At 34.6% G+C, this 243,793-nt stretch overlaps 6 protein-coding genes across 16 annotated transcripts; 4 read left to right on the forward strand and 2 right to left on the reverse strand.

The window, feature by feature from the left end:
- Nucleotides 1-45,013: 45,013 nt before the first annotated feature.
- LOC111055546 (aquaporin AQPcic) lies at nucleotides 45,014-99,121 on the forward strand. 2 transcript variants are annotated; one of them, XM_039433138.1, is made up of 6 exons: nucleotides 45,014-45,525; nucleotides 76,386-76,585; nucleotides 91,190-91,333; nucleotides 92,776-92,985; nucleotides 95,896-95,976; nucleotides 98,410-99,121. In XM_039433138.1, exons 1-6 carry the CDS (start codon nucleotides 45,522-45,524, stop codon nucleotides 98,515-98,517), a joined length of 747 nt encoding a protein of 248 aa, XP_039289072.1. In that variant the 5' UTR covers nucleotides 45,014-45,521; the 3' UTR covers nucleotides 98,518-99,121. The 2 variants fall into 2 exon arrangements, with proteins under 2 accessions (XP_039289072.1, XP_039289071.1); XM_039433137.1 differs by lacking the exon at nucleotides 45,014-45,525 and adding an exon at nucleotides 58,272-58,673.
- A 4,343-nt stretch (nucleotides 99,122-103,464) lies between these two features.
- On the forward strand, nucleotides 103,465-156,733 carry LOC111062476 (spectrin alpha chain-like). Of its 8 annotated transcripts, none has more exons than XM_039433139.1 (29): nucleotides 103,465-103,618; nucleotides 104,760-104,921; nucleotides 106,229-106,324; nucleotides 106,927-107,062; nucleotides 109,089-109,219; nucleotides 110,710-113,472; nucleotides 114,318-114,509; nucleotides 116,828-117,064; nucleotides 118,934-119,215; nucleotides 121,162-121,206; nucleotides 125,414-125,562; nucleotides 126,872-127,067; nucleotides 128,303-128,551; nucleotides 132,082-132,231; nucleotides 133,856-134,111; nucleotides 135,876-136,071; nucleotides 137,579-137,765; nucleotides 137,949-138,079; nucleotides 138,952-139,156; nucleotides 140,391-140,595; nucleotides 141,587-141,707; nucleotides 142,587-142,956; nucleotides 146,357-146,469; nucleotides 147,625-147,648; nucleotides 148,508-148,562; nucleotides 149,008-149,215; nucleotides 150,816-150,986; nucleotides 152,648-152,814; nucleotides 154,860-156,646. In XM_039433139.1, exons 2-29 carry the CDS (start codon nucleotides 104,772-104,774, stop codon nucleotides 154,986-154,988), a joined length of 7,314 nt encoding a protein of 2,437 aa, XP_039289073.1. In that variant the 5' UTR covers nucleotides 103,465-103,618; nucleotides 104,760-104,771; the 3' UTR covers nucleotides 154,989-156,646. The 8 variants fall into 8 exon arrangements, with proteins under 8 accessions (XP_039289073.1, XP_039289074.1, XP_039289076.1 ...); XM_039433140.1 differs by lacking the exon at nucleotides 142,587-142,956 and adding an exon at nucleotides 144,767-145,136; XM_039433142.1 differs by lacking the exons at nucleotides 142,587-142,956; nucleotides 147,625-147,648 and adding an exon at nucleotides 144,767-145,136 and having other exon boundaries at nucleotides 154,860-156,733.
- A 4,290-nt stretch (nucleotides 156,734-161,023) lies between these two features.
- Nucleotides 161,024-175,433, reverse strand: LOC111055549 (sorting nexin-12). The gene is made up of 4 exons (XM_022342767.2): nucleotides 175,141-175,433; nucleotides 167,658-167,753; nucleotides 166,475-166,599; nucleotides 161,024-163,722 (listed from the first exon to the last, which is right to left on the reverse strand). The coding sequence occupies exons 1-4, from the start codon at nucleotides 175,303-175,305 to the stop codon at nucleotides 163,617-163,619; spliced, it is 492 nt and encodes a 163-aa protein (XP_022198459.1). The 5' UTR covers nucleotides 175,306-175,433; the 3' UTR covers nucleotides 161,024-163,616.
- A 219-nt stretch (nucleotides 175,434-175,652) lies between these two features.
- On the forward strand, nucleotides 175,653-190,450 carry LOC111055544 (membrane-bound transcription factor site-2 protease-like). Its single transcript, XM_039433148.1, has 6 exons — nucleotides 175,653-175,994; nucleotides 180,903-181,187; nucleotides 182,694-182,797; nucleotides 184,766-185,006; nucleotides 187,554-187,734; nucleotides 189,014-190,450. Exons 1-6 carry the CDS (start codon nucleotides 175,917-175,919, stop codon nucleotides 189,619-189,621), a joined length of 1,497 nt encoding a protein of 498 aa, XP_039289082.1. The 5' UTR covers nucleotides 175,653-175,916; the 3' UTR covers nucleotides 189,622-190,450.
- Nucleotides 190,451-191,543: 1,093 nt separating this feature from the next.
- On the reverse strand, nucleotides 191,544-197,681 carry LOC111055547 (LYR motif-containing protein 2). Its single transcript, XM_022342765.2, has 3 exons — nucleotides 197,400-197,681; nucleotides 195,576-195,716; nucleotides 191,544-191,733 (listed from the first exon to the last, which is right to left on the reverse strand). Exons 1-3 carry the CDS (start codon nucleotides 197,427-197,429, stop codon nucleotides 191,647-191,649), a joined length of 258 nt encoding a protein of 85 aa, XP_022198457.2. The 5' UTR covers nucleotides 197,430-197,681; the 3' UTR covers nucleotides 191,544-191,646.
- Nucleotides 197,682-197,710: 29 nt separating this feature from the next.
- LOC111055543 (molybdenum cofactor biosynthesis protein 1) lies at nucleotides 197,711-241,958 on the forward strand. 3 transcript variants are annotated; one of them, XM_039433151.1, is made up of 8 exons: nucleotides 197,711-198,598; nucleotides 201,157-201,289; nucleotides 202,832-202,999; nucleotides 213,259-213,491; nucleotides 225,264-225,488; nucleotides 228,405-228,550; nucleotides 236,885-236,970; nucleotides 239,328-239,736. In XM_039433151.1, the coding sequence occupies exons 1-8, from the start codon at nucleotides 198,488-198,490 to the stop codon at nucleotides 239,381-239,383; spliced, it is 1,158 nt and encodes a 385-aa protein (XP_039289085.1). In that variant the 5' UTR covers nucleotides 197,711-198,487; the 3' UTR covers nucleotides 239,384-239,736. The 3 variants fall into 3 exon arrangements, with proteins under 3 accessions (XP_039289085.1, XP_039289084.1, XP_039289083.1); XM_039433150.1 differs by lacking the exons at nucleotides 197,711-198,598; nucleotides 201,157-201,289; nucleotides 202,832-202,999; ... (2 more) ...; nucleotides 228,405-228,550; nucleotides 239,328-239,736 and adding exons at nucleotides 230,212-230,374; nucleotides 240,426-241,958; XM_039433149.1 differs by lacking the exons at nucleotides 197,711-198,598; nucleotides 201,157-201,289; nucleotides 202,832-202,999; ... (2 more) ...; nucleotides 228,405-228,550; nucleotides 239,328-239,736 and adding exons at nucleotides 233,547-233,691; nucleotides 240,426-241,958.
- Nucleotides 241,959-243,793: the final 1,835 nt, after the last annotated feature.

Genomic DNA, 243,793 nt, shown 5'->3' on the forward strand with positions numbered 1-243,793 from the left:
ACTCGGCAGTGTTCAAACACAGTCACGTTAATTCCCGAAGAAAAGAGTTTGCAAATCATTAATCAGTTACGCTCAACTCAACGAGGAAATTGAATTCATTCACACAGCCAAGCATGACAATAACCTTGTGGAATCGTGGGTTATGTGGTTGTTATGTGGTTATCCAGTGTGGATAATAGCTACTTTTTCTCTTAGAATGATAGATAATTATTGTACAATGTTTCTACCACAATATTAAGTATGAGCTAAGGAGAAATATATCTCATTATCTCCTTAAAAATCATAATGTGGCAGTGGTTACATCTTGCTGGTTGCATCTTGCAGATGAACAGACATATTCAGGATATTGATAAATATCTGGCTGCATCTACATTTTTTAAAATAGTTGATCTTTCAGATGAGCAGACATATTCAGGATATGGATAAATAAATATCTGGCTGCATCTATATTTTTCAGAAAATTAACGTCTACTCACGGTAACGATCACCCCATCGCAATATATCTTTTTCAGTTTGCCAATCCACAGTTAATCTGTAATGTGAAAGGTACAAAAAATGTAATTAAAAAAAAATAATTTTCAATTTATTTCGAACACGATCACCTAAACAACCCCTATAAAATAGTTGCAGTGAATTATAAGACTTATGCCCCGTTTCACCAACCTTGATCAAAACTGTTTTATAAGTATCATGGGGTGTTTCTATATTTACTATATTACAGCATTTGATTTGAATTTTCGTTCAATAATAATTATTAATTCATTAGCATTTGAATAATTGCAATATCTCAGTAATTTCCATCCATCAAAATCAGATGTAGCCAATAGCAAGCCAGCAAACATGTTGGCCAACTTCTGAAAAGTACAGCTACAAGAGTTGACCAGCATGTTCAGATTTGACCGACGGAGTTTTGATCAATCCCGAGGTTGGTGGAACAGTTGAATGATTGAACGAGTGATCAAATTTTGACTATGGTCTAATTGACCATGGCTAGGCTATATTTGATCAAGGTTGGTGAAACCGGGCATTAATCGCAAAAGCCACGGAATATTTTGTTGAGAATACATATTCAATCACATGTGATATAAATCATATAAGAACTCTCTTGATTCATTCTTTGCTATTAATCTGGGTTTACACCAAAGTTATTTACTAAATGTTTATTTTTCCGTCCTTATAGATTATGTTAGATTAAACGGAGCTTGACAAACAGATATGCACATCATGTGTATAAGTTAATAGCAAAGAATGAATCAAGTGAGTTCTTATGTGACTTATATCACAATATCGGGGCACCGAGCTTCGCTCATTATTTATTTATTGAAACAGAACTCAATTCTTTAAAATGATTAGGGAAGGACTAACAGGCACAGCCCAAACCTGTTTCTTCCCCGAATTTTGATTTTTACACTATAAATATTCCAAAAAGTAGGTAATGTTCCATACACTTGAATTCAGGTCAAATTTTCAGTCCAAATTTATTTGAAAAGATAAAAGTTCTAATTTAGATTGTTTACAAACCAAATTGAATAACAAAATAACACTCACTAATCACTTAGAACTGTAAAATAATGATTAACTTCGAATATTATACACTCTCATGTCAACAAATCAGATTATTTTCATCGAGTCAATTAAAATTTCTAGATTTCTCGCGAGATACGGTAAGCTAATTGATTACACAGCTGATCTCCCACACAGGCACACGCATCTTCTGTTATCGACAGACGACGAAATTTTCATCTGTTTTTCCAAGGATGAATTATCCTTTTCATGTTCTTCAGCGAGTTTTCCCAGGGATGAGATCTAGTGCAATCGAATTTTTATATCATAAACCTACTATGTTCCAAATTTCGTGAAAATCGTTAGAGCCGTTTCCGAGATCCGTTGAACATAAATAACCATATAAATATCCAGATAACCATATATAGAAATATATACAGAAATTGTTTGCTTTATATAATAGGATGTGATTGAATATATATTCTCAACAATATATAATCAACTAAAAAGTAGAAGAAAATAGTGTGGATTTTCCAGGCACAAACAGAAAGTTTCTCACTCAATAGATGCACTCCAATCTAGCTTTAAATTATTCCTTATTGCATACTAATTCTTATTGTGCAATGTTATCAAATCAAGAGAATCACAGATACAGAAACTCATCACGATGTAGTTTACGGTAAATTGCTTTTCAATGTTCAACGCCGTTACAAACAATTTAGATGAAATTCCATCCATATAAAGTTCCAGATTTAAAAACGTGAGTGTTACTGGTTTTAAATATGTTCAGTTATCACGACGCAGTTAATTTGACTTGCTATTCATTAATCGAAACGCGATCCGTAAGAATCCCACTAAACACTGTTACAAAGTATATAATCAACTTATCATAGTGGCTGTATTTCTTCAGTTGGAAGCGAGATTTAATCAATTCGATCTGATGTACATAAAAGATGAAATCACCGTCTCTGATAAACATGGTCAACGAGTAATTGAATACGTTTATTCCGTAATACTTTCAATTGAGTGATCACGACTATACAACTAATGCTTGAGAACATGATTCGGCTTACCATTGCCTCGAAAACGTATTCTTCAATGGAGCTAGGAGTGTTGAATATTCAAAAATGCTGTCAAAATGTTTCAAGGTTTATTTTGGCAGTGGATTTCGTATATTATCGTTTTTTGCTTCGTTGATGGAATTACAATTTCGGGTTCAGTATTTTTTTCTGCACGAACTTGTTTTGGTAACATGTGTGTTTGATGGCTATCTGTGAGTTGCTCAAAATGCTTGAACTTTGCAAACTGTAAATGAATCTGTGATGATGACTCAAATTACTTGTCTCATAAATAACTCTGAATGTATTATTTGGAAACAATTTTTTTACTTCATATTCATTAGCAAAATACGTAATAGTAACTGAAATGACCAACTCTAAACTCTTTCAATGAAAACTTCAGCTTTGAAGTAACTACGGAATCGAAACAAGAAAAGCTCCAAGGCGAAAATAGAATACATGGGATGTAATACATAGATATCAACAAAGACATCAAATGTATTATATGATACATCGATATAATAAATAATCATATCTCATGAAGACTAGAAATACAGTATATTCTAGAATCTATGATAAAGTACAAAATTTAACTATAATGATAGTTAGTGAAGAATTGGAAAGTCGCACATAACCTTTATTTGGACAATTTATTTTATGAAATTGGGATGAAAAGAGGTTTTGGACTGTAGTATGTTTCTTTGTCCTTAAGTTGATTGTAAATGATAAATAAATAAATAATAACAAAAAATAGATAGAATATTCAAGAATACACATTGTCTTTTTGCTGACATCTTCATTAAAACAGCGTAGCGTTAAATGGTCTCACACCAATTGAAGGATCAATAATAAATAACGCCACATGATTATTATCCTATACTATCAAACGAGCAACTTCTGTTAATATGTTCATATGTTGAGATAGATGTTTGGATGTTTACATGTCTATATGTATGAATTTCACCGGATCTCGAAAACGGCTCTAAAGATTCGATTGCACTCTTAATAGTGAGGTCCACGTTATAATGACAGCATTTGGTCAACTTTGGTTTTGCTATCCTTGTCTATTATTCGACAAAGCCGTTGGTACTATCCTTTTCTAGGTCCGCAACGATGTCAATTATGTTTTTTACAAGTGTAGAAATATAATTAATTAATGCAAAGAATCGGCATCGCTATTCTTCTATCTTTATCCACTGCCATTATAATGTGGACCTCACACTATAGGTCTCATCCCTGAGGAAACTAGCTGAAGGACATTGAGAGGATAATTATTATTCATCATTGGAAAAACAGCTGATAATAATTATTTCGTCGTCTGTTGGTGATGGAAATGAGTGAGCGAGTTCATGTGTGTGGGACTGTGTCAAAATTATGACTCAGCTGTTGAACTTTTGTAATCATTCAATCAGGTACTTGTGTCGGTTGCAAAAAAGCCGGGTTATTTTCAATCCTGATTAATTCCAGTAGATCCATCTTTTTGAAATGGTTTTCTCTGATTTGGTTCACGTGAAGTTAATCAGGATTATAATTCAACCGGCTTTTGTGCAACTGGGCGGTGAGGGAAATTTTTGCATTCCTATGGGAATAAATATCAATTTACTGTGATTAGATAGAACATTTCTGTATGAAAGTTATTATAATTTCTTCTTGCGTAATAATTTTTTATGCTTTTGTACTCCAGAGCGAAGCTCGGTCCCCGATATTTCAATATAGTTCACAAACTTTGGATACTGGATTGCGATAGGTTTAGGCTGATCAATATGCAATTAAAACTATTTCCTTCCCTCCAACTTTGAAAAATACCATCATGACCTCTGCACCTCTCCTAGAGCAGAACAAAATGCTCTTTTGTTTAACAGTGTTGTCAGCAAGTGTAAATTAAAGCCGGGCGACCTATACATAAGCGCCCAAAATAAAGGTCAAACGAAATAGATTGCTTTCGATACACTCAACACAAACACTTTACGACACCATTTTACAGCCAAACTATACTATACATCTCCTAAATGAGAGTTTATCTCAGATCTCAACCTATAGAGTACAAAGAGGGGAGATATTGGATCCAGAGACATATTGGAGAGGTGGAACATATAGGCATGAAAGTGTGCGTTAATTAACTTTGGATAAACTCTATTGGATGCTGATAGGTTCAGCAGAATTACATAGTTTTGAACGTATCCTTTATCGGTTTCCAAATTTTAGGCCCCGAGATGAATAACCAAGGCGGGAGTGAGACAGAAATCTCTGTAGATCAGATCAATCTCTCACACTTTCATGATCTAGATGAGTGATTGAGGACAACAGATCATGAAACAAACCAGGGATTCCCTCTCTGTGGAATTGAGCACATTCTATTTGAGGTGGGACTTATGTCAACATGTTGTTAGTCATGCATTTATATTTATCTGGGGTTTCCTCTTTTATTGGGTCAGTGACATACATTTGTATGAAAAACGAATGAAATCTTTATTATGTGAAGGTGAACTTCATTCTCACTACTTGCAATAATATAACAACTTGCAGTTATAATTTCAAATATATTATATCAATATTTATCATCTCCTTAATTCAAATATAATCATCTGAATTAAATATAATCATATACATATTATCATCTCGATCAAAAAATATAGAACTGCTTTATATTATGTTTAAAAGTTTGTATATTTGCACGATAATCATGATCTTGTATTTGCTGGTCTTGTATTGATAGAAATTTTTTATATCTCATCGGCCAAAACTCCTGATTTGAGTGATCTTCAGCAGTGAAGTACAATAATTTTGCAACTACCGCTTATTTTCAGATTATGGGCTTTTCTTCAGTGGGTTTTCTTCATTAAATGAGTTTTGACATTATTGAGTCAGCCTTCAACATAATTAAAGTAAAATGCATAATCATTATTTATATTGTGAGTCAAACTCATCTAAGTGATCAAATTCTATTCACAGGTCCAAGTACGAGCGAGGTCCAACGTGAAAAAAGATTTCTCTCCCTTCCTTTCTATGATGTTATCATTGAATGGTTTGTGGAATTGCCTGATATGTGAATGGAATTTCAAAAATGAATTTATGATTCAATTTCTGAATTTTAAACTCACTACACTGTTCTGTCATTTTATTAGGTACTCAAACATGAGTAAAAAGGTACAAATTTTCTTTCGCAAAAATTATAATATTAGTATTAACACTATTATTGTGTAAGAATGTTTAATGGAATGCATTCAAATTTGTAAAAAATACATTTATTATAAATATAATGCATTGCAATATAAATTATAATACAATCAATATAACTTTTAGTTGACCTGAACATATATAGGCCTCTGATATTACTGCCAATTCAAATCGTGAGTATCAGAAAATACTAAAGTGCGAGATAAATTACTTTTAACACGGCTCTTTCTCGAAGACGATACTCTATCCTCCACTAATCACTCCCACTACCTAGCAGCATTCTCCTTCTTTTGTGTCTGAGTGAGAGAGCTTTGTAACGCGACGCGGCAACACTCCCTCCATCTATTGCTGGCAATGTTCCAAGTGTGTACTGGTCAGCTGGTATATTGGTTTGTGTATGTTACAGAGATATTTTCATGACAAGAACATGAAGCAAAATGACACAGCGCATCCAATTGTGTGCAGGATGTCCATCTCTGTCTATGCTACAAACTGTGGAGGAAGAAAAAGGTTTCTCCTCTTCATGTTAATAGTTATCTGTATATCTAGAGTGGAAAGTACAACTTTTTCAATACAATTGAAGCCGAGGGCAACAATTTTCCCGAGGGAGAAAACGTATTTTTTGCTTGTGATGTACACAACATTTTTCCTCCATCTACATTTTTTTTATAGAAACTGCAAATAATATCATTTTAATAACTTACATATTGGTGACAATGTTTCCTAACAACATAACCTAAAATCTGAAACCTAAAAACCGGTCGTCTGATTGGCACTGCCGATTGCGCTATCTATCGGCAAAAGTTGTAACAATTATATCAGATGGGCGTCTACCAAAAATGGCTGACTCCAGATCACGCGGTTCAGATTTGAATTGCAGATCAAAAATATTTGTTGGCTGGTATTTTGAATAGAATAAAATATTTTTAAAATTGTATAAATTTTTATTGTCTACTAATATTAAGAATATAATATCATTTATTTATTTATTTATTTATTTATTTAATTACAATATGGGCGCATACAGGGCAAGCCCCAAAAATTGCTCCCCAATCAAAACAATAGAAAATACATCAATTTCTTAAAAATATATAATTTAACACAATAAATAGAATATACTCCTGAAAATAATAAAAATAACAAAAAAGCAAACTACAAAACTGAAGAAAGTTATAAAACTAAGCGTGATAAACTAAAAAAAAAATAACTAATAAACTGAAAACTAATAAAATAAAATAAAAATAATAAAATGATAATCAAAATCTGAATAATATAATGCGAATTTAGATAAAATTAATTGAAAAAAGAGATGCAAAAATAAAATCATTACTAATAAGAGGAAATTTATATAAATTTTATGAGAGATGAAGATGCTGATGATGATGATGATGATGCTGGAGATGATTCTGACAATGAAGATGATGATGATGACTATGGAGACCAGGGTGAAGAGAAAAGAAGATTCAAAAAAAAAGATAATAACCTACATAGAATTACCGGCGGAAAGATGGTGGGTATAGGGCTGCACAAGCTTTCTTGAACTGCAAAGTTGACAAATGAAATGGATCAAGATGAGCTCCACAAAGATTAAAAAGACACATCATACGATTAACTGGAGAATTATAGTGATTATTGGTTCTGCACTGAGGAAGCTGGAACCTAAAAGCAAGTTCTGCGAATAAATCCTATTTGCTGGCACGCCTTGGAGCATAAATTTCTCAAATGAAAATGAAACTTAAGCTCAGAATCAAAATACACTCCAAGGTCCTTAAATTGATCAACACGCTTGACTACTAGATTATTGATAGTATAAACAGGAACCTGGGGATCTCTCTGCCTTGTGAAAGTTACAGTAGCGCATTTATCAATGTTGATCTTCAGCTGGTTTTCACTGCACCAGTAAAATAAGCAATCCACATCACTCTGAAGCATTCGACAATCATCCTCCGACTCAATCACCTTGTAGATTTTTACATCATCGGCATAGAGAAGGCAAGAAGAATGCTTTAGGACTCCAGGCAAATCATTTATGAATAGCAGGAAGAGTAGAGGACCCAGATTAGAACCCTGCGGAACGCCTGACGAACTAGTATAGAATTTAGACTGGTTACCACCAAAAGAAACAGATTGAACTCGGTCAGACAGATACGAGGAGATAAGCCCAACACTTGGAATGGAAAATCCAAAGAGTGACAATTTATTGCACAACACCTTGTGGCTCAGAGTGTCAAAAGCTTTAGAAAAATCAGTGTACACAGTATCAACACGCAAACCCCTATCAAGATAGGCTGATACCTCACTTCGGAAATGCAACAAATTGGTGACAGTAGATCTCCCAGGCAAAAACCCATGCTGATGTTCAGTCAGTAATGGTTTAACATGACCAAAGATTTTCTTATAAATACATACAAACATATATTTCATGAGTTGATCAAATTTCTGGTTGTGGTATTGAATTCAGTTGACTCAATGACAGACACCTCTATTATGCTTTCTTATCTGAGCTTAGACCTTCTAACCTATTACAATATAAGTTTTAAAATAGAGATGCTTCCCATGTTATTTAAATGGAGTCACTTTTACTCCCTAGGGAGTTTTTCTGTTTTTTACTACCGAGAGCGAAAAAGTGACACTTTAGTATTATGTTTCAGGGAGTAAAGTAAGTACTTTAGACAGTAGGTGGAGGAAAAAGTAATTTATCTCGCACTTTAGTGGTTGAACTGGAGTAAAACTTTTAAAGCTATTAAAACGTCTGGAATGCGTTGAAACGAAGGGAATCTGATGCTTGTGTGGTGCCCGTTGATAACTGCCGATAAGACCAGTTTGAGTGAGATCCAGCCAGACAGTGTGGTGCCCTGTTCGCTGTATATATTCTATTGGCTTTCATCTGGCTTTTATTTCTACTAAAAAGTGCAGCATACATGGATATACAAATTACATTACCAAAGAGATAGAATGAGATTTCATCTCACTATCTCCATCATTTGGTAGAGAGTTAGTGGGGAGGATATTTTTAATATTGTTTCCGAAGAATGGACATTGATATGTCCAAAGCTACGCCAATTTATGTAGATGCATGACAATATAATTATCTATAGTTATTATATTACAAATTGCTTTTTCATATCATACAATTCAATAATATTATTTTGTTGATCTATATTATGTAAATTCATCTTTAATTTTGCTGTATTGTAAGCTATTGTATATAAGTGTATAAGCCAGTATATATTGTAATCTACATAAATAAAGTACTCAATCAATCAATCAATCATCATCATCTAACGTACAAGGATTAGGTTAATGCCTGTTCCGACTTACAAACAGCTTATTAATATCTATATTTCAATTACAAAATTACGCTATAATATATACAAGTAGTGTATTTATTGCCATCTCTTCCATGGCCTACCAATATCTTTCCCTGCCGGTTTATAATTCAATATCTGTAGTGGAAGCCTTTCTGCCGGCATTCTTTCCATATGGTCTTTCCACTGCTTCCGATATTGTGTGACTTTTTCCAACAAGCTGTAAATTCCTAGCTCTGCTCGTATATCAATCGTTTCTGATGTGGTCCCTTCTATCGCAGCCCTTGGTTCTCCGGAGGAATCGCATCTCCGCCGCCTGCACTCTACTCTCTAGGGGTTTAGTTGTAACCCACGACCCACTTCCGTAGAGGAGGACTGGAGCAGCCATTGTTCTATAAAATTTCATTATAGTTTCTCTCCGTGCTTGCTTCCCCAAGGTTCTGCTAATATTGCCACATACCACTTGAAATTTTCCTATCTTCCAATCAATCAATCATTCATCATGAAACTTATAATATATCATGAGATTTATACCACACACTACTACTCTTTTATACAGTATGGCTTGAAATAAAATACTGATACCGAATATTTTGCTTTTACAGAAGTGCATACATTATTTTCTATCCATGGACTTTCGGCTATGGAAATTTAGTGACTGCGAAATATTCAAGCTATTTACTCTAGTAACTTATGTATGCTTAAACAAGTTGAACAAGTTTTGTTTCAATAGTTTCCATCCTATACACTATTGTATATTATCAAATGAAAAAATAAACTATGATCAAATTAATAAATTATTATTTTCAGGTAATTCCTTAGAACCTGAGAAGATGAGGTCCGTTTGTATTATGATCTACGTCCAAGTATTTGGTGTAGTACCTCGAGATGCAAATACTCAATTGGAATTTCATTTAGGAAAGCAGTAAATTTCAAACATAAAAGTATTCTGGGAACCAAAGCGAAATTTCACTTTCCTATCTCTCCACCTTATCCTCCAAATAAAGTACTCAATCAATCACCTTGGATGCATATTATATGCATGGTGAGAGGCAGTAAAATACAGTAAATGAATATTATTAAACCCAAAGTATGCCATTATCGAGAGCAAAATTCAGTCTTTGTAGCCCACCATGGAAACTAGTCGTTGATTTTTATTACTACCTTGGAAGGTGGAAGTATTTCCATGGAAATTGATAATTTTTCTCATATTTCAAAGGTTCTGGAGTGAGGTGTAACTAGTAACAAATTTTCTCAATCTCAGCTAATCGTTTCAAAAATATCTAAAAAATTGATCAACATTTCAAAAATTTGTTATGAAGAACGGTTGCAAATATATAACTGTTGTGACTGTTGACTGTAATATTTCGCCCTTCAATGAGGCAGAAACTACATTTGTATGATCTCTTATATAAAATCTATCCTTCGATTCCTTGTTCAATGTTGTCATGGAGATCATAGCACACTCATACATTGATAGATATGGGGATGAGGATCAAGAAAATGCTCTATATATGGGCTCTAGAATCATCTACACTTGTGATAATTATCCAATCCATCCGTTAAACTATCAAACAGGCTCATTATTATGAAGTTCTTCTTCTCCCAATCTCCTTATTATAATAGAAATATCCATATCATATGTTATTATAATCTAGAGAGAGTACCTCTTCGAAACAGTTGTTAACTGGCAACTAAATTAATAATTTTGACAGTAGGTTGGCATTAAGTTGAGATGACTTCATTAGGTTGGCACCAAGTTGAAGAACGAATCAAAATGCATTTATCGAGAACAAATTGATTGGGCACTGCTGTTTCAATCAGAGCTATTCCTGGGAGATAGTTCTTATTTTTCATAAAACAAACTTTTATGACGGGAGTTGCTTCTATCAAGTGATCCCATTCTATCAAGACTAATTTAATTTTGTTTGTATATCCGATCGCGATAACTGCTCAAACAATTTCGATGGAATTATAATAATTCAGTATGGTATATGGAAGGTATTTTCAAAACTTCAGAAGTGTCCGTTGTGGAATCTGTTTGCAAAGAATGAGGAAATTTGGCCAAAATTTAACTTGGGCGGAAGAAAGGGGTCATTTATTAAAACGGCCAAATAGCTGTTGTTCCTTTTCTCAATATTCTACAAAATTCGCTGCAATTGGACTGCTATTCTAAAGAGCACTTCCAACACATCAATGATTAATCGAATGATTTGACTCGATAGTTTTCATGCCAAGTTGTGGCCTAATCTCAAAAATGATTATAACAATGTTGGTAGAATTTAGATTATAAATGGTTCACAAAAATAATCTTATCTTTCAACCCCGAAGCGAAGCACGGGTGCCCTGCTAGTTATGAATAATTTGACCTTCCAAACCACAGCCTACTATAGATATATATCTAAAGTAAGCCATGTTCCAAACCCTCAAGGTTTGTTCATATTTTAGGCCGTGTTCATATTTTACAGCTGGCTATACGTCAGCTTATGAATTTTGTGGATGAGATATTTTGATTTTCCACAGACGCACTCGCTCACTCACTCCCATTATAAACAGACGACGAAAGCCTCAGCTGTTTTTCCAAGGATGAATTATCCTTTCAATGTCGTTCAGCGAGTTTTCCTAGGGATGAGACTAGTGAAATCGAATTTTTATATCATAAACCTACTTTGTTCCAAATTTCGTGAGGATCGTTAAGCCGTTTTCGATATCCGGTGAAATACAAACTTAAACACTTAAACATCCGGTGAAACATATAAACAGAAATTGCTCGATTGATAGTATAGGATAATAAACGAACATCCCAATTAAATTCTGTAAATCACCCCCGAAGACTTCTGCTACTGCAAATATTGACAATAGCATTTAAGTAAATGCAATTTTTCAGTAATTTCCATCCCATTCGATTGTTTATAACATTCCTCATCCACAACTGTTGATGGGTTATATCTGATTATTGTTGATTTTTAATGTGTTTTTATATTATCTACTTTGTAAAGAGAGGAAGGCCCAGAACAGAATATAATTAGAGTAGGCATCTCATACTGTTACATACTGTTACAGAAGTGCCACACAGTAAGTCATTGACTTGACAGGTCAACACAGACAAGCTAGAATTGATGTGTATTATTTCGATTATATATGGATATATTGATTGCGGGTATGACAGGTATACACAGATATATTGAGCACCTTGAATGTGTATAAATCGTGTCATATATAGTTATATAGAGCAGAGAGGACCGGTTACAGTGGGCGAGTTGCAGCACAGAAAAGGTCACGTGGCTAGGATGCCGGTTTCATTAAGAAACCCTTGACTCTCTTAGCGGCTCTTGACAGCCGGAGTAAGCGGACGGCCCAACCCATTCAACTACACACATCACTCATACTGTTACACATGTACACATATACATGAACTTATCAATACAAACAAATGTTATAATATGAGACAAAATATATTCCAATGAGATGTTTCGGATCCATCCCTCAGCCCAGTGGTTGTCAAAGTGTGGGGCGCGACCCCCAAGGGGGGCGCGATGAATGCTCAGGGGGGGCGCAAAACATAGTTGGAAAATGTTTTAAATTCTCTTCTAAAATTATTACGATAAGCAATCTTTCTATTTTCAAAATTACATTTGTGTAACTTTTACTCATAAAATATTTATATCAACCGTATTGTCAAATTCAAATTATCAATCAATAAGTGCTCCAAGAACATCATAGAAAAAGAAAACCTCATTGATCTCCAAGGTGACTTTGCGCTTAAAATGAAGTTTGAAGAATATTCTCTTACATCCTTCTGGATTAGTGTGCAAAAAGAAACACCCAATTTTGAGTAAAAAGGTATTGAAGATATAGACTCCATTTGCTACAGTTTATCCGTGTGAAACTGGGGTTTCTGCTCTAGCTGCCATGAAAAGTGAATATAGACCAAGACTGGATGTGACCCAGGAACTTGGAGTAGCGTTTTCGGAGCTGACACCTCGTTTCAACAAACTCTGTGCGAAAAAAACAAGCTCATCCTTCACACTGACGCTCTTTGTATTGTTAATTTCTATGAGAAACAAAAATAAAAATAATGTACTAGTAGCTGTAGTACATGAATAAATTATAATTTATTGTTTGTATAGAATTTGTTGTTTTATTATGATTGAAACTATTGCAACATTTGGTTATGTATAGAATGTGCAAAACTCAACTAAATAAATATTGAGTGTAAAATATGTAGGTATATATGTATATGTACCACGTTCTATGTCTACCACGTCTATGCTTATTTATTTATTTATTTATTTATACGTGGATACAATAACAAATCATATAAATATGATCGGGAAGGAACAACAGGCTTGGCCCAAAACTATTCCATTCCCAAATTTTGATTACATGTCCAAAAAATAGGTTATGTTTGTTCTGTAAGAAGTTCAAGGTCAACTTTCGTCCAAAAATAAATATGAGATGCAAAATTTAATTTTAGAAAAATTAAAACACCAAATTATAGTTAAATATTACACTTAATTATCACTGCACATTGTATTAATTAAGTTATTTTATGAATTTTGAAGCCAAAAATACACACAAATTCTCACTAAGAACAGCTGAACATAAAAGCTTATACATGTAGGGGGTCCGGCTTACAGCTGAATTATGCAGGGGGGGCTTGAAGTAAAAATTTTGAGAACCACTGCTTAGCCCATAGCCTTTGGCGATACTCTACCGTACCACAGAGTTCTCTGTGACCCTACTCACTTTTAACATAGGCCTCAGCAATGAGTTAAAGTACAGGATAAAATTCATTCCAATGAGATGTTTCGATTCCATCCCTTAGCCATTAGCGATACTCTACCGAGCCACAGAGAATTCTCTCTTCTCTTTGACCATACTCATTTTTAGCATAGCTTCAGGCCTCAGTAATATAAGTAATACATTACAACTAGTCTCACAGCTGGCGCACAAGTCCGACTTTGCTGGCTATGGCAAAGATTTATTATAATTTACATTTTGTCTTATGTATCTTGTATTTTGGCGAAATAAAATATTCTATTCTATCCATTAATGTGTACTGTCAAGGATTGAATAAACGGGTTTCCTTCTATATTGTGTGGTACTGTATAGCAGCAAAGAAGGAAGAATACTCTCTAGAGGAAGGATATTCGTTTGTCTCTGGTAGGATTCAATGTGTTATTCGTGGATTTGGTCCATGATGAATGGAATAGCTTGAGATTGTGATAAAATAATTTCTTACTAATTCATTGAAACGTCGAGGAGTTTTGTATTTGTACTTCATAATAAAATTACTCATTGAAACATCGTGGAGCTAGTTGTGTTTGTACTCCTTAATAAAAGTCCATAGTAAACATGAGTAACAATGCTTTTCAGATGAATTAGTTGCAAAAGCTTGAAGAAATAGGTATCCTTCTATATTGTGTGGCTCTGTATAGCAGCAGAGAGGGAAGAATACTCTCTAGTGGAAGGATATTCGTTTGTCTCTGGTAGCATTTAATGTGTTATTGGTGGATTTGGTCCTTATTGAATGGCAAAACTTGAGACTGTAATAAAATCATTTCTTACTAATTCATTGAAACGTCGAGGAGCTTTGTGTTTGTACTTCATAATAAAAGACGATAGTAAACATGAGTAACAACGTTTCTCAGATGAATGAGTTGTTGTAATAATTTGAAGTGTTTTGATTAGGAAAATGAGTGAATATAATCACTACCTCCGTAAACAAATATTTAGTGCAAGACAGGTGGTTGATGGTAACATCAGCACAGGTAGGGCAATAGAACACTAGCTGATATAGATCAGCTGAAATCAACAATTTTTTTTTGTGTAGAAGCCCTTGCCCTACATGTGCTGATGTTACCAGAATGCACTATGGCTTTGTTTACGGAGAAAGTGATACAATAGGGAAATAATGAGTGCTTCAACTAAAAATTGGGGACAATAGGAGTTTTGTACTTGGTCTTGGTCTTGAGTTTTGGACTTGAGTTTCATACTTTTGCATTCACTGATTTTATAATTGAAATTAATATTGGAAACGTCCTCAACAGCATAGACAATGAATGAAATGTCATGGTTCCACCATAAATTGTAATGGCTGTCAAATTCTCCTGGGTACTCGATTCGCTTGAACTCACAATAACTATTGTGAGAATATCAAAGCAATAAACGAAGAGAAGATCAATAAAACTTATATTTTATGCAATCATAATATTTTTTTGGGAAAAATGAGAATAGCAGAATATTAATCATTCTCCATCAATAACTAATCATTAATCTTTCGATATCCTATACTATTAAACGAGCAACTTCTGTTTATATGTTTATATGTTTGTATTACAACGAATCTCGGCTCTTAAAACGGCTCTAACGATTCTCACGAAATTCAGAACATAGAAGGTTTATAATATAATGATTCGATTGCATTAGGTTTCATCCCTGGGAAAACTCGCTGAAGGACATTGAAGGATAATTATTATTTATCCTTGGAAAAACAGCTGATAATAATTATTTCGTCGTCTGTTGGTGATGGAAGTGAGTGAGCGAGTTCATGTGTGTGGGACTGTGTCAAAATCATGAATCAGCTGAAGAACTTTTGTAATCATTCAATCAGGTACTAATCAGTGCCGGTTGCAAAAAAGCCAGGTTATTTTCAATTCTGATTAATTCCAGTAGAGGCTTTTGTGCAGCTGGGCCTTTGTGAGGAAAATTTTTCCATTCCTCTGGGAATTAATCTCAATTTACTGTGATTAGATAAAATGTTATGAATTTTATTAAAATTTCTTCTTTGGTAATAAATTTTTCATGCTGTTGTTCTCCAGAGCGAAGCTCGGTCCCCGATATTTAATCATTAATCATTCGATATTAATCATCAAGAAGCAACAGGTGGTATGTGGAAATTTTCAAAAGATCATGGTGAGGGGTTGGTTCAAGAAGAATTAGAAATTGAGACATCTCTTGAAAGACTTTCAACTGCAGCAGTTTTCTGTAGAAATGAGGCGTTACTTGGAACCATGATTGTTGCCGACGATTCACTCAAATCATATCATTATAATGCACTCAACGTGTCTGACGAATAAGAGCTGGTACCAATTATTTGTATCTGGAAAACCCCAGGTTGCGTAACGACTTTTTCACTGAAATCGAGGAAAATAGAGCGATTAGTGCTGTCGAGTTACGAGGAAATTGCTTACAGCGAATACCAGGTAAGGCAACAATGGGGGAACTACATGATACAACTTTTTGTTGCACCTTAATTGTCGGCTATCATCAACATGTGAGCATTCATTATTATTGCAAGTCAGATCAGGTTCAGTTTATGTAGGAGTTTTATGTGTCTTCGAAATCAGGACTTCTTTAGAAAAAACTAATTCATAAATGGGACACAGTATTTCCACACTCACTTGAATATTGGGTAGCTCGATACTCTGTTTGGGACTATTTTTACGTAACTTTGAGTCCTGATCATTGAGTTCTGGTGAGAAATCAATACAAGTATATTCTCGATCATGAAGAGATTGATTGATTGATTGATTGATTTATCACATGCCAGGTCTTGAAAACCTTATTGCATTTATAACATTACAATAATAAATTAAAAATATTATTCTAAATATACAAAAGAAGAAATAATAAGTAAACTCAGTTAAAAATAATTGAAAAATATAAAACTAAGACAAGAAAAAGTGTAACCTCATTACAATTGAAAAATATCAACATATGATGAAGAAGGAAGAACATTATTGTAAGAGAAGATGAATTACAAATATGAGGTCGCTATTCCATATATTTTTGACATCTATTGTATCTCATAACGTTGAAGAGTGTAATTGCTTTGAAGTTATACATGGATACAAAAAATTGCAATTAAAGCATGAAATTTCATCTTCAAAATGAAGATAGCTCCATCATCTACATCACAATTGACGAATAAAACTTCATAGCGTTATAGAAACTGTTTGTGGTATTTGAAACTTATTCCTCAATACGAGAAATATACATCTGGGAATGGAACAAATTGAAATACATTTTGAAAAACTAATGGATAAATCACAATTCATGTCAATAAGAGTCTTTCCATTCGAAAGCATCTAAAGGTGCGAGCAGACTTTAGCGCCATTTCACTTCTCATCAGCTAATGCTAAGTTTATTCTCAATCAATCAATTTCATTCAAATCACACAATACAATATACTTGAGAGAAATCAAAACACAGAAAAAATCAATTTCTAATAAAATACAAAAACAGGCTTCATGGCGGGGTGTGCTGAAAAGAAAGAAAGAAAGGAGGAAAATACCTAGCCAACTATGGTTTCCTATGTAATAGACAGGTAGAGGATGTCTATTGTAGATAGAGGATGTCTATGTAATAGACAGAATAAAATGAAGTGTGATGAGGAGAAGAAAAGGGAAGTATTGGAGAAGAAAGTAGGAAAAAAGGAGAAAAAAATGTGGAAAAATTGTAAGCGAGTCCACTTTCAACAAATGTATCTAAAAGAATTGCCTTGCAAACAGTAGTTTGAGCAGAAATCCCGAGATTCATACGTCAATATGGAAGAAAAAGTTACTGTATATCCATGTTATTGTATCTGTATTTGTACAGAAACAGTAAGATACAGATATGATGAGCATGGTATCAGCTGATGAGAATCGAAATGCGCGTGTTTGTGGCTCTCAAATCTGTACGCACCTTTATATACAAGAAAACCACATCATTCACAAACGATTGTGTTACGCTCAAGTCTGTACGCACCACATCATTCACAAACAATTGTCCTTTGTGAACAGCTCAAGTACTTACTCTCGATAACGATAAAAATTGTTGTGTAGTTGAGAAGTTGATATTGTGGTAATTATTCATATTGAATGAAAAAGACTGAGAAATTGTCAAAAAACCACTGATTTATTGATAATTAGTCAATCTCTGAGGACAGTGGTCATCAGAGATTGACAATGGTGTAATAACCGAAACCGGTCTTTCTAATTATCAATAAATCAGTGGTTTTTTGACAATTTCTCAGTCTTTTTCATTCAACGATAAAAATTATTGTGTTGATTCAAATATATTACATTGGAGACAGACCTTCAATGGCAACATTCAACACTACAGTGATCAATCCAACCAAAGAGTGTTGTCGTTTTTCTATTGCAGTCACGTATATGTTGCTAGCCATTTGTAAGTAGGATCAGCTCTGATCCTCTGATACTCCATCAAGCACCGATCATCACTTTCCCACGCAAAGTAGCAAACCGCGCTGTGCATTTTTTAAGACACGCGCTTCTTGTGTTTTTGGTACGGACTGTACCGGCCATTATGTTCGACCTTGACCGTGAGATTTTCAATCTAATTAGTTCCAAGCGAAGGGTCCCGGGTCCTGGCGTCCTGGCTCACTTCTTATTCGATGCTCGGTTATCACGTACTTGTTGGTATGGCTAACTTTGCTAGTCGAAAGCCTTGATTCAAAGTTTGTAGGAGAAGTTTTCTAGCATGGTTAGCTCACTGGTCAGGCTATGATGATAATTTCCAAACACGAATAATAATATTCAATTATCAGATAATCTCATAGAACGCCCTTATGCTCTTGGAGCATAAAAATGTGTTATAAGAGGGTAAAAGTTCCTCAATTTTGTTAAGGACGCCCCCGCATGCCTTTTGAATGTGAACAACTACAGTGAGGTCCACGTTATAATGGCAGTGTTTGTTTAGCAATGGTATTGCTATCCTTGTCCATCATTCAACAAAGCGGATAGCGCTATCTCTTTCTCGCTTTGCTCTGTTGCCAGATTGTCTTTTAGCAATGTAGAATTAATAGAAATAACAAAATATTTAATCTTAATTATGGAAATTTTTCATGGAATTATTGAAAAATATAAGTTCTTGCTTTATAAAATATAATTGATTATTTTAAACGAGAATTAACATCAATAAACCTGTATCAGCTACCGTCTATAGAAGGCATTGACAAGACGGAGGATCGTTAACGTTGATCTCCAGCTTTCTCCACTGCCATTATAACGTGGACCTCACTAAAGGCAATTTATTAAAAAATTTGTTTGTTTTTTTTTGTTTGTTTACGAACTGAAGAATGAATGACATTGTTATCAGCTTGTTATCTTCAATCAAGGTTCATTTATTGGATCTTTGGTGAGAAGTATATTCACCACCTCTCAGCCTATGATCATTATAATAATATAATCTATGGACTTATCTAACCTATAATCTTCAATCCAACATCTTCAATTGTATTGGAGGAGGAGATGGTGATATCAGATCTATCAATACAGTTATAAGAGACGTTCTATACAGATTCCTATATGATCTTTGGTGAGGGGTTGATGAGTTTCTGTAGTTATCATCTATGTACTTATGTACTATCAGTTAATATCAGTGTCTATCAGTAATGTACTTATCATATGCTTTCTTCCTCAAGACTCTTATGTGATCTTTAATTGGATTCCTCTAGGAATTTTATTTATTTCTCTATTCCATTCATGGATAATCACAAATCAGTATACTATACAATAATATGACTTGGTGAAGACAACAGGCATAGCACAAAGCTGCATTTCTCCCAAATTCTATGAATGAAAGTTTCGAAAAAAGAATTTCATAAGGAAAGGGATCAATGCAGACTGGTCATTCAATCACCTAGGCTCAACACCCTATTTAAAACTTACAACAACCTACAACTTACAATTTACAATTTAAAACTTACAACTTACAACTTACAACTTACAACTCACAACTCACAACTCACAATTGTACAACTCACAACTTACAACTGACAACTTACAACTTACAACTTACAACTTAGAACTTATAACTTACAACTCACAACTCACAAACGTACAACTCACAACTTACAACTTACAACCTACAACTTACAACTTACAACTTAGAACTTATAACTTACAACTCACAACTCACAATTGTACAACTCACAACTTACAACTTAGAACTTATAACTCACAACTCACAAACGTACAATTCATAACTTATAACTCACAACTTACAAACTTACAACTCACAACTTACAACTTGCAACGTACAACTTACAACTCACAACTTACAACTTACAACTTACATCTCACAACTCACAACTCACAACTCACAACTTACAACTTACAACTTACAACTCACAACTTACAACTTACAACTCACAACTCACAATTCACAAACCTACAACTCACAACTTACAACTCATAATTCACAACTTACAACTCACAACTTACAACTTACAACTTACATCTCACAACTCACAAACGTACAACTCACAACTCTCAACTTACATCCCACAACTTACAAACTTACAACTTACAACTCACAACTCATAAACTTACAACTACACAACTCCCTAACTATACAACCTTCGAGTGATTAGTGATTAGGTAGGATAAGAAATTAACGATGTTTCATGATGTACCAAGGTTGGCAGAATGGACAATTTTTCGAACAATGATGATTAATCATGTGATTGAACCCTGATCGCAATCTGATTTCAATCGATAAAATATATCGAGAGAACCAGTCTGACAGCGGCAGAACAGCAAGTTGCGCAAGCGGGTTGATTGAGTGCAGTCTGTGAGTGAACCTCCAGCAAGGCACAAGGCCAACCCCATTGATACTCCTCTATAAAATATAGCCAGTATGTTGGTATTCTATGAGATGTCATCTTATCTTTGGCATCGAAGATGAATGTGTGTGTGTGAGTGAGCGTGTGCATGCGTGAGTGCAGCCCATGTGAGAGTGTGAATATGTGAGAAGTTTTTACGGTTTGAAAAGAGAAGACTTCTAAAGGTGCGTACAGATTTACGCGCCGCGAACATGAGCATTTCACTTTTAATCAGTTGATGCCAAGCTTTTTATAAATGGATCTTATCGTTTCTGTGAAAATACAGATATAGGTAGCTGATTAAAAGTGAATTGCTCATGTTCGCGGCGCGTATACCTGTACGCACCTTTAGAAGAGAAGAAGATAAAGTAAATAAAGAAATGAATCTTCGTGATTTGGAGGTTCTCCCATCACCTCCAGTGTGTTCTATGATTATGAGGTGGGTTCTCCGAAACAATCAGCCGTTTTGGCTGTGAATTTTTTGTCATTTGGAGCATTAATATTATAAGATTCATGTGTTTAACAAAACACAACTTACGTTCTAGCGTTAAAAATTATCAGTAACAGTAAAATAACATGATGAATCATATACAGACTGAAGAGTTTTACAATAGTATTGAGCAAAGAAATATGATGTAATATTTAACATATTTATTAGAACAGTCACAAACACGATATTTGGAAAGAGAAACAGGCAATTGCCCAAAACTTCTTCAATTCCTTGATTTTGGCACATAAATAGTCCAAAGTGAGGTTAAGTTTAAAATATGCCAATATTGAGGTATAACTGTAATGTTTTCACAGAAAGGGTGGAGTTTGGACCTTTGGATGTACATTCTCAGGAAGGATATCGAAGATTCGGAGGGGTAGATGGGAAGGAGACATCGAAGATGGAGACATCGAAGATACCTTTCCCTTCAGCACTCGACCGTGAATAAAAAAGGTTGGAAATGAATCGTAGATAACGAGACAGGTGGAGAAAAGTGACAAAAACTAAGAAAAATATGAGATGTAAAATATTATGTAGAAGGAGTTAAGGTTAGGTCAGAGGAGTAGAAAAGCAGTATTTATTTATTTTTTACAATTAACAATACACACATCAAATACTTGATTAGAAAAGGTTCTACAGGTCTAGCCCAAAAATGCTCCCTTTCCAAATTTTGATAGTAGTAAGCCAATGCCTAGAAGGTAGGTATGTTGCTTCACTTTGAATCAAATTCCGTAAATTGAGTAGAGGAGGAGTACCCAAGTAATTAGAAGAGCAAGAGGAGGGAAGTAGAAGAGCGGGTGATGAGGAGAGTTAGTAGAGAAGATGGGAAGAAGCCAGGAAGAGAAAAAATATTTGTTTATCAAAGACATGAATATAATGCTCAGGGGGAGAAAGGGATTAAAAATAAGGAAGTGCAACTCAAGATGAGCATCTGTCTCAGGGAATATAGAAGATAGAGGATGAACAAGAAAACAATTTTGTGATAGGCCTACGCATGATTCAAGAAATTCGATGATGAAATTCATGATTTGAGAAACCTTTGAACCTTGTAGTGTTGACGAGAATGAAATTAAATCAACTAAACACAATGAGAAATCAAATCCCTATCAAACTTTTGAATCTAGGGGTCCAGTTTGAAGAAAATTCAGGAAACCCGTAATCCATAATACAGGAAACGCTGGCTGTGAGATCTGCACACACATATAACGACTTTGAGGTAATGAATTGGGGATGTCTCTAATGTACATGGCTCCTGTATTCTCATGAATCAGGCCTCAGCTCCTCAATTGGAATCGAAAACTTTAATGTAATCATCATATATGAACACAGGAACAGGTTTTTGATCAGACTTAACTCATCATTCCCATTCAATGAGAGAATATATCATTCCACTAAATCTTCCTCTACGCATTAGTTTTGGGCTTTAAGCCTGTTCTTCCTTTCCCAATCATTCATAGTTGAGAATGATATTATAACTATCAATGTATAAATGAATAAATAAAAAAGGATTTCTAGTAAATCAATACGTTGTAGACAGTTTGACCTGTAATAAATTATGGTTAATCTAATAGGGTAGAGGCTTGAAAACTCTAGAGATCATCTAGGCTTCGAAGAAGTTTAAGAAGCAGTTGTGTAGTGGAGATTAATATGGAAAAGAAGGAGAAGAAAGGAAAAAGAGAGGAGAACAAATAAAAGAGGAATAAAAAGAGCACGAGAAGAAGAAGAAGAAGAGAAGAAGAAGAAGAAGAAGAAGAAGAAGAAGAAGAAGAAGAGAAGAAGAAGAAGAAGAAGAAGAAGAAGAAGAAGAAGAAGAAGACGAAGACGAAGAAGAAAAATAAGAAGATAGGCACATTAATGCTCAATTCATCCACAAGATAAATGTTCCAATAGCACACAGTATAGCGCAAGATTGGAGTGTTCTATTGAAGTGCTGTAACTTATCTTGTTGGACATTCGTGGACCAGTTTCTTTTTTATAGACCTTAATCTATTCAGAAGTGGTCAGCGTATGCTAATTTGAGCGCATTCGTTTATTTGAACTTGAGAAAAGAAAGCAAATCAACTAAGTAAATATATCACCTTTTTCGTGTAGGACATTTTTTATTTTCAAAGCACACTTTTCAAGCGTATTGTTGCCGTCTGTTATTACGTAAAAAATAAGCATGTCACTGCGTTCACAGAAATTGGTCCTTTTCGAATAGATTACAACATAAAACTGTGCATAATTTTCGGAGAATTGCATCTGAATACCTTTTGAAAACTAACAAAATGGATTTTTCCACTTTACATTTTTTGAAATGTCTTTTCTGTTCAATTATTCAGATAAATCATCTGTATTCATTCTGTATGAATTTATCATTATTTGCAAGTGATTGAGACTTGAAAATAAATTCAAATCGTGCACTGTTTTGTACAATAATATAATTTGGAAGATGAAAATCCGTTTGTATATTCGAAATGAGTATAATTTGTAGGCTCCATTTATCTTTAAACCCAAATGTTACTCTTATTCCAGTCATATGGTCGTTTTTCAGGAAACAATCCCAAAAGACTTTTTCTCAACTGTTCTATATGTATTTTAGGGTGCTGAACTCGTATCAGAAATTTTCTAACACGCCAGAGGGTAGCTTCACCCCCCAAAACCCCCAAAAACCTCTAAAATTTCGAACTTTTTCTAATTTTTTTCATTTAATCTCGAAAACTTCCAGTTTTTGCAGAAAAATCATTCTTTACAGAATTAAAGATAATAAAATATCCAATGAATTGAGTGGTCGCGCAGGATTCTACCATTGCATGTGCTACGAATTTTCCACGATTTGTGAAAACTTGGATTTAGTGCCACTTTGAAAGCAATGAGATGGAGATGATAGCAAGGTACCTAGAATACAAGCTAGAATATCTACCAGTTCCGGAGCTACGAATTTTCAAAAAAGGGGTATTTTTTAAGGGGTTCTCAAAATTATGCAAACCTACCACTTCTACCCTATACAACTTGGATATTTTTCCAGTATAGATAATAAACCACACATCACGTGAAATAAAAATTAATTCTGAACAGGATTCCTTGAGAATTTTCGAATTTAGTGTTGGTGGGAGGGGTAATACAGCCAAAAATATAAAATCATGTCCTACAGCCAAAATACAATTTTTTCAGTATAATACCTTTTCAAGGCCTTCCTGACAAAAAATACATATTCAGGCTGAAATCATCTCACGAGGGTTTTTTTCTATGAGAATCACCCGTTAGAAACAATCGATTTCAGTATTTCCTAGTGGGGGATTCGTCATAAGGATAGGCTACATCAAGGATCAAAACTTTAAACAATTATAACTTTTGACAGAATGATCAGATCTCCTCGTACTGCAGCTCATTCTTTTCAGCTCGTCAAGGCGGTTCGAAATCATGTATCATAACTGATATTTGATGAAAAAATAAAAAATTGCTCCTTTAGTGTATTTTAGCTTATATTTAAATACACAGAAAAATGGCCAAATTTTATATTCAAGACTGTGTATCTCGGTAACCCTAAATCATAAAAAATGGTACTTGGTCTTAATTTGAAGAACAGAATCTACTCCTTAATGTGAGGTAAATGAATTTTGAAAAAATATAATCGTAAGGAGTTAAATGGAAAAATTAAAAAAAGTTCGAAATTTTAGGGGGTTTTGGGGGTGGAGCCGCCCTCTGGCGTGTTAGCAAATTTCAGATTCGAATTCAGCGCCCCAAAATTCATATAGAACTGTCGAGAAAAATTCGTTTAGTGCTGTTTCCTGAAAAACGACCATTTGACTGCATTATATCCAAGCTAACAAATGCAATGAACAGACTTATTAAGGTCGGATGACTTTTATAATCAATCAATTATTGTTAATAGTCTATTCAAATGCTATTTCACATTTTCTGTTTATTTATCTTCTTGTTTGTTCCGAAAAGGTGCTCTCATTTATGATTTCGGAAATTTTTTGGTAAACTAATTAATTATTGTTAATTTTCTATATGTTATTTCGGATTTTCTTTTAATTCATTTTCTTGTTTGTTCTGGAAAGGTGCTCTCAATTATAACGTCGGAGATGATTTTTTTAACTTATTCATTAATTCCCATTTTTATCGCTCAATGCCGTGAATAAAAACACTATCATAGTCTGTCCTTGAAAGCTGTAAACAAAACGCATGCCTTTACTCAGTAGCATACTATAACATGAATTACATAGGCAATGTAATATATGATAATTAAGCTCTATTGTTAAGTAATCTGCACTCTGCTTGTTTTGTGATAACACATTCAAGTGTGAGAACAACAGCTCGTTAAATGGGAAATATCAGTGGTAGAACGTTTGAATTTAAATTTTTACGCAAATATAGTAAGCAGCGTAAGCTCCATACGGCATACGGCGAAATAAAGATTCTAATGGTAGAAGCGTATTTTGTGATATAATATAATGCTTGGTGAATATTCATTCAATCCTATACTATTGAACGAGCAATTTCTGTTTATATGCTTATATGTTTAGATGTTTATATGTTTGTATGTCTCGAAAACGGCTCTAACGATTCTCATGAAATTTGGAAGAAAGTAGGTTTATGATATAAAAATTCGATTGCACTAGGTCTCAACCCTGGGATAACTTGCTGAAGGACATTAGAAGGATAAATACGTCCTTGGAAAAACAGCTAAAAATATTAAAATTTAACATGCCTTTGTGAGAGAAATTTTTGCATTCCTCTGGGAATTAATCTCAATCCACTGTGATTATATAGAACCTTCCTGTATGAACTATAAAAATATATTATAATTCCTTCTTTCGTAATAAAGTTTATATGCATTTGTACTCCAGAGCGAAGCTCGGTGCCCCGATATTAATTTTATTTGGACGCACTCTACCGAAGTTAATCCAAATAGTTCAATTTCAATCATTACCGAAGTTAATCCAAATAGCTCAATTTTAATCATTTTATTGATTCTTCAATTTGTATGCACAATTTTTTATTCAATTTGATTTTGAATTCCAACCTAGAAACTATAATCTCAATTTTTCAACCATTTTGTAAGGGCCACTTCAGTAATACTGGACTAAAGTAAGAAAAATAGAAAAGTAAATGAAGAAAATTATTGAAAAATATTGGACTGACTATCCAAATTACTAAATCCCACAAATGGATGGTGATTTTACTATAGTAGTGCTTGAACTCAATTTGGCCGCAGATTGAAATTATAAACATTATTTGAGGACGGCTCTATAAGGTCCTGAGCATATTTTATTAAATAAGAGCCTTTTTCCGTACCTCAGATAGTGAATTTCCTCCTATTAACTAGAAAAACATAACTGTTACTGTTAACTCTTAAAAATAATGATGTTTATACTTTTAAAATCTATTAACGTTACTTGTTTTCTATCCGATCTTCTGTATTAAGTAATATTCGAGCTTTCAAGATGTATATACTCCTCTATATTCTATATGCAATCAATCATATTTTACTTATCCTTCTTCATCCATTTTTGGAAGAGCCTCGTTCGTCAAACATCGTAGCCACTCAAAATATAATATGCAAACTCTGAGAAGCTCTCCTCTTAACCTAAACATTTCTTCCAAATCAGTCACTGATCCCACATCTCCTCACTCAAAATAACACGGAAATAAAACCTAATGTGCCACGAGTGTTGACAAATTACATAATCCAACTAAAAGATGACCAGTCTCATCAAAACAGTCAAGGTCAAACATAACCAGGAGAGCTCAGAAACAACAATAATTTTATCAATTCCAACACCCTGCCTTATCTTGTATTCTTTGCTGTTGAACTTTGTCGAGATGAATACTAATTCTTTTTTGAAGAGGTGAATCTGGACAGCCGGACACAACTGAGCATATCAATTGCGCACCGATCATCCTTCACCTTCAAATATTTTATCGTGGCATCTTGTTGTTCCTGCTTCTTAGCACATTCATTGTCAAGAAAAGAGCTCGAAAATAATGTGAAGTGTGTATGCAAGACCACGTGGAGCTTCCTGTTTTTAAAAAAATTACAAATTACTATAAAATTTCTATATATAGTCTATACTGCCATGATTATAGTCTATATACAGAGTGTTTACTAACTCCATACCAATACTCTAGGGTGAAAAATATATATAAATATCATATTTAAATTGTCCGAAAGTCGTCAGTTACTCACACAGCGGCCATCTTGGTTTTTTCATTTTTTCCCAAATAATGGTTGAACATAAGAAATTGAAACTTTGTACGATCATTTATAAAAACTAGACAAAGCTACAAAAAAATTATGATAATTTTTCAAATAAATAAAACAAAATGACGGCCATTTGAAATTTTGTTTCTTAAATAACTCAGAAACTGTTGGTTTTACAAAAACATTACAAGAATAACTTTTTTTAGTAAATTTAATTACCTATCGATTGGTACCAGATTTTTTTAAAATTGGTTTGTAAACACTCTGTATAGTCTATACCAATATTATAAAACGTATTCCATTCATTTCATGAGTGAAGAATAAAATCCATTGAAGACATTGCTGAACAAAACATTTTTTGAGAGTTCTAAAATCATTCAATTCTTGGATTTTTATTGATCAAATCAAATAAAATTTATTCAATTCCCCAGTTTGAAATCCATAAAGCTTGATGATTTTTTGCATGATTGCTTAGTTGCTTTTCTTGTCTTTAAAGGAGTATGATGAAAGATAATGATTGGAATCTTTGTTGTATCATATAACGCCAAGCCGACAAATTGGTATGATTAATTATTGAATGCAATCATCTTAAATCCAAATCTTAAATTATTGGAATCTCTTATTTGAACATTTAAAGCTGTCATAAGCCCCGCACTCACATCAATGTTGTTCGTACGATATTTTGCCGTCCTTATGAATTCTATCAGATTAAACGGAACTTGACAAACATCCTCTGTTTGAAATCATCTGTTTAATCTGATAGGATTTATAAGGACGACAAAATATTGTACGAGCAAAAATCGATATGTGTGTGTGCGGGCTATACCGTGAACAATATTCATTATCATATCATAGTTTTCATAACACATATTGATAGAATATTCCTTTCTCTGTAAGTAAGATATACCAGTAATTTATCCTTCAATTTAAGTATAAGTTTGAACTGTCAAATTGTTTGGATTCAATGTTTTGATTAACCTTTTGGTATTTTGGAAGATCATAAGTATTCAAATGACCGAGCTTGACAACCTGCGCTGGAATTTATATCAACGTAAACTCTTGATAAACTGGATTTCATATCAACGTAAACTCTTGATAAACTGAATTTCATTGCAGATCATTCAGGTACTTTATCCAGCTGCTCAATTGTATTGAGCAATATTAGTGTCCATTATCATTGAAGCCTTTGTCAACGATGACTCACTTCAGGCAGGTATGCTTCAGCCAAAATACAATGGAACCAAGTTTAATCGTGACATATCACTCTGCTGAACTCTTTTATCTCTCCTTTGCATGTGCTCTACAATGTTATTGAGTCTCTCTTAACAAATTGCATCAACAAACGAGCAAGAGAATTCTTCTCATTTCATCCTTCTTCACCAGTTTTCTTCTTCTTCTTCTTCTTCTTCTTCTTCTTCTTCTTCTTCTTCTTCTTCTCTTCTTCTTCTTCTTCTTCTTCTTCTTCTCTTCTTCTTCTTCTTCTTCTTCTCTTCTTCTTCTTCTTCTTCTCTTCTTCTTCTTCTTCTTCTTCTTCTTCTTCTTCTTCTTCTTCTTCTCCTCCTTCTTCGTCTTCGTCAACTTGAGACAAAGCTTCACTTCGGCCAGTTGTGCAATGATGGTAATAAATATGTAAGGCGAACTTATTTCAATAGTGCTAAGGTCTTGGCGATGCTGAGGCTATTACCAAACAATGATAATGATAATGTGGGGCCACCTACGTCACATCGACAGGCCACAATTATTCACTCAAATAATATTATAAGCTCAAGTATAAACATAATACGATTGATATCTCCATGACTGTCTTATAATCATAATTAAATAATATTGTACACTTAATCGCCAGTTGAATAATAAATTCCTTCATTATCTCAATCATTCTCAAGTTTCTGTTTTTTTTTTTCAATATATTTGACACTTTCCTTCACCCCAATTCAATTTTCCTTCTTCTGCAACGAGGAATCACATTTTTCTTCTCTTTCCTGTTCCCTATCTTGTATTAACCTATCACATCTTCGGAGTGATCCGTGGTTTAGTGGATAGAGTGCTTGCTTAGCAGCATAGAGATCCTGGGTTCAAACCCTCTCATAGTCAGAAGTTTTTCAACCAGATCACTCCCGTGCTATCGGATGGGCACGTTCTGTCGGTCCCGGCTGAAGTATGACAGTCGTAAGGCCCATTGACGGCTCAAATTATATATTCAGGCGGTGGGACCAACAAAAGCCATAAGAATTTTTTACTTTTTTACCACATCTTCTATTCTCCTACTATTTATTCCCTCCATCATTTCATTCATTATAATAGGCTAATCTTCCACCCTCATTACATTTAGCAAAGCAAAGTCTTTTTATCCTCTCTCTGTTTGTAATTTGTTTGGTAGAGAGTTAGTGGATATTTTTAATATTCTTTTCAGAAGAATGGACATTGATATGTCCAAAGCTCCGCCAATTTATGTAGATGCATAACAATATAATTATCTATAGTTATTATATTACAATTACTTTTCATATCATATACAGTTCAATATTATTTTCTTAGTCTATATTATGTAAATTCATCTATAATTTTGCTGTATTGTAAGCTATTGTATATGAGTGTATAAGCCAGTATATATTGTAATCTACATAAATAAAGTACTCAATCAATCAATCAATCAATTTCTCATAATTCTCCTCATCCTCCTTCTATTCTCTCTTCCACTACTCCTTCTCCTACTATTTCCCCTCTTTCCCCAATGTCACCTATTTACACTCTTTCACCTCTATCCTCTACTTTCTCCTTCTCCTTCTCCTTTACCTCCTCAACTTCTCGTCTTTCTCTTCTTCTTTCATTATTTTTCATTCCCTCGTCATCAGTCCTCGCTTCTGCTCAATAATCTTTTTTCTTTATTTACCCAGTTTTCTCTGTTACACCTATCACGTTAATTCTTTCAAGCCACCTTTCTAACATCAATTATCTTCCATTTTTTTCCATTACTTTTTCGGACGTCAATACTTCAACTTTTTTCACAACTAATTTTCTATCAATGAATCTTTGTAATCAATGAATGTCGTTCAATGAATATCGTTTTTTTAGTTTATGCTTTTTGTCTATGAATAATGTAATCCTTTATCGACTATGCTTCAAACTTATAGTTCTTTCTTCCTTGTTCAGCACTTGTACTCCCCTACTGCTTTCTCTATCAACTCGATTCACAGACAGCCTGTCTCTGCCCTTTGTGGGGAGTAACCTATAGGTGCGAGTAGTGGTACTCTAGAAACCTCGAATAGGTTAGAGCGGCCTTGACGCGCCACACAAAATGAGATTGACAAATTAGTTGTCGTGTCGGCAGAAAGGAAAGGTGAGGCAGAGCAGAATGGCGGCTTCAGAAAGAAATGAATGAGTGGGTGTTGAAAAAGAGGCGAATAAGGAGGTGAAGATGGAGGAGAAGGTGGAAGAGAGGAAGTGAGGGGTGGTGAGGGGGAGAGGAGAAGCTGGTGAAGCAGAAGAAGAAGGAGGTGGAGAAGCAGAATGAGAAGGAGGAGGAGAAGGTAGTGGAGGAAGAGGAGGAAAAGGTGGAAGAGGTGGTGAAGGAGGAATAGGAAGAGGAGGTGGAGGAGGAGAAGGTGGAAGAGAGGAAGTGAGGGGTGGTGAGGGGTGAGAGGAGAAGCTGGTGAAGCAGAAGAAGGAGGAGGTGGAGAAGCAGAATGAGAAGGAGGACGAGAAGGTGGAGGAGAAGGAGTAGGAGGAGAAGGAGAAGAAGAAGGAGAAGGAGAAATAGTAGAAGAAGAAGAATAAGAAGTAGAAGAAGGAGAAGAAAAGGAAGAAGAAGAAGAAAAAGAAAAATGAGAAGAAGAAGAAAGAGAAGTAGCAGAAGAAGATGAATCATTAGAAGATGGAGAAGGAGAAGGAGTAGGAGAAGTAGAAAAAGAAGGAGAATGAGCAGGAAAAGAAGGAGAAGGTGAAGGAGAAGGAGTAGGAGATGGAGAAGAAGAAGGAAAAGGAGGAGTAGAAAAAGAAGGAGAAGAGAAGAAGAAGAAGAAGAAGAAGAAGAAGAAGAAGAAGAAAAAGAAGAAGAAGAAGAAGAAGAAGAAGAAAAAAGGAAGAAGAAGAAGAAGAATATGAAGAAGAAGAAGAAGAAGAAGAAGAAGAAGAAGAAGAAGAAGAAGAATATGAAGAAGGATGAATTTTAGAATTTTAGTTTCTAAAGGAGTAGGTGGTAAAAGATGAGAATAATAGAAGGAAAACAATATTAGGCACTGTACTGGCGGCTGTATATTTCAAAACCAAATACTGTAATGGAATAGCAGAGGTCAAGCATTGCTAGGGGTGTCTCACTGTCTTTCAACGATGCTGAATGAAATCATCACTTCATGCCTGATGATAGAGCCACAGCATCACAACTAATAATAAGGTACAAGTATTTCAAAACCTGTTGTTTAAACAATATTCCATGGTTATATTGTTTTCAGTATTTTCCACCATTAGTGCAGGCAATAAATACAGAATTGATATAAACTTAATAAAGTGAGTAAAATTTAATATAGAATCACGTTAAGTTTGTCAACTTGTGCAAGCCAGAGATTAAAGCATGTTACATTCTATACTCCCTGGTGCTAGCAAGTGTGTAACGAGTAAGAAGATCTTCTCTATGATACACAAAAAGCCAAGGGTCTCTTCACACTATTAGTGAGGTCCACGTTATAATGGCAGTGAAGAAAGATAGGGGAACAACGTTTTTAACAACGAGTTTTTAAGCTTACTAAACTTTTTTTGCCAGACTGCACAGAAAGCAGCTGTTTTCCAGTCCCTGAAAGACGTTGTTTGCAGACGACTCTCGAATGACGTCAGAACAGGTTTCTTTCTGGCTAAGGCCGGAAAGAGTACCCTTTCCGACCGCTAACATGGAACTAAGAAAGGTGAAAGAGAAATGGTCTTTACCATACCTGTAGTGTGGCGAAAAATATCGTACGCGACTCTCTCAGAAAGGCGTTTACAGTATTCGGATAACATATTCCCGGGCTCGGCAAGCCTCGCCTGGGAAACTATCCTCATACCGTAAACACTAACTTTCTGTGCTTGTAGCATAATATACTATTTTTGAACATGTAATAGTTGTTATCTGAAATTTTGGATTGATATTGTAAGTTGTTAATAATGCATTGTTTTTTTTTTGGTCAATAACAAATTATTCGAACGTTGCCGATCGTCTGTCTTGTCAATTCCTTCTATAGACGGTAGCTGACACATTGATGTTATTATATTAACTGTTAATTCACGTTTAAAATAATAAATTATATTTTATTAAGCAAGAAATTATATTATTCAACAATTTTATAATGAATTCACATATTTAGATGAAATACTTTGTTAATTAATTATTAATTCTACATTGTTGAAAGACGATCTGGCAACAGAGCAAAGCGAGGAAGAGATAGCGCTATCCGCTTTGTTGAATGGAAGAGGAGGATAGCAATACCATTGCTAATCAAACACTGCCATTATAACGAGGACCTCACTATAGCTATGCCGAAATACGTCCTATCTGCCATGTTAAGTCCAAGCTACGAATGTGAACGGAACAGATTCGTAGCTTGGATTTAACATTGTATTGGGAGACAGGACGTATTTCAGCGCAGCGTAACGTAGCTGTGTGAAGAGACCCTTTAACTTATGTATTTCGTTTGCTTTCCTAGGATGTCGAAAATATCAAAAACCAGTACAAATTTCCAGCTGGAGACTCTGGTGTTTATTGGGATTAATCTCAAAACTACCTCAGTTCAAGCTTCAAATACAAAATTCATTCATTTCTTGTGTTCCACTCCCTAGTTTCATATGTAAATACATTGGAAGTTGCATTTGTTCAAATGCTAATGAATGAATAATTATTATTAAACGAAAATTATCATTTACAGCATCCAATTGGGATTTTCGTTTAATAATTATTATTATTCCTAGTTTCCGATTGAAATGTTTCAAATCCTATTGACTAGTTCGGCTAAGGACTAGCGAGAATGTTCTATTTATTTATTGATTTATACATTGATACATAGGTTACAATATCATTCTCAACTATGAATGATTGGGAAAGGAACAACAGGCTTAAAGCCCAAAACTGTAAAATTCCGCAAATTTATATAGAAATTGTCCAAAAACAGGTTATGTTTACACTTCACGATTTTTGTCCAATTTTTCCGGAGCGTTTCAGAATACTGTATTCCTTAATAATGTCTCCGATCGACAAGTTTTCAGTGTTTTTGTATGCATTTAATTTGATTTTACTTGAAAATCTCGACCAAAATTGATCAAGTTCGTTACACAAACTCAGCAGAGGGAGTTAGAAAGGTTTTTCAAAATCCTCGAACTACACCAGAGGTCGCATTCTTATAACCTGTCGCTGTTTGTTGTGTGTCCAAGCACCATGAGGCTGAAAAATTCAACTGACTAGCATACTGGTTGCTATTGTGTTCTCAATACTATAAACTCTAATATAATAGAAATAAAAATATAAATCTGAATACCCTTTTATTATTTCAAATAATATTACTAGGTAGTCCTGTGCTCCGCAAGGGTCTGATAAAAAACTTGACAAACTCAAACTTGACTACTGAGATCTTGAATTTAGAATAGAATCGGTAAATCATCCTCGGTAAATTTAGAATTAATATGCAAAATTTCAAGTTAATGAGTCCAGTACTTCAGACGTGATGATGCGTCATTCCTGAATTTCCTGCCCAAGGAAGGCAAAATCTATTTCAAATACAATCAATAAAACTACTAGGTTTGAGAAGATAACAAATTTCGGGAGTGCGTCAGCCACTAAAGGTGGCACTCAATAAAGGTCCTATACCTTGTGAAAGTGACCACGGCTTGTTCATAAGCTGTTTTCATAAATTATTGTCTGACATTAGTTATTGTTTTCATTTGATGATCTCTTCTGTGATAAAACATTTATATCGATTTATTCAAAAACGTGTTTCAATATACGGTAACTAATTTTACACTTATTTTAAACGGCAGACCTTTAGTGAGTGACATACACCCCAAATTTCAAGTCTAGTTTGGTGTGCGTGTATAAGTACAATGTCGTACGTGTATAAGCCAATTCTTTACTTTATTATACATAGATTATATATGAACTAGTAGTTCTGTGAACAGTAGACCTCACGCAGTATTCTCATCCACAAGTACCTGATTGAAACTAGACCTTATGGAAATACAGCAATAGACTGGCTTCTCCACAAATCTGTGTAATCACTTGTCAGCTGATTTATATGATGAATAATTCTATAGTCTGATTTTTACTCTAATATTGGCGTATGAAGAAGGCTCCTTTTTTCCTCTTATATTATCCTTGAAATGCAAAATTTCCAAAAACCTTGTATATACGTCGACGCGCAATTAAAAAAGGAACATACCTGTCAAATTTCATGAAAATCTATTACCGCGTTTCGCCGTAAATGCGCAACATATGAACATTAAAATATTTCAACATTCAAACATTAAGAGAAATGCCAAACCGTCGACTTGAATCTTAGACCTCACTTCGCTCGGTCAATTATAAAGTAAATATATTTGTTACAAACGATATATATTTGTCAATAAACCAATATTGGAATGTTGACGCCCCCTCCCTTTTCGTAATAAATTATTCAATGTGATTGTATTAGAAGATGCAATCATGTGCGATGCATTTTGGAAGGCTGGTTGAACAAGGTCTGCCAACAGCCAACCATATCAAGCCCCAATCTATATTGAAACAATCCATCAAGCAGACATAATAGCGGCCTAAGCACGAGTGTCAGACGAAGGTTATAAACTTAAATCACTTATCAAGTAGTGGCATAGTAGTAGTAGCCTGGTGAATGTGGAGATTGTTTCATAAGAGCAATGATCTCAGCTCTATTCCCATTCTATTAGCATCAAGACAGCGCACAGCGCAGGCGCCCAAAGGCATTCAGGCTCGTTTTATTTACATTTTATCGTTAATAGACTGGCGGCATTTAACACATTAGTTTTCGGTAGTTGCCGGCTTTGATAAGTGCCGCCTTTTAACTTTGAAATCTAACCGCAACTGTCCTTGTATTGGTAACAACAGAGAAATGATTTTTGAAAAATCTGAATAATTGATTGAAATTATTTACTCATCTAATGAAATCAGGCTATTGCTAAAGATGCACGACAATAAGTGAAGATTATTGAAGTAAATTAAGATGAAAACAAACTACAATGATGAAATAACAGTGGCAAATTATAGACTCATGTTTCAGGTGAGTTGGGACCTTCCCGCATGGGACTCCTCACCAACAAAAGCCATACGAATTTTCTTACTTTAGCCTTAATTTTATTGATACTCTCAGTGGAAATTAGTAGGACATCGGCGTCCACTTAGTCCTTGCAAACCTTGGATCTTTATGGCCAATGTTTTTCATAACATTAGGAAGATACTGTTGCCGTTATCATGCTGATACTATCAGAAACTTTTATGCCCTATTTTTCGTTCTTTCTCTCATACAACTCTATCAATTAATCAAACAATTAGCCTCACAGGCTATCTGGATTCTGTAAAATCTGGCAGCACTGTACTCCATAAGAGCAATGCTACAACCTAATAAGGTTTGCACAGACTATAGCCAGTGTTATTATTATTCTGTTCAGATCAATATTCTTTTATTGATTATCATTCCTATTCTAAATCAGCTTTCTCAATTTACTTGTTTTGAATGAAGAATTTTCAATTTTAATTTGAATTAGAAGCAGGTACTGTATATGAAAATTAATTGACTTGAAATATGAAGCCAAAATTGATGAAACTACTGTGAAAATATTGCCCTCTCTTGTAGAGAAGAACTCAAGTGAACTAGAATTTCCAATCACTCTTTCAAATTGATCCTCGGGAAAAATGAAAACCAATCAGTAGTTTAATATCAGACACGGTAGCAAGACATTTATGAGCAAATTAGTAGACACCATCAGTCATAAATATCGATGAAATGAGAAGTTACTAACTCGCGAATAAATAATCTTCTCACTTGCAAACCTGTTATGTCATACAGGCAGCAGGCATTGGCGCTGCGGTGAGATATTATACTTTATAGCCTACATATGACGACTATGACGACGAGTTTGCACTGATGAGATAGATATTGCATTATGAGGTGACAGACAACTAATAGCATTACACAACTGCCGCACGTATCACATCGTAAATATCACTCTCTAGAAAGCAGAGACAAAGAAGAAGAGGTTGAGGAGAAGAAGGATAAAGAAGAAGAAGATGGTGATGGAGAAAGGAGGAGAGAATGGGAAAAGGGAAGAAAAAGAAGATGGAGAAAGAAGAGAGAGGAAGAAGGAGAAGAATGAAGGCCGTACCCAGAAAAAAAATTCGGTGGAGAGGGGGGTTGTGATACAAGGCGGGTTCCGGAGGGCCCAATAAAACCTTTTAAAAATTGTCAAATAACCAGACCATTATGTTTTTATTGACAAAACGAAGCTTTGATGGGTTTGCCGCTTGTCTAAGATAGACAACACAAATGGACAAAATTGTGATGTGTGTAACGTACTTTTTACTAGAAATTGTTTTTGATTTTGAACTCTTCTTTACCTATGAAAATAATTAAATAATAGCCTACTTGAGATTTTTAGTTCCTATGTACATGAAAATTTTTATTTTTGGGAAAATTTCGGGGGGGGGTCCAACCCCTGTGACCCACCCCCTTGATACGGCCTGGAGAAGAATGATGGGGAGGGGAGAAAGAAGAAGAAAAGGAGAGAGAAAATGGAGAGGAATTAATGTGAAGGATGAGTTAGTGAAGGGAAAAATTCACTTATGAGGGTGGGAACATGGTGGAACGGAAAATGCAGCTCCAAGTAAGTCATTGCGAGTGTTGAGTTATTTGTGCAACTAGTGCGCAAAGTGAAAGAAACAGGCGAGGGCGGAATGGTTTCTTGAGTGCAGCAGAGGAACTTTGCGCACGTATTTCACATTAAGTTTTTCCTACAGTTACCATTGAATATGAAAAGTGGGTAATTATGGGTAAAATTGCCTGAAATCCATCAAATGTAAATCTGTGTAATTTTATTATTAATAAATAAAATAGAATGTAGTATGTGTGTTTGAATGGCGAGGCGGCTGTGTGCTGTGGCTGTTATTCACTGTTGTCCACCCCTTCAAGATTCTTATAACGTGCACCACCACACTATACCACAGTTACCAACTTAATTTTGATTTTGCTTCACTGGTGCTCCATATAACCTACTAACTATTTTGCGTTGCCATTTTGCAAATCTGGAGTGCAGGAAAAATTTTTCCCGCACTAGAGCGGAAAAGTGATTCTTTGAGTTCTGTAATCAGTGCAGCAATGGCCACTTTCAACGTAACTGTAGGAAAATAATTACTGTATGTGAGTACTGTATTTAAATGAGTAAAAACATATGTTTTATATAGTAGCACTATGTGCGTCACTCCATTACTTTTACCACTCTGAATCTTACCTTCAACGCTCCACCATCTTTCCACCTTTTTGTCCTCTCAACATGAGCGACGAACATCAGGGGTGATGAAAAGTATGACTCCAGAGACGATAATTGAGAGTGTGATACAAAATAGATGTAGTAAGACAATGGTTGAGAAGGGCGAAGAAGGTAACAAAGCAAGAACGAAACGAACGAAACTGAAAAATCACAGTATCAAAACTAATGAATGAGAGCCGAGAGAAAAATAGAGGCAGAGGAAGAAAAATAAAACTGTGATGAAGAAGGAAAACTGATGACGGCTATGGTCCACATATTTGCGAATTTGCAACATATGAGTGACTGGGCAAAGTGCTAATAAAAACCAGAACATTTGTACCGCTTCGTTCCGCTTCATGACCGTGATATTTATTTGTGTTGATTGGAGATGATTTATAATCTGTTATCGAGAATGTCACAGCCGATAAAAACATTCGAATAAACACCACATTATATTATCAGGAGCAAGTGAAGGTGAACGACTCGTGTTACTTATTAATCGAATGGCGGCCTGCCTACGTCCGAATTAATGTGCACGATAATCAGAGGCGACTTGTAGCACAGAGAAGCTTATGCTATAGTTTATCTAGTATGGTTGTAGTTTCATTGATGGTAATGTTATTATCAAGTAAAGTTTAGAAGAGTTTACAAGAAAAGCTTACTTTCCTCCAGTTTTTTATTGTGAAGTATGAACTTTACATAATATAGTTTACAAGTAAGCCACCTGTAACTCTGTTTAGTAATAGTTTATGGTTGAATTTGTACTTTATTGAGATCGCAAAAATTTTGCTTCAAAGTTCACTTGCCTCTAGTTTTTTACTTGTTTATTGTCCTCCTCCACCTACTTCAAGTAGTTCAACTAATGCTTATTAATATCTCTCCTACTTTTTCCTCTTCTTCTTGTTCTTCCTCTTCTTCTTCTTGTTCTTGTTCTTCTTGTTGTTGCTGTTCTTCTTCTTCTTCTTCTTCTTCTTCTTCTTCTTCTTCTTCTTATTCTTCTTCTTCTTCTTCTTCTTCTTCTTCTTCTTCTTCTTCTTCTTCTTCTTCTTCTTCTTCTCCTTCTTCTCCTTTCCCTTTCTCTCTCTTTCTCCTCTTCATTCTCCACTTCCTTCTCCTCTGCAATCCACATCCTCCAAATCCTTCTCTTAAAACTTTATTTCCGCCTCATCCTCCTTCTCCTCCCATTACCCTTTCTCCAAAATTCCGTCTCTCTCTCCTTCTCTTCATCCCCCAATTCCCCCTCCGTTCCGTTCTTATTTTTCTTTGAAGTCAGATTTCTATTGATATTGGTATTCATGGAGGAATCTCTATGATACCACTATGATAGTTAATTGGAGAGATATTTCAAAATTTTGGCACTTAAAACGAGAAAACTAACGGAAACCTGGAGCTAGGAATGTTGTGTTAAAATAAGCTCTGATAGTTCATGCTGACTCCAGTCCCACTAGTTGGCTATTTTTCTAGCTATATCACCTAACAGAGCTATACCATATAGAAAAGACAGGTCAAGGAGATATCCCATGGTATAGATAGTTCATATTCCATATTTCATGCCGATTTTTGTTGACTGAGACCGATTACTGTCGACTACTGTCTGTTATTACTGTTTTGGCGGCCGGGTGAGGGTGTAAGAACGGCAGAGTATGAGAGACTACCAGCATCACATAGCTTCACGAAAAAGAACTTGAAGGACTATCAGCTTGATTAAAATTGAAAATTGGTACATGAATGCCCTATACCATGGGAAATCTTCTTGTACTATCTTTTCTCTTTTGCTATACAGTTCTCACAATCTCACTCACAGTACACAGATATGAATTGAGTTGTAGGGAATAGATTCTACAAAAGTTCCATCTCGAAAAAGGACTTGAACATAATCGTAACGTAGTGTCCTCAGATAATATAGAATACATTCTATTCTCATCTAACATATATTTGTGAGCTAAATAGCTCACACATACATTACAACATGCTTTCTTAAATTCTAAACTCTCTGAGTGTCATCAATCACTCATTGAACTGGACAGTGAAAATTATAAATTTTTGTAGTTCTGTGTTGTTGATGGAACATCAAGAATTGTTAATCGTTTGAACAAAACTTTCAACCCATATTGAAAATGCAACTATCAAAATAAAGACATCACACAGAAATAAACCACTAAAGAACTGGATCACCATCGGACTAATAAGAGCTATTCAAACCAGAAATAAAATGCACAAAAAACTACAGAAGCAACCACATAATAACGAAATGAAACAATGCTACACTCGCTATAGAAACGTCCTAAACAAATTACTGAAAGAAACCAAGATTAGGTATTACAGAAATAAATTGGAGCAAAGTAGAGGTAACTCCAGGAAGACATGGAATACCATAAATGAAATACTTGATGTAGAAAAGAAAAATTCAAAGACTGATATTGATCCTGAAATTTTAAATAAACATTTTTCGTCTATCGGGAGAGTACTCGCAGAAGAACTGAATAAAGAAAATAAAAACATCCCTCCTCCAACTAGTCAAAATTCCCGTTTTTCACGAATAGGTTCCCAAATTCCTTTTTCCTTTTCCGACAAATGAGGAGAAATTATCAAAACAATTAAAGACCTCAAATCCAGCTCAGCACCAGGAATTAATAACATGAATAATAGCTGTCTAAAATCATTGCCCACTAATTGCTAAACTTTAAAAATTATAATTAATAAATGCTTTGAAGAAGGTTTCTTTCCGGAGGAGTTCAAGGTGGCTAAAGTCATACCTTTACATAAATCGGGAGATGTTGACGATCCCAATAACTACCGCCCAATAAGCTTGCTAAGTGGATTTTCAAAGATCATGGAAAAGCTTATTAAAAAGCGGCTAGTACAATACATGGTTGTGAGTAAGGTGATTCCCTAACCAGTTTGGATTTCAAGAAGGAAAAACACAGAAGACGCTATTTCGTTATTAGTAAAAACTTTAACTGAAAATTTTAGTAATAATAAAAAATCTATTGCAATTTTTATTGACTTGAAAAAAGCATTCGATACTGTCCCACACACCAAACTGTTGGAAAAGCTCAATAGAATTGGAATTCGAGGTTTGCCCTTGAAACTTTTTACAAGCTACCTTGAAGGTCGCTCTCAAATATTATCAATTGAAAATAAATCCAGTACTGAAAATCTTTTAGATTACGGCTTACCGCAGGGGACTGTACTCTCACCAATTTTATTCATACTATACATTAATGACCTCCTGAATCTCGACTTGCAAAATGGTCAAACAATCTCATTTGCCGACGACACCACTTTAGTTTTTTCGGGTGATAACTGGGAGAGTACTAAAATATCAGCTGAGAAGGGTATTTCCAGGGTCAAGAACTGGCTTGACTATCATACCCTGACTCTGAATCATAAAAAATCTTCATTCATGACCTTCACACCAAATGCTGCTACTCAACCTGTAAACCGAATAAACTTGAAAATTCATAATATCAAATGTAATAAAATAGGTTTGAATGATTGTGACTGTCCTAAACTAGAGGACTCTAAAACCGTTAAATACCTGGGAATAATTGTGACCGTCATCTGAGATGGGATTCCCAGATCCAATCTCTATGTCACAAGGTCAAGTATCTAACAAATAAATTTTACAAAATGAGCCAGTTGAAAATGCAACAAATTACTAGAATGGCCTACTTTGCTTACGCACAATCTGTGTTGCAATATGGAATTAGGGTATGGGGGGGTGCTGCTGAATGTCATATAAACAAGATCTTCAATGTTCAAAAACATATAATAAAAGTGGCACTAAGCAAACCAAGGCTGTATCCTACTAGAGTTCTCTTCCAGGAATCTAACATACTTACAATCAAACAACTCTACTTGAAAAATTTAATTCATATTTATTAAAAAACAAAAATCTTTTCAATATCCGAATTACTCCATATAACACGCGCCAAACTTACAGGAGATCTGACTTACCTGAAACTAATCTAACAGTATGTAGAATGCAATTTCCGTATAGATGTGACAAACTAGTAAATATTATACCACAAGACTTCATATCAGACAATCAAAATTTCTATAAGAGAAAAGAAATCTTATCATGGATCAAAACATCACCTGACGTTTTCAGTAATCAAAGGCAGTAGCTTATAACAAATTCTAAATTTACGTTTCTCCACTCACCTCTTCTCATCACCAGTTGACTTGTGCATTCACTGTGCTTCTTCTCTTTCTCAGGTCTTCCCTCTTATATTGTAAAAAAAAAAAAACTGTTCTTCATTTCACTCTGTATTTCAAATTTATTTTACCATTAGGCTATTCTTAGTCATTTATTATATTCTATTTATAAATATTTTTTCTTTTCTACGTTTCTCAATCTTTATATTCTCTTACTCATGCTCGCGAACAGACGAAAGTCTTGCGAGCTACACATTCTTTTGTACTCTTTATTTATTTTGTATTTTTGTGTATTTAAACTATGTAAAATGTGCAAAGAATGAATAAATTGAATTGAATTGAAATCGTTAGAGCCGTTTTCGAGATCCGTTGAACATAACCAAATATAGAAATACAGAAATTGCTCGCTTATTATAATAAGATTCAGCTCACACATATATTACAACATGCTTTCTTACATTATAAACTCTCTGAGTGTCGTCAATCACTCATTGAACTGAACAGTAAACATTATAAATTTTGGTAATTATGTGTTGTTGATAGAACATCGAGAATTGTTCATAGTTTGAAACTTCAAAGGACCTGGAAATCAATCAGGTACGACTGAAGAACTTCTTTCAAATTTGTGAACTTTCGCTAAAGTTTTGGCTACCAAGAACTGGCTTGACTATCATACCCTGACTCTGAATCATAAAAAATCTTCATTCATGACTTCACACCAAATGCTGCTACTCAACCTGTAAACCGAATAAACTTGAAAATTCATAATATCAAATGTAATAAAATAGGTTTGAATGATTGTGACTGTCCTAAACTAGAGGACTCTAAAACCGTTAAATACCTGGGAATAATTGTTGACCGTCATCTGAGATGGGATTCCCAGATCCAATCTCTATGTCACAAGGTCAAGTATCTAACAAATAAATTTTACAAAATGAGCCAGTTGAAAATGCAACAAATTACTAGAATGGCCTACTTTGCTTACGCACAATCTGTGTTGCAATATGGAATTAGGGTATGGGGGGGTGCTGCTGAATGTCATATAAACAAGATCTTCAATGTTCAAAAACATATAATAAAAGTGGCACTAGCAAACCAAGGCTGTATCCTACTAGAGTTCTCTTCCAGGAATCTAACATACTTACAATCAAACAACTCTACTTGAAAAATTTAATTTCATATTTATTAAAAAACAAAAATCTTTTCAATATCCGAATTACTCCATATAACACGCGCCAAACTTACAGGAGATCTGACTTACCTGAAACTAATCTAACAGTATGTAGAATGCAATTTCCGTATAGATGTGACAAACTAGTAAATATTATACCACAAGACTTCATATCAGACAATCAAAATTTCTATAAGAGAAAAGAAATCTTATCATGGATCAAAACATCACCTGACGTTTTCAGTAATCAAAGGCAGTAGCTTATAACAAATTCTAAATTTACGTTTCTCCACTCACCTCTTCTCATCACCAGTTGACTTGTGCATTCACTGTGCTTCTTCTCTTTCTCAGGTCTTCCCTCTTATATTGTAAAAAAAAAAAAACTGTTCTTCATTTCACTCTGTATTTCAAATTTATTTTACCATTAGGCTATTCTTAGTCATTTATTATATTCTATTTTATAAATATTTTTTCTTTTCTACGTTTCTCAATCTTTATATTCTCTTACTCATGCTCGCGAACAGACGAAAGTCTTGCGAGCTACACATTCTTTTGTACTCTTTATTTATTTGTATTTTTGTGTATTTAAACTATGTAAATGTGCAAAGAATGAATAAATTGAATTGAATTGAAATCGTAGAGCCGTTTTCGAGATCCGTTGAACATAACCAAATATAGAAATACAGAAATTGCTCGCTTATTATAATAAGATTCAGCTCACACATATATTAAACATGCTTCTACATTATAAACTCTCTGAGTGTCGTCAACACTCATTGAACTGAACAGTAAACATTATAAATTTTGGTAATTATGTGTGTTGATAGAACATCGGAATGTTCATAGTTTGAAACTTCAAAGGACCTGGAAATCAATCAGGTACGACTGAAGAACTTCTTTCAAATTTGTGAACTTTCGCTAAAGTTTTGGCTACCAAGAACTGTGAGAACCGACAAAGAACATTCCTTGTTTCCTCATTCATTGAAAAGCGGCATTTTAATCTGAAACCAAGAGGAATTTTGCTAGAATAAAATAATAACTTCTGACACTGTGTTACTAGTAAATATTTGAAAAAACACTTACTTTTGTTGGAGTATTGAGGAATGCATTTCACTCCTGAAGAGGAGCTTTATCATCCAGACACCAGGGGCGCTTGCCCTTATGGGTTGGACTGTGTGGCCAAAATGTGGGAGATTATTACATTCGATTTCAAGTTTATTTGATCATTTATTAAATTTGATTTGTCATTTTTTGAAACTGAACTACAACAAAATTATTATAAAGTGTTTCATCATGGAAAGCAACTTCAATAAAATAATGTTCATTCATACATGAAATCCTCCACTATCGCAGTCTTGGAACCTTATTTACTTAATGTTACGATGTAGTAGATTAGACAAGTCACTTTGGTTTCATGAAAATCTTTGCACAAAAGCCAGTTTAATTTTCACCGTGATTAAATGCAGAGAGAAAAACCTCCTTGAATGAAAAAGACTAAGAAATTGTCAAAAAACCACTGATCTAAAAAAAAGAAAAACCTCCTTTTCAAAAGAGTCTTCTATGATTGGTTCTATTCGCATTTGAGCAGTCAAGATTGAGTCAAAGTCAAGGTAATCGGTTCAAGAGAATGCCTGGAAGCCTGTTGATGTTTCACCCATCCGAGAACGTTCATTTCAGGAAACCAACATAACGTTCCAAAAAAATTCTAGGAAACCCAGTTTTCAGGTATTGGGAATTTTCCACAACTTCGTGACCTCGCTATCAGTTGCAACGCTGTACAACAGCGTATCACCGAGCAGCTCTGTGCTTAATAAGACACACACACGCGGTACCTTATCACTGTTCACATGCACTGCAAGTTCTAGGGTACGACCTGTTTTGCGGGGGGTTAACCGTTTCAGGTCGCACGCGGTCCAACCTCTCGGCAAACTATTATTGCTTTCAATCGTACATCTGTCGTCTGTCGGTCGGCTTCAAAACGCACATTCGCTCGCGTTTGCACTACTCACGATATCGCTCCCCCATCGAAAATCCACCACCACATCGTTAACAGTATCGTGCCTTCATCATTATTTGTGCTTAATTAATACAATACAAACTGCACGCCGGTTATCTGTGATATAAAAAATCAAAGACTTTTAAAAAAACAGTTTCTCTATCACCTGGAGTATCTCTAAATTTTCCGAGTTTGATATATTATATATTTCAAAGCTTTAAATTGAATTGACTGATTCAACGTTTTTAATATTGTAGAAAGACTTTGTTAAGATTAAGTTTGACTCTTTGATTTTTTGAAGTTGTGATATTTTTGTGACCACCACGGCTGCTAAGGAAGAGTCATCTCCCTCACCTTTTAAAATGGGTAAGTAGTTTTTCTTATGTTTCAATCATTTTTGGAAAATATAATATTACATAGAATTAGTGCGTCTTCCACTTTAGGACACCTCTATTGAATTCCCTACAGTGCTCGAATAAGTTCTTTATTCATTTATTCAATAAGTACATTATCAAAATGATAGGGAGAGGAAAAATAAGGTAACCTTGTGCTATTCCTCTCCCAAATTTAGATATGAGATATTCTTGTTCGTGATATTCTCTATTGGTTTGGAAATTATTGGGATTGTAACTTTCTTCTGTAAATGCGAGATTTAAAGCGTTGGAGGCGTTTTGTGAATTATCATTTTTTCCACCAACTTCCAAGTATGCCGATGTAATTGAACCTTTTAGTCCCAGATTGAATATTGTATAGACATTTTGCTTGATTTTGAAAGATTAATCACTTCAATTCGTGTGGAATAAATTTATTTATTTATTCATTCATTTATAATTTTTAGAAAGAAGCACTGATCGGGAGAAAAAAGCTAAGGATACTCCTTGTACTATTTTTCTCCCAGATTTTGATAACATTTTAAAAGTTCGGAATAGGGTTATGATTTCACTTTTCTAAAATTTAGTCCATTTTTACTCAAAAACAACTAGAACTAAGAATTTTAAATTTTGACGGTTAGAACAGATAACAGAACAAAAATATCACACTCAAATCACCATTATTTAGAAATTTTTTTAATAATTTTACAAAATTTAGACCCAGAAAAAACTCAACTCACTATTTAGTGATAAACTAATTGATTCGCAATTAGCGTTTTTGTGTTGATTATTTCATATATAATCAACAGATTATTCGAATCAACAGATTTGACAAATAATTTTCATTCGATTACTTGTTGAATTTGTGTATTCCTGATACGATATGATAGATAATAAAATGATATATATATATATATATATTAATAAATTGAGGCTCCATAGATTTTCAAAGGTTCTATTGTTTTTTCCCATGTGATACTCATTTCTATATTGGATTATTTAAAATTCATATTATGCCTTTGAGTTGATTTTTCTAAACTTTACATGTACATAAGGTACAACCAATATTTCAGAATAATTTCAGTGAGGGAATCCAATAATTTTTGTACATCGTTAAAGGATTTACATGAAATTCATGGGTGCGCATGAGTTATGGCTTATGGGCGGCCGCAGTGTGAAAAACGAAGTTGAAAAGCTGCAATGTTTTACAGTTCCTCTTTTAATTGGAAATTTATGGAACTGCAACACAAAAATAATATCCTCAATCGATTTCCAAATCAAATAAACAGTGATACTTATACTTAAATGCTCACTTCTCTCCTGCTTTATTTGTATAGCCAGTGGGCTTCACCCCCTGGACCCCCGGCGGAATCTGCCAATAATAAGAGTTACAGGCTCGCTTCGCTCGCCTACATATTCAGGTTTGCTTCAATCACCTATAGATTTGAAATTATCGAGCTTAGTGTTACGGAAATCTGTTCGACTGGAGTAATATTGTACCCTACTTGGAGCATAGAAAGATTTCTGATAATTAAAATTATTGTATCTCAGTTAGTTAATTCATTTTTCAATTTGAAATAGGAATTACGTGAAGAACGTTTTGAATATGAATGAATATTTTACAGTATAACCAAGTCCTTGACCACTTGAAAATCTGGGGAAACGCAAAGAAAAACTGGAAGAACGTGATTGAAAGAATAAGACGTTGATGTTGTCAATACCACTATATTTGTTCAAAATTAAATTCACATTACAGAACCAGGTTTCATGGTAACACCTACCACATCTTCAGCTGAACTGAAAAAATATATTTTGAACTGAGATAAATTTTGAACTGAATATTTTTGAACAAATATAGTGGATTTGACAACATCAACGTCTTATCCTTTCAATTATGGAGAAATACCACAACATCTCATACCATACTATCAAATTACTGGGAAAACGTATTTATCATCTACAGCGTGATCTGTTTTTATATCCAAAACCCTCTTTACCAAGCTTCTTCTAATTTATCGAGTTTAAAGTTTTCCAGTTCAGATATTCTAGGAACAACACCTCATTACACAAAATTTCTAGACCTCTGTACTAAAATTTAATGTCAATAAGTTCTTGTCAGAAACGTTTGTTCAGCTACCCTACTTCGATTGATTACCAACAACACATTATTATTTTATTTTCATTCTCCTTCTGCTAATACGTATTTGAAATGTATTTATTTATTTATACATTGATAGATACAATATCATTCTCAACTATGAATTATTAGGAAAGGAACTTGACCTTCTGGTAGTCGCGCCTCACACAATCACACGAGCAGTCGCGTGTTGTACTTTTTACAACATCCAATTTTCCAAGTGTTATGTACTCTGTTTACTGTCAAAACATATTAATTAATTGTATAATTACTTTTTCCATCTTTTTGGATTATTTTACGCCTTATGAACATTTCGATGATTACCATTTCATAGCCCAATAAGGTACACCAAGCAAAGCCATCAATTCTGTGTTATTGGTTCGTTCACAGTCCCCGTATACAGTCTTTCCCTATCTTATGCACAGTGCGACTTATGGACTGTCGCGACTAAATGGCACCTAAAGATTGAACCATTGCTCGGTTGATTCTGCAACTCAGTGGAGTGATGGGAAGAAAGTTTTGGAATGCATAGGAGACTCATTCACTGACACCATCCCATTCAATAGTTTTGTGCAGCAAAAAACTGACTCTGTTGTACTTTCTACAACAGCGCGACTGCCGGAAGGTTAAAGCCCAAAAATGTTCCTTTCCCAAATGCATAGAAATTGTCCAAAAATAAGTTATGTTAAACTTCATAAGATTTTTTTCGAATTTTGAGTCCAAAATATAAATCATAGATGTAATATTTGTTGACAATTCGAAATATCCATGATAACCATATCCTTATAAATTTATTTGACGATCTGACTCACTATCAAAAATTATTGATACTGTATCTATACACGTTGAGTAGAGAGTAAAGTATTTCTCTAGATTAACAGTACCTACTCAGCGGTACCATAGAGTGAAGATACCTATAAATTAGTAAATTAGTATAGTAAGAATAAATTATACCTATAAATTAGATGTATTGTGGATTTCTTGTATTCACAGTATTATTGAGTATTCTAGCGGTACTCAATGATGTATATCTTTGGGTGCATCTTGTGATATTTAATAATAGCAACTGCAATAACTAGTGTAATATTATTTGGTCATTAGGTACTTCGTGTATCAGTTGTTCAAATCTGTTACTATAAAGTAACTTTATCATGTCATTTCAACGCTCTAAGAACAATCAACTTTTCAAGAAAGGTTCAAGATCTATTGATTCAAAGTGCCAATATATTAAGATTGGTTTAAAATGTTTCATTTTGTGGAAATTTCCTGGCGGAAATAGGCCCAGAGTAAATAAAATAAGGATCAGTTATTTTTAGGACTCTTCTGAACTCGCACTGGCAAAGAACGAGTGACATTCAGATTTCAGCTATTTTAAATGGTTTTAAGGTCTTTGTAGCTCGTTTCTAAGGTCATTCATGAAAATTAATATGATAAACCTTTGCATTTTACTAGTTGGTAGTAATGATGTAGAACACATCTATTATAGTGAAACCTTGTTACAACAATATATCTTTTTAAGATAGTGAAGACACATTATTGTTACGAGAGTGTTTATTGCCAAAATTGAGCTGTCTCCTTTCAAAAAATTTCAAAACATGTTCCCACTCTCTTAATTGGCAAGTCTTCCCGACAATTGTATATCATTACGTTTATTTTGACAAGGTTAAATATCCAAAAAGATCATGTTGCCTAATTTGAAATCTGTCTCATTTGACTGGCACCAACACTCTAATCTGTAGCTTACCGCCGTAGAGCAGCTGAACTCTATTATGCTAGTCATGTCTTCAATGTGTAATTACCATCAGAGTTTTATGAGCTGAAAAGTATTGCATAAAACAATCGAACGATCGTTTTATTAGCACTATTTAGAACGGAATAGGCGAAACACAGCTTTCACTCATGTATGTACACATTGTTAATTGTACATTATCTATTTCTGCACATAATATATAGACTACGTCATTATTTACATCTATCTATATGGAAGAGGAATAGCTACGATCTGTTCATTCATCACAACATGATAATAAGCTCGAGCAATAAATTAGAAATCAGTTGCAGATTTTAGCGATCTCAAAGCGCTCGCAAACATTACACATTCACCCAGAGGCTCAAATGCAACCTAAACAAAATTAATAATTTGGTATTCCACTCCAGCTGGACTAGAATTGTTTCAATCCTGTATATATTATATTATATTCATCTTGTGGAGGATGTGGATTGTGGAGGAGAAGGGGGTGTAGAATGAGGAAGAGGAGGCCAAAGAGAGACAATAGAAAAGGAGAAGGAGTAGTAGGGGAGGAAGCACCAGGAAAGGAAGGATGAAATGGAGTGGGAGGGGCAGAATGAGGAAGAGAACAATATGATGGAGGAGGAGAAGGAGGGGGAAGGAAAGGAGAAGCAGTAGGAGGATCATAAGAAGAAGTAGAAGATGAATACGAGATAGAAAGGGAGGAATCTGAAGAAGAAGAAGAAGAAGAAAAACAGGTACAGTACACATTACAAATAAATTTGCTGTACACTGTATGTTAACGGATAGGAGATGAGCACCCAACAAAATTAATCAAATAATGTTGAAATAAATGAGCTGGACTACTTCAATGTGTACATGAATGATTCTCAATAATTAGGGTCATGTAGTGACTATGCTCATATAGTTACTGCGCTTCCACATGTTTATTTTTGACCTCTATATGCATTTTTGAAATCCATATTAGAGTTTTATAGTTTGTTCTGATCTCGCAGCTGCATTTTATATCTTCCCAAAAAAGGTAACTTTATAGAATTCCTATGATAATGCTGAATTGGTCTTTAACAAAGAAAAAAATAATTTTACTCACTAGAAGGTACACTACTACTACTTGCACTTATGATGAATACTTGTACACATATCATATTTTATCTGAGTATTATTTTATTTTACTGTAGGCTGAAGATGATATGAGAATATTATTAGAGCCTGATGCAAATAGCTTAATAGTAGCTAGGACCAAATGACAGAGCTGCTCTCCTATTCTCTACACGCTGACAATTTATATAAATCAGATTATAAAACAATGAGTATCATAGTTGTTCATATACAAACTGTAGACTCTATCCTCAGTGTATGGACTCTACGATGAGACTGAAAAGATGAGAATAAGAATAAAATCTATAAGTATTTTATCTATCAAGCAGAGATGTATTGTGGATTTCTTGTATTCACAGTATTATTGAGTATTCTAGCGGTACTCAATGATGTATATCTTTGGGTGCATCTTGTGATATTTAATAATAGCAACTGCAATAACTAGTGTAATATTATTTGGTCATTAGGTACTTCGTGTATCAGTTGTTCAAATCTGTTACTATAAAGTAACTTTATCATGTCATTTCAACGCTCTAAGAACAATCAACTTTTCAAGAAAGGTTCAAGATCTATTGATTCGAAGTGCCTATATATTAAGATTGGTTAAAAGTGTTTCAGTTTGTGGAAATTTCCTGGCGGGAATAGGCCCAGAGTAAATAAAATAAGGATCAGTTATTTTTAGGACTCTTCTGAACTCGCACTGGCAAAGAACGAGTGACATTCAGATTTCAGCTATTTTAAATGGTTTTAAGGTCTTTGTAGCTCGTTTCTAAGGTCATTCATGAAAATTAATATGATAAACCTTTTGCACTTCACTAGTTGGTAGTAATGATGTAGAACACATCTATTATAGTGAAACCTTGTTACAACAATATATCTTTTTAAGATAGTGAAGACACATTATTGTTACGAGAGTGTTTATTGCCAAAATTGAGCTGTCTCCTTTCAAAAAATTTCAAAACATGTTCCCACTCTCTTAATTGGCAAGTCTTCCCGACAATTGTATATCATTACGTTTATTTTGACAAGGTTAAATATCCAAAAAGATCATGTTGCCTAATTTGAAATCTGTCTCATTTGACTGGCACCAACACTCTAATCTGTAGCTTACCGCCGTAGAGCAGCTGAACTCTATTATGCTAGTCATGTCTTCAATGTGTAATTACCATCAGAGTTTTATGAGCTGAAAAGTATTGCATAAAACAATCGAACGATCGTTTTATTAGCACTATTTAGAACGGAATAGGCGAACACAGCTTTCACTCATGTATGTACACATTGTTAATTGTACATTATCTATTTCTGCACATAATATATAGACTACGTCATTATTTACATCTATCTATATGGAAGAGGAATAGCTACGATCTGTTCATTCATCACAACATGATAATAAGCTCGAGCAATAAATTAGAAATCAGTTGCAGATTTTAGCGATCTCAAAGCGCTCGCAACATTACACATTCACCAGAGGCTCAAATGCAACCTAAACAAAATTAATAATTTGGTATTCCACTCCAGCTGGACTAGAATTGTTTCAATCCTGTATATATTATATTATATTCATCTTGTGGAGGATGTGGATTGTGGAGGAGAAGGGGGTGTAGAATGAGGAAGAGGAGGCCAAAGAGAGACAATAGAAAAGGAGAAGGAGTAGTAGGGGAGGAAGCACCAGGAAAGGAAGGATGAAATGGAGTGGGAGGGGCAGAATGAGGAAGAGAACAATATGATGGAGGAGGAGAAGGAGGGGAAGGAAAGGAGAAGCAGTAGGAGGATCATAAGAAGAAGTAGAAGATGAATACGAGATAGAAAGGGAGGAATCTGAAGAAGAAGAAGAAGAAGAAAACAGGTACAGTACACATTACAAATAAATTTGCTGTACACTGTATGTTAACGGATAGGAGATGAGCACCCAACAAAATTAATCAAATAATGTTTGAAATAAATGAGCTGGACTACTTCAATGTGTACATGAATGATTCTCAATAATTAGGGTCATGTAGTGACTGCTCATATAGTTACTGCGCTTCCACATGTTTATTTTTGACCTCTATATGCATTTTTGAAATCCATATTAGAGTTTTATAGTTTGTTCTGAACTCGCACTGTCAAAGAACGAGTGACATTCAGATTTAAGCTATTTTAAATGGTTTTAAGGTCTTTGTAGCTCGTTTCTAAGGTCATTCATGAAAATTAATATGATAAACCTTTTGCACTTCACTAGTTGGTAGTAATGATGTAGAACACATCTATTATAGTGAAACCTTGTTACAACAATATATCTTTTTAAGATAGTGAAGACACATTATTGTTACGAGAGTGTTTATTGCCAAAATTGAGCTGTCTCCTTTCAAAAAATTTCAGAACATGTTCCCACTCTCTTAATTGGTAAGTCTTCCCGACAATTGTATATCATTATGTATGTTTTGACAAGGTTAAATATCCAAAAAGATCATGTTGCCTGTTGCCTAATTCGTTTGAAATCTGTCTCATTTGACTGGCACAAACACTCTAATCTGTAGCTTACCGCCGTAGAGCAGCTGAACTCTATTATGCTAGTCATGTCTTCAATGTGTAATTACCATCAGAGTTTTATGAGCTGAAAAGTATTGCATAAAACAATCGAACGATCGTTTTATTAGCACTATTTAGAACGGAATAGGCGAAACACAGCTTTCACTCATGTATGTACACATTGTTAATTGTACATTATCTATTTCTGCACATAATAATATAGACTACGTCATTATGTACATCTATCTATAAGAAAGCGAAATAGCTACGTAATTCATTTTCTCATTGATCACATGATAATAAGCTCAGGCAATAAATTATAAATCAGGAGCATATTTTTAGTTAGATCTCAAAGCACTCGCAAACATTACTCATTCACCCAGAGGCTCAAATACAACCTAAACAAAATTAATAATTTGGTGATCCACTTCAGCTGGACTAGAATTGTTTTAATCCTGTAAATATTATATTATATTCATCTTGTGGAGGATGTGGATTGTGGAGGAGAATGGGGTGTAGAATGAGGAAGAGGAGGCCAAAGAGAGACAATAGAAAAGGAGAAGGAGTAGTAGGGGAGGAAGCACCAGGAAAAGAAGGATGAAATGGAGTGGGAGGGGCAGAATGAGGAGGAGAACAATATGATGAAGGAGGAGAAGGAGGAGGAATGAAAGGAGAAGCAGTAGGAGGATCATAAGAAGAAGTAGAAGATGAATAAGAGATAGAAAGGGAGGAATCTGAAGAAGAAGAAGAAGAAGAAGAAGAAGAAGAAGAAGAAGAAAAACAGGTACAGTACACATTACATATAAATTTACTGTACACTGTATGTGAACAGATAGGAGATGAGCACCTAACGAAATTAATCAAATATTGAAATAAATGAGCTGGACTACTTCAATGTTTACGTGAATGATTCTCAATAATTAGGGTCATGTAGTGACTATGCTCATATAGTTACTGCGCTTCCACATGTTTATTTTTGACCTCTATATGCATTTTTGAAATCCATATTAGGGTTTTATAGTTCGTTCTGATCTCGCAGCTGCATTTTATATCTTACCAAAAAAGGTAACTTTATGGAATTCCTATGATAATGCTGAATTGGTCTTTAACGAAGAAAAAAATAATTTTACTCACTAGAAGGTACACTACTACTACTTGCACTTATGATGAAAATTTGTAACGAAGGATTGAATTTATAGTTTATATTTATTTATTCATTTTCTCAGTCGTACAATTATTTTTACAGTTATATGAGGAGGCACAACAGGCTTATGCCCAAAACTGTCCCTTTTCAAATTTATACTGCATTTCAACTCAAAATCTAGGTTAAGCTACTATCACTCATCAAAATAACAAATAATTCACACTTGAAAAAACAAACGCATCATCATTTACAAATAGATATACTATGAATTCGATTCAGAATGATATACTATTTTTGCTACAATATGTGTTAATATACTATGTACTATTCTACACTAAAAGCTTCTAGTTACCATTTTGGACTTTCTGAAGTAAACGTGTTTTCTAGAAAAAAAATAGAAATAAACGAAAATAAGTTTCTCTTGCTGAATTTTTCTTCTCGTGAGATCAGCTGGATGATTCCACACACATGCACTCGTTCACTCTCTTCCATTACGGTATCGACAGACGACAAAATTTCCAGCTGTTTTTCCAAGAACGTATTTATCCTTTTAATGTTCTTCGGCGAGTTATCCCAGGGTTGAGACCTAGTGCAATCGAATTCTCATATAATAAACCTACTTTGTTTCAAATTTCGTGAGAATCGTTAGAGCCGTTTTCGAGATCCGGTCACATACTTTATATATAAACATATAAACAGAAATTGCTCGTTTAATAGCATAGGATTTGGCATTACCTAAAAAACTCTTTTTGTTACAGTAGGTGATACATGATGAGATTTTCTCAAGTTCAACATTGATTTGTGATTAATAGCAGTTGATTCAAATTAGTTGATCCCGGTTAACCAACCGAGATTGATTGTCATTGTAAGTATTGTCAGGAAAGTCTTTTCAAATTACAATTATGATTAAACACTCATTTTTACCAACGCCAATCAACGTTGATCTTTGATTACACGTGAGCTTGATAATATTGTTGATCGCAGATCGAAATTTAATCGATGTTTGTGCAACCGGCTGTTCTCATTATATTCCTGTAATCTCCAGCACTAGTATCAAACTTTCTACACAGATCTTCCACCAATTATACTTCATTCTTGATTACGCTGTATTCATCTGGCTGAATTTAATTCGAAACTATTATTCATGCCAGACTTTATTTAGCTCTATGCACATGACGGTTACAACATCTCAATGCCTGAATATTACTTATTACATACACATACACAAGCTGTGGAACAATAATGACTGGAGTTTGATAGCAGAATACAGTGTCACTGGTTCAATCTACATATCTTTCCATAACGAATGACAGCATCATGCTCTTGGATTAATAACATTTCATGTTCGTAAGAAAGATGAACGTGGTTGCACATACATTGATAATAATTGGTTATTCCAAAGCATATTAATCGGATACCATGTGCCGTTTCAAGTAAGACACCGTACTGTAAGTCTAGTTACACACACACAACTTCGATTTTTCTCTGTCCTGATAAATTATATTAGATTCAGATGATGTTTGACAAGTTCCGTTTAATCTGTTAGAATCCATAAGGACTGGAGAAAAATCCAAAAATCGATTTGTCTGTAACTGGCTAAAATGAAAATCGCAATCGAAAGTCAAGTGGATTTGTTACATATAGTTTTGAAAATTACTTACATTGTCAGAACGTGGAAGATTCTTCCTATTGAGGTTCAGAAATGCTACCACAGATTTTAAAAATTATGGAAGGATAGTTTTGGTTTTTCCAAGATCATATATCTTGAGTAGGCCTACCGTTACTACAGAATAGAATAAAAACAAATTGAACCCAGTTGATGCAATAATACATTCTATCATTAATTTCATCTGTGAAGAATGTCCCTGAGTTTTATATCCCTAGGTTCTATCATTACATCTCTTCAACGCAAATGCTTTTAAATTTGTCTGGATTTCATTGTATAGATTATCCATTCCAAAATCATGTATCTTGAGTAGGCCTACCTTTACTAGAATAGAATGAAAAACAAATTGAAACCGGTTGATGCAATAATTCATTTCATCTGTGAAGATTGTCCCTGAGTTTTATAAATTTTATAAACTTTTAAATTTGTCTGGATTTCATTGTATAGATTATCCATTCCAAAATCATATATCTTGAGTAGGCCTACCTTTACTAGAATAGAATGAAAAACAAATCGAAACCGGTTGATGCAATAATTCATTTCATCTGTGAAGATTGTCCCTGAGTTTTATAAATTTTATAAACTTTTAAATTTGTCTGGATTTCATTGTATAGATTATCCATTCCAAAATCATGTATCTTGAGTAGGCCTACCTTTACTAGAATAGAATGAAAAACAAATTGAAACCGGTTGATGCAATAATTCATTTCATCTGTGAAGATTGTCCCTGAGTTTTATAATTTTATAAACTTTTAAATTTGTCTGGATTTCATTGTATAGATTATCCATTCCAAAATCATATATCTTGAGTAGGCCTACCTTTACTAGAATAGAATGAAAAACAAATCGAAACCGGTTGATGCAATAATTCATTTCATCTGTGAAGATTGTCCCTGAGTTTTATAAATTTTATAAACTTTTAAATTTGTCTGGATTTCATTGTATAGATTATCCATTCCAAAATCATATATCTTGAGTAGGCCTACCTCTACTAGAGTAGGATGAAAAACAAATCGAAACCGGTTGATGCAATAATTCATTTCATCTGTGAAGATTGTCCCTGAGTTTTATATCCCTAGGTTTTATCATTTCATCTCTTCAAAGCAAACGCTTCCAAATTGCTGTTGATTCCATTGGATTATCTATACAAATGCAAAATGCATTTGTTATTCAGTATCAATGGAATTCTTTGAAATAAATTTCCAATTCTCTTGAATTGTTTTTCAATTGTTGAAATAATTCGGGTGCAGTGCTGTTGAATACTTGAATGGAGCCTCTGTGCTGTTTATACGGAGCGTTTAAGGCTGTGCAAAGGCTAAAAATAAACTTTCTACTCGTGATATTTTTTCAGTTTTTGATTTGTATATCATCAAGCTATCAAAATGAAAAAGTTTTCTCAGGAAAATATTTTTTTTCCGATCATTACTTTTTGAGATATGAAGTTTGAATTTTTGGGACAGAACATTTAAAATTTGGTATAAGATAGATCCATGAGATTCAGAGGATGGATTCTTCATGGTATTGTTGATCTAGTAGAACAAACATTTTCTGAAAATATCAATTTTTGAAAAAGTTATTCAATTTACCAAAAATAACTAACTAAAAGTTATTTTTGGTTATTCTTAGTAAATTGAATAACTATCTTAAAAATTGATATTTTCCAAAAAATTTTGTTTTACTAGATCAACAATGCCAAGAAGAATCTATCCTCTAAATCTCATGGATTTATCTCTTACCAAATTTGAAATGTTCTGTCTCAAAAAATGTAATCTTCAGGCGCTCATATCTCAAAAAGTAATGATCAGAAAAGAAAGTTTTTCCTGACAAAACGTTTTCATTTTGATAGCTTGATGATATACAAATCGAAAAACTTTGAAAAATATCACAAGTAGAAAGTTTACTTTTAGCCTTTGCACAGTCTTTATACTTACAGGTCTTTCAATAATGGGAATATCAATTAAGTGTACTTTCATCCAGATGCACAATTCAATATTTTTAGTAATTTCTTGGGGAAATGAATGCATCTGTCTTAGAATCTTGAATCTTTTATCTGTAGGAAATTCGTGTCTTTTTACTCAGAATTGGGGGTGTTGAAACAGTTCACAAGAACGAAAAATTTGTAGTCTTAGTTATTTGCTTTGTTAGCTTACAGTACAATATCTCGTCGAAAGAACGTTTTCGCGGACATCTCATGCCCGTTGAAGTGTACACGACAGTCAGCTATAGTTCAACATATCTCATTATTGAAATAAGGAAAAGTTAAATATTCGTAAAATACTGATCCATGAAAATACAAAATCCAGTATTGTAAATCTGTTGAAATAACACCAAATTCATCAGAAAAGACGCATTGTTTTCATTGATGCAATTTAACGTGTTTCAGCGCGTATCGTAGGCGGAGTGTATGCAGTAGAAAATGAATTCGTTACATTTTGAAATCGCTTCTCAAAAGATTGGCACAGATTTGCATACAGAAGTGAGCGCGGCGGCGTATTTCAAGCGAACTTAAAAAGTACAAATAATAAATTCAACTAGCGCAACTCGACGCTGAGCGACGTACTCGCTATTTGCTTTTGACATTCAAATGAGTGAGCAGTGAATGAATTCTCTCCCTCGGTGTTGTTCTTAGCTCCTCTGTTTAGTCGGTAGTTTTGTTCTACCTGCGGTGCCAGTGTTCTAAATTGGAGTTGCAAGTGAGAGTTGGTTGACAAATTCACGAAAAAATATGTGCATTAGTTAGTTACATTTTGTCAGTTGGGTTTCTGAAGAATAATTGAAATTGAAATCAATTCGAATGAGAGCCGAAACATTGGAAATGGAGGATCTGAATTCAGGTAATGGTTTCAAAACATCATATCTGGGAAACTTGTTCGATTCTTATTACCTTATTATTTTCATATTTTCTAATTTTAAGCATCTTTGAATTAAATTCAATAATTATGTTCAAATTCTGAACTCTCTCATTAAACTTGATTTCGTGATGCATATTCTGTGTAAAATAAGTTGAGACGCTCGAATTGTCTCGACATTGACGAACATAATCATTAATTGAAAAATCTGGTGTGGCGCACTCACACAACTTTCCTTGCCGTTATGAAAATTTATCACTTGACGCTAGTGTTCCCGCGCATCTCAAGTCTACTATTCAAAGATCTAAACCAGCTGGTGATAGGACAATAAGGCTGGAGACACACAAAGTTTGCTATCTCTTCATAGTGAATGATTTAATAGAATCACCAGTTGCCAATAGTTTGTAATTGAAATAATAACATTTTCTCGAACTTCGAGCTTATTTTCAATTTTAGGTGAAAATGTTACTGAACATTAATTGAAGAAATTTTCATGCTCAATCTTTTCCAATTGGTATATATTGTTCAAATTGTATCTGAAGCCTGATAATTGGGAATCTAAAATCAAACTTTGCATAGATGGGGCGGAGCTCCTGAAATTTTACAGATATGAGACTTGTGGCAGTTGATAGAGCTTATCAATGACTATTTTAAATATGAATTTGATCAAAATCGTTGGAGCCGTTTTCGAGAAAATCGCGAAAAACCCTGTTTTTGACAACATTTTCGCCATTTATGCCGTCATCTTGAATAGCATTCGATCGAAATTGTTCGTGTCGGATCCTTATAGTGTAAGGACCTTAAGTTCCAAATTTCAAGTTATTACACACACACACACACCACACACAACACACACACACACACACACACACAACACACACACACACACACACACACACACACACACACACAACACACACACACACACACACACACACACACCACACACACACACACCACACACACACACACACACACACACACACACACACACAACACACACACACACACACACCACACACACACACACACACACACACACACACCACACACACACACACACACACACACACACACACAACCACACACACACACCACACACACACCACACACACCACACACACCACACACACACACACACACCACACACACACACACACACACACACACACACACATACAGACCAATACCCAAAAACTAATTTTTTGGACTCAGGGGACCTTGAAACGTATAGAAATTTTGAAATTGAGATACCTTGATTTTTTTCGGAAAGCAATACTTTCCTTACCTATGATAATAGGGCAAGGAAAGTAAAAATAACTATAGGTCGGATAAAAATGATTCAGACACCAATAGAAAGGAGACATTCTCCCCGTTAATTTGATATAAAAATTATACGCAGTACGACACCCCATGATTCTGAGAGAAGTGATATTCAAAAGAAAAACAAATCTTCGCGATGTTTCCAATTTTATCATAAAATTTAAATTCTCTTCAAATCCTTCAACCCTGAAACTTTTTTTAGCACTACTAGGATATCGTGGATGATATTCTACATCCAATTCTGACGTTGAATTGGAAATTTTAGAAAGTTGCAATTTTACACGAATTGGCAACTCTGTAATTTTTTCGGATGGAGGGCCAAGTCTCAACTTATTTTACACAGACTATAGTCTGGTAGTCTACTACTCGAGGTTAGAGTACAGTAGTATTGGAATAAATAATATTGTGTAGTTTATTTCCATCTTATAAATAGTATGAATGCAGTGATATGCTATAAATTCTTCTCATCAACGAAAAAAAATTGTGGGAGAGGATGTATGAATAAGATAACCTTCATTCATATGAATAAACTACGTGACTTTTTCATCTCTCGAATTTCAACCCTTTAATTCTCAAGATTATTTTTTCATGAATTATTAGCTCATTGAACCCCTTTATTGGAGCTCTGATATTTTATATGTAGTATGAGTTGTTTAATAAGCAGGAGCTATAAATTATTAATATGAGAAATATCTAAATAGAACAAGTATGTTCATAAATGAAATGTACCAGTAGCTTCATGAATACTCTGTACAGAATAGGATTATATTTCAATATTATAACTAAGCAGCAGGCTTGCTTTGTTAACCTGTGTATCCAAATTCAATTTCCCAACAATATACGAGTAGTTCATTTAACGCTGGAAAGTCCACGGTCCCTGAGAACATCAATTTCGAGCTTAGTTAGGTGCCATGTGCAGAATCCTTCGAGCAGACATTTACTCAGCTCAACTCAAGTAACAAATTTGAGTAACTTCTCCCAAAAATGAAAAACTGTCATAAAATCCACGGGTACCAACAATAAAAGCACTGAAACTCATTTATTTTGGGCGAAGAATATCTGGAATATCCTAGGCCTTACATGAACATGTGAACCGTACATGAAAAAAATAATTAGTGATCTGATAAAGCTAAGAGAACAGAGGAAATTTTTATTATGGATGTATTTTTGAAGTTTCTCAAAATGCTTCCAACTAGCTCTTCTTCCTTCTTCGGTTCAACTTGTGAATCAAATTTGAACTTAATTGATTGAAAATTGGATTTAAATTTTATTAATAAAGTTGTCTACAAAACCCTGGAAAGAAAAACGCAAGAACAGTGGAAACTTATGGGCTTCAGGTGTAGCTAAAGATCATCTGCAAAATCCTCCCAGCATACTGTAACAAATCTTCAGCTGAACGAGCTGAATCTGCATTCCAAATTTGAACTTTATTATCTAAGTAACGAAAATAATGACTCAATAGAAAGTTTTCCAGATACTTCTATTTCTGGCTTAATTTCTTATGAACTTGAAAATTGCATTTATGAAAGTAATACATTACACGAAAAACATTATGTATACAAATAGTCCATAAATTTTCATTCCCAAGTATAGGCCTACAATCTTCAAGAATAATTCGTAAATAATCGCGATACGGGCCCTGCTTCTGATTGATAAAGAAAGTATGGAATTCTATACTCTATGGATTGATAGCAAGTAACATATTGCTCCGTCAATTTCAAGTCTTCAAATTGTTATTTTCTCAAGTCAATAATAATATTATATTAGATTATATTATATTCAATATATAAGATTCGCGAACAAATTGATCATTGAGTTATGCAGTTTTTAGAATGATGATACCGGTATACTGCCGCGAAAACCTTACTACATAAAATCCATCAGGTTTGTCACAGGATAATAATTACTTTCTTCGTAGAACTGGAAGCCTGAGTCAATGAACTAATCATGATAAAGATATACTTTAAACTCCATTTTATGATAGAAAATATCCCATAACCAATAATCCATAAACTCATAAAGACCACCAAAGACTACCTAAGTCTCAACACAACACTAGAAGATACCTTGTACCCCCTGCTAATTTACAATAATCCATTAACTTTCCATCTCGAGTGATACACTACATGAGAGTTTGATGGTTATGAGAAACCCATAATTTAATTACTGAATCATGTAAGCTAATTGACTTTTCACCTGATGAGACAGGTAGGTGAATGGTACTTGGCCTTCATTAAAACAGAAACTTGAATCTCCTTACCAATCAAGCTACTTCTGCTTGTAGTCATTAATTATTAGCTTTTAGCAGCTATTAGTTTAGCTGTAGTTAGTAAAACGCTAGTAAGAGGACTTGAAGATGCAAGACCTCTATTGCTTCTTATGTTGTATACATATATACTTTTTGCTTCTCATTTCTCCAATGAGGAATGTATGTGAATATGAAAGGCGGTATTGCAATTGGTAACAAAACATGTTATTTAACTAAGTCTGTGAAAAGATATTCTTCTAAGCGATATCGCAATGATATTGCTAAGTAGAAAACGAAATTTTGAGATTTAATTAATAGAGCTAATTATCCAACTCTTCCGATTTTTTGCTGGAAACTTAATCTTTGGTTGACTGGAAAGTTAATCTGGCCGTCAACTCTGCTAGAGTAGCTAGGCGCACACCAGTTAGTCAAGACAAGACAAAACATGATCAGACACGTTCAGTCACAATACTTCACATAGCTGCATGTGACGCAACTCACACTGATTAGTGATTGCAATTAGACATGACTCCATAAGCAACTATGTGAAGTATTGTGTCTGATCATGTCTTGTCTTGTCTTGACTAACTGGTGTGCGCCTAGCCTAAGGCGTTTCACCCTTCAGTCTGCTAGTGCTACCTGGTCGCGGGTTCGAATCCAGCCGAATCCCATCAAATAGGCATGGACGTTTGATCATCTCATTTATTCACTTTCGCACTTCCCATCACCTATGCACAAGCAAAAAGCTCATGTGGACATCATCCGCAATTTAAAAAATATTCTCTATTAATGTAGGTTATTAGTCTGGAAGGTTCAAGAAGTTTATTATTTATTTATTGAGAATACATTACATGAAAAAAGTACAAAAGAGGTTTACAGCTAAACGTTAATAGAAGTAAGCATCTGAAGGAGAACTTTGAAATAATATTGATTAAATAATAACTGGACTCCATTATTGCAAAGCTATTGTTGACAAGTAGTACGTTGTAAACCGATTTCTGGCATATATTAACTGAACTAGACCTCAATAAAGAGAAGTATTATCAGAAGAGTGTACAATAGTGCGACATTTCAAGGAATCTCCTGAAGATTATCGGATATGCATACTGGTGTTATGAAAGAAGGTGTCTCGAGGTCACTTCCGTGATGGACAATTGTTATCAACACTTCTGCCATAAGTCAAAATAAGTCGCATTTTAACTCAATTGATAACAGGTACTTAACTTATCAACTTGGTTCTGTGCCAAAAGTGTCACAGACCTTGAATTTTGGCCAATTGATCATAACAGTGTCTTCCGTGAACGTTAATTGTGATTAGGTCCGATGGAGACGTGCAAATCTAATTCTGAATCAGGATTCGCCAATAAATAATAATTATAGAAATTGCTGGCACTCGATGACGGCGAAGTTGTGGGATTTACGAATTTGCGGCTCGTTTTATAAATTCAGGGTCGTCGGATGAGGGAGACATCCTCATTTTTTCTGACATTGAAATCAACAACAAAATCCTCTGTTTTCACTACCTTGGATTTTCATAATCAAGTGACATTTATATGAATGAGATTAATTTATATCCATTTTTGTATAATTTAGTGCTTGTCTGTTTGTTAGGTAATACAGATTTCCAAATATCTATTGTATACAGATGGAAATAGCTGAGATATTGCAATTATTCAACGCTGTTTAAACTGTTGTCAATATTTGCAGTAGCAGAAGTCTTCGGGGTGATTTACAGCATTTAATCTGGATTCTCGTTTAATAACTATTATCCATTGTATCTCACTTGTAGATAGCTAGGGCATACCTAGATTACCTGACGCTGAAATTTGCGATTTTAAAAAACCCTCCTCTTCTTCTCACTCTGACCAATGACGGAAATGTAGCTCTAGAAACGACTCTGTATCATAGCAGTGTGAACACTGATGAAAGCCCTTCAATCTCCAAACCTAGCTCCGCAGTGCAGGCTGGTTGCTTGGCTGAATCGGACTAGGCGCTGAGACAGCAAATAATAGCAGCGTTGGTGGGAATGCGAGCGGCCGCAGTAACACCTCCCACCCAGCAATGGTCGGCGTAGTTACGCCTAGCGGACAGACGAAAGAACAAACCAGTCGGTTATTTGATCCCTCCAGCCAGGCTCAGCCAAGCAGCCGAGACAATAGAACAATGGAGTGACGGTCTTATTCGCGTTCGTCAGCAGTTTTCTTTCTCACGACTATTTTTATTTTTGTGTGTCAATAATAACTCCAGTCACCAGTAAAAAGTTTCCAGAAACGTGGTGTACTACCATATTAATGACTTTTCATGATGATTTTTAATTATTTAAAAACATTGTTGACATTCTGAGCCTTTAGGCTAAACTTGGGGTCGCTGAGAACGAATCTGCAATCAGAATTTCCCTATCACCAAAAATAACGAAAAAAATCCAGCTGTTGATCTTCCGGCAACCGTTAACAGTCATCCTGCAATGCGGCCGAAACACTTCCAAGCCAGACACCCATCTCGAATGACAACAACGCCAAGCTGTAAGAAACCATCCTGCACTGCGGCGCTAGGTCAAGAGCTCAGCATGATTCAGGGGTGTTTCCTGATGGTTGTTAGTATGGTAGTTTCTGTACAGAACATCAGTAGCCTGAATAAATATTTTCCTTGAAGAACCAAGAATGTGCTTGTAAAAACAAAATATTCATTTCAGCAAAACGATCATGTCATTAATATCCGATTCTTTTGGTATGGTAACTTGCTACCTACCTTGCCTTGCTCCTAGAGTTGAAAGCAGAGAGAAGTCAGAGGGAATAGTTGAAGTTGCATTGAGTTAATTATATTACACTAGCACGTAACCCGTGCTCCGCAAGGGTCTATCTTAATACTTGACCGATTGGAATCTTGAAGAGTTTTAAATAGACCTAGAACCTATCTCGGTTAATTAAGAATCTAGATGAAAAATTTCAAGTTAATCAGTCCAGTAGTTTAGACGTGATGATGCGTCAAACATAATTTCCTAGCCCGTACGTGTATAAGTAATAGTAAGCCAGTTCTTTCCTTTATTATGGTATATATAAGTTCTTCTACTTGGTGGTAACCTGATAATGTGACAGAGCTCAAATCTTGTTTAGAAACCGTACTCAACTTTATGTCAACCTGTCTAAATTGGACTAGTTATTAATTTAGTTGAAAATAAATTATGTTGAATAATTGTACTATGTCCCATGAATAAAAATTTGAACATTAATTCTGAAAAAATTAGAAGGGGAATTGAAATTTGGGCTTCGAGGTGCTTGAGATTGATATTTTTAGAATCTATGTGCAAAATTTGGAGATCTAAATCATTCCCGTTTTTCCGGTATGCAATCCTTAAGTTGACATGTTTTGATCCGAACAAACAAGCAAACACAACCCTACTTTCTCTTATTATATAGAAGATAGAAGATGCATCATTGCATCATTGTTTTCTTATACAATCAAGAAAACTCTCAACTGATTGATTCTGATTAATTCCATAGAGACAGCAAATCAATGGGAAGCTCAGGCGTTATTCATTAGGGATGCTAATAGTTGAAAGTGAATTTACTTGCAGGATTTTTCATAGCTCTACTTTTCAGTGTTGTCATATTTTGGGCATGGCATTCAATGATTACAACACAACTTGTAAATAAAAAGAGTTCATTGTTTTTCCTGGCGTGTGTTACGACCTTGATTTCATTTCGAACCGCTCCACAAATCAGGAACGACGACCTGGCTCATGGGTCATCACGTGACCTTGGGCGCCAACATTTCAAATTGAATAACGGCAAAATCATTTCAACTCTCCTGCTGCACTTGTTCCCCGCGCTGCGCAGGTCCTTCTGCGCATGCCATTCAACCAGGATTAAAACACAGCAACAGGTTCTATGTCAGTAGGTCTGGGTCAGAGCTGCATGGAAAAGCGATCAGCAACAATATTAATTAGACTGTGCTAATAATTTTCTGATAGCAACAGAATAAATGTAGGGTGGTCGATGATAATAATAATTCTTGGAAGAATGAAGCCAAGTTGAAAGGTATAAATTATAGAGAGTAGTCGAAATTCCAGAAATCTGTGAGGAAAGCTATAAACAAAATTTATAGCACACCTCATGATAATTTATTGTAATGAGTCTTACAAACATCGACAATTGCTCGGAAGATGATTATGATTAGTAAGCCACCTTACAGCACAGAAAAAATGATAATTAAAAATAAGTTTTCAATCCCTCTTTGTACCAAATTCTATTTGACAAGAAAAATCTATATTTTGTTACTGCAGTATTGAAAGGACTCTTTATCTCTCACAACAGGCACAGTCATATCAAATAAGATTACAATTTTTTCAAATAGATTAATGTCACTCTCAGATATGTTACATATTAACTCATTAATGTCTCAAATATTCTCGTGTATCTACTAATCAAATTCGGCAATAGATTTGAACAGAAATTACCACTTGTAGCACATAACTGAATAATTATAAATAATCATTATAATTTTAAAGTCAACTAATTATGACGGAGGGTTTCTATATCAGCGTTACGCACTATGTAAGAAATCAATCCCATTCTCATTTTCTCGTTACAACAGTAGAGGACTTGTAATTTTCTATTCCTGTGTTACCTTCACTATTTCTTTGTTACCTAAATGGACAAAATATCTTTTTCCTCCACCTACTGTCTAAAGTACTTACTTTACTCCCTGAAACATAATACTAAAGTGTCACTTTTTCGCTCTCGGTAGTAAAAACAGAAAAACTCCCTAGGGAGGAAAAGTGACTCCATTTAAATAACATTGGAAGCATCTCTATTTTAAAACTTATATTGTAATAGGTTAGAAGGTCTAAGCTCAGATGAGAAAGCATAATAGAGGTGTCTGTCATTGAGTCAACTGAATTCAATACCACAACCAGAAATTTGATCAACTCATGAAATATATGTTTGTCTGATATTATATTCTTAATATTAGTAGACAATAAAAATTTATACAATTTTTGAAATATTTTATTCTATTCAAAATACCAGCCAACAAATATTTTTGATCTCCAATTCAAATCTGAACCGCGTGATCTGGAGTCAGCCATTTTTGGTAGCCTGCCCAGCTGATATAATTGTTACAACTTTGCCCGATAGATAGCGCAATCGGCAGTGCCAATCAGACGACCGGTTTTTAGGTTTTAGATTTTAGGTTATGTTGTTAGGAAACATTGTCACCAATACGTAAGTTATTAGAATAATTTAATTTGCAGTTTCTATGAAAAAATGTAGATGGAGGAAAAATGTTGTGTACATCACGACCGAAAAATACTTTTTCTCCCTCAGGAAAATTGTTGCCCTCGGCTTCGCCTCGGGCTTCAAACTTTTTTCCACAGGGAGAAAAAGTCGTACTTTTCACTCTAGATATACAAATAACTATTTTGGAGTTCTAATTTTTGAGTTGCTCATACATCGTATGTTCCAATTATTGAAAAATATTTCCTCCAAAAATAATCATCCATGCCAAATTCACGAATAGGCTACATCAATTCTTTTCAATTAAGTAATGCCTTGAATTTGTTCATAAACTATTTCGAATGCAGCTTAATGAGAACATTGCTCTATTTGAGTATATCAGCTCTCACTTTTGCGTAAGCGTGAAGTCAATTAGATACGTATTCATTATTTTCAATTGCATCTTTGGTTCAGAGTTGGGATCAGGGTCTTGTTATTGAGGTAGATGAAGTAAGGAAACAAACCTAGTCTAGGTCAAGAATTGAATGAACTTGGACCTTGAGAAAGCTGTAAACAACTGCAATCAGAGGAATTATGTTGGTGATTCTTTCGCCGCTGAACTACAGTCGTATGTATGTAGTATTATTCATCTGTATTTTTTATCAGAAAGTCGTTGATACAAGGATTATGCGTATGTAGTTGTGATGCAACCATCATCATCATAAATGCAGACAGAGAATGAATGAATACAAACTCTCATCCGACATCATAACGTTTTACGATTGAACGTAATTGGTTTTTTCTCATAACAAAACTCCACAAAATACAGTACATTATGCAGAGCAATGTTGGTCCTTTTCTAATCATGTATTTGATTTGTGCATTGGTTAATGTGAATGAATAAATGAATATTGTATATTTTTGGATACTACAGGTCCATAACACCTATCAGTGTTGAACGAGAATTATATTTCAATAAATACAAAAACATGATCGATCTATTCTGCTACATTTTAATCATATACCTTATTTTATTATGACTTATAATGAAGGTGTTATTCAACTATGAACAAGGAATCATCCAACTACATAATATGACATGGAGACCACAGGCTGAGATGAATGTTATTCTAATAATAAGTATTTTGATTTATTTTTGTTTTGATAACGTTGTTGTATTGCTTTTTAATCAGTTAAACAAACTAGAATTCGTCAACCACATTTTTTAACTATTATATAATTTATTGAAAGTTATTAGATAGTTGATTAGTATAGTAGTTGACAATCAATGATTGTACAATAAATTGAAATTAGAGAGTTTTTTATTTCCACTCAAATTAATAGGTTGTATCCGAGTCTCCGAGTGCCCAATTTTACGTTGGGTTCATGAGGAATGAGGTGATCAGGGACTGAATGGAGGTGGAATCTGGTATAATAAAAATCATAGAAGACAAGATACTTGATATTTGATAAATACATCTTATATTGCCAGGTCTTAGAAGACATATGGCAAACACTGGTAATAATAAGCAAAATAATAACACTTCTATGATAACAAATTAATTACAATAACAGTTCATAATAAAACAAGAGGTTGTTGTTTGTATGGTCATGCCAGAAGAGCTAGTGCCAGTAAGTGAATTAGAATAGTGACAGATTGGAGTCCACTGGGGCGGAAAAGGAGAGGAAGACTGAGAAGGTCTTGGAGGGATGGAGTTGATGAGGCTAAGGTAATGAGAAATTTGAGAGATGGTGATATGGTGAATGGGAGGACAAACAAGCATGTAGGACTCGTCTGAGAGAAGGAAAACAGTAAAGTACTGTAAAATCCTAAAATATATGTATATCTTTAAAAAATCAATGGGATCTAATATAAACATCACCTATTTTTGGACAATTTCTATCTAAATTTGGGGAAAGGAACAGTTTTGGGCTTTAAGCCTGTTGTTCCTTTCCCAATCATTTCATTTATTCATAGACAATAGATACAATGCAGGTGAAAACAACAGGCATTCGCCCAAAACTGGTTCAAACTTTAATTTGGAATACACAGTCTAGAGGTTATGTGAATGATAACTTGATTCACACACTATTTTGAGTCCAAAAAATGTATGTACTACAATAATTTTAAATTTATCAGATTAATTAGTTTCAAAATACAAATCCAAACAAAAGTCTTCCTCCACAAAAAATATTTAAAATTTCACTAAGTAAAATTCTAACACAAGACAGCTTTTCAAAAGTTGATCATAGTTGATAATGATATTGTATGTATCAATGTACAAATAAATGAATATGTTTTGGAAATCGAAGTCCTTTCATGTAGGTAATCATAATAAATGAACATGACACAAATTGAGATCATGAGTATTGATCAATTCATTGGAATTATGTTGAACAAAAAATGAGAGCACTTCTTACAAATCTATTACAACTTGGAAAATAAAGTGGAAAATTGTTTCGAAGAAGTGGCATTTACTAGAAGGCAAATAATGCCTTGTTCATGACCCTTGCCAAATTTGGGACTCTATCAGTGTATCTATGTGTAAAGTGTATAATAGAATTACTCGCATTATGACTGCAGTGCGTGAGTCAGTATCACCTCACGGCTGACCGTGACCCCCCTCTCTAACCTGCCCCCTGACACCCCCCCATCACCGCTCAGTGAACTTCGCGGCTTCTTTGAAAGCAAGTAGTCTGGAAATCGTGAGAGATACAGATATTATAGGCCGGTTTTGCCTGGTCTGTCTCATGATGATAGATAGCATGCAATTACTGCTACTATACATGCTCTTTCACTTGCTATAGACGATAAGGAGAGGAATTGGAATAGATGAGGTGGAGAAGAAAAGAAGAGAGAGAGAGAAAGTAATAAAAAGATACAGTAAGAGAAGAGTAGGATGGTGGAGACCGGGAAGAAGAGGTGAGGAGAATTTTAAGAAGAGCTGTTTCAAAGTTACTGTTAATTACAATAATTGTTGAGATATAGATAGAGGGAGAGAGAGAGAGTGATTTGATTAGAGTTTTCTTTCTATATTTATGTATGTTACAATATAAGAGAGATTATATTAGATTTCTTTATTTATGTTTGTTACAATATTTACTGGCTTATACACTAATTTACATTAAATGACGGTAATGCTAATTATTCAACGAATTTTACAAAGTATAAACAATTAATCAATGAGAATAAAGATTGAATGCAATTAGAATAACGATAATATAATAATGTGATGTAACTTCATAAATCGGCGGTGTTTCAACAAATAATTGTCGATTCTCTAAGAAGGATATAAAATATCCTTCCCATTGACACATGACCGAGAGAGAGAGAGAGAAAGGGGAGGAAGAGATGTATTGACAAGAAAGAGGGAAGAAAAAGAAGGGTTATGTGAAGAGGGTGGCGGGAAGTAATGGAAATTCAAAAAACGAAAAACAAGAAATGAGAATAGAGAGTGATGATAGATTAAGTGAGACTAAATGGGAAGTATAAAATATATAAAATAGAAGGTAGAAGGAGAGACTCAAGAATAAGTGGTAGGAAAGGAATGATAAATACATCGAATAGGTTCTAAGTATGACGAAGGAAAAGTATTAATAAGATTGAGAAAGAGGAAAAATTATATAATGAAGAATATTGTTTAAGTACGAGGAAGAGAAATTCAGAAAACTATTAATAAGATTGAGAAAGAAGGAAAAATTCTATAATGAAAAATATTGATGAAATTTCAAAATTCATAAAATTGATTAATTCATTAAATTGATGATTACAGGAGAATTGAATTGGATTGAATAATTATTGCCTTAATTAAGGGCGGAGTTAGGGCTCTAGTTCCTCTGCTACACAACCTTATGAAGTTGAAAAGATATGGAGAAACGAGAAAATGAAAGTGGAAGGAATTGATAATCGAAGAAGAGGTGAAATCATCACTACAAAAGAAAGATAATGGGAGTACATTGAACATTTTACTTATAGTTGATAATTGGCTAAAACATATGGATCAATAGAATATTCTCTTAGGGAGGAGAAAATGAAAAATATCAATAACTAGAACAGAATAAAAACTTTAGGGAAAGAGATTGGAGAACACAATGGAAGGAAATAAGGAATCAATATGAGGAAGTGGATCAGGAGGAACAAGTGTAGAGAATGAGATGGAAAAAGAGGAGAAGGTGGAGTTTAAGAGGATAAAACTAGAATAAAATTTATTCTTTCTTTATTCATTTATACAATAAGTACATTATCAAAATGATAGGGAGAGAAAAAATAAGGTAACCTTGTGCTATTCCTCTCCCAAATTTAGATAACAAAGTCCGGAATAGGTCAAATCTTGTAGTTCTTCAATTCACTAAATTTTCAATCCTCAAGTATTTTCACAAAGTAGATTTTCAAATTTAGATGCTTCAAAACTAAACATAGAAGAAATATTTCACATTATTATAACTAAAATAGGAAATATTCACATATTGAAAATATAATTTTTAAGAATTACCGAAAAACAAACTTAATTCTAAAAGCACAGCTTTATCTTTTTAATTCTAAATTGGTACAATGTTGAATAGAACCGTTATTATTAAAGCACAAAGTAACAAGAATAATAGGAGGATAGAATAGAACAAAATAGAAAAGAATGAGAAGATGATAGAAGGAAATAACAACATGGGAGAAGAGAGTAAGAACATGTTAAAGAATAAGAAAATGGTTGAATAAGTAGAAGAGGAGAAGAAGATGAACTGCACCGAGTCCACTGCCCCGACCCTATCCACCAACCAATGAGGTGGAGGACGACTTCATTTCACTAACACACACTCGCACACTGCGATACCTTCTATCCATCGTTTAATGGTAATCATTCCATTTCTGCTTTATTCCATTCTTGGCGTGATTCGTTTGTAGTTCACCGCGCTTAGCACAACAAATTCATGTTAAACTACATGCTGTTATACTGAAAAGTCAGGAGATCACCACTTTAAAATTTATTGAAATATATCATTGTAGATTTTGTTTCTCGTTGCAATTACTTTCAACACTCGTTCTGACCTCTCATTTTACTTCAATGTCATTACCCCTTTCTTCTCAGTCCCTTCTTCATCGTAGTAAGTCTATAAATTCAGCCACAAAGTTTTGATCTCTTCCATGAAAAATAATTTCGTGGTGTCATCCGTTAACGAAACCCGTTAACAAAATATATTGCCTTTTACTCTTACTCCAATGCCATTATCTCTTTCTTTTCAGTCCCTTCATCGTACAAATATATCTTTGGCCACAAAGTGTTGGTCTTTTTCATGAAAAATCTGTTCGATCATTCCAAAAAGCTTCAATGGTTCTATGTGATAAGTGGAGAACCTCTAATTGAATATTATTAATTTATTTATACATAGACATATACATACAATATAATTCTCAACTCATGAATGATTGGGGAAGGAACAACAGGCTTAAAGCCCAAAACTGTTCCTTTCCCAAATTTAGATAGAAATTGTCCAAAAATAGGTTATGTTTACACTTCATTATTTCATTATAATTGAAGCTCATAGCTCATAAACTCATAAAATAATTGAGATATAATAAAGAAAATCTATAAGAATTATGATTTTTTTGCATCTAGCCGTCATACAAAACATAAATTATAGGAATAGAATGGAATATAATGTTGAGAAATATCATTAAATGAAGAATTTGTGATGACACTATCATTTTATTATTAGGGAATGCAGGAAGAAATAGGCTGTTGAATAGTTAGAATCATTAGTGAATTAGTTATACATTCCGTTAACATTGAAACACGTAAGATAGAAATAAAATCACTAAGATTTGATTTCTTTTGACTCACAATAAACGATAAGCTTCAGAAAATATTTTCCATTTATCTCAATAAAATACTCACTCTTTTAATCATTTTCGTAGTATATCAATAATATTTTCCACTAGCAGGTAACCAGTGCTCTGCAAGGGCCTAATTAAAAACTTGGCAATCTGAAAACTTGACCCAATGAAATCTTGAAGGATTTGAAATAGACCTATAACCATGCTCGGTGAATTAAGAATCTATATTATTCCTTGTAGTGATCCACCAATTCTCACTGGATTACCAGGTCAGCTCTGCGAAAATCATATCATCAAATTTGTGCTACTGAAATGAAGTTTGCTCATTTATTCATATGCGTGCTCTGCAGGGCCCTAATTAGAAACTTGTCATAATGAAATCTTGAAGGATTTGAAATAAACCTATAATCATCCTCGGTACATTAAGAACCAATATGAAAAATTTCAAGTTAATCAGTTGAGTAGTTCAGACACTGATGTCTGATGTCACTCGTGAATTTTCTATCCCGAACGTGTAAAAGCCAATTCTTTCCTTTATTAAATAATAAATTAGTCATCAGTCAATGAGAGCGTCAGTGATCGAACGCCATAATCAAATTAATGCTTGTAAGGCATCGGTGGAATTTGTTTCACGCGAGGGAAATATATTTTAGTTTTGCTCAAGGCATTTCTTTCACACCAGACTCCACTGCTTGAACGATTTTCCATTTTATTTTCCAAACATACTATTACTGCCATTATGGAAAAATCCAAGATTTTCTAAAGTATGACACACCCATTTTTAAACTCCATTATCCGGATCCGTGATATCCCACTTCAGATCTATTGATTCTGATTGATCTTTCTGCTCCAATACAGTATTACTATCATACAAGCAATAATTGGCCTACTTCCCAATTACATAACGTTTGGAACTTTTTTCAATGACTGATAAGTGAATTCCACAGCTTTTTGAAAAAATAAGATTTTCGGATTATCTATTGTCCTACTATACACCTACGCACTGTAATCTGGGGAGACTAATCTTACAGTTCAAAATTTGAACAGTTTAACTTTATAGCTTCAACACGAGTAGCGATATTGATTTACTCGGAAACACCGTTTTATTGGTTGTCTCCAAAAGTCTTAATTTCAAGTGCCATAAAACTTGAAGAATCATTATCACTGAAGTCTATTAATAGGCTAAGCCTTTTTCTACATTTCAGCGAATGAGGATTTAAAAGTCATGAAAGAGCTTCGCCAAAAAAGGGAACAGAAGAGGAATTTTTCCTAATATTTAAAATCTGAGTTTTATACCACAACTAGTGAACTGGAACATATTATTTCTATGGTGATAGTTACTATTGATAGTTCCAGTGCACACTTGTAAAGCGTAGGCTATCCGGCTTGACCATGTTCAATAATGTCTCGGTCGAGCTTGGTGAAACCGGGCGAAAGACACTATTCACTTACTAGAAAAGCACAGTATTTGTATCCTTTTAAAGATATGGGGACACAACCTATTATATTTTGATGACTTTGATTTTAATTCTGGAAGGTACACTAAAGAAGGTTTTATTCTATGGATAAAAAGGTTTTTAATGATCATTAAATGCATTATTTTTATTTTATTCGATTTCTAATTCATCTGAATTCAAAATTTCTTGTTCAATGAAACACATTGAACTTTCAGAGCCTAGATCTAACATCCAATCATTCAAACTTTGAAATGAAATGAAAATTATTTTTCACTGGGAAAGCCTTATACCACCCCACCTTTGCAACTTTAGTGTGATTCATAACCACAAGACAGTAGGATTTACCCCAACAAAGTGTTGATGCTGTTTGATAGCGAGTAGGTCTCTGGTTTCCATAAAATAATAATGACAATATTATTGTTCTTTCAATAATTTGTACAATATTGAATGATCAATGGTTGCATGTTTACTCAACAGTTTCTACAATATTAAATGAATAAATAGTTGCAAGTTTTCTCAATAATTCCTACAATATTAAATGAATAAATAGTTGCGTGCTTTCTCAATGATTTGTACAACATGAAATAATGGAATCCTATTATATTAAGCGAGCAATTTCTGTATTTTTATATTTTATAATATTATCTGGTTATTTATGTTCAACGGATCTCGAAAACGGCTCTAACGATTTTCAAGAAATTTGGAACATAGTAGGTTTATAATATAAAAATTAGATTGCACTATGTCTCATCCTTTGGAAAACTCGCTGAACGACATTAAAAGGATAATTCATCCTTGGCTGAAACAGCTGTGGATAGTAAAAAAGTGAGTGAGCGAGTGAGTATGTGAAAAATCAAAATATCGCATCCGCGAAATTCATAAGATGACATATAGCCAGCTGTGAAATATAATACCCGATCATTTTAGAGAATTGTGTTCTCTTTATCTTCTTCTTCTATATATATAAAAGCGAAATGGCACTCACTCACTGACTGACTGACTCACTCACTCACACACTCACTCACTCACTCACTCGCATAACTAAAAATCTACCGGACCAAAAACGTTCAAATTTGGTAGGTATGTTCAGTTGGCCCTTTAGAGGCGCACTAAGAAATCTTTTGGCAATATTTTATATCTAAGGGTTGTTTTTAAGGGTTTAAAGTTCGTCTTTTAGCATGTATATTCTTCTTCTCCCAATCTCTTAATTATAATTGAAATTTCCATATCATATGTTACTATAGAACTATAATCTAGATAGAGTACCTCTTCGAAACAGTTGTTAACTGGCAACTAAATCAATAATTTTGTCAGGTTGGCATTAAGTTGAGTTGACTTTGTTAGGTTGGCACCAAGTTGAAGATTTAAATGCATTTATCGCGGAAAAATTGATTGGGCACTGCTACTTCAATCAGAGCTATTCCTGGAAATATTATATCGCCTGATATGGCGAGCGAAGCGTGCCCGCCGATCTAATTTTTTTGAAGGGTGTCCAGGGGGCAGAGCCTCCTGGCTAGACGGATATGGCGAGCGAAGCGAGCCTGACGGCTAGTCAATAAATAAAAATAACGAGCGAAGTTCGGTGCCCCGATATTAAATAATTAATTAAGGATGTGTGTGTGTGTCCAGGTGCCAAACAGGTGATCGGACTGGACGACATCACGGACTCGCGAACAATCTGGCGCTGCCTGACAGCTGAGTTCACAGGCAGCCTTTTGCTGGTGCTGATTGGCTGTGGATCCATCACAGGCTGGGGGGACAACGGCTATGCCCCCTCCATTGTGCACATCGCACTCACGTTCGGATTCATCATTGCCACCCTTGTACAGGTATGTCAACCTGTATTCATTCATTGTTGAGAAATTAATTTAACTCAAAAATTAATGAACGTTATCTATTCCTTGGTTCTGAAATAGCCAGTCTTTTACCATGGAATGAAAATTCTTCCAAAGTTCTACTTCTACCAGCATGTGGGATAGTGTTGAAAAGTTTTGCACCTTCAACACTATATGGTACACAATACAACACATAGTTTTCACGATCAAATGATAGTAAACATGAATCAGGTATGTCACCCTGTATTCATTCATTCATGTTCAGAAATAAATTTAATTCAAAAAAATATTAAAGGTGAATAGAAACGACTTGAAATTTTGTCATCAGCACTAATATATTTCAATGGTTGATATCATTTTTCTCCACAAATCAATCAATTCATTTACTTCACAAACAAACAATACAAAATAACAAAGAAAGATATAAAAATGTGTAATAAAAGTGGTCAACCCTAGGCATAAGCCCGATTGGGGTGTACTATTCCTGATAAAACAACTACCGGTAAGGGCCCGTTTCTGAGCTCGGGATTTAGTTAAGTTCTAGACTTTAAACAGCTGGAGTCAGAAAATTGGGTTTCCGAAACGGGGCATAATCGCAGTCCACGTTTAAATTAAATGTAGAAAAACTAGAAAATTGAACACAAAATAAAATAAAGAGAAAATAGTGTAAAGTCTTAGCTATTTTGAATTATTTGGGAATGTTTCATTTCATCGAGGCAAAACGTTCCCAATTTTATAGAAATGAGAATAAAGGTTATCATAAAAAATGCGACTACGCCCCGTTTCGGAAAGCCAATTTTCTGACTCCAGCTGTTTAAAGTCTAGAACTTAGCTGAATCCCGAGCTCGGAAATCGGCCCTTAAAATACTCAGAGGAGTGAGTTCATTAATCAGTGGTTGTGACAATATGAATCGGGAAGCGGTTGGCTCCGTGCGGTTGCGCTGATAAGCTATTGCTTAGATAATATAAGTTGATTCATTTTCCTACTGTAAGGGTGGCCCCTTGAAAAGTCACATTGAAGGCTGACACTGAATACCATTCAAGAGTTTTATAATCGCTTCTCTGTGGTTCGGAAATCCCCTAAATCTGTAGGTCCACTCATCATCATCCTCCGCTTCTCATTCAACATCCTCCTTCATCATCTTCTTCTTCTTCTTCTTCTTCTTCTTCTTCTTCTTCTTCTTCTTCTTCTTCTTCTTCGTCTTCTTCTTCTTCTTCTTCTTCTTCTTCTTCCTTTTCTTCTTCTTCTTCGTTTCATACTAAATATACTAAATTCAGTGAAATCGACAGTTCAACATCGCGTGTGTTTGTTCTTCCTCTGCATCAAACCGTGAGAAACTTTTCTATTCTTATCAATAATATTGAGAATGAGATTGGAATGACATTAATTTGAATCAAAACTGAAAATAAAATCTTGAATCAATTAATGACTTCAATGTAAATTTCCATCCATCAACGCATCAATCAATGGTCGATATATTCATTTATCACAATGTTGACAGGAGCTTAATAATCAACAATATTTTGAGTTGTCGCTACTCTCTTCCATATAGGCTACTCATGGCAATAAATTGAGAATTGAAACTTTTAATTGTACGGTAAGCATTTCTCTCTCGTACATTTGACCCAGAGAACATACTCTTTCTTCATTAACAAGTAGAAATTTCAATATTAAAAGGAAAATTTCAAAACAGAAGTAGAAGATTACAATCAAAATAAATGTACCTTACATAGAAAATTCTAACGGAATCATAACGTTTTCATTTTCTAACTCACCAGCAGTATTTCTTTATGAGCGTATACAAGTACTTTGAACAAGGCGCGTCGACGTATACAAAAGGTTTTTTGAAATTTTGCATTTTAAGGATAATACAATAGGAAAAGGAGTCTCCTTCGAACACGAATATTACCGTAATAATCAGACTATTTTCTCTTGACCTTTCTCTGCTTTCAACTCGAGCTGACCTGTTGCCAGTATGTCTTGAAGGAAACTAGCTTCTGATGTTAGCATTTTTGATACACCAACCCCAACAGCCATTAGTCGTTTTCACATCGATATCTCGCCGACGCGACAGGACAGGACAGAATTTACTCTGATGGATAGTATGGACAGCGGAGGCTGTGGTTTATAACTGCCCGAGGTCAACTGTTCACAGAACTACTAGTTATAAGTTAATTCTGTCCATTCTTCTCATCAAGGCGCTACAGCAAGGTGTTGATAAAAGTGTTAAATGTCAATTAATACATAATAAGCTTTAAACAAAATGGGAAATTAAAACTTTGAAAACTGAACAAAATTAAAGAGTTCTCTCTCGCGACAGGACAGGACAGAATTTACTCTGATGGATAGTATGGACAGCGGAGGCTGTGGTTTATAACTGCCCGAGGTCAACTGTTCACAGAACTACTAGTAATAAGTTAATTCTGTTCATTCTTCTCATCAAGGCACTACAGCAAGGTGTTAATAAAAGTGTTGAATGTCAATTAATACATAAGCTTTAAACAAAAAGTTTTAAAAAACTTTGAAAACCGAACAAAATTGAAGAGTTTTCTCTCACATCTCTCAATGAGAATTAGCAATACATTAGGTAGTATATGCTAGGCTAGGCCTCTACTATGTTACCATCTTTCAAAATGGTAATTGTACACTTTTCTTATCGAGGTTAACAGCTTCTCCAACACAATTAAAGTATTTCAAGAGTTGAGAAACCTCATTCCTAACAGTCAAGAATGAACAGAATTTTCAACCGACTGTAAATTCAGAGCTGGGTCGATTCCCCCATTTAATAAAGCCTTCTCCATGCATTCACTCTTTCGAGGTTTTTCGAATGTTGTCTCTACGCAAAACAATACATTCTCAATGACAATGCAACTATAAAACATTTACAGCTTTTTGCTGCAGTGTAGGGCAAAATGGATGTAGACACACTAGTAGAGATGGCATTCTATGTCGATAATTCTTGGCCAAACAAAGCCTTTTACTCTTACTCAACTTTGGTGAATTGAGAGCGTTGTACTTTCAAAGTTTCATTTTATTTGATGTTTGATCTTTATAGATGGAGAAGACATTTTGAAAAAGAGCAAAACTATGATTACTTTTGTCTAATAGAGTAGCCTTGCTGGGGGAAAGAGAGTATAAATCCTTGTAAATCCTTGAGTAAGAGAGTAAAATCCTTGGTGTAATTAGAATCCTAGATTATAAGTAAGAATGAATAATCAATAAATAATTATAAATGGTACAAATATATTCAGAATGGAAATTACTTGGTTAGTGATGTGGTTGAGGCTCTAGCTTAATGTAATAGGCCTACATTGATACGAGTGATAATACTCGTATTAGTAGGATAATAAATAGTTTTGTAAGATTTAGGCCATGTCGTAGATAAGACAAAGGATTCAAGCGAATTTGTTTCACAATACTGTACCATTGCTGTTTTGTCTATGACAATATGTGCAAGAATGTTACACTGTACATAGTGTGTATCAAAATTGATTTAATAATTGTAGGTTATAAGTAAAAGTATGAATATATTCATTGAGATGAGAATAATAATAGAGTGGACATGACTTTATTAAGGCCTTGGAAAGTTCAATCCTATCTCATCTCAATCCTTATAATATGAGGTTCTATAGACAATAAAATATTATTGATGATATCATGTTATCGATAAAGTGAGTAATAATAATCATATTATCAATATGCTAATGGAATTTATCTGAATTATTAATTAATAATTACCGTATCATAATCATAAATAACAATCCTCCATTTGAAGTCAATTCAATCTGTTTTCCACGAAGTAATACCTACTCTTTTTTTGAGAAATTACATGCGTTATTGCACGCAATCAATAGTTCATTTATTTATTTATTCACAATGGAGACATTTTTGAAATATTAATGTATTCAATGAAATCATTGTAGTCATAACAAGCTATAATTTAATTTGATTGGATAATTCTCATTATAGTTATTCATAAATAATCTACTATTGAATCCCATATATTTTCCATTGTGGAATAATAACAGGCTCAATTAGAACTTTTTCTCAAATATCCTAATAGGTATCGTAGGTCTCATATAGAATAGCAAATAGTGTTGTAATTTATATTTCTTATCTGAGTCTCTAGACTGTGTAATTAGATAAGTAGGCCTTACTCACACCTCTTGTACATTAATTTGACAAATATTTGTAGATACTTAGGCTGCTCGTCCCATTCTAGTTCCAGAACTAGGAAACTTATTACAACAGTAATCTGGAAACTCAATAAGATTTTTTTTTTAAATCAAGAGTTTCATGACCGGAATTCGCTCCCGTCTTCTAACAGTCTTCTTACTATATTTTGTATTTGTCTATTGATAAAAGGCTAAACTGACCTGCCGCGCAGTTTAAAAACACTTTCAAAATTTCAACTTGTTCTTGTGATATATGTGAATCATCGTTGATACAGTCTGACCATTTAACTTGATTTAATATGATATTTTATTTGTTATCTAAGCTTGAGTTATTTATTGTAGTTTCTACACTATTGTTACCTGTATAGATTAGGTACTCTTTCCCCGCGCACGGATTAGCAGTCCATGCGGGGAAATAATTATTCCATGATTATTCTATTTTATTTTGTAAAGTGTTTTATATCGGAATAAAGAAATTGAAATTGAAACTCTTTCAGAATTTTCTCTAAAATTTCACAATATTTTTTATTTTCTTTATCAGCCTATATATTGAAGAGGTAAGAAATCAATTATTTCTCTAGTTCTCTAGACATTCTCTAGTTTTTTACAGGTAGAGAATTCCATAGGAAATTTCTATTCCATAATAATAAGTTTTATTTCGACAAAAAACAACAAAACTTACAGACTTCTTCAACGGTATACAATACAACATAGCATCATTATTGCGCATACAGTACAAAGTGGAGATAAAATAAAATAAACAATACTAATGACAACTTTGTAAAAAAAGGAGGTAGAGAGTTTGAAAAAAGTTTCAATTTGATTTCAGACTTAATGAGTTGAGATCTAAGGAGCTACAATCTAAAACGTCTGCTGCATTTGAGCAGTATAATTTACAGATCACTATAACTATATACACACACTATAACTTACAGATCGGTCCATGTATTTAGTATAGGAATACTCATCACCAATCACAATAGGGATTCTCACGACTCCCCTATCACTGCTATATAGATTAGGATTTTTCACATCAGAATATTGTAATGCATCACTTTCTCTCTCATATAAAAAATTTCAACTAAATATTCGCATGATTGAAAAGATTAACATCACAAACTACGTAGATAAACTTAGGCCAACTTATTCTGAGAACGCTGTTAGAGAGAAAAGTATGCAAAATTGTTCTATGATACGAACTTTTCAAGAGAACTTTCTCATTCTTCTTAATAATTGTTCCACAGTCTGTAGGCTATAAATTCATGTTTTTCACTTTGTACATTTTTTTAGATTGAATATTCAAATTAGAAAAAGTGGAATATCCCCTAAGAGGCGTCTGCAGCCTTCTGAGTTCCTGATTAGTAGTACCGTAAGTAAACGGTGATTAGATTTAATAACATTTATTCCTAGGGATAAATGTTGAATGTATTTAGACTCAACGAATTCACATTAAGAATACTGGAAGGTATAATAATTGGATAAAGAGCTTGTAGAAGACCCCGGCTACAATATCTGAAGCAAGTTACCAAAGATGTAGGGATCCAGAGCTACATCCAACTGAAAATTACAGCTCTGGATAGAAAACGATGGATAGCTGCCTACCAATCGAATGATTGAAGCTAAACAAGAAGATTCCTAAGAAAATCACTAGAAGACAGAAGTGAGAATAAAATCATTTGAGTGCAATATGCGAGTCTCTAAATCTCTCTGGCACTCTCTTAATCTCTACGCTAAATCTCTGGGAATACGAATCAATCAAATTGACTAGCATCCATTTGTCGGAAGAATCACTGTTATTTTTTCAATATTTCCTCAACTGTTCTAATTTATTCGATTAAATACGATGAAAGTATCATCATCAGTATTCAAAAAGAAACTCAATAGACTCAACTCAAGAATGATCTCAAAATATTTTTATTGATTTATTCGCAGGCTTTCACTCATTTGAAAAAATGAAATTTTGCAATCATCCATATTCTCGATCATTCATATTATTTATTTAACGAAAATTACAAATTTATATCATAAGTTTCCCCATTCTATGACAGGATTCGTTCCCCCCCCCTACCGCTAAGTCCATGGACGCAATCTACTTCTACCCCCTCTATAAAACAAAAATCTGATCCTTTTTTCCTCCCCCCACCACAGGGGGGGGGGAGTTGGTTTTAAAGCGGCGCGTCCAAACCCCCTCCTGTGGGTACCCTTGCATTTTATGATGATATGAATTTTGGAACGAATCACGAATCACCTAATCGAAATTGTTGATAAAACAATCTTGCAAATAATATTTTGGGGAATGATAGCTCATTCTTTTTTGGATCATAGCATGAAACAATCGTGCAGAAATAAGAGCTTCAAGTCAAATAGGAATAACTCACTTGATATAAATATTATTATATCAGCCAATATTTTTGAATTAACTAAGCCAATATTCGGGAGAATGATAGCTCATTCTTCTTTGGATCATAGCATGAAACAATTATGTAGAAATAAGAGCTTCAAAGATGAATTGGAATAATTTACTTGATTTATATTATTATTGATAAACGAAACTTGGAAACCCCTGAAGTGGAAGAGTTCCATTTCCATAGCATGAAGCACTCCTCTAGAAATCAAAACATGATAGTTCACACCCATTATTTTTCTTTTAGAGAAAATTGCCATCTTGTTTGAAATGTTCTACTAAACATGCAATTTGAAATTGTGGCCGCATGGTACACTTCGAGAACTATTATTTTCGTGAACCTACTTCGCAAGAATCCCTTTAGAGCTAGTTTTGCAAGTTTATTCGACACGACATGCGAATCTGAATTGACGTTCAAAAATGCGAACCGATACTTGGAAGCAATCGCACGGAACGAGTTCATTATGTGATTAGAAATAATAGCAATATATTATTCATAAAAATAAAAACTAAAGGGAAAATTGTAGTAACTCCACTGCAATTTAGAACGCAGTAATTTGTGAATCCGGGAAAATTGCAGGAAATATTGCATGAAAAGCTCAAGAAGAGCTTGAATTTTCACGCGTTTTCCTTTTTATCTAACTTGGCTCAGGATTAATATGAAAAACACACTTTTAATCATTGAAATGAAACAGATTACATAGAAGGTTAACAAGATTTCACCAACATAATATTCGCAGAGAAATCGTCATTTTTTCATCTTTCATATCAGCATCAATTCAGGTAAAAGAGTAAAAAAGTAGTTAGATCCGGGTTTAATAAGCAGAAGCCGGCCGAAAATGGCAAAGCAATATTTCTTATGCAAATTAATAATGTTGTTTGCATCTTTCCAATACATTCGTTCCCATACTGAAGATGGTATTTTCTAATCTTCAAAAGCAATTTTATGTTTATTTTAAAAAAAGTTGGAAATTTTCTTGAAAAGAAGTGATGATTAAAATTTAAGAACAAGAGGTCCAATAATCAGATATAGTGATATGTTTCAATGTGCAACAGCTATAGGTGTTTTCTCTTGATACGTATTGACGCAAATCAACTTCAAAGTAACAAAAAAATAGTATAAAATTAGTATTTCTCAGCAGGGATGACCAACTTCCCTAAAAAAATGCATCCTTGCAAAAAAAGGTCTTCAGTCGTTATACCGTTTGCACGGCTGTACAAAGGCTAAAAATAAACGTTCTACTGGTGATATTTTTCAAAGTTTCTCAATTTGTATATAATCAAGCCATCAAAATAAAATAGTTTTCACAGGAAAACATTTTTTCCGATCATTACTTTTCGAGATATGAGCGCCTAAAGTTTAAATTTTTGGGACATAACATTTCAAATTCGCTAAGAGATAAATCCATGAGATTGAGAGGATAAATTCTTCACGGTAGGCTATTGTTGATTGAATAGAACAAAAATCTTTTAAAAATTTCAATTTTTGAGAAAGTTATTCAATTTACCAAAAATAACTCAAGTAAAAGTTATTTTTGGTTATTTTTAGTGAATTGAATAACTTTCTCAAAAATTGAAATTTTTAAAAGATTTTTGTTTTATTCAATCAACAATACCGTGAAGAATTTATCATTTAAATCTCATGGATTTATCTCTTACCGAATTTGAAATGTTCTGTCCCAAAAATTTAAACTTTAGGCGCTCATATCTCGAAAATTAATGATCGGGAAAATATGATTTCCTGAGAAAACTATTTTATTTTGATAGCTTCATTATATACAAATCGAGAAACTTTGAAAAATATCACCAGTAGAAAGTTTATTTTTAGCCTTTTGCACAGCCTTAAACACTATACACAGTTGACTACTGACCTCCCTGAACCCCCCTCAAGAACTTTGAACTTCCCCTCCAAGAATAATTCTAAGAAGTCTGTGTCCTTGCCACCCCCTGTGGGTACCCCTGAGTTTCTATAAGACAGAGTTGTCTGGATAGTTCTAATCCAATCTTATCCAACTTACATCCAAACTTATATTAGAAATTTGTTGTTAGTTATCCATCTTGTTTCCACTATTATTATTACTATTAAATTTTGTAAAACTTTAAAGTGAAAAAACACTCACATTCCTTGATGTACCACACCAATGTGAGTGTTTTTTCACTTTAAAGTTTCACAAAATTTAATAGTAATTATATTAGAATCTTATCCAATATCATTTTGAAATATTATTCTTATGTAAGTTATAGGCATGCATTCCAAATATATTTAGGGAAAATAATTCAAAATGTGTTTATTCGATTGCAATAATGATGTATGCATTCTACTGTATTTTCTCCTCCAGACTACTCTACTCTTCCATATTGACTATTGAAATTTCAATAGCTGTTATGATAATGAAATTGTAGATAATTTACTCAGTTTGAATGTCAATAAGTAGCCTATCCACAATAAATAACACAGCCTTGACACTTCCTAATATAAAATCAAATGCACAGCATCCGAAGAAAACAATATTCTTGTTCAACTCTTCACAAGTTAAACAACTTTAATCGAACGAAATGATTACCGTGACATCGAACGCCGGCACAGGCACCGGTTTACGTTTACTGATTCGATCAAACACCAAGCATCAAGGTTTCGCCTTGAAATTGAAAACAAAACTTTGATCACCGGTTAAAATTGAGTATCAATGCGAATCAAGATCCTTAAAAAGCATTTTCATTTGCTTATCGGAGCAGCAAATTCGTCATTACATAATTTTAGAATACAAGTCCAGTCTCATGAACGAAATAAGCATAAAGCTCAAGAGCTGGATGGATTAAGAATTAGGATCAAGTTCAAATACGAATAAGGGTTAGCTGATTGAAGCAAGTTCAATGGTCATGTTTTTGTTGCAAGTCTTATCAGTTCTGGAAAGTTGTTCATCATTCAGCATTTTAATAATTTAATAAATCAATCAAGGTTGATTTTCTATCGTGGACTGTCATAAGATGCAGCCAATAGCCTTTGTATATAATTTGATTTTTTTTTATATCTACTAATAATTTGGCTAGGACAAATAGGCTAAATAATAACTGATAGTCTAATAACTGATCACTAGGTCGAAGTCCTTTGAGTTTTTAATAAACTTCCAGAAATGTAAATTTTTTTAAAAAATACCCCAATTTCAGCTTTCAGACAGTCCGCAATCCGGAAACCTCAAAAACAAGGTTCTGAAAGTAGGAGCATATTTAGTAATCTAATCAATCTACAATATATTCAATATGCAAATATATAGTTGAAATATCTACAAGAAAAGCCATATTAATTAGATTATGATCATAAAAGCCAAAATCTCCACCTCTCAATGATGCTGATTATCTCTATCATTATCAGGTAGATATAGGTGAGATCGTCAAAAGGAAATTATTCCTTCAATAAGAAAGTCCAAAAGGAAACATTCAGAAGATCCTCAAAAAGGAAATATTCTTTTAATAAACAGTCTAAATTTTCGTAAATTATTAAATTCAACTTTTGAATAGGCCTACTGCTCAACATCCATTTATAAGCATTCTATTTGAAAACGGATGCATTAGAATTTGTAAATATGCAAAATGCATATATTTTATTCTGAAATATGAATTGAGTTTAATTGCAGAAATGTCAATTATTGTATTCATAGCTGCTTACTGGCAATTTTCTTCTGAAAATTCATTAAACGTTCTCAGTCTTAGTTTTCGTTCTCGTTCTAAAGATTCACAGTCTTGAAAATCCTCAATAATTGTGAGCACTAAACCAGAAACTCATTACTTTTCTTTATATGCTGGCTGAAAGTGATGGCTACGGCAACACATACTTTTTTAATAATTACAGACTTCAAATAATTGAATGTAAATTCTATTCAAGAAGTTCAACCTGATGGAATAAGATCTTCCAACCATGAAGCTACTTTGAATTTATGAGCTCGTTGTCTCTAAAAAATGTTTATTCGCTCACTCAACTGCTCAACTCCATTCTATTTCCAACAACAGACCAATCATTCAAGATCTTCATTACAAAAATTATGAATGATAGGTGTCTACTACCTAGTTACTACCTGAGACAAGCATAAGCAGTCTAAAAAACTCACAACACAAAGGTTTATAAATAAAATAATTGTTAGATTTTTCTAAAAGCCATTATAAATCAAATTAATAGGATTTGATAAAACTCTGTAATGATTTATAAATAAAATATATCTATTATGAACAAATATAAGTTAAGGATTATTAAAATAGAAGAACAGCATATGTGTCTTAATAGAAAAATGTACAGTATAGTAGGTAATATCTTAGGCAAGTCTATGATATGGATTCAATCACCCCTAAGCCAGATATTTTTCTTGAACTTGCAAGCGCGTGGCTTGTCGATTTTTATCAAGCATATTCAAGCAAAAAAGTAGGTACTTAGAAGTTCCCTAAGTAGACTAACGGTTGGACTTCCACACACTAGGAAAAAATAGAGGGCATTCAATGTACGTAAAAGCTCATGCTTTCAATGTAAATTTATGAAAATCAAAACTTTTTTCAAAGTATATACCCTGTTCACTTGTAACTAAGTACAGGCACGTGCCATGGCAATTTAATATCACCTAGTCTAATATTCTTGTCGTAGTGATGCATTTAAAAGTTTTAAACCAATTCCTATTTTTCGATAGCAAAATGAATTAATAATTTATCTGAATTATGCTCTATGATCATCATTTTTTAACAACTGGAATTCATGTTATTATTGATAATTCAGGTTTCTGTAGGATAAGTTGTAAGTAAATTAGGTTTAAGTTATTATTTTGTAGCCAAGTTATGATCCTTGTGATCATCTGTTTACCCAAAATCTAATAATAGGAAATAGATTCAATGAGTAAACATATTTTGTTAAAAATTTAATCAATTCATTAGAATGTCCTATATCAATAATCAGGTGCTTGTCTTATCCTCTGAAGGTCAATATACAATAATTATACTCCATCAATGTCAAGGTCCTCTACTGAGATGCATTATCTTACTCAAAACAAACATGCAGGATAGGAGGCTGCGTTGTTAGACCTAAAGCCTAACAAGCAGTATAGTTTGAATGCAAATAGAAATACTTTTCCTATTCTCTACAAATAATTTAAACGTAAATTATTACGGTAGGCCTACCGTACGTTAGTAGAGTTTGTTGAGTTATTCAATTTTCATTCATGATATTGAAACGTATAGGGGTAAAGGTCAATAATATTGATAGGTAGCCTACTTTAACACCATTTTGCAGATGGACATTCTATACGCATGCGCTATTATTTATAAGAGTATCACGATTTTACCTATACTGAGAGTCACTTTGAACTTTCAGCATTGGTTGAATGGAAATCATGTAGTAATGTTATTGAGGAATACTGACAGTTTAAAGTGAACCTCACTATAGTTATATAGATTTCCATTTAGGAATTGACATATATATACTAGTTTAGTGTGGCTCATGTAATAACTGCCGCTTTGATAAATCTATCGTTAACTTACACGTTACCTACACGCTTAATCTACGATTTTATCACTGCATGACTACTTGTATATAGAACGCTTTTATCGATTTGAACTCACATATTATCAGATCAAGAAGTACCTATATTATCTTCTGGTAATATCGATTTCGTGTGATATTATGGATCACTATGGAAGCAAAGGCGCAGTTAATCGGCGAATAAACAGATAATCGGTCGTATTTCACACGTACAATCTAATAATTTTATGCGGGTGAATTGCGGCAGCAAAATCTTAAACCGAACATCAGCAGGCGGACTAATCCAGTAATCCTTATATGTGTAGTGCAGTGCCAGTGAAGGAACATTATAGCAGCTATAATATCTATACAGTAAGGTTCTGAAAACTAGAAACTGATACCTTTCAAGTTTTACAGATAGATATGAACCAGATAATGGATAAAAGGCGTGTATAATGATTTTTAAGGAGCGCACGTTGTCTAAATAGTGGGCTTTGGTCGATTGTGCGCACTGGATGATTGGAAAAAGAAATAAGGTACCTGATGGATTAAGATACTACCTCACTTTACTGGAAATTTTGAAAAAATATTTACAGAAAATTTTTTGAAAATGTTTTTCCTTATTTGGTGCACTGTTGTAACACGGACAGTAGGCCTACGGTAGCCTACTTGAACGTTTTTCAGACTTTCAGTTCGGAATAGTATTTTTTGTTAAATATAAATAATAGTTATATTTGTTGAATATAATAGTATTATAATATAGGATTAAGTTTCTTGTATGGTCGATACTATAGCCATCTAGTCTAAAGACTGATGAGCAATTTTTTTCTATCCTAGTTAAATTTTTTTTCTACTTGATAAATTAAATAGTGAATTTCTCTTTAGAAACTTTTACTGCTATTGTTCAATTAATGATGCAGTTTCAATTAATTTACAGTTTTATTGATATTTGAATATCGAATTGAAGATTCGATTTTTTATTGAGAAAATGTAATATCACAATGTGTACTTATTGATTGCACTATTATAGAAGCTAGATTCACTCAATCACTGCTCCGTTCTTTCACCGGACACTACTTGAACAAGCACTACACTAGTTCAAACGGTTTCCTCCTTTTGAGCCTCATCCGCACCAACCCTCATTGTCAACCCTCATTGGATCGCCTCGACGTTGTCATGTTGGTGCAGTCGCCCCTCGTGCCTCACCGCATGCCTCTGGGTCTCAGTGGACACCAGGTCGACGTGCAGGTCTCTATGAAGATCCCTGTTCCTGACATACCAAGGAACATCCACAATTTTCCTCAGCACCTTGTTTTGGAATCGTTGTATGACATTGATGTTGCTGTCTTTGTCACACCCCAAAAGTTATATATCATACGTCCATACTGCCTTCAACCAATACCTACTATTACTTCAATATAGTAGGTATTACATAATTATGTTTGTACAAAAAAAAACTTTGTTTTGGATTATAAGGTTGGAGTACGGTACTTGTTATTGTGATTGATGCCACATGAACTTTCTGCTTGTGCGTGGGTAATGGAAAGTGCGCTGATGAATTTATGAGATGGTCCATGCTATCTCAAAATATCCTTCCTCCAATAGATACAAATTTTTCATCACCTTTGTTCATATTTGTGAGCCTATAGCTTGTCAGTCCTATCAACACTGTTATAAGTTCTAAATTGTAAGAGATGATTTTTCCATCATGAAATAAAACACATTATTTTCTAGTTAAAAATGGCTACCTATTATAGTGACTAGACTACATATTGTTACCTACTATTTTTTAGAAGAAAATTCCTATTGAATAGTTTTGAACTGTTCATCTATTGATAAATTATATATTATAAAACGATGTAATACATTTTCAATACATTTGCGACTCCCACCAGCGGTCAAACACATTCCTTTTGCTAGTGGTGCCTGAAACAATTTTTAGTTTTTTAGTTCTGGGTAGTTAATTTCATTTTATTTTCTTGTAATAAGTGTTTGAGTTATCAAACCTTTGATTAGTTACGTTGTTAAATTTTGGCAATAAAGAATTGAATTGAATTGAAAAAAATCAAATCACATTTTTTATTTCAAAGATTGTTATTTCTCTAAATTTTTCATTCAAATTCATATATATTATTCTTATTATTTTATTGTATTCATTTTTCTATTATTTCTGCTGCGCATTATGCTCACATGTGCTCTGAGCTTTTGTGAATACAAGAATTTAAATTATACTTATGACATGAGCAACAAATTTATCGGTCTTCTCGTATTCTAAAATCTTATTTGAATATACTTAATTTAATGTTCTCAAATTATCATAGTATTTCTTTTATTCATTTTTTTCTTCTTCTCATATTCTAATATCTCATTTGAATATTCTTAATTTTAATGTTATCAAATGATCATAGTATTTCTATTATTCATTTTCTTCGTCTTACCATATTCTAAAATCTTATTTGTATATTCTTAATTTTAATGTTATCAAATAATCATAGTATTTCTATTATTCAATTTGTTTCAGTCACTGGGCCATGTGAGTGGCTGCCACATCAACCCTGCAGTCACGTGCGGTCTTTTCGTCTCAGGTCACATTTCACTGCTCAAAGGTTTCTTCTACATCATTGTCCAGTGCATTGGAGCTGTTGCTGGATCCGCCATCCTCAAGGTACCTCTGTAAACTGTAATGGTTGAGTTAAAGGTCTACGCCATATCTTTGGACCTTTTTCTAATAGAATTCACAACCCAAGCTTTACATCTATTCATTTTTTCAAGATCATACTGTATATATTGATCTGGATAATTGTATAAACAACTAAATTTGAAATGTATATTTTTGTTGAACTTATTATTTCTTTATATAATAGTAGGAATTAATCTATAAACTATAATCGTCAATATTTGATCACATTTTTGATAAAATTGGCCCAATTGATTATTTTTAACAAGAATGAACAGCTAATATTACATCAAATAAATATACCGATATCAGCTACTTTTCTATTAAAAGCAGTGGCACCGCTGTTCTCCTATCTTTCTCCACTGCCATTAGAACGTGGACCTTTCTATAATTATATCTCCTGTTATCAACTACCGCCTATGAATTCAATCGCCCCTCTGTAAAATATCTAAATATAACATGAAAATTATAGAACTTTTCTGCAATTAGTTATTCCAACAATATTTTTTGTAATATGATTTGATAATGAATGTGATCAACTCAATGAAAAGCTTTACCGTATCATAAAGCTTAAAGCGAAACTCTTGAAATCATATTATATTATAGATATTTTTTATTTATTATACTGTAATACAGGATTTTATATGAACGGTCGGTTTTAAACTTGAATTTTAAAAAACTTTTGAAGTGAAAATGCACTTACTTTTGTAGTGACGATCGTTTCGACCTGTTGTTGGTCATCATCAGACTGACAGTTTTTTAAAATTCAAGTTTAATTTCAACAGTGAAAAAGTATGGATATACAACAGAGTAATTACTCCGTGTCGGTTTTATATGAAATCACACATTCTGCATGTGGGATTTTAGTGTTCCTTTTCTTGTTGTTTGCTCCCATAGTTCCTTTTTTATAGGAGTTTTCACTTTTTATCTAGGTACTGCTGTATATCTCCTGTTAACTGTGTTTTTGAGTATTTTGCCTTCATTATTGTTTTATTTATCTGATATTCAAATATTGTATACTGTCTATACATTTTTGCTTGTATCTGTTTTTCCACCGTTATTATTTTCTTGTATAATAGGTATTGGTTTTGTACCGTTGGAAGTTGAATAAATAAATAATCTAGAGTTACCGGTATACTGTATCACATTTTTGAAATCGATGATTGTTATTGAATCTCATTTATGAACATTGTTCTCTCAAAGAGCTAGGTATTTCATTTTCTCTTCAAGCTATAAATAAAATAATTGAAAATACTGTTTTCTATTGATTAAGTTATAGGACAGGGTTTTATACTGCCGTACTTGTTTTTTGTTCAATGAACTAATGTAATATTACATTTTTAATATTGTAGATTGTTGGATCTCATTTTTGAACCTTGTTCTCTCAAAGAACTATTTCAACCTCTTGTGTTTTATTTGTTTGAACGCAGTTTATAACACCAGCGGCAGTGCGAGGCAACCTGGGTTCGACCACCCTGAACCCCGAGCTGGAGGCGGAGCAAGGGGTGCTGGTGGAGGCGGTCATCACCTTTGTGCTGGTGCTGGTCATTCAGGCGGTCTGCGATGAGAGGAGGACCGACCTCAAGAACGCCGCACCTCTGGCCGTCGGATTGGCTATCACCACTTGTCATCTGTCTGCGGTACCTATTGAATCATTCATTTGTAAATTATTTATTGAATTACATTGGCATACAGAGTGTCATTCATGCAGAAAGTAATAGAGTGGTCTATAATATGCTATGAGGCTGGGGGTTAGGTGCTATCAGTGAGTTAAGGCTGTTCGCTACACCTTTTTATTTTTATTTAAATTGGATAATCTTTTTCAATATAACTGTTAAGATCATTATAAGAGTGAGAAAAAGTGGCAACTGAAATTTTCAAGTGGTCTAATAAGCGAGTTAGTTTTTTAGTTTGGGAAGATCAATTTTTTGAATTTTCAAGAGAAGTTCTAATAATATAGTCGAAATCTTTTTTGATCTGGAAAGAAAATGGGATCTGGAAAGTCAGCACTTCAACAACCCATAACTCGCTTATTAGACCACTTGAAAATTTCAGTTGCCACTTTTTCTCACTCTTATAATGATCTTAACAATTATATTGAAAAAGATTATCCCATTTAAATAATGAAAAAAGTTTACCGAACAGCCTTAAATGAGGGTTGTAGTCTAGGATGATCAGGCTAAAATAGGCTTGTAAGTGAGCTGCATCTAGGTGAAACAGGCTGAAAAAAACTTGTTACTGGTGATATTTTTCAAAGTTTTTTTATTTGTATACTATCAAGCTATCAAAATGAAAAAGTAATTATTATTTAACGAAAATCCTAAATAAATGCTGTAAATCACCCCGAAGACTTCTGCTTCTGCTGACATTGACAACAGGGTTAACAGCTAGATGGAAATTCGATGAGAACTACTATACAAAAATTGAATAGAACTACTATCCTACATTTTTGGATAGTAGTTCTCATCAAATTTCTATCTAGCTGTTAACCCTGTTGTCAATGTCTGCAGTACTGCAGCAGAAGTCTTCGGGGTGATTTACAGCATTTATTTAGGATTTTCGTTATATAATAATTATATATTAATTAGCATTTGAATAAATTCATTCTCTATTTAATTCCATCTGTAAAATGAAAAAGTTTTTTCAGGAAAATTCTATTCCAATTATTACTTTTTGAGATATGAGCGCCTTAAGTTTAAGTTTTTGGGACAGATAGTTTCAAATTCGGTAAGAAATAAAGTTTGAGTTTTTCTTCGTCTAAATGCTGTTGTCTGAGTTCACCTTCATAGTATCAGCATGTCAGTTCCCAGAAAAGTCTTGACTCATGCGAGTACCTAAAAACCTATCTGGTGAGTTGCGAACAATAATATTCGCAACCACCAAAAATACATGCAAATGATCAGTAACACAAGTACATAAAAATCGTATTATTAAGGAATGAGAAGTGAGAACTGAGAAGTATGTAAAGATTGTATTGAAAATGGATTATAAACACAATATTCTCACAGATTTCTCACAAGCCATACATCAGTAAAGCCTCATTTTGTAATCAGTTTACTGATCATATGAATGTATCAATATTTTACTTAAAATTCACGTGAAACGGATAAATATTTCTCAGCCAAAACATACGAGTAGCACATTTTCTATATCAGCTTTCCAATAGGTTTGTTTGAGAGTATCCATTATTTTCCTCTATTTTGGAATTGAGTATTTGAATTTTTATCTTTTGGACCATTCAGCAATCATTGATAACTTGAATAAAACAAATTATTTCTTATATTATAAAGCTAAAAACTCATATTTTCACTGGATTTTAAACCTCCTTCTCTGATGTTTTCAAGTTATTAAAAGTTGCATGACTTCTATAGAAAAACAAAAGACCAGAGGAAAACTCAGGGGAAAATTGAATTAATCGTTGAGTTCATAATATTGTATTGAGTTTAACTTGCTGGTATAGTAATAATTTTTCACAGTAGTTAAATAAACAATATAATAATATTATGTTATAGCACCAATTTGGAAAAATCCAATAATCAACAATTATTAAATGTTATAATATTTTATGTTTTTTTTGGAAATTGAATAAAATTCAATTTAGAGAAGCATTAAATGTCTAGGTGCAGAATGAATTATTTGTACCTCAGCAATAATTGTGCATTCTTGATGCTTGAATATGCATTAACTAGATTAAGAGATGAGAAGAAAATGTATTAAGCATTATCATGATATTATTTATTTTTAGAGCATATTTATTTGAATTGACGTAATTCCAATCTCCCAAATATAGAATATCACGAATAATAGAGCTTCAATGGTGTCATTTTCCAAGTACCATTTCCGTACTGAACCGCACAGTATGGTGTAGCCGCTAGCCTAGAGCAAATTCGAAACAGTAAAATGTGTGTAGATGTGATGAGTTGACAATAGTATGGGGGTACATATCGCACTTATGATGTGTATGCAGTGAAACCCAGAGTATACAACACCTCCTGTCTGGATGCCCATGGTTTTCATTCCATTGAGGTCTGAGTGAACGTCTACATGCTGCTGAGGATGAAGCCTGCTAGTGGCTGAAACATTAATCTGAGGCTATAAAGGTGTAGAATAGGGACAACTTTCAATAATTATTCAACTTATTTTGGCCTATGTATGAATAAGAATAAAAATTAGTAATAACAGTTAGGCTTAACTCACACTTACACGACTCAGGTCGAGAAGAAACTCGACTCTAGTCGAGAGCATGTGGTGACACTCAGATCAGTCGATTCTAGTCTCCGCGACTGTCACCATTTGAAAGCACAATCATGCTCTCGACTAGAAACGAGTCTCTTCTCGACCTGAGTCGCGTAGGTGTGAGTTGAGCCTTAGTTGAATAAAACTCGACGTATGAATCATTGAAAAAAATAGAATTATGACCAATAAGTTAGTTCTACTTATATTTATTGAAAACATTGTGACTAATATCTTATTTGCTGAAAAACTATCGATTCATATATAAATTCAAACGTGTTTCATTTATATATTATTTTATTTTTGTAATATTCCAGATAAAATACACTGGAGCCAGCATGAATCCTGCAAGAACATTTGGACCAGCTGTTCTCACTGGTATTTGGGCCAATCACTGGGTCAGTATACTGTTTTATTGAGACCTACACCTGCTTGCACAAAATCTGTTAATTTTAATCTTGATTGAATACCACGAGAAGCAATCCAAGAAACCTTCTCAGAAAATCCTTATCTGATTGGTTCTTGTGGAATTATACGTGATTGAAATTCAACAGGTTTTTTTTACAACCGGGCCCTACAGTAGAAATATTAGTTATGTTAAAAACTTTGAAGTTAATTTTAAAATTAATTCCTATTAAACTTCTTAATACCTTCTAGGTATTGTCATTATTTTATACTGAGGTCATTTGAAGGTCCGCTGATCACTGCTCCCTGTACCTATGAGAAATCATAAATATCTTTATTTTATTACTTTTTACATTTTCCTCTTCTATTTACTCTTTTCTTTAACATTTTTTTCTTAAGATTTAGAAGTATAAATTACATTTCCATGAGTACCTACTTGTAGATGATATGTTATTATCGTCACTACTCTTGTATATGAAATCTTAAATATGTTTTATTTGTTATTATTACTTCTATCTCATTTCTATTCACTTTTTCCTTGATATCTTTTTTATATGGATTTATAACTATAATTTACAGTACCAGTACCATAAGTTTTGGAATGATGATATGTTATTAATGAGTTTCAGTTTTTCAAGTAAAATGTGGTTACTTCTGTACTATAAAAATAATCAGGTCAATGCAGCCTCGAAATTGATTAAACGCAGTAGATTTATATCCAATATGTCACCTAGAGCTCCCCCCTACACACAGACGTATAGTCTTGTAGGGGTATTCTTGTAATAATTAATACTACTAAAATTGATTGTAAAGTTCATTTCGGAGAGTAGAAAATTAATTCGATTTTGATTTTTTGATTTGTGGGCTATCTTCTGAATCAGAAGTTCTGATTAAACTGCATTCAAATGACTTACCGGTATCCATTTAATTTACTTATCCACCTAATTACCGTTACTTGAGTTTCACATGAGCTTCCATTTACTGAGCTACCGTACTTATAGTTATTTGAGCTCCCTTCCAGAGCAAAAGCTCCCTCTCATGATATATATTTTTTAATACTTGAGAAAAGTTTTCTTTGCAGAAACATGATTTTGTTTTCAATATCCTCTGGGTATTGTAGCGTATACAGAAATGGCAGTAAATTGTATTCGCTTTAATGCATGCGCAAGTAGATCACAGAAAAGGGACATCAGTCTTTCTAAGGTATTCAATAATCATGATGAAAAAAATCGAGAACACCGTACATTTTCCTCATCAGTTTTTCTGTAATAAGACATTTTGTGTTTTTGTATATATAGTTTAACTCTCATGAATGGATCAGCATGTTCAAATTAAAATATTATTGAACATAGCCTATGTAAAATTCTCCGATGAATGCAATGGAAATGATAAATACATTAGTGTCTTAATCGGAAGTTGATAATATACCTATTCCACATAATAGTTTGCTGAAAATTCAACTCTCCAATACTGGAAATAATAATTTGCTGAAAATTCAACTCTCCAATTCAAAGCTGGAAAGGTTCAACTTGATTATTCGAGTGATGAATGAGTATTTTCAAACACAAGATTTTGTTGATGATTCAATTCCATGAGCAAATTAATCTTTAATGACTCTTTAGTTCCTACTCATCTATCGTATTTCACTACCCATGACGAACTGCTAGTCGATAATTTTTTTTTGAACTATTTTTGACGACACTACAGTCAATTGACTGTAAAAATAGTCAAATTTGACTGTAGTATCGTCAAAAATAGTTCAAAACCCCAATAATATTAAATGCAAATTAGTGAAACGATATATAGATCTTAGAAAAATCAAGAGGTCAAAAAATATTTTAGAAGCCATATAAAGATAAGTTATTTCTGCTCTTCTATGCCTATCATACTCCCTTTTAAATAAATATTGAAAATATTTAATTTGTGCTTCAAATCAAATCAAAATTGTTTATTGTCATTACAAAACAAATTGTATAACAAGGTCAGGTACATTCACAATTTATAAGATTCTTCATTCACCAATACATGAATAAGTATGGTAACGTTTTTTAACACACTAACAATAATAATAGTAATTACAAATCAACAATGATAATAATAAAAACAGGACAACAACAATAATATTCTATATGTCTATAGATGCGTTATCAAGTGTCAAACATTCTACAAACTCATTAACACTATAGACACAAAGCTCACACAACATATCTTTTATGCATTTTTTAAAACTGCTCATATTTAATGCTCTGACTTCCGTTGGCAACAAGTTATAAATTTTCTTACCAAATTCATGAAAACTGTTCAGAGTTAGTTGTAAGTTACATTGACTTCTATGCAACAATGTCTTCAGGCGTGTTCCATAATTGTGAATGTGATTATTTGTCTGCATTTCATGCATGTAACTTCTTTTTAACTTCTGCTTGCAGATCTATTGGGTGGGCCCAATCGCCGGGGGGATGCTCGCAGGAGTCGTCTACAAAATGTGCTTCCACACACGCAAAGGAGATGAGGAAGCAAGCTCCTATGATTTCTAAAATATAATTAAGACGTATCATTGGTACCTTACATTAATTATTACAATGGATCTGTCTAATCTTATCATACTTTGCAAAGAACATGTTTCAAAGTTAAACGCACAGAATGATTGCAAATCAAAAAGACAGATATCTTTAAGATATTAAATCTGTATCAAGGAACCTAGAATACATTGGTATTCTAGGTACATTGATCTGTACCAAACTTCAACTCTACCACCTGTGTTGGCTGTATGTAATTTGAGAAAAAACTTGGATGGTCAACTCAACCAATTCTTGCCAGTCTAAAGACAGTTTTCTTTCAACTTATTATTAGGCCTTCACTTTGGTTTGATGCTTTGCACCAAATACTTATTATTGTAAATATTCATTATCATCATCTTGAATCAAATAACTTTTCCATTAGTTTTATTTTCATTCTAATAAGGGGATAACCTGAAATTCTGATGGTTATCAAGTAGTTTATAGTTCATCTTGCATTAATTTTAACTTTCATCTATTGTTAAACTATTATTATTAGGCTAAATGTACCGTATATGTATTTATTAGGTCTTTCTTTGTAGTAATGTAAGGTTGTAATAAATAATATTGATTAAAAAATGTCCATTTTACCGTTCAATAGATATTTTACCGTTTCACTGAAAAAATTAAAAATGTAGGCTACCTTATTCTATTGAAAAATGTCAATACCGTAGGCTTTATTTTACAGTATCTTCATAGCCAAACATTTTCCATTTTTTGAATCAATTATTATTTTTGAATAAAAAGACTAAGAAATTGTCAAAAACCACAGATTTATTGATAACATAGATAGTCAATATAAAATATTTATATTCAATAAATCTGTGGTTTTTGACAATTTCTTAGTCTTTTTATTCTGCAGTATAAATTCTTCAATACTGCAGTATGAATAAATACCACAATATCAACTTCTCAACTACAAAAAAAAATTATTATTTTCCCATAGAAATAAATATTCCATTCAAGATTCTAACTCATTCTACATAAAATATTGAATATAATGGTTTCTAGATCCATTCCGAGCTGCGATGTATTAACATACTACTTTTTTCTATGTATTTCACACGACATGCAGTCAAATATTTGTGAAATACATAGAAAAAGTGTGATTAAAGATTATTAGGAAAAGAATACCTCTTATTCACCGTTAGTTTCTGAAATTGGGTAGGCTACATTGAAAGTGTCTGTAATTTTTTAAATAAAGTACGGTATGCTTTTTTGTGTTTCATTCGATCACATTCATTAACTCCCACAAGATTATTCTACATGAATTTTCACAACATATTTGAAGGCAATTTCAACTTTGCTAAACTTTCTCCTTGAAGTCAACTTGCTTCGATTTTATCATTCCTTCACCTGAAAATCTATAATATTATGAAGGAAGGAATTGGCTTATACATTTACAGGATTTTGACATATGGGATCCACATAAATTTTATAAAATATTACATAATTTTTTATGTTTCCTGGACATACGGAGATTGCATTCTACCAGACAAAATTTTCCCCATGCAGAGAACGGGTTACCTGCTAGTATTTAATAAATTATAGTACCAAAAATCTTTGCAATATTCATTATTAGGGATGATTGTATTTTGTTCCAATATAGGAAACCTAAGATGTAATAACAAGAAATCGTACCGTGAGTGTGAGTGTATCTTGTGAATCAAAAGAAATCACTACGGCACCTATAAAGATTCCTTTCAACAGTTTCAGCGGTTGCTCTTTATTGATTGCAATGCGGCCAAGACAAGGAGAAAAGAAGAAGCATTTCCACACTACTTCTACTATAGTTTTTGTCTTCAATTCACTAATGGATCCATTTTCATCATCTCCAAATATTGATTCCTGACACATCTTTCCTATAAAGCTTTTTATTTTTATTGTTTTTCTTTTAGTGTGGAATTGATGGATGATTTTAATTCTCATTGATGAAGTATACTGTACTTATTTGATTAGTATTCTTCCCAAGCTGAAACTGGCATAAATATTTTTAAACTCATCATTATTTGACTGTTGAAACTGAACTTGGTATTAATGTATAAATTTATACATCACATAACTTCTATTATAAGTTGAATAATAGGTACCAGAAGATAATATAAATATCATGCTGAAAAGATACTATAATGAATAAAGATCTAGTTCTGCCACTCTAGTAGAAAATGTAATTCCTTTAATTTTTCCCGTGATATATTCTGTTCAAAATAAAAATAGAGTTATTGCCCAAGTGTAAAATAATTAAATAAGTGTAAAATGTGTACAAACAAAATAATGTGATACAGTTCAGAATCCAAATATATTTTGAATATTCAAAAATAATTGATAAGACCATGAAGCACTTGGATGAAGACTATAATAAGCATTTGAAGAGAAGAGTTCTGTTGTTTGAACATTGCTTGAAAATACTATAATATTGACAAGGCTTGAAATCTTTATCATCCGTCATAATGGAAAACACTGTCTTTCTTTCCAAGAGTAAACTCAAAATTAATTCAGATTAGACCATGCAGCATAATTTTGAATTGATTGAAGTATTTTTTTCAATATGAAAGGTTTTGCTCAGCTTTGTGTGCCGTATGGAGGGGACGGTTGAATAAATAAGAACAATAATAAATGAGGATGTGCTGAGAGCTTGTGGGAGGTCGTGTCGTCATCATAATATTGTCTCTCGTATTTGGCACAACGAACTGTATGCAATGCAGACTTGAATAAGTATGAGTCTTTGGAAAAAGAAAGTGGCAAAAAGAGAAAAAAGAAATAACTTTGTACGAAACGTAGTATAGGCCTTTACTATTGAGAGATAGAAAAATCTAGATTTGTGAAGTATCACAATTGAACGGTAATTAATTTTTACAGTGTAGACCGTACCGTACTGTTCAACTTATCATATACCATGATCCATGTTGAATTATTATAACTCACGGTTAATTAGGTACTTTCTCATCGTGGATGTGAAGCGAATAATGAATATTATAAAAACTATAAGCAACAAAATAGAATTGCTCATCAAACTTTATGATTAGTGTAAAACTGTACGGTTGAGTGAATCGATAAAAATACATATTTTACATAAATATCACATTAGAGTAAGTTATCTTCAGTCTGATGATGACCCACACCAGGTCGAAACGATCGTCACTACTAATTTAATGTAAGTGCATTTTCACTTCATAAGTGTTTTGAAATTCAAGTTTTAAAATCTTATTATTGAATTATTTTTTATTACTGGTGAATATTTTTTGAAATACATAATACAGTAAGTTACGATTCTGTAGTATATTACGCTCAATTCTATATTATAGAGCAATTCAATTTTTCATCAATCCATGACCAGCTTGTTCTGGATAGATTTCGTCATTACGTCAGATATAGAGCAGTCACTATACAAAAGAGAATAGAATAGAATGACTGCCTCTATTTTTGACCTAGGAGGGTGAAGTTAGGGCGCAGTCGGCCCTTTCTTACACTTGACCATCTGATAATGTTTATTATTAGTATTGGTGAATATTTTTCGAGATAAAGTAGACTAAAAATAATAATCCATGTAAAAAACAAATTTTTAATAATCAAGTGGATGCATTCACATTTACACTTGAAATGGCTCTAATGATTTAAAACTAGTTGCGATTTGATGAATTGAAAAATAATGGTATTCCAATAATGATAGTAGTCCTTTAGAGTATAGAGGAAAGTGAGTATTTTCAACACTTTAATTTTATTTCTATATCATATCTGAGTTTTTTTAAATCTGTGAAAATTAAGTTGATTTTTTGCAATTACAAAGCTTTGACTTGACATGCTAGCAATCTTCAGATAATAAGCTTACTATATGAATGTATGATTTGTATCAAATCAAATAAAGATGTACACAATACGGTGTAAGTACCTACAAAGTACATATATAGGTACGTTTTATTTTCATGATTTTATTTATATCCAGAATCATTATACTATACAGTTACTGTATATTATTATATAAGGTATTGTATAGGTATAGTATATAAGATACAGGTATTCCAGGGGAGCCTACCCCCCCATAAGCCCATATGGACGCAGCCCCCTTATAAATTCAGAAAGAAAATCAGTTTCCATCACACCCTATAAGTTATACAAGAAAAGAGTACCGTAAAAAGATTGCATGCTGACCTTTTTTTGAAAAAAAACTCAAGATTTGATTTTGGGCTTTCAAATCCCCCCCCCCAAGAATATGCGTCCAAATCCCCATCCCCTCCTTACTGTAGACAATCCTGGGTACCTTATAAAATATATGTTTTACTATAATTATTTACCTTATAACTCGTAGATGTTTTACTATATACACAGTAGGCTATTGACACATCTCTCCACTTTATTCTAAAATCTGAACCGCAATTTGTAAGACCACATAACTCAAGTTCTAAATCCCAAAAAATGAAACAAAATAAATTTACTATACTGAGGTCACCCATTCCAATCTTTATAAACAGCCGCTCCGCTGCTCTCGTGACTTGAGCAATAGAAAGATGAAACCTTGTCCGTACAGACAGGCCAATGATCTGAATGGAATATTCTGTGTATCACTTTCAATATCAGTGGGTCTTCGTGACTTCGAATACCTACCAATATAATTAAAACAGAAATGTCATGATTTGAAGACTCATCAATCAAGAAGTGATATGCTAGTTTTGATTGTGCGCCACTAATACTGATTGCTATTATATCGCTCATCGATATTAGAGGTTTTGCTCTATATTTTTGGCAGTCTATGTTTTGAGAGAAGAATTTCTCGCCAGTGAAATTTCAAAACCATTTACAGTAACGCCCACAACCAAATAAATTGAAGTGAAGTAGTGAAGCATGGATGAGAGAATGCAGGCACGGAAGGTCAGATTATTTTAGTTCAAATGATGTCACCGTCGAGAATCTTCAACGCTATTGGTTGAAAACGCCGCAGGCTTCCGGCGAGAATTTTCATAATATCCAGACTGCACTGGCAACACTGGTCAGCCATTTGTTTGGTCTATGTCCTGTGTACTGAGATTGTGCTACGATCGTCAATTAGTGGTTTTCTTTTCAGATTTAACCATTTTCAGCTGAAGTAAGTAATTTAATTGACTTTTTCAACTATTTTATTATTTAAATTTTATGTTGAAACCAATAAATATAGAAGGATTCGCTAGAGTTGTCAGCTCAACGCCACACCCAACCACTTTCTTTGGATCCAATTTTCATTAGATAACTGTCTATTTTAACTTCTTTCTTCAATTTATTGTCATAATTTGTAAAAATATCTCACTTTCCAACAATTTTCAAGTATTTCAGTTGTAAGAAATGTTGCAAAACATTGACAGGAGCAGTTTTTCAGTACGATTGACAGTTCAATTGGCATATATAGGCTACATTGAAATCGACCCATTTATTTTGTTTATGTACAAATAGGTTACACTGTATCAATTTTTACATTTCTTAGTAACAATTATTTTTTTATTGATTAATACGTGTTTAAATACATATAAAAGACAGATGTATTGACATAATCTGAATGAACGGTATCATTGTTCAATAAAGGTTAGGTTAGCGTCATCAATTTTCATATTTAATCACAATTTACTGGAAGCGTGAGTCACTGTGTATTTTTATACTGCTTACTATCAATATTGCTCATAAAATTAAAAAAACATAAAATATAGATAAAATCTTGTAGATGCTACTTGAAAGATCTAACTTTTTAATATTATTGACAGTTGCATCTTGCATTTAACTCTTCGACTTGATGTAAGTTTACTCTTGAGTTTCTGTTTATTTTTCAACATTCAATATAATTGTTATGGTCAGACTTGTAACTATATGTTGAGAGATGAAACTTTGCATTATAATAATTGTAACAACCTAATAATTTATAGCCTATTGGTTTAACGGTAATTATTTTATAAATTGGTAACTTAGTTGAATCTAAGTTGTTATAAATTATTGGATATACTACAATATACCTTACATGACTTTTTAATTCTCAACCTATATTAAAATAATGACAATTGAGTTAACACTGCATAGCCTACTATCTAGGCCTAAGTTAATTAAAAACTGGACTTGATCCACTCTGCTTTAAAACTTTAACTAAGAACTTTTCCATTAACCTGTAGCTACTAACTATTTGCCTTAGAAATTGCATTTTATAACTCAGTCCTATTCAACTTCTGGTAAGGTTTCTAAAGTGCTTTTTTGTTTTTAATTCACAGTAGTTCAGCAAAATGGATCAGATAACGCCTAAAGAGGTGAAAATCCTTGAAACTGCGGTTGACATCCAGGAACGGCGAGAACAAGTCCTAACTCGCTATACCGACTTCAAGACAGAAGCTCGTTTCAAGCGTGAAAAGCTTGAGGATTCTCGCAGATTTCAGGTATGCTTTGTCTGTCAACAGAATTATTACTATAATCTTTTATGAGTTTGAAAATAGCTTTCTAGTGGTTTGGAACCCACCTAAAGATATAGATATCTACTCATCACCCAGGCACAAGCTTGAGTTCATGTGGGTATTGTCCACATCAAAATAAATCTGTAGGCCACTTACCTCATATGATAAATCTACCAATATTATTAAACTATCATCCATTTTCTTATCTCATCTCAATTACCTATTTGAGTCAGTATTGCATATTTTAGCTTACATAGGCTCGGTTGTACGACAGCCGGTTAAATTTTAACCGTGATTAATGTCACTAGAACCAATCAGAGAAGGCCTTTTTAAAAAGACGGCTTCTCAGATTGGTTCTCGTGGTATTAATCATGGTTAAAATTTAACCGGCTGTTGTGCAACCGGCACGTAATTAACAGTTGTAATTAGCGATACTGAAGTTTCAATAATAATAATAAAAATAATGTCGTGTGACCTGGCTGGATCAGGTCTGGTGTCTGAGTTTTCAGGTCGCAACTGATTAATTTCAGGGCCTTTGACAGGACCTAACGACTGTTTTTTAGACAGCCAGGACCGACGTTTAACGTGTCCATCAGAAACTCGGGAGTTGATAATAATATTCGTATGGCTTTTATTGGTGGGGAGTTACTGACGGAAGTTCCACCTCGCCTGAATATATCATTTAAGCCGTCAATGGGCCTTACGACTGACATACTTCAGCTGGGACCGACAGTTTAACGTGCCAATCCTATAACACGGGAGTGACCAGTTTAAAAACTTCTGGTTTGAGCCGGTGATCTCTGGGCTGCTATGCAATCACTCGATCCACTAGACCAAGGATCACTAGCACGTGAGTTAAACCTCCGAGATGAACATCTTGCCCGGGCCGGGATTTGAATTAAAAGCCAGTAATCCACTTGACTACGGCCACTCCATTTTCAAAAAGAATATAGTATTCTGGCTGAAAATTACTATCGACACATTTTCAATTTCATCAAAGATGTTTCACCTTGAAAAAATGTTGAAAGCAATTAATAGTATTCTGGCTAGGATAGTATTTTGAACGCCGTCGGTTATTTTCAAATCAAACTTACATGGATAAAAATGTTTGAAATGGCGTTTTAAATTTGAAAAAATAAAATTTTGTGTTTTGAAAACAATAGTATTCTGGCTAGGATAGTATTTTGAACGCCGTCGGTTATTTTCAAATCAAACTTACATGGTTAAAAATGTCTGAATTAGCTTATAGCGATTTAATTTTGAAAAATCAAATCAAATTTTGTGTTTTGCAGTATTTTAAGAGAGATGCCGATGAACTCGAATCATGGATTCATGAGAAGATACAAGCTGCCTCAGATGAGAGCTACAAAGATCCAACTAACCTTCAGGTAAAAGAAAAATCCTATTTCTGTAATATCTATTTGTTTGCATTAAATTTTAGTGCTTATTTATCTCAAGAGAACAAATCAATAGGCCTTATATTCCTCACTATTGAACTCTTCTATCATTTAATGAGTTATAGAAATTTTTAACATCAGTATATGAGTTATAGAAATTATTAACGTTAGTATATTACTAAGACATTTTGAGTAATGCTTTTCTTTTTATATTTCTTTAATAGTAAGTTTTGGTTTAATCACTTTATTATTACTTTTATATGATGGTTTAATTATATAATTTGATACTTATGCACTCATCAGCATCATTAATTTGCATCATCACTTGGTTTAATTAGTTCAATAGTATAATAGTTTAATTACTTTATTATTATTTTAATATTATAGTTTATTTATATAATTGAATATGCATGAGAATTTTCATGATAATATTATAATTTATAGTATTTTGACATTATTATGATTTATGTTAAGGAGGCAGTTGTGGGTTTCGACCTGTTGTCTCCAAAGAGATATTGTAAAATAAATAAATAAACATTGTTTCCTATGAATGCTTGAAATTTATATACCTAGCCTAACTTCTTTTTTAACAGGCAAAAATTCAAAAGCATCAGGCGTTTGAAGCTGAAGTAGCCGCTCATAGCAATGCCATCGTCACTCTTGACAATACCGGAATGGAAATGATCAACCAAGAGCATTTTGCGGCTGAAATCATTTCGAAGCGTCTTGGTGAGTTTATTATCAACTTTATCCTTCATTCTTTATTCCAACTTTGATTATACTATAGTGAGGTCCACATTATAATGGCAGTGGAGAAAGATAGGAGAACAACGTTGCCGATCCTCTGTCTTGTCAATGCCGTCTATAGACCGTAGCTGATACATGTTTATTGATGTAATTACATCATTATTGATGAATGAACCGTTACTGTTCACTCTTGTTTAAAATAATTATATTTTATTAAGCAAGAAATTATATTTTTCATTAATTTCATAATGAATTTTCGTAATCAAGATGAAATATTTTATTTATTAATTATATATTGTTGAAAGACGATCTGGCAGCAGAGCAAAGCGAGAAAGAGATAGTATTATCTGCTTTGTTGAATGATAGACAAGGATAGCAATACCATTGCTAATCGAACACTGCCATTATAACGTGGACCTCACTATAGCTATGCCGAAATACGTCCTATCTGCCAATGTTGAGTCCAAGCTACGAATGTGAACGGCACAGATTCGTAGCTTGGATTTAGCATTGGGAGATGCTAATATAACGCCATTAAAACAACGCCATAAATTAGAATTGGAACCGTTTTGGGCTTATAAGCCTGTGGTACTTTCCTGTAAGTTGTGTAATTCTGAATGATTATAACGTGGGCCTCAGTATATGCAACCAAAATCTAAACATCTTGACAAAATTCATCATTGAATTAATCTTCATTTTTGCAATAAACTATTCAATTTGGCACTACTGATAGGCCTAACTTCTTTGAATTCTCATAAATTATTGTTGAATTATTTGATTATTATTGTGTTGCATAGTATTGATTAAGTCGTTCGTTCTTCATACTTATCTCCGCAAGTAAAACTGAGACGGACGATGAGATTTCTTATAGGTTACTTTACTCAGATACTAGCTATTTTTAATATTACAAGGGTGGGTCAATTATTATCCGCAATATAGGTGTATTTTTCTTCTTGTTGGTTGGACTGTTGATTTGCTTTGATGCTGTTTTCTTTGTTCATTTGTGTTTATATCTAGGCTAGTTTCAAACAGTTATTTCAATTCCATCATCACTGGCATGTTGTTAATTATAGCAGCTACACTATTCATTTGCACCAAATAAGAGTATAACGATTAGTGGGATCAACCGTTTTTCGTGGTAGGAGAGTGGACAAAATTTATTGAATTTCATTCATCAACACTCAGTTATGGTAAAACACTATTCCCGTATAGCACTGAAAGCTTTGATGAATCTCTCTTGATACACCTTCTGACCTCGAAAAACGTTTCACTGAACGTTGGTGCAAATGACAAGTGGAGCGGCCATAACTAAAAACATGTCAGTGATGGGAAACATGTCTGTTCAATGTCAGGAATAACAATTTGAAACTAGCCTAGATATAAGCACAAATAAGCAGAGAATGCATCATTAACGCAAATTAACAGTGCTACCAACATGAACAGAAATACACCTACATTGTTGATAATTGACTCACCCTCGTATTTATGAAACTCTTCCTAGCATACAAAATGATATTAGTTGATTATCATGAATAAAAATACATGGATAATTATTTGTATATGTTCATGCAGATTAAGTATTGTCACCCACCTATTCTGTTATGAAGGCGTTGATTGGTTTTATGAATATACGATTAGATCTTAATACGTTAATTGATCATTTTCCTTGCAAATTACAATATTATCAAACATGTTATTATAACGGAAAGCTCTGTGTATATTTGTTCGTTCAATAGAATTCATTTTATTTTTAATTAATTTGTTCTTATTGATAAAAATCCCTATCAGTGTTGATAATTTGTGATAAAAGGTGATCAAAACTCACCTTTCGCTTTACCTATTTACGAATACAACTTATGTGTATTGAATTGTACAACTATTTTGATAATTCATTTTACTATTAATTGGTGATCTACTCACCTTGGCTTTACCTACGTACGAGTACAACTTATCTGTATACAATTCTAGTTGATATCTTTTCTTACTATTTGTATGATTTATTTTGCAGAGGAACTCCATCGCTTATGGGAATTGCTGTTGGCTCGTCTGGCTGAGAAGGGCGTGAAATTGCAGCAAGCACTTCTGTTGGTTCAGTTCTTGCGACAATGTGATGAAGTTATGTTCTGGATCACTGATAAGGTCAGAATTTCTTGCAAGTTTATCAGTTATGCTTCTGCTTCTGAAAAATCATTTATTGGTTTACCCAATTGCTCGTAATAGAATTTGCATTATTCAATAATGATTAGAGGCTGAATTTTCTTGATCAACTTCATATTTTCCCTTTTCCATCAATTTTATTGTAGATGGAAAATATATAATTAATTTATGCTGATGGCATTCGACCAATGAATGTTGTAGAATTGTTTTTTATGTTATCTGTATATTTTCCTTGAACAGTTTAACTTATCAATAGTAATAGTTTCAAGACCGATAAAAATTGGGTACTGCAATATTCTAGATCGTCGCATTTTTTATAGGGTGTTTACTGGGAAACGAATGGTTAAAAACAACCGCACAATTTTAAATTTTGAGGAATTAATTTTTTCATACAATTTGTTTTAAAACTAGTAAAAATCCTATCAAACATTTTTTATTTATAATTTTCATATTGCTCTCAATATATGAGGTTTGTTTTTACGTTGAGCTTTAAACCTCTTTGAGATGTATTATTTTTCTTTCATATAATTAATTTTTTAAATTATAATCATTTCTATTTTTTGTTAATCAATAGGTTAACATTGGCATTACAATCCAATTATGTAAGCAGGGTGCCTTCACCAATTATGTAACGGTGTGGAAAAGAAACTATATATGTAATTACGATAAAGAAAAACTGAAACTATAACCAACATATTGGGTGGGTGTAAAGATGAAATCATAGGTTGAACAGTTACCATATTATTTAATGAAACTATCAATAGAAACTACCATATTATTTAATGAAACTATCAAATATTTACATTTAAAACAATCAAGTCTACTGTATTAGAAGAAAACAATATTAAGGGCTACCCGCTTGCTGCTATAAATCAATTTTTGTGGTAAAATAAATAAATATAAAAGAAAACTCAACAAGGATAGCACTTACCTTTCCGAGATGGTTTCCTGCTTGGCAGTCACAGATAATCGCGACGTTAATTATTATTTAAACATCAAAATAACTGAACTAGTGAATGGGGCCGATTGAAATTAGTTGATATTTTGTAATGAAAACCAAATTAAGATTAATAAAATCGTGGGTAGAACAAACTATTATTTTAAATTGAGAACTGAGTTGGATGAATCACCAATTTTGGCAATATTAATTATGTATTATTGTGTAATAATTATAAAAACTACAATTCTTATATTATTTTTCTGTGCATTTATATTTTGTTTATCAAGTACTTGGATTATTGATAAAATTCAACATCCATAGATTATTATCCATCAACAAAATTGTCTCATTTGTACTGCTGTTATTAGATTAAAAAATGTATTTCTTATTTTTAGAACTTGTGGCTGGAGCTCACGGCTTATTTTTCCAGTCACTCCAAAAACAATTGTATTTTAATTATTATTTTTATTTGTAAAAATATTTCTTGTATTTGGCAAAATAAATGTTGATATATTCTTATGCCGTTTTACAGGAAGCATTCGTGAACTCGGAGGAGTTCGGGCATGATTTAGAGCACGTGGAAGTGCTGCAGCGCAAATTCGACGAGTTCCAGAAGGACATGGCGTCGCAGGAGTACCGAGTGACGGAGGTGAACGAGGCGGCCGACAAGCTGATGTTGGACGGACATCCGGAGCGCGACACCATCGGCCAGCGCAAGGAGGGCCTACTGGAGGCCTGGGCTCGCCTCAAGCAGTTGGCCCTCATGCGCCAGGAGAAGCTGTTCGGCGCACACGAGATCCAGCGCCTCAACCGCGACGCCGACGAAACCGTCGCCTGGATTGCCGAGAAGGACGTCGTCCTTTCATCCGACGACTACGGACGCGACCTGGCCACCGTCCAAACCCTCCAGAGGAAGCACGAGGGCGTGGAACGTGACCTGGCCGCCCTCGAGGACAAAGTCACCACCCTGGGCAACGAGGCTGAACGCCTGTGCGGCATCCACGCTGATCACGCCGAGCAGATCCAAGCCAAACGCGCTGAGATTGTCGCCTACTGGGAGAGACTGACCGCCAAGGCCAAGGAACGCCGTCAAAAGCTCGATGAATCCTACTATCTCCACAGATTCCTCGCTGATTTCCGTGACCTCATCTCTTGGATCAATGACATGAAGGCAATCATCTCAGCTGATGAGTTGGCTAAAGATGTGGCCGGAGCCGAAGCGTTGATCGAACGCCATCAAGAGCACAAGGGAGAGATCGATGCTCGTGAGGATAGCTTCAGAAGCACTGCCGAAGCTGGGCAGGCTTTGTTGCAGAGGGAGCATTATGCCTCTGAGGAGGTCAAGGAGAAACTGGTGGGGCTTGCTTCTGAGAAAACATCCCTGTTGTCCATCTGGGAGGAACGTCGTATTTTGTACGAGCAGTGTATGGATTTGCAGTTGTTCTACAGAGATACTGAACAAGCTGACACTTGGATGGCTAAGCAGGAAGCTTTCCTCGCCAATGAGGACCTGGGTGATTCGTTGGACTCTGTTGAGGCACTGATCAAGAAGCATGAAGACTTTGAGAAGTCTCTAGCCGCACAAGAGGAGAAAATCAAGGCGCTGGATGAGTTTGCGACAAAACTGATTGAAGGACAACATTATGCGGCTGATGATGTCGCCCAGAGGCGTGCTTCGCTCTTGGAGCGTCGTTCTGCCCTCTTGGAGAAATCTTCAGAACGCAGAGCTATCTTGGAGGATTCCTACAGACTGCAACAGTTCGAGAGGGATTGCGATGAGACCAAGGGGTGGATCAACGAGAAGTTGAAGTTTGCTAACGATGACAGCTACCTGGATCCCACTAACCTCAATGGAAAGGTTCAGAAACATCAGAATTTCGAACAAGAATTGAACGCCAACAAGTCCCGTATGGAAGAGATAACATCTACAGGACAGGAGTTGATTGAAAGCAACCATTATGCTTCATCCCGCATCCAGTCCCGTATGGACGAGATTGTTCAACTGTGGGAGAACCTTGTTGTTGCCACCGATAAGAAGGGATCCAAACTGCAGGAAGCATCCCAACAACAACAGTTCAACAGAACCGTTGAAGATGTTGAATTATGGTTGTCTGAAATTGAAGGTCAACTGTTGAGTGAAGATTATGGAAAAGATTTGACAAGTGTGCAGAATCTACAGAAGAAGCATGCGCTACTTGAAGCTGACGTCGGTTCCCATCAGGATAGAATCGAGAGTATCAGAGTTGCTGCTCAACAGTTCGTGGAGAGGGGACATTTTGATGCCGATAACATCAAGACTAAGAAAGATGCCGTCACTGATAGGTACGCTGGTCTTCAGCAACCGATGAGCGTGAGGAAACAGCGCTTGTTGGATTCCCTACAAGTTCAACAATTGTTCAGAGATATTGAAGACGAGGAAGCATGGATTCGTGAGAAGGAACCGGTTGCTGCTTCAACCAATCGTGGCAGAGATCTGATCGGAGTTCAAAATCTGATGAAGAAACATCAAGCAGTTTTGGCCGAAATCAACAACCATGAGAGTCGCATCGGAATGGTGTCACAATCTGGCCAGCAAATGATCGATGACGGACATTTCGCTTCGGATGAAATCAAGGTCAGAACTGGCAATCTGAACGACCACTGGAATCAGTTGAAAGATAAAGCTGTGCAACGTAAGCAGGATTTGGAAGACTCGTTGCAGGCTCATCAATACTTCGCCGACGCTAATGAGGCGGAGTCCTGGATAAAAGAGAAGGAGCCCATGGTGCGTAATACTGATTACGGAAAGGATGAGGATTCGTCCGAGGCACTCCTGAAGAAGCATGAGGCGTTGGTGTCTGATTTGGAGGCGTTCGGTAACACCATCAAGGGTCTCCGCGAACAGGCACAAGCCTGCAGACAGCAGGAAACGCCTGTCATCGACGTGACCGGCAAGGAATGTGTTGTAGCTCTCTACGACTACACCGAGAAGTCCCCTCGTGAGGTTTCGATGAAGAAGGGCGACGTTCTAACTCTGTTGAACTCCAACAACAAAGACTGGTGGAAGGTTGAAGTGAACGACCGCCAGGGTTTTGTCCCCGCTGCTTACGTGAAGAAAATGGAAGCTGGTTTGACTGCTTCTCAGCAGAATCTTGCTGACAGTAGTTCGATTGCTGCCAGACAGAACCAGATAGAAACTCAGTATGATCAGCTGTTGGCTCTGGCCAGAGAACGCCAGAACAAGTTGAATGAAACTGTGAAAGCCTATGTCCTGGTACGAGAGGCTGCTGAACTAGCCACTTGGATCAAAGAAAAGGTAACATCTTTCTCAATCACTAGTTTTTAATATTCATAAATAAAACAACTGCTAATTCTATTTATTCATTTTTTTTTTAATTTATTCAACAATGATAAAAACACAGTAGCCTATTCAACAATGATAAAAACACATAGTGAAGATTGCACAAAAATTCAAATAGTCTTTAATTTTACGATACCAATCAAAGAAGCCTTCTCTGATTGGATCTCGTGAAATTGATTACAATTAAAATTTACTGGCTTTTCGAGCAAGCGGGCCATAATAATGAAATTCTAGGGAAATGAAAAATCAAGCTTATCGCCATTACTATTCCATTCGTGAATTATGATTGAAACCAATTTTCTCAAGTTCTTATAGGTTATGAAAATCACCAAGCTGAATTTATGTTAGCCAAAGAAGGTGGTTAAAAAGCTGTAAAACTGACAACTCATTCCTTCAATCGATGAATTACGATCAGTGTTTTCATCAGGAATAATATTTCATCAGAAGTAATATCCATACATGATTGTCGTATACGGTAGAACGATATTTCTAGAACATATTTTTATGGTTATAGAAATTAAAGATTCCATAGTTTACATATTTTACTCCTGCTTATGGCCATATTCTCCATCTTTTGCTATAATTTCTCTATGGTTCAACTCTTGACCACGATTATTTGTTGATATGGTCACATTCATCATAATTACAGTTTCTGTATAAACTATAACTATTTTTGATATAGTAACTGTAATTATAATGTGTTACATTCCTGGTTTAAACTATCATCTAATATTTCTCCATTTAAACTGAGATGGTGCAAATTTGCATATTTTGTTTCAAAATTATTCATTGCTTTGTAGGAGAATCACGCTCAAGTGCAGGATGTCGGCGAAGACTTGGAGCAGGTGGAGGTGATGCAGAAGAAGTTCGACGACTTCCAGTCGGACCTGAAGGCGAACGAAGTGAGGCTGGCTGAGATGAACCACATCGCCATGCAGCTCATGAGTCTCGGACAGACAGAGGCCGCACTCAAGATCCAGACCCAATTGCAGGTCAGTCATCACACTTCAATCACCATATTATTTCATTTTCACTCAATTCCACCAATCATCAATTTAGTTTTCAAATAAAATAAATTATATTATTCGTTATAACTTGATTATTTTGGATACCATTGACTTTTACTTGAGGCTTTCTTTTTTAAAGTCAATTCAATTCAATTCAATTCAATTCAATTCAATTCAATTCAATTCAATTCAATTCAATTCAATTCAATTCAATTCAATTCAATTCAATTCAATTCAATCCAAAGCTTCAATTCAATTTATTTCCTCAAAAAATCATATACATATCAGTTATACAAAATAGCTAATAACAATAATAGTTATACAAAACAATTCCAGGAAATATATTTCCCCACTTAGACTATAAATCCGTGTGTGGGGAAAGAATTCCTATCTAGAAAAGCCTTAATAAATACAGGATAATCGAAATCATTTCTTGAAAAACTTTTAAATTTTACTTTTTTTCTAAACAAAAAATGAACTTTAATTAAACAATAACTTCAAATGTAGATAATAAAATAGGTTAAATCTATTACTGATATGGGTTGGTGCTATAAGGTCGAAAGAGTTAATAGAGCGCCGCATCAAAAACAGGAAACTAAACACAAGCAAGAAGAGAGAGAGAAAAAGAAAAAATAACGAAACACGGAAAAACTAATGGCTTATAACAAAATGAAAAATATCTGTAGACAAATATCCAAGACAAAACCTAGGTGTAGGGTGAATTGACAAGGGCCTCCGAAGCATCCCTACCAATGTTGAATAGCCATTGGACTATTTTTCTTTTGTAAACAGGTACACTGCGCCCCTCAGCCTCCTGGATTGATGTAGGCAAATTTCGGTAGAGGAGGTGCACAATGTGAAATAGGGTGTTATTTGCTGGAGCTAAAGTGGCTCTAGGAGTACCATAAGCCCGCTATCATAAATATCCGGGTTTTCTCTTCGTCTCTTGAGATACGGTTTCAGGATAAGGTTTCAGGAGTTCAGAAATTCTACAATTCAGCAATGGATAATTTACTCCAACTTGACTCTTTCAAGCGTAATAAAGATTTCCACAGCTAAAATATATTCGTAAGTCGTAACTCATCATCGTTATTAGTCTGTGCACTTAGGAGAACCTTGTTTGATAAGTCCTCATATCACAAAGTATATTATAAGTCCAAATCCTATAACACACTCCCGCTAGATCTGAAAAACACTACCGATTTAAAAAGGTTTGAGATTGGTTGAAAAATAATTCATTGATGAGGCGCATACTACTCCATTGGCGAGTTCCTGCAGCGCTAAATAATTTGTTTTCAATTTTTTGTGTAAGTTTTTGTTTGTGTGACTCATCCCCTGTCTGCTTTTAAGATGTCTATGGGATGCTGTTATAAATTGAATTAAATTCAATTGTGAAGTTGAATACATTACTTACCATATTACAACAATTTCACATCTACATCACACGATCCAAATATTGGCATCATACCATGATAGTGTAGGAAGATATAGTGAGGTCAACGTTATAATGGCAGTGTATGAAGATAGGAGAAAAGGTTTGCCAGATCTCAGCCTTGCCTCCCAAACAGCTGTTACTGGTATATCTTATGAATTTAACTGTTCATTATTGTTGAAAATAGTTAACAATATTTTATTTGCCAAGAAAATATATTTTTTAAAGATGTAATAATAAATTGTCATGATTGAGATTAAATATTTTGTCAATTAGTTGAATTTCTACATTGTTGATAAACGATGTGGCAACATCGCAATGCATGAAAGAGATAGCGCCATCTGCTTTGTTGAACAATAGACAAGGATAGCAACACCATTGCAAATCACACACTGCCATTATAACGTGGACCTCACTATAGTTGGTTAACTGTAACTGCAAATAGCTGTATCCTGCTAGAGTTAAGTGGGCATCAAGTGGATAAATTTGCTAGTAATATATAATATATTTGGTTTGTAATTCATGGGAAGGAAGGAAGACGCCGGCCTGGAAGAAGGAAAACATCCTGGTTAAAGAACCTGAGAGAGTGGTTCAACATTGACTCAACATCTCTGTTCCGAGCTGCAGTCAATAGAATCCAAATTGCATTGATGATCGCCAATCTCCGTCGCGGAGCCGGAAGAAGAAGAAGAAGAATTCATGGGAGGACCTGAACGACAAGTGAAGCGGCCTGCAGCAGCTGACACCATATCTGTAGCTAATAATAATGAATAGGTGATAAGGGAATTAGTATAGTAATATTATTTTTAATGATGTAATTGTATGAATCAATAAAGAATAAAATGTTTAATGTTGTTTGATGGTTTGGTAGGACCTGAACGACAAGTGGAGCGGGCTGCAGCAGCTGACACAGGAGCGCGCCACCCAGCTGGGCTCGGCGCACGAGGTGCAGCGCTTCCACCGCGACGTGGATGAGACCAAGGACTGGATCCAGGAGAAGGACGACGCACTCAACAACGATGACCTCGGAAAGGACCTGCGCACAGTGCAGGCCTTGCAGCGCAAGCACGAGGGCCTTGAGCGCGATCTGGCCGCCCTCGGCGATAAGGTAACACTCAGTGAATTGATCCATTCAATAGCATTCCATTCACGAACTTCAACGAAACTGTTCCTACGAGGTTTTATACAGGGTGTCCTATGAAAGATGTAACAGCTGAAGACTATAGATTCGACTAATCCATTAATTTAATTCTTCAATGTTGTTTTCCATCACGAACTGCTTATTATTGAATCACTTTTTGGTATTAGAAAAAACTATTAGCAGTCAGATATTTTACAATAAATGAATTAATCAACCAAGAAGATGGCGGACCTGCCGAAAGATCTCGTTGTCAGAGTGAGTGATTAATTCATTTATTGTTATTGTAAAAAATCTGACTGCTAGTCGTTTTTTCGAATAGCAAAAAGTGATTTAATGAATTTAATTGTGATACCTTTAATAGCATTCCCTTTCGTTCTTTAACAAAACTATTCCTACAAGTTTTTATACAGGTGTCCCATGAAAGGTGTAACAACCGAAGACTGGAGATTCTTCATGAAATTTGCAACAAAAAACGTCACAATTTCAACTGATTAATAATGAATTGACTTTTGATCCCTTCAATAGCATGTCCTCTCGTCCTTTAATGAAACTGTTCCAACAAGGTTTTATATAGGATGTCCCACAAAAGGTGTAACGGACGAAGACCATTAAATAATAATGAATTGACTTTTGATAGCATGTCTTCTCGTTATTTAACGAAACTATTTCAACATGTTTCTATACAGGGTGTCCCACAAAAGGTGTAACGGCCGAAGACCATGAAATTTGCAACAAAAAATGTCCAGTAAACTTTTCTTATATCGAACTTAGTTTTCGAATTTTAGACACATTTGGAAAACGTCAATAACTAGAAAACCTTTATAATTTATTTATTTTAGTGGTTTGGATAAGCTATATTTTCTTTCTATTGACATGTTTGCTGTACCTAGTTGTTCGAACTCACTGCCGGCGCACAAGTTGTTCTTTGCCGGTAGTACCATTTTGTAAATTAGAATATTTATTTTATCAATTTGTATTATTTTATGGCAGAATAAAATGAATTTGAATTATATTCAAACATACTAGAAACATGCAAATCATGTTTTCTCATAGAAAATAATTATGGATTCATGTTCAAGTAATGTAAAATATTGATTTAAGTGGTGTTGTGTTTAATTTCTAAACAAAACTTTATTGAAAATAATGACAACATTGAAAAGCACTGTTTTATTTTATTCATTCAAATTAAGTGAATAAAAGTGGATTTGACTACGAAAACAGTTTTTTTAAGAATTTTCATAAAAAATATAGTGAATTTGAGAACGAAAACAGTGTTTTTCAATTATGAAGACGTTCAATAAAAAATGAAGTGGATAAAAGTGGATTTGTCATTGAAAACAGTGACAGGCTCATCAATTATGAAGAAGTTCCATAAAAATAATTCCATCTAGCTATTTACCCTGTTGTCAATATTTGCAGTAGTAGTCTTCGGGGGGATTTACAGCATTCAATTGAGATTTTCGTATACTAATAATAATTATTATTCATTAATTAGCATTTGAACAAAGGTAACTTTTAATTTTTTTCCATCTGTAGACTGGCTGTCCGCTTTGGCTTAGTATAAAATGAGCGCTGCTATCCAGAGATTGTCAGTTTGGTGTAAGGATAAGCATTCCTGACCGGCAATTGGGAGATACTGGGTTCGATCCCCGGGCTGACTAATAATTTTTGTATAGTAGCGCTCATCGAATTTCCATCTAGCTGTTTACCCTGTTGTCAATATTTGCAGTAGTAGTCTTCGGGGGGATTTACACAGCATTTAATTGGATTTTCGTGTAATAATAATTATAAAAGTAATTGTTATAAAGTGGACATTGTTGTTGTTTTGTGTCGTAGATCAAGCAACTGGACGAAACGGCGAACCGGTTGATGCAGACCCACCCAGACACAGCCGAGCAGACGTACGCGAAGCAGCGCGAGATCAACGAGGAGTGGACGCAGCTGACGGCCAAGGCCAACCAGCGCAAGGAGCGGCTGCTCGACTCGTACGACCTGCAGCGCTTCCTCAGCGACTACCGCGACCTCATGTCCTGGATCAACTCCATGATGGGCCTTGTCTCCTCGGACGAGCTCGCCTCAGATGTCACTGGCGCCGAGGCGCTGCTCGAGAGACATCAGGTAGGCTATGAGTGCTCTCTTGTTCACAGTATTTTATGACAGGTACTATACAGGTATACTATTTTATGACAGGCAATTATGTATTTATAAAATAGAATTATAGTACCCTTTAAAATTAATAAATAATATTTAATATTAAAAAACAAGAATACAAATTGTTCTTTAATATTTTATTAACTTTAAAGGGTACTATAATTCTATTTTATAAATACAAGAAAGTAGCCCTGAATTCATACATTTAAAAAAATATGTCTGTATTCATAAGTCACACTATTTATGGCAGATACTATATAAACTTAGGACTTTTTTATGACAGGCAAATGTATCTGCATATAATAAACACTATTTTATGACAGGTACTATAAAGGACTATTTTATGACATGCAAATATACCTGGTTATAAGTCTGGATTGAATTAGGTACATCAGTTAACACTATTATTTGATAGTTTGGGTGTCACTTATTCATCAAAGAAATGTACTTAGATTATTTTGTTGTGCTACGACACTTATTAAATCTAACGGGCCATTTGAACAAAGATTTAATGGTCTATTAGATTTAGATTAGATTTAAGTGTCCTAGAAACCGGGTATAATTGTCTTATTTTATGTATTTATTCTGCTCACTTGTTGATTCCATTCTTTGGTGCTAAAGTATATTATACGTTGGAAGTTGTCCATTTACGAAACAAGTATACCTCTTGAAACTTCAATAATCTTGTACTGTTGGATTTGATATTTTAAATCAATTCATTTATGAAATCTGTTGAATAAGAACACAATATGAATTAATCATTAATTTATCAAATCAGCTCTTAAAGATCGGATGATGTACCTCATGATCGTGTTTGATTTCATTCTTATTGAATCAGACAATATGAAACAAGAATAGAGCAAGTGTAAGACTTCTCTTCTCCCAAACTTAGAATTTAATTACTTATGATAAGATTGTACAACCGTTGAACATTCTTCAGGGATTTGAATTTTCTTGAAAGGTTGTGTAATTGGTTATTGTTATAATTGAATAATATCAATCCGTAAATTTCTGAAAAAAATAGATTTTGTAAATTATATGTTTTTTCAACCAATCATAATATATTCTATAAAGTTGAAGCTGTGTTGCAATAATCAAAATCAATTGAAAATCCTATTCTGAGATTCACTAAAAAACGTAGGCTTTTTCTATGATACAGATCAGTATGGAATAACAAGAGTTGTCACGTTGTAATCAGCAAAAGAACCAAGTTACAGAATTTTCTGTTGGCTACAAAGATGATGAACTTGGCATTAACGTTTTTCGGGCTGTGCTGAAGAATATTATTATTACTTTATGATGCAATCTCCAAAATTTTAAATTGATCTTCATTAGTAGATCAAAATCTGAACTTCATCAGAGTATTATAATTATTAGTTTTGCTGCCCCATTAAATGAAAGGTTTGTTTTCGATGTTGTTTGATGTATGCTGTTATTAATTTCGTTGTTTGGAAAGTTTTGGAATATCTCATCTTTTTTATATAGAACACAAAGGATACTAAAAATATTTTACCATTTTAATTATTGAATGGACACTATACTTGAATACTTAATACACTTTCATAATCACAGTTTTATAAAGAAGGTTCCCATGGTAAAATCATTTATAACACTGAAAAATTAGTTCCAAATATCTCGTTTGAAAACTTGAAACGACCGTGTACTGTATTCATTTATGAATTTGACACAGATTTACCCCAATTACATTTTTTATTCAAAAAATAGAACATGCTTGCCAATGTCGTAAGACATTACACGTTTTTAAGCTATCAATAACCCCTATTCCTGTTGTTTTGTAATCCTTATTAGCCCCGTAATTAATATTGTTCTGAAAGAAGCATGTTCTTTGTGATCCCATACGGTTAGGACGATTGGGAGCCAGCTGTTGATTCGGTGTGTTGTGTGTGTTATAGAGCCATCGTGCCGAGATAGATTCGCATTATGGGGTGCCGCCTCAGGTGATAAATGCAATCGAATCTGTGTGTATTTTCAGTGAATCATTTCTTAACAGCGCCGTTCTAACTTGCTTCTCACTCCAATCACACTTCTGGTTGTTGTTGGTTGTTTTCTGTGTTACGTTTGTGTCTCACTTTTGACGACAGTAGAACCTCGATAAGTCGAACTATAGATCCACTGGAAGTCGAATGTTGAAACCTCAATAAATCGAGTATTGAGGTACCTGACCAAGTTGAGTTCTATGGAGTTCAAGAAACAGGAATTTTAGATATCAAGGTTTGTAGTTTCAAGGGGATTTTACAGATCCGATATTTGTTTCCTATAGCGAAATTTTGTTTCTCAACTCTACTTGTTCTATGTTAGGTTCTAATCCTATTTTCTTGTTTAGGTCCCTCAACACTCGATTTATCGAGGATCTAAAATTTGACTTTTAGTGGTTGTATAGTAAGGTCCTTGTTATAATGGCAGTGAAGAACCTCTGTCTTGTTTCTGCCTTTTATAGATGGTAGCTGATATAAGATTATTGATGTAATATTAACTTTCATTCTCGTTTAAAATAATCAATTATATTTTATTAAGCAAGAAATTATATTTTTCAATAATTTCACAATAAAAATGAAATATTTTGTTGATTAATTATTAATTCTACATTGTTAAAAGACGATCTGGCAACAGAGCAAAGCGAGAAAGAGATAGCGCTATCCGCTTTGTTGAATAAGGATAGCAATACCATTGCTAATCATACACTGCCATTATAACGTGTACCTCACTATAGAACCACTAAAAGTCAAATTTTAGAAGCTCGATAAATCGAGTGTTGATGGACCTGAACAAGAACATAGGACTGACTGACTAGAACCTGAACATAGAACAAGTAGAGTTCTATGTGATTTTAGAAATAGACGCACTGGTTATTAAGGTTTGTAGTTTCATGGGGATTTTACAGACTCGATATATGTTTTCTAGTAGTTCGAGATATCGAGGTTCTACTGAACTGTGTTTTAGGTTTTTTCATTAAGGTTGTGCACTTGATACTTTTTACGATATTTACATTACAAATATCAACGGATTAGAATGCTGGTTGTATTTTTTATTTATCAGGGCAGTTTATCGTAAACTTTTGAAATTAAGTAAGAACTTTTTAAAAAACCTTTTATTGAAATCAGAAACTACTCGTTAACATACAAGAGAAATCACTTTATATTATAAAATACTTCTATTTGAATGTTAATTTGAGATTGTAATGAGTTTATTACAAATATCGGGGCACCGAGCTTCGCTCGTTATTTTTATTTATTGATAAACAGAACAGAATAATTCTTCAAAATGATCGTGTTTATATTTCACAGCTGGCTATACGCCAGTTTATGAATTTCGGGGATCAGATATTTTGATTTTCCACAGACGCACTTTTTTATTATCCACAGACGACGAAAGTCTCAGCTGTTTTTCCAAGGATGAATTATCCTTTTAATGTCGCTCAGCTAGTTTTCCCAAGGATGAGACTTAGTGCAATCGAATTTTTATATCATAATCCTACTATGTTCCAAATTTCGTGAAAATCGTTAGAGCCGTTTTCGAGATCCGTTGGACATAAATAACCATAAATAAATATAAATAACCAAATATAAAAATACAGAAATTGCTCGCTTAATATTATAGGATTCTGTGTCCTTGTTCATCAATTGACTTGATTTCTTTGTGTTGGTTTGAAATAAGTTTATCAACTCATAAATCGTTTCAAAAAATATTCATCCAGTCAAGGTGAAACCATGACGAGTTGTCATCCACTTCTCGAGTGCACAGTCTTGGTAAGCTTATAGCGAAGCTGAGGGGTTTTGTGGTATTCTCTACACTGCAATCAATTATAGCTGATGGGAGAGTAATAGAATAGAAAATTATGAGTCAAAACGATAGTAATAGAGGTAGATATAAAACTGATTTGAAAAATAATCAGAAAAATGAATAGATTAGGATAGATTCATAATCTATAGTTGTAGTGGTAATAGTTCTAGTGCATTAAAGTCTCAGCTTTACTATATGTGTCATTATTGCTTATGATTGACTGACTTTCCAAGAACTATTTTTCAAAATATTCGTTTTAATCTATATTTAAAACAATATTGGTTTTTTATAATCTCAATTTATGTTGTTTTATTTTTCAACTTATGCGAAATAACATTCCAGCTATATGTTGTGTCGTTGTACCTAACACTAAAATTTCAGAAAACGAATTTTGAAGTCGTCATGTAAATTTGTTTGTCTGAGTGATTAATTATTCGCAATTGAATTAATAATATTACCATCGCTGTTAATGATAAATCAATCCTCAGCTTAAAGACTGGAGAGTAATTCCATCTATTTATTTGTTCGTTCAGACATTTTCGGAAACATAAACTTTTTTATTATCCACAGACGACGAAAGTCTCAGCTGTTTTTCCAAGGATGAATTATCCTTTTAATGTCGCTCAGCTAGTTTTCCCAAGGATGAGACTTAGTGCAATCGAATTTTTATATCATAATCCTACTATGTTCCAAATTTCGTGAAAATCGTTAGAGCCGTTTTCGAGATCCGTTGGACATAAATAACCATAAATAAATATAAATAACCAAATATAAAAATACAGAAATTGCTCGCTTAATATTATAGGATTCTGTGTCCTTGTTCATCAATTGACTTGATTTCTTTGTGTTGGTTTGAAATAAGTTTATCAACTCATAAATCGTTTCAAAAAATATTTATCCAGTCAAGGTGAAACCATCACGAGTTGATATCAACTTTTCAATTGCACAGCCTTGGTAAGCTTATGGTGAAGCTGAGGGGTTTTGTGGTATTCTCTACACTGCAATCAATTATAGCTGATGGGAGAGTAATAGAATAGAAAATTATGAGTCAAAACGATAGTAATAGAGGTAGATAGATATAGAACTGATTTTAAAAAAAATCAGAAAAATGAATAGATTAGGATAGATACGTAATCTATAGTGGTAGCTCTAGTGCATAAAAGTCTCAGCTTTACTATATGTGTCATTATTGCTTATGATTGACTGACTTTCCAAGAACTATTTTTCAAAATATTCGTTTTAATCTATATTTAAAACAATATTGGTTTTTTATAATCTCAATTTATGTTGTTTTATTTTTCAACTTATGCGAAATAACATTCCAGCTATATGTTGTGTCGTTGTACCTAACACTAAAATTTCAGAAAACGAATTTTGAAGTCGTCATGTAAATTTGTTTGTCTGAGTGATTAATTATTCGCAATTGAATTAATAATATTACCATCGCTGTTAATGATAAATCAATCCTCAGCTTAAAGACTGGAGAGTAATTCCATCTATTTATTTGTTCGTTCAGACATTTTCGGAAACATAAACTTTGGTATTAAACTCGATGGTATTCAACACTTCTGTAAACTTCTTTTCATGCTAGCTTATATCACATACAAAATTGAATGCATGCAAATCTGAGACATATTATGAACAATTAGATCATTAGTTTGGGAGTTATATAATTATATTTTTATCTACATTCCTCACTTGGGATTGGATATCTGTTATAGATTTTAATTTAAAGAACTGCAATATTGGTTCAAAATTGAAAAAAGAGTAGGTAATTCAACATTTAATCACCTTGATGACTGTAAGCTAAATAAATGAACTATAAATCATAAGAATATGAAGTGTCTCCCAGTTCAATTCCTTAGCTTGAAAACGTTGAAATTCACATATAGAATTTTCAGTTGTTAAATTTTATTATTTTCTTTTAACGTTTTTGAATCAAGATTCATGGCACTGGCAGCGCCATTTAATAGTAGGAGAGTTTAATTGTAGGAGAGAGATTCTTTGATCAAATTTATGTTATGTAAAAGGAGAATAAATGTCATTTTCATTTCCAATTTGTAGGAATAAGCAATTTAAAATTTTCAACTGGTTTTAAACTGCAATAACGAACTTGAAAAAACCCAGAATTTTTGGATATTCCATAACTAATATAATAATACTACTAAATTATAGCTACTACTATATTATATCATCTACAAATTAGAGGGAATTTTGTTAATTTTCGAGTGAGTGGAGTTTTATTTCCTTTTCAATTATTAATTTTAGCATGGTTTGTTCCATTTGTTTTGCTCTGAAAAGTATGAATACTGTTTTCCATCTGTTCAGCGATCGTATATTGAAGTGAAATATTATTGTTTGTAGGAACATCGCACTGAGATCGATGCAAGATCTGGAACCTTCCAAGCCTTCGAACTGTTTGGCCAGCAGCTGCTTCAGTCCGGCCATTACGCCAGCGTTGAAATTCAAGAGAAACTTGAAAGTATGACCGAGGCTCGCCAGGAGCTTGAAAAGTGAGTTTTATTTTTATGCGATTTTGATTTTCAGTTAATAAATCATCCATTTTCTCATAAAGAATTATAGGCTTATTGTATTTTGATACTTTTTTTGGTCAGATGTAGTGATTTATTCATAATAAAACACTAGAATATTTTGGTAAAATATTGATGATTAATTGAAAAGTTACATGCATGTTTCAAGACCTATGGTGTCATCTTAGAAGACCACTCTTGACAACCAGAATTTTCAATAAATTTGTGATATTTTTAGACAATATTCTAGTGTTTCATTAATCATATTGAAAATTCAATTATGAAAAACTATTAGTAAAATACTTATTTTAAAGTTATTTTCAAAACCTGAAGATTATGTGAAACATCGAAACTTGTACTTTTAATTTGTGTTTTTAATATGTTATTTTATATTAAAACTTTTCAAAAAGAAGGGTACTATGATGTTATTTAATAATTAAAAATAAGTAGCCCTGAAATCATACATTTTAAAAATTAATATTTTACACTGTGGCCACTAACTTTGACTCATGAGAATTCAGTGGGTATGAATCAATGAATGGCTGAATCAATATCAACTCTGATATTAATATCATTAATACTAATAATCAAATAGTGACACAGAAATATATGTAACGTATGTTCAGTCCTTTCTCACTTGACATTGCTTGAGAAAAAAATACTGAATAAAAATTAATTGATATTGTTAAAATCACTGGTTTATTAGAACAATTTTAGATGCTAGTTTTGGTTGTTACACCATCATCAATCTGTATTAAAAATTCAATTTGAATATTCACCATAAAATCATCTTTGCAGCAACACAGAAAAATTATTGAATACTTGAATTTTTAATTCAGATTGATAATGGTGTAACAACCAAAACTAGCATTCAAAATTGTTCTAATGAACCAGTGACTTTGACAATATCAATTCATTTTTATTCAGTATTTTTTCTCAAGCAATGTCAAGTGAGATAGGACTGAACATACGTTACATATATTTCAGTGTCACTATTTAATTATTAGTATTAATGATAATTAATGATATTAATATCAGAGTTGATACTGATTCAGCCATATTAATTGATTCATACCCACTGTAAATAAAAAGGAATTGATATTGTCAAAATCACTGGTTCATTAGAACAATTTTAGATGCTAGTTTTGGTTGTTACACCATTATCAATTCTATTAAACATTCAATATGGATATTCACCATAACATAATCTTCGCAGCAACACAGAAAATCATTGAATACTTGAATAATTCTTCGTTCCTATTTGTTGCATTCATTAATTGTATGTTTGCAGGGCGTGGATTGCTCGTCGCATGCAGCTTGACCAATGCCTGGAGCTGCAGCTGTTCTACAGAGACTGTGAGCAGGCAGAGAACTGGATGTCAGCCAGGGAGGCCTTCCTCGCCGCAGAGGAGGTCGACTCCAAGGGCGACAACGTCGAGGCCCTCATCAAGAAGCACGAGGACTTCGACAAGGCCATCAATGCTCATGTTAGTATCTATCTCTTCATTCTACTTGGGTGCATTACAAAATAATCGAGGTCGTTGTGCAGAAAAATAATACCACTTGCACTTGAAAGAAATTTGTACACTAGTAGAACCATGCTATGCAAAAAATGACTACCATTGGCTCTTATGGTATTGTTATTCACACATTAACGGATGAAAATACACTGGAAGAAATGTGTGGACACTTACATGTATTAATATATCTTTTTCCGGCCAACTGAACATAAATTCATTGAAAATGGAAACAGGTTTCTGTTGGTGTGTGAAAAGTTCAATGTTACAGAGGAAGTATGCTGGTATTATTCGAAATGCGTTGATAACCTTAGATAATAAAGACAAATTACAAAGGAAGACAATGTTCACCAAATAGCTGAATTTAAATTAACTGAAATCTAGATGAAATGAATGTCACCCAATCCATGGATTTTAGATGATCAAGAACAAGCCCGGTTGGGCAACTACAATACGTCCATTTTCCAGTAAGTCTAGCTCCTGTTGCTTTCAGAAAGTCTAGTGGGCAATGTATAATATATTTAAATATCAAATAATTTTGAATAATACCAAAATTTTGCTATTCAAAAGAAAAAACCAACTCATTAACTAGCTGCTCTCTTAAGGGTGGGCACACACCGGTTAGTCAAGACAAGACTAGTCACGATTAGTCACAATACTTCACATAGTTGCTTATGAAGCAACACACACCGATTAGACATTGCAATTAGACATGTTTAATTGTCTAATTTTCACATGTTGCTTCATAAGCAACTGTGTGAAGTATTATGATTAATCGTGTCTTGAGTAACTGGTGTGTGCCTAGCCTAACCCATTTTCACTAATCTGTAACTAGTGTGCAACTGAGAAACTGACTGTGTATCAGCCTGTAACGAAAATTTAATTCTGTGAAAACTTGAATAGTAATTGTATGATTGAACCAATGTATTTTTATTATAATTGTATTATTGACGTTTCCAATTGCCATTTTTTATGTGCTCAAAGGAATAAAAACATTCTTATTCATATTCTTGAAGTAATTAATAGCTCAATTTCCCATTTCTTCTAGTACTTGGTCAAAATAGTTACTTGACGAACGGAGGTACTTCCGAATCCATCACATGCACCATTCTTTTTGGGATACCATGTTCAGTGTACTGTTTTTAGTATCCTGTTCAGTGTACTGTATTTAGTCGTACTAATGTACCTTGTTTTGCTGTTTGTAGGAAGAGAAGATAGCGGCGCTGCAAACGCTGGCCGATCAGCTGATGGCGGCCAAGCACTACGCGTCGCAGCAGATCGACGACAAGCGTCGCCAGGTGCTGGACAGGTGGCGTCACCTGAAGGACGCCCTCATCGAGAAGCGGTCGCGTCTCGGCGAGTCGCAGACGCTGCAGCAGTTCAGCCGCGATGCCGACGAAATGGAGAACTGGATCGCCGAGAAGTTGCAGCTGGCCACTGAGGAGAGCTACAAGGTATGCAGGGCAGCACCCTTCATTCTATATATTAATGATCAGTGATAAGATGCTATTGAATAGATGTGAGAGTATGATTCTAAGAAGGATTTATGGGCCATTGCTAGAGGCTGATAGGTGACGAATCTGAACAAATAATAAACCTTAAAATCGTTTGTACATGTTAAGGCTGAGGGGTTCTATTTGCTTTATGTAGGCGGGTATATTTCTATAAAGAATGTGGCATATGTAATGACTATTAAATCTATTGCAATTGCTAACTAATCTGGGTTGTAGAATTCCAAATATATTCATATTCCGTGTTTGATAGGGATGGATAAGAGGATTTGTGCAGAAAAATTAATACCACTTGCACTTGAAAGAAATGTTTACACTGTTAGAACCATGCTATGCAAAAAATGACTACCATTGGCTCTTATGGTATTGTTGTTCACACATTAACGGATGAAAATACACAAGAAGAAATGTGTGGACACTTCCATGAATCAATAGTATTCTTTTTCCGGCCAACTGAACATAAATTCATTGAAAATGGAAACAGTTCTCTAGTGGTGTCTGGATAGTTCAATATGATAGAAGAAGTATGTTGGTATTATTCGAAATGCTTTGATTATATTTTTATATAATAAACCACAAATTACTGTGGAAGAAAATATTGACCAAACAGCTGATTTTGGATAAACTGAAATCTAGTTGAAATGAATGTCACCCAATCCATGGATTTTAGATGATTAAGAACAAGCACGGGTGGGCAAAACTACAATACGTCCATTTTCCAGTAAGTCTAGCTCCTTTTGCTTTCAGAAAGTCTAGTGGGTAATGTATAATATATTTAAATATCAAATAATTTTGAATAATACCAGAATTTTGCTATTCGAAAGCAAAAACCCAACTCTTTAACTAACTGCTCTCTTAAGGGTGGGCACACACCGGTTAGTCAAGACAAGACCAGTCACGATTAGTCACAATACTTCACATAGTTGCTTATGAAGCAATACACACCGATTAGACATTGCAATTAGACATGTTTAATTGTCTAATTTTCACATGTTGCTTCATAAGCAACTGTGTGAAGTATTGTGACTAATCGTGTCTTGACTAACTGGTGTGTGCCTAGACCTAACCCATTTTCACTAATCTGTAACTAGTGTGCAACTGAGAAACTGACTGTGTATCAGCCTGTAACGAAAATTTAATTCTGTGAAAACTTGAATAGTAATTGTATGATTGAACCAATGTATTTTTATTATAATTGTATTATTGACGTTTCCAATTGCCATTTTTTATGTGCTCAAAGGAATAAAAACATTCTTATTCATATTCTTGAAGTAATTAATAGCTCAACTTCCCATTTCTTCTAGTACTTGGTCAAAATAGTTACTTGACGAACGGATGTACTTCCGAATCCATCACATGCACCATTCTATTTGGGATACCATGTTCAGTGTACTGTTTTTAGTATCCTGTTCAGTGTACTGTATTTAGTCGTACTAATGTACCTTGTTTTGCTGTTTGTAGGAAGAGAAGATAGCGGCGCTGCAAACGCTGGCCGATCAGCTGATGGCGGCCAAGCACTACGCGTCGCAGCAGATCGACGACAAGCGTCGCCAGGTGCTGGACAGGTGGCGCCACCTCAAGGACGCCCTCATCGAGAAGCGGTCGCGTCTCGGCGAGTCGCAGACGCTGCAGCAGTTCAGCCGCGACGCCGACGAGATGGAGAACTGGATCGCCGAGAAGTTGCAGCTGGCCACCGAAGAAAGCTACAAGGTATGCAGGGCAGCACCCTTCATTTTATATATTAATGATCAGTTCAGTTTAGCTCTTAAAGAAAGTTTGAAAGCTGGAAATAGGACATAATTCAGCCTACAAAAAATTCTTCATATCAAGGTTGTTAAGCTGGAGTGTTAAAATTCATATGACACTCATAAAATTAGTTATAATTGATAAATTAAGTTATATAATTAAATTAATTATAATGTGATAATTAATTGTGGGGTCAGATCGACAGTCACCTCCATCTAGATTATCGCCACAGTAAAACATGTAGACTGTGCTATCTGCGACATGGTTCCAATTTTCAGAGCCCTTCTCCCACCTCCCTTCTTCTTCTTTCGCTCTGGAACGCTTTTATATCTAGAATGGCTTTTCCATTGACTGAGCTTTTTGCCATTCCCCAATTCCTTCTTTCTTTCTATGTCGGGTCCTTCTTGACCGACCTCTTCCTCTTTTCTTTTCAAATTTTTCCGGGTAGACAAGACTCATTAGCTGTGGTGGAAGCAACTTGTTTAGGGGAGTAAACCTTATAAAAATCCTGTGAGTCCAGATGCAGTAAGGTGGCGTCCCCACCACTGGACTTAACCTGCGCAGCGCCCGTAACGCGGCCAGGGGATTAAATATACTACTGACAAACTCACAAACAGCCTCGGATATCGGACCGGAATTAAGGATAAAACTAAAAACAGGACTGCTAAAGAAAAACGATTTGGGATTATGGATATTTTGAAATTAGGTACGTGGAATGTTAGAGGTCTATCGAACAAAGCCTCGGAAAAGATGTCAATAGAGGAAATGAAATAAGAATATAGGAAAAGCTGATAAAGAAATTCAAAATTAATAACATTTTATACTTGTATAAGCTATAAATTTTAGATATAATATATTCCTCCAAAACATTTAATTTTTTTGTAGAATGCTGTTGTGAGTCGGAACAGGCAAAAGCCTAATCCATGAAGGCAAGAAGAAGAAGAAGATAATTGATAATTAGTTATAATTATTTATAATGGATGCCGGAAACCCGTACAGCATCCCGTACAAACCCGTATGTCTCTATATCAGCAACCAGGGGGACAAAGAAAACGAGGTCGACCACGCAAGAGATGGTTGACGATGTAGATGCAGACCTTCAATCCTTGGGCGTAAGAAGATGGAGACAGCGAGCACAGGGCAGAGATGCATTGAAAAGGCTAGTCGTGGGGGCCAAGGCTCTTCAAGGACCGTAGAGTCAATGAGTAGTAGTATTAATAAGTTTTTTTCTCCTTGACAAACCAGTGGTACTTGGAGGGAAAATTTTGAGTAACTTATCACAGCGCTAAAATCTTATAATCTTAAATTTTGGATAGTATGCTCTATAATGTATTTTGAATTCTATAAAATGATTTTTCTAGCGGAGATTTTATTAATTTCGAAGTGAACTCACTTTTGCTGGTTATAGAATAGATAAGATGAGAGCAGGTTGAGGAAATTTGGACAAGCTTTGGTCTAATGTAAACAGACGCAGCACCCGAAAACGACTGTAAAATTAGTACTATTGTCCAAAATACTGTACCTGAAATTCTAGTGAGTAACTATCAAAATACAACCAAAACATATACACTAGGGTTGTCATCTTTATGATGGGTTTCCTTTCCGGACCATTAACATCTAAATATAAATTGTTGTGGGTGCATAAAAACATGTTCAATTTGAAATGAATTTCATCTTCTTTGAACCTCAAGCAGTTTCTTATGCCTGTACTTGCTTGCTTTTGACAGGACCCAGCCAACATTCAGTCGAAGCACCAGAAGCACCAGGCGTTCGAGGCAGAGCTGGCCGCCAATGCTGACCGCATCCAGAGTGTACTTGCCATGGGCCAGAACCTCATCGACACCCACCAGTGCGCCGGCTCTGAGGAAGCTGTACAGGTCAGTCTAATTTATTCAATTGTTTGTTTATTTATTTACATTTGCTCATTTATTATTTTCAATTTATTTGCTATTCCTTTTATAACATTCGGTATGGACAAAGACCAAAATTTATGACTCACGAATTCAGGCATCAGAGATGAGGTTTCTGCGCAGCGTTCAAGGATACTCAAGATGAAATCACATAAAAAATGAAACAATCCGAAGTGAGTTCTATGTGCAACCACTAGCAGTAATTATAAAACAATATAGATTGGAGTGGACTAATCACCTGCCACCAACGCGTCTTCCACTACAAGCTTGGAAGTTGCAGTTTGATGGAAAAAGAGACATCGGAAGACCGAGGAAACGGTGAGACACCGTAACAGGCTTTACAAGCCTAGTCCATAATGGATGATGGTGATGGTGATGATGAGGAATTTATTGTTTTTAAATTTGAATAATTTATTTTTTATTCGTCAAAGGCTAAATCGGCAAGCATTGACAATAGTCATGTACATTCAACATAAAAATATATAATTCTACAATAATTATTTATCTACAAATATGTTTGCTCATTTATTTTTTCATTTAAGGCTGTGCAAAGGCTAAAAATAAACTTTCTACTGGTGATATTTTTCAAAGTTTTTTTAATTGTATATCATCGAGCTATCAAAATGAAAAAGTTTTCTCAGGAAAAGATTTTTTTCCTGATCATTACTTTTTGAGATATGAGCGCCTAAAGTTTAAATTTTTGGAACAGAACATTTCAAATTCGGTGAGAGATAAATCGATGAGGATAATTTCTTTATGGTATTGTTGATTGAATAGAAAAAAAATCTAAAAATATCAATTTTTGAGAAAGTTATTCAATTTAATAAAAATGACCAAAAATAATAATTTTTAGTTGTTATTTTTGGTAAATTTTAAAAACTTTCTCAAAAATTGATATTTTCAGAAAAATTTTGTTTTATTCAATCAACAATACCATGAAGAATCTATCCTCAAAATCTCATGGATTTATCTCTCACCAAATTTGAAATGTTCCGTCCCAAAAATTTAAACTTAAAGCGCTCATATCTCGTAAAGTGATCAGAAAAAATGTTTTCTAAAAAATTGTTTGATCACTTGAAAATGGCATAGGCTAAATGACCGAAACATGTTGTGATAAAATATTTTGAAAAAAGGGTACTGAGATTTTTATTTTCTTTATATTTATAAGCTTTTATCATTTTGATAGCTTGATGATATTATACAAATCGAAAAACTTTGAAAACTATCACCAGTAGAAGAAAGTTCATTTTTAGCCTTTGAACAGCCTTAAATGAATAAAATAAATGAGCAAAAATTTTTGTAGTCTATTTTTAGCCTTTGCACAGCCTTAATCCATTTGTTCAAAACTCGTCGTTCGAAAAATACTGTCACTCGAATAAGGATAAATCCTTATTTAAAATAATAAATAGTATCATTAATGTAAACTTTGGACTGTCTTCTTGTTTATTATAAATTTTGTTTATTCTGATATATTTCCCAAACTATTTTGAATTTTTAGTTTTCGTTTTCCAGTCTACTTTCATTTTCCGTCTTTCAATTTATTTTGTATTCTCGTGTTTAAGTTGTGTATTTTGAATGTTGGTATGTGCAGGCTCGCCTAGCCTCGATTGCAGACCAATGGGAGTACCTGACTCAGAAGACAACCGAGAAGTCGCTGAAGCTGAAGGAGGCTAACAAGCAGCGCACCTACATCGCGGCCGTCAAGGACCTCGACTTCTGGCTGGGCGAAGTGGAGAGTCTGCTCACCTCCGAAGACTCGGGCAAGGACCTCGCCTCGGTGCAGAACCTCATCAAGAAGCATCAGCTGGTTGAAGCCGACATCAATGCCCACGACGATCGTATCAAAGGTACAAAACTCTGATCTAATTAAATTTATTACAGAATAGATTATGTGTTTTTTTGATCTTTATCGACACACAATCATTCTTAACTTATTATGAATGATTAGGAAAGGAACAACATGCTGATAGCCCAAAAGTGGTAATTTTCCAAATTTTGGTAGAAATAGTCCAAAAATAAGTTATGTTTTTATCACTTCATAATATCTGGCAACATTAAAATATGTTTTTAAACCCAACCTCAAATGTTCAATTTGCAACATAGTTAAGTCATCTCGTAATGAGGATGTGTTTGTTATTAAATAATAAATGGTGGGCATGTTTGCGATGCAGTCGTGTACCGATGGCTCGGAATTTTGTATAACAGAATTACAACTTTTACAATTTTTTTACAAAACTTGCAAACTTTCTGTGACTTAGTAATAATATTCTTGGTCGATAATGAAATATATTTTTGTAAATTGATTTTTATTCCTGTAGCCTAAAAACATTTTTCTATGTATTCTTGTCATTGTATATGACAATACGGAATTATTGAATTGAAACGGAAACCCATAAGTCTATCAATACAGGAACATGCGTTTTATATATGTGTTTATATGTGTGTGTAAATTAATTTTTATTCCTATAGCCTAAAAACGTTTTTCTATGTATTCTTGTCATTGTGTATGACAATACGGAATTATTGAATTGAAACGGAAACTCATAAGTCTATCAATACAGGAACATGCGTTTTATATATGTGTTTATATGTGTGTGTAAATTAATTTTTATTCCTATAGCCTAAAAACGTTTTTCTATGTATTCTTGTCATTGTGTATGACAATACGGAATTATTGAATTGAAACGGAAACTCATAAGTCTATCAATACAGGAACATGCGTTTTATATATGTGTTGGGATATTGTTAGGTACCTGGATTGTGGATATACCTGAATAGCTTGATATTGTGATATTATGATTCATGCCTATACGTAGTTAATTTAGATCAATCAAAATTGTTAATGTTTTTTATTTTTAAAGAAATGTCAATACCATTTCTATATTTCAAATAACGTAGTATATTTGAACAAACATATTATTTTGTGATAGAGTAATTTAAAAATCAACTTCAATTTGCAGAGGCGAAGTTAATTAGTTGACCGGTAAAGATACACAAATACAATTACCAGAGTCATGACAACTACCATAATCATGCTAGAATTGAATCATCTATTTAGTTAGTAGTCAAGTATCTTTGAAAATGAAATATTGTAAAATTCTACAGTTTTATTTGGTACAGGTACATGATTTCGTAACCATACAGGTCACAACGTTCATTATGGAACGGTTCTACAACATCGACAATGAAACTCTGGTTGGACAGTGTAAATTGTTTTTGTCTATTCTAGTGACGAAGGCTAATGTGCTATTCTCTATTTGATGGCAAATAAAAGTGCTATACTATTCATTCTTCCTTCCTGGATTTTGGCTGTTATAATGAAACGACTGGTTGGACAGTGTAAATTGTTTTTGTCTATTCTAGTGACGAAGGCTAATGTGCTATTCTCTATTTGATGGCAAATGAAAGTGCTATACTATTCATTCTTCCTTCCTGGATTTTGGCTGTTATAATGTGACTTCCTTACCGTATCTTTATTTTTCTTGGCCTTGATTCAAAATGTGTAGTTTTTAGATTTGACAATTATAAGATGGCTTCCTTTAGTTCATATCCTTAGTTTTCTTGTCAGTGTGGTTATCATTAATTATGATGTTGACGTTATTTTTGTGCAGACATGAACTCGCAGGCGGACTCGCTGATCGAGTCGGGTCAGTTCGACGCGGCGAGCATCCAGGAGAAGCGGCAGTCGATCAACGAGCGCTACGAACGAATTAAGAATCTGGCCGCGCACCGCCAAGCCAGGCTCAACGAGGCCAACACCCTCCACCAGTTCTTCCGCGACATTGCCGACGAGGAGTCCTGGATCAAGTGAGTCACAAAAATATTATAATTTTTAAGGTTTTGGGGGAAAATATTTTGAATTTCGAGGTCTGGGAGGTTTTTACCAAAGTGTGTAGAATCTTCTAGGGTCGTAGATCTCAGATAGATTATATAGATATAATATATAGATTATATAATTATTATTATCTATATATATATATATATAGATTATGTTATAGATTATATCTCTGATATAATCTATATCACAGTGCGCAGTGAAAGCTGAAATTGAATTGAATCAGCTGGTTCAATCGCAATATGAGCCAAATTATTACAAACTGAGATATTGTTTAAACGGGCATAATAGAGAAAATATACTATAAGAAGATACTATATCCAATGGTATAGAGCATTCATGTTCCAAATTTCACTGTTAACCAATAGTACTAGTAGTTCTCTTTCGTGAAGCTTTGTGACGCTGGTAGTATCTCTCATGCAGTGCCGTTCTCACACTCTCACTCGGCCTTGGAAAAATCGGCCTGAAATTTGGAACATAAACGACCTATATCATGGAATATCTTCTTATGCTATCTTTCTCTAAGCTGGCACTTTGCAAACGGCACTTAATATTAGAAGTTTAGTCAGTATTTGATGTAATCAGTGTCAAGGAAATATATTAAGAATGGTATAGAAATAGTTTGACCGTTTGTACAAATGGTAATAAGTTGGATTCGGTATTATATAGATTATTATTCGGTATTAGAGATTGGAATAATATTTAAATTATTGCTTTTATTGTGGCTACCTGTAGCTGCAAAAGATTTACCAAGATAAATTATTTACTATGAGTGAAATAAGTATTGTAATCCACAAATAATAATCCATTGATTTTTTGACGTATTTGTGATGCTTTACAAATAATTCGTTTTTGGAATTAAGAATGTTTAATTTGTCCATCTTTAAGTATTATTTCATTCATTCATCGTGAAGTTATATTTCATTCATTCATCCTGATATAGCGATATCATTATCTTGTCTTCCATTTTCCATTGTAAAAGATCTTCTTGATGAATGAGTGAATTAAATATTGTCAATGCTTAAAAATGTTGACTCACTCATTCATTTGTTTACAAATTTGTGGTTTACAAAACAAACGTGTAATTAACAAGTTTCAATATGAATGAATTCATATTAATAATAAATATATTCATCTCAAGTTTCGAGAATTTTCACTGCATTTATCCGAGTAAGACTCAACTCACGCGACTCTGTTCGAGAAGAGACACGACTCTAGTCGAGAGCATGTGTTTCCAAATGGTGATACTCAGACCAGTCGACTCTAGTCTCCGCGACTGTGACCATTTGAAAACACATGCTCTCGACTAGAGTCGTGTCTCTTCTCGACATGAGTCGCATAAGTGTGAGTTGAGCCTTAATGTTAATTGCAAAATATACTAGTGAAATTAAGTAAAACGGTTCCAAATTCTTTTGTGTATTGCAAATAAATTCTCATTTTGCACCTCTTTATTTTACATTTTAATTTTGTATTTTCCAGGGAGAAGAAGCTGTTGGTTGGTTCTGATGATTACGGCAGAGATTTGACCGGAGTTCAGAACCTGAAGAAGAAGCACAAGCGTCTGGAAGCTGAGTTGGCGTCCCACGAGCCAGCCATACAGGCTGTCCAGGAAGCTGGCGAAAAACTCATGGATGTGTCCAATTTGGGAGTGCCAGAAATTGAGCAGGTAATTATTTATCTATAGAATCACGGATAATCGGTAGAATACATTCATTTGAAAACAAGAAACGTACTAAATTTAATAGATGATTGGATAGGTATTGTGAGTAGGTATATGTCTTTTTAATTTTTTAAATTCTATGTTTGAAATAAATCAATGGCTGACAAATGATTTTTATGCACTTTTCAGAGATTGAAGCTGCTGAACCAGGCCTGGGCCGAGTTGAAACAATTGGCTGCCACCCGTGGACAGAAACTGGAGGAGTCTCTCACCTACCAACAGTTCCTTGCTAAAGTTGAAGAGGAAGAAGCATGGATCAGGTTGGTTATAGTATTCTATTTAACAAAGCTCAATCAAGTAAATCAGACTCACATAAGACTGACATTGTACTTATAAATCTTAGATAGATGATTATAATATCTATCTGCGTTGTGAATCATACCGCCTACAGTCCATGCCTTCCACAGCCATTTCACTGAAATTAATTTTATAACAACTTTTCTTTCTAATATTTTTGTGTTCCAAAAAAGAATTATTTTTTTTAAATGACCATTGACCAATTAAATTTTTTGGGAGGTTTTTGATGTATTATTTATCAATTTATCACTTGTTTTCAATCTAGTTTAGTCTAGTCTTGAACTTGTTTTTTTTTCAAATTAATTCATTGAACGCAAGGAATTGAATTTAATCTATATAGAATTGCAAACAAGGATTTTTTCACTTCTAATCCTTGAAACGGATTTACTTCCTCAGAGGTTGCCTGTATGTCCAAGTTAGCTCATTCATATCAGAAATGAGACATTATTTCCATTTTTTTCGATATTATATTTCCATTTTTTTCGATATTATTTTCCAATGTTTAGAAATGTTGTAAAAAAATCACACTCTTTTTTCGCCAAAATACAAATACTAGAAATATTTTCAATCAATAATAATAATTTAAATATACAGTACATACATAATCATAGAAATGAATAATACATTTCGAATGAATAAATAGAATGTTGTATCGAAAGTTTTAGCTTTGTTGTATTTGTAATATTATATGAGTTGAATAAATTCATTATCAGTAATTGAGAAGCAGCAAATTATTGTTGAATAATAATTATACATTTTTAAGACATTTTTTGATGGCTATCCAGAGTGATTCTTTCTAGTAAAATGAGTTATTAATGTGTGACTTGTTTGGCAGTGAGAAGCAGCAACTGCTATCGGTGGAGGACTACGGGGACACAATGGCGGCAGTGCAGGGTCTGCTGAAGAAGCACGACGCCTTCGAGACGGACTTTGCGGTGCACCGCGACCGCTGCGCAGACATCTGCAACGCAGGCGCCAAGCTCACCGAAGCCAGCAACCACCACTCAGACAGCATCGCGCAGCGTTGTCAACAATTGCAGGTGAAAAGTTATTCCAATTTCAATCACAATTCATATAAAATCACACAATTCACAAAATTATATACCACTTTTCCTTTATAGTGCTACTACAGTTATTGAAATGATTTTCAATGCAAATGTGCACGAATCAGTCGAAACATGTTGTGAATAGATAAAATATAAACAGGGTACTTAATTTTTACGGCACTAAGAGTTTTGGATTGGATAATTGAGTAGGTATCATCGTGAGGGTACATCCTCCTTCTAAAAACGTTTGGATAAATAATTTATAACAACTGGAAGTGTGTCACAAGTCCACGTACAGTGCGTTAATAAGAAATCAAATAAAACCATTATCATTCGTAAAAAAAGGACGAACAGAAAAAAATAGATATTGGAGCATATTTTATTGTGATTTCGTGTTTGAAATGAATTTAAATATTGAAGAAAAGTTATTGTAAGAATAAATTAAGTTGAGAGTCAAGTAAGAGTGTTGAGCACAGAGAAAAGATTTCATAAGATAGCATATTATGCTATTTTTTTCTATTCTATGGTTAAAGCATTTTCATATTAGTGAGTCTGAACATTTATAATTCTAGGGTCACAAATATTTGGGAACAGTGATGACTAAACAACCATATTATACATTCCAAATACAATAACTGGGAAGACAAAATCTAAATTTATCCAAATTTGAAATAAAAATTGATTACACACCATAGCATAAAATAATTTTGATTAATGATGCTGGCAAAGCAAATGTGACAAGATCTCAAAGAACAAAAATATTTGCACAGATTTATAAATAAAACCATTATCATTCATAAAAAAGGAACATCAAATAATTGTGCATTAATTTACTGTACAATAATGTCTTGAAGTGTATTCTACAAAGCGTTGTGTATTTCCCTACAATATATCCAGAAAATGTAATACTGTAATTCGATATCAAGTTTCAAAGATATTGTTTCATTTTCACACAAGTACAATGTATAAATTAGAATAGGCAAAATGGACAGTTCTGAGCTGGAGCCTGTTGATCCATTCCGCAAGTTATTGTAACTATTGTAATAAATGAATTATAAGTTTTCCTTGTAATGAAAATGAGAAAATTGTTTGGCTTGTAGAACAAGGTTTCCATTTTTGAATGGAACAGTTCTGAGCTGGAGTCTGTCGATCCATTCAGCAAGTTATTGTAATAAATTAACTATGAGTTTTTACTATAGTGAGAATGTGAAAATTGTTTGATTTGTAGAACAAGCTAGACCTGCTGTCGGCGCTGGCATCGCGACGCAAGGCGCGCCTGATGGACAACTCGGCCTACCTGCAGTTCATGTGGAAGGCAGATGTGGTCGAGTCGTGGATCGCAGACAAGGAGACGCATGTGCGATCGGACGAGTACGGACGCGACCTATCCACTGTGCAGACGCTGCTCACCAAGCAGGAAACTTTCGATGCCGGTCAGTGCAATAGAAGCTACTCTATTCAAGTTATTGCTCTGTCAAACAGGAAAAACTAGAAAAAGTAACGACTCTTAGGGCCATATTCACCATCTACGTTTAGCGCTGAATCAAGTTTACTTGTAGAAAAGGTTGCATTTAACATTATGAGCTTCATACGTGGCTTAAACGAACAGCTGACATTTTTCCGATTAAACCGAGTATCTGAATACTGGCCTTAGGGCCATATGCGCCATTTACGTTTAACGCTAAACCACGTTTACAGGTAGAAGATGAGGTTGCATTTATCATAATATGTTTCATAGGGGGTTTAAACGAACATCTCACATTTTTCCGTTCAAAACGAGTATCTGCATTCGGGCCTCAAACATGCAAAAGAGAATAATAGAATAGAATAATAAGATAATACTATAATGTTCTATGATACTCGTATAGTGTAGGTATTGAATCATCTTTATTCTGTATTTTTTTGTATTATTCATTTATACAATAAGTACATCATCAAAATTATAGGGAGAGGAAAATAAGGTAACCTTGTGCTATTCCTCTCTCAAATTAAGATAACACATAGTCCGAAATAGGTTGAGTCTTGTAGCTCTCCAATTCACAAAATTTTCAGTCCTCAAGTATTTTCACAAAGTAGATTTTCAAATCTAAAGGTGCGTACAGATTTACGCTCTACTCCGCAAACGAACGTTACACGAGCAGATCGCAAGATGATCGCAGGTCGAGCAAGAGCAGAACGCGAACAGAGCGCGAGCTTGGCAAGTTCCTAGGGCGAACTAACCAATAAAACATCATGCATCATGCATGCGCGGTTAACGCTTTTGTTGGATCAGTTACATTACAATCTCTGTGTTAGCATATAAAATTATCAAAATTGAATAATATAAAATTATAAAATCATTTTAATAATAGGTACCAGCATAGAATTTAGAGCACCTTAATAGAGTGTATTATATTTTCATATATTATTATCTTTTGTTGTCAGGTTTGCATGCATTTGAGCACGAAGGCATCCAGAACATCACAGCTTTGAAGGATCAGCTGTTGGCGGCCAATCACGATCAGACCGAAGCAATCAAGAAGCGTCACGCTGACGTCATCTCCAGGTCAGTAACCAACTTTTTTGGTGAGGATAATGCCTACATGAGCTCTAGCATAGCTACCTCTAATACAGGTATATTAGAGGTGGCTATGGCTCTAGACTTGTGTGTGGGTAATGAGATGGATGACGATGATCAGAGATTAGATAGTCAACCATTCATTTCAAATGTTTAAAACTCTTGTAATATTACGCTCAGATAGATCAGAATAAAATTTAATCTTTCTGAGGTATATACGGGCTAGGAAGGTGGAAAAGATATAATTATAGATACACGTTTGCTGTATTTCACAAGATGTGAAATTTTGGAATTTTACTGCTGTCATTTCATGTGTAGTGTAACTGAATTTTCGTTAAGAAAATCTCAATAGAAATCTGAAAGTGAAAATGGAAATTTTGACCATGGCGAAATTTGGAGGAAGCCTATTCATTAAATCTTTACTCAATCAGAAGCCACGTATAATTCTAATCTATTTCTAATTTAAAATCACTGAATATCTCCCTTTCTATCATTAGGGGTTCTCATTTATCTAGTTTTTTCTTCACTTCTTCAAAACTATTCAAACTGTTTCAAATTTTCTAGATATAATGATAAATACGGTAATCTTGTTTTATTTGTTTTCATTTGTTGTAAGAAACCTACCGAAAATTATCTGATGAATGCATTTTCATATTTACTGTCTGATCGATTACTGTTTTGTCGACCCAAATACAGACCCTAGAGGTTCATATGAGCGATTAATTCACTTGTTTATACACTATTCATTCTATTGAATAAAGAATTTGAATATAAAAAATATACTTTCTCAGTAATCCATGGATAACCCGATCATTTTGATTCTTCAAATGAAGATTGAAAGAATAAATTCAATTTTTGTGTGGTTAGATGGCAGAAACTGTTGGGCGACTCTGACGCGCGAAAGCAGCGCCTGCTGCGTATGCAGGAACAGTTTCGTCAGATCGAGGAGTTGTACCTGACGTTCGCGAAGAAGGCGTCTGCGTTCAACTCGTGGTTCGAGAACGCCGAAGAGGACCTCACTGACCCAGTTCGCTGCAACTCCATCGAGGAAATTCGCGCACTGCGTGACGCGCATGCGCAGTTCCAGGCCTCACTGTCATCTGCGCAGGCTGACTTTGAGGCATTGGCCGCGCTAGATCAGCAGATCAAGAGCTTCAATGTCGGACCCAACCCCTACACCTGGTTCACCATGGAGGCGCTCGAGGACACCTGGCGCAATCTGCAGAAGATTATCAAGGTCGGTTCAATCATCAATAAATCTAGTCCACTCGAATGGTTTTATTCACAGAATTGAATTGAATTTATTGCCAAAAATCACAAGTACGCATGCATTTGTACAATATAATTAGCCTACCAGAGAAATATAATTACCAGTACATTACAGATAGACATTGATTTTAACTTGAGTATAACAATATTATGAATGTATTATTTGGCATTGCCAACATAAGATTTTGTATATCACTTTTTTGTATATCTTGGAGTCTTGGATGGTTCGAACCTCAGAACTTCGTTCTCCACTTAAAACTATTTTTATGTAGATTCTTCTTCAAGTTAATCTTAAAACTATTATATTAATTTCCAAGTTGAAAATTACTATCCAACTGATAGTAATTTAGCTAATGGATAGTATTTGATTCTATGTAGATCCTTCTTCTCTTAACCTTCCGGTAGTCTCGCCCTACTCAATCACACGAGCAGTCGCGTGTTGTATTTTTTACAACATCCAATTTTCCTAGTGTTATGTACTCTGTTTACTGTCAAAACATATTAATTGTATAATTACTTTTTCCATCTTCTTGGATTATTTTACGCCTATGAACATTTGGATGATTACCATTTCATAGCCCAATAAGGTACATCAAGCAAAACTATCAATTCTGTGTTATTGGTTCGTTCGCAGTCCCCGTATACAGTTTTTCCCTATCTTATGCACAGTGCGACTTATGCACTGTCGCGACTAAATGGCACCTAAAGACTGAACCATTGCTCGGTTGATACTGCAACTAAGTGGAGTGATAGGGGGAAAGTTTTGGAATGCATAAGTGACTCTCACTGACACCACCCCATTCAATAGTTTTATGCAGCAAAAAAACTGACACTGTTTTGTATTCTTTACAACAGCGCGACTGTCGGAAGGTTAAAACTATCAATTTTCAACTTGAAAATTTACTACTCAATTGATTTTACAATTCCGTCGTATTTATTTGATCTCTCCAGTTTTCAGATCTTATTTGTCAAACTTGATCGATTTTTTCCACTTGAGGTTTCTCATTCCAAATAATTCCACTTAATAAATATAATTATTTCACTTGAAGTTTCCTTTTCATCCGGTTGTGTTGATTTACAATTTAGTTTTTTCAAACTCCATTTACTAATCTTTTTTTGTTTAAATTGTATCTGAAGCCTGATAATTTGGAATCTGAAATCCAACTTTGCATAGATGGGGCGGAGCTCCTGAAATTTTTACAGATATGGAACTCGTGGCAGTTGATACAGCTTATCCATGACTATTATAGGTATGAATTTAATCAAAATCGTTGGAGCCGATTTCGAAAAAACCGTGAAAAACCCTGTTTTTGACAACATTTTCGCCATTTTAGCCGCCATCTTGAATTACATTTGATCGAAATTGTTCGTGTCGGATCCTTATATTGTAAGGACCTTAAGTTCCAAATTTCAAGTCATTCCGTTAATTGGGAGATGAGATATCGTGTACACAGACGCACATTCACTCATACACACACACACACACATACAGACCAATACCCAAAAACCACTTTTTTGGACTCAGGGGACCTTGAAACTTATATAAATTTAGAAATTTGGGTACCTTAATTTTTTTCGGAAAGCAATACTTTCCTTACCTATGGTAATAGGGCAAGGAAAGTAAAAATAACGAGCGAAGCTCGGTGCCCCGATATTTCAAATAAAGTGGATTTTTGACAACATTTCAAGTCTCTTCAATTATGAAAAAGTTCCACAACATCAATATTCACGCTACAAACTTAATTGAAAGAATAAATTTTTCAATTCTGTGTGGTTAGATGGCAGAAACTGTTGGGCGACTCGGACGCGCGAAAGCAGCGCCTGCTGCGTATGCAGGAACAGTTCCGTCAGATCGAGGAGTTGTACCTGACGTTCGCGAAGAAGGCGTCGGCGTTCAACTCGTGGTTCGAGAACGCCGAAGAGGACCTCACTGACCCAGTTCGCTGCAACTCCATCGAGGAGATTCGCGCACTGCGTGACGCGCATGCGCAGTTCCAGGCCTCACTGTCATCTGCGCAGGCTGACTTCGAGGCATTGGCCGCGCTAGATCAGCAGATCAAGAGCTTCAATGTCGGACCCAACCCCTACACCTGGTTCACCATGGAGGCGCTCGAGGACACCTGGCGCAACCTGCAGAAGATTATCAAGGTCGGTTCAATCATCAATAAATCTAGTCCACTAGTAAAGTAAATTCGTATGGCTTTTGTTGGTGGGGAGTCCCTTGCGGGAAGGTCCCACCGCCTGAATATATAATTTAAGCCGTCAATGAGCCTTACGACTTGGTATACGACTTTTTTACTATCTAGTCCACTCGAATGGTTTATTCCCAGAATTCAATTGAATTTATTGCCAAAAATCACAAGTACACATTTGTACAATGTAATTAGCCTACCAGAGAAATATAATTACCAATACAATACAAATAGACATTGATTGTAACTTGAGTATAACAGTATTAACAATGTATTTTATTTATTTATACAATATGCCAATTTCCACTGAGTGTAACAAGACCCATAGTGATACAAAACAAAATAGCACTGTACATGAATAAACTATACGGTAAGTATTAATGTAAACTAAAAGTATAATAGATGAGCACAGTAAAAATTAATATAGATTACTTCAAAAACAAGATAGAAATATAAAAATGAGAAGAAAAAAAGTCAAAAAAAAATTCTATCTTGTTTTTGTAGTAATCTACATTAATTTTTACTGTGCTCATCTATTATAATTTTAGTTTCACATTAATACTTATAGTTTATTCATGTACAGTGCTATTTTGTTTTGTACCACTATAGGTCTTGTTAGACTCAGTGGAAATTGTCAATTGTCAATGGATAAATAAATAAATGTAATATTTGGCACTGCCAACATAAGATTTAGTATATCACTATTTTGTTTATCTTGGAGTCTTTCGTTCTCCACCTAAAACAATTTCTCTGCAGATTCTTCTTCAAGTTAATCTTCAAACTATTTTAATTTTCAAGTTGAATATTACTATCCAATTGATAGTAATTTAGTGAGTTGATAGTAATTGATTCCAAGTAGATCCTTCTTCTGTTTAAACTATCAATTTTCAAGTTGAAAATTTACTACCCAATTGATTGTACAATTCCGTTGTATTTATTTGATATATCCAGTTCTCAGATCTTATTTGTCAAACTTAATCGATTTGTTCTCACTTGAGGTTTGGATTTCAAATAATTCCACTTAATAAATATAATTATTTCACTTGAAGTTTCCTTTTCATCCGGTTGTGTTGATTTCCAATTCAGTTTTTTCAAACTCTATTTACTAAACTTTTTTTGTTCTAAATCATTGATCTTGAACAATGATTGATCAGAGATTGTTGTCGTATTTTTCAGGAACGTGACATTGAACTGGCCAAGGAGGCTCAGAGGCAAGAGGAGAATGACAAACTCAGAAAGGAGTTCGCCAAACACGCCAACGCTTTCCACCAGTGGCTCACAGAAACAAGGTGAGAAATCCATTCAATCAATTATATGTTTCCAAATGTATAATGTATTTTTAGACCTTTGCAAGGTATCCATTCTAAATAAGCTGCATTGGACGGATTAAATCACTATGTGATATAGGAGAAATGATAAATGACACATTGATAAGACTTATAGTCTAAGCTCATTAACTCAAATATAATTAATGCATTATCACAACGATCTTTTATCAATCTTATTCATTCATTCAAATTCAGTTGATGACTATCTGTTAGAATCCTTGGAAACTAAGGTTATGTATTTGAACATTCCATCAAACTCAAGAGCTTTTACAAACATAGAATTTCGTCATACAGTAATTTAGAGTCAATACAATATTAATATAAGTTCAATTCCATGGTCTATTCAATATACATCTTATCACAGTTTATTTGTTCCACTGCTGAATCAGTCCAGATCATAATTAAATTTAACTATAACAGAAAAAACCAACAACATATATCTATTAATGATTAAAACAATACCAATTATTGATAACATTTATATCACAGTCAGGTCAAATGGAGATTGAAAAAGAATCAATCACAGTCAGGTCAAATCACAGAAACATTGTATAAAACGTAAATATAGTCTATATCAATCATCCCTACTCAGACAACTTACACAAAATGCACATGAATGCGTCAATTATAAAAAATCTCAGCATCACAAAAACCAGTCAGAACAAAAAAAATCTACAAATTTACACAATTTACAACAGTTATCATGGTTGGCCCTCAAAATAACTCATCCACCGAGTAATAAGCTCCTTCAACCAAGAACTCATAAAGGTCAGCCCTGAACCCTCTCAGTTCACCGCTAGTGGACGACAGCTTCAAAAAGCGTGGAAGTCTATTATAAAACTTGCACCCCGCATAGCTAGTCTTAAAGAATATTAAGATAAATAAAGCGCTCAATTTAAATAATTAAACTTATAATATTTGTTGGTAAATATTTGTAGGAATTATTGCATTTGAGAAAATATATTATGTTCAATATTGTATATTGTGAATTCTTTATATTATTCAGTTTTCGAATTTTTTTTTCCAAAGATATTTTTGTTGAATATAATTGTGAAATTATTATATAGTGGAGCAGTAATTTCACGAAAATATTTTTTTGTTTTTGGATGAGAACAGATACAGACTCCTTGGCTGGGATGGGTGAATATTATCAGCGTTTTGAATACTGTTTTTCGCGCTTAAAAAAGCTTTACAGTTGTTGATAAATCTGTCTTTAACTCTACACTTTATTTTTATTCATTGCTCTACAAATCTGTAATTGCTAGCATGGATTTTTGCTGGGAATTGAATTTAATGTGTGGTTTGTTTAATCTAATACAAATAGCCTATTCAGTGGTGAAGAATAAATAAATTTTTTCATCCCAAACTAATCTTCTTACTTGAAATACTTGAGACAATTGTTTCTTACATTGTAATTGATCCTACTAATACTCTGAACTTCCAACTACTGATCTAGTGTAAGAAGAGTGCTATTTTAAATTAAAATCCCAAATCTGAAACAATCAATTGATGGATGTACTGTATTGTAATGATATTGTACTGTTTGTGTTTGAAGTTGCCACTTGAGTGGGTTGATAGTAGATCACAAGTATAGAAACTAACCCATACAGTCAACTCTTGAACTAACTTGTCCCAGTTTATCATAACTCACTCAACTTTTACTAATCATTTGGTTTTGAAGATCAAGTTACCTGAATTTTTAACAAATGTCAATCTCACTTTGTACAACCATTACGGAACATAGAAGAAGCATAATTATTGTCCTTCATTGTCACTACACTTTTTCAGATACAATTTGTTTGTTTTCAAATAAAAATAGTTGTATTTTGCTTCATTGTTAAATATTATTGTCAAAATTCGTTCGAATACATAGTTACGACTAAAGGAATTAAAGGCACTGTTCATCATACAGTAAAAGTAATCCTAAAATAATTTTGTGTTTTTTGTGTATTCTGTAATATTTTCAGGTTATTGATAACTGTTTCACGTATTTTTACAGAACATCCATGATGGAAGGATCAGGCTCATTGGAACAACAGCTTGAAGCAACTAAGGTACAACTATCAATGTTTATTCCATTTGTATATAACAACACCTAATAATATATAATATAATAATAGTATAACATCCTGATCTACTGAATCCGGAATTCCTTGACTTTATTCATATTGTATTTTACTCTCTATGTAGGCTATTTTATTTGTCCAATAACTATATTCAAATTGTATTATAATTGTAGTTGTCCAACACTATGATTTAACTGTATTATATGATATTTTAGGAGTCCAAAACTGTAATGAAATTGTATTACACAGTATTTTAGTTGTCCAACACTATAATTTAATTATATTGTGTTTTAGTTGTCCAACACTATAGCTCAATTGTATTATTCTCCACGTACCCAACACTATTATTCAATAGTTTTATTATTCTAGTTGTCCAACATCAATAATGTAATCTGCTTGTTAGGCCTACATCAAGAATTTGTCTGTTGTGTAGAGAAAAGCAGGTGAGGTGCGGTCACGGCGGTCGGACCTGAAGAAGATTGAGGACCTGGGTGCAATTCTGGAGGAGCACCTGATCCTGGACAACCGATACACGGAGCACAGCACAGTGGGGTTGGCTCAGCAGTGGGACCAGCTCGACCAGCTGGGCATGCGCATGCAGCACAACCTCGAGCAGCAGATACAGGCCAGGAACCAGTCTGGTACGCATTCACCCCAACAGCATAGCAAATTTGTAGAATTAGTTTAAAATCCTTTACATTTGTGCTGTTAGCTTATCAGCTTAACGATGGATCCCCATTATGTCAATATTAATCAATAGTGAGGGCTGAGCGGGAATAGTCTCATTAAGGGCCGATTTCCGAACACGGGATTCAGCTAAGTTCTAGACTTTGAACAGCTGGAGTTGAAAAATTGGCTTTCCAAAATGAGGCGTAGTCGCAGTCCACGTTCAAATTAAACTTCGAAAAACTAGAAAATTGAACAAAAATGAAAATAGAGAAAAAATAGTGTAATGTTTCAGCTATTTTGAGTTTTTCAGAAATGTTTCATTTCGTCAAGAAAAACGTTTCTAATTATAGAAAAGCGAAAATAAATATCATAAAAACTGCGTCTACGCCCCATTTCGGAAAGCCAATTTTCTGACTCCAGCTGTTTAAAGTCTAGAACTTAGCTAAATCCGAGCTCGGAAACCGGCCCTAAACATCCTGGTAATAATATTTTCACTGATTCTGCTCAAGGAAACTATGGAGAGGAAAGTGTTTGTGTACAGAGACTGGATGGATATGGAAACGGCTTATGGGGTCTCAGCAACGGAATTCCTTGCGGGTGATGTTGAGGCTCTTGTTATCAGAGTCACTGAGGGACTGAGAGAGGGATTCAGAGGCAGACTTCAGAGAAGCCAGCGATACTCCCTGTATCCAGAACTGACGCAATTCACAAACTACGTGTATGAACCAGTGGACTTCACATTGATTAAGTGGTTCATGAAGTCAAGGACCGAGCTCATTCGTCTCAACAAATATTCCCACAGGCAGGATGTAAGGATCTGTTCTCTATGCAACATGAAGGATGAAGATGATGTAGTGCACTTCATAGCCAGGTGCCCGGTGCTTGCAGAGTTCAGAAAGCGATACTTCGGAAAGACTTTGCTTGCTGTAGAGGAGCTGAAGACGTACCTGAATGGTGACAACTGGATGCTGATAGGACAATACTGCAGAGATGCTTGGGCGTACAGATATTTCTTGATTCAAGAATTCAATTTTTAATCCATACACACAAGATGTACTATTACCCTCTCTTCCTCTGTAAAATAGTATTTTCCATTTTTATTTTTTGCATATATTTTCTATTTTAAAAATGAATAAATAATATTAAAATTCATTTATAAAAAGCTTGTCAACACCTCCTGACGGCACTCAGCCAAGGAGAAAATGCTGACAATAAAAATTTATTAACATTTACTTGATTATTTTCTAAAATGTAATGAAATTTCGTTCAATAAAAGCCTTTATTTATTATTTATTTATTTAATATTTTCACTGACTCTGATACTGATATGTGGGAATCGGCCTCACATCGTAAGTATTATTGTAGGCACCATCTAACTGAATTCTTGTTCACTTATTGGCAAGAGCTATTCTCTTGATGTTACTATAGTGTATTAAATGCTGATAGGGAGGTGCATAGGAGCTTTTATATCCACTAAACCTCATTTTTGTTGATGTATAATTACATATCAGGATATTTGTAATGATGTCTCTTGTGTTAATTATTGATGTTAATATTTTGGTTGGCTTTCAGGCGTGAGCGAAGATGCTCTGAAGGAGTTCTCGATGATGTTCAAGCACTTCGACAAGGACAAGAGTGGCCGCCTGGACAAGGCCGAGTTCAAGTCCTGTCTGCGGGCGCTCGGCTACGACCTGCCCATGGTTGAGGAGGGCCAGTACGACCCCGAGTTCGAAGCAATCCTCGGTAAGTTGTCAATGTTCTTCCGCTCTTCTAGCTCTACCAGCAGATTGTTTCAAATGTCAGTCAGGCGCAATCTCCCATAGTGAGGCCCACGTTATAATTGCAGTATTTGATTGGCAATGGTATTGCTATCCTTGTCTATCATTCAACAAACCAGATAGCGCTATCTCTTTCTCGCTTTGCTCTGTTGCCAGATCGTCTTTTAACAATGTAGAATTAATAATTAATTAACAAAATATTTCATCTAAAGCTGGGTTCGTTTGTGCGTAAATGCCGTCGTCGCCCACGACAGGGTGAGGATCTCAGATTGGGTAGATTTCAATTTGTCTAAATAACCTAAAATATTATGTTCAATTATGTTTTAATGGGGAAGGTTGAGTTCATACTTTTTATTCTTTTATATGGCAATATGTTGATATTAGAAATGTTTTGATTCTTGAATAATAAACACAAATAATGAAAAGTTATTTTGGTTGAGTTGAGGTTGAGTTCATACTTTTTATTCTTTTAAATGGCAATATTTTGATATTATTAGAAATGTTTTGATTCTTGAATAATAAACACAAATAATGAAAAGTTATTTGATCAGCTGTTTTAGCACACTTGAAATTTGAACAATATGAATGTCAACAATGCTTGTTGTTGTCGACTGCGGAAATTCACGCACAAACGAAAATGCACCTTTAATTATGAAAATTCATTATGAAATTATTGAAAAATATCATTTTTTGCTTAATAAAATATAATTGATTATTTTTAACGAGAATTTTTAACAACTAATAACACATCAATAAACCTGTATCAGCTACCGTCTATAGAAAGCATTAACAAGACAGAGGATCGACAACGTTGTTCTCCTATCTTTCTCCATTGCCATTTAACGTGGCTACTATAACTATAGTGTGGCTATTATGGAATCACTTGGATTTTAGTTGTGTATTAAAAAGAAATACAGAGTAGTATCTACACATATTTATATACAGAGTGTTCCACGAAAGGTGTAACAGCCGAAGAACGTAGATTCTACATGAAATTTGCAACACAAAATGTTGTGTAAAATTTTCCTTTATCGACCTTAGTTTTCGAGTTATATCGATTTTATGACATTGTAGAAAAAGTCAATAACTAAAAAACTATCAGTCAAAATCCAATTCATTCCAAAGGATATGGTCGGAATTAGGAATAAATTTCCAATAATATTCTTATAATTTGTTACTTTGACGATTTTGAACTTTCATGAGCGCTCAAAGGTGAAAAAAGTTCATTCGACGAGTTCAAAGCCAAATTTCAAACAGTTTCAACACTCATAAAAAGTTTAAAAACTTCAAACAAATTATCAGAACCTTGTTGAAAATTTCCTCTTAACATCCATTTTTATTCTTAGAATTAGATGTCTTATTCTTTTCGTTATACAGTATCGACCCAAGTATATTTTCAAGGATTGATGAGCTTCAGATAGGAGTCTTTAGTATAGGCTATTTAACATTTTTGAAGATACAGCACAGTTTTAAATGATTGGATTGCTCTCATAATTTGATTTAATTTGGTAATAGTTTTACCTATGATGAAAATGTCTTATTTACTTTCTTAAATGAGCTCAAATTATGTCGTTTACAATCTCAAATTGTATTGTTTGTAACGTTTTGTTCATTTTCCATTTTCAGATGTAGTAGACCCCAACAGAGACGGTTATGTGTCTCTGCAAGAGTACATGGCCTTCATGATCAGCAAAGAAACCGAAAATGTCCAGAGCTCAGAAGAAATTGAGAATGCCTTCAGAGCTATTACAGCTGGAGATAAGCCTTATGTCACCAAAGAAGAGCTATATGCTGTGAGTATATTGGTCTACATCTTTTATTTTCATAAATTTGTTTTACAATTATCATCTCTTCGAAATTTTTTATTAATTTAGAACGTACCTAAAGGGTGAGGTTGATTGTGAATTAATTAATTTATCTGGTAGATCACATTGTGGTATCTGGTATAATTTGAAAATAGTGATAGTTTACTCGAAAATATTGTATTCTTGCAAAGAATAGATTTTTCAAATTTTATGTGGTGAATGTGGTCATAACTAATTCGCATTTAGTTGTTCCTTCCTAATCATATTTATATGATTTGTGATTCTGTCCACGAATAAATAAATAAATTTATTCAATTTATTACTGTGGGCTGGGTACTCTCTGACAGGATGGGAGCAACATTAGCCTACATCTGCTCCCTGGAATGATGGAGGGTAAATCATTAAAATACAATAGTTTTTGGCGTGACGACTGGAAAAAGAAGCCTTGAGCTCCAGCCACGAGTTCTAAAAATAAGAAATACATTTGTTCAATCTAATAACAGCAGTACAAATGATACAATTCTGTTGATGAATGATAATCTATGGATGTTGAATTTTATAAATAATCCAAGTACTTGATTAACAAAATATAAATGCACAGAAAAATAATATAAAAATTGTCGAGTTTTTATATTTTTTACACAATAATAAATAAATTATTCTACATTCTAGACTTTTGTTTACAGTCGTACTCGTTTTTCAATTCCTCAAAATTTCTTATTAACCTATCATTTCTTATTTTCCAATTTTGATCAATGTCAAAAATTGAAGAGAGATTCATATTGTTAAACGTTACAAATCCTATCAAGTAAACAAAGAATTTTGCAGTCACTCTGTAGTCTCCATCAAATGGAGGTAGAAACACCAAAATGTTTGGTAGAGAGTTAGTGGGGAGGATATTTTTAATATTCTTTCCGAAGAATGGACATTGATATGTCCAAAGCTCCGCCAATTTATGTAGATGCATAACAATATAATTATCTATAGTTATTATATTACAAATTACTTTTTCATATCATATACAGTTCAATAATTATTTTCTTAGTCTATATTATGTAAATTCATCTATAATTTTCCTGTATTGTAAGCTATTGTATATAAGTGTATAAGACAGTATATATTGTAATCTACATAAATAAAGTACTCAATCAATCAATCAAATAGAGCAAATTTATGAAATATTATTAATTTGGTAGGTGTTCATTTCATGGCAGCCCTTCAATTAATGACGCTACCAATTCCAGCCATACACTTTAAGGGCCGGTTCCGAGCTCGTGATTTAGCTAAGTTCTAGACTTTTAAAAATCAGGAGTCAGAAAATTGGCTTTCCGAAACGGGGCGTAGTCATAGTCTACGTTTAAATTGAATTTCTAGAAAATTGAACACAAGATAAAATAAAGAGATAATAGAGTAAAGTTTCAGCTATTTTGAATTATTTAGGAATGTTTCATTTCGTCAAGGAAAAACGTTTCACATTATAGAAATGGAAAAATTACGATTATCATAAAAACTACGACTACGCCCCGTTTCGGAAAGCCAATTTTCTGACTCCTGATTTTTAAAAGTCTAGATCTTAGTTAAATCCCGAGCTCGGAAACCGGCCCTAAATTGTTTATCTAGAATTTCTTTTCGAATTTAGAATACACATTAATAATGTGAACTCTTTGTTGTTCATTTACATTGAATATTGGTTTACATTGGTGAGTATAATTTGGGAAGGTATTAGCATTACAAGCTTGGTAGTTCCATTACAGTGGAAAAGGTTCCATTACGTTACAATGGGGTTCCTTTCTAGTAGGCTTCCAGATTACCGTATTTTTCGGAGAGATGCTTACAATCATTTCCGCTACACTACCAAAAGCAAATATATTATTCAAATTGAATAGAAAAACAAATATATTATCCAAATGCATATTCTTGAATTGAATGTTATCTGAATCAAATCAATAAACAAATTCGTAAAAATTATATTCTTGAATTGCATTTTTACTGAATCAGGTCAATCCTTACAATGAGTTTTCTCTTTTTTGCAGAACCTGACAAAGGAGATGGCCGACTACTGCGTGGCCAGAATGAAGCCTTACGTCGACCAAAAGACGGAGCGACCGATCGCCGGCGCACTCGACTACATTGACTTCACTCGCACTCTCTTCCAAAATTAGATGTAGCTAACATAAGAGAATAATGATGCATTCAGAATGCACCGCCTCTTCCTTTTCTCATCGCTCGCCTTGTCATGCAAACTAACGTCTCATTATTCTAATATTGTTGCGTTTTCTAGATAACGTCATCTTCAATCAAATCGTCTAGTTTTACTAGAATATTTGACGTTACACGCAACTTTTCGTTAATGTCACGTTAAGCGAAAACTTCACGAACGAATACACTAGTTTGGTCGAGTGTGATAGTATTTTACCTTCTACTTAGATTATATACTATGAGAGTATTTAACAATTTATCATATATATTTATTTATTATTTGTTGAGTGATTTAGAGCCTATTATTATATAACTGCCAGCTTTTGAAGTGTAAGTCCTGTTGCATTTTGGTACATCCTTGAAAACATTCAATGGAACTTGTAAACTTTCAAGCATTGAAGCACCGTTGATAAAATTATAAAATTGTTTCCTATCTTCAAGCTATGTTTGAGAAGAAACTAAGGTTAGTTTGACATCAATCAAATTTGACTCCTCAATTCGATTGATTGATGAAAAATCAATCGTTTTTGATGGAGTTGTTTTCGTTTATGTATTTTTCATATATTCGTTGTCTCAAGAAATCAAATAACAATATAGAATTTGTTTTTTATCTGAGAAAAATCTTACGTTCAAATGATGATGATTTGATAGCTTGAATATAATCTTGATCCATTGGTAATGAATAAATCTAGTGAGTGAAACATAGTTTAATCCATAAACTGATGTAATTCTAGGTAAAAAGCAATAATTTCTGATATTTCAATTGACATGGTCAATATTCCCTTTTTCAACAGTTAGCTTATGAATGTGGGTGGTAAGCAATCGCTATTGTTTGCTTACTTAAACTGATGCGTTAACTTGAAATTAAATAACTTGACTATATTACAACAGTACTTTTAGAAATATTTTTCTTTGTAAATTCCTGGTTGAAGTCACATAATTACAGATTTTTGAGCTACTATCTCATTTATTCTTATGGATTTGATAAGAATCCATTGGCCGCTTCAAGAAAAAATATGCCTTGGGACGTTACTGTTTATTTGTAAATGCATAAAAGTTTTATTTTTGTGACTTGAAATGATAATCAAATGTAGATCTAATGCACAGCATTTTTATATTTTTCATTGATTCATTTCATAATTAATTTTTGCATGTCATATTTATTCAATTTAATTGGAATTAAAGTCTTATTTACAAAGTTGTATTGTTATATAAAACTAGACCACATAAACAGTGTTGAATTTTCAAATGATAGTTTTAAAAACAAGAAGTATAACTACTATTATTGGATGATTTTCTTCTTTTCCTTTTGACGAACTCTTCAAGTGAATTGGTAGAATTCCTGAGGCGATTCGGACTCAATAAGCAGCACCGGTACAAATGCTTGATGTACGATTCTTTGACGTCACCAATAAATTTGACAGCTATGCTTATTATCATTATCTTGGATAGCTTTCAATTATTTTAGTAGACTTTTCCCCGACAGATTATTGTATTATGAGAGACTAATTTGAATAGAATATTTTCTTATCATACTTATCCTGTTTTCAATTTTATAGTTTTATAATCATGTATGACTTACAAACATAAAGTTAAGAGTTATATTTTCTATATGTTGACAAGATTCTAATTTCTGGAGCTCAGTATTCAATTTCAAAGTCCATTGAATTAAATCTTACAGCTTTTAAAATGGTGATTAGGTAGCTTGCTTTTTGAATGAATTGTTGGAATGCATTTCATGTACCGTTACTGAGTATTCATCATGCATATGTTAATCAAGAATTTTATTATATGCTGTTGCTTAATTGATATCAAGTGATTAAAGTATTTTAATTCATTAATTGTTTGTTTTATTTCATACATTCAACTACGAATCGATGGAGCGGAGAACATGACAACAGTCACACTCACATTAGTTTTCATAATTCTCATGAATAATTAATTACATTATGGTGATTTTTTTCACAATTTATCAAAATCGTATCAGTTGCTTACGAATAGAGAATCGGGGTGTCGTATAGGATCCAGTGGTTAGAAAGATTATATAAAACTATCAAGTTGCCCTACAGAAATAAATGAACAAATTTTTACTTTCCTTGCCCTATTACCATAGGTAAGGAAAGTATTGCTTTCCGAAAAAAATAAGGTACCCCAATTTCTAAATTTCTATACGTTTCAAGGTCCCCTGAGTCCAAAAAAGTGGTTTTTGGGTATTGGTCTGTCTGTATGTGTGTGTGTGTGTATGAGTGTATGTGCGTCTGTGTACACGATATCTCATCTCCCAATTAATGGAATGACTTGAAATTTGGAACTTAAGGTCCTTTCACTATAAGGATCCGACACGAACAATTTCGATCAAATGCAATTCTAGATGGCGGCTAAAATGGCGAAAATGTTGTCAAAAACAGGGTTTTTCGTGATTTTCTCGGAAACGGCTCCAACGATTTTGATCAAATTCATACCTAAAATAGTCATCGATAAGCTCTATCAACTGCCACAAGTCCCATATCTGTAAAAATTTCAGGAGCTCCGCCCCAGCAATGCAGATAGATTCCCAATTATCAGGCTTCGGATACAATTGAAACAAAAAAAAATCAAGTGGAGTAGATTGAGCATGAAAATCTACAATTAATGTTCAGTAACATTTTCACCTAAAGTTGAAAATAAGCTTTAAATTCGAGAAAATGTGATTATTCAATTGCAAATTATTGTTGATTATATTAAATCATTCACTATGAAGAGATAGCAGACTTCGTGTGTCTGCAGCGCTATTGTTCTGTCACCAGCTGGCTCAGATCTTAGAATAGTAGATTTGATTTTATGCGCGGAACACTAGCGTCAGTTGATCAATTTTCATAACGGCAAGGAAAGTTGTGTGAGTGCACCACACCAGATTTTTTTTATTTACTGGACAGGATATCCATGTCTCTCCTCGCTAATCAGCTTGTGCTAGAACAATTGAAAACTACAAAGTATGGAACATCACATTTTAATGCCGCATCTACATGTTGGCCCAACGAAGGCCAATGTCGGCCAGCGCCAATGTGTGGATGGATGGTTTGGCTTCATTTACCTACGTTGAATTACCAGGATGGGCAGACTGGGCCAACACGTAGATACGGCATAAGAATTCCAGAGTTCACAAAATAATATTTACTTCAACCTTGTGGCTTGGAATGCATTGCATATTAATGAAGAAATAATTTCACAGTACCTTTCTTCAATACTTTTTCATATAAAACACAACTTATAAAGTTTTGAAAAAAGGAAAAGGGTACTATGAACTCATTTTATTAGTAAACAAATCAAGTAGCCCTATTGGAATACAATAGTGCTGATTAATTTTTTCATGCAATTATATTCTACATCCATAGGAATACATATTGGAATACAATAGTGCTGATTAATTTTTTCATGCAATTATATTCTACATCCATAATTGCCGAAGAGATAATACTTTGAGTGGAGAAAACTGATAACTAAAATCAACAAGCACTGCATTTGGATTTTTAAAATTGAAACATACCGTACTTCCACTGTAAAAATTGTTGTTCTCAACCTTCTTATTTTCAATCAAGAGATTATAATTTTTTATTAAATGGAGATGTTTTGTTTCAATTAAGGGTTTAATTGAATTGTATAAGTTTCTTTTGAATAAATTTGAAAGGAAAATGAGAAACTGATGAATGCGCAGTGATGAATTAATGATATCAGTTTCAATCTCAGGGTTAAAGATACAAGCAAACGCACCACACAGCAGCATAAATACGGAGAAAAAAATACACGACTGCATTTAGACATGGAGACAGACGTCTGCTACTGGCTACCTTGATAAATCACCATTATCCATTTTTTTGCAGATGATGCCCCTATGAGATTTTTGCTTGTGTGTAGGTAATTTGATGATATCAAAGACCTTAAAGATGCATAGACTCACATGCAGCGCTAGTGTCGTACTTGGAATTGAAATCGGCCATTGAGGGGGCAACCCATAAGATTATTACATGCCAATGCCTTTGTAATCTATAGTATTACAAATATATAGATTAATATCTCTTGCTAAAATACCCCAATGGCGGCCTTCAATTTCAAGTAAGAGCTATCATTGGGAAGGCATAGGCATTGTGGGTCTATATCTCTCTAAGGTCTTTGGATGAGATGATTAAACGTCCATGCCTACCGGATACTACTACTACGGAGGAACAATAATAATATGTCATCACATTAGATAAATTCACTTCTATTCATGAGTTATAAGCATTTGAAGATGAGTGATTTCTCTGATCTATGAGAGGAGGAACGATTTTATGTTTCAGTGAATAACTCATGCTGTATTATAGCGAAACGTCTCATGTTATAGCACAACACTTGTTAGGCCAACCTCTATTCATAGCCCGAGTATCTACCAAATCTGAGAGATTTGTATTTTAGATTAAATCTATGAATAAAAAAAAAACATCAAGGAATTTTGCAAAAAATAATATTGCTCAAACTCTCAGGAATGATATTCCTTGACGAGAGGAACAATAATATGTCGTCACATTGGCGAAATTCACTCTTATCCTTAAGTTAGAAGCATTTGAAGATTAGTGATTTCTCTGATCGGAGGAAAGATTTTAATGTTTCAGTGAATAACTCACCCTGTTTTGTAGTGAAACGTCTCATATTATAGCACAACACAATAGTCAACCTCTATTTATTGCCAGAATATCAACCAAATCTGGGAGATTTGTATTTTTTCATGAAATCCATGAATAAAAAAAATCCATGTGAATAATAAAATCCATCATGGATTTTTGAAAAATGGTCAAAAATTAAAATTGCTCAAACTCAATTATTTGACGAGAGGAACAATAATATAGGTAGGCTATGTCATCACATAGCGAAATTCACTCCTATTCATGAGTTATAAGCATTTGAAGATGAGTGATTTTTCTGATCTGTGAGTGAAGGATGAAGTCACGACCAGAGACTGAAGGGTCGTCTTCTCATGGCTTAGTTTAAATTGACCTGGATGAACTGGATACCCCGACCGAGGTGCACGGTCAATTGGGGAGGTTCCACAGCAATGCAGGCTAAACTCCTCCGTGATACTCGCCTACCGACTTGGCAGTCTACCGACTGGGTAGTAGCATAGCCACCTCTAATACAGAGGTAGCTATTTGGTAGACTGTATTAGAGGTGGCTATGGTAGTAGCCACTACCTCCTTAAATAAAGCCATAGTGCATGACAGGTGGTTGATGGTAACGATCGGCCAGCGTTCTCTAATTTCCAGTGAGTATTCAAGCGCTCATGTTAAACTTAGGAAGTTTCCTCTCTGCAATCACAGACTCGACTGAGTCTATTCGACAAATTGACAACTACGCTTCCACCTATGACTCTATTAATCACTGCAATTGGCTGATCTCCCTCCATTTCTCTGCGCCGCAAATTCCTCCAAGTCTGAAGAAGATTTACACGAAGTATAGTGTGGATGTGATCTGAACTCTGATCTACTTGTGCCAACCACTTACACGGGATACTAGATTCTGGTAGCCGGCTGGTGTCTCACTCGGGTCGCCAGCCCGGCCGCCAATCCTGGTGTCCCAGCTTTTTTTTGTACACGGTCAGCACTGGTGGCTCTCTGGAACTGTCTAACCTCTTATAAATGTCTGTTATATCAATATAATAAATACGGACCTAATAGATGAGTGGCAGGAGAATGGTTTTTATGTAACACTAGCAGGTAACCCGTGCTCCGCAAGGGTCTATTTTAAAACTTGACAAGCTGAAAACTTGACCCGAGTGGAATCTTGAAGAGTTTGAAATAGGCCTAGCACCATCCTCGCTTAATTAAGAATCTATAATATGAAATTTTCAAGTTAACCAGTCCAGTAGTTCAGACGTGATGATGCGTCACACATAATTTCCCTATCCCGTACGTGTATAAGCCAGTTCTTTCCTTTATTATAGTATATAAATAGCTATGACAGACACAGGAACAGACAAACTACTTCCTTGAATTGATACATATCTATTATATTACTGACAATATAAAATTACATAATAAATTCCAATTGATTCACAATTGAGATTGCTCAACATTTTTAAACATAAGAGAACCAGTTATAACTGGCACAGTAATAAATAGAGAATATATTTCATACATGTTTCTTTCTTTTATTCCCGGACATGATTGCTGCTGAATTATTAAATTCCATCTTTTCATACATACTATTGAAATATAATTTTTTATAAAAATAACAAAATCACAAACTATGAAATATACACAGTATTTATTATAGTGTGAAATCTAATTCCATCATGACAAAACAAAATATATATTTACAAAGCTGGAATTATAGTAACTACTATTTGAATTCACTAAAAATATAATATAATTATATAACTGTACATTTGATGTGAATGTTTGTGGAACTGATATAAATCGAAGAAACTAATTTGATTCTGAGTAAACTCAATTTCTTAATAAAACATATAGATAACATAGGTTTTTGAAATAATAATTAAAACAGATACATAGTGCTAACTGAATAATATCAAATTTTTAACCACACCAGTACAATATAATGAGGGAGACAGTTGAGTTTTCCATGAAGAATAATAATCATAAACTTAACAAATTAGAATAGAATTAGAGATGGGACTGAAAATCATAAATGTGATGTATTTGGCTCCTTTATATGAATAAAATAGAGATTATACCCTCCATCACAGGACGGCTTCCCATAGTAATTGTGTCATTGCGATTGTCCAAGATGGTGGGTGTCCTTCTCGAGGTACCAGGATTTGAAGCCGAAGAGTGAGGTTTATTTTCTTACTTTTTATTATCTTGATGTCATCAAATTGTCAATCATTTTTATTCTTGTTTTTCCCGAGTGGTAACCTTTGGAAGTACCAGGATTTGAAGCCGAAGAGGAAAGTTGTTTCCTAAATGTCCATAATTTTTCCCGAGTGGTTAAAACATGAATAAAAATGATGGACCTCAAGATAAAAAGTCAAAAAACAAACTTTACTCTTCGGCTCCAAATCCTGGAACTTTGAAAGGTACCTCGAGAAGGACACCCTCCATCTTGGACAATCGCAATGACGCGATTGCTATGGAAACCCGTCCTATGATGGAGGGTGTGTTGATGATACTTATCAATTTGCCGCAGGGATACGTTTCTAAAATGTATAACAATGTTTGCTCAGACAATGCATATCTTTAACCATAACCTTTTCAACATAATTTAGTAGTTTAGAAGCAGACTATCAATCAGACAAATACATTGTCAGGTCAATTTCTGGAAATTTGTAAAATTAATAAACTAATTGTTCAATAATGTAGAGCCATTTGGAATAGAGTAAAAACTAAGTGAACATCGGAAGTATCACATTATGTAAATTATAATACGTTTTAATGCTTTCACCCTGTTTGGTATGATTCCGAAAAAGATTAACACTGTTGTGTTAAGTTTACTTCTAATCAACTGAAACAACGAAATGTTAAATTCAAACATTTTGGAAAGGGCCGTTATCTATCTTTGGGTGAAGAAGGAAATGACTACTGCATGACAAAGAAAAAGTTATAGATAATAATTGAACTCATAACTCAAAATATACAAAATAATATCGATTCTATAAAATTTTATAATATCACTAGTTATACGATACTTAACTAATCTAAAACAGAATGTTATCCAAGAGATAACAAAATAATAGTAATGTATACTTGGAGGAAATCACGCATCATAAATGATCACACAAGATGCATCAATGCGCCAACAGAGATAGGTAGAATGTTACACCAATGTGTATTATGATACTGAATATTTCTATAAAAGAGTTCACGAACTCTTAATCGTTTAATTGAAATTAAACCTGTTAACTAATTCAAATCAAAATATACTACTTAGTGATTTTAAAACTGGATAAAGCTTAAAACCAAATTGATTATCTAAATTGAAAAGTCGATTAAAAAAGTTTAACAATATATTTCTTTATTATATTCCCTATTGCATTTCCATTGAACCACTGTATACAACTTATTAAAACCTGATATAATATCATTGAAATGAGATAAAACAGTTTCATTCATTCAAAATTTATTTTCATCAAGGCGAATTGGATAATACTCCAAGCTAAAAACTGAAATAAGTTTCAGGAACTTAAATGATCAGAAATAATCTACGATTCCAATATTTAATTGGAGTGAGCTTGAAATCGATTTGTTACTATGAATGAAAAACTGATTGATATCAATTTTACAGTTTAAAAATTATATAATTTTATCTATTCTTATACTTTTCTCGAAGTGAGCTTAAAATCAATTATAACATTAAGACAACTAATTGAAATTTTCAGAATAATTATGGATTTGACTATGGTTTTACTCAAATCATTATGGCTATACTCAAAAACTGCTGACACATTCAGAAAGAGATTGCAGATGCCGGAAACCAATTTGCAACATAACCGAAAATGACATTGGATAGCTGCAGGGTGTTGAGGAGTATGGCATCTCGAGACATTACCTGCCCTCAGATAGAGTCAATGACGTCAATTACGCACACACGACCATTGATAAAATAATGTTTACGATATGCTCTCATGCGTTGCGTATTTTTCCGGGCACGTAGTTTTTATCAATGACCGGCTCCTGCAGGAACATATGCAGGCAGCGCTCGTTCTGAGCCAGCGGGTGCCCGGCTATTCTACAAAAAACAACAAAAAATCAAATTGATTTCATAAAAATCTTTTGTTGGTGGGGAGTCCCTTGCCGGAAGGTCCCATTTCGCCTGAATATATAATTTAAGCCGTCAATGGGCACTACGACTGTTAGGCTAGCTTCACACGCATTCGGTTTCATTCGGTTCGGTTCGTTACCGAAAACGAAGAGGCTTTCATACATGTCAGGTTTTAATTCGTACGGCTCTAATTAGGTATGTTCTTCTCAAACATACCTGTGTTTGGATTTTCACGGTTCATGCTGGTATATTTAAATATAACAGCTGGTGTTAAATTGTAAGATGTTATTTCTTGAACAACAAAATTTTAAAGTTGATTAAAAATTGTGAATTATTTGAATAGTTTCTTTTTGATTATGTTAATTTTGGATGTTCAGAGAGATTATTTTTCAAATTGAAAATTTTATCCTTTTTTGACACATGGTATATAAACTTCATCTCTTCTCTCCATTGATGAAATAATGTAATATTCGTGGAAAAAAATTTCCCTGAGTTTATATCTTTCATATTTTTCAGCAAACTATTCATTGAAAAAAAAGTTCCTGTGAACTAACAGTAATTAATTGACCATATGATTTTGACTTTTTGTCAAAAATTTTGAAACAGATAATCACGATATCAGGTTAAAATAAAAACAACAAAGGCAAGCGTGTGTAAAAGACTTTGTTTTTTCCTGTTTCCCTAGCAACGAATTCGAATATGATGAAACCTATTCGTGTCGAGGGGGCGTTCGGTGCTATGCGGTTGCTATTCGGTACCGAATTCAAACCGAATTACCGTTTCACACTTATCGGAATTTGCTGAAAACGAAACGAACCGAATGAGTGTGAAACTATCCTCATACTTCAAACGGGACCGACAGTTTAACGTGTCCAACCGATATTAAAATTTACATGTAGAGAAGTTACAATGGAACACATTGAAAAGCTCTTCATTACGAAGCTAAGATATCAATGGAATAAAAGAGTTAACAATAATTCAATTAGCCTACTCATATCATTCACATTCATAATAATTCACATCAATAAATTGAAAAACTCTCCATTATGAAGCTAAGATATCAATGGGCTGATAAAGTTTTATTCTAGCAGAAAAATTGAATAAAGGGCCAAGACACATGAGACGTTTTTCAGACGATTCGGCAGGGCAGGCAGCTCTCCGATTGGCTGATTGGGTTGGCGTTCCTGCCCTGCCGACTCGTCTGAGAAACGCCTCATGTGGCTTACACTCTCTTATAGGTCAATGAATATATTTCTCTCAGAATTAACGAATGACAAAAAACGGGAAACGGACAGTAATTGTTGGCTGGTGGAGGGGGAAACGTGCCGTCAAGGTCACTCGACTCCCCACCACTTGCCATTTCATTTATTAATTTATTTCATTTACAATGCAAATGACACATTAGTCGCTATTAGGCCGCTGTGGTCGAAAGATTATCCCGTGTTTGCATATGACACATTTATAAAAATCTGGTGTGGCGCACTCACACAAATTTCCTTGCCGTTAAGAAAATTGATCACCTGACGCTAGTGTTCACGCGCATCTCAAGTCTACAATTCACACATCTGAGCCAGCTGGTGACAGAACAATAATGCTGGAGACACACTAAGTCTGCTATCTCTTCATAGTGAATGATTTAATAGAATCAACAGTTGCCAACAGTTTGCAATTGAATAATCACTTTTTCTCGAATTTCGAGCTTATTTTCAATTTTAGGTAAAAATGTTACTGAACATTAATTGTAGAGATTTCCAAGCTCAATCTTTTCCAGTAGAATGTTTTGTTTAAATTGTATCTGAAGCCTGGTAATTCGGAATCTAAAATCAAACTTTGCATAGATGAGGCAGAGCTCCTGAAATTTTTACAGATATGGGACTTGTGGCAGTTGATAGAGCTTATCAATGACAATTTTAGATATAAATTTGATCAAGAAAATCGCGAAAACCCCTGTTTTTGACAACATTTTCGCCATTTTCGCCGCCATCTTGAATTGCATTTGATCGAAATTGTTCGTGTCGGATCCTTATATTGTAAGGACCTTAAGTTCCAAATTCCAAGTCATTCCGTTATTTGGGAGATGAGATATCGTGTACACAGACACACATTCACATACACACACACACACACACGCACTCACACACACATACAGACCAATACCCAAAAACCACATTTTTGGACTCAGGGGTCCTTGAAATGTACCGTATAGAGATTTTGTAATTGGGGTACCTTAATTTTTTTCGGAAAGCAATACTTTCTTTACCTAGGACAAGGAAAGTAAAAAGTGGTGAATTAGTAATCAAAAGTTGAAGCCAGTGGACTAAGAACAATGTCATACATTTTCTGGTGAAATGTTACACATTTTCGAATTGAAGAATTGACGGTGTCAATGAGTATCAAGCTCATTTTCATTTGAATGGCGTTGCTAATAAAAAGAACTGTCGTTATTCGGCTTTGGAAGTTGAGTTGAGTTTCAAATACTGCTGATTCACAACTTTTTTTAAATTTGCAAACGATGAGCTAACAACCATAGCGGCATTATAGCGACTAAATGACAAGTTGTGGGGAGTCGAGTGACCTTGACGCGTTTTCCCCTCCACCAGCCGCCAAGAAATTCGAGATTCAAAACCGTCCTTTTCCTGAGGTCCACCCTATATAATGGAAGAAAAACAATCTAATCAAATAAACAATTTGTGAAATTATAAAGAAAATTAGATCTTACTTGTTGACGAATGTTTCTAGGCCCTTCCGCCTGTCCTCAATGAAGTCTTCTTCGAAAATGCCATCATCACCCCTGAATGGCATTTGACGTTTCCAGGCTTTACCGGGTAAAGGTGGTACAACAATCTGCAGACAATACACAATAAAATTAATAATTTAATTAATAATATTAAAATTAATAAAATTAATTTTATAGAAGAACAAGATTTGGGAGGTAACAAGTTCAGTTGATCATTGTTTCGAAACGCAGTGGATTTATAAAAGATTATCTTTCTATAAATTATGCACATGTCTATATTAATAACATTTCTTGTAGCCTAATGAGAGCAGTTGTAAAATTTAGTTGGAATGAAAAAGTTTCAGGTTATAGTTATTTATTTATAGGTACATTGATAGATACAATATCATTCTCAACTATGGATGATTGGGAAAGGAACAACAGGCTTGAAGCCCAAAACTGTTCCCTTAAAAAAAATGAAGAAATATAATCAGGTCGATTATGAAAACAGAACTATTGTTATTGATTGTTTTATTTTATGTAGGTCATGGATTATTTTTATATATCCCTCAAATAGCTTACAGCTAGAGGGATAGGCTACTGTTGTAACATTCAAATAAATAAATAAAATTCCCATATTTAGATAGAAATTGTCCAAAAATAGGTTATGTTTACACTTCATGATTTGTATCCAATTTTAAGTAAAAGCAGCAATGAATTCGACTCAAACCCCCATTCCTCCAGATCTTCAAATTTCTTCTGAACTTCACCAGAAAATTAAGCTGGAAAAATCCATGTCTGATATGAACAAGGTCAATGGGTTCAAGTTGGCTCATAGCAGAGAAATGAATCCACCAATTTGAAGAAAGCTAGCTTAGTGGAATCAATAAATGCAAAGCCAGCACCTTTTGAATGCATGCCAAAATAACAGAACAGTTAGCATTGTCTATCAATGTTTTTACTATTTCGTAATATTATGTGAATCAGAATCCGTTAATAACTTTCACCGACATGATTTCCTATTCAATTACGCTGCAGAAATTATTCTGAAAATGATTAAAAATTTAAGATTTATGAAATTGAGATAAAAAGAAGTTTTGGACTGTAGTCTGTTTGTTTGTCCTTAAGTTGATTGAGTATGATACATAAATAAGTAGCCTAAAGAAAAGGTTGAAAATGTTCCTACCTTACTGTCCCTCTCCAATTCATTCCTCAGCCATTCGAAATCACTATATCGCCTTCTGACACTAGATTCCTTCACTTTGAAAACTGGTAGATTCGTCTGTAAGAGAAAAAATAATAGAATTAACTTACAACCAATTTATGAAGAACATGCAAATAGATAGTATTTATACTGTATTTATTAATAGCATGATTTTCTATTGTATTGTATAGAAATAACACTTAATTGTGAATTAGATATCTTATTCCAATAAAACTATCCTCAATCTAATTATACTCTCAATATCCAGAGGAGTTTGTAAGTTAGCTGCGCTAAGCATGGTGCTGTCTGCAGCAGATGCTAAAAGCATGTACTATTTAGAATGTGAATTGGTCAAATATAATAAGTTTTGTTTCAACAAAAATAGAAATTAATGTTTTTTTATAATATATTCTAGCTCATACATTTCTGATGGAAACTAGACTAGAATGAACTTAATTTTCATATCGCACGGGATGGATGTTTGATTTATTACAGCACTGAATTCCGATTGAATAACGCAGTGAACAAAATCCATGATAAGAATTCTTTAATTTCACATTTGACGCAAACATAACAAAGCTATGACAACATAATAATTATTACATTTCTTACAATAATGATGATGATTACTTTAGAAACTTTGAGAAAACATAATATTTTCTTATAACATCTAGAATATTTTTTGAATTTGTCCTAACATTAATAGCAGTTGAAAATAATACGTAAATAAACGTAAGACATTCAATTTTTAATAAACCCAAAACATTTTGAGTGATATCCAATGTTTGAATGAAAATAACAATTAAATATGGATTAGCTCGAAAATTAACATCCTGAAACTTCTAATTGGCTGAACAGGTTAAATATTTTAAAACATGGAACATGCAGAATCGACATCGATAATTCATGTGAATCAAACATTAAATCATTTTAAAAATATTTCATGAATAAAAATGAAACTGAAAGAGGAAATTATTGAAATTTAGAGCTGGAAATGCAGTTTGTGAAATGCCATGGCCAATTACGTAAATGTATTCTTCAGCGAATTCAGCTCAATAGCTTTATGTAAGTAAAATACCAACACAAATTGATGACATAACAAAAAAGAAGCCCCATTTATTACTTGACTAGAGTTTTTCTGTAGTTCTTCAAGGTTTTACAATAAAATTCTAGACTTTCTCATTCTCTTATTGAAGGAAAGGTGAAAACCTCAAGATTCAAGAACGCGAACACCTCTTAGAAGATAAACTCTGTAATTCGATTTAGAAGCAGTTTAGATTTGCCTCAACTAATTTTCAATTCAACAGAGTTTCATTGTTCACAGCTTCAACCTTGCTTTAAATGCACAAAGTTTGGGATTACTATACCATTTTTCACACTCAATTGAAATCAAGCTGTAGAAAAAAATACAAGCTAAATATCAAATATCATGATAATTGAATGTCTGGTGAGACATTTTCATGAAACTTGATACATTTCTACTCGTACTCAATCTATTTTAATGAATTTGTAACATAAGTTATTTCGGCTGGTTTTATGCATTGGTATAGGGTTAGTTTTAAAGGACTCATTGCAGCTGTAATCAGAACTTTATTCAAGAAGGATAAAGTTGATTTTATTAGCCTTTATAATTATGTTTTAAATTATAAAATTCAAGATTATAAATATCGCAGTTTGGATTAAATAAAGCATACCATTCAATCATTTGTTCAATTAATTATCCTCTGTGAATATAAAAAAATTGAGAAATAATAATTGTCAGGCAGTAGTTTACGTTTTATAGGGTTCACACAGAAAATGACGTACGGTACATAATTCGAAAATAAGGAAAATAGTGTTGAATGTAAGCCGAAATAGTAATGTGTGTCTAAAATTGATCGTTCCTGAAAAGTTATCTCAAAGGGGGAGGCGGTTAGATAAGGAATAACATTTCTATTAACAAGTGATTGATTACAAATTCATTCCTACTACTTCTCACTTTCATTCCATTATTTTGTTTATTTGCTTTATTTTAATCTTATTGATTTCTTTGGAAATCATTTTATAATAATTATACGGTAATGTATGTAGATATGAAATATGCGTATCAATATCACAATATTTCACAAAAAGATACAGATGCTACAAAAATTGATAGAATATACTGTGTAACAATACAGTTGATCATTAGTAAAATAATCTTCTACAAATGAATTTGAATGCTATAGTACATTCAATGTACACAGTGTTATGGATGAGGCCTATTAGTGTAGAAACCAGCAACAATATAGTATATCCATATGGTACTGTACATTAGAAAATATTTTATTGTGGATATTTCTGAAATATTTGTTGTGTAGAATCTATAGTTTCATCGAAAGAAGAGACAAAACAAATTTGCACTTCTGTAAATATTAATATAAAGCAATGACTCATAACCTAGCTCATATGAATCCCTACTTTTATACTTTTTTGAACGAACGCAAACAATATGTTGTTGTCTTTCCTTTCGATGAGCAGACATAGTGATTTATCCAGTTCCCGGCTGCCTGAAAAGCAGTCGTTAGGTCATGTCAGAGACCCTGAAATTGATCAGTTGCGACCTGAAAACTCTGACACCAGACCTGAGCCAGCCAGGTCACTCGATATTATTATTATCCAGTTCCTCAAGAATCGAATTCCACAAACTTCACGTAATTATCTACACATTCTTGACATTAAAATAATTTTCATTACATTATGATGAATCAATCATTGGACAAGATAAAAAGAAGACAAAGCATTCAGGTTTTGTCACTAAAGGAGAAACTCATTTACCTACTACTACATCGATCTGAAAACTCGACAGACCCTTCACAGACGGCAAGAAATGAGAACAAAGTAACAATAGCAGATGGGAACGAGTATAGAGTTCTTTGATCTTTGATTCCTAACGGTGAATTACAGATCATCCACTGAATAATTAAATATTTGTTCAAAGCAAATGAAGAAATCAAACAATAAGTCTAGACGGGTGATTCGTTGAATCAAATTCTTTCTCGGTTTCATTGAGGAAGTTGTGTCATTATTCAAATACTGATCTCTACTATTTGGAATTGATTTACCATAATATACTATACAATTACATATGTTATCATAGCAACCGTTAAATAAATGGAAATGTATGTGATATACATATTATTCATAACAAAATGATCCACTCCAGATTATGTATGGAAATGGCGATAGTACAACCCCGATGTAAGGAATACTAGATGTGAAGTTTCATTTTGCTGAGGATAATACCCGCATGAGCTCCAGGCTTATTTGTGGGTGAGGGAGGAATGACAGAGATGAATTTATCCTCAGCTAAAGATGGGATCTAAGTGATAATACAGCAGATAGAGGTAAAGATAAAAGTTATGCTGCCCGGTCAACCATCCGGAGTGGAGTCCCGAGTGCTCAGACTTGACCTCCCGAACAATCAGCAACCACCCTCGCCAATGAACAATCACACTCATTTTTGTACCCTTTATCACACGAATTTATTTTTGGAGTTTCTAAGTCTCAAGAGCATTATACTAGTAGTTCTGTGAACATTAGACCTCACGCAGTATTCTCATCCACAAGTACCAGATGCCAACTGTTTTAAATGTTAACAAACTCAGTTCACGTTTGAATTTGCATTTCATATGATATAATTTATCCAGTTCCGTGATGATCTTTCTATCTGATGAAAACTAATTTTTTAGAATCAAAAATATTATATTCGAATGTGAGAATATTGATACTGATGGGCACGCACTGATGATATTATTCCATGACTGCAAAACAAAATATTGAAACCAAAGACCTTAAAGCTGCGATTAGACCAAATTTATTAAAAAAATGTTAATAACTCAATCCTTTTAGATTATATTAGATTGAACATAACTTATCATACACATGATGAACATATGTGTTTGTCAACTTCCGTTCAATCTAAAAGAATCTATAAGGATTAAGTTATAACCATTTTGTTAATAACTTTGGTGTAAACCCAGCATACCTCTTTAATGTATTTGATTGAAACTATAGACCTTATACAAATACAGTAATAGACTGGCTTCTCCACACATCTGTGTAATCACTTGTCAGCTGATTTATGATGAATAATTCTATAGTCTGATTTTTACTCTAATATTGGCGTATGACGGAGGCTCCTTTTTCCTTATATATTATCCTTGAAATGCAAAATTTCCAAAAACCTTGTATATACGTCGACGCGCAATTAAAAAAGGAACATACCTGTCAAATTTCATGAAAATCTATTACCGCGTTTCGCCGTAAATCCGCAACATATAAATATATGAACATATAAACATTAAGAGAAATGCCAAACCATCGACTTGAATCTTAGACCTCACTTCGTTCGGTCAACAAGTTGAAACCTAAGTTGACCACAGGCAAGAATTGGTCCCCTTTTACATATTTCTACCACAGACAAGTCAGAAAGTACTCAATATTACAAGCCAATATTAACGACCACATAAAAATCAATCAACAATTGCCCGCAGGGACAAAATACAACAATGGCAATGCAAATAATAGTGTTGAATATATGAAACGACATGCTATGACTGTGACTCCATACTAAGGTTATCCTCGCCCACTGATGACTCGGGAGTCAAGACTCATTCAAAGAAAATCTAAATTAATCGACTAATTGCACTCCTTGAATACAACAGCCTACGTTCAGTACATCAATGTGATTTCCCGAAAGACTTTGGGAAAGTAACAGCTATCTCGGAGCTGTAAAATAACATTGTAATATTAGCGAATTCTGGGAGGAAAACTCTCAGATCTATTTATTGGCCTCCAAAACGTCTTGGACACCCTTAACATTGTCTTGCTCGAACAGAAACTGAGAATTTTAAAATCAGAGGAAAACCTTAACAACGGTTAGAAGACTATATTGGGAGCATAGTGAACCATCGAAAACAAAATTCCATCAGGGCCAGCTGCACCATCACAATACCAGGAGACGGGACAACATTCACCTACCCTACTCCAGAATATCGAAAGCACATGAATGCTACCCCTTACGGACGCTGAATTTTTTTTAACAGACTGCCGATTTGTGTTCGTGAGCTGGAGCATGGGATGTTCTGTAGGCTGGTACATGAGAAACTCATCAGATACCCTCTGTACTCACTCTGTACTTGTGGAACAGTTTGAGATTGTTTCATGATTTAGTATTGCAGTCCATCTACAGAGCCACATGAAACGACCTATCTGCAGCCATCTCTAGTTATTTGTGTATTAATTGTTTAATCTTTGACGAAGTCTGTCTGGCGACTGCCTGTCATGTACTGAATATACTGATTTACTAAATCATCAACAGATCCTCATTAAGAAAAGTGTAAAAAGGTGTACCGCAGGGGTCAATACTGAAGCCACTGCATACTCTTCGCTGACAAAACTGTGCTCATAGACCAAAGGTGCAATTTCTTAGCGACGACTCGAGCCGCGTAGTTAGAGCTGGCGCAGCTGGAGCACTTGACCTATGAATTCATTCGATTCGATTATTCATTGGATTTTCATGTTATATGAACATTATGGCGGCAGATAAACTGGAAGTTTATTATATACTATACTATATTGATTTTATGATTCATATCTAATGAATCACTCACTGAATCTGGAGAATTCAGAATTCAAAGTCATGTGCTCCAACGGCGGCGGCTCTAGCCGCGCGGCCCGAATCGCTACTAAGGAATTGCACCTTAACACTCCTTTTAAAATACCTCTTATACCTTAAATACCTCTTATACCTTTTATAAGTACGGGATTGTGGCATGGGTATATGTACCACAAACGAAGCTGGATAGAGTACTACCTATCCAGAAGAGAGCACTGAGAACCATACTCAAGAAAAATATAATGGAGCACTGCATGATACTTTTCACCCAGTATAGTATTAGTATCATTTGATTCTATATGCCAATATTTGAGTAATAATCCACTGTTTCAACAGCTTTATCATTTAAAGGTGCGTACAGATATAAGCGCCGCGAACATGAGCAATTCACTTTTAATCAGCTGATGCCAAGCTTTTTATAACTGTATCTTACCGTTTCTGTAGAAATACAGATATAGTCAGCTGATTAAAAGTGAATTGCTCATGTTCGCGGCGCGTATATCTGTACGCACGTTAAGGTTATTCAGTTACTGTAGCAAGCTTTAGAGAAGCCTCTGGTGAAACTCAAAGGCCCGTATTAAAACAGATTTCAAGTTCGAACTTCCTCTAATAATCAGAGTGAAGAGGTCATGCCTCGTGCATTCTGGAGCAAGACAACATTTTAAGAAGTAGTCATCTGACTGTATATCACCACAGTTGCAGTACAGGTCGTCAATCTGCCTCCAGGTTGTGCTGTTTTCTCTTGTGCAGGCACATTCAGCTCTGAGGCGGTTTAGGGATCTTATAGTACGCGTCCCTATAGTAAGCTTTGCCTCCTTGATATTTGAAACGGCATATACGCAAGGCATAATTCGCGGGGTGATATTCCTACTTAAAAAAAATATGCTCCAGAGTACCTAGATCACTAGAAGGAGGAAGCTCCCTACAGATGTTCATTGTTTTTGAACGGTTGGTATTGTAGACTAGTGGCTCTCTGCTGATAGACAAAGCTATAAGACACGGACTGTATACAGTGTTCTCATCATAAATCCTAGAAGCCGAATCCTGTCCAGGAAGGCAGGCTGATCTTTAGTGATACGACATGATCACTACACAAGAAATGAGAATGACATCGCTCTACAGAAAGCAACACAGGCTCACAAGAATTAACGACTCACCTGCTTAATCTACAACATGAGTGACTGCTCAAGGAATTCAAATTAATCCAGAACAAAAGCGTTTTTGCATTGAAAGTTACCTATCAGTTAGCAACATGGTCTTAAATATGGTTGTAAATTCCAAAAGATGGAAAGTGAACTGGAAAATTCCCAGTTCTATAAATATGAAGAAGACAACAAGTGGTCTAAGTAACAAGTGATAAGAAATGGACAGTCTGTTTGATGTTTTAAGAATAGTTTGATTCAATAATCAAAAAAAAAATATAAATAAAATTACTAGCATACAAAGCACAGTTGAAAATAAGACCAATAAAATAAATAAATTATATGTAATAGAGAAATCCAAGGAAATTGAAACTTATTTTGATTTCAGTAAGCCGTAGTCAGGTTAGAATAGCTTCCTGTTGAGACAACACAAAATAGTACAGAAGATAAAATTTGAAATTAGTTTTTGTGACATAAAATAACTATTAATTGCTAATACAAATCTACATATTCTTACAAAATTTAACAATTTACTACCTGTCTAATGTTCAAGGACAAATAAATTTACTTGGAAAACCCTGTTTACTTTTTAGATTGGACACAAGATATAGGTCTATGAAGGTAGATTTTAATTTGAAGTGATAAAAAATTAACGTGTAATTTGAATAATTATTGAATTACTCACCCTCATTCTAACTTCATAATCCGTGTACCTCTTTTTTGCTACACCGTGGGTTATTGGATTAACAACGTCAATTTCCAGAAAATTAGCTGGAGCCGCGTATGCATCGTCCAACGTTTGCTTTTTAACATTTAATCGACGAGTTGCATCAACAGTAGTATCAGCCATTATATAAATACACAATAAATAAAATTTAGCAGCAATCACAAACACATCCGAGAATTAGAGACAGTTTCTTCTCTTCTCTTCCCTAGACTTCGGACGTCGTTCTGTTTCTGCCTTCTGTACAGCTGCCTAATCTGGCAGCCCAAGTTGATGATATTTAGAAGGCAATGAAATCTTCTTGAAATTTTTTAAAATTTACGAAATATTCAACAGACTTGAAAAAATAAATCAATTTTTCCAAGAAATCTGCAGTGTTCTTCTTTTGTTGAATCTAATTATTCATGATTTTTTGTTTTATTTTTTTATTTACTTACTGAACAGCTGAGTCGTGACTGAGTCCATTCCAAATATTTAGTTACTTTTATGAGGTTAGGTTATGCGTAGAGTCAAACGTCAATGTCAATACGGGAATTATTATTGTAAATTCAATAATATTCTATAAATAATATACCGGTAATGGTTTATTGAATTTCAAATAAGTATCAGACAAATAGTTTCTCAAGTTTATTATGACAACACTTTTGATAAATAATATCAATGAGCGCATTTTTCGTAAGTTTGGCCGGCGGATTTTAAAATTTATCAACTGAATAATTGGGATAAATTTCTGTGTTATGGATGGATTGTATTTGCCATTGTTTGCATTCGTAATCTTCCACTGCAGTTTGTACCTTTTTGATACAATATTCAAGGTAATATTTTATGAACAATCGTATCTCATATTCTATGTTAAGTAGTAAATTTATTGCCTCTACTTACTCTTGTAGTCTTCGCCAGCAGCCAGGGCTGCGGAATTGTATTTTTATCTTTTTTTTGTTTCATCTTCCCTCACTCTATCCTTTTTTTTAAGGGTAACATGTTTACTGTTTCTGTTGATTTAATTGATTTGCAGTGCAGTTGCTGTTGTTAGAAATCTAACATCAAACATTCAAATGTTTGTAATGTAAATTTTATTTATAATTTAAGAAAAATTGATATTTTACTGAAGTCCACGTTATATATACAGATGACCGAGTTTCTTGAACACAGCTGCTTGAAGACATGCAGCATGGGTTTAGATAGGGAGATCCACCTCATTAAAATTTAATAAATAAATCGGCTGTTGTTAGTATTTTGGAAAAGATTAATGATGGTTTTGAAGATCAGGGATCAATTGACCTTTTTCTATGTGACCTTGTTACTTACTTGTTACTTGTATTTGTCCTCCTGACAGTCTGAAAGCTGGGGAGTCGTCATTATTTTTCACGGCAGGTGATTTCCTCCATGAGCATGTCGTATATGTTGAAATGTATGCTCTTCAACATACTCTGATACTGCATAGTAGGGTCGGGCCAATAGGTATGACTTCAGGCCTCTGGCAAATGCTGCCTCGTCATCCATATCCTTCAAGTCACGCGGCAGTAAATTGAAAAAGTATGATCCTGCATATGTTGGTGAGCAGCTGTATTTCTTCAGTCTATGTTGTGGCAAGTCAAGATTCTTGTTGTTTCGAAGGTCATAGCAGTGTTTTTCCTGTCTTGTGGTAAAGCCTTTCCTCTTAACCAGATTTATTGTTTCGAGCAGGTACAATGAGACTACTGTGAGTATTTTACTCTCCACAAATAATGGTTTACAGTGCTCCATCATGTTTTTCTCCAATATCGTCCTCAAGGCCCACTTTTGTATTCTCAGGACTCTGTCAAGGTGTGTCTGGGATGCCGATCCCCAGACAACAATACCGTACCTCAAATGTGAGGCAAAGAGTGAGTGGTATGCTATGAATGATGTACTTTTCTCTGATATGTTTCTGATTCTTCGTATAACATACACGGCAGATGCTAACCTCTTGCATAACAGCTCTATATGTTTTCTCCATGTTAAGTGACAGTCAATTGTTATCCATAGGAATCTTGTACAGTCTATCATCATTGAGTCATCATTTGTTTGTCTCTCATCCGGGTTGTTTTTGATTGGAGTGAATCTGATGTGGACTGTCTTCTTCATATTAATGGTCAACTTCAGTCTATTGCATGTATCTGTGGCCTCTTCCAGTGCTGTCTCGACAATTTTGTGTGGGTCTTGAAGCTTCTGCGATGGTATCAAGATAGTGGTATCATCGGCAAACAATATGCAGCTGTTTCTGTTGTCAATTTTCTTGGGAAAGTCATTGATGTAGACAAGGAACAGCAGTGGCCCAAGGATGGATCCCTGGGGCACACCCTGGGACACTGCTCTGAGTGAGGATTTATAGTTTATAAGAGCAGTTTTCTTGTGCTGCACTATTTCCACATACTGCTTTCTGTTGGTGAGGTAGTCCTCTATCCACTCCAATGCTCTTCCCTCTATTTTCAATTCTCTCAATTTCAGAGTTAGGATGTTCCAGTCTAGTGTGTCGAAGGCCTTTTGAAGATCTATAACAGTCCCATAACAGTATTTTTCTCCTCCCAAAGTTGGTTTATATTGTCACACAATTCAGATATTGCAGTTGTAGTGCCTAGACGTTTTCTAAATCCATGCTGTTGTGCTGTTATGAGTTTGTTGCTCTCCAGATGCAGGATAAGCTGGTCATATACTGCTCGTTCGATAATTTTTGAGGTTATAGGTAGGTTTGCTATGGGCCTATAGTTCTTGTGATCCATTTTATCTCCTCCTTTGAATTTTGGAAAAATCTTAGAGATCTTGAGAGCCTGTGGGAATACAGCTTGCTTCAGGGAAGAATTTACTATTTCCAGTAGAGGCTTTGTTAGTTCTTCTTTACAACTTTTGAATATTTTTCCAGTGATGTCATCATGCCCAGCAGAGTTGTTCGATTTTAGTTTGTCTATGAGATGGTGGAGTTGTGCTGTATTTATCATCCGAAATTCACTCAATGCCTTGATGCCTGTCAGCTTGGCTATACGTCTTAGAGGAGGGTCAAATCCTGTTGTTGTTGACCTATCAAAGACATCCGACTGTGTGTCTCACGATATCTTGTTCAGGAAGTTGGGCAAATACGGGTTTCAAGGCAAAGCATTGGGAATGGTCGCTGATTACCTCAGACAGCAGGTTGTATCCATAATTTGTGCCACACACCATCATGTGGGCATGTGTACCTTAGGTACCACAAGGAGTACCACAAGGCTCGGTGCTTGGACCATTGTTATTCTTGGTAGTGATTAATTATCTGCGCCTGAACAACTCCAGTCTGCTTTTTGCCAGACAAGGCAAGGGACTTCTAAGGGACCAAGAGCTGGTTCTGCGCAAATAAGCTGAAGTTGAATGAGAGCAAAACTCAGGAGATAATGTGTATTTTGGCTAGATCAGCAGATGTTAGTGCTGCTCCTGTCTCTGTTTGGATTCAGCGAGGACACTGAATTGTCTTGGGTGTCTCACATTGTTGGAGTTTGCAAAAAGCTGTCACGAGTAATCTATTAACATCGTAAAATGAGAGGACTTCTGAATGCTCAATGACTGCTGATGCTGTTTCGAGCAATGTTCAACTGTCACCTCTAGTATGGAATATTGGTATGGGGACATTCGGCTCATGCAAAGGATATTCTCCTACTCCAAAAATATCACTTCATGTGATGACATTAAGTTTGATGCTCATTTCCAGCCCGTATTTCAACGGTTGGGCATTTATAGTGTATAAGGACTGTACATATTAACATCTCTACTTCATGTCAGACAAGTTAACGCTTCCAAGAAGAGAGGAATTGCACACTCATGACACTCGAGAAAGGATCAACTTGGATGTGCCAAAACGTCGTTTGTCTAGGGTCAAAGATTGTTCTTCAGTGCTGGCAATCAGGATGCTCAACTGCCTGCCACACTCAGTGAGAAGGCGCTCACCTACTCCATTCAGGAACACCATATCAAGGTGGCTCATTGGGAGGGTGCTTCTATAGTTTGGCAGATTTTCTTATGATGACTTTGCTGGTCTGACGCAGCCATCTAGGTGGATTGAGTTTTTAAATTTTTGTCACGATCTATCCGGGGAAGCCTGGTCTTCGATCGTGATATTGGATATTTGGGAAGGCAGGCAAGAAAGATGGGAAAACATCGTTGCCGATTCTCTGTTTTACCACTGCCTTCTATAGAGGATAACTGATACCGGTATATCTGTAATAGGCCAAAGTAAGCTTAATAGATTATATTTTATTGCTCTAGAAAATATATTTTTTATTATAATATAAAGGCTATTGTATTCTTGAATTTGATGATATGATATTTTATTGGTCAAGAAATTATATTAGGTTATTCAATTATTAAATAATTAATTTTCATAATTAAGAATAAATATTATGTTAAATATTTTTCTCTATTTTTTAAAAACGATTTGGCTACGTTGGGGAGCTAGAAAAGAATAGAACTATATGCTTTGTCGAATGGTAGACAAGGATAGCATCTCGATTCCCCGGTCACTGACTGCGGAGAACACGTAAGTAAGGCCCGTATGAAGATACTCGGTTTAAACGGAGAAATGTCAGCTGTTCGTTTAAACCCCATATGAAACTCATTATGATTAATGGAACCATATCTGCAAGTAAACGTGGCTTAGCGTCAAACGTAGATGGTGCTGTTATGACCCCAAGTCTCCAATGTTAATCGGGTACTGCCTATGTCTATGTAATCCTAGTACATTCATTAGCAAAAAACTGTATGAACAGTAAAATAGTATGTCTTCTGTAACAGATGCTCTATTCATCGTGAATGTTGTGATGATGATCAACTGATAGTCCTGGCAATGAATGCTCAAAAAAGAGTATAGAGGGAAATGTTTGGAAGACAATTTTTGACCCCGCAGTTCTGTTTAGGGTAATTAGAAGATAAACATATCAAAGTCCCCACCCCTACCCCCTGTGCTAAGGGGGTGGGGAGGTTTAAAGGTACCATTTTTTGTTTCTCGCATAAAACTAAAAAATTATGTATCTTGAGGACTTAACTGTCATATAACAAATTAAAGCTTATATAATTTCCCACAATAATCCATTCTACAACTTTTTTTATCTCCTCTAGTTTTCGAGATATCCGCTCTTGAAGGTGTGACATTTTTGAAAAACAGGTTTGTCATCAATTTTTTTCTATTTTTGCTCTTATAACTTTTCAAAAATCGACGGGAAAAATTCATACTGATTATGAGCTTATAAGGCATTAAAATCTCATCAATTTGATTTATAATTTCACGCTTTTACGAATTTCCCCACACCTTTTGCAACAGCTTTAGTGTTGAGTGTGATCTCAATTTTTGCAACAATAGACCAATTGACAAAGGAATTTGGAGGGAATGTTTTGAACAAAATTTTTGACTTTGCACCTTTGTTGAGATTAGTTAAGAGGTTAACATATCAAAAGTCCCCATTCCTAACTCATATGCTAAGGGGATGATGGTGGTTTAAAAGTTGAATTTTTCAGCTTTTTGCTTCCACACTCATATCTTAAGAATAATGCGTTGAATCGACATAACTAACTATTTCAAAATGAAGCTTGAAAAATTCTCTACACGTTTTGCTCAGTGGAAGTTTGTGAAATTCCCAACAGTTCCCGAGATATTCGCTCTTAAAGATGTGTAATTGTTAAAAGAACAGGTTTTTATCCATTGTTTTGCAGATTATTGTATAGTTTTGAATATTGTTTTGCAGAGCTGTCTTTTCCTGCCATACCTGCACCTGTTGAAGAACACCGGACTGGTGATCCAGCCGTTCCGCCTGGTGTGGTTCACGACCGCCTTCAACCGGCTGATCCAGAAATGGGGCTCGGTGCGGCCCCGCCTGCTCACGGCCTGGTTCACAGTGGGCACATGGACCGCCATGGCCCTCCTGCCCTATGCCGTGTGGCTGCTGCTGCATTCTGTCTTCCAGCTCACCAAGCAGGCCATACGAGATGACGGTTCACCGTCTTCAGATAGTGTCATTCTTCAGCCCGTGGTAAGCTCACACACTATTCATTGTATTCAATATTTTCAATCAGTATTATCATAGAGAAAAGATAGCTCAAGAAGATATCCCGTGGTATAGGGCGTTCATGTTCCAAATTTCACTGTTAACTCAAGCCGATAATCCTATAGTCTGGTCCACGTTATAATGGCAGTGTTTAATTGGCAATGGTATTGCTATCCTTGTCTATCATTCAACAAATCGGATAGCGCTACCTCTTTCTCGATTTGCTCTGTTGCCAAATCGTCTTCTAAAAATGTAGAATTAATAATTAATTAACAAAATATTTAATCTTGATCATGAAAATTTATTATGAAATTATTGAAAAATATAATTTCTTGCTTAATTAAATATAATTGGTTATTTTAAACGAGAATAAACAGTTACATCAATAAACCTGTATCAGCTACCGCCTATAGAAGGCATTGATAAGACAGAGGATTGGCAACGTTGTTCTGCTATCTTTTTTTCACTCCCATTATAACGTGGACCTCACTATAGTAGTTGTTTTTGGTGACGCTCGTAGACTCTCATACTGTGCCGTTCTTACACTCTCACCCCAACATAAACGGAAATGATAGACAGTAGACGACAGTAATTTGCTTGAGTTAACAGAGAATCGGTTTTAAATTTGGAACATAAACTACCTATAACATGGGATATATATTCTTTTCTCAATGGTAATATCAAATAATGTTTGTCTCTAACCATTTTGGCCTAGTTTCACAAAGCCTGTTAAATTTAAACTGTGATTAAATTCCACGATAGCTAATCATAGAACCTTTCTGTTCAAAAACACATTTTCCAATTGGTTCTCTTGGCATTTAATCATTATTGAAATTCAACAGGCTTTTGTGGAACCGGGCCTTGGGTCCGCCGCAAAGTAGACCTCCGCTAATTCACGAAAAGCAACCCACGCCGATGGATGTTTTGTAAACCATTGCTATAGAATTATTAATAATCAATCATCTGACAAATGGATTATTCATTGCATGTATTTTTATCATTACACAGATAACTGGAGGAACATCCAACGGCGTTGGTTGCTTTTCGTGGATTAGCGTGGGTCTTTTTTGCGGTGGGCCTGAATCAAGCAAGAGTACTTGTTAATAATTCTTGAAGCAATGTGATGATAATATTATGATATGAGACTCAATGACAAGACAATTTGCTGACTTCTTCAACAGGTGTTTTTGAAAATTCTTACATTTTTCACTAACGTTGCACACATACATTACAAGTCTGATTTTAATGAGTGTTGAGATAGAGGGATGATACAATGAATGCCCAGATGAAATGTAAATAGAGCTCATAAATGGGACAGTGATAGCATGAAAATTGCAAATTCCAACCAACTGGTAGTTGGTTTTCTATATTTCTAATATTTGATCTGTAATACGTTTTTACTCTTTATGCAATAATGCTAAGACTATTTCTCTTATTTATTTACTTACTTGTCTCTCTACTTATCTCAATACTATTTCTATCCATTTTTAGGTACCTGGTGTAAATCTTCCAATCACTGATCTGGGTTATTACATGATAACTCTGTTATTCTCCACCGTCATACATGAAATGGGGCATGCTATTGCTGCAGTAAGGTGAGTTTTTCTTTTTCCATCCGAGTTGAGATTAGTATTGTGATATTTTCATATAATCAATGAAAAATATTTCATTTTCATTTTCTTTTTGAAAAAAACTAACGTAAATGTTGAACAAAGTGGTTTGATAATCTTCAAATTTATTTATTTATACATTGATGGATACAATAATATACAATAGATACAATACAAGTTGGTTCATTAATTTTAATATATTACAATATTTTATCAATGGATTATTTCAATCGTGTTGCATCCCACTATAGAGTCTATGTGTCGGGATGCATTTATCTAAATTCAGTTCAATTATCATAATTTATTCAACACACGCACCACAGTCAAATCATAACCATTAACTAGATATTGAAAATATTGAAAGTAAGTGACTGTCAATGTGAATAATTCACCGAAGAATAACAAAAAGCTCATTAATGTCAACATGAGGATGATCCATCAACCACAAATGTAATTTAGATTTGAAAGATTGTTTGCATTTTTAACCTCGACGAGCAGACTATTGGAAAATTCAGGACCCAAAACAAATGAAGGTCTTTTGAAAGAGACTGCAATATGATCTGGATAGAAGTATAAACCTCTTAAGCAACATCCGCACCTTGTTTGCCACTTTGTCTAAAGAGTATAGAAAGAACTTTGAATCCTATTATATTAAACGAGCAATTTCTGTATATCAGTTTATATTTTTATATCTGGTTATTTAGGTTGAACGGATCTCGAAAACGGCTCTAACGATTTTCACGAAATTTGGAACATAGTAGGTTTATGATATAAAAATTCGATTGCACTAGGTCTCATCCTTGGGAAAACTCGCTGAACGACATTAAAAAGATAATTCATCCTTGGCTGAAACAGCTGAGACTTTTGTCGTCTGTGGATAATAAAAAGTGAGCGAGTGATTCTGTAGAAAATCAAAATATCGCATCCCCGAAATTCATAAGCTGACGTATAGCCAGCTGTAAAATATAAACACGATCATTCAAGAGAATTGTGTTCTGTTTATCAATAAATAAAAATAACGAGCGAAGCTCGGTGCCCCGATATTACATATAAATGACGCATAGGGGCAATACTGGAAAGGAGATAAGAGTGAGCACGTCTACTTTCACCACAGATAACCCGAATAAAAGCCTTCTGCGATTGGCTTAAAATGTGATAAATATGTGGAAGTCCAACAAGAAATATCATAACTCTTCCTCGACTGTACAAATGCAAATTACATGTCCCGAATAATAATTCTCTTTGGGAAAACATTCCTGATATAATGAAACCGTGGGTCTCTTGTGCGTTCCAACAGATGTTGTTGTCAAGTAGAATTTGTCATCTAGCTTGGCTTAGGTGATGATTTTTAAATCAAAAGAGACAATAAATAGATGCATTTCATCAGCTGTGAGTAGGTTACACCATGTGACCCACGAACTTTTGGCATCAGTTATATATAAGAAATAATAAATTGAATAAGAATGTTTTATGAAGGGGGGGGGAACTTGATGTCTCATATCTCAAGAACCAGACGTCGTAGGGTACTCAAAGTGGGGTGGAAATTTCCGATCTCATCCTCCTGAACACAATGTACCATATGGCACAGTTTTCCAAACACATTTTCAAATAAGTTTTTTGCAAATGTAGACTATTTGTAAATTGTATTAATTTGAATTTGTAATGCATAAATGTATTATAATTATAATCATTAGGCTATAAACCTTGATAAAAAAACCAAGATCATGAAAACTCTTTCCTCTTTCACCTTTCTTAGTTCCATGTTAGAGGCCGGAAAGGGTACTCTTTCCGGCCTTAGACGGAAAGAAACCTGTTCTGACGTCAGACGAGAGTAGTCTGCAAACAATGTCTTTCAGATCTATGTAGGGACTGGAAAACAGCTGCTTTCTGTGCAGTGTGGCGAAAATGAATAAATGAGTGAGTTGTTTGGTAAATTCAAATTCAATGTTTTAGAGAGGACGCGCACATAGCGGGCGTGGGCGCTATGCTGGTGTTGGTGGTGCCAGTGGCTTACGTGTCCATAGAGCAGCTGGAGACTCTGTCACCGGTGAAGCAGCTGCGCATCCTGTGTGCCGGCATCTGGCACAATGTGGTGCTCATCATCGCCGCCTCTCTCGCCCTCTTCCTGCTGCCCTGGGTCGTCTATCCGCTATACGACCACGGCACGGGTGTGCAGGTCCAGTCTTTAGACAAGGCAAGTCACACAACTCGATTACCTGACATTAGTTTCAGTTTATTTGCAGAGAAAGTTACACAACACGATTGTCTGCCTTTAATTTCAGTTTATTTCCAGTTCAGTTTAGTTCAATACGAGCCTATTTTGACCATTTCGTGAGAAGCTGAAAAAAAGTGGGAATTTGAGCCGTATAATCAGTCGAATCTCACGACCTAAAGGGCCAATACACACAAGTCGGCACGAAAGGAAAGGAATCATGTCAAGCTCACCAATTGGCTGATTGTGTTGGCGTATCGAGTGAACTTCCTGTCCAGCCAATTGGAGAGCCGATTGGATGTCCTGTCTTGCCGTCTGAAAATACGCCTCCTGTGGCTTGACCCAAAAGGTTATATTCAATCATGTTTTAAATGTGAATGGGGGGGGGTTTGTTTTTTGCTTTTAAAAGGCAGTATACTGGTATTATTTGGAATATATTATAAATATCATTTAAATATATGATACTTTATCCACTGGACCTTCTGAAAACAACAGCGACTTGACGAACTGAGATATTGACTGAGACCCTCTCAAACAGCTGATTCGTGATCAATTGAAATCCGTGATGGAATGAATGTCACCCATAAGTGACGTTTTCTCCCGAACCGATTTCTTGCTGACATGACACGGAGAATGTTCTCAGCCGATTGATTCAATCAGCTGACAATGGCCAATCAGCGCCATTCTGGGTGTCGAGTCGGAGAAAAATCGGTACCTATGTGAAAAAAATAAATATTATTCAGTTGGTGCTTTAAATTTTATCAATCGATGGGGGTTTTATCTGGTTTGTGCGTGCGTGTCAGGTGATTCTGTATGCCAATGTTGAAATAGTAATCCACATAAATTTAGATGAAAATTTCATGTCTTGTGCATGTTGGAGCAAGACAGCATTCCAAGGGCCGTTTGCACAGTCAAAGCTTAAACTGAATTCATTCAGCTAGTGGCTTAAACTCAAAATGTAACACATTATAACAAACGAGACTTGATACGGATTTAATCCAGTTTAAAATGAAATTTAGTTTAAACTGACACTGTGCAAACGGCCCTAAGAGGTGTTCATCTGATTGTATATCACCACAGTCGCAGTGCGGGACGTTAATCTGCATCCAGGTTGTGCAGTTTTCTCTTGTGCAAGCACATTCAGCTCTGAGCACTACCTCCGTAAACAAAGCCGTAGTGCATTCGTGTGACGTCAGCACAGGTAGGGCTCCTAGACCAATTAAAATTCGTTGATTTCAGCTGATCTATATCAGCTAGTGTTTTTATTGGTGTAGGAGCCCTACCTGTGCTGACGTCACACGAATGCACTAAGGCTTTGTTTACGGAGGTAGTGCTCTGAGGCGGTTCAGGCTCTTCCACTTGCCATATAGCAGCTCTGTTCCTATTGGCAGTTGCTCCTGGACATTCATGCCAGTGACATGTGTACTTTCATGCCACAGCTGTATCCTTTCCTGGGCGGCGGAAGAGTCCAGCACTTTTGTTTTATCGTTGTAAAACGTGATTAACAAACTTTAATAAATTTTACAAAATTATACATGACCATAGATTTGCATTTACTCTATAAGCTGAATACAAAAAAGATGCTACTAATCATACAGCTTCCTATCCTTTCAAATATCTGTGGCTTGGTGCAAAAACTACAAATGTCAATTTTTTTCGAAAATGAGTTTAATACATAATTAATATCGATTATTTTCAGTTCCAGAAGTGCCAATGACCTATCTCAAAGAAAAAAAAAGTTATAAAATTTATACTACCAATGTCATGATTTAGTTATCCCACTCTCAGAGTGCAAAAACTACCAATGAAGATATATGTTTTTAGATTGTCATTCATACTCCGTGCCAGAACTACCAATGTCGACTTCTGCACTTCTAGCACTCGCATTTCCGTATCGAAATGCAGTAGTTCAATCAATCAATCAATTTATTTAGCCTGGCGATACAGTAGTACATAAGGCTACGTCACAAAATATTTTATAAAATTACGATACATAATAAAATCATAATTAGGTCAAAATACATAATAAAAAATCCTTAAAATGAGTAAAGACAACAATATCAATTAATAGCATTCAATAGTTCACCCATAATAGGGCTACGTTATAATTAACTATTTCATGTAATAGTTTACATTAATAATTTATTCTACCTACCACTGTCCTGAATTCCTCTAAAGAGTAGAATGGATTTTCTATGAGCCATTTTCTTAAATGTCTGAGGAATACAGGAAGGGAAGGGTACGGAAGGAGGCTGGTAAAGGTTGAAAAATTTTATCCCCACTATTGGAAAACTTGAAAGAGATTTGCTGAGTCTGCACCTGCTGAGGTGAACTTTCAAGATGATTTGTGAGAAAGTTGATATTTTGACATTGGTAGTTCTTGTACCAAGCCACAGATATCAATGTTAAGTTGTCTTGCACAGTTCACATAAATCTAGAATTCAGATCTAGACAGTACCCATGGCAATTCTCTAGTTCTTCTAGATGGCCATGACACTAATAATAGCAAGTTTTTGTTTTGAAATGCAGGGTTCGCCAGTGACAGGCCCTACTGGACTGTTGGTCGGGGACAGAATAATCCAACTGAACCAATGCCAGGTGACAAATGTGCATGACTGGCTCAGCTGTCTTGTGACATCGTTCAGAGAGCCTTCGCCAGGCTTTTGTATATCGGCTGAGTTCATCAAGGAGCATGATGAATCCATCCCAGGTTAGTTATGTGTGTTGTTCATTAATCAGAATTTGAACTGTAAACATTTATTATATTTCAATTGAGAATTAACAATTCCCCAGTCAATAGACTATGGCGAAGAATAAACTAAGACTGCAAATGTATTGTTCTTCCGAAAACTCGGATGTGAACTAAATCAATTATGAAAAATTAAATAACAAGACAATCATTAAATAATTACCACAATAGTTCTTATTGTCACCTGAGATCTTATTTGGATACATCATCAATTGTGTTGAAAACACAACAGAAAACGTTTTCAGTTACACTTTTGCTAATAGTCATGCTCACAAGCTCATATAAGCTTAAGGTTGTTGATGATGATGTAAGAACCGCTTCAAGTTTAATTACCGGGAAATGATTTTCAAACTCAAATAAAATTTAGGATTCTCAAGTAATCACCCGTGCAACGGGAGTAGCAGGTGCATAAGTGCACTTATTTGAACGAAAACTCATCCCCTGCTTCCTCAACCTTGTTTCTTTTCTATAGAGATGTCCACGTTATAATGGCAGTGGAGAAAGATAGAAGAACAGCGTTTCCGATTATATGTTATGCCACTGCCTTCTGTAGAGGACAGCTGATACTGGCATATCTGATGTAATAATAATTAACTGTTAATTCTTTTTCAAAATGATCACTTATATTTTATTCGTCAAGAAATTTTTGAAATTTTGAATTTTTTTTTAAATTTTATTAAAAATTATCACTTATATTTTATTCGTCAAAAAATTTTTGAAATTTTTAATTTTTTTAAATTTTATTAAAAATGATCACTTATATTTTATTCGTTAAGAAAATATATTTCTCAATGATTGAATGATGAAATTTAATACAATCAATCAACTCATATATTTTACAAACGGAACATTATATAAAATCAGGAAGAAAATTTATAATTTGAAGGTCAAATTAGAATCATAAAATATCTTGTCAATTAATTGTATTTCTACATTGTTGAAATATTATCTAGCAACGTTGAAGAGCTAGGAGAGGATAGTGCTTTGTTGAATGATAGACAAGGATAGTTTTGGGAACAGAATAGTTTTGGGCTATGCCTGTTGTTCTATCCCGATCATTTGCATATGATTTGTAATTATATCAACAAATAAATAAATAAATAGTAATCCTTGGACCTCACTATAGTTATTGTAATATTACTAATTCAAATTATTTTCAAACACAATTCAATATCACAATACTAAAACTAGATGAACATGACAAAATTTAGATTACATCAATGGGAATATGTATTTGCAGCGAAACACATGTCAAGCGGTGCAGTGGAGTGCTGTGCTAGCAACAACCCACGCCACCTGTGCTTTGAGTACCTGGAGAGCGAGTCAGAGCCTCTGCAGCTGCCGCAGCACTCGTGCCTCAACGCACGCACTGTGGTCGAGGCAGCACAGCAGCTGTGCCACAAGCCTGCCTCAAGCGAAGCTAACCCAGAATGTGGCTTCAACTACCACTGCTTTCGACCGTCGCTCGAAAACAACACGAAACTGGTGCTGCTGAAACGAGCCAACGGGCGAGAGGTTTTGTTCCTCGGCCACCCGTCCGACATCTACCACACAGTGCACGTTACCGATTTCATCAGTGTCTACTCAATATTTCCGTCCATACTGCCCGAAATGTTCGCGCAACTGTGTCGCTTTTTGATCATGTTTTCGGCCGGGTTCGCAGTGATCAACGTGATACCTTGTTTTGCGTTCGATGGACAAAACATCACTCGAGCTTTGATGGACCTGCTGCTGTCAAAGACTGTGAGCCATGCCAGTGTGAGACATGCCATCGCACTGTGCATTACCATAGCGGGCACTTTTCTTGTCGGACTCTATTTGACGCTAGCCGTGTGGATTATGTTGTGACCTGAGTGCCAGCTGGATCAAGTGCTTTGCCAAGGCTGGTAGATTACACGATCTCGAGTTGAAAAAACATAATATAAATCGGTTTCAAATATGTTTGATCATAGCTATCATTATGGAATGTAACGTAGATGTCTGGCTATATCGAATACTTTGTCAATGGTGGTAGATTACACGATCTATGAGCTCAGAATTTCCAAAAAAAACCTTGTGAAATATGTTTGATTGTGGGTACCATTGTGACATACATGTATTTAAGTGAGGTATAGTATGTATATTACAGTATAGTATTTGGATAAGTGATACTGTTTTTTTGTGATTGTAAGGGTAACACTATGTTAATGTATTTGGCCCAGTTGCACATAAGCCTGTTAAATTTTAATCGTTATTAAATTTCACGAGAACCAATCAGAGAAGGTTTTTCTGAGCTTGGTTCTCGTAGCATTCAATCGGGATAAAAGTTAACAGACTTTTGTGCAACCGGGTGTTAGAGTTATAGACTGAGAAGAGCCTGCTATTAAAATAGAATTCATTATGTAAATTAAAATGATAAAATCAAATGAAGTTACTACATCCGGACACATACGTCGCGAAATTCTAATATAAGTTTTATTCATGAAGGAATATCAGACCTTATAATCTAAAAAACTTGATTTGAAAAATGTTGCCATAGAGACGTTCTGGTTATTTATTAATACTGCATAGACAATTTCTGTTGTAAAATATATCCAATATTATCGATAAAAGAATTAACTGTATAGTAAAATTAATATTAATGGTAAAATCTTGTGAGGAGGCTGTGTGAATTTTATTATTAAAATAGTGACTCTTATTTATTCTTATATTATTGTATATTCTGATAACTTCTCTTTTGACCTAGTCTAGATCATAGCTGAACTACTTTTAATCTTGTTCTAAAATTTGATTCAGCTTTGAATTACCTATAAACGTTTTTAGAGATAAATTATTCAAAAAATTAAAAATATCGTCTGACCTAGCTGGCTGGCTTAGTGATTGTTTCGGAGTTCTTCAGATTGTTTCTGAAAAACTTTAGGGCTGGTTGTTCTGGCTGTTTTCGGCTTGACCAAAATGGCTTGAGAAAAATATCTGGGGTTGAAATCGGGGCACCGAATTGTAGTAAGATTCACCTCAAACTGTCAGCATTGTTCAAATGAAAAGCTTTGATGCTTCAAAAGGAAGAATGCTGACAGAGTGAATCTCACTACATCAATGAACCTTCTCATCTTCAACTTTTAATTATCAAATAATTGCACAAAGTTATGATGTCATTAGGAGACGAAGTTTCTATTCTTATGCACCCAGCTAATTGAAACATCATTATAGCTCACACATAAAACTCCTGATTCAACAATTGTGCTATAAATTAGAGATAGATGATTATAATAGAATTTGATGTTCCGATAATCTCACCTCTTCATATAGTTACATGGATATATCTTGGAAATATTTACTAGTTGAGTTTTGTAAAATTATAGTAGAAACAGTTGCCAATTGACTTTTGTGAATATTTTAGATGAAAAACATATTTAATAAGATCATTCTTTGAGAAGAAATAAAACAATTTTAATGAACTTTACAATAAATTTGATCGTAATCGAGGTTGAATATTTTTAGAACTTGTAAAATATTTAATATTTTAAATTGTAAATAAAAGAAAATAAATACAAAACTAGTTTTTTGACTTCAAGACATAATGCAAATACTATTCTAGTTGAACAAATTATATTCTTCAAGAGGAAAACGCTACTTGTTCTATATTGTAATAGGTACTATGTTTGCTCAGGTACTTAATACATTAAGTTGCTACAAATTACTAAGTACCTACTTTCCGGATCATTTACACGTTACTTTTTGCTAGAGATTACAGACCTGGATTTTTCAGAATTCAAATAATGTAAGCTGATTTTCCAATAGATATTTATTGTTTAAAAGTATAGACAATTTACTAAAAATTATTATTTACATAAAAATTACAGTAATATTATTTTTATAAAATAATCATTGACGTCAACTTGCTGCATGACTAAGCTCGAGACTTTTTCTAAGATCGTCCAGTGATTTTTCTCCGTGTTTTATTAGCATTTTGATCTTAAACTGAAAATAAAAAATAATTTAAGAATCATAAATTGAATGATTGAATTGGGTAATTTGCTATGATAGTGTTTAAAAACAATTTTTTCAATAATAAGAGTGATATTTGGAGCGGTATTACAGAATGATACTAGTAGAACTGGTATCATGAGATCAAGTAGTAATAGGTTGAAACCAAATCCAAAAAAACACACATGTACTGAGGCTCTCACGTCCAAAGGATTTTTATTTTCGTAACAATATATTTTGTGAGAAGTCAATTTAATCTTTAATTGTAAAATTTCGGTGCTATCGATTTTATCATTTGTTAGGGAAAACTTCTGGTTCAGGCTGAAGACAATGTAGTAATAATTAAATAAATGTTTAAACAGTGGTGATAATAAGATAGTTAATGATATGGAATAAAGTTCATGTGGTGACAAATTTCGGTTTCAAATTATGGAACCAAATGACAGACCAAAGAGGGTAGTACACCTCCACCATTCAAAACTTATATTTCATCAAAGAAAATTTTGGAAACGTATTTTCGGACTGACAAGACATAATTTGAATTGAATATTATATGCCTCAGTGGGAGACCATTAATTCTGCAAGATACTGTGAGATCCTAAAAATTTGCGAGAAGATTCTTAGTGAAAATTCATGCGGAATAATAAAAATGGAAGTCAATTTGTCATTGACAAAATATTCAAGGGGATTGAGGTACAGATAGGATTTTGAAATAATGGTTCTTTGTTGTTGTTTTTTCATCTATAGATGAGGTTGAACAATATTGCATTTTAAGCGCTGATGATTTATTCATTTATTAGACAATAGATACAATGCAGGTAAAAACAACAGGCATTCGCCCAAAACTGCTTTTAATAATTTTATGATAAAATGTCACTAAGATCCTTTCTTTCCGATTTTATTTGTAAGGATGAGATTGTCGGGATTCATAAGACAGGGAGGAAGACACATGAAGCCTGATACTTCAGTTTTAGTATTCATGACAAGAAGTATTAATTAGTTATTATTTCGCACACTATGGCTGTTGTTCGACAGATTTTAAATCAATCCTCCAAGAAGTAGTTGAGAAATTACTTTTAAATATAGTGTATATGCGTGTAATAATAAGTGATATGGAGACGAATTTTTCCCTATTTTTGACATTCCACATTTAATGAAATCCTTGCGAAATAATCTTCTGAATATGACTTCAACAACTCTGACTTCTTGAACTTAGATCTTTATGGGACCATTAAAGAAGTTTTTGGGAAGGATAAGAGCCAGTCTTTGTGATTAGCAAGAAAATTGACAGAAGTGCACATAAATCCGAATAGATTGCAAAGAATGAAAGTAAGTTTGGCAATGCAAGTTTTAAGTCATACAGTGGCGAGTGTTATATGCACTCTATAGGCCTACACACATGTCAGTTAGACTCTACTGCTAAGGCCACTGCCGAATTTATTGAAGCTTGTAGCACTTTTTTATTTATTCAATTGAAGCTGCAGAATTCCAGAAACACTGACAATCACAAATTCACAATATATAGAAAGGGTCGGTAGAACAACTGGACTTGATAGGAAAATTCCCAAACATAGTTGAAGGTATTACCATACTTAATAGAGAGGAAAAGATATAACTGGAACATGGAAAGTGCTTCAAAAATATCCAAATAACAGTCGAAACATTCCTACAATATTGGGACAGTTATAAAACAATTTCCGCCATATTTATAGCCACCATAAGTATAAATCAAGATTGTCTTGAGAACTTTCCGTCAACAAGGAGGCAATTCCGTGAACCCGACGCTAACAAAATCTGTAAAATCTTTCAAAAAATTGGCATGCCTGAAATAGATTCAACACAGTGACAGAGAGAATTGTGCTGAGGACTTTGATGTCATGTTGACAAAAATGTCTGACAATCAATATATTTTTGCGAATGAATTAGAAAATGTTGCAGAGAAGACATTAAATTTGGAGAGAATTGGCATAACCTGCTCAGAGCATCAGAAGTAAACGCGCTCTAATATGTTTGTGGTTATTTACTTGAAAAATGTCTTGTTATTCACAAATAAGTGACCTCTGCAGGAGAATCGAATATCTTTGACTTGTCATCAGTATTATTTTAGACATTTCAAAGCATACTACAGCAACACAGTGGTTTTTATTCCAGACACTGTGTTAATTGACTTTGTAAGTGTTATTGAAAAAAACATTCATTACAAATATTTCAATGCTTGCTCTGGAAAAATGTAATGTTGAAGCTATTATCTCTCTTGGAAGAGGTTCCATACAGTCATCCTTGTGAAAACTTTCCAAAGAGGAATCTTTTAAAACTTTTTGTAAGGATGATCAAGATTCCAAGAGCCACATCAAAGGAAATAGGAACGAATTAATCAAAATAAATAAATTGCAATGTGAAATGTAAGTTGGAAGAAAATGCTCTATTTGGTTATAGTAGAGAACGATTCAGAACAGGATGAGAGATGTGCTGACAAAGGGGATTGACCTGTTGCATGACCAACAAGGTCAACATCACTCCACTCTGGTTTGATGTTCTTTATTATACCGCACTGCGCACTGCGCGCTCCCCTGATCTACCACCTAGGCTACTATCTCTTCACCTACCTGAAGATGCAATGAATGGAACGATTGATCGAACGTTGATTGTTGATTGAACGAACTGATCCAGTGAAGAGTGGTGGTGGGGCAGGTGGAGGAAAGGGTGAATAAGGGAATGGCGGAAAACTAAATTGACATCTCTCACAAACTATGCAGTAGCGTCGACAAATCTCAAAATATTTATTTAGTTATTTATAAATTGATACATACAATATCATTCGCAACTCATGAATGATTGGGAAAGGAACAACAGGCTCAAAGCCCAAAACTGTTCTTTTCCCAAATTTAGATAGAATTTATTGACCACTAAGGGCCGTTTGCACAGTCAAAGCTTAAACTCGATTTAATCAGCTGGTGCCATAATATGAAACATATTATAACAAACTAGACTTGATACGGATTTAATCCAGTTTAAAATGAAATTTAGTTTAAACTGTCACTGTGCAAACGGCCCTAAACAATACAATAAACAACTATTTAACAACAGATAATTTTCAGCATGGAAATAATAATATTCATACTAAAAATGATATTTTATATTATACTATCCTTCTGTAGAACCTTTAATTCTCCCCTGAAATCGAAATTAAGCATTATTGTACTAAAAGACTAGAAGACTGATTGTTTTATTTCATTAGGATTAAACCGTTTGAATAGATGCAATGATTTGAATATAAAACAAATATTTTTGTTTACTTTAATCTCATAAAATTTTTAGCAATACCTATTTAGCTCTGAAATTAAGTTAGTATTTTTGAAATGAGAGGTATGGTGTACCATTTACTCCCAATATTATAACCCAAACCAAAAATACCTTCATCTATTTAGTACCAAAAACATTCAATGTTTTACTGAATAAGTGTGCTAAGTTTGTAAATATGCGATTACTGAAAAGGAATTTAAAATGTTGGATGAATAATGATTTTACTTTAGATGTAGCATAATGAACTTCATAACTATTTATTGTTTTGTTTTAAGCCATTTTATATCACTTTTCTCCACTTGAAAAGTCCAGGTTGACGATATATTGTACTTTGAAGTTTAATGTTAATCTTTTGAGATCGGAGCCTTTAATCATTTAGTTTAATATTATAATAATATTTAGTTGTTAATAAATTTTTGTAAAAATAACGTTCACTGATGTATATATCTATATTTGAATTGAATTTTTGAGTATGGTAGCTTGTTTTGGTTCAATAATCATTTTTCTATTCTATTTTTTATTAGCATGCTCACCTCGTCTGTTAAGTTGATATTTTTCTTGTAATCAGATCTCACCCAATCCTTCATATCTTTCCTATCACTGGGATCTGGAATCTTTTTTATTGCTCTCAAAGTATCTCTATAAAGCTTTAGAACGTGCTGTCGCAGCATAAACTGTAATAAAAAACACAGGTAATAAAGTGCCACTGTAGTGATTAAAGTGTGACTGGAAACTGACAAATTTACATGGGAACCACTTTTTACTAAGGTTTGCAGGAGGCCCTCAAAAGTTGTCTATCTAATTCGGAGGAGGAGAGGCCTGCTGATGCTATACATACAGTATTTGCCAGCCACATTCAGTTTTCAGTATGACATCTTGATGTGGGGACATTCGGCGCATACGAAGAACATACTCCAGCTCCGCGAAAAGGTTTTCTTGTAATAACATTTAATGAGTATGATGCACACTGCTATCCCATATACCAGTGATTGGGCATCCAAACCGTTCATGTCCTATACTTGTCAGTTCATGCCATCGCTCCTATACATATCAGGTAAAATATCTGCACAATTATTAAAAGAGAGAAAAGTACATTTTCATGAAACTCGAGCTGAGGTTAACTTGGATGTGCCGCATTGTGTCCAATCGAAAATGAAGGGCAGTTTTCTTCAACTGCCTGCCAAACACAGTTAGGGCGTGCCCAGAGTATTAGCTAGAGAAAGAACGCATTTTCAAGGAGATTCATTGGAAGGAGCTTCTATCCGTTATAGGATTTTTCTCAATAAAAACTTGTAGCTGTGACGGCGTCCCGCTGCCTATAATTTACATATTTTTCTGATAAAAACTTTGCTGGACTGTAAAAGCGTGACGTTGTTTATAGTTTACGTATTATTGTTAACTACTTGACATGATCTATCCAGGAAAACCTGGTTTTGATTACAACAATGGATTCAATCTATATGCTGATAGTTTGAAGTGAATATCCAATGTCGTGATCGGGCCAGGTCTTTTTGGATAGCTTATGTCAAGTAATTAAACGCATAATACAAAAAATGTAGGCAGCGACAAAGTCCGTCGAAATTGAATTTAGAAGCCCTTTTCAATGAGCCACCTTGATATTGAGTTCTTGAATACATTGACTGGGCGCGCCCTAACTGATTTTGACAGGTATTTGAACATTCGCATAGCCAACACTGGAAAACTGTCCTTCACTCAAGCGTGGCACATCCAAGTTAACCCTCCCACTAGTTCTATTTCCCATTCATGTAGGCCACTTAGAGCAAGTTTGACATTATCCTAAGAAGTATTATCTACTAGGAATCTTTAGTTACGGTACAGTCTTCCTATATGGAATTGTGCAGATGTACCATTTGTCTTGGAAAATCTCTTCCGATTTGCCTCAATTATTGTTAACCATAAAGACATCATAACATGGTTAGGTATCGTTGCTTAGGGTGAGTTATTAGTTCCTATGTTAAGGTACCACTTTGCTAAGTAGGAGTGTTTTGTTTCTCGAGTTATTCTCCAAAAGGGTTTTTAAATTTCAAAAAAAAAAAAATGACTTATCAGATAAGTAGGACAACACCGCGTGAGTAAGTATAGTTATGAAGTGGAAAAAATACTTATTGCCATGTTAAAACGTTATTATCATGGACTCTCGTCCATGAGAGTTGGGCGAAAGATTCATTCCACTTTGAAGTGAAACCAGAGCTCAAGTGTACCAAGATTAGCGATAATTGATTGGTGATAATTAGCTCCTTTTACAACAATTTTACAATTGGACTCTATTTGGTATTCCCAGTCTATAACAACATCAAGTAGGCTATCGAGTGGGAAATATAAGTAAAATTTCTTACCTGCTTCAAGCTCAATGCTTTATTTGCCATGTTTATTAGTATAATACTCCGCTGTTCTTGAGCACAAATCTTATTTTCTCTAAAACTTACATTTTGCAATATTTAGATAGGTACTAAAAGAATTATGATGCTGTTTTTAATATGATTTAATTATTAAACAAATATAATATGAAATTAATACTATTGAAAGCATCTTCTAATAAAAGTATTTGATTTTTAAGTTTTGAACTCAATTTATAGGTTATATGGTAAAGTCAAGTTGAAAATGAAAACAATTTGTCACAGCTCGACAGCTGAGTCAAAACCACAGCTGTTTCTCTCTAGCATGTTGCAGTTGTAACAAGTTGTAGTCTGCTCGTCTGTTTTGTTGTATTTGTTTTTGATAGGGTTAGAAAAATTTGGTTCACTGAAATTTAGTAGAAATAATTAGGATTTGGTATTTGGACAAACATTTAGCAATATAAAGTTTATCTTATTTATATCATGCGATGTATTCAATTTTCTTCTCGTAAAATAAAAGCATAAACTGTCTATAGGAGATTTAGCATTATTATTATTCTGCGATTTCTGATCCGCAAGCTCTTCAATTTTCAATATTACATAAGAACTAAAACGTTATGTAAGTTATATATTTCTTGTTTTTGAAGGTCACTAACTAACAACAAACTTTGATCAATTTGCTTGTGGTTATAAATAGCAATATTGTAACGGCAATGATAGTAGAAACGTGGTGGGCAACTTGTTGAAGCGGCACAATATTTATATTCTCTACTCCAATATTTCATTTTACTTTGTACTGTAAGGTATTCAACTGTAACACTAGAACCTTTATGACTTAATCTGAATAATGTACATAGACTATACCGTAATGTTTTTAGATAAACTTTTACCAGAAAAGAGTATAAATTACCCACAAAGTTCTCAGAAAATGTAAAAATATAACTTTGGCCTAAAATAGTTTAATTGTTATGTCCAGTGAATAACTGACTAACTTGAGTGGAAAGTGTATTACAAAGTGAATAGGACAAGTTACATTAAATCATTTTAAGTGAAAATTGTACGAGACTATAGTTGTAAATTAGAAAAATATGGCAATTCAAAAGTCAATTCTTAGATCAGGATTGTCATTTCTGTCATCTTGTGAAAGAAGATTACTTTCTAGAGAAACTGGAGTTATTACATCAAAATGTTCAATGCAGGTAAGCTAACTTTCAACTTTTTTAGTTTTAGATTTTTCATCATCATAGAACATAGATACAAGAAACATGTGAACAAATCAGATATTTAATTAGACACAGGTACTGAGAGGTGATAGCTTGGTGGTATGGGTGATGTAATCTTCATACTTAATAATATATCCTTCATAACCTAAGATCTAGATTGACTGTGTGTAGTGGACCTAACTTGGTCCTTGTCGTAGGGGTTGCATGACGTTTAGGTTATGTAAAAATAAACAGTTATTCGGTTTTTTCTACTTAGTCAAAACATAAAGATACCGTTTAATGAGAGGAGAAATAATACCTAGATTATTTGTCCCTGGTCAAATATTTGAAAATATATGATCACACAGCTTTCATCAAGATGGTTTGTAAAAATATCAAATTTGTTGCTTGAGGCTCAGATAGTGTTTTGGTTGGTTCAAAGTATTCCCCCACAGAAAAGAATGATGAATCTATAAATTAGTTTTTTATTTTTTCCCAGAAATTCCTGTCATCAAGGCTGTTTACTCTACCAGGCAAGATCCAAGATGTTGTACATTATCAGGGCTAGTACGGAAAAAATCCTTAATCTTACACAGTCTGCATAATGGGATTTCTACTTCACTTTTCCTCTGGTGTTATATAGGAGTGTTTTTCTTCTCTTCTCTTGCATGCAACGGTGGGAGAGCAAGATAAATATTGGGCCATATGAATAAAGTTGAGCATTTGCTTATAGTTCTAAAATATGGAGCATTTGCTTCATTCTCAATGAATAAAAGTGAGCAAAACCTTTTGCTCATGCTCATCAAAAAAATAGTTTGAGCATTTACTCAAAAGTAAAAGCTTATGTACAAAAGTGTATGAATAAACTGGAGCATTTGCTCAACTTTTGAAGCAAATGCTTTAAAAAAGGTGAGTCTAGTCTGGAGCAGCTTTTCACCTTTTGCTCATAGTAAAATGGCTCAACTAATTCGTGTGAGTAAAAGGAAACTCTGCCAGATACGATCACAACCAATAGTTGAGAACTATAAAACTCTTTTTAGATTCAACCATGATAATATATATCACCATTATCCCTACAAAAGAATAAATACAAAAGATGAGCTACCTTTTATAAATATAGCCATCACAAAATAGGAAATGGGTATTTAATAAGATGAGAGTGCAGACGATTATAAGAAGGCTATTGATATTATAAGAATATGCTGAAGATTATTATAGAGATGAAATTTTTTCACGCTATTATTTAAAAATTCTGAACTCAATAACCTAAAACTCAATTCATAATAGAAAACAGAGCAGACGACGCAAACACAAGCGGTGCCTCCTACTTGCATATTTAGTGCTTCCGTGAGCTATAAAAACAAAGTAAGGCCACAAAAGCGAATCAGCTGATGAAAAATCTTTAAAATACGTGAGTATTTGCTCCAGAGTTCAGGAGCATAAGGTAAAGCTTATTCATATAAAAATGAGCAAATGCTTATGCTTCTTCCTGATGCTCATGAGCAAAGACCTTAAAGATGCATAGACTCACATGCAGCGCTAGTGGCGTACTTGGAATTGAAATCGGCCATGAGGGGGCAACCTATAAGATTATTACATACCAATGCCTTTGTAATCTATAATATAACAAATATATAAATATAATATCTAGTGCTAAAATACCCCAATGGCGGCCTTCAATTTCGAGTACCTAAGAGCTATCATTGGGAAGGCATAGGCATTGTGGGTCTATATCTCTTTAAGGTCTTTGCTCATGAGCAAAACCTTTTGCTCCATGCTCTTGCTCATGAGCATTTGCTCTGGTTTTATTCATATGGGCCATTCTCTTAACTCAATTAGTATTCTCAGTCTGATGAAGATAGGTCGATATAGGTCCAAGTTGCTTGCCAAATCCAGGATCCTCAGAGCTTTCTTCTGCTGGAGCAGTACATCTTTACAGTCTGCTTCATGAACGCACAACCGAAATCCATAGTTACCGTAATGTGGCTATAAAACAAAGCAAAACACACCTCCATCAGATGCTTCCTGGAGGTCAATGGCTTCAGACGTCTCAGTAGAAAATGGTGTGACTACTCCAGCCAAGCTTGGTATCCAGTGTAAAGCCCAATAGTTTCACTTCTGTAAGACCGTTAAGCTGGTCCCGACCAGGAGTGCATGTTGTCTCCTGGCGTTTGCTCTCATTAAAAATGAGTTTCCTGTTTCAACATGTTATACCTAACTGTGCAGTTACGAAATATGCATTTTTCATTAAATTATTTATCCATTTTTAAATAGGCCTCTCAACTTCTTTATCTCTAGTACAACACACGTACATTTATCTATTTATTTATATTTTTCGCAAAGAAACACTATCATTTAACAGAAGTAATCTTCTTTTTTATTAGAATACCAAGGTATAGCCATATAGGAAACAATAAAATTATTCATAGTTCAATAGTATAATATAGGAAACCCCTCAACATATATCCTAGAATAGGATATATCCCAGGCTCAAAAATTAGCCTGTCTTTAATTCATCCGTTGAATTTTTCTCAATTGTCTACTGTATTTTTCAGTGCCACACCAAAGTTCTTTCTCGGATAAAGCAATTAGAGGATCAAACGACAGTATCTCCAAATCTGACTGATACCTTTGGCCGGCAACATACCTACTTGAGGATCTCTTTGACAGAACGTTGTAATTTGAGGTGTAAGTACTTTTCTAAGTATTGGCATCATGCCAACTAATACAGTAATAAATTAAGTCTATATTATAAATTACGGACAAAAAGTAGATTGTCGGTAGCATGAAAAATATAACTAATTCCTTGTGACTAGCCTAGTAGTTGTTAACTGCTCATTTGCGCCTTCTTTCATTTTATTTAGTGGTTGTGTCTATCACGTGTCTTTATGAACTGTTAAATTTTAACCGTGATTAATTCCACGAGAACCAATCAGAGAAGCCGTCTCATCAAAAAGGCCTTCTCTGATTGGTTCTCATGAAATTGATATTGGTTAAAATTTAACTGGCTTTTGTGCAACCGGGCCCTAAACACATTAATCAGTATCATAAGTAGTAGTTCTGTGAACAGTAGACCTCGCGCTCAGTGAGTTACATTGACCTGTTGTTATGTTTTCTCAAAAATTTATAAATAATTTATCAATTAAAAATGTCTAGAAAAAAACATAAATAAACATAGAGCTTTCTGTCCTATATCGTACCGTGACGTGTCGTCCCGGAATGTGAGTGTGAGCGCTGTTATCAGATCTGGCTGCAACTGTCTACAACATTGATGGAAAGATACAATTTTCAAGATGTTCGATGTTTTTGAACGGGTAGTATTATAGTCAACTGTCTACTAACGTTAATGGAAAGATAAATTTTCAAAATGTTCGATGTTTTTGAACGGGTAGTATTATAGTCCACTAGACAGCTGATTTATGATGAATAATTCTATAGCCTGATTTTTACGGTAATATTGGCGTATGAAGGAGGCTCCTTTTTCCTTTTATATTATCCTTGAAATGCAAAATTTCCAAAAACCTTGTATATATTCGTCGACGCGCAATATAAAAAGGAACATATCTGCAAATTTCATGAAAATATATTACCGCGTTTCGCCGTAAATGCGCAACATAAAAACATATAAACATTCAAACATTAAGAGAAATGCCAAACCGTCGACTTGAATCTTAGACCTCACTTCGCTCGGTCAACTATTTTTATAATGAGATCCTAAATGAATTTTTTTATTTTCATCCTAATTTTCGAAAGAAATTCTAGTTTTGTAATCTTGGGCTAGGCGCACACCAGTTAGTCAAGGCAAGACAAGACACGTTTATTCACAATACTTCACATAGTTGCTTATGACGCAACACACACCGATTAGTCATTGCAATTAGACATGCCTTCATAAGCAACTATGTGACGTATCGTGACTAAACGTGACTAGTCTTGTCTTGACTAATCGGTGTACGCCCAGCCTGAATGGAGATAGCCTATTAAATGATATGGTCAATAAAATTCTATTCTATGTACCTCCATTTATATTCAGGTCCGGTAGCCTACATAAATTATGAAAGCACTGTTTGGTTTACTACAATAGGATTTATTATTGCAATTTCAAGTACCTTTTTTATAGTTTATTGACTCACAACGAGTAAACTGTATAATACACTTACATTGACTTGAAGCTTATGAAGATTGGGTAGTTTGGTAACAAATTCAGTAATTATTGCTTAATAATTTCAGGTCAATATTGTATGCCAGAAGATGGAGTTCAACTCACAAATAAGTCCCATTTACTGACCACTGATGAACTCATCAAATTGGCAGATCTGTTTGTAAGGCAAGGAGTGAATAAGATACGACTTACAGGAGGAGAGCCCACCGTTCATAAGGATATTATTAATATAACAAGTAAGAATAATTTTCTAAGTATTTTTTTCAAACAATGAAATAATAGTCTTAAATTTTTATTTTCATTGTTATATCCTATTCGGGTTCTATCACACTAAAAATCTGCATGCTCTGAACAACCTCTGATAACTGGAACATAAATGCACCAATTGGAAGATTCTTTCTTCCAACGTATAGGGTAGATATACGGGTGAGCATAAATTATTGAACACATTTCATAGGTGAATAAAAAAATAACAAATGAGTGTACTTACATGAATATTGATTTATTGAAAAGCCAATTTCAAATAGTTTTATTTAGAACACATGAAAAGTTCAACAAATTTCTACATGAGCACCTTTTGTTGCACGTAAAATATCTAGACGATATTCAATTTCACGCCATACATTGTCGATTATTTCTGGAGTGATGTCCTGAATTACGGCTACAATTCTTCGTTTTAGTTCGTCAATATTACGTAGCTTCGTTGCATACACCTTATTTTTGACAAATCCCCAAAGGAAGAAATCGAGTGGTGTAATATCAGGGGATTGAGGAGGCCAGGAAATCGGTCCATCGCGGCCAATCCAACGTTCAGGAAATTGTTCATCCAGGTAATTTCTAACATGTAAACCCCAATGTGGAGGTGCCCCATCTTGTTGGTAGTAAACATTTGGCTGTCGATATTCGATTTGTGGTACTGCATACTCTTGTAGCATGTCAAGATACGAAGCATTAGTGACGGTAGGCTCGGCGAAAAAGAACGGGCCGATAACGCCATATGCAGCCAACGCACACCAAACATTAACCTTGGGGCTATCACGTTCAACCTCTTGAACAACATGAGGGTTTTCGCTACCCCAAATCCGACAATTATGACGGTTAACAACACCGTTGACATGGAAGGTAGCTTCGTCAGACAAGATAACCTTTCTTAAAAAATCATTAACTTCTTCAACTTTGTTCAGAATTTCGACAGCGAAATTGTACCGGCGTGGTTTATCGTCTTCTTTAATGTTATGCAACAATTGAATTTTGTACGCATGCAATTTTAGGCGTTTGTGTAGCACTTTCACAATTGTCGACTGCGGTATGCCAAGTTCTAAACTCGCACGACGAGTCGATTTACTTGGGCTTCTCAGAAATGCTTCCCTTACTCGATCGACTACTTCCTCGGATACAGTAGGCCTGCCAGCACCTTTCATGTGCAAAACATTTCCTGTGTCTTTAAATTGTTGATACCAACGTTTAATGGAGTTGTTAGAAGGAGGATCACGGCCATACTCTAAACGAAAACGTCTTTGAACAGTAATAACCGATTTGCTTTCGTGAAACCACAGAACGCACATAGCTTTCTCCTGCACGGTAGCCATTGCTCAACTGAGGCTCTGTCACCCCCCCCCATTGAGCCGACTGTGTTTCGATGAAGGTCATCACAAATTATAGCAGGTACATCAACGTTTGCCACAAAAATAGGCGCGCTACTATTATTTGATATTTTTTTATTCACCTATGAAATGTGTTCAATAATTTATGCTCACCCGGTATCTTTGAAAATTCTTATCACTTTGATAGCTGGATTCTGATATTTTTATATGTGGGAAGTTTATTTGTTATTATTAATTAAAATTTTACTATTATATTATTAAAATTATTATTTATATATCTTTGAAAATTCTTATCACTTTAATATCTGGATAAAATTATTATTTATATATCTTTGAAAATTCTTATCACTTTGATATCTGGATTCTGATATTTTTATATGTGGGAAGTTTATTTGTATGGATATATTAGAAAGACAATAAGGCAGGTTTCCTATCTCGGGATTTAACTAAGTTCTAGACTTTGAACAGCTGGAGTCAGAAATTGACTTTCCGAAACGGGGCGTAGTCGCAGTTTCTATAACAATCTTTATTCTCTCATTTCTATAATTGGAAACGTTTTTCCTTAACGAAATGAAACATTCCTAAATAATTCAAAATAGCTGAAAATTTAGACTATTTTCTCTTTATTTTATTTTGTGTTCAATTTTCTAGATTTTCGAAATTTAATTCAAACGTGACTATAACAATAGTTAAGGAACTGGAATAACCAACCGGCTTTTTAAAAAGAATTATTTATTTCAACATACTAATACATCTAATACATGGTTATAAGCGATGTACGCTCTACGAGCTCTGGCAACAGACTGACTCGAAAAAGCAACTAAACTAATGGCTAGTAAATAACAATGCATAGCTACATCAGCATTATAAAGGGGGTTACCAAATGTAACTCCTCCCCCCCAAGTGTGAAGCTGCCCTCAGCTTCAAAAATAAAATAGTATCAAGTCCAAGTACAAAAATTAAGTATTAGTTACATGGCAATCTTGGATACATTTGTTGGGAATCGGTATTAACAATATCGTTATCCACGCCAGAATTACAATTATTTGAGTTAGAAATGGACAGTTTTTGCCAAATTATTTCAATAAAAATGAATATCAATAAAATTACAACCAAAATAAATAATATAGTAATTACAACAATATAGATGATTCTATTGTCTTGGAGAGGTAATTCATCAATAATATCAAGTTGTTGAAATTTTATGTTTGCAGTATGTACTTCATCAAAACTAAAATTAGAAATCTTCTTATTTTCTATAAGTTTAGTTGGCACAATAACTTCATTTTCCCAAAATATGTTGGTCTGTAATATCCAATTAAAGTCTCTGAGTTATCAATTTTTAACAATTTAGTTTTTCTGTTTGGAAAGAGAGTAACATTTTTCTTCTTGGCAGAACTGTAAATTATACATGAACTTACATTAAATAATATAAAACTATCAATTATGTTAATATATTTCACTAAAGAAGACCCATCTTTTAAAACTAATTTATTACATCCATTTAAATCTCTATCATCTAACAATTGTTCAATACATAAATTTTCAATACGACTTATATTACTACAATAATAATTATCATTGATAAGTTCGCAAGTTCCAAAAAATAATTTATCATTACGGAGTACAAAAGAAGGATGTACAATTGTTGTTACAATTTCATTTTCTTGAATGACAGGATATGACAACAGGAAAAATGTTTCATAAATTGCCGACTGTAGCGGTACTTCAATGAAATAAGAAATGTGGTCTTTAAACATTGCACAATGGACTTTGCTGAGTTTCCATATTACACTGACATCGTTTGAAATGAAGCTAAAATTCGAATTTCGGTGCATGAGAAAAAGTTCATCGTGAGAAATAATAGTCGAGTGGAGTACATTCAATTTACAAAATTCTAAGCTGTTACAATATCAGAAATTTTATTATTTAAAAGCAAGAGAGTCAAAAACAATGAGGATTGCTGATTAAGTTCGATTCTGTTTGATTCATTATACAATGAATTAAAGTAATTACTGATTTTCATATTATTTGATCGTATTGTTTTCATTTCATTGTTGAATTCCTCCATTAATTTATGATTAACAGCAAATTGTTTTTCTACATTATTACTAAGATGGTATTCGTTTGATTGCACAGTTTGTAAAATTTTATCATATCGTTCCTTATCGTTAGCGTCCATATTACCAGTGAGCCAAGAAAGTGCAGATCCTACACTATTAAAAAGGCCTCGTTTTTGTCTATAATTAATTGATTGGATTTGATTTAATTTACTCTTCGTATACTTTAAATTTAATTTCATGATGCTTAGGCGACTCTTATCAATATCCTTATTAGCTAAAAAATCAATAAATGTTTCTATATACTTAATTCTAATCTTAAATAGCTAGTACTTATTTTATGACATATGTGTATGTCGTGTTAACAATAAAGGAGTTCTGAATTTTAATGGGAGCAACACCGGAGGATTTGCTCAGATCAATCATTTCATAAGGTGCTGCTGGGGCCAGCAACAGGAGAAGTAGGATTGGTATCATCGTGTCCTGTAACACATAAGTTCTTTCGTTTCACCAGTTTTTTGGGGCGTTTCATTCTATTGGGGTGTACTTTAAATGGGCGTTTCTGAATTGCTCGAGGGTTCGTAGCTAGTTTATCGTCTTTACTGTAGTTTACTTTGAAGAATTTCGGTTTAGTTTTTTTGTTAAAAGTTGTTTTAATGTAAGGTTCTTTTTCAATTTCTACATCCTTTTCACGATTGACATTCAGTTGTTCAGTGCGTATTTGTTTTTCGGATTCAATTTTATTCTTTATCAACTTGTGAACTAAGTTCATTCTTTCTAAATATTGGTGAGACTGTTGTTCTGTCACCAAAATTCCGTAACTCTGTTAACAAAAGGATTGTTTGATATGCCATAAGTTATTTCCATGGGAGTCATTTTCAGAGTTGAGTTGAGCGTATTATTAAATGCTATAACTGCTAGTTTCATGTTTGTTTCTGTTGAATTGTTTTTATTCTCCAATTGAATTGCATTTAGGATTTCGATAAGCGTAGAATGAGCTCTTTCAATTAAGCCCTGAGAGTCTGGGTGTCCAGGAGTGACATAGTATGCTTCAACACCGTACAATCTCAAAAAGTCGCGTAAACCTGCATTGTCAAACTCACGGCCGTTGTCCATTTGTATAATTTTGGGTAGGGGAAAAGATGAAAAATAATCATTCAGGCGTTCTTGAATATCGATTTGGTTCAAACTTTTTAGGGGATGGACTGTTAATCGTTTGGAAAAACAATCAATCATTGTCAAAAACTTTATTTTATCGTATTGGAAACAGTCAATTTGTAGTTTTTCAAATGGTTTATCTGGAGTAGGAGTGACTTTATATGTGACTCTAACAGGTTGTCTATCATACTTTACTTTCAGGCATACAGCACACTTGTTAATGTAATCTGTTACGTCTCGTAGCATTGATGGCCAGTAATATCTTCTTCTTACCTGATTATACGTTTCATTGATACCTCTGTGGTACGTCTTTCCTTCATGGTGATTTGAAATTATCTGTTTTTGTTCATCAGTATCCACTATATCTAAATTCATTTTCTTATACCTTTTCAGTTTTATCGAATCGAACGTTTCTAATAACACATTTTTAAAATTGTTGAAAATTTTCTCGTACTCATCATACAAAACACCTTCTCGCGAACAGAAAACTCCATATACTGTTTTTGGTTTCAAAAACTCAATACATTTATTTTTCATGTCATCATAATCGTTAGCGTTCCTAAAATAAATGGTCAATCGTCTTTTACCAAAATTTTTCTTAATTGAGGGGCTTGGTCACCTCTTTCAAGAATAAGTTGGTTATGCTCAATATTAAGCAACTTATCATCATCAGCTATAACTACCTGTTCATTTGAGCTTTCTTGCGAGTGTATCGTAGCTAAGCTGCGATTATCGTTCTCGGCTTCTTGTTCGTCATCATTATTATCATTACTCACGATATTCTCACGATCAATGTCATCATAAGCATTATTATTTACAAAGTTTCCTTGATTAGCATTATTTACTAAGTTATCATTACCAGTATTATCATTCCGCTCGCCTAATGTACCTATTCGTTGAAAAAAATCTTCGTAGGTACTACTATCTATCGAGGGTACGTCAGTGTTAGTATTGAACCTTATCAAATCGTCTATACTTATATCATCATATTCGTGGGGGTCATCATTAGTATTCTCCAAACCTTGAAAATCATTCACAAAACCTCGAAAACCATCCTCGAAACCTCGAAAACCATTCTCTTCATTTTCCATCATAGTGACGTCATAAGGACGGGACAAGCATCCGCTACAAAGTTGGTTTTCCCTTTTATGTAGGTAATGTCAAAATCGAATTCTTCTAACAAAAGTTTCCATCTTATCAATTTGGAATTTGGCTCTTTAATACTATGAAGCCATTGGAGAGGTTTGTGATCAGTCTGAATTAAAAACTTACGTCCATATAAGTAGGGCCTAAAATATTTACAACACCACACAATAGCCAATAGTTCTTTTTCTATGGTTGAAGATTGATCTCATTTTTGTTCAATGTCCTTGAAGCATAGGCAACAGGTAGATCTTTACCATTGAAAATCTGTGAAAGCACTCCTCCAATAGCAAAATTGCTAGCGTCAGTAGTAACTATGAATTGTTTAGAAAAATCGGGTAACTGCAATATTGGACTGTTTTGTAGCATTGTTTTCAGTTTTTCAAATGCATTAACGTACTCCTTATTAGAAATGTCAACCTTGACATCTTTTTTCAAAGCTTGAGTCAGAGGCTTAGCGATTTTTGCATAGTTTTTGATCATTTTTCTGTAGTAACCAGTCAATCCTAAAAATTGTTTTATTTGTTTTTCGGTTTTGGGAATCGGGAAGTCTTTGATTGCTTTCAATTTGGCGGGATTTGGTTGAATTCCTTCTTCTGAGATTACATGTCCTAGGTACAACAATTCTCTTTTGAAAAATTCAGTTTTATCGAGCTGTATTTTAAGATTGTGTTCTTTCAATTTTTTGAAAACGGATCTCAAATGTTTCAAATGCTCCTCTAAATTGTCAGAGAATACAATTATGTCGTCCATATACACTAAAACATTCGGCATTCTAGCAAATAGTATGTTCATATTACGCTGAAAAAATGGGGGTGCATTTTTCAATCCAAAGGGAAGCCTTAGAAATTCGAAGTGGCCGTCTTCTGTTGAAAAAGCTGTTTTTGGGACAGACTCTGGGTCCATTTCAATCTGATGGAAACCAGAATATAAATCTATCGTCGAGAAATACGTAGCTCGTCCTATTTTTCCAAATAGATCTTCAATATTTGGTAGAGGATATTTGTCAGCTATAGTTTTTTCATTGAGTTTTCTGTAATCGATTACCATTCTAATTTTCTTTTGACCAGAAGCATCCATTTTCTTGGGAACTACCCATATTGGAGAGTTGTATGGGGAGTTTGAGGGTTGAATTATTTTGTTCTTTAGCAACTTTTCTATCTCAATTTGAACGTCTTTCTTGAAAATTTGAGGGTACCTATAATTTCTTGTGTATACAGGATTGTCATCAACTGTGTTGATTTTGTGTTTGAGTAAGTTCGTCGACCCTAGAGGGATATTTTCAAGTTTGATTATTTCGGGAAATTTAATTACTAAATCAAATATCTCCCTTTTCTCTTCATCATTCATATGATCTGTACGCAAAGTTTCAAAAATCAAATTCTTCACTAATGCAAAATGTTCGGGACTCTCGGTCACTGATTCATTAGTTGGCTCATAAATAGTTTCTATCTCATCTATTTCCATGGGTTCAGGACTGATGGTCATGAGTTCATGAGAAAACGCTAGACATGTACATTCATCATTAACTATATCTACTATACCTTCTTCAATACTAAATTTATCATTTGTTACAGGTTTAAGCAATCCTCGTCCTACATTGGGAATAGACCTAACTGGGACAGTTATCACATTAAAACCTGGTTTCAATTCAATTTCGTTACTACTAGAATTCATTACAAATAATAATTTTTTCGATCCATTATCATAATCTAACGTCTTATCCTTGAAATTAACATTGGCATTGAGTACACTTAGAGTTTCATGTCCTAATAAAATGTCATACTTCTTAGAAAATTCAAATAAATACATCTTAATTCTAGCACACATTGGAAACACTTGTGACGAGTTCATAAAAATATACTCATCTCCTTTTCTTTCACCAGCAGGTGTCTTCACGATAAATTCTTCCTTAAATCTAGTCACATCAGGTGGTACAATAGCGGGATTTATATAGTTCTTCACTGATCCAGTGTCAACAAGCCATTTTAGATTAGAATCATCGACAAAGTACGGGAGGGATTTGTTGATAATCTTCAACTCGAACTGATTGGCGGGTCCCCCGAAGGAGCTGGGCCTAATCCTAAAAAACGGTCTGCCAATTCGTTTACAGCTGAAGTGAGAGAATCGATTTGAGTTTGCATAGATTGAACGAAACTAGTTTCATCAAGTGGAGTGACATTTACGTTAGATTCGTCAATGCAATTTCCTTCCATATAATGAACATCGTGGAACGAATTGTTCCGTGCAGAGTTGTTACTACGATTGGTTGAAACAGTACGCATTGAGACAGTATTTTGAGAATTCCAATTTGGAGACTGTCGAACGTTTTGTGCACCGCCTTGGAAATTACGAAAGTTACTGTTGAAGGATTTTGGTTGGACAGTTTGAAATTGAGACTGCTGAAATCTTGCGTTAAATGGTACTAGATTCTGTTGAGGCTGTTGAGATTGGATTTGTGGAGGTTGTTGGAATTGGTTGTGTTGAAACCTATATTGGTTAAAAGGAGCAAAAGTTTGCTTGAAGGGTTGTTGGAAACTTCGAGGTGAATACTGCCTGAATTGGGGAAACACTGATCGCGGTTGAAAGAAGTTACGCTGCCGAAATTGAGGATTGATAACTGCATTATCAGACACAGATTCCGTAAGTTTCAATTGATTTAGCACAATACTGCAATCACTGCGAAGGGTGTCGCGGGCTTCGTCCAAGTTCTTAAGCTTGTAGACTTGGAGATGAGCTCCGAGTGTTGGATGAACACCGTGAATAAGTGTCCTTACAAGTGTCATGTCAAGTTGTTCAAGAAGGTTTTTGAGTAAGTCGCCGGATACACCGTCTAATTTGTAGCGAGTAACTACCCTGGTTCGTTTTTCGTTTAGTCTGTCAAGAAAGTCAAGGGGATGTTCATGTTGAAAAGTTTTCATGATAGCAATCTCTGCTATGAGGTCTGGAACAGTACGTTTATCGGAAAAGTGTTTCTTTATGAGTTGAATAAGTTCGATTACATTGGAGCACTCACTATTTTGAACTACGCTATCAGCTGTGCCTTCTAAGTTGTGAAGTGCAGCGGTATACAAAAGCCAGTGGTTCTGGTCACGTTGAGTTTTTTCGATAGCATCATTACAGTAAAGTCTGAAAAGTTCTTCAATGGATCTGAGAAATTTGGGAATTTTATCAGGTGTCCCATCGAACTTGGGAATAAAGTCCAACAGATGTTTGGGGATAGTTGCCATAGTGGAAGAGTCTAATTTGGAGGGCTTGATGAGTTGATTTGAAGCAGAAGAAAGTGAAGCTGAGGTAGAAGAATTCATTCGTTACTTACAGTAGCAGCAATGGTAAGAACTGGATTTACTTCCGGTTGTTGGATGAAAGCGTTCCGGAAGGAGTCTGCCAGTGTGGTTGCCAAGATGAAAGGAGTCCGGTGGCGTGGTTATCCCGTGTAGAAGTTCCGTTGAAGTTGAAGGTTCACCTCACTTAGTCCTCCGATAGGTTCCTTTTCAAAGTCGAAATAAGCGATCGCGACACGAATCGGAAAACTAATATTGTCAAACGAACAACATCGGAAAACTGCGCGAGGGTGGTTCGGGCGCCAGTTAAGGAACTGGAATAACCAACCGGCTTTTTAAAAAAAAACGTTTAGAACTCGTATCACTCGAGTATGTTTTACATTGATCGGATTTTCCTCTTAAAAATGTTGGGTGCTTCAAAGAAGTCAATTCGATTAGACAATTTATTGCCAACTTCAATACATCTCTCCAGAGGGGAGGTACAGCTTCTTAGGAAAGCGTGAAGTGTCTCAAATTTCGTGGAGGAACAACAACTCCAACTTCTCGATCACCAATATTCACTTGCCCATGAACACATTTATATAAGAACATCGCACCAAATTTGGTTCTTCTCCATTCCAGAGATTCAAATTTCACGTTCTCGCAGAATTGTCTGTAAGAGAGTTCCTCCATGTCTGGCATGAGTCGTTTTAATACAAGATGCACAAATCTCTGAACAAATTCAATTTTCTTAGATGTACATAGTCTGTCTCTGTTCCAAATAATAGAAGCATACTCCAGATGACATCGGACAAGTGAATAATAGAGTGTCTTCATTGTGCAGGGATCCCTGAAATCTCTTCCAATACATCTCATAACTCCAAGTCGTCTTCTTGCCCTTGCCACAATATTATCAACATGCACAGTGAATAGAATTTTACTATCAAAGGTAACACCAAGATCCTTCATACTTTTGATGCGCTGAATATCTAGCCTATAATAGATTCAATTCTTCATCGATTCATGACCATCATTTGTTGGATAGCATAGGCTTTGTCATAGAGAATTTTGAGGATAAATACTCAATTTTTTAAAACTGATTTCATTATTATCGTACTTTCTAATAAAAATAATCTTCACCCAGGAAATATTATAATTCCAAGACATTCGCATTTTCTGTTTGGTTACTTAATTCAAATAGCTGTAATGAAATAAGTGATTTTCGTGAAGTTCTTTGTCGAATGACGAAAAAATATGTTCGTTTTAGAAAGACTTCGCAGTCTAGATGGGTTAGACTCAATTGCTATCACTACGAACGGCATCACCCTGACTCATCACTTGGTGGAGCTGCAGAGAGCTGGCATCGATCACATCAACATCAGTCTGGACACTCTGAACCCCGACAGATACGAAAAGGTGACCCGCAGATCCCACAGAGGGTGGAAGAGAGTCATTGCTGGCATTGACCTGGCTATTCAGCTAGGCTATTCGCCTGTCAAGGTGAGTGATTCTCAGCACCTCAAATCAAATCCACCTTTTCAAATAAATTCAACCTCAAATTCAAATCTTCATTTGTCCCAAAACACATAATTACAATTACAAAAATGATTATAAAAGAAAAAAGTAAAATACAATATAGAATGAAAAAGAAAAATACCATTAAATAGGATTATACATAACTTTATTAAAAACGGGAAGTCCCTGCAAGGTTCGAGGAACCTGAGCGCAGAGGCCGAGTGTTCAATGCTTAACAGTAAAAGAAAATAATAATGGGATAGAAATAGGGAAGAGAAAAGTGAGTGAGGAAGGGAAGAGAAATAGCAGAGTGAAGGCATACGGGAAAGTAAAGAATAGTTGACAGTTACATAAAAACATGAGAAGTCTTTTATACTAAGCTGAGGAAATTACATTGCCAAAATTACATTGTTTGAGATTATCCATGTATGAATTTCAATTAGCAGTTTTCTATTAAATTTACTAGTGATAAAATGGTTAGGAATAACATTGATGAGCTTTGATACCTGATATAAATAGTTTTCTACAAATTGATAAAACAGTATCTGTAATTTGAAAAGTAATAGATGAGGGACGGAGGTTATACGGTGAAACACACTGGTTGAAAAGATTCATATGTTTATTTATGTAGATGATTAAATTCAGCCACAGACAACCTCATATAGTTCTTCTAAAGTGATTGATTATATGATTCACAAATGTTCTTAAAATGTATGTATTTAGAGCTAGTTATTTTTATTTATAAAATAGCATTATAGTACCTTTTTTGAAAAAGCAAAGGGTATTGTGTTTTTAATCTATTATATTTTCAAACAAAGGCTACTATAATGCTATTTTATAAATAAATATTTACAAATTGTTCTGAACAAAGCTCAGGCTAGAGCTACCAGTGGACTGTAATTTACTATTTATATAATCAAATACAAACAAGGGGCAAAATTTAATCTTCAATTTGAGCCAGGTTATTTGTACAACCAAACTCTGCATTAATGAACAATAAAAAAGAGCAAAAACTCACCAGATTTAATCCAAGCTTGACTACTTGCCCTTTTAAGCCTTTATTAGGTGTTTTGATCAGATTCAGGGTGGGAAGAAATCTGGGAAATAGACAGGTTTTCGCTTCCAGGCTGTTTTTTTGTGTTGATTCTGTGTTCAATTTGCAGGTCATACACTGTGGTTTGAACAAAGCTCAAACTGGAGTCTTTATAAATTCAAATCTGATTCAAATTAATTCAATTTAACACTATTTACGCTGTTATACTCATAATTCACACACACTACACTCAAACAATTATCTACAAGAAATTTCCGATCGAGATTACATGACAAAAATACAAACTCGGTCTTCACAACAAGACAACGGGCTGACAAGACAAGCGAATGGACGAAACAAGAATGACTGGGGCTTTTTTTCTCGACAAGCCAAACAGCTGGATGGTCGGCACTGGTGCCAACAAGCCTGCTATTGGCAGAACTGTAGTCAGGGATTTGGCGCTACAATTCGAATGCTCTGGCCAGACCATACCCCCGCCTCTGGAAAACTATTTTTCAGCCAAGTTACAAAAACTGAAAAAACCACTGAAAGGAAAAAATCCAGACATGCCAAAGAGAACAAAAAAAAAACACCAACACCATAAAACAACACAAAGAAAAAATGCAACAAGCACAACAACTATTGAGTTGGGAGTGGATACAATTTTTTTACTGGTCTTTTATAAATACCAGTTTTTAGGCGAACACTCGCCACTCGAACCTCGCCGTCACTTCCCGGAAACACTTGCTCAATGACACCGAGTGGCCACTGCAATGGAGCTGTGTTTGGTTGGTCTACTACCACAACTGTTCCCACACTAATAGAAGTGGGTGATTTCAACCATTTTTTACGACTTTGAAGTTCGTGCAGGTACTCTCTTCTCCATCGGTTCCAGAACAATTGAATAAGTTGACCAATCAATTCATACCTGGTGAGACGATTCACAGGGACACTGTCCACGTCCCGCATGGGAAACGATTTCAACGGTGTTAGAGTCAAAAAGTGCGCTGGGGTTAAAGCCAGCGGTTCACACGGATCCTCACTCAGTACACACAGTGGGCGGGAATTCAGGACACCTTCAATCTGCACCAATACAGTGTTCAGTTCCTCATAGGTGAGAAGTTGATTGCCAATTACTCGGAACAGATGCAACTTTACAGATTTGACATTTGCCTCCCACAGACCTCCAAAATGCGGTGAACCAGGGGGAATGAATTTCCAATCAATTTTGTGTTCGGCGAGTTGACTAGTCAATGTGGTTTGAAACTCGGACGAGTTCAAAAGTTGAGATATCTTTCGCAACTGTTCCTTGGCACCTACAAAATTAGTACCACAATCGTCACACGACAGGGTCCACAACGTGACAAAAAACGACGAAACGCAGCTAAAAACATGGGCGTTGATAGATCCGATACCAACTCAATATGTACCGTCTTTGTTGCCATACACACAAACAGACAAATGTAGGCTTTCAAAACACAAGGATTACGACGTCTCGTCATAGTAATATGCAAAGGACCAGCGTAATCCACACCACAATTTTCAAATGGTTTGCATTTTGACACTCGACAAGCAGGCAAGTCACCCATTTTTGGAATAATTGCATTATTACTAGGTCGAACACGGAAACAACGATTACACTTAAAAACACAAATACGGATAATAGAGCGAGCAGACAGTATCCAGAATTTCTGTCTGATCAAGGACAACAATAACGAAGGTCCAGCATGACAGTTCTTCTTGTGATGATAATCAATCAACATCGATACGAAAGCGTCGGATTTTGGTAAGATCATCTGATGACAAGTCTCAAATTCCAGTCCAGCATGAGACAAACGACCGCCGACGCGAATCACACCTTTATCAATGAATGGAGACAGGCGACGTAGGCGCATAGAACAATCTTCTCCCTTCTCTAATTGCACAAATTCAGATGAAAAATGTATCTTCTGTACCACTTTACATAGATACCTCTCAGCAACATCGAAGTCTGATTCTTCTGATTGGGGTAAGATTCGTAAGAATTTGAGAACAAGAATTACAATTCTCAAAAGACGACCATAATCCGAACAACGACCAATCAATGAATATACTGCATTGCTGTTACAATCAGGAGATTTTGTGACTGTCAACACTGACGGTTTTTTCGCCTCCGGTGGATCCACGATCTCTTCCATTTGAGTTCGGACGGGCCAATCGCATTCGTCCTCTGCTATCCATGATGGACCTGAGAGCCACAACGGAAAGTTCACAAGCTCAACTGGTGATAAACCTCTAGACAAACAGTCAGCGGGATTTTAAATTCCGGCAACATGCATCCACTCCTGTATACAAGAATCCTGTATTTTTGCGACGCGATTACCAACAAAAGTTTGCCATTTCGCGGATGGAGCATTAATCCAACACAAGGTGACTGTAGAATCAGAGAGTGCGACAATACACGAGACACATGACAACGTTCACTAATAATAGTGACTACTGAATTCATGAGTTCTGCCAACAAGAGTGCCGCACACAACTCCAAACGAGGTATTGATACAACTTTAGATGGTGCTACCTTGGACTTTGAACACAATAATACAACTCTTGACTCCTCGCTCTCCTTCTGCGACTTCACATAGATAACTGCACCATAACCAGACAATGATGCATCACAAAAACCAATCAAACTGATGTGAGAATCCTGAAACAAACCAACGTGACGTGGAACAGCAAATTTCAACAATAGAGGCAACTCTTTTTGACAATTCTCCCAAAGAGTGCATATAGACTCAGGCGGCTTCTCGTCCCAATCCACTCCTAATTTCCACAGTTTCTGGACAAGACATTTTAGAAATAATGTAAACGGTGAAAAGAGACCAAGTGGATCCTGATACGAGCCGTCACTGACAGAATAGAATGCTTAGTAGCGACGACCTCACCACACTTGACGGAAAACTGAAACAGATCAGTACTAGGTTGCCAATTCAATCCCAAGATAGCCAAGGAGTTGTCTGCTTCAAAATCCTTGTACGAAAACGATTTCTCTTCCTCCGAGAATTTCTCCAACATTGATGGTGAATTTGAAGTCCACTTTGTGAGCGAGAAACCTCCTCCCTCAAACAGCTGCTTGGACTGACGATACAGCTCCGCGGCCTCTGACTCTGTGGCGACAGATGTGACTAAGTCGTCCATGAACATGTCTCTTGGTATTCTCGCCTTGGCTGCTGGAAAACGATTTCCATCCTCCTCTACAAGCTGGTGGAGGGTGCGAAGTGCCAAATATGGAGAGCTTGAAACACCAAAAACAACACAATTGAGCTGATAAATTTCGATCGGATCCTCCGTTGAAAATCTCCACAATACACGCTGATAACGACGGCAGGAATCCTCCACTAATATCTGTCGATACATTTGTTTAATGTCGGCAGTTAGTGCGATTGGGAACAAACGAAAATTAACTAACAAAACAAAAATGTCAGTCTGCAATTTGGGACCAGCATGAAGAACCTGGTTCAATGACAAACCCAATGATGTTCTGGAACCAGCATCAAATACAATTCGGATGGGCGTGGTAGTGCTGCTTGCTTTCACGATGGCGTGATGCAGTATGTAGTAACCACCTCGGTCTGTCTGATCTGCTACAAACGACATGTGACCCTGACGTAGGTAATCAATCAATATTTCATGATATGAAATACAAGTATTGCTGTCAAGCTCTAGTCGTCTCTCCAAAGTCAGCAGTCTGCGTTTGGCGACAGCATACGAATCTCCCAAGCTGCTGGGCGGCTCCGCAAATGACAAGGCAACAACAAAACGACCAGAATTCACACGATGTACAGACTTCCGAAAATTTACCTCACACTCCAACTCTTCCGGTTTCAGTTGACAGCTTGGTGCAGGGCACGATTCCAACTCCCAAAAACGTTCCACAAAACTATCCAACGTTGGACTACTAACGAATGGACTACATATGGCTGTAAAACAATTTGACACATTCGTTGTTGAAGTGAGAATCGGCGCTCTCCCCATCAGAATGTGACCAAAGACACTATTAACAGTCATCAATTCGTGCGATTCACCTATACTAGGACTCCCACACAGCAAGTGAGGAACTAACTCCGCACCAATGATGCCATCTATTCTACTAGGAAGGTAGAATTTGTCGTCAGCCAGTGTGAGATTTTCAAGATGATGAAGTTTGGATCTGTCAATTTCACAAGAAGGCAACTTGTCGATGACTTTATCTACCACTGTGGCATCCATCGAAAACTTGACGGTAGGATCCAACTTCGACTGAATCGACACACAAGTACGACCTCGAACTTCACTAGTACCACCACCGAATCCACGAACAACGGTTTTCATGGGCTGGAATGGTAGTCTCAAACGCTGACACAATTTGGCTGTAACAAAATGACACTGACTCCCGGTGTCAATCAAGAAACGAACATCACAAAGCTGATCATTACAATCTCGAAAATGTGCAGTGACGGTCGACAACACAACGGTCGAATTTTCTACATCGTTGGATGTAGAACAACAACTAATAGGTGATGTGCCACCTGCCTTGGAGTTTGACGAGGACGCAACACCTTCATTGGAACTTGATCTGGAAAAGTGCAATAAAGAATGATGAGATTCTCGACATTGAGCACACTGAGTTTTACTACGACAATCTCTACTCAAATGATCCACATCAAGACAACGAAAACAACAAAACTTTCCTTTAATCAAACAATAACGATCCCAAGGAGTCATTTTCAAGAAACTTGCACAATATACTAACCGATGACCCGGTTTTGAGCACTTCAGACAATTGGGCTTTTTACTAGATGCATTGTTAGATGAATCATTAGATTGAACCACAAACACCTTTGATTTATTATCCTTTTTGTGCCTCATATTAAACGATTCAGTCTGTTTCTCATCAGAAGGAAGAGTCTTAATTTGCTTTTCAATGAATTTGACATAATCGGCATAAGTTGGCATAGCCTTGTCACGGACGGCTGATTCAAAATTTCTACGAGAACTTGGATCCAGCAATCTCAAGCCATGATAGAGGAATATCGAGTCTGACAAATCAGTGAGTCGCAATCTCTTCACTGCATTGATTGAACTGCAAAACCCATCCAAAATTGCAATACAACCTGCCTTTGATTCTGATTTTATTGGACGAAATTCAAAAATTTGTTTGAAATAGGCATCGACTTGCGCCCGTGGATCATTATAGCGGGTCAATATTGCCTGCCAAATTATTTGATAATTATTAGCCAATGGTGGCAAATGACGACAAATATTTGCTGCTTGTCCAGTAAGTCTACTTACAAGATATTGGACCTTCTGCTGATCGTTCAAACTCTTGTTGTCATGTACCAATGCCTTAAATAGTTCATAAAACACCGACCATTGAGTCTGGTTCCCATCGAATTTCAGAAGGTCGATTTTAGGCAGTACCGACTCGGACACGACCGGCTGTGCACTAGCTGCTGAAGCTGCCGAAGATTGAGCAATAGCATCAGTCGCCTCTCTCTGTTTGAGAGTGTTAGCCGCTACTTCAATATACTGAAACAGATCTAGATGTGAGTCGTTGAATGCTACAACATGGTCTTTATTCAACTCAAGTTCCAACTCATTAACCACTAATTCTGTCTTTTCATAATCCGAAATGGTCTGAGACACCCGAGGATACAAGATTAAAAATTGCTCAGCAACCTTTGGATCAGAGACATTTTTAGACAGTTCATAAATTCTTTGCAATCTGGCATACAATTGTTCCAGTTTAGCGCGATGCACCCTGATTTGTTTCTGTAATTTTTCCTCCATCTTGAACTCATACACAAAGCAATACACAAAACAAAGAATGAGTTCAAAACTAAATGGAAGGAAGAATCACGACTAGTAAGTTATCAAAGTTAAACTTTGATTATCAATTCACAAGATAAGTTGCTGCTGAAGACAAAACTATATGATTAGATAATGTTCTTCCAACAACTCACTTTAAATTCATCACGGTTCGGAGGATCAAAAATGTTCTGAACAAAGCTCAGGCTAGAGCTACCAGTGGACTGTAATTTACTATTTATATAATCAAATACAAACAAGGGGCAAAATATAATCTTCAATTTGAGCCAGGTTATTTGTACAACCAAACTCTGCATTAATGAACAATAAAAAAGAGCAAAAACTCACCAGATTTAATCCAAGCTTGACTACTTGCCCTTTTAAGCCTTTATTAGGTGTTTTGATCAGATTCAGGGTGGGAAGAAATCTGGGAAATAGACAGGTTTTTGCTTCCAGGCTGTTTTTTCGTGTTGATTCTGTGTTCAATTTGCAGGTCATACACTGTGGTTTGAACAAAGCTCAAACTGGAGTCTTTATAAATTCAAATCTGATTCAAATTAATTCAATTTAACACTATTTACGCTGTTATACTCATAATTCACACACACTACACTCAAACAATTATCTACAAGAAATTTCCGATCGAAATTACATGACAAAAATACAAACTCGGTCTTCACAACAAGACAACGGGCTGACAAGACAAGCGAATGGACGAAACAAGAATGACTGGGGCTTTTTTTCTCGACAAGCCAAACAGCTGGACGGTCGGCACTGGTGCCGACAAGCCTGCTATTGGCAGAACTGTAGTCAGGGATTTGGCGCTACAATTTGAATGCTCTGGCCAGACCATACCCCCGCCTCTGAAAAACTATTTTTCAGCCAAGTTACAAAAACTGAAAAAAACCACAGAAAGGAAAAAATCCAGACATGCCAAAAAGAACAAAAAAAAACACCAACACCAAAAAACAACACAAAGAAAAAATGCAACAAGCACAACAACTATTGAGTTGGGAGTGGATACAATTTTGTTACTGGTCTTTTATAAATACCAGTTTTTAGGCGAACACTCGCCACTCGAACCTCGCCGTCACTTCCCGGAAACACTTGCTCAATGACACCCAGTGGCCACTGCAATGGAGCTGTGTTTGGTTGGTCTACTACCACAACTGTTCCCACACTGATAGAAGTGGGTGATTTCAACCATTTTTTACAACTTTGAAGTTCGTGCAGGTACTCTCTTCTCCATCGGTTCCAGAACGATTGAATAAGTTGACCAATCAATTCATACCTGGTGAGACAATTCACAGGGACACTGTCCACGTCCCGCATGGGAAACGATTTCAACGGTGTTAGAGTCAAAAAGTGTGCTGGGGTTAAAGCCAGCGGTTCACACGGATCCTCACTCAATACACACAGTGGGCGGGAATTCAGGACACCTTCAATCTGCACCAATACAGTGTTCAGTTCCTAATAGGTGAGAAGTTGATTGCCAATTACTCGGAACAGATGCAACTTTACAGATTTGACATTTGCCTCCCACAGACCTCCAAAATGCGGTGAACCAGGGGGAATGAATTTCCAATCAATTTTGTGTTCGGCGAGTTGACTAGTCAATGTGGTTTGAAACTCGGACGAGTTCAAAGTTGAGATATCTTTCGCAACTGTTCCTTGGCACCTACAAAATTAGTACCACAATCGGAATACATCACACGACAGGGTCCACGACGTGACAAAAAACGATGAAACGCAGCTAAAAACATGGGCGTTGATAGATCCGATACCAACTCAATATGTACCGCCTTTGTTGCCATACACACAAACAGACAAATGTAGGCTTTCAAAACACAAGGATTACGACGTCTCGTCATAGTAATACGCAAAGGACCAGTGTAATCCACACCACAATTTTCAAATGGTTTGCATTTTGACACTCGACAAGCAGGCAGGTCACTCATTTTTGGAATAATTACATTATTACTAGGTCGAACACGGAAACAACGATTACACTTAAAAACACAAATACGAATAATAGAGCAAGCAGACAGTATCCAGAATTTCTGTCTGATCAAGGACAACAATAACGAAGGTCCAGCATGACAGTTCTTCTTGTGATGATAATCAATCAACATCGATACGAAAGCGTCGGATTTTGGTAAGATCATCTGATGACAAGTCTCAAATTCCAGTCCAGCATGAGACAAACGACCGCCGACGCGAATCACACCTTTATCAATGAATGGAGACAGGCGACGTAGGCGCATAGAACAATCTTCTCCCTTCTCTAATTGCACAAATTCAGATGAAAAATGTATCTTCTGTACCACTTTACATAGATACCTCTCAGCAACATAGAAGTCTGATTCTTCTGATTGGGGTAAGATTCGTAAGAATTTGAGAACAAGAATTACAATTCTCAAAAGACGACCATAATCCGAACAATGACCAATCAATGAATATACTGCATTGCTGTTACAATCAGGAGATTTTGTGACTGTCAACACTGACGGTTTTTTCGCCTCCGGTGGATCCACGATCTCTTCCATTTGAGTTCGGACGGGCCAATCGCATTCGTCCTCTGCTATCCATGATGGACCTGAGAGCCACAACGGAAAGTTCACAAGCTCAACTGGAGATGAACATCCAGACAAACAGTCAGCGGGATTTTCAATTCCGGCAACATGCATCCACTCCTGTATACAAGAATCCTGTATTTTTGTGACGTGATTACCAACAAAAAAGTTTGCCATTTCGCGGATGGAGCATTAATCCAACACAAGGTGACTGTAGAATCAGAGAGTGCGACAATACGAGACACATGACAACGTTCACTAATAATAGTGACTACTGAATTCATGAGTTCTGCCAACAAGAGTGCCGCACACAACTCCAAACGAGGTATTGATACAACTTTAGATGGTGCTACCTTGGACTTTGAACACAATAATACAACTCTTGACTCCTCGCTCTCCTTCTGCGACTTCACATAGATAACTGCACCATAACCAGACAATGATGCATCACAAAAACCAATCAAACTGATGTGAGAATCCTGAAACAAACCAACGTGACGTGGAACAGCAAATTTCAACAATAGAGGCAACTCTTTTTGACAATTCTCCCAAAGAGTGCATATAGACTCAGGCGGCTTCTCGTCCCAATCCACTCCTAATTTCCACAGTTTCTGGACAAGACATTTTAGAAATAATGTAAACGGTGACAAGAGACCAAGTGGATCATAGATACGAGCCATCACTGACAGAATAGAACGCTTAGTAGCGACGACCTCACCACACTTGACGGAAAACTGAAACAGATCAGTACTAGGTTGCCAATTCAATCCCAAGATAGCCAAGGAGTTGTCTGCTTCAAAATCCTTGTACAAAAACGATTTCTCTTCCTCCGAGAATTTCTCCAACATTGATGGTGAATTTGAAGTCCACTTTGTGAGCGAGAAACCTCCTCCCTCAAACAGCTGCTTGGACTGACGATACAGCTCCGCGGCCTCTGACTCTGTGGCGACAGATGTGACTAAGTCGTCCATGAACATGTCTCTTGGTATTCTCGCCTTGGCTGCTGGAAAACGATTTCCATCCTCCTCTACAAGCTGGTGGACGGTGCGAAGCGCCAAATATGGAGAGCTACAAACTCGGTCTTCACAACAAGACAATGGGCTGACAAGACAAGCGAATGGACGAAACAAGAATGACTGGGGCTTTTTTTCTCGACAAGCCAAACAGCTGGACGGTCGGCACTGGCGCCAACAAGCCTGCTATTGGCAGAACTGTAGTCAGGGATTTGGCGCTACAATTCGAATGCTCTGGCCAGACCACAAATGATACAATCATCGGTCAAAACTAGACTGTTTTATTCACTGAGATGAATAATTAACAAATCTTGTTCAATACTTTGTGGCTGTAATACTCAAAGCTTCTTCTGGAAGTATCATAATCAATGCTATTTTACAATTTATTATTAGTTTTCAGTTTTAAATTAATTTGTCTAGTAGTTATTGTGTATTTGGAGTAGCAAGATTAGGATTATTTCTCCAAGTGCTGTCATTTGTATACTTTATATAAATTATCAACTTAGTTTGTTGCTTTCAATGGTTTCAAGTTGTTAATATAATAATAACTTAATGCTTATTATATTAATTCAATTATGATATAATTGAAAATATGATCATAATGATCGATATTCAAATATTTGTATCTTGGTATCACTTGATAAATGAATACTTGAATACATTTTCCATAGTTGGTCGCGGATGGATTTTATGTGAGGTCGCGGTGGCTCTTCAAAATTAACAAAAAATTTTCAATTAATGATGCGAAGTCTGCATAATGCTTTTTCTGTTGACTATGATCTCACCTTAGCTCTTGAATCATATTGCATCTGGTTTTAATTAATTAGAAATCTCTTAGGGCCGGTTTCCGAGCTCGGGATTTAGCTAAGTTCTAGACTTTGAACAGCTGGAGTCAGAAAATTGGCTTTCCGAAATGGGGCGTTGTCGTAGTCATTGTCATAGTCACGTTTGAATTAAATTTCGAAAATCTAGAAAATTGAACGCAAAATAAATAAAGAGAAAATAGTTTGACGTTTCAGCTATTTTTAATTATTTAGGAATGTTTAATTTCGTCAAGGAAAAACGTTTTCAATTATAGAAATGAGAGAATAAAGATTGTTATAGAAACTGCGACTACGCCCCGTTTCGGAAAGCCAATTTTCTGACTCCAGCTGTTTAAAGTCTAGAATTTAGATAAAAACCGAGCTCAGAAACCGGCCCTTAGGTGTCTCTCAAATATTGTGCCCAATGTAACTAATAAAATAGTGTTGAATAGCATAACACTTCATGTTAAATCTTAATGTAATGAAAGAATAAATTTGGTTTATTTGTATAGGTGAATTGTGTGGTAATGCGCGGTTTCAATGAAGATGAGATTGTGGATTTCGTGTCTTTCACCGAGGATCGAGCAGTGGATGTGAGATTCATTGAGTATATGCCATTCACGGGCAACAAGTGGTGTGACACCAAGATGTTCTCTTACAAAGAAATGCTCGATGTCATAACAAATAAGTTTCCCACTCTCGAAACTATGGAAAACCATCCTAACGACACTTCAAAAGTGAGTAGTAATTCTTTGAATAATTTATATTGTTTTCAAAGAGTCAATATCAGCTTTCAACTTGTAATATGCTTTATAAAATAAATATTTTAAATGTTTAAATACTACACTAAGACCCGGTTGCACAACAGCCGGTTAAATTTTAACTAATTTTCAATCAGAGAAGGCGTTTTTGAAAAAACGGCTTCTCTGATTGGTTCTCGTGGAATTAATCACGGTTAAAATTTAACCGGCTGTTGTGCAACCGGCACTTAATTTTTACTACTACAAATTTATAAACAATACTTTATTTGAATAGTTAATAAATATCAAAACTGCAAATCTTGATTTTTATTCTGTTTTTTTTTTGTGGTTTGTGATATGGTAGTTTATGTAGATAGACCAGCTCCTTCCAATAAATCATTATATAAATAAATATAGCAACTTCACAAAAAACTTACACTCATAAATTGATTTGTTAATGTAAACTTTATAAATCAAGGAAACTGCTCTATCATACTTTAAATCCGAAAAATGTCAGGGTGACTCAATTCTTGAAATTCTGTTGTTTATTCTTATATAGAAGAATGTTGTTTATACTTCCTAACACTCTTTTCAAAAGAAAAAAATTATATTTTTTCAATTTCACTCAAATCTGAACCTTTTTATGCACAATTTTATTTCAATTTCTTTGTAGGCCTACAATCTCAATGTTTTGCAACTATATGCTAACACTAAGTTGAACCATAGAGAAACTATAGCATAAATAGATATCACATGGTATAGGGTGTTTATGTCGCAACTTTTACTGTTATCCCGAGCCGATAGTTCACGTAGTTCTTTCCTATGCAGCTTTGTGACGCTGGTAGTCTCTCAAATTGTGCCGTTCATACACTATCACCCCAACAAAACAGTAAAAATTAACAATAATCGACAGTAATCGGCTTGAGATAACAGTAATAGTTGCGACATAAATTCCCTATACCATGGGATATCTACTTATGCTATTGTTTCTCTATGGTTGAACGCTTAACCACGTTCAATTGTAGATATGTTTGCATTTATCATGTGTTTCATACGGGGTTTAAACGAACAGCTGACATTTCTCGGTTTAAACCGAGTATCGGCAGACTGGCCTAAATGTAAAAAATAGGCTATGGCTTATGTAAAGGTGCGTACAGATATACGCGCCGCGAAATGAGCAATCCACTTTTAATCAGCTGACTATATCTGTATTTTTACAGAAACGGTATAAGATATAGATATAAAAAGCTTGGCATCAGCTGATCAAAAGTGAATTGCTCATGTTCGCGGGGCGTAAATCTGTACACACCTTTACACTCTAAATTAGTTATGAATTTGCTATTCCAGCTAAATATTAAGGTGCGTACAGACTTCCGCTCTGCTCCGCAATTGAACAACACTCGAGCAGTAATAACACAAATTAGCTCCTCAAAAATCGTTATTATACATGCATACAAATATATAGTTTGATCGTCAAATGACATAAGAACCTTCTCAATAACTTGTGTCGATGTAAAATTTTGGGAGCCGTTATTTTTTATGGTTGTACATTTTTTTTAGTTATTATCTATTTTAATTTAGTTCATAATGTGGGGTTTAAAGCCCAGCGATGCAGTGACACGTCATGAAAATAAAAACAATAAACCTGCCGGTTGAAAAAGTTATTGAGGTGGATTCACCAAAAGCAGGCAAAACAAATAAATACTCAGTCAGACAAAAAATGGAATAAAAAAGAAAAAGACCTTACCAAGCTGCAATTCAACATAATACATTCTTTCAGTCAGTGTACAGGCTTATACAGTTCTTCTAATAGATTTCTGGACATTCATCCAGTCAGTGTATAGGCTCATACAGTTCTTCTAATAGATCTCTGGACATTCATCCAGTCAGTGTATAGGCTCATACAGTTCTTCTAATAGATCTCTGGACATTCATCCAGTCAGTGTATAGGCTCATACAGTTCTTCTAATAGATCTCTGGACATTCATCCAGTCAGTGTATAGGCTCATACAGTTCTTCTAATAGATTACTGGCCGCCAATGGTGGCATGTTGTAGAGTTTGTTAGGCAGATTGGGGAAGCCTGACCGAGTTCTGTCAGACTTTGGTTGGGTACATCCAACCATATGCACCACACGGTTTAAACGGCGATAGATCAGCTGTTGGTTTAAACCAGAAATGAAACGCATTATAATAAATGTGACCAGACTTTCATGTAATCAGGTGATGTGACCATACATGTAATAATCAGGGATGGTGCATATGGTCTTTAGTCTCTCATTGGTTTAATGTAGATGAATGGAGTCTGGTTACAAGCCCCCCCCCCCACATTTGCATGCGTTTCATTCTATGTTTGAGCAAAATGTTGTCGTAACTTTCACTTGTCTTTATACTTGTGTAGTTTGAATCATAGTTAATGAATGGAATGAAATAATGAAATTTATTCCTTTTTTAAAAGCATAGAAAATTACAATTTGAAAAATAGAAACTAAGTTGACCACACTAACCAGTATTCAAGGTCAGCATGCAAAAAAATATCATAATCATCAGTACATAACAGATTACAACATGATTATACAAAATAAAATCAATTGATCTTTGAGTCTAGCATTATTCAAGCAATCTTTCGCACCCCGTAACGTCTGCAAACCAATTGAAAGTTGAAAAAAATATACAACCAGTACAATTTATCTTGTATATTTAAAAAATAAACGCTATCACTATTATTTTATATGAAAGTTTTGAATCATAGTTTAAATCAACTTGTTTAAGAAACATAATTCATCAAGTAACGTGGAAAATTATCTTGAGAGTTCAAATTATTTCAGAAGTTGAAACGTATAAAACTGTTTTAGTGAAGGGAAACATCAATTAAAAATATAACTAATATTGTTTTCTATTGTTGTTTTTTGTAGGCTTACAAGGTACCGGGCTTCAAGGGACAAATCGGATTCATCACTTCAATGAGCAACCACTTTTGTGGAACTTGTAATAGGCTCAGACTCATGGCTGATGGCAGTTTGAAAGTTTGTCTCTTTGGAAACGCAGAGATTTCTTTGAGGTAAATTATATTCTGGATAAATAAAATGTGAATTGTAATCCTGAATAGAATTAATGCACATCTGTGATTCATGGAGTAATCCGTGGTCTAGTGGATAGAGTGCTTGCGTAGCAGCATAGAGATCCCGGGTTCAAATCCTCTCATTACCAAAAGTTTTTTAACCAGATCACTTCCGTGTTATCGGATGGGCACGTTAAATTGTCGGTCCCGGCTGAAATATAACAGTCGTAATGCCCATTGACGGCTTAAATTATATATTCAGGCAGTGGGACCTTCCCGCAAGGGACTCCCCACCAACAAAAGCCATACGAATTTACTTTTTTTATCTGTGATTCATGGACTGAGTATGTGACAGGACTCTGGAATACGTATAGTGAGGTCCACATTATACTGACAGTGGAGAAAGATAAGAGATCAAAGTTTCCGATCCTCGTCTTGTCAATGCCTTCTATAGTCGATAGCTGATACAGGTTTATTGATGTAATATTAACTGTTCATTCTCATTTAAAATAATCAATTATACCGAGTGATTCAAAAGGACTTTACAACTTTGAAAATTCATATAAATCTTATTAAACAAGGTACAGAGCTGGTTTTGGTGATTTTTTAAAGGAAAACACTACAAGTTTTGGCTCGCGTAGTCCGCTAGTGCCTGGTTGCGCCGTAGCACAAGCGCTAGCGGCAGTTACGTCAAAGATGGCTGCCTTCACTGGACATTCATCCAGTCAGTGTATAGGCTCATACAGTTCTTCTAATAGGTCTCTGGACATTCATCCAGTCAGTGTATAGGCTCATACAGTTCCCCTAATAGATTACTGGCCGCCAATGGTGGCATGTTGTAGAGTTTGTTAGGCAGATTGGGGAAGCCTGACCGAACATCCAACCATATGCACCATCTCGGTTTAAACGGCGATAGATCAACTGTTGGTTTAAACCAGAAATGAAACGCATTATAATAAATGTGACCATACTTTCATGTAATCAGGTAATGTGACCATTTACATGTAATAATCAGGGATGGTGCATATGGTCCTTAGTCTCTCATTGGTTTAATGTAGATGAATGGAGTCTGGTTACAAGCCCCCCCCCACATTTGCATGCGTTTCATTCTATGTTTGAGCAAAATGTTGTCGTAACTTTCACTTGTCTTTATACTTGTGTAGTTTGAATCATAGTTAATGAATGGAATGAAATAATGAAATTTATTCCTTTTTTAAAAGCATAGAAAATTACAATTTGAAAAATAGAAACTAAGTTGACCACACTAACCAGTATTCAAGGTCAGCATGCAGAAAAATAACATAATCATCAGTACATAACAGATTACAACATGATTATACAAAATAAAATCAATTGATCTTTGAGTCTAGCATTATTCAAGCAATCTTTCGCACCCCGTAACGTCTGCAAACCAATTGAAAGTTGAAAAAAATATACAACCAGTACAATTTATCTTGTATATTTAAAAAATACACGCTATCACTATTATTTTATATGAAAGTTTTGAATCATAGTTTAAATCAACTTGTTTAAGAAACATAATTCATCAAGTAACGTGGAAAATTATCTTGAGAGTTCAAATTATTTCAGAAGTTGAAACGTATAAAACTGTTTTAGTGAAGGGAAACATCAATTAAAAATATAACTAATATTGTTTTCTATTGTTGCTTTTTTGTAGGCTTACAAGGTACCGGGCTTCAAGGGACAAATCGGATTCATCACTTCAATGAGCAACCACTTTTGTGGAACTTGTAATAGGCTCAGACTCATGGCTGATGGCAGTTTGAAAGTTTGTCTCTTTGGAAACGCAGAGATTTCTTTGAGGTAAATTATATTCTGGATAAATAAAATGTGAATTGTAATCCTGAATAGAATTAATGCACATCTGTGATTCATGGAGTAATCCGTGGTCTAGTGGATAGAGTGCTTGCGTAGCAGCATAGAGATCCCGGGTTCAAATCCTCTCATTACCAAAAGTTTTTTAACCAGATCACTTCCGTGTTATCGGATGGGCACGTTAAATTGTCGGTCCCGGCTGAAATATAACAGTCGTAATGCCCATTGACGGCTTAAATTATATATTCAGGCAGTGGGACCTTCCCGCAAGGGACTCCCCACCAACAAAAGCCATACGAATTTACTTTTTTTATCTGTGATTCATGGACTGAGTATGTGACAGGACTCTGGAATACGTATAGTGAGGTCCACATTATACTGACAGTGGAGAAAGATAAGAGATCAAAGTTTCCGATCCTCGTCTTGTCAATGCCTTCTATAGTCGATAGCTGATACAGGTTTATTGATGTAATATTAACTGTTCATTCTCATTTAAAATAATCAATTATACCGAGTGATTCAAAAAGGACTTTACAACTTTGAAAATTCATATAAATCTTATTAAACAAGGTACAGAGCTGGTTTTGGTGATTTTTTAAAGGAAAACACTACAAGTTTTGGCTCGCGTAGTCCCCTAATAGATTACTGGCCGCCAATGGTGGCATGTTGTAGAGTTTGTTAGGCAGATTGGGGAAGCCTGACCGAGTTCTGTCAGACTTTGGTTGGGTACATCCAACCATATGCACCACACGGTTTAAACGGCGATAGATCAGCTGTTGGTTTATACCAGAAATGAAACGCATTATAATAAATGTGACCAGACTTTCATGTAATCAGGTGATGTGACCATACATGTAATAATCAGGGATGGTGCATATGGTCCTTAGTCTCTCATTGGTTTAATGTAGATGAATGGAGTCTGGTTACAAGCCCCCCCCACATTTGCATGCGTTTCATTCTATGTTTGAGCAAAATGTTGTCGTAACTTTCACTTGTCTTTATACTTGTGTAGTTTGAATCATAGTTAATGAATGGAATGAAATAATGAAATTTATTCCTTTTTTAAAAGCATAGAAAATTACAATTTGAAAAATAGAAACTAAGTTGACCACACTAACCAGTATTCAAGGTCAGCATGCAAAAAAATATCATAATCATCAGTACATAACAGATTACAACATGATTATACAAAATAAAATCAATTGATCTTTGAGTCTAGCATTATTCAAGAAATCTTTCGCACCCCGTAACGTCTGCAAACCAATTGAAAGTTGAAAAAAATATACAACCAGTACAATTTATCTTGTATATTTAAAAAATAAACGCTATCACTATTATTTTATATGAAAGTTTTGAATCATAGTTTAAATCAACTTGTTTAAGAAACATAATTCATCAAGTAACGTGGAAAATTATCTTGAGAATTCAAATTATTTCAGAAGTTGAAACGTATAAAACTGTTTTAGTGAAGGGAAATATCAATTAAAAATATCACTAATGTTGCTTTTTTTGTAGGCTTATAAGGTACCGGGCTTCAAGGGACAAATCGGATTCATCACTTCAATGAGCAACCACTTTTGTGGAACTTGTAATAGGCTCAGACTCATGGCCGATGGCAGTTTGAAAGTTTGTCTCTTTGGAAACGCAGAGATTTCTTTGAGGTAAATTATATTCTGGATAAATAAAATGTGAATTGTAATCCTGAATAGAATTAATGCACATCTGTGTTACTCAATGGAGTAATCCGTGGTCTAGTGGATAGAGTGCTTGCCTAGCAGCATAGAGATCCCGGGTTCAAATCCTCTCATTACCAAAAGTCTTTTAAACCAGATCACTTCCGTGTTATCGGATGGGCACCTTAAATTGTCGGTCCCGGCTGAAATATAACAGTCGTAATGCCCATTGACGGCTTAAATTATATATTCAGGCGGTGGGACCTTCCCGCAAGGGACTCCCCACCAACAAAAGCCATACGAATTTACTTTTTTTATCTGCGATTCATGGACTTAGTATGCGACAGGACTCTGGAATACGTATAGTGAGGTCCACATTATACTGACAGTGGAGAAAGATAAGAGATCAAAGTTTCCGATCCTCGTCTTGTCAATGCCTTCTATAGTCGATAGCTGATACAGGTTTATTGATGTAATATTAACTGTTCATTCTCATTTAAAATAATCAATTATACCGAGTGATTCAAAAAGGACTTTACAACTTTGAAAATTCATATAAATCTTATTAAACAAGGTACAGAGCTGGTTTTGGTGATTTTTTAAAGGAAAACACTACAAGTTTTGGCTCGCGTAGTCCGCTAGTGCCTGGTTGCGCCGTAGCACAAGCGCTAGCGGCAGTTACGTCAAAGATGGTTGGGTACATCCAACCATATGCACCACACGGTTTAAACGGCGATAGATCAGCTGTTGGTTTATACCAGAAATGAAACGCATTATAATAATGTGACCAGACTTTCATGTAATCAGGTGATGTGACCATACATGTAATAATCAGGGATGGTGCATATGGTCCTTAGTCTCTCATTGGTTTAATGTAGATGAATGGAGTCTGGTTACAAGCCCCCCCCCACATTTGCATGCGTTTCATTCTATGTTTGAGCAAAATGTTGTCGTAACTTTCACTTGTCTTTATACTTGTGTAGTTTGAATCATAGTTAATGAATGGAATGAAATAATGAAATTTATTCCTTTTTTAAAAGCATAGAAAATTACAATTTGAAAAATAGAAACTAAGTTGACCACACTAACCAGTATTCAAGGTCAGCATGCAAAAAAATATCATAATCATCAGTACATAACAGATTACAACATGATTATACAAAATAAAATCAATTGATCTTTGAGTCTAGCATTATTCAAGAAATCTTTCGCACCCCGTAACGTCTGCAAACCAATTGAAAGTTGAAAAAAATATACAACCAGTACAATTTATCTTGTATATTTAAAAAATAAACGCTATCACTATTATTTTATATGAAAGTTTTGAATCATAGTTTAAATCAACTTGTTTAAGAAACATAATTCATCAAGTAACGTGGAAAATTATCTTGAGAATTCAAATTATTTCAGAAGTTGAAACGTATAAAACTGTTTTAGTGAAGGGAAATATCAATTAAAAATATCACTAATGTTGCTTTTTTTGTAGGCTTATAAGGTACCGGGCTTCAAGGGACAAATCGGATTCATCACTTCAATGAGCAACCACTTTTGTGGAACTTGTAATAGGCTCAGACTCATGGCCGATGGCAGTTTGAAAGTTTGTCTCTTTGGAAACGCAGAGATTTCTTTGAGGTAAATTATATTCTGGATAAATAAAATGTGAATTGTAATCCTGAATAGAATTAATGCACATCTGTGTTACTCAATGGAGTAATCCGTGGTCTAGTGGATAGAGTGCTTGCCTAGCAGCATAGAGATCCCGGGTTCAAATCCTCTCATTACCAAAAGTCTTTTAAACCAGATCACTTCCGTGTTATCGGATGGGCGCCTTAAATTGTCGGTCCCGGCTGAAATATAACAGTCGTAATGCCCATTGACGGCTTAAATTATATATTCAAGCGGTGGGACCTTCCCGCAAGGGACTCCCCACCAACGAATTTACTTTTTTTATCTGTGATTCATGGACTAAGTATGTGACAGGACTCTGGAATACGTATAGTGAGGTCCACATTATACTGACAGTGGAGAAAGATAAGAGATCAAAGTTTCCGATCCTCGTCTTGTCAATGCCTTCTATAGTCGATAGCTGATACAGGTTTATTGATGTAATATTAACTGTTCATTCTCATTTAAAATAATCAATTATACCGAGTGATTCAAAAAGGACTTTACAACTTTGAAAATTCATATAAATCTTATTAAACAAGGTACAGAGCTGGTTTTGGTGATTTTTTAAAGGAAAACACTACAAGTTTTGGCTCGCGTAGTCCGCTAGTGCCTGGTTGCGCCGCAGCACAAGCGCTAGCGGCAGTTACGTCAAAGATGGCTGCCTTCACTGGACCCGAGCGTGCTAGATGTGTGTTTTGGTTTGAAAAACGGCAAAGTGTACCTTGATATGTTGCAAAAGTTTTTGATACCACAGATCGATGAGGATGACCGAGAACGAAATGGTTTCATTATGCAAGATGACGCACCACCACACTATCTGACTGACGTCCGGGATTTTCTTAATGACCTCTTTCCAAATCTGTGGATTGGCCGTAATGCACCAATTGCATGACCCCCTCGTTCCCCAGACCCAACACCGCTGGATTTTTTCTTATGTGGTTTTCATAAAAGATATGGTGTACGTACTCCTTTGCCAGCCACTCTAACTGAACTTAGAGCAAGGATTTGCGCTGCTGTTGAGCAAGTTACACCTGAAATGCTAGTGCGAGTATAGGAATAAATCGACTTTCGATGGGATGTCTGCAGGATAACCAACGGAAGTTACATAGAACATCTTTAGTTTAAAGTAAAAAAACTTGAAGTGTTTTCCTTTAAAACAACACCAAACCCAGCTCTGTACCTTGTTTAATAAGTAATAAGATTTATATGAATTTTCAAAGTTTTAAAGTCCTTTTTGGATCACTCGGTTTTTATTGAGCAATAAATTATATTTTTCAATAATTTCATAAAAAATTTTCATAATTAAGATGAAATATTTTGTTAATTAATTATTAATTCTACATTGTTGAAAGACGATCTAGCAACAGAGCAAAGCGAGAAAGAGATAGCGCTTCCGCTTTGTCGAATGATAGACAAGGGTAGCAATACTATTGCCAATCAAACACTGCCATTTTAACGTGGACCTCACTATAGGCAAAATGAAAAGTTTTCAACCTTACCATGAATATTTATTTATTGAAGATTATAACTCTCGTGATCAAGATCTGTTATATCATTTTGGTCATATTTTATTGATTATTTACTGGAATTTCATCCAATTTGAAAAAATAGTCTTTTTTTCTCCAGTCGTTTTGAGAAATTTAGTCGTCAGCTGCATGTGATCACGTCAGACCAAAACTTGCAACTATGTTGGCGCAGTCTGTGTGCAAATAATCTGAGTTTTAGCTCAAATTTATCCATGCAGATAGTATTTAGAATTATTACAGACCATTCAGAATTGAAAAATCAGTTGACTGAGGATTGACGAGTTTTGGTCTTAAAGGTGCGTACAGATATACGCGCCTCGAACATGAGCAATTCACTTTTTATCAGCTGATGCCAAGCTTTTTATATCTGTATCTTACCGTTTCTGTAAAAATACAGATATAATCAGCTGATAAAAAGTGAATTATTGCTCATGTTCGCGGCGCGTATATCTGTACGCACCTTTATGTTATCAGACTGCACCCAACACCTGCCATCAACTTTTCAATTCAATTCAATTTTATTCAATCAACACAAGATACACAAAATAAGATAAAACACACAAACGACTGAACCAAAAATACTATTTTTTAAAGATTGCTGACATTTTAATGAGTAACTAATAAAATATGACTAACATAAGATACATCTGATGATAAAATAAAATGATAAAACGATTTAATCTAATAAAATATGACAAATATAAGATGTATTAGATCTTATTCACGAGAGTCGTCATCTCCGTGGTTAGGTCAGAAACTTTTCAAACTGTCCTCATAATATGATAGTCTGATTAGAAACCTTTAGTGATGTCCACTTTATAATGGCAGTGTTTGATTAGCAATGGTACTGCTATCCTTGTCTATCATTCAACAAAGCGGATAGCACTATCTCTTTCTCGCTTTGCTCTGTTGCCAGATCGTTTTTTAACAATGTAGAATTAATAATAAATAAAAAATATGTTATCTCAATTATGAAAATTCATCATAAAATTATTGAAAAATATCATTCCTTGCTTAAAATAATATAATTGATTATTTTAAACGAGAATGAACAGTTAATATTACATCAATAAACCTGTATCAGCTACCGTCTATAGAAGGCATCGACTTACTTTCCGTGTCCAAACAAGCAATCATTACATACACAGATCCCATGTGAAAAAACAACAATAATAATAAAAAATATAAATAAACATCATTAAATTACAATATGTTTCCAAAAATTTGCAACCGATTGGGCTTTGTCATTTGCTGATGTCAAAGAGATCCTCCCTTCCACATTGGACATCAAGATGAGGGCACACAGAAGACATTGACAAGACACAACAACGTTTTTCTCCTATCTTTCTCCACTGCCATTATAACGTGGGCCTTACTATAGAATCAAGTATTGAAGTTGATTAAACAGGCGGAGTTATCCAAAAAGTAAATGGATAACATGAAAACGTCACAACAATCCAGTAGATTTTTTTATTCTTGAAAAATGTTGATTGAGTGAAGAGTATGCGAGTTCCTGGAATGAATCTCCATTAATTTTCAATCTTATATTGGGATAAGATCATTGTTTATTATATTATTATCGAATTTATTATTGTTTTTCAAAAGGTTTAAAGTGATGATTTTTTTTACAGAGATGCACTGAGAAGTGGTTGCAGTGAGGATGATCTATTAGCACTGATAGGAGCGGCTGTCAAACGGAAAAAGAAGCAACATGCAGGTAATTGAACAATACTTCAACAATCAAACAATGAGGCTAAAGTATGGAAATCTGTTTGTAACTTACTAATTGTTCAAGATAGCAGCTTTCAGACATTTTTATCGGTCCTTATAAAAATTTTAGCTCACCTCTTCTTTAGGAACTCAACTCATCAATTTCAAATAGCAACCTCCATCATGTACTGTCCACCGCTCGTAACTTGGCCTCTGGAAGGAATGCAGTCGATCTAGTCTTAGGCGTGACATAATTATTATTATGGCACTGGAGAGCCAGGTAGCGAGTAAACAAACGCTGTGGTCTATTTGACTTCGCCAAATGTAATTGAACAATTTCCATCCCACCAAATTTGTAATTTAACCAGCTATCTATAAGTAAAATTCATTTCCCCCTACGCCTCAGACCTCAGAAGCCAAGTTACGAGCGGTGGACAGTAGCTAATCGTATCATTAAAACGATGAACATGACGTCAAAAGGCTATTGTTACACACCATCAATTTTTGGTCGTACGATTTTTTGCCGTCCTTTTAAATTCTGGTAGATTGAATATAACTTGACAAACATATGATGTGATCATGTGTTTGTCAAGTTCCATTCAATATTGTAGAATTTATAAAGGGGTTTTATCAATACTTTCCTAATCAAATCAATACATTCCAAAATGAGACCTGGTCAACTCACTACCTCCGTAAACAAAGCCATAGTGCATTCTGGTGACGTCAGCAAAGGTAGGGCTCCTACACCAATGAAAACACTAGCTTATATAGATCAGCTGAATTTTTTTGGCGTAGGAGTAGGAGCCCTACCTGTGCTGACGTCACACGAATGCACTACGGCTTTGTTTACGGAGGTAGTGTCTAACTTCACTTTTCTGATATTCTTGAAGCCCAGTGTGATCTTAACGAGTTCAGGTTCACCTTACAGATTTCCAAAGTTTTATCTCAGTCTTTATATTAATTGAAAAACTAATAGCCACAGGGACCGTTATATTGGTTCAATTTGGATATTTGCGGTTTGTGCTGCAAGAAAAGGATAGCGATTCTGAATGTGGAGGATTTATTTGTAGTATTTTAAAAATACTAGTAGTTCTGTGAACAGTAGACCTCGCGCAGTTATAAACCACAGTTTCATCTAATAATGTCATTCAGAGTAAATTCTGTCCTGTCCTGTCGTGTCGGCGAGATATCGGTGTATAAACGACTAATGGCTGTTTGGGTTGTTGTATCGACAATGCTAATAATTTGATGTTAACAGCTATGCTGCTATCATCAAAAGCTTACCGAGTTGAAAGCAGTGAAAAGTCGGGAGAAAATACTATGCTACTTCAAGTTATCAATTGTATGCCTCACTGTATGCAATTAATAGTCCACACAACAGCTGTGTTTTCAATAAGTTACATTGAGATATTGAATATGACGCATGCAATTCAATATCTCAATGTAAATGCATTCAATGTATAATCCACTCGACAGCTGATTTATGATGAATAATTTCTATAGTCTGCTTTTTACTCTAATATTGGCTTATGAAGGAGGCTCCTTTTCCTTTTATATTATCCTTGAAATGCAAAATTTCCAAAAAACCTTGTATATACGTCGACGCAAAATTAAAAAAGGAACATACTTTTCAAATTTCATGAAAATCTATTGCTGCGTTTCGCCGTAAATGCGGTACATAAATAAAGAGAAATGCAAAACCGTCGACTTGAATTTTAGACCTCACTTCGCTCGGTCAATTACCACAATAGGATCGAAAATATAAAATGAGTGAAAATTAATATTGTATGGAGTAATACATAATGTTTTTGACAGAATTGCTGTCAAAAGCTCTCAAGACTGATGGCTAAGCTGTGGCCAATTCCAATGCAATGCTTTGGAATGTACGAGTTTAGAAAAGAGTATTAGGTTAAATTTTTAAAAATTTCTGAAATTTAAGAGGTATAGAGAATGGAGTTGACCTCTTGAGTTATATTAATTTTCTTGTATGTGTCATTATTCAAATGAGCTTTTTCAAACAAGGCGAAATAACACAAATAAATACAAATTTATTTAAAAAACCTGTCTTTTTGAGCATATATTTATATCATTGGGTATATTCTATAGACACATTAAAAGAATCAAAATCATGTAGCTTAATATAATCAATAAAATTTTAACACTAAAAATCTTATCATATAAATCAATGTTACAACCTTCATAGATCAGTTGTTCTCTTTTATGATAAAAAAATTCTCAGGCCTATGAGTTAAATACAATAGATCAAAAGTGATTTTCAAAATAAAGAGGATACATTATTGAAAAAGTTTAAAAAATAATACTTATCAGTCCAAATTAGCCTAATTAAAAATTGATTGTTTGCAGGTATGATGAATCTTTCTCAAATGCCAAACCGTCCAATGATCCTTATTGGTGGATAAAACTTGAAAAATATCATCTCGCTGAACTGTTATGGAACTCTTTCAATCTTTTGAGCACTTTTCTATTGAAAGTTTTCAATAAAAAACTACGGACTAATATATGGCTGAATTACAAAATAAATCCATAGATAATAATAACATTTTAATTCGAACAAAATTTTAATAAGAAATAATTGTATGAGATACATGATTATTGTTAATATAACAAAATATTTTTATAGCATTTATTTTCTATACATAGATGTTGACATCAATAAGTTATTTTATATTCTTAGAAGTTTATTACAAACATTTTGTACAGGGGTGAAATGGAACATGTTTAATTGTTATTAAAATGACACTTTTATATTAAATGATTCTTGGTTCTTTTTTCTTATAGCACTACTATAATGATAAAATTTATTTAAAAAAACAATGCATAAAAAAACTCAATCAATCTGTGCTTAAACTAATAATAATACATAATAAAATTATGAATATTGTATGCATTTCACTGTTTCTTCTTTTCTATTATATTTCTTTTCTTTTCTCAAATACTCTATGTTTTACATAAATCATCTCTGTCTTGAAAATGAGTTATACAAACCAAAAGTTCTCTTAACACACTGTTCAAGCATCTCGATACTTTCAAAGCAATAAGTTGAATGTATTGTTTTATAATGGAGAAACACTTGAAGGGAGTACAAATTATGGTTTATACAGTGATTCATTTTTATTGGTAGCATGTAAGGCACATACTTTTTATACCTTAAATACCATAACATAGTCTCACTTGCAGTTGAAGTAGAAATTTGTTATAGTAAGATTCATGTTATGAAGTCAGCAGTCAGCACCCGAATAAGAATGGTTTGCTTTTCTTGTCTGTCATTAGATAAAGCAGATAAATTCAACCTTATATTTTCTAGCTTTGCGCTGTTTCTAAATCGTTTGTAGCCCTCCAGCCTTCGAAGAAATGTAATGAACTATCCGAATATCCAATCTCAATTATTATGAACATTTATTATTGAATCATGAAAACATGTGTTTCTATTCTTTATTGCAGAATATTTAAAGGAAACTACCGAAGTAGAAAAACTGCCACCAAGGATTGTTAGAAATGCAAGTATGAACAAACCCGTTTGGAAACATTTCTTCAATGGCCCGGAAAACAACAGAAGGAATTACGTTGTAGGAGACGAAGTAAAATTGATGCCAATAGCTGTTACATCTTTGTATGAAGGCCGATATCTATCAGAGGAATTAGAAAGCGAGGTGTTGAATGGGAGATCCTTTGGAGGATCTAACCTGAAGAAGGGAAACATTTATTGGGGGTTGATGAAAGCTCCGAAACCTATCCAACAGGTGAGACATTTTTCGAGTTTCACCCACCTGGACAAAGACGGCAAAGTGTACATGGTTGATGTGGGAGATAAAAAACACACAAAACGAACAGCAAAAGCCAAGGCAACAGTTGTGGTTGGAAAAGAAGTGGGCGATTTGATTCGACAAAATGATATGAAAAAGGGCGATGTCCTGTCTGTAGCAAAATTGGCCGGAATAATGGGTGCAAAAAAGACGTCGGAATTGATTCCGCTCTGTCACAACATCTTCCTCTCGCAAGTGAATGTCGAAGCAGAACTTACTTCTGATTTGGAGCGCGTTGAGATCGTTTCGACGGCAAAATGCGAGGGAAAAACTGGAGTTGAGATGGAGGCAATCACGGCTGCGACTGTGGCTGCCATCACTGTTTACGACATGTGCAAAGCCATCAACAAGGCAATTGTGATAGAGGAGGTGTGCTTGCTGGAGAAAACGGGTGGGCTGAGAGGCAATTATTTGAGGCCAGTAACTCAACAAACAGACTACAAAAACAATCACAAACAACAAATAGAAAATGAATTGGTGGAAACAGAGAGTGGCAGAGAAGAAAATGGAAATAAAGGGGAAATAACAATATTTAAAAATGAAAGTGGAAGATTGCGAATCATAACTCTGGCTTTAATGCTTAAAGATAATATTCGATCAAGACCCATGAAACAACAAATTGCATTGTATATTATAGTGTTATTTGTAATACTAAAATATCTATTCAAGAAGAATATCATCACAGAATATGAAAGTTTTTTACATAACTATTTTGTGAATCCTTTGAAGGAATTATATCAGAAAGAGGAAAAAAAGATAAAAGAAATTTCTTATCTGGTTGGTTTTAAGAACATGCTAATAGTCCAGTCACAAGGTAGTGAAAAAGAGCCTTTTGGGGAATTAATTCCGTACATGCTAAATTCTCCAGGGGGAAGCAAGCGGGGAGGAGATAAGTATTTTGTATTTCCTGGCTAAGTACTATGAATACTAAAATCCAGCGAAAATTCAGCTTTCCACTTACTAGTTGCGCAAAATCCTGTTTTTTTTTCTTTTGTATTCATTGACTGGGCTCATATTAGGGAAATATTGGTCAATTAGGATCTTTCGATTATGCAAAGTTATTGTTAAATTATTCCTCCTCGTGGAATACTCGATATGAAAAATTATAAATCGAGACAAGGTTGTAGAGAATTTCCTACTCTTTCCAATAAACGATTCTATTCATACGTTTACAAATGAAAAGTTACTGCTAAATGAACAAATTGCTAATCTTATTTTTCCATGATTCTACAATAATCAACCACCTCTAAATTGAGACATATACATGATGCGAACTTGCGATTGGTGACAAATTTTAGAGGATTTCATGCTCAGTTCCCTCGAATCCATTATTCATTTTTCTATAAAGAAATACTACCAAAAATGAGAAAAATATCTTGATTTTTTGAAATGAGTAAATTGAACTTTCCAAATATATTTTTTCAAGAATTCACGTAAAATGAATAAGAATATTCTGTTCTTATCTACAATTTAAGACCAAGTACAATGTTTTATCATTATGGGTTTCAGAAATAAGCAGATTTGAGTATAGAAATTAGCCATCTTTTTGTGTATAAAAATATAGGTTCAAGTACAATCTAGAATAAATTCAACATTTTTCGACCTGATTTGACTTATGATAGTACGTGAGTTCGAGCCGCCTGGAAGAGCCGAGAAGAATGAGCTGTATAGTACGAGAAGATCCGATCATTGAGTCAAACGTTATCAGTGTTTGAAATTTTGAGGTGTCCTTATGCGTGCCTCTCCACTAGAAAATTACTAAAAATAAGTTCATCTAATGGGTGAGTCTCATAGAACATTATCTCATAAATCTAAACAAATATTTAAAAATCTTGATTTGAGGACAATGAAGTTGAGAAAGGTGGTTGAATATAAAAATCGTTTTTTTTTTTGGAATTTCATGGATGATCAATTTTTATCAGTATCTTTGAATGAGAATAACTTTTGAACGGTTTGAGATATCGATGTGCGGTTTTCACCATTCATTTTCTCTTGAAATTCTGCATTGAAATCATGTCCAATTTAAAAAAATAAAGTTTGATTCAAAATGGCGGTTCTAAGATGGCGGACGAAAATTTTGATGCGACAGAAAATCAGTTAACTTTATTCGAATAGGATCCCCAATCATACCTACCTTCTAATTTCCTTTTTAAAAGAAATGTTCAGCTGTTACCATACAACAACTGGAAGCATGACAAATTGAAAACTTGACAAACTAAATTCTTAACTGAATGAAATCTTGAAGAATTGAGAATAGGCCTATAACCATCCTCGGTTAATGCATAATCTATATGCAAAATTTTAAGTTAATCAGTCTAGTAGTTCAGACGTGATGATGCGACAAACATAATTCTCTTATCCTGTACGTGTATAAGCCAGATCTTTCCTTTATTATAGTATTTATTTTAGTATTTATTTTATTCTAGTATTCGCTTTATTAAAGATAGTATAGATTATGTAGATTATGGAAGATTAAATATTCAAAAACATTTTTCTATTGATTATTCACGAACTTTCATTGGTGATGCATTGAACAGCCTTGGCAGGTGAATACTCTTTTTCAGTAGGAGTTATCAAATTCGGAAATAATTAAGTGTAGACAAGTTTTAATGTAGGTCTAATATTGGTAGGAATAGTCTGTATAAATGATTATCTTTAATTAAACATTTATATATTTCATATAAGTAGAAGTTTGTTGGCGTGAGAGTGTGAAAGACTGTACAAAAAAAACAGCAATGATCTCCAATCTTCAAGCAATTGATGGTGGAGTATTGATTGACGACACAGACATGAACAATGGAGGAGCTACTAACAACGGAAAGGAGATGACCACAGTACTCCCACATAAACAATACACACCTATATCAACCTCAGGTTATTACTTCAAAGTATTTGGTAACAAAATTTCTTGGTGTACCAAGAAGCAACAGAGCGTATCATTGTCAAGCACAGAAGCAGAATAATGTTGCTTTAAGCCAAGCTGCAAGCGAGGATAAGAGGTGTATT

Source organism: Nilaparvata lugens, chromosome 7, assembly GCF_014356525.2.
Source record: "Nilaparvata lugens isolate BPH chromosome 7, ASM1435652v1, whole genome shotgun sequence".
Taxonomy (NCBI): Eukaryota; Metazoa; Arthropoda; class Insecta; order Hemiptera; family Delphacidae; genus Nilaparvata; species Nilaparvata lugens.

Coding starts and splice junctions, on each gene's coding strand:
- LOC111055546 (XM_039433137.1), top strand. CDS start 58,634: ATGAGAGCCGAAACATTGGAAATGGAGGATCTGAATTCAG. Junction 76,586..91,189: donor TCATTGCCACCCTTGTACAG/GTATGTCAACCT, acceptor AATTTGTTTCAG/TCACTGGGCCATGTGAGTGG. Junction 95,977..98,409: donor GTATTTGGGCCAATCACTGG/GTCAGTATACTG, acceptor TTCTGCTTGCAG/ATCTATTGGGTGGGCCCAAT.
- LOC111062476 (XM_039433139.1), top strand. CDS start 104,772: ATGGATCAGATAACGCCTAAAGAGGTGAAAATCCTTGAAACTGCGGTT. Junction 139,157..140,390: donor AGCGTTGTCAACAATTGCAG/GTGAAAAGTTAT, acceptor TTTGATTTGTAG/AACAAGCTAGACCTGCTGTC. Junction 140,596..141,586: donor GCAGGAAACTTTCGATGCCG/GTCAGTGCAATA, acceptor TTTTGTTGTCAG/GTTTGCATGCATTTGAGCAC.
- LOC111055549 (XM_022342767.2), bottom strand. CDS start 175,305: ATGGCTGATACTACTGTTGATGCAACTCGTCGATTAAATGTTAAAAAG. Junction 166,600..167,657: donor AATTGGAGAGGGACAGTAAG/GTAGGAACATTT, acceptor TATTGTCTGCAG/ATTGTTGTACCACCTTTACC. Junction 163,723..166,474: donor CTAGAAACATTCGTCAACAA/GTAAGATCTAAT, acceptor TGTTTTTTGTAG/AATAGCCGGGCACCCGCTGG.
- LOC111055544 (XM_039433148.1), top strand. CDS start 175,917: ATGGATGGATTGTATTTGCCATTGTTTGCATTCGTAATCTTCCACTGC. Junction 175,995..180,902: donor TTTTTGATACAATATTCAAG/GTAATATTTTAT, acceptor ATTGTTTTGCAG/AGCTGTCTTTTCCTGCCATA. Junction 185,007..187,553: donor AGGTCCAGTCTTTAGACAAG/GCAAGTCACACA, acceptor TTTGAAATGCAG/GGTTCGCCAGTGACAGGCCC.
- LOC111055547 (XM_022342765.2), bottom strand. CDS start 197,429: ATGGCAAATAAAGCATTGAGCTTGAAGCAG. Junction 195,717..197,399: donor AAGCATTGAGCTTGAAGCAG/GTAAGAAATTTT, acceptor TTTTTATTACAG/TTTATGCTGCGACAGCACGT. Junction 191,734..195,575: donor ATATCAACTTAACAGACGAG/GTGAGCATGCTA, acceptor TTTTATTTTCAG/TTTAAGATCAAAATGCTAAT.
- LOC111055543 (XM_039433150.1), top strand. CDS start 230,277: ATGAGCAACCACTTTTGTGGAACTTGTAATAGGCTCAGACTCATGGCT. Junction 230,375..236,884: donor AACGCAGAGATTTCTTTGAG/GTAAATTATATT, acceptor TTTTTTTTACAG/AGATGCACTGAGAAGTGGTT. Junction 236,971..240,425: donor GAAAAAGAAGCAACATGCAG/GTAATTGAACAA, acceptor TCTTTATTGCAG/AATATTTAAAGGAAACTACC.